The following is a 288,358-nucleotide window of genomic DNA, read 5'->3' on the forward strand; positions in this document are numbered from 1 at the left end:
CAAACATATAATGAACATTCTGTCCAGCAACAGGAAAATACACATTTTCTCAAGCTCATGTGAAATATTTTTCAACATATCGTATGTTAGGCCACAAAATAAGTCATAGTAAATTTAGGAAGATTGCAATCATCCAACTATCTTCTCTGACCACAGTGGCAAGAAACCAGCAATCAAAACGAGAGGAAAACAGGAAAATCCAAAATCACATGGAAGTTAGATAACATTATCCTCAAGAACCAATGGATCAAAAGAGAAATCAAAGAGGAAACTAAAAAGTTTCTTGAGACAAATGAAAATGGAAACACAACATGCCAGAATTTATGGGAAGCAGCAAAAAGAGTTCTAAGAGGGAACTTCAAAGCAATGAGCACCTACATTAAGAAGCAAGAAAGATTCCAAATAAATGACCTAATTCTACATCTTTAGGAACAAGAAAAAGAACAAATTGAGCCCAAAGTTAGCAGAAAAAAAAGAAAATCATAAAGATTAGAGTAGAAATAAATTAAAGAGAACAGAAAAACAATAGAAAAGATTAACCAAACTGAGTTGATTCTTTAAAAAGATAAACAAACTCTTAGCTAGATTAACCAAGGAGAAAAGAGAAAGAACCCAAATCAAGAAAATTATAAATTAAAAAGGAGTTAACCTAGATTCACCAAGAAAGAAAAAGGCTCAGATAACCAAAATCAGAATTAAAAGAGAAGACGTTACAACTGATACCACAGACATTCAAAGGATCAAAACAGGCTACTATGAATATCTATATGTGAACAAACTGGACAACCTAGAAGAAATAAAAAAATTCTTAGAAACATACAGCTTGCCAAGAACGAATCAGGAAGAAGTAAAAAATCTGAATAAACCAATTACTAGTGAGGACATTGAACCAGTACTCAAAAATCTCCCAGCAAAGAAAAGCCCAGGATCAGATAGTTTCACTGGTGAATTGTACCAAACTTTAAAAAAATCCTTCTCAAATTCTTCCCCAAAACTGAAGAGAAGTAAACACTCTCAAACTCATTTCACAAGGTCAACATTAACCTGATACCAAAACCAGAAATAGATATTGCTAGAAAAGAAAATTACAAGCCACTATCCCTGATGAATATTGATGCATGAATTATCAATAAAATACTAGCAAATTGAATCCAGCAGCACATTAAAAACATCATTCACCGTGTTAAAGTTGGGTTTACCGCTGGGATGCAAGAGCGTTTCAACATATGCAAAGCAATCAATGTGGTGCATCACATTAATAGAATGAAAGAAAAGAATCCTGTAATCATCTCAATAGACACAGAAAAAGCATTTGACAAAATTTAGCATCCATTCATAATAAAAACTCAACAATTTAAACATGGAACATATCTCAACATATTAAAGGTCATATATGACAAGTCCACAGCTAACATCATACTCAATAGCAAAAGGGTGAAAGATTTTTCTCTAAGATTAGAAACAGGACCAGAGTGCTCACTCTCACCACTCCTATTCAACAGAGTACTGGAAATCCTAGCTAGAGCAATCAGGCAAGAAGAAGACACAAAAATTATTAGAATTGGAAAGAACGAAATAAAATTGTTCCTATTTGCAGATGACATGATTTTATATAGAGAATATTTTAAAGATCCAACCAAAAATCTGTTAAATCTAATCAATAAATTGAGCAAAGTTATAGGATACAAAGTTAATATACAAAAATCAGTAGCATTTCTTACGCTAACAGTAAAATTTCTGAAAAAGAAATAAAGACATTGATCCAATTCACAACAGCATCGAAAACAATAAAATACTCAAGAACAAATTTAACTAAGAAGGTGAAAGATCTCTGCTGAAAACTACAAAACATTGATGAAGGAAATCAAAGAAAGCAAGTGGAAAGGTATTCTGTGTTCATGCATCGGAAGAATTAATATTGTTAAAATGTCAATATTATCAAAAGTTATCTATAGATTCATTGGAATCACTATCAAGTTTCTAATGGCGATTTTTACAGAAATAGAAATAATACTCCTAAAGTTGATATGGAATGACCAAAGACCCCAAGTAGCCAAAGAAATTCTGAGAAAGAAGACCAAAGCTGGGAGAATCTCAGTTCCAGATTTCAAGATATAGTACAAAGCTATAGTCACCAAAATATTATAATACTGGCATAAAAACAGACGAATAGAAGAGCATTGAGAGCCCAGAAATACACCCAAGCTTGTGTGGTCAACTAATATCTGACAAGGGAGCTAAGAATGCTCCATGGTGAAAAGACAGTCTCTTCAATCAATGGTGCTGGGATGATTGCATATTCACATTTAAAAGAATGGAACTGAGCTCATATCTTACACCACTTGCAAAAATTAACTTGAAATGGATTAGACTTAAATGTAGGACCTGAAACAATGAAATTCCTAGAAGAAAACTTAGGAATAAAGCTCCTTGACACGGATCTTGCAATAAACTTTTGTATATGGATTTTTTTTGACACATAAAGCACAGGAACAAAATAAAAAATAAACAAGTGGGACTACATCAAACAAAAAAGCTTTTGCATGGCAAAAGAAACCATCAACCAAGTGAAAAGACGACACTTGGAATTGGAAAAGATATTTGCAAACCATGTGTCTGATAAAGGATTAATATCCAAAACATAAAAACTCATACAACTCAGTGGCAACAAACAATGAAATTAAAAAGTGGGCAAGGGATCTGAATAAACATTTGTCCCAAGAAGATATATGAAAGGCCAACGTACATAAAAATATGCTGAACCTCACTTGTTATTAGGAAGATGCAAATGAAAATCACAATGAGATATTATCTCATGCCTGTTAGAATGACCACGGTCAAAAAGACAACAGTTAAGAGATATTGACCCGGAAGTGGAGAAATAGGAGTGCCTGTGCCCTCTTGGTGAGATTGTAAATTGGTGCAGCCACTGTGAAAAACAGTATGGAGGATTCTCAAAAAATTAAAAATAGAACTACATCATAATTCAGCAATTTCACTTTTGATAATATATCCAGAAGAATAAAAGCATAAACCCAAAGTTAAAATAATACTCCAAAGTAACCCCATTGTTAGCCTCCAATATGGTTCTTTTTGCTTATCATCACCTAGAACATCAATACAGATTACAAGATATCCTGCTAAACTGTGTGCCGCTTAGTTTCACGTTTGGAGATTTCTGATAAATGTTATGGCAATAAAATATTCTTTTATATTTTGATTTTAATACTCAACTTCAAGTTCATGTTCTTCGTTTAGGTTCATTAATGCTGCTCTGTTTGTGATTATCAATTTTATAGAACATTCCATTGCACGTTTTGGACTATTCCTTGTATTAAACTAAAAAGTCGAATCTGGTACACAAGGTATCAAGTCTTGAGGCAAATTATTCACCAAAATAGTTCTCTCCAATTTACACAAACTCCAGCAGTGTTAGAATTTTAATTGCTGCCGAAGTAATGTGTGGGCATACTTGAATCCCTCCTTGTTTGTTCACATTTGCATCACCTTGACCTCTAGTGAGCTTGACATGCTTTTAGAATTTGATCTTCCTCTTCTGTGAATTGCATGTTCACATCCATTTCTCTTTTCCTATTTATTTAGTTATTCATCTTTTCCTATTGAATTTTTTGGAGTTTTAAAAGGCTTGTTCTTTATACCAACCCTTTTTCCATCACATATGTTGTATATATTTTCTTCCGTTATGTCTTTTGTGTTTTGACTTTGAATATGTTGTCTTAGTTGTTATTGCTGCTGATTGCAATAATTATGTTAATATGCACTTACATATTGAGGGAAAACCTCCTCATCTTCAGCTCTCTGCCAGCACCATGAAGCCCATCATAAACATCACTCGGCCTACCTGGGACAGACACCATGACCTGAAAAAGAGATGGTGGTGGGGAGGGGGTGAGACAGGAAATGGAGTCCAATTGTGTTACTAAGCCCCGACTTCTGAACCAGTCTTCTCTGTAGGGATTTTAATTCAACTTGGTAGTTTGGGCTCATTCATGCCCCTCTTCTCACTGGTCACACTCTGGCATACTGCCTTGTGAGGTTCACTCTGGGGTGGAAGTTCCTTCTTTAGGTTTAGAATGACAGTTCTTCCATGCTGGGAAAAAATGAAGACTATTAAAGGAAAATGCCACAGATGGAATTATTTTTGTGGCAAAAAGAGGGGCGATCATGCATGCACGTGTGAATACCTGCTAATGTACTCCATTCACGTGTGGAGATTCTGCCCAAATCTGAGCCCTTTGGTTGAACTAAATGCTGTGGACTGGATATCTGTATCCCCTCAAATGAATATGTTGAAATCTTAGCTGCCAATATAATGCTATTGGGAGACACTAGGCACTTTTGTAGATGATTATGTCATAAGGAGGCAACTCTTAAAAGGGATTAATGTTGTTGTAAATGAGATGCCAGAAAGCTCCCTTACCCCTTCCACCATGTGAGGACACAAGACTATGGTCATCGATGAACCCTCACCAGACATCAGATCTGCAGGACCTGATCTTGTAGTTTTAGCACCCAAAACCGTGAGAAGTAAATTTTTGTTATTTAAGCCACCCAGTCTGCGAATTTTTGTTATAGCAGCTGAATGGACTTACACCAAGGAAAGCATCCTTTGACAGGTTGGAAAAGATCACAGCCCCCAGTACAAGGTAGACGTGCAGACAGGGAAACTGTGGAATGCAGAAATTCTGCAATGTCAACAATTTGCTGCTTTGGGGCCTACTGTAGAAACAGTTCAGAGCTGGGAATGTCTGGGTCATAAGGAGAAGGTCTCTCTGATCGCTCACCAGGGGAAGCTGGTGATAACGGCCCCAAATATGCCGGGACACTAGACAAGTTCTTTCCTATGCTAAGGAAGGAGAACTCACCACAAACCTGGAAACTATTCAGTGTATACTCCAGCACAGCTCCAAATGCAAATCTTGTCTATGGTCTTGTTTCACTCTTCCTCAAAGCTTCTCTGAAGAACCAAAGATTCCCTCAAGTTTTGAGGGGAGGGTGAATGCAGGGTGGTAAGCATCTTATATAAGCTTCACTCCCATAATCAACTTAAAAACTAGTCTCAGAAACACACCCAAACAGAGACAGTGGAGAAGGCAGACCCTAACCCCCCACACAGGCTCTCTGACCTCACGTAGCAGCTTAACATCTGGTTGTCCTGGCCTCTCTCACATCACAGGACAAAGATAGTATGATAACAAGCAGGAGACACTGCTTCAAAGTCCATTCTGCAGACTACAACTCTGTCTTCCTTATAATCTGGCTATGAAATCAACTAAGGCATAATGGGAAGTGGGGGAGAAAGGTGATACATAGGTGGGGGGATTTTCCTGTTGTTGGATCTTTGCAAGCCAGCTGTTCCAGTCTGGTTCAAACTCGCTATAAGCACAGTATTCAGTCAGCAACCATAGCCACCTGCACAATCTTCTGGGCCACCCCTTGCCAGACCCCTTCCCTCCCATCCCCCAGGGACTTAGTGGAGGGCTCTCCCTTTTCCATACAAACGTGGCCCTCCTGGCTCAAGAAGTAATTGACTGTGCCCCTCTTCCATGAAAGAATGAATTGTACGCAGCAACTGCTCAGCCTTCTCTTGAAGGGTGTAAAAACACCACAGAGGACAAGTGAAGGAAACAGAGGAAGGTGTGAACTGTATGTGACTCCTTATGACAGGCCTGCTTCCCCTTGGCTGGCGAACTCTCCTATATGTGCTCCATTTAAAAATGATGTGATATTAAACATGGCAAATCACAGAGAATCAATGTGAAAACTAATGCCAACAGGTAAAACATCCAATGACGTAGCAGGATGTCAAACTAACGTGCAAAAGTCAGTAGCTTTCATGTAGCAAACAGTAGCCACAGCATATAATAGATGAGTAGACTTGATTTACAATAGAAATAAGGAAAGATAAACTAAAAAAGGTTACCAAGAAATGACCTGGACCTCTATGCAGAAAAGTACAAAATAACCTATAAATGCATAACAAACACAGAGACAAGATGGTCCTCTCTGCTAAGTTCAACCATAAAACCTGGACAATCATAAAAGAAGAAATTTAGTGAGAACTCTGAAAGGTGGTAAGAAGAAGGCAAACTGACTTGGGACTTCAGGACTGGAGGAACAACACAGTGACAGGGTGTCTTATCCCCCAACTTTAGAAGGAGACCCAGATTCAGTAATCTCAGATCCTGATCTGCCAACAGAACTCAGCCCAGGTAGGCTTGTCCCCCTCCAGATGCAATGAGTCTTAGGAATTGTTCCAAATTAGCACAGCAACACTCCCAAGGGGGTCTTTGGAAAGTGTCACTAACAAAGGAAACAAAGAGAAGATTCTCCTTCCCTGTCACCCATGAGACTTTCCTCCTTCCCCTGGAGGTACCAAGCCTGCTGGGCAGCAGCAAGAGGGACTTTGCCCACTGGAGGGGACAAAATGACTTCCTCCTAGGTTTTTAGGTTCTGTGGCTGCTCTGAAGATTAAGTTTGCGTGAGACAAATTAACAAAAGAAAATAAATTGATTACACAGTAATTTAACTATGGCTTGAATTTCATAAAATATAAGACTCAAGAAGGTAGCCAGATGATTCAGATTTTTTTCAATTTTTACCAATTTATTAAATTAATGTTTCTCTAATAAACACTAACTGCCACTTGAGTGAGGTTCATAATCATTCTTGTGATTGTGTTCACAAATTAGAGACAGTTTACTTACCCCTACTGCTGTGAATAAAATCAATTTTGTCAGTGCTGTTGGCACGTCATAACTGAAAATTCTGTAAAGTTGAGATTTGGGCCTACAAAACACTATTTAAGAGAGCAGGTAGGTCTTGACAGTAAAGACAGCATCAAAAGCTTCATCCAGGCAGTTTGCTGTGACAAAACTTCAATGCTATCGTATGTCACCTGGGATTTCTTCAAGGTCTTTTTCATTCCTCTGAGAAATGATGATTCACTTCTATCCTGCTCTGTGTGCTGCCAGCACTTTTTCCTTAATTCACTGGAAGATCAAGACCCCTCTGAAATTTCTCCAGGCATAACTACATTTGAATGTAAAAGCAGCCCACTAAAAGGTGAGGCAAGACAAGTCACTGTGATAACTCCAGCAGGGGGTCTATCTTTTGTGACAGCTCCAGCTGGAAAATGCACATGGATGTCTGTGTTGTTAAGATAAAAAATTCCAGAAGCACAGGGCAGATGGTATTTCTTGGCATTGCTGCAGAGCCTGCTAATAGCAAGATGGGCAGACTCTTCTCATGATATCCCCTAGCTGAGCAGTTAGAGTTAAATGACCTTCACCATCCATTCAACTTGCCTCCCCAAATATGACTTCTCCACCTAAGGGAGTCCAAGCCAAACTTATTGCCATTCCTGGTTGACTCAAATGCCCATTTTATATATCTGGAGCCCAAAGATGTCTTTTGGAGCATAGAAATCAATCAAAATTGGCGTTTCAGGTGGTAGGGCCAAGTAACTGCTGTCATTGATAGATTCAGATTTTGTGTCTTCTAAGATGTTTTCTCTGTAAATTTCTTTCTCATTCACATCAAAATGGTCCAACTTGACTTCCTTATATTGTTCTTTTCCCACCTTCACAGCAACAGCTGGGCAAATGGCCCCAAACCAGCTATCCAGAGAATGACCCCCTGCCTCTCTGGTACACCTGGTGAAGATATGAAGAGGAGTAACCTGAGAGATCTGAATCTGCTGAGGACTCAGCCCATGTTGTTCCAGTTGCTTTGGGATCAATTGCTGGCTGGCAATCTATCTTCTCTTGTGTATACCCTGGCACCTGAATGTCCTCATCTGTCCAAGAGAACAGGTGGAGTAGTAGCAGTCGTATTGGCGATAGTTATTAAAATAACTTGGGAGAGGTTAAAGCCCACATTTAGAGAATGATTTGTGAAGCTATGGTTTTGTTCATGATCCACTACCTCAAGCAGAGCTGCTGCAGGATCACTTGGACACAATTTTTTCTAATTTTTCAACCTCATCTAATAGAAACACCAGATTGTTAACCTCAATGGTCTTCAAGTCATTGATTGTATGACCAGGTGTACTGCCAACATAGGTGTGCCTGTGTCCTCAAATGTCAGACTATTCACGTTCTCATCCAAATACAATCTTGTGGAAATTTCGATCTAGAGTCTTGGCCACAGACTTTCCCACATTGTTTTGCCAACTCTAGGAGGGTCAGCAAAGCAAAGAATGGGCCCTTCAGATTGGTTTTCAGCTGTTTGACAGCCTAATATTCCAAAATTCTGTCCTTCAATTTTTCAAGGCAAAATGCTTGTTATTCAGAAGAATTTAGGCTTCTTGAATGTCTGGATGGTCAGTTGTACTTTTGTTCCAGAAAGTTCCACCATAAATTCTAAATAATTTCTAATCTGAACATATTCTGGCATTGCTTGCAGCATCTTTTTAGTCTTTTTCTCTTTTTGACACAGACCTAATGGGCTTCTTCTGACATATTGGATGCTCACCTTTTTTCTAGCATGACAATATCATAATTATCTTCTTCCTCATGTTCGTCTTTTAAAGTACCCAGGATGCGGGCCAGCCCGGTGGTGTAGCAGTTAAGTGCCCACGTTCCGCTTCAGCAGCACAGGGTTTGCAGGTTCGGATCCTGGGCATCGCTTGGCAAGCCATGTTGTGGTAGGCATCCCACATATAAAGTGGAGGAAGATGGGCACGAAGGTTGGCTCAGGGCCAGTCTTCCTCAGCAAAAAGAGGACGATTGGTAGCAGATGTTAGCTCATGACTAATCTTCCTCAAAAAATAAAAAAAAAAATAAAGTACCTAGGATGTGTGAAATCATATTGAGGCATATTCATATAATGCATTTATTATCATCTTTCTCGCTTTTTCTGTTTTATTATTATTATTATTATATTTTTAGGAAGATTAGCCCTCATTAACATCTGCCACCAATCCTCCTCTTTTCACTGAGGATGACTGGCCTTGTGCTAACATCCATGCCCATCTTCCTCTAATTTATATGTGGGACTCCTGCCACAGCATGGCTTGATGAGTGGTGCGTAGGTCTGCACCCAGGATCTGAACTGGTGAACCTTGGGCCACTGAAGGAGAACATGCAAACCTAACCACTGTGCCACCAGGCTGGCCCCAAGTTTTCTGTTTTTTTAAAGCAATTTCAATTCTTGCATTTGTTTCACCAGGAGTGGTATCATCATCTTGGACAGTTCCTCCAGAGTCACAGTATCTAGAATTTGGAGCATTTTTGTTGCTTGTTTGGATAAGTGATGTCAGAATGTCTAGTAAATCTTCCCTAGGAGAACTGTCTAAAAGACATCTCAATTTAGCAACTGCAGGGACATGTATATTCAACATTTCAATCAATAGTAGTTCATTTTTGTAGAACTCTTCTGATAATTCTCCTAGCTTCTCTTTAGTTTTACAGGTGTTGAAAAATTCCTCAAGGCAGCCCAACAGTTCCACTTTAATGACAGGATATGACTTATCTTTTAAATCCATCTGCAAACAGCACAGGCGTGTGGTCAACAAAAGTGAGTGGGAATTGGGCTGGGTACTGCCCACAATCTGAACCATCAGTGCAGCTGCCCCAATCCTGTGCAGTGGTGGCAGATCCTGAGTATTGCTGGCCAGGTAGGTCATGCTGCGGATGAGACTTAGGATGGTGCTCTGCAGCCCTCGAGCAGGCATCTCCACACCAGCTGCCAGTTGCAAGTCCAGTCCACACTGGGTGCACATGGGGGAGCTTGGAAGCAGGAAGCCATCTGGGTGAACAGCAGCAGGAAGTGGCTGAAGAAAAATTATGGGAAGATGAGGGGAGAAAATGTATAATAAATAAAACTTGCCTTGTTGTGCAGAAAAATCTCTCAGTTAAAAAAATTCTCTAGGGGTTGGCCTGGTGGTTCACTGGTTAAGTGTGCATGTTCCACTTCGGTGGCATGGGGTTCCCCAGTTCTGATCCAAGGTGCAGACAGGGCACTACTTGCCACGCCATGCTGTGGCAGGTGTCCCACATATAAAGCAGAGGAAGATGGGCGTGGATGCTAGCTCAGGGCCAGTCTTCCTCAGCAAAAAGAGGAGGATTGGCAGCAGTTAGCTCAGGGCTAATCTTCCTCAAAAAAAAAAAAAAAATCTCTAGGGGCTGGCCTGGTGGCACACGGGTTAAATTCACACATTCTTCTTTGATGGCCTGGGGTTCACCAGTTCAGATCCCAGGTGCGGACCTACACAACACTTATCAAGCCATGCTGTGGCAGGCATCCCACGTATAAAGTAGAGGAGGATGAGCATGGATGTTAGCTCAGGGCCAATCTTTTTAAGCAAAAAGAGGAGGGTTGGTGGGGAATGTTAGCTCAGGGCTAATCTTCCTCAAAAACAAAGTCTCTAAGAGTCATTCTCTTTCTGGTGCAGATGCTTTTACTAATGGAAATTTCCTTTATAAACATAAATTTCCTTTCCAAAGAGGAAGTCTATCCTTCATTTAAAGCAGTCAAGGTGGAGATCAAGAGTTTTTCCTGCATCTGCTGGCTCTCGATTGCTTTTGGCTCCAAATAATTTGTATGTCAAAGTACCATACTTTGGGGATCTTCAGCATTCCTTCAAGAAGAACCAACTTGTTCTTGGAAGTCTCTGTCTCCTCCCCAACCCAGATGCACTCAAGATGTTAGGGGCCAACAGCAAACAGGGTTCTGCCTCAAGAAGTTTTGGGGAAGCCTCTTCACCCTCAAAGGCCTGAGACACACTAGAGGGATAGATCACTGCAGGTTCTTCAGCCATTGAAAATAACATAAACAGCTCCATTCTCATAAATTTAACAACTTGAAAACAAGGAACAATTTACCAAAAATTTCAAACTAACAAAACTCAACCAAGATGATAGTACTTTCCTCGATTGCGTGCTGCTAGCCAAGCTTTTTGCCACAAAACTCAAGACTTGGATTCATGCAACACACCTGAAGAAAGCACAAACCCTGAGGGGAACTGGATATCATTTGGTGACTTAAAAATAAAGATTTCTCCAAATGGAAGCAGACAGTATCTGATGCGAAGGTTTCCAAGGTGTCTGGACCAGGTCTCTTGGAAGTTTGTCTGCCAAACCTTTGAGGATGACATGACACTTCAGATCATCTCCAATGCCTATGATCTTGATAACATGCAAACTTCAGGTAAAAAGTGCCAGAGAGTTCTCCCTCCTCTCACTCCGTGTTCCTCAAATGTGGCCGCAATAGGTTTCCAATCTGTGTGTTTTTCCTCCAACCTGGGACATGACTCCCAGAGAAGGTCCTTCCTGGCATCGAGGGATGAGAGGCTACTGAAAGTGGAAAAATCTGACTGCAGATCAACAGTGCTTTCAGAGAAAGATCGCAATCAAAATGGGGACATGTGAAAGTCAATAAACGGAAACGTAGTTGAAATAGTGTTGGAAGGCTAATAGAGAGCGTTCTCATGCCCTACGTCAAAAGCGCAGTGCAACAGGAAGAATAAAGACTTTCTCTTCCTGACCAGTCAGAAACTAAGCCAAGGACATATTGTCACAACTCTGCCGATGAAAAGCCACTGCCCTCAAGACTGTGTCCAATAGCCCCCACAGTTTTCCCCACTCTGAGATAAAAGAGCTTCTCCTCTCTTCCTTGCTGGGTGCTCCTGCATGGCTTGCCATGGTTGCACACTCCAAATGGCTATTCTTTGCTAATCCCAGATAAACCAATTTTTGCCAGAGAAATAACTAGCTGTCTATTTAAGGGCAAGACTTGTTAATAAGCAAGAGATGTAGAGAAAACATTTGATAAAATCCAACTCCTGTTTGTCATAAAATTTTCTAGCAAGTTTGAAATAGATGGAAACTACTTTCACTTGTTGAAGGTCATCTACAGAAAATGCACAGTTGACATCATGCTTAACAGGGGAAGACTAAATGATTCTCCCCATAATAAGGAACAAGGAAAGCAATACCACTTTCACTATTCTTATTCAACAAAATACTGAAGCTTCTGGCAATAACAGAAGTAAAGGAAATAAAAGCCATAGAGTTTAGAAAGGAAAAAATATAACCATTCCTAGTTTCATTGTTGTCTGTGTAAAAAAAACTCTGGGAATCTACAAAAAAAAAAATCAGAACTAATACATGAGTGCAAAAAGTTCACCAAGTACAAGATCAACACACAAAATACAATTTTATTTCTACAACAAATGATGAACCTGCAGATGATAAACTTGAAAATGCTGTATTATTTGAAACCACTCCGAAGAACATGAAATATTCAGGCATATATTCAAGAACATGTGTACAGGATCTGATGCTGAAAATTATAAAATACCGATTAGGGTAATTAAAGAAGATGCAAATAAATTGAGAGACTTACTATTGTCAAAGACAAATGCAGCAGAAATTAGTTAAAGTGGTGAAAGCAGATTTTATTCAGTAACGGCTCACAGAAGCTGAGATGCGCTCAGATTTGTACAGAGGTGAATTTAGAATTTTAAAGAGGGAATGAAGGAGGAGGGTTCAGGGGCTCAGTAGAGTCAAAGAAGTGAAAAAGTACAAAGGTTGGTCAGTGTAACTGTGATTAGACCCACTGTTTGTTACTTTGCAGTTATCAAAGTTAGGATTCTATCCTCACTCAGAAGTTGAAAGAAAGTGTCTCTATCTGTCTTAATGATCGTATTTCAAAGGAGTGGCTCTTGGGTCCTTTAGAGAATTGTGAGAGATACATATCGACAGTTGTAAGCCCTCTTTAGTAAATACTCTAAGAAGGGGGATCAGAGGCCTATAATTGGGTGTTGACTAAAATAAATAGCAAATTTTTCTGTCAGCTTTGAGCTCTCAGGAAGGCATTTTAATGGTGGGCTGGAGATATTCCGGTTACACAGCCTTATGCTGCTAGAAGCCACGCCAGTTTGGTTGAGTCTCCTCCTGGTGTGGGGGTTTGGAAGGAGTTGTTATGTGCTGAGAATTCTGCAGTCCTCACCATGTTACTGGATAGAATAATGAGTACAGGTCTCAATTATCCCCAAATTGATCTAAATGTCTAATCTTATTCTAATAAAAATTCCACCACAGTTTGTAGACAGAGACACCTTTTTCTAAAATTTATATAGAAAGGCACATAGCTGAGAGTAGCTAAAACAATCATGACAGGAATAATAATGAGGCAGTAAACACTTTAACAATATTTAGTATTGCCTTGTAGATAGTGTAATCACTGCATCATCATTTTCATTGTAGGACAGCTACATAAATCAATGGAATAGAGTAGAGAATCCAGAAATGGGCCACAGAGTTATACCCTAGTGATCTCTGACACCAAGAGTGAACCTTAATGTAAATTATGGACATTGAGTGATAATGGTGTGCCTATGTATGTTCATCAATTGTGAAAAGTATACTACTCTGATGAGGGGTATTGACAACAGAAAGGTTATGCATATGTGGGGGCAGGGACTACATGAGAACACTGTATATTTCATTAAATTTTGCTGTAAACGTAAAATTGCTCTAAAAAGTAACATCCGTTTATTTTTTAACAGGCAATACAAGAATACCTTGTGGTGATAAAACTAGTCATTATTTTAGATGTGATGGATACACAAACTTGCACATCTGATAAAATTGTACAGAACTAAATACACAGGAGCAAATTAGTACAAGTAAAACTGGAGAAATCTGAATAAGATAGTGGATTGTATCAATGCCAACAAGCTGGCTGTGGTATCGTCCTATAGTTTTGCAGAATGTTATCATTGTAAGGAACTGGGTAAACTTTTGGAGTTATTCCTTACAACAGTGTGGAATCTACAATGATCTCACTATAAATTTCAATTAAAAATAGTTGGCAAATGGAAAGTCAGTCTATGTTCTAAGTTAGGAAGTTTCATTAAATGGTCAGTCCCATTACTTTATAAATTGAATATAATGCCAATAAAAATTTTAACAAGCTTTTCTGTTGAGTTAGATAAATGATCCTACATGGAAAAAATAAACGCATAAGCTAAGCTAGGAAAATATGGACCAGGAAGAACTATGAGGGAGGAACTACTCTATCACACATTAAAAATATTGCAGAGACTGTAATGCAACAGGAGAGTATTGTTGCATGTACAAGAAGAGGAGAGAAGGGAAAGGGAGGGGAGAGGGTGGCAGAGGTCAGGGGAGTGGGGGAGGGGTGGCCTGATTGGAAGTTGTTAACATGGGGAAGCTGGAGGTCACTAAGTAGAAGGCAGGCATCCTATGCGATGGTTTAGGGAGCATATGTGGCTTTCTCTGGCGGTCCTGTGTTGAAAGCAGAACGAGAGTTTTGGAAACTGGCAGTTACTGACCAAGTGCTGACTGTTCTGTGCTGAATGCTGCAGGGGCTGTGACTTGGCTTCTTGGGATGTTTGCTCCCCAGGTTGGGGGTCAGAGTTATACTGTCATATGTGATCTGGCCTTTGTCCATTTGTATATTCAGTCTCAAAATAACAGTCGGTGCACAAATTCATCCGTTAGCTCGTCATTAAAAAATCGTCTCTTGGAAAGTTAAACCTTCGAAAGTTAAAAAGATGAAAATGTTAAAAAGATGAAAGACGCCAAATAAGTTTTATAGATGAATAGGAAGAAATTGAATAAGAATCTCAAAATTATCCTTCAACAGATTAGGGTGTCATGAAACAGGTTTCTCAAACTTAAAGTCCTATATTAACATTATTTTCTAAAAAAGAAATTTGGCAAAATGAATTAAAGGACTTAAAACGTCCTTAGCGTTGACTTCATGTTACACTTCTAGTAATTTACAATCAGGAAGTAATTCTAAATAGCAATACTTTTTATCTCCTAAATTGATTTTTTTGTGTAAATTATTGATTAAAAAAAGAAAAAAAGAAATCAAATCTCCAGCAGTGAAGTATATTTACTTGAGAATATATCATGCAAACTATGTTTCAGTAGAGTGTCATTTTTATTATCAGCATAGGAGAAAAGATGAGTTATGGAAGGGATTCTGCCCATGCTCAGTTATTTCCTTTACTTAACATTAAATCTTGAATAAAGTATAATGTCAAGCTGACTCATTTACTCCTTCATTTTAAAAGCTGAAGACTATTTCCTTGGTTTTTAAATAATGAGGTGTAAAGAAGGGGGTGAGGTGTTGAAAATAACTTCCACTGAGCTTGACAGTAGCAACTGCTCTTGATTTTTTTTGAGAGTTGTGGGGTCACCCATCAAAGCAGGAATGCTATTTACGTTCAGAAATTAACAATCTGAATTTTATTAGAAATTTTGATTTTTATACATCCTCAAAAAGTAAACAGGAATTTATTTTAATTTTTATCTCTGTTGAGGTATGAGTAATAGACAAAAAATGCACACGTTTTCTATATGTGTATTGATTAGTTTGGACATATGCATACACGCATCATATCGTCACCACAACCAAGTGCTGAACACATCCATGACCTCCAAAACTTTCCTTGTGATTTTTGTGTGTTTTTTTAAGCTTAGGAATTTCATGGATTTTAACTTTATGCTCAGATAAAAGAGGGAGAAGATGAGGTGTACATTGTTTCATTGTGGTACCTTACGACGTAGACTTTCAACATACACATGACTTCTGAAAAGCAATATTTATTACTCTCAATGAAATATTTTCTTCTATTTCCTTCAAATATATGGCCTTCTTATTCTACCCCCCACCCACTTCCTTTTTGAGTAGGGACTCAGGAGAAATTTCCAATGGTGCAAACAAACAGGGTCCAAGGGGTGGCTGCCCCTCAGCCCTGCAGGCTTTTCCCCTGTGAGAAGCGCCCACTTTGCACGTGTGTGAGCCAGTGTGGAACAGGAGAGAGTATGTCTGCAAACTGGTTCAGCCTGCTAAGCCCCTTTGCTGCTTCTAACCTATGGCCACGAAAAAGGCTAAATGGAGGGAAATTAAACTTTGATGTGTTGATGATTGAAAAGGAAAGTGCCTTGCTCTCTAAGGGATAAAGTCATTTGGAGGAAAATCAAATAACTATCATAGTTATTTTTTCCTGTCTTATTTTTCCACTGAAGCCACTAGATATTTCAATCTTTCTGACTTCCTAGCAGAATCCAGTAGTACTTTCCTTTTCTAAGGCCAATGAACTGTTATGTAAGGGGCTTCTATTGCTTTTTCCAAACCCTCCTGGGATTCTGTTTATCTACTGTTCGTTTTTCACTCCCTGATTTTCAGATTGCTTTGTTCACTGTCCTTGTAAAATAAATGTGGCTCATTAAAATAACCAGCATGAATATGTATCTCTTTCACTGCATTTTATCTAATAAATATGCTGAAGATTTTCTGTGTTCTGCATGTGAATCCTTTGTTGAATATTGGAACTGGGACAATCTCTTCGCATCCTGTGACTTGCAAATTCCCTCTTGTAATGTGTCCGATGATGAACCGAAAGCCTAAATTTTAATGAATCCCAGTTTACTGATATTTCTTTTATGGAGTGTGTGTGTGTGTGTGTGTGTGTGTGTGTGTGTGTGTGTGTGTGTGTGCATGTCTTCTTTGAGAAGTTTTTTCTACCCTGTGGTCCCGAGGATGTTTTCTTATGTTGTCTTCTAGAAGTTTCATTATTTTACCTTTCCCCTTTAGGTCAAAGTGTCCAGGAATTGAGTTTTGTGTATTGTGAGGGTAGGGCTCAAGGTTTCTTTTACATCCATATGCTCATCTCTACGAGTAATAACAGGTAGCACTGTGAGAGGTGGACACAAGCCTGGGAGTTAGGGGTCCTGTATTCTCAGACTTACCCTCCCTTTAAAGCACCCTCTGAACTTGGGCAGGTGACGTTACCAGTTCTCCCTCCTCTCAGACTCCTTCCTTCCTTTCTTCCTTCTATCCTTCGTTCCTCCCTTCCTTGCTCCCTCCATTCTTTCCTTCCTTCCTTCCATCTATCCACCCGAGCATCTGTCCAGATATCAATCTGTCCAACTGTCCTCCTGCCTGTTCACCTGTTTGTCCTTCTTCTCTCCTTCCATCCTCTTTCCTCCCATCTCTCCAACTTCTCTTCCTTGTCTTTGTTCTTCCTGCTTTCCCTGTGACCCTCCATTTGTCTGCTCTTCCTCTGTCCATCCAGGTATCCCCTCTATCTGTGCCTCTACCTATCTCTTTGTTGCGTCTCTCTCTTCTTCAAGCACACTGTCTCTCTTGGGTTCATCTCACTCACAGGCTCCAACATCCCTCTACTCACACAATCCCTCCTTCTGTCACTCACATTTATGGCTCACCTGTGAATGGTTGTCATGGGACAGCCACTGTTGGAATGCAGATGAGCCTGTGGGGCTTCACCCACTTTGTGGGGTCTCTGTCTCTCCCAGACGACAGCCCTTTCCACAGCTCCTGAGCCGGGCAGCATGTTCCTGCCTACTTCCTCATTGCTTGAGCAACCAGAAGCCACCACAGGCCTAGGGGGCCCCTCTTCCTTCCCCAGAGGAGCTCTCCAGCCCCACACCTCAACTGACCAATTCTTACTGGGCAGCTGGGAAGCCGAGGTGTGCAATTCTGCTTTGAGGGCAAGCATGCTGATCACAAGGATTATACCAATATTTCAATCTGATGCAGCCCTCAGAGAGCCCCTGGTCTTGTGAAAGTCACAGAAAATTCTAATACAAGGTGGGATGTTTTGAGGAGAAGCACCTGGCATCCTTTGGGTGGGAAGGGCTCTCTGGAGGAAGTTTTGCCCAATTGGGGTCTTCTAGAAGGAGTAGGAGTTATATAGGGAAATAAGGTGTGGAGCGTGTTCCTGGGAGAGGAAATTGCATGAGCAATGGCCCTGTAGGCAAAAACAGCATAGTGTATGGGAGAATTGACAGGAATTTGGTTTGCCTGAAGCACAAAGCCCAACTCAGAGTGAATGTATCAATGAGGCTGAAGAGTCAGCAGGAGCCAGATGTGCAATGGCTTTGAGTGCCAGGTCAAGAAGTTTGAACTTAACTCTGAAGGCCTTAGGGAGCCATGGGTGATGCTAGAGCAGGAGTGTTCTAGTGAGATCTTCATTTCAGAAAAATGCTTCTAATGTTCGAGGCAGAGAACATCCTTTAGACAATGCATCCAGTGAGCATGTTAGGGTGTTGGTTCCGGTGAGAAAAGATAAGACCTACCTGGGATGTGAATGAACAGAAGGAATGCATTGAGGAGCAATCTGTAAGTGCAATTGGTGTTACTGGCAGGTGAGGGAGGAGGAGCTGAGAGATATGCTGGCTTCAACTTGGATGAGCGCAGCATTGGGTGGTGGTTCCACTGGGAGCAAAGGCAACAGATGATACTGAGTTCAGGACTCTGATCTGGTCTCAGGCCAGCTCTCAGGGATGGCTGTCTCTCTCCCTCTCTTCTTGCAGCCAAGGGGCACGACCTGAAGGCCCTCACACTCAATTCCACCATCTCCAACATCCAGTATTTGACAGACATGAGCAAGGGCTCAGCGACATTTAACTCCACTGAGAGAGTCCTGCAGCACCTGATGAGACCCTGGTGCCAGCAGCTCCCGGCAGGATGAGTCCCAGCCAGCCGCACCCCACCTGCTGTCTCTCCTGCTCGTCCTCCTCCTGCCTCCTCCCCTGCTTGGATCCTTGTTCAAGAAGAGCAGCCTGGGCCCCTTGTCTTGAGCTGTAGACTGATCTCCCTCAAGGAAGTCCCTTTTCTGAGCATTTGAGAGTCATGAACACTTTTGGTGACCACCCCAGTTTTCACTCTTCCCACTGACTCCCAATTTGCTCCTCCCTCCCTCTGGCCCCCATTATCAGAGGATTCAGGATATCTCTCTAGAATCCCCACATTCCTCTCTCCCCAGGCCTGCGGACGATGGGGCAGCCACCAGCGTGGAAGCTGTCTGCACCTACCACCCTGACCCCATGGCTCGTGATGGAGAGTATGACAGAGACACCAGGTGACAGCAGCATTCCTGGGAGCTTAACCAGCTGACTCACCGTGTCACCCGGAGGGGCCTCTACTCCCTGCTCAGGGACAGCCTTTTTGTCAGTGGTGAGTGTTCATGCTGAGCTGGATTGACAGTGATCGTTACTTATGCCTGTTCTGCTTTATTTCCTCTCTAACAAGTCAGCCCAGGTTCTGATTTGGGGGACACAGAAACTGAATATGTAGAAAATTTCAATTTGCAAATGAAGACTGTGCTGTAAATGGATTTTTAGATCCCAATAAAAAAAATGTGAACTATCTCACTATTAATTTTTATATAGATTGCCTGGACAAATGGTAATATCTTGGTTATAATGGGTTTAAATATACCATTAAAATTAGTTTCACTTGTTTATTTTTACTTTTTTAAATGTGAGTATTTTAAAAAAGTTTAAATTTCATAAGATAGAGTGTGAAATTCTACTGTTGGACAGCACTGTTCAAGACATGAAAATAAAGCCCAGAGAAAGTAGTTAGGGACAACTTTTCCAAGGAAAGGAGTCAATCTGACCCACGTGGCAAGATGCAGAAAACAGTCTCATACACACATACACACACACACACACACTTAGAAAGTAAGACCAACATCATCATAGAGTTGAACCACTACTTCTCAAGTAGCAAGAGGTTGCAGTCCTACATTGTTCTAAGTGGACGAACCTCAGGAAAGGAGCCAGGAGTCAAGAAAATTTACCAATCAGGAAGATCTAAAACCAGAGAGTAAAGGTCAGGATCTTTTGTGAAGTTCCCAGCGGTGGATTCTGTTAGAGACTCAATACGTTAGTGAGAACTTTGCAAGAAGGGTTGTTACAGAACTCACCTATCCTTTCCTATGTAAAAGTACACAAGTTTTGTAAAGAATACTAGCTCCTGCCAATCAACAAAAAGATGGTAGAACACAAATATCCCCCTTGTAAATCACTCCTGGATTAGTGAGCCAGTCAGGGAACAGATGACAGTGGATTGAGCTGGACCTCATTAGGCTGATTCTGACTTCATGACCATCCTGTGGATTGTCTCATGCCAGGACCTCTAAAACATGCTGCCCCCACCACTCTTTTGCCACCAAGGTACACCAACCAGACCTTGCTGACAAATGCCCTGGCTGGGCCCCTTCTGACCACACCTGGAGGACTCTCTCCAAATCCTACTCCGTCACGGCGCTCTTCCACCAGCCACTGGCCAGGGTGGCATTTCCTCCAAGGCTGACACTCTGTGTGCCCAGCTCTGGGAATGGCACGTCTCCCTCAAGTGAAGAAAAGGATCTGAGTTCAGAGCCTGTGGGCTGCAGCCATTAGGACAAGGCCTGGGGTTTGCTTCCAGAGAGAAGAGAACCTGTGGTGGGTGTGGGTCCCAGGGTTCAAGAAGCCCCCGTGATTCCTGGATAGAATCCCAGAAGATGATGCAGGACAGAGGAGGGATGCTTGGGTGTGATTGTGCTTGGGAATGTCCATAGGGAGGCGGATGTGCCATTGGTAATGCATTCAACAGTGTTGTTCATTCATCGATTCATCCTGTCTCAGGGAGTGCTGTCTACATCCTTCCAGCCCCTAGTCTCCTGTCTGGAGCAAACAGATAGCGTCAGAGGAACTTTTACATTTCATTTATAATGTATGCGTACAGGGCATGCAATGTGCTGGATGTTGCAAGTGTTTTGAAACATTAACTCCTTTAGCACTCTCCATATCCTCACAAATTAGGTACGCTTATCCTTCTTGCCAACAACAGATGAAGAAACTGAGGCACCAATGAGGTAAGTACTTTGCCCTTTACCAATATCTAGGAAGTGATTGAGGTGGAATTTGAACATAAGATGTTGGCTCCATATTCTCTTCTCTTAATCATGTTCTTTGCTCTCTAAGACTTCATACCATGAAGACGATGGCTCAGCGTATCCATTTTCTTGTTACACCCAGTAGCCCCACTCTTTGATCTCTGTCTGCAAAAGATGCTATTTGCATCAAAACTCTTGCACATACACAACCAAAATGACTTCTCCCCATATCCCATGTCCTGGAAAATACATAGAGAACATTTCAAAACATTTCTTGCCCAGGCTGGGAGTGCTTCTGGGTAATCCCACTGTTCCTGTAAGAAGCCAAGGGCAGGCTGGGAGCTGTGTCTCAGGGGAAAGGTGAGCTCAGGAGTTACTATGGGGTTACAAAATGGATGGGGGGCCTCAGTAGGAATTGACTTCAGGATCTGGTGGTGTTTCAAGCTGGGTGCCAATTTTCAGGCTTTGGTTGTAGGGGCTGGTGCCGCATTCCAGGGAGATGGGAGTCTCCCTGTGTTCTTGGGGAAACCAGACCCTTGAAAGCAAGGGAATGAGAATTTCCTTTCACAATGGACTTGGGAGGGGAAACATTCAGCCCAGAAGAGACAGCCATGATCCTGATGAAACCAGAAGAATCTACCTCCTCATCCACCAATCAGAAAGCCCTCCTTCATGGACTCACTTTATCCAGATGAGACCAAGAAGGAGGACATCATGAGATGCCCTTGCAGGTGGGAGACCTGTGACAGTGGAGCCTGTGCCTGGGAGGCTCTGAAAGGCATCATAGGGGTGACATTTGCTGTGAGCAGGGTGCCAGATGAGAGGCACGCCTGCCTGTGTCTGGGAACAGTTTGAGCGTCAGGGAGAAGGCACCGCTGGCGCAGAGGCTCACAGGAAGAAGTGGGTCTGACCAGACAATGTCAGAAAGATGGCAGTGTAGCTGGAAGGAGCCTGAGAAGAGAGAGGAGGGTAGATGGGGACAGGCAGGGCCAGAGGGCAGGAACTGGCAGACTGTGCTTTTCCCGTCGCTCTCTGATGACACTGCTCTAAGACATTGCACGTAGAAAATACAAATCCTTAACATCTCACAAATTCTGTGTGCCAGGAATGGGGCACAGCTTAGCTGGGTGCCTCTGCCTCAATGTCTCTGTGAAGCAGGGGCTGCGGCTCTATTGCGGCTCTACTCGGGGAGGGTTTGCTCCCAAGTTCACTCACATGCATGTTGACGGGGTTTGTTTGGACTGAAAGTCTGAGTTCCTGCCTGTCTGTTGGCTGATCATTCCCTCCATTCTCTCCTATGGAGCATCTTCATAGGACAACTGAAAACATGCACACTTGCTCCCCCAGTTCCAGAGATATAAGAACTGGAGAGAGAGAAAGATGGAAACAGAAGGAGAGAAAGAGGGAGGGGACTAAAGCCAATGAGTAAGAAGGAAGGGCCAGGCTTTTTGTTCTTAACCCTGGGTTGCAGGCCATCCCATCACCTTGGCTGCATTCTATTCAGAAGGCAGTTCCTGACCACTTGTGGTTCCACAAGGGTGTGCACAGCAGAAGGCAGTGAGCACCAGGAGCCATGGTGGAGGCTGCCCACCACATAGGCTGACACGAGGCACTTGGGTCTGATTCTAGGTCAAACAGGAGACCATGCAAGGTTTCATGCCAGTGAATGGAAATATCTGAATTTCCCCTAATTTCCACCTCTTAAAGGTGCAGAGCTGGAAATGAGGTGACATTTGCTGTGAGCAGAGTGAAAGATGAGAGGCATGCCTGCCTGTGTCTGGGAATAGTTTGAGTGTCAGGGAGAAGGCACCACTGGTGCAGAGACTCGCAGGAAGAAGTGAGTGTGACCAGAGAAGGGCAGAAAGGTGGGGGTGTGGCGAGAAGGAGCCTGAGAAGGGAGCAGAGGGCAGATGGGGGCACGGCAGGGACGGGTGGTGGGAACTGGTAGGCTGTGCTTTTTGCCATCGCTCTCTGATGACATTGCTCCAAGAGCTTGCGCCCCAAAAGTACAAATCCTTAACATCTCACAAATTCTGTGTGCCAGGAAGGGGGCACAGCTTGGCTGGGTGCTTCTGCCTCAACGTCTCTCTGAAGCAGGGGCTGAAAATCTGAGATCCTGCCTGTCTGTTGGCCGATCATTCCCTCTGTGCAGACCTGGAAAAGAGGCCCAGAGGGGCAGTGACTTTCTCAAGGTCACAGAGCTGGAACCCAGGCCTGTTTTGAGGGGTACTCCACACTACATCCCATCCCTTCTTGTCATTCTTTCATCTCTAAGTGTGTGCATCAGACACAGGCAAACCAGACCACAGGTGTTGTCGCTATTGTCTCTTCTACACCTGAGGACGTCCTGAGGGAGCTATTTCCGGCATCGTCCCCATCGTGCAGGTTGGGTGATTGAGGAGGCCCTGGGAGGCACAATGGCATTTCCAGGACACAGAGCTTGTAGGAAAAAAGAGGTTGGAACTCAGCTGCATGTCCTCAAGCTGGAACCCTGGTTCCATCTCAAGGTCCTGTGTGGGGCACTGTGATGGGTATTTGTGTGCAGTCATGGAGATGACATTGGCAAGGAGGGTGAGCAGCCAAGATCCCAGAGGGGTTTTGGGTGGGTGTGATTGAAGAAGGGGCCAAGGTATGGGAACTCAGAGGAAGTGACCTCACTTCCTTGGTGACAGACCCCAACAGAACTTAGCACACTGGTCTCCAGGCGCCCACATTCTAGACATAGCATCCTATCGAGCTCACTTAAGTGGAGACGTTCAAGAGAACAGCATGTTTTCCTGTTGTCTCCCGAGTTGTGGAGGCTCTGGCTTCAGGAAAGCCAAGACAAAGAGCCCTTTCAGTCACTATAGATGCTGGCTTGCCCTCACCTGCACCGCGTCTGGTCATTTGTCAGGATGAGCTTTCAGGTAACACAGGGCCGGCCATCGGGGTTAGGTCAAAACTGGATGCCACCCCCACACCCCTTTGAGCCTACTTGTGTGTTGGAGGGGAGTGAGTGAGGGACGGCGGGGCTGAGTGGGGAGCACCCTGGGTAGGAGCTGTTTGCTCGGTGTTGGAAGCCTGGCAGTGTGTCATGTTCCCAGCCTAGGTGGTGGCTAGTAGGATGGGAGAGTGGGTGCTGGGAACCAAGCTCCTCTACCCATAGGTTAGTCCCGAGCCATCTGGGTGTCATCTCATTCCCTCCCTGGCTGGAGGTCTATGCAAATGCTGCTCGGTACCTGATCTGTGCTGGGGTTTACTCCTGTGGCCAAGTCGAGGCAGGCCCCTGAGACCTGCCGGCCCGCCTCTTGGGCACTGTATTTGCAGAGCTGCACGCAGGAGGTGGTCGAAGAGCTGGCAGATGGGTTCGGGTACTCCATTTCCCTGGACAGGGACCAGCTGCACCGCACCATCATCAATAACCAGGGCTGCTCCGAGGTGAGAGTGGGCACGGAGGGGTCTTCCCATCCAGGCCCCTAAGATGACCAGGGCAGGCCCAGAATCCAACCTCAAACTGCCGTTCTCCTGGGACCCTAACAGGGCTGTCCCCCATGAGTGTCCCACAGTCCCATTCCCAAAGGAATCTGGACTTCCGCTTCTCCCTACCAGCTGCATAGGAGGATAGGAAGGCACTCTTTGCATTTTCCTAGGAAGATTAGAGAAAACGTTGATGTCATTGTCGCTTCCCAATAGGCCCTGAGTATCTTTGAATTTTGCCTCTTTTGGAAAATGGAACCTCGATAATGAAGGTCTCCAAACTTCCTTTAATGTAAGAGAGATAACCATCAGCGTGTTTTGGAAGTCAAAGGGATTCTCAGAACTTATCACTGCCCTGTACACTGTTTCCAGACCTGGGATGGGTGAGGTGGCCACCTAACATTTCCCTCCGGGTCAGGGTCCGATGATGCCTCAGGCAGTTAGAGGGGATGTCCCTCAGCCCCCAGTTTGGGCGGTTCTCAGTTCTGACCCACAGGACCTAGAGAAGCCACTTGGCATGCCTAAGCCTGTGTTCTCCTCTCTAGAGAGGGCGTGTCTGTTGAGGATTCACTGGGCTGGCGCTCTTCACAGAAGGAGCTCTGTTGTCCCTCAGTGAGCAAATGGCCTTGAGGGAGCTCAATGTGGAATCCTTCACCCGCCCAAAGTCCGATTGTACTTTGAAAGCCCAGAACCTTGCTGAGTGTGGGAGCCCCTGTCTCTCCTGTCGCACACGTCTGGGAGGGGCAAGGAGTTCCTGGGTCAGCTGCAGACCTTGATAATTCTGGTGGTTTGCAGTGGTGGCCCTGACCCTCTGTCCTCCTCATCCCACCCAGAGTGAAGATGAGTCCACTCTGTCTGTCACTGAGGCCTGCAGGATGCGGGCCCTCCAGGCAGGCATGATGCAGAGGCTCTCAGAGTCTGTGCTGCCAGCCTTCCCCAGCAGAGTCCTCTGCAGTGTCATCACCTCCCTCTGCAGATACTCAGGCTCCAGCACAGCCCACCAGGTGCTGGACCAGCTGTTTCCCAGGTGACTGCCTGCCTCCTCCTCAGCACAGTGGTGACTCTGCCCACTGCCAGCTGTGTGTCTTGTCTTGGGAATGTCACCGCATCTCTCTGAGCCTGAGTTGGCTCCTCTGAAACGTGGGGTGGGAGAGGATGAACTTGCTAGGCTTCTCCCAGGGACGAATGGGCTCAGCCATCCAGGTGCTGCCCTGGTGCCCGGCTCTGCAGAAAGGGCCCTGGGTCATGCTGTGGTTGCTGGTGTTGATTATTTCTCTGCTCCCTATGAAAAGTAGTCTTCCTCTCCCTTCACTGGCTTGTGGCTTTTTGAGTTTGGAAAAACACCTGGAGAGCACCCTGTCAAGGAGTTTGAGATGCCATCCAGCTGGTCCTGGTGCTTGTCCTTGGTGTAGCCATTTAGGGATCTCTGGGGCCCCAGAGGGGCCCCAGGCCTACTCAGACACCTGGGGTGGATCTGGTTGGAGTTCATTTAACAATGTCTATGAAGGACATACTGTGTGCAGGGCAACTGGATACACTAAGTGTCACTCAATAAATGAAGCAGACAGCCTCCCTGGGCCTCCCCTCTAATCTGAGTCAGTCACACTTGACATCATTTCTAGGTCCCATCTACCCTCCATCCTGGGCGATGCCCTCATCTCCTTTGGGACACATGGAGGCAGCTTGGCCCATTGTGTGCGGGATGCTGGAGGACAGCACCACCTCCCAAAGTGAGCGGTCTTTGAGTGCAGACGGAGGGCCTCCTGTCTCTAGCAAACAGGGTGAGGAGAGGATGGAGGCTGTGGCTGGCGCAGGCCTGGGAGAACTCTGCATCTCACCCATCTTGTGATTCCCATGGGAAGGCTGAGTTCTGGTGGCTTCCACTCCAGCAGGACTGGACTCAAAGACAGCTATCTATGTGTCCCAGGCCCCCTGAGAACCGGTTGGGAGGCTGGGCTGAGTTCCCTCCTAGAGACCCAATCCCAGCAGAGTCCCAGCTCCTTGTGTCTCCCTTTCTCCACATCCACCCCTTGTGAGCGCCACCACCAGGTCCATAGTAGGAGGTGCGTGAGCACGCTGCTCAGAGATCTGCTGGAGTCTTCATTCCAGTGGCCCACATACATAGAGGGCTTGGGTGGGCTGTGTCCAGACCCTTGGGGAGGAGAGTGTCGGTGGGAACAAGAGACTCTCACAGACTCTGTGTTCAGCCTGCTGGGTGAGCAGGCCTGCCACTGCCAGGACAGCCAGCCAGGGCTCAGGGCTGGGATGGGCCCCTCCTCTGGAGGGGGAGGGTCTGGCACAGGGGCGGAGATGCTAACAAGAGTGCCTTGGGTGGGCAGTGTTTAAGGAAAGGCCGGACCACTGACTCTCTGGCCCATCTGCCTCCCCACAGTGCTATTTCCTGCTGGGAACCTGGCTGGGCCAAGGGCAGGATTGCAGGGAGCCCCTGCGGTTTCCATGCTGGACCCTGCAGCTGGCCACTCTGCACGTCAGCTTTGATGGCTCACATGTGGAGGGCCATGCCTAACTTGTGCCAGGCCACCTGGAGCACCTCAAGGCCATTGAGGCTAAACAGAAAGGTGAGGGGACTGGAGTCTGGGAAGACTGTCTGTGTTGAGGTTCATGGGCTAGAGTTCCCTTAAAGGCAGTGGAGTCCTTCCTGTCTTTGGAAAGGCACAGAAACTGTCAGGTGTGTGGGTCAAACTTTCTCCTTATCCTGCTGCAGAGCCAGCTCCAAAGCTCCTGCCACATCCAGAGCCAGAGCCAGAGCCAGAACCAGCCCCTGGGCTAGAGCCATCTCCAGCTCCAGCCCCACCACCCGTGGCAGAGCTGGAGCCAGCATCACCTGCATCGGACCCTACAGGGCTGGAGGAAGGGGCACCATTAACTTCAGCCTCAGTGCCAGCTCCTGAACTAGAGTCCACTGGACCCTGGGCTGTAACCACCGAAAACCAGCTGAGGGAGGAGAAGTCAAACATCTTGGACTTCCCTCCCCGGCTGGTGGCAGAGCAGCTGACAAGCATGGAGGCCGTGAGCAGCGGGGCTTGCAGGGAAGGGGGGCCCTGCCTTTCTGTGCCATGAGCTGCCCCACACTTGCCATTCCCTGATCCAAAATATGATGATCTGGGTCCACATTCTTGCCCCTGCCCCTTACCAACACTGCGACTTGGGCACTTTCTTAACCCCAAGCGTTCGCTGTCCCCACGTGCACAGCAGAGCTGGACACTAAGGGCACCTGCTGCACGGGGTGGCTGTGCCGATGAACGAGGTGGAACAGAGAGGAAGTTGGGATGGGTCTGGCCCTTTGGTGCAGGAGGGAGCTCACTGAAGTGCTGCCAGGTCCTTGGGCCGATCACGCGTGTGCCCAGGGGGCCTTCAAATCCTCAGCACACATCAGGCATGTGATGTGTACTGACTCCAGCGGAGACAATCACATAAAGCCAATGCTTCTCCCTGCCTCGGGGGAATGTGCATGGGGATGGGGAGTGGGACCCGAGGGGGACTGCGATGGGTGGAAGATGTCCCTTGGGGTGGGCCGGTGAGGGCTGTGTTCCGGAGCTTGGAGGAAGTGAGATGGGGCTGGGAGCAAATGCCCTCCCTTCTGCACAGCACTGTGTCCCAGGTCATCGTGTGCTGACACCTTCAGTGGACACGGACAAAACCCAGGGAATCCCACACATCTCAGAGATCACATCCTCTGCTTCCTGAGCTCCCGCTCTGTCCTCAACCCGCCTGGGACTGTGGGGGACCATGGATGCCAAGCTGGGGTGAGGCAGTGCTGGCAACACTCTGAATCTTCCTCAGGAGCTCTTCAAGAATTTGGTGCCTGCCCACTGCCTGGGCTCCATCTGGTCCCAGTGAGACAGCAGGGACCACAAGTACCTGGCACCCACCATCCGTGACACTGTGGCACACACGAACACCTTGGCCAACAGTGTCATCGCTACGTGCCTCGGGGCCCTGGGCATGACAGCGCAGGACAGGGCCAGGGTGGTGGAGCTGTGGATTCATGTGGCCGAGGTAAGTCATGGGAGGCCCATGGAGGCCCTGTCTGGAATCATGGGAATTGCCTCTTGTTTCTCAGCTGTCGATATTGAAGTCTGTGGTCTGAATCCCTGCACTGGTCCTAGACACTCCTGCCAGGGCCACACTGACCTTGACTTGAGGTCCTGGTGGTGGCAAGCTCACTTCCTTCCTGTGCTCCTTCCTTGTGTTCAGCTAAAAATCCTTGTGCCAGGCAGTGTTACTCCTCAGGTCCCAGGTGTGCCCTCCCTGGGTTTCCTGGGCATCTGTCTCCAGGAGAGGAGAAGTCCATGAGGGGACAGAATCCAGAGCTGGAGAGCTCCAGCCCCCACTCACAGCTCAATCTCTTCCCTTCCCAAGGGGTGCCTAGGCCTCAAAAATTTCTCATCGTTCCACATGATCCTTTCTGCTCTGCAGAGCCCTGCCATTAAGCGTCTCAAAGACACCTGGGGACAAGTATCCAGGTGGGTAGGCTGCTCTCCATCCAAGCACCACGAGGGGGAGGTGGACCTGGCAGCCGGCATTGGGTCGCCATGGCCCCCGCAGTCAGCTGAGATCACCTGGGAGACAGTGAATGCCTGGGACACCGACTGATCCAGTTCCTGGGTCTCTGAGCCTCTCAGGGCCCTTAGGCCAGCGGTTCTGCCCAGGAACTCATTTCCTTCAATATCAGATCCTGACTTGAGCCCAGTGGAGATTCTCAAGTGTTTCCTTTGCAGCAACAGAAATCTCCATCCAACTGAAACCAAGAGTGTTCAAAACAGATCTGTGTGGTAGATATGGGAATGGAGGCCCCAGGTGACAACAGGAGAGGCCCCTCCCCAGTCCCATGGAGACCTCTGGGCTCAGAGCAACCCAGTGAAATCCCTCATCCAGGCCCCAGGCTGTTTGGGTCTTCTGGGATCTAAAACAAATGGGATTTGCCCTTCAACCATCCCATAGTCTTTCTTTCTTTCTTTCCCCACTCCCCCAGGGAGAGATCCTACACCTTTAAGAAGTGGTGCAGGGGACAGCATCATGTGAGCAAGAGACTGTTCCTGAAGGTAACCTGGGGCTGGAGATCTGGGAGGAGGGGTGCGCGAGGGCCCAGGAACATCCTGAGGGCATCCTAGGAAGTGAGGCTATGGTAAGGCCATCCTGGGGTTCAGAGACCCCTGTCGGTGGGGCAGGAAGGAGATGCCGCACGGCCACCACCAACACCCTCTGCCCTCTCCCTCCATGTCTCAGTTTGGCTATTGTTGGGACACACTCTGGGAGTGCAGAGGTCAGGACTGTGGTCAGTGGTGGGGCAGGGCGAGGGGTGAAGGCAGCGGGGACAGGGACTCTGGCTGGGGCGGAGAGTGGCCTCTCCTCAGTGGGTCCTTGAGCAAGTCTCTGCCCCTCTGTGGGCCTCGGTCTCCTCCTCTGGGAAATGGAGGGAGATGACGTGGTGCAGGCCTCACGTTGGGGTGATACCGTCCAAGGGATGACAGGAATGGGAGGAGATTTGTTCTGGCTCCTCCTCGAGAGCTGAGGGGAGAGCAGTGATGACAGTCAGATGACAGGAAGTCCTAGGAGAGCGCTGGAGGCAGGTGGAGTTCTCACTCTTTCCTGATGAGGAAAGAGGCTCAGGGAGGCCTGGGCAGGCCCAAGGTCACACAAGAGTGAGTCCTGGAGCCAGGACTGGTCTAGAATCAGAGCACTCTGGAGGTGGAAACAGCATAGGAAGCAGGGGACTGGAACCTAATGGCCAGGGTCTGAGGTCAGGGGCCTTGGGGGACATGTGGAAGGGAGAAGGACCTCTCTGACCCTGTCCTCAGCACTGACAGGAGGCGACCTCCGTGTTGGCCACTGCACAGAGGGCCCGCCATGGAGCCCAGGAGAGGCAGCGGCAGCAGGTGAGGGTGCCTGTGGTGGAGGTGCCCAGGAGTCAGAGGAGAGGTGGCTCCCCCTCCCAGCTGGAGGCCTCCCTCAGGAGAGGGGCCTTCCTCCTCCAGGGCATCTCCTATAGCCACAGATCCTGAAGTGCCTGCATTGACAGTGAGCAGGGGGAGTCCTGGAAGGGCTGGCAGCAGGACAGATTTGGGGTGGGGAGGGGCAGGGGCCACACCCCCTGGCGTTGACCAACAGCCAGCCCTGGGACATGACTGGTGGGGTTTGGTGCTCCTGGAGGGGAGGGCAGGAGGGGATTGTGGATGTTGGGGTGTCCCGAGGATCCTAGGCTGCTGTGTATGGGAGTGTGGGGTGGGCAGGTGGCTCAGGTGAGGGGTTTCAGAGGAGGGTTCATGGGGGTACCTGAGATTGGAAGCTCATCACCATGCCCATCCCAATGGCGGCACAGGGTGTCGTCCCCTCCCTGGTGACATTCTTCAGTTCCCTTGAGCTGCTGGATGCTACGATGGAGGATTATGTGGCGGTGAGTGAGCCCGGAGGTGGGTCTAGGGGCTCAGGCTCCTGAGGGTGGGGAGGAGAGAGTCCTGCCCTGAGCCCTGAGCTGTCTGCATTTGGCAAAGGTCCTCTCAGCAGTGCCTCCAGCATCCTGTGGCAGCCGAGGCATCAGGCCCAACACAGTGATGAGTGATGCAGGCTCCGTGTAAGTCACCGTCCATGTTCCCTGGGCTGTTGAGGCCCTGAGCTGCAGGAGGTTGTGTCTGAGCTGGACTCAGTCCCCCCTCTAGCCCTGCTGATGTGGAGAGAGAAGTTGGGCCCCTCTGAGTCAGGAAGCACATCACTTTCTGAGCTTTTCCTTCCTGCCTGAGGTCTCCATCTCCCTGTCTGTCATCAGAGAGGGTTGGGTCACGAGGTCGCTGGCGTTAGCTCCTCTGTGCCCCCCATCACAAAGCCCTGTTTCGTGCACACTTCCTGACTCCCTGGGATGTACCTGTCACCCCACTGCAGAGGTCCCCACCTCTCCAACAGTACCCCCCACAGTTCACCTGTTCCTCACACAGTCCCTGCCCCATAGAGGTGGACACACTCTCCTACCTGCAGAGGATCAAAGCACCCAGTCTATGCAGGCTGACAAGTAGCCTGAGGGCTTGCTCTTGTGTAGGGCAGTTCCCTAGGGCAGGCTGCCTGCCCTGGCTGATCTGGATTATTTCTGTGCTCTAGTTGGTTTGGCCGACCCCCTGGGCTGTCGGGCAGAGGAAGAACTTCAATGCTGTCTGCCAGCACCTGTCAGCATGCCTGTACTAGGTCACAAGAATGGCCACCACCAATGTCTGTCTCTGGAGACGTCTCACCTCTCACAGAGACACACCCAGAGCCTACCAGGTGAGTCTCTTTTCACCAAAGGACTGTGCAGCTTTCTTTTTGGTGACTTTAGGTTTCTCTCTGATATGGCTGAATTTGTGCCGGGCCCTTTAAGACCCGGTGTTTTCCTGCTTTCATCTGATAGCTTTTCTGGGGGTATTGCCCCATTGCAGTTAATAGGCAGCCGAGCCAAATAGTAGGGCACTCATCTCAGTTGTGCTGAGTCTGAAGCATGCTTATGGCAGTAACAGGCCCCTGCTCAGGTCCCCACTTCTCCAGGGAGGGCTGTGTACCTTAGGGTGGCTCCTGCCCTACTGGTTGTGAAGGTCTGTGGTTTGTGAAGGTGGCTTTTTCTCTCCAGAAGGAATTTCTGCCTCTTCCACCTCAGTCAGGACTGTCCCTTATTGTGGGGGTTCTTTTCATCCAGTTTCCAGTTTTCTCTCCAGGGTAATTTTTCCAAGAACAGTTGTAACCTAATTCTGTTTGTGGGAGGAGGTGAGTTCAGAGTCTGCCTATGCTGCCATCTTGATGAGATCCCTACTGCCTCATCTTGATTTACAAGCAAAACCTGGAAAACCTCCCCAAACAAGTGTTTTTTGGTTTCTGTAGGAATAGTACAGAAAATATTGGGGCTAGCCCAGTGGGGCTGGCAGTGAAGCTCACATGTTCTGCTTCTGCTGTCCAGGGTTTGCCAGTTTCAATCCCGGGTGCAGACCTACGCACTGCTTGTCAAGCCATTCTGTGGCAGGCGTCCGACACATAAAGTAGAGGAAGCTGGGCACAGATGTTAGCTCAGGGCCACTCTTCCTCAGCAAAAAGAGGAAGTTTGGTGGCAGAGGTTAGCTCAGGGCTAATCTTCCTCAAAAAAAAAATATGAAGAAGAAAATATTAATGTTACCTTTGGTGCTGAAACTCAATTTTGTGGAGTAACATTCAACCTCAATGTGAATTTCGCCATGTTTTTTTGGCTTTTATGGCACTGAGAGCTGAAGCATCAGATCAGAAGGTAGAACTTAGAGGCTGTGGACTACGTTTCCCAAAGGGCAGGAGGCAGGGAGACTGGCCTCTTACTTTTCATGTAAAGAGACTCCATTTCCCATCAGGCAGCGGGTGGGAGGAGCATGGCTCCTGATTTTCCTTGGCTGGCAGTTGACCAGTACAGTCTCCACCTCCTGCTGGTTGATCCCGTTTGCCACGCCTCCCAGCTCGCCCTGCCTGCCCACGTGCAGTGCAGTGGCACGTGGCTGCCCCAGGTCCTCTGGCGCCCCAACTCTCTGCTGCCAACGCCTCCACTCTCGCCAGCCTCCCCACTCGCCCGCCCTTCCAATCGCCCCTCCCCTCCAGCTCGCCCCGCCCTCCCCTGGCTCCGCCTCCTCACTCACTCGCCCACCCGCTTGCCCCCCAACTCCTGCTCTTCCTGAGCCAATGGGGAGGCCGCAGACTTCCGGGTCAGGCGGGGCAATGCCGCCTCCCCGTGGAGTAGGCGAATGTGGCGGGAAGTCCTGCCTGTTGCACAGCGATGCGCCTGAGGCCAGCGGTAGAGAGGGCGCGGCCATCCCCTCCAAAGCGGTCCCCCTGAGCCCAGTGTCCCGCGGGGCTGTCCCGGCCAGGCCTCGTCCCTCCTGGGCGGGGGCGGCCGGTCCAACGCGCTCCGCGTCGGGCGCTCGGCCGGCGGAGGACGGTTTGTGCCGCCCCGGCCCGCGAGGCCCCGGCCTCCGGGCGTCGCTTCCGCGGGGAGCCCGGGCGGGAGCGCTTTGACGGGGCTCCGCGGAGACGAGGAGGCCCTCGGAGGACGGCGGGCAGGGCCGCAGCGGGGCGGGAGGGCCGCTCCGAGGGGAGACGCGCCCTGAGCCCGGGCACGTGGCACGGGACCCGGACAGCCTTCCGGGCGGCGGTGCGGCCCTGGCCCGCCGTGTCTGCTGAGGCCTGCGGGGCTCTGTCCTCGAGGGCCGGGGCGCGGGGCTCGCGGGCTGCACAGGGCTCCTCGGTCCCTCCGTCCCCTCCGTCCCCATTCCCCAGCGATGGAAGACAGTCCAGGCAGCTGTCTCAGGCTCAGAGAGGCTGCCTGCTGTGCACACCGCGTGTGTCTCCACTCCCCGCTCTCAGGGATGCGGGAGAGGGACAACCGGAGGGAGGGGGAGGGACAGCAGGCCTTGTCCTGGTCCGGAGGGAGGGGGAGGCCACCCTTGGCTCCTGGGAGTCCGCCTGGTTCTCCACCTGCCTCCTCTGGACTCACCTGGTTTTGTCTCGCCTGGTGTGGACACCTCCTGTCTCTCCCCATCTCCCTTTCCTGGAACAACATGGACCTACCGGTTTGCTGTGGGAGTGCACTGGGTTTGGGGACTGTGGAAAAGCCTCCTGAGTTCTTGTTCTTCTTCCCTTTCTTACTGGGATTGCCTGTCTGTTGAGTCTGAAATTTGCAAGCATCAAAGAAAATGCAGGACAGTATGTATTTTTAAGAGTTCAAAGCAGGACATAGGCACCTTACTTTTTATGACATGCAGAGCAGGATTCTTTGGGAAAGAATTTGATCTACAATCGTAAAGCAATTTCAGAGGGAAGCAAGAGTGTTTCATAGAATCATTTTGTTCTGCACCTGTTTATGCTGTCCCAACTGGCGTGTAGTGATTGGCATTAAACTTCTGAGTAGATAAGGTGATGTTCATCTGCTCCCTGTAGAAGGGAAGGTCGCTTAATGGCTTTCTCTGCTGAACGGGCCACAGATGGTGTTCTCTGTGCCTTGGGACAGTGCTGATCAGATTCTGAGTTAACACAGCAACACAACCTCAATAACAGTAAACTGTGTTAAGCGTTGCTGTCATTTTAGCGCTAATATCTATATTAATAATCTACACGAATTTTTATAGTGTAACGACCTCCTGTTGTGTTCAGTGCTGCAAAAGTTGTTAAACCAATGAGATGATGCAGGCATGTGTCAAGCGTAGAACCTAGCAGATAGCAAGTGAGAAAGTGCCCAGGAGATGATCATACAGAAAGCTTGTGCTAAGTTGTCTAGCAAGATGCAGTGTGTATTTTAAAAGTCGCAGTAATGCTTTCAAAGTGTTGGGAGTCCCTAAAATTAAATTCTTAAATAGGGCAGCTTTTTTTGTGTTTGAGAACTACTGTGAAATAATTACAATTATTATTATTATATGAATGTCCCCGATATCTGAAAAAGAAAAAATAAGATTTTTATGTTGACAACTATATATTTTTCCTTAAAGTCGTCTTTAATAAAGTATAATGTACTTTGAATAGAATTTTGACTTGAAAAATAAAGCTTCCTGGAAATGAAACAAAGCTTTTAAGTGGACCTTCTGTACAATGAAGAATGAGTCCTGGATTCCTGCCAAAGTGCCGGCGCTTCTGTCTCGATACCTGAGGCAGCAAACCTAACAAGAATAAATGCTGCCTCTGTGTGTGTGGAGGAGGCTCTCATGACATTGGTGTTGATGGGTTTTGAGAATGGGTTGGTACCTGTATAGGTCTGGAGAGTAGGTTTCAGACATGCCGGGTGAGGTTATTATTCCGCGTGAGCAGAAGTGGTCTGATTTGTGCCCCAGATGTCGGGGGCCTGCTCAATGTCGGGGACTGTGCTGGGAGCAGAGTCTGTTCTTGATACTGTAGTGTTTTTTGGAAGCAAGTTGTCATGGTTTTAAACTAATAGACATCATTCTTTTTGACTGCAGTTATCTAGCATCCAGCACACAAGAGGTCAATAAATGTGTAGGGCATGTTTGAAGACAATATGGAATTTTTGGTAAGGATGCAAGATTAATTAGAAAGCTGATAGAATCCTGGCAAAGCATGTGGCTAGGTGGTGTAACATGATGTGTTTGTGCCCTAGGGTGTCTCTGGCCCTTTTGACCACAGTTCCTGGCAGGATGTTCCCACTTGCCATTATAAAGATGCAAAAAGGGCCATGTCCTTGGATTGTTTCCCCTTGGCTCCTGAATGATAGTTAAGGACCTGACATTTGAAGGTTGCTGTTTTGCCCTCATTTTAGGCACTTTTCCAGTGATTCCTGCTCCATCTCTCCCAACGTTGAGTTAAATCTTTGCACTCCAACTCAAGCACGTTCTCCTTACTGTTGTTGTTCTGGATGACATAAGGACAGCCCTTTGAAAAAGAAAAGCTCTCTAGAGAGCCTAGAGAGGTAGGAGGTGTGTGCTTTCCCCCAATAGGAATTAGATGTTTAATATTCAATAAATACTAACGACAGGAAACTATTCTACTTTACATTAATCTTCTTCAGTAAATTTGTTAAGAATATTCTTAGCCACAGCATCTTTGTCATCTTGGAAACATCTATTGTGAATCATATTCTTGATTTCGTCTTCATGTAGGTACGTGGGCTTTGATGATTCTTTGCCAGAACTCCTGTCCTTCCCTGGCTCCCTGGCCCATAGCATGGGAATGAGTACGGCAGGGTCTGAAAATTAAGTTAGACATCGTTCGTGCTGGTAGATATTTAGGGTGAATATTAAACATGTACACACAGGAAAATGTTTATCAAAAAAGCCATATACATAAAGTGGGAGGATGTACTAGGTGGAATAATATAATTAAATGACAAGGTTCTTAGTTTGAGACTTCAGAATGTTCTGTTGTATACTTTTTAAGCAAATAGCAGACTTTGTTGGAAAGACACATTTGTCTTATGGAGCTCAGTATCTGGAACAAGATAGTTGGTCCTGCAAGGAGTTAAATGACAACTGGAAAGTCATTAGGATCCAGGGCAGCACCATCCCACACTTTTGGGGGCTTTCTCATACTTTCCTATGCATTTATGTCATTTTCTCTTTGCAAACTGTCTGTCTAGCTGCCATTGGCTTGTAGGGCAGATATTCTGCTCCGGACCTAGCTCCTTGTTTCAGAACCAAAAGAGACTCCATTATCTAACTGTGAACTGTATCTGAAATTTTCCACGAAGTCATAAAGTTAGAAGTCTTGTAGCTAAGGTCACTACAGCTTTGTTTCTGGTTAATTGCTGTTTCTCAAGGAACAGCTGAACAATTGCCACCGTTGGGTGATTCTGTATATGAATGTGTTGTGAGCACATTTCACAATACCAAGTGTTAGAAAGTGCCCTTAAACCTTTAGTATTCATAGGCTACGTCTGGGAGACCCAGAAACAGAAACTTTTATGGTTTCAACAGGCAGTGTTGCTGTTTTTGACTTCTCCTGGCAGTGTACTATGTAATGTGGCCACAGAGCTATCAACGTACAGATTATATCTAGTTATAAAATGTCATAAGAAAAAGGAACAAACTGTTGACATAGGCAATGATTTGGATGGAGCTTAAGGCATTGTACTGAGTGAAAAAAGCCAATCTGCAAAGGCTGTGTGATTGATTCGATGTACACAGCATTCTCAAAATGGCAACATTATAGAAATTGAGAAGAGATCCATTTTTCCACGGTCACAACTGGGGGTGGAGGGGGTGTGGCTCTAAAGGGGTTGCCTGAGGGAATTTCTCTGGGGTAATATAACAGTTCTGTGTCCTGATTGTTCTCATGGTTACAAGGATTTTTATGCATGAGAAAACATCATAGAACTCTACACACATCTAGGGAATTTCAGTCCAAACTGAAATTCTACTAAGTAGTTGAATGACTAATGCTGTATCCGTGTCTATTTCCTGGTTTAGATCACTGTGTTGTGCTTGTCCTTTGTATGGCTCTACCACATTTTATTGAACCATTCACCCATTGAAGGGCATGTGGGTTGTTTCTAGTTTTTGACTATTACAAATAAAGCTGCTCTGAATACTCATGTACAGCTTTTGCGTGAATCTATGTTTTCATTTTTTTAGTGTAAATGCCCAGGAGTGCAACTGTTGTTTTCTACATGGTTTTGGAAGAGTTGGACATCTGTAGGCAAAAGGAAAAGAAAAAAAGAAAACCAAGGTGTAAACCTCATGTCTTCTGCAAAAATTAATGTTAAATGGATTCATTGGATCATCTTTTTTGTCTTCATTCAAAACCAGTTGGCTTACACTGCAAACAGCATTCCAAAATGAAGATGGGAGGAAACGAGTGAGCATTTAGGTATGAAAATGAATGCAGACTTGGGAAGGTAGGACATGGCTCGAGTCTTGAAGAGAGCATGTGTCCATTTGAGAAGAAGGGGAAAACGTTCCAGAGAATAACATGAGACAAGACAGGTGGTAGAGAAGATAGGTCCGAACTGGCTGTTTCAGGGAGTCATGTGTGTGATGAGGAGGGGGGAAGGAAAGGAAGGATAAGTGGTTCATGAGGATAGAAAACTGCTGGCTAGGTTGTGGAATTGCTAATGAGTTTCAGTGGAAGTTCTTGAGCAGGAAAAAGCTATTGGAGAAATGGTCTTGAAGGAACGTTGTCTTAGGATCACGTATGGCAGCGATGGGTTGGTAGAAAGAACAAGGTATAACCTTGACCCTTATGTTGATTTAGCGCTTTGTGTTACAGCTGTCTTCCCAAAAGCTAAAAGAGTGGTGTCCCTTCAGGATCTGAAGTACCTGGGCTTTCCTAGAGGGATAATGGTAGATTTCAGATCTTTGTCATGACTTTGGTGATGGACACTGAGGACTCCGCTGGACTTTGAAGCTAGGAACACTGCTTTTAGTAAGTTGTACGTGTCAGAAGAAGAGTCCTTTGTTGGCTTATTGCTGATGTGGATGATGTTTCTTCTCTAAACTGTCTAAGAGGTAAGCAACTGAAATGAGAAGAACACACAGAGTTCATGAATTGGCCCAACGAGGAAAAGTTAACAGATCGCTTTTCTTTATTTTTATTTAATCATCATGTGCTGATACTTGTATGTGAAGAACTATACAGAGAATGGTGAGGAACAGGGTCCTTCCAAATCACTGAGGAGCCAACAGGGACACATGGCTCTAATTGCAGCATTCGGGGTTTTATTCTGAGGGAAGCATTTCCAGTCAATGAGGACATCGTGTACTTCCTGCCAGTGATCCAGAAGATCTTCAAGGATAGAATAGGAACCTACAATAGTATACGAACACTTCGCTTATAGTCAGCGGGATGTGACAAGTGACAGCCCTCGAGCCCTAACTTCTTAATTTGTGACTAAACGTACTCAGTTCCTCTTTTCTTAGAGCCCACTTCATTTCTTGATTTCTTACTTGGAGAAAATTATGCTTTTTTCCAATTCATCTGTGGGAATCCGATTTGGCTTCTGCATTTTTTTGTGCATTTAGAAGTTGATCTTAGATATATTTTAGGCTTCTGTCCTTTTTTTAAGACCGCTACGAAATATAATTTATTTAATGTCAGACAAACTACTACATATCAAAGCATTTCTGCTTCTTTATTTAGAACATGGAAAAGCATAACGTCTTGTTTTTCCAAAAAAAAAAAAAACAATGATGACTTGCTGAGCAAAGGATTTTACTGCCTAAGAGATTCCCATGACGCGTGTTAATGAAAGACTGGTGGTATGGAAACCTTTAGTGCAACCACTTCTTTGTCTTCAAAGTGCCTTTTCTGTTTGATTTGACTTCTTTGGGCTAATTCTTCCCTTTCAGTCTAGAAGTATTTTCCACTGAATGTGGAGATTGATCAAGAATACTTCACTTGTATTTGCTGCCATTCAGTATCATCACAGAATTTGTGGGGTTTTTATGTGCAGAAGAGCAAGCTCTTACAGTGCTATGCAACCTGCTCTGTTCATTTCAAACTATCATCGTTTGGCTACTGTGCCCTAGTGACTGCTTGACCAACGTGTAAGCAGGGCCACGGCATCCTGACCAATGGGCGTCAGTGTAAGCAGCCTAGAAAGCATGGGTCAGCACTTACTGTCTTTGTGAAGGGCAGGATTCCCAGTCAGGGATGTCCAAAAGTCTGCCATACTGAACTTTCATGCTAAATGGATGCCATTATCTGGCTTAGCTTCTGACTGAGATTCCGTGAATATATGAATAGATGAATATTTTGTGTGGCTCTTATAGAAGAAGGCACTTGGGGACAATCCAGATACTGTTCTCTCCTTCATCACAGGATGGCTTCAAAGAATCCTTTCCCCTTTCTCCTGGCCAGCTAGGTTTGCAGTGAGCAAAAACCTGTTCAGACTTTGTGCCAACACTTCTGGAATATGTGACACTTCATTTGTTTTCTAGAGCACAGAAGTTTGAAAGTAATTTCCTGTTTGTGCTTTCGACAGTGACATATGTCAGTGGAGTCAGGTAGATCTGAGTTGCAGTATTGACTGCTCTGTGACATTAGGGCAACCTGATTTTACCACCCAATCGAGGTTCAATCCTACCTGTTTTATGGTAGGGTTGTCAGAATTGACTCTGAGATGTGTACATGAATCACTTGCTATAATGTGTGGCCCACAGTCCGTGTTCAACAAATGTTTGTCATCCTCACCACTTGAGCATCCTTTAAAGTGTTTTTCTCTGGAGAGTGATCTGAAACAAAAAACATTTTTCAACTCATTTCCCACTGATCTCAAAAGCCAGGTATTAGATGTCATCACACTGTCTAGTCTGGTCTACCATGCATGCCTCCAGTGACAGGAAACTCAGCAACTCTAGAACAGTGTTTTTCAACCATGGGAGTAATGACATTTGAGATAGGTCGTTCATTGTGGTGGAGGGTTGTTCTCTGAATTGAATGATGTTTAGCACCAAACTTGGCTAGGGGGACAAAATCATCCACAATTGAGAACCACTGCTCTAGAGACAGCATATCCTCTTTGTTTCTTTTTTTTAAAAATGAGGTCATCATGGGTTATAACATCGTGTAATTTCAAGTGTACATGATTGCTTCTCAGTTTCCCTGGAGACTGCATCGTGCTCGCCTGCAACAGTCTAATTTTTATCCATCATCATATATATGTGCCCCTTTACACCTTTTGCTCATCCCCTAACCCCATTCCCTTCTGGTACCCACTAATCTGTTCACTTTACCCATCTGTTTATCTTCCACATATGGATGAAACCTTGGGATATTTGTCTTTCTCTGTCTGTCTTATTTTCACTTAACGTCACACCCTCACACTCCATCCATATTGTTTAAAATGGGACAATTTTGTCTTTTTTAATGGCTGAGTAGTATTCTGTTTTATATATGTACCATATCTTCTTTAGCCATTCCTCAGTTGAAGCACAGTGGGTTGCTTCCACATATTGACTATTATGAAGAATGCTGCAATGAACACAGGGGTGTGTAAATCTCTTTGAGTTGTTGTTTTCCATTTCTTTGAATACGTACCCAGTAGTGGGATAGCTGGATCATATAGTATTTCAGATTTTAATTTTTCAAGAAATCTCCACCTGTTTTCTATTGTGGCTGCACCAGTTTACATTGCCACTGGCAGTCTAGTAGGGTTCCCTTTTCTCCACATCCTCTCCAACATTTGTTATTTTTTGTCTTCATCATTATAGCCACTCTGACAGGTGTCAGGAGATAGCTCATTGTATTTTTGACTTGCATTTCCCTCATAATTAGCAATGTCGTGCATCTTTTCATGTGCCTGCTGGCCTTCTGTATATCTTCCTTGGAAAAACGTCCTTTCATATCCTCTGCCCATTTTCTAATCTGGTTGTTTCTGTTTTGTCGTTGAGTTCTTTTTATATTTTGGAAATTAACGCCTTGTCAGATATATGATTTTCAGATATTTTCTCCCAGTTGTTGGGCTGTTTTTTTGTGTTGTTCATGGTTTCCTTTGCCTTGCAGAAGATTTTTAGTTTGATGTAGTCCCACGTGTTTATTTGTTCGTTCTTTTCCCATGCCTGTGCTGGCATGGTATTCAAAAAGATGTTTCCCAGACCAATGTCAAACAGTGTACTGGCAATGTTTTCTTCTAGGAGTTTTATGATTTCAGGTCTTACCTTCAAGTGTTTAATCCATTTTGAGTTAATTTTTGTGTACAGTGTAAGATAAGGGTCTATTTTCATTCTTTTGCTTGTGGGTGTCCAGTTTTGCCAACACTGTTTTTTGAAAAGACTTTCCTTTCTCCATTGTATGCTCTTGCCTCCTTTGTCAAAGATTAGCTGTCCACAGATGTGTGGTTTTATGCCTGGGCTTTCAGTTCTGTTCCATGGATTTGGGTGTCGGTTTTTGTGCCAGTACCATGCTGTTCTGATTCCTAGAGCTTTGTAGTATATTTTGAAGTCAGGGATTGTGAAGTCTCCAGCTTCGTTCTTTTTTCTCAGGATTGTTTCGTCTATTCTGGGTCTTTTGCTGCTCCATATATACTTAGGATTCTTTGTTCTATTTCTGTGAAGAATGTCACTGGGATTCTGATTGAGATTCCATTGAATCTGTAGATTGCTGTAGGTAATATGAATACTTTAACTTTTTATTGTTCCAATCCATGCACATGGAATATCTTTCCATTTCTTTATATCTTCTTCAGTCTCTTTGTGTAATATCTTATAGTTCTCAGTGTATAGGTCTTTCACCTCTTTGGTAAGATTTAGTCCTAGGTATTTAATTCTTTTGTTGCAATTGTAAATGAGATTCTATTCTTGACTTGTCTTTCTGCCAGTTTGTTTCTAGTGTATAGAAATGCAACTGATTTTTGTAAGTTGATCTTTTTACTGTGAAACTTTTCTGTAGTTGTGGATTCTTTCTAATAGTTTTCAGATGAATTCCTTAGGGTTTTCTATATGTAGAATCATGTCATATGCAAACAGTGAGAGTTTCACTTCTTCCTTTCCAATTTGGATACATTTTACTTCTTTTTCTTGGAAAATTGCTGTAGTCAAAACCTCCACACCTATGTTGAATAGGAGTGGCAAAAGTGGGCATCCATATCTATGTAGAATACAAGTGGCAAGAGTGGGCACCCTTATCTTGTTCCTGTTCTTGGAGGGATGGCTTTCAGTTTTTCACCATTAAATATAATGTTGTCTGTGGGTGTTTTGGGACTTCGTACGATTCCAAGAATTTGCTATTTCTATTAGGTTATCCAATTTGGTGGCTGGCATATAGTTTTTCATAGAATTGTCATATAGTCCTTTGTATGTCTATGATATCCATTGAAATTTCTCCTCTTTCATTTCTAACTTTATTTAAGCCTTCTCTTTCTCTTAGTGTGTCTGGCTAAGGGTTTGTTCAATTTTGTTTCTCTTCTTCAAGAACTTGCGCTTAGTTTCATTGATCCTTTCTACTGAGTTTTTAGCCTGTTTTTCATTTATTTCTGCACAAATTTTCATTACTTCTCTCTTTCTGCTGACCTTGGGCTTTGTTTATTCTTCTTTTTCAAGTTCTGGTGGGTGTCATCTTGAGATTTTTCTTGTTTTTCTTGAGTTGGGCCTGTATTGCTATGAATTTCCCTGTTAGAACTACTTTTGCTGCTTTCCGTAAGAGTTGGGATGACGTGTTTTCCTGTGCATATTTATCCAGGTTTTAAAAATCCTTTCCTTTGGTTTATTTAGATCCAATTGTTCTTCACTAGCAAGTTGTTTAGTCTCCACATATTTGTGATTTTCCCAGCTTTTTGTCTTGCAGTTGATTTTTAGTTTCATAGCATTGTGGTCAGAAAAGTGGCTTTTTATTATTTCAGTCTTCTTAAATTTACGGAGGCTTGCCATTTCTCCCAGCATATACTCTATCTTTGAGAACATTCCATGTGCACTTGAGAAGAATGTGTATTCTGCTGTTTGGGGATGGGATGTTCTAGATATATCTATTAAGTCCATCTGCTCAAGTGGTTCACTTAAATTCACTATTTGCTTGTTGAGTTTCTGTGTGGATGATCTATCTCTTGATGTAAGTGGGGTATTGATGTCCCCTACTATGATTGTGTTGCTGTGAATTTCTCCCTTAAGGTCTGTTCATAGTAGCTTTATGTACATTGGAGCTCTTGCATTAGGTGTGTATGTATTCAGTAATAGTATCTCCTCTTGGCAGAAAATCCCTTTTATCATTGTCTCCTGCCCCTCTTTGTCTCTCCTTGTCTTTTTTATCTTGAAGTCTGCTTTGTCTGATATAAATATGGCAACAATTGCTTACTTTATTTGCCGTCATCTTGGAGTATCGTCTTCCATCCCTTCACACTAAGCATGTGTTTGTCTTTCAGCTGAGATGTGTTTCCTGGAGACAGCATATTGTTGGGTCTTCTTTTTGAATCCACCCAGCTACTCTGTGTCTTTTGATTGGAGAATTCCATCCATTTACATTTAGAGTTATTATTGATATTTTAGGGCATAATACTTCAATTTTATCTGTTGTTTTCCAGTTGTTCTATGTGTTCACTGTTTCCCTTCCCTTGTATGTCTGACTGCTACTTCACTTGGGAAGTTTTCTGTGGTGACTTTGTCAGTTTTCTTTTTATTTATGAATTATGGCTCTGCTCTGATTTTTTGTTTAGTGGTTACTGTTACATTTGTATAAAACATCTTGTAGGTGAGATAGTCCATTTTCTGACAGCCTCTTTTCTCCATTAGCCTAAGCTGTTTCCATCCCTTTCCTGCACCCTGTCCTGTTTTTCATACACTTTTGTTTATTAGTAAGTTCTTTCTTGCATTGAGTGGAAGTGTACTTTCTTATTTCTCCTACCCATCCTGTGTTTTGGAGACACATAGTACAGGCTGAATCCCAGTTCCAAGGGATATCCTTAGAAATATGCAAAGATGGTCATCAAGTCTTCTCAGTCTTTTTGAGTTGAAACACCTCCAGTTCATCAGCCATCCCTTACAAAACATGACTTCATGTCAGGTCACCACATTGGTGGTTTCTTTGTTTTTAATTCATTTTTAAGCTGTAGAATTTGGAAGGAAATGCACTACTCTAGGCATGGCTTGATTAGCAAAAGACTCATGTCTCATATTAGAGCAATTTTCTTCTATTAGTTTAGGTAAGAGTATTCCCTTTCTTCTTGTGCATACTGTATATGATTACAACTCTATCCTTTTGATGGGCACATCATACAGTGATGACCACATCATACACTGAGTTAAAGAAAAAAGAAAAGCACTAGATCTGTCTAACTATACATTCATCCAGTTTTTATGCATTAGTTTTGGGGCTAAGCCTGGGAATTTATGTTTATCCTGTTATATTTCTTTTGATTGGGTTTAAGTACAATCCTGATTTTGGTTGACTCTAAGGTTTCTAGCTTAAAAGAACAAGTAGGTGATTATGCCATCAGCTGAGATTGAAAATACAGGAGAAAGGAGTTTGTGTACATGCATGCATGCGTGCGTGCATGAAAGGAGGACTGAGGATGGAAGCCTGAGGAATCCCAATATTAAGAGGCAGCTGGGAGAAGGAGTGATGTCAGCATCATGGTGGAGTGAGCTTGCTCAGGACTCTCTCCCCTCCAACATACAACAAAAAAGAGCAACCACAGTCCAATGAAAAACATCCTGATGGCACAGGAATCCTCAGAGACCGAGGGCAGTCAAATGAGGGAGGTCAGTGGTGTTGTACCCTTCCTCAGAGGAGCTGGAACAGGGTAAGAGAGAACTTCGCTCCCTCCCCTAATGTCTGGGATCGCTGCCATGGGAGGCTCCATGAGGGAAGGACTGGGGGAGGGGCTGTGCATCAGCAGGATCACTCAGGACTCCCTAGTGCCCTTGCAGCCCAGACAGAAGCCCTCTAACTGGGTGAAAGATTTCTCGTTCGGTGACCTCATTATGCCAAGACCCCAGGAGAACAGATAGATCTGATTGGGAAACCTGGGTCTGCATGCAAGAGTAGGTGCCCCCCGACCCCCAACTTGTGCTATGACATGCCATCTTGGCTGAAGGTTGAGGGCTCAGAATACATGGCTCTCAACCCCCATCTAGCGGTGACAGGCTGTAACTGCAACTAAATTATATGACAATGGGGAAGACCTGTCCATCTTCCAGCATCTGTCCATCTTCCAGCATCTGTCAAGTCATCAAATCTCCAGACCAGAGGGAAAACAAGCACCCAGAATTATGTCCTGATGACTCAGAAATAAGTAAACTAAATGACAATGAATTCAGAATAGCTATCATGTAAAAACCCAATGAGGTAAAGGAAAATATAGAGAAGCCAAAGAGTTCTGGAGTTACTTCACAAAAGAGATTGAAACTATAAAGAAGAATCACTCAGAAGTACTAAAGATGAGAAATACAACGGAAGAAATAAAACATAATATGGATTCCCTGAATGCCTGTGTGGACGCCATAGAGGAGAAAATCAGCGTAACTGAAGATAGGTTGAAGGGCTCCAGATAGAGGAAGACAGAGACCTAAGTCTAAAAAGGAATGAAGAAAACCTCCGAGAAATAACCAACTCAATGAGGAAATGCAATATAAGAATTATTGGCATCCCCAAGGGCGAAGAAAAGGAGAATGTAGCAGAAAGCATGCTCAAAGAAATAATAGCAGAGAACTTCCCAAATCTAGGAAATGAGAGAGAAATGTGTGTGGAGGAAGTTTCAGATCTCCTAGATTTGTCAATGTAAAAAGACCTAGTGCAAGGCATATAGTAGTTAAACTGGCAAAAGTGAGTGAGAAAGAAAGAATACTCAGTGCAGCAAGGCAGAATAAACTAACCTACAAAGGAACTCCTATCAGACTTTCAGCAGATTTCTCTCTCCACTCCAAACTACAACCAAAGAATTGGAAAAACTGAATTTCAACCAATAATCCTAATGACAAACAGAAAACTATAGCAACAATATGATGGAGGATGGAGAGGCTGGCACCATGCTCAGAGGACCTGGAACAGGGTAGGAGAGAACTTTGCTCCCTCCTCTAGAGACTAGGATCTCTGCTGCGGGTGAAGGAAGGAGTGGGAGAGGGGCTGCATGACCAGGGGATGAACCAGGACTACCGCCGCCGGTTCAGTGGAAACCCGCTGATGGGGGAAAGCTTCCGTGCATGGGGACCCCATGAAGGCAGGGCCCCGGGAGACCAGAGAATGAGAGCAGATGGGAAGCCAGATCGGCACATGAAAGAAAGTGCCCCTCCTCCCCGAACCCGTGCTGGGTGCTGCCATCTTGCCTGAAGGTGGAGAGCTCAGAACGCAGGACTTTCGACCACCGTCTAGTGGTGACAGGCTGTAAGTGCAACCGAATACTACCATCATGAGAAAAAACCAGTCCTCTATCATCCAGCAATTTATAAAAGCTCCAGACCAAAAGGAAAACAACAAAAACACAGAATTAAGTCCTGAGGACTTGGGAATACATTAACTAAGTGAAAATGAGTTCAGAGTAGCTATCATCAAAAAACTCAATGAGGTTGAGGGAAAAATAGAGAAACAAGTCAACAAGTTCTGGAGTTACTTCACAAAAGATATTGAAACTATAAAGAAGAATCAATCAGAAATACTAGACATGAAAAATACAATGGACCAGATAAAACAGTATACGGATTCTCTGAATGCCTGTGGAGACACCATAGAGAAGCAAATTAGCATGCTCAAAGATAGACAGGCTGAATGGCTCCAGACAGAGAAAGAACTAAGGATTTAAAAGAAGCAGGAAAATATCAGAGAAATAGCAGATTCAATGAGGATAACGAATTTAAGAATCATTGGAATTCCTGAGAACGTGGAAAAGGAAAATAGAGCAGAAAGTGTGCTTAATGAAATTATAGAATAGAACTTCCCAAATCTAGGGATTGAGGGAGAAATGTGTGTGGAGGAAGCTTTCAGATCTCCTAGATTTGCCAATGTAAAGAGACCTAGTGCACGGCATATAGTAGTAAAAATGGCAAACATGAAAGACAAAGAAAGAATACTCAGGGCAACAAGACAGAAGAAAACCTACAAAGGAACTCCTATCAGACTTTCAGCAGATTTCTCTACAGAAACCTTACAAGCTAGGAGAGAATGGAGCAATGTATTCAAAGCTTTAAGAGATCAAAATCTTCAGCAAAGAATACTCTATGCAGCAAGAATATCCTTCAGATATGAGGGAGAAATTAAATATTTTCCAGACAAACCAAAGTTTAGGGAATTTGTAACCAAAAGTCCTCCACTACAAGAAATCCTCAAGAAGGCTCTCATACCTGAAAAAAGAAAAAGGGAGAAAGGGGTCACAAACCACAGAGTAGGGAGACAGATAGATAGAACCAAAATAGGATAGCAAATATTCAACTATAGCATTAGGATAAAGGTAAGGAAACAACCAAAGCAAAGACGATCTTATCACTCTAACTACAAATTCATAACACGAGTTGGAATAAGAGGTGAAAATAATAATTTAGGAGGGGAAGAGAAAAGGGACTAAATCAGTCTAGGCCAAGTAAGTAAGAGACCACCAGAGAATAGACTGTATTATACATGAGCTTCTAAATACAAATTTCAGGATAGACACTAAAACAAACAGAACAGAGCCACAAAACGTAAATAAGGAAAAATCTAAGAAACCCAGCATAAGAAATTGCAGAAGTCAATTGGTAGGCTAAAACACACAGGACGAGAAACAAAGGTAATGCAGGGAAGCCAGATAATGAGTGAGAGAATGAGAGCATTAAGCCCGCATGCATCAATAATCACCCTCAATGTAACCGGATTGAACTCTCCAATAAAAAGATACAGAGTGGCAAGATAGATTAAAGAATAACCTCCAACAATTTGTTGCCTCCAGGAAACGCACCTCATCCCCAAAGACAAACACAGGCTCAGAGTGAAGGGGTGGAAGACAATACTTCAAGCTAATAGCAAGCAAAAGAAAGCAGGTGTTGCAATACTTATATCAGGCAAAACGGATTTCAAAATAATGCAGGAAAAGAGAGACGCAGAGGGACAATATATAATGATCAAAGGGACACTTCATCAAGAAGAAATAACGCTTATAAATATCTATGCACCCAACACAGGAGCACCAAAGTTCATAAAGCAACTATTAACAAACCTAATAGGATATCAAAAATAACACAATAATAGTAGGGGACCTCAACACCCCACTCACAACCCTGGACAGATCATCCAGACAGAAAATCAACAAGGAAATGGTGGAATTAAACAAAAAGCTAAAACAGTTGGACTTAATAGACCTATATAGAACACTCCATCCAAAAACAGCAGAATATACATTCTTCTCAACTGCACACAGAACATTTTGAAGGATAGACTATATGCTGTGAAACAAGGCAAGCCTGTATAAATTTTAAAAAATTGAAATACTAAGAAGCAACTTCCCCGATAATAATGCTATAAGGCTAGAAATTAATTACAAGAAAAAAGCTGAGAAAGGCACAAGAATGTGGAGACTAAACAATACGCTACTGAACAAGCAATGGATCATTGAAGAAATTAAAGAAGAAATTAAAAAAATACCTGGAAACAAATGAAAATGATAACATGCCATACCAGCTCACATGGGATATACCAAAAGCTGTATTAAGAGGAAAATTCATCACCATACAGGCACATCTTAACAAACAAGAAAAATCCCAAATAAGCAATCTTAAACTACACCTAACCGAATTAGAGAAAGAAGAACCAACAAAGCCCAAAGTCAGCAGGACAGAAATAATAAAAATCAGAGCAGAAATAAATGCTATTGAAATGAAAAAGGCAGTAGAAAGGATCAATGAAACAAAGAGCTTGTTCTTTGAGAAGATAAATAAAATTGGCAAACCCATAGCCAGACTTACAAAGAAAAAAAGGGAGAAAGCTCCAATAAACAAAATTAGAAATGAAAGAGGAGAAATAACAACAGACTCCGCAGAAGTACAATGGATTATAAGAGAATACTACAAAAAAGTATATGCCAACAAAATGGATAACCTAGAGAAAATGGATAAATTCTTGGACTCCTACAATATCCCAAAGCTCAGTCAAGAAGAAGCAGACAATTTGAACACACCAATCACTAGGAAAGAGATTGAAACAGCAATCAAAATCATCCCAAAGAATAAAACCCCAGGACCAGATGGCTTTCCTGGGGAATTCTACCAAACTTTCAGAGAGGATTTAATACTTATCCTTTTCAAGCTATTTCAAAGAGTTAGGGAGGATGGAACACTTCCTTACGCATTCCACAAGGCCAACCTCACACTGAAACCAAAGCCAGACAAGGACATCATGAAAAAAGAGAACTACAGGCCAATATCGCTGATGAACAAAGATGCAAAAATTCTCAACAAAATTTTGGCAAGCAGAATTTAGCAATTCATCAAAACGATCATACATCATGAGCAAGTGGGATTCATACCAGGGACACAGGGATGGTTCAACATCTGCAAATCAATCAACGTCATACATCACATCAACAAACTGAGGAATAAAAACCACATGATCATCTCAATAGATGCAGAGAAAGCATTTGACAAGATCCAACAGCCACTTATGATAAAAACTCTGAACAAAATGGGCATAGAAGGGAATGACCTCGACATAATGAAGGCCATCTATGATAAACCTACAGCCAACATCATACTCAATGGGCAAAAACTGAACGCCATCCCCCTAAAATCAGGAATGTGACAAGGATGCCCTCTATCACCACTCTTATTTATCATAGTACTGGAGGTCCTGGCCAGAGCAATCAGGCAAGAAAATGGAATAAAAGGAATCCAAATAGGGAGGGAAGAAGTGAAAGTCTCGCTGTTTGCAGACGACATGATCTTATATATAGAAAACCCCAAAGAACCCATTGGAAAACTCTTAGAAGTAATGAACAACTACAGCAAAGTTGCTGCGTATAAAATCAATTTGCATAAATCAATAGCATTTCTATATTCTAATAATCAATTAATAGAAAAGGAACTCAAGAACACAATACCATCCACAATTGCTGCAAAAAGAATAAAATAGCTCAGAGTGAATTTAACCAAGGAAGTGAAAGACCTATACAATGAAAATTACAAGATCTTTCTGAGAGAATTGGATGACGACATAAGGAGGTGGAAAGACATTCCATGTACATGGATTGGAAGAATAAACATAGTTAAAATGTCTATTCTACCTAAAGCAATCTACAGATTCAACGCCATTCCAATCAGAATCTCAATGACATTCTTTACAGAAATAGGATGAAGAATCCTAAAATACACATGAGGCAACAAAAGACCCCAAGTTGCTAAAGCAATCCTGAGAAAAAAGTACAAAACGGGAGGCATCACAATCCCTGACTTCAAAACATGCTACAAAGCTACAGGAATCAAACCGGCATGGTACTGGTAGAAAAACAGGTGCACAGATTAATGGAACAGCATTGAAAGCCCAGAAATAAAACCACACATTTATGGACAGCTAATCTTTGACACAGGATCTGAGGGCATACAATGGAGAAAAGAAAGTCTTTTCAACAAATGGTGTTGGGTAAAATGGCAAGTCACATGTAAAAGAATAAAAATTGACCATTCTTTTTCATCATTCACAAAAATAAACTGTAAATGGATCAAAGACCCAAAGGTAAGACCTGAAGCCGTAAGACTTCTAGAACAAAATGTAGGCAGTACACTCTTTGATGTCAGTATTAAAAGGATCTTTTCGGACACCATGTCTTCTCGACAAGGGAAACTATAGAAAGAATAAAGAAATGGGACTTCATCAGACTAAAGAGCTTCTTCAAGGCAAGAGAAAACAGGATTGAAACAAAAAAACAAGCCACTAATTGGGAAAAAAATATTTGCAAGTCATATATCCAACAAATGATTAATCTCCATAATATATAAAGAACTCACACAACTCAACAACAACAAAAAAACCCAATCAAAAAATGGACTGGAGACATGAACAGACATTTCTCCAAGGAGATATACCGATGGCCAATAGGCACCATGAAAAGATGTTCATCATCACTGATCATCAGGGAAATGCAAATCAAAACTGCACTAAGATATCACGTTACACCCATTAGAATGGCAAAAATAACCAAAACAAAAAGTACCAAATGTTGGAGAGGTTGTGGAGAAAAAGGACCCCTCCTACACTGCTGGAGGGAATGCAAACTGGTGCAGCCACTATGGAAAACAGTATGGAGATTCCTCAAAAAATTAAAAATAGAAATACAATATGACCCAGCCATCCCACTACTGGGTATCTATTCAAAGAGCTTGAAGTCAGCAATTCCAAAAGTCCCATGCACCCCTATGTTCATTGCAGCATTATTTACAATAGCCAAGACGTGGAAGTAACCTAAGTGCCCATCAACTGATGATTGGATAAAGAAGATATGGTGTATATATATGTATGTATACACTCTATGTGTGTGTATATATATATGTGTGTGTGTGTGTGTTTGTATGTATGTATGTGTATATATATAGTGGAGTACTACTCAGCCTTAAGAAAGGATAAAGTTGTTCCATTCAAAACAGCGTGGATGGACCTTGAGGGAATTATGTTAAGTGAAATAAGCCAGATAGAGAAGGACAATCTCTGTATGACTCCACTCATATGAGGAATTTAAACGTGGACAAAGAGAACAGATTAGTGGCTACCAGGGGAAAGGGGGCTTGGGGGTACAAAGGGTAAAGGGGTGCACCTACAACATGACTGACAAACAATAATGTCCAACTGAAATTTCACAAGATTGTAAACTATCATAAACTCAATAAAAACTTAAAAAAAAAAAGCAGCTGGGAAAAAGGAGGCAATAGAAGACACCAAGAAGGGGTGAGCCATAGTTTATGGTGAAAAGGAGAGGAGTATCCTGGAAGCTGGACTGACTGTGTATTCAGGATTATGGTAGACACCTGAATACATAATGAGCAGGACATGGTCCCTGCCTCTGCTCCTGTTTTAATTTGCTCCATGGTTCAACTCTTCAGTTAATGGCACTACCTAGTCTATCATACCTGAAAACTTGGAGTCATCTTTTATTTGTCCTTCACACTCTCACATCTATTGGGTGAGCCACGTTTTACTGACAAAATATCGTTTTAAATTGTAGCATACTTAGTGGGAAAAGTACACGAGTCTTGAGTATCTACCTCAATGATTTTTTTTTTTAGCAATCTAAACACACTATCATAACAACCCCCCAAATCAAGACATTCACTATTCTGGCTCTCCAGAAGCCTCTATCGTGACCCTTTGCAGAATTTGCTCCCACCCAAGGTAACCACTACTCTGACTTCTATCGCTTGTAGCTTAGTTTTGCCAGTTTTTGAGCTCAGGTAGATGGAATTATACTCTATGTACTCCTTTCTACCAGGCTCCTTTTATTAAACATCCTGTCTGAGATTCATTCATGTTGTTACAGGTAATTGGTTGGTTTTTATAAAGTTCTTTAGATCTGATTATTATTGCATAATGCATTAGTTTTGGTTATTGATAGCTGCGTAACATGCCGATCCAAACTTAGTGGAGTAAAACAACAACCATTGTATTAGTCGGATTCTGTGGGTTAGGAATTTGGTAGGGAGAAATTGCCCTGCTCTCTGATGGTTGGGGTCTAGAATCATTTAGAGGCTCTTTCACTCACATGGATGGTACCTTGGCTGGGATGTCTTGAAGACCAAAATCCTCTGGGATCGTTCACAAGGGCACCTACATTTCCTGTTTTGAAAAGTGGCAGTTTTATTTTTCCAATGGTATATCTAAAATACAATTTCAATGGAGATGGAAACTTCTACTTGAAAGTTGCTCTACTTCTTTTCCACTTTTGGGACCCAGGTGACCTGTTCAGATAGTGTTCACCTATTGCTGATACAAAGGCTGTACTGGGGCTGGTGATCATATATGACCAGAGGAAACTTAATGTCGGTATCCAGATGCAGAGGTTCCTTTGAGGAAGGGAGGAGGTTTAGGAAATGCTTGGTGAGCACAGTCTGTCTGGTATTGGATAAAATCTCAAGAATTTGGGGATGAACTCCTGCCTCCTCATCTTGGCCCCTGGTCTTGAGATACCAAGTATAAATGGACATGGTGTGCGTCAGGGCTTGTGTTGGTGGTCTATTTTCTTCAGTGCATATGGTTCATCTTCTGTTTAGGAACGAAGTCTTATCACCTGATCGCCAGCATAGCAGTTGCAATGAAGGTGGCTGTGCCCTGGTTGCAGATTCTCCATGAGGAGATTCTCCATGAGGCCTTAGCTCTTCACAGCTTGTTGGCTGGCTTCACTGAGCAAGCTTCCTGAGAGTGGCATGTCCTTGGAAGTCACATCACACCACTTCCACAGAGCAACGCTTCTACTCTGTTGATTGAAGTAGGTTCACGCCTGCCTAGATTCAAGGGGAGGGAACCTGAACCTCACATATTCATGGGATGTGTCTCAAAGAATTTGTGGCCAATTTTTAAAACCACCATGAACTAGATAGCGGAATTGATTTATCCATTCTACTGTAGATGGATATTTGAGTACTTTCTACTTTGGAGGAATAAGGAGATTGATGCTCTAATCATTCTTGCTCCTTCCTCTTGGTTGAAATGTTTAGATTTCAGTTGAGGACACATCTAAGAGTAGAATTGCTGGTCATGTTGTATGTGTGTCTCCAGCTTTAACAGATAGATCCTGCCAAAAAGCTTTCCCAAGTGGCTGCATGAATTCCTACTCCTACCTGCAGTGTGTGAGCCTTCCAGTTGCTCTGCAGCCTCCCCTCCACTTGCTGCCCTCAGCTCAGCATTTCAAAACTGTTTTTAACCATTCTCTGGTTGTATAGAAGATCTCAGTGTGGTTGAATTGTCATTTCCCTTGTCCCTGCTGATTTTAGCACATTTGCATGTGCTTGTTGGCCGCTGGGACACTCTGTGTTGTGGAGTGCCTGTTGAAGTCTTTTGACCAGTTTTAAGCAATTGGTTTGTTTGGCTCCTTTCTTACTGTGATGCTGAAGATTTTCTGTATTCTGCATGAGAATCCTTTGTTGAATATTCGAATTGGAACAATCTCTTCGCATCCTGTGACTTGCCAATTCCCTCTTGTAATATGTCTCATGATGAACTGAAAGTCTAAATTTTAATGAATCCAAGTTTACCAATCTTTTCTTTTATGGAGAGTGTGTGTATGTGTGCATTTGTGTGTCTTCTTTAAGAAGTTTTTGCTACCCTGTCATCCTGAAGATGTTTTCTTATGTTGTCTTCTAGAAGTTTCATTATTTTACCTTTCTCCTTTAGGTCAAAGTGTCCAGGAATTGAGTTTTGTGCATTGTAAGGGTAGGGCTCAAGGTTTCTTTTACGTCCCCATGCTCATCTCTACGAGTAATAACAGGCAGCATTGGGACAGGTGGACACAAGCCTGGGAGTTAGGGGTCCTGTATTCTCAGCCTTAACCTCCCTTTAAAACACCCTGTGAACTTGAGCAGGTGATTTTCCCAGTTCTCCCTCCTCTCAGGCTCCCTCCTTCCTACCTTTTTTCCTTCTATCCTTCCTTCCACACTCCCTCCCTCTATTCCTTCCTTCCTTCCATCTATCCATCCAAGCATCTGTCCAGATATCAATCTGTCCAACTGTCCTCCTGCCTGTTCACCTGTTTTTCCTTCTTCTCTCCTTCCATCCTCTTTCCTCCCATCTCTCCAACTTCTCTTCCTTGTGTGTATTCTTCCTGCTTTCCTTTTGACCCTCCATTTGTCCACTCATCCTCTGTCCATCCAGGTATCCCCTCTGTCTGTGCCTCTACCTCTCTCTTTGTTCCATCTCTCTCTTCAACCACACTCACTCTTTTGGGTTCATCTCCTTCATAAGCTTGCTCTTACCTCTACTCACACAATCCCTCCTTCTGTCACTCACATTTATGGCTCACCTGTGAATGGTTGTCCTGGGACAGCCACTACTGAGTGCAGATGAGCCTGTGGGGCTTCACCCACTGTATGGGGGCTCTATCCCACCCTAACAAGAGCCCTTTCCACAGCTCCTGAGCCAGGAAGCAAGTTCCTGCCTACTTCCTCATCACTTGAGCAACCAGAAGCCACCACAGACCCAGGGGACCCCTCTTCCTTCCCCAGAGTAGCTCTGCAGCCCCACACCTACACTGCCAAATTATCACTTGGGAGCTGGAAAGCCGAGGTGTGCAATTCTGGTTTTCGGGCAATCATGCCTATCACAAAGATTATACCAATAATCGAATCTGATGCAGCTCTCAGAGAGCCCCTGGTCTTATGAAATTCACAGAACATTCTAATCGAAGGTGGGATGTTTTGAGGAGAAGCACTGGCATTATTTGGGTGGGAAGAGCTTTGTGGAGGAAGTTTTGCCCAGGTGGGGTCTTTAATAAGGAGTAGGCATTATATAGGGAAATAGGGTGTGTTTTGAGGAGCAATCCTCAAGTGCAGTGGGTGTTACTGGCAGTGGAGGAAGGAAGACATGAGTGATATACTGGCTTCAACTTGGATGAGCACAGCGGTGGGTGGTGGTTCCACTGGGAGCAAAGGCAACAGATGATAATGAATTCAGGACTCTGATCTGGTCTCAGGCCAGCTGTCATTGATGGCCATCTCTCCCCATCTCTTCTTGCAAGCTATGGTGCACGAGCTGAAGGCCCTCACACTGAAGTTCAGCATCTCCAACCTCCAATATTCAACAGACGTGAGCAAGGGCTCAGCGACATTTAACTCCACTGAGAGAGTCCTGCAACACTGGATGAGACCCTGGTGCCCACAGCTCCTGGTGGGATGAGTCCCAGCCAGCTGCTCCCCACCTGCTGTCTCTCCAGCTCCTCCTCCTCCTGCCTCCTCCCCTGCTTGGATCCTTGTTCAAGAAGAGCAGCCTAGGCCCCTTGTCCTTGGGTTGCAGAGTGATCTCCCTCAGGGAAGTCCCTCTTCTGAGCATTGAGAGTCACAAACGCTTTCAGAGACCACCCCAGTTTTCACTCTTCCATCTGACTCCCAATTTGCTCCTCCCTCCCTCTGGCCCCCATTATCAGAGGATTCAGGACATCTCTCTAGAGTCCCCACATTCCTCTCTCCCCAGGCCTGCGGACAATGGGGCAGCCACCAGCATGGAAACTGCACCTACCACCCTGACCCCATGGCTCGTGATGGAGAGTATGACAGAGACACCAGGTGACAGCAGCATTCCTGGGAGCTTAACCAGCTGACTCACCGTGTCACCCCGAGGGGCCTCTACTCCCTGCTCAGGGACAGCCTTTTTGTCAGTGGTGAGTGTTCATGCTGAGCTGGATTGACAGTGATCGTTACTTATGCCTGTTCTGCTTTATTTCCTCTCTAACAAGTCAGCCCAGGTTCTGATTTGGGGGACACAGAAACTGAATATGTAGAAAATTTCAATTTGCAAATGAAGACTGTGCTGTAAATGGATTTTTAGATCCCAATCATAAAAAAAATTCAACTATCTCTATCATAATTTTTATATAGATTGCCTGGCCAGATGATAATATCTTGGTTGTAATGGGTTTAAATATACTATTAAAATTAGTTTCACATGTTTATTTTTACTTTCTGAAATGTGGCTACTAAAAGAAGTTTAAATTCCATAAGATAGAGTGTCAATTCTACTGTTGCACAACACTGTTCAAGCCATGAAAATAAAGCCCAGAGAAAGTGGTAAGGGACAATTTTTCCAAGGAAAGGAGTCAATCCAACCCACGCGGCAAGATGCAGAAAACAGTCTCATCACACACACACACACACACACACACACAGTCACAAAACAAAAGCAACATCATCATAGAGTTGCCCCACTACTTCTGAAGTAGCAAGAGATTGCACTCCTACATTGTCCTGAGTGGACGAACCTCAGGAAAGAAGCCAGAAGTCAAGAGAATTTACCAAACAAGAAGATATGAAACCAGAGAGTAAATGTCAGCATCTTATATGAGGTTCCCAGCGGTGGATTCTGTTAGTGATTCAATATGTTAGGGAGAATTTTGCTAGAAGGGTTGTAACAAAACTAATCTTTCCTTTCCTTTGTAGACATATACAAGTTATGTAAAGAATAATAGCTGTAGCCAACCAATGAAAAGATGATAGAACACGAATATCACTCTTCTAAATCACTCCTGGATTAGTCAGCCAGTCTGGGAACAGATGACAGTGGATTAAGTTGGAGCTTATTAGGCTGATTCTGACTTCATGCCCATCCTATGAATTGTCTCCTGCCAGGACCTCTAAAACATGCTGCCCCTGCCACTCATTTCCCACCAAGGTCCACCAACCAGACCAGACCTTGCTGACCAATGCCCTGGCTGGGCCCCTTCTGAGCACACCTGGAAGACTCTCCCTAAGTCCCATTCTGTCACGGTGCTCTTCCACCTACAACCGGCCAGGGAGACATTCACTCCAAGGCTCACACTGTGTGTGCCCAGTTCTGGGGATGGCACTTCTCCCTCAAGTGAAGAAAAGGATCAGAGTGCAGAGCCTGTGGGCTGCAGCCATCAGGACAAGGCCTAAGGTTTGCTGCTAGAGAGAAGAGAACCTGTAGTGGGTGTGGGTGCCGGGGTGCAAGAAGCCCCATGATTTCTGGATAGAATCCCAGAATATGATGCAGGAGAGAGGAGGGATGCTTGGGTGTGATTCTGCTAGAGAATGTCCATAAGGAGGCGGATGTGCCATTGGAAATGCCTTCAACAGTGTTGTTCATTCTTCGATTCATCCTGTCTCAGGGAGTTCTGTCTACATCCATCCAGGCACTAGTCTCCCTTCTGGAGTAAAAAGATAGCATCAGAAGAATGTTTCCATTTCATTTATAATGGATAGGTACAGTGCTTGTAAGGTGCTAGGTGTTGCAAGCAGTTTTCAAACATTAACTCCTTTAATACTCTCCATGTCCTTACAAATTAGGTACACTTATCATTCTTGCCGACACCAGATGAGGAAACTGAGGCACTGATGAGGTGAGTAACTTGCCCGCTACCATATCTAGGAAGTGATTGAGCTGGAATTTGAACATAAGATATTGTCTTCATATTCTCTGCTCTTAAGCATGTTCTTTGCTCTCTAAGACTTCACACCATGAAGACGATGGCTCAGCATATCCATTTTCTTGTTACACCCCGTAGCCCCATTCTTTGATCTCTGTCTGAAAAAGATACTTTTTGCATCAAAACTGTTGCACATACACACCAAAATGACTTCTCCTCATGTCCCATGTCCTGGAAAATACATAGAGAACATTTCAAAGCCTTTCTTGCCCAGGCTGGGAGTGCTTCTGGGAAATCCCACTGTCCCTCGAAGAAGCCAATGGAAGGCTGGGAGCTGAGGCTCAGGGGAAAGGTGACCTCAGCCATTACCATGGAATTACAGAATGGATGGGAGGCCTCAGCAGGAACTGACTTCAGGATTGGTGGTGTTTGAAGCTGGGCGCTAATTTTCTGGCTGTGGGTGTAGGGGCTGGTGCCACATTCCAGGGAGAAGGGATGGCTCCCTGTGTTCTTAGAAGAAACCAGACCCAGGAAAGAGGTGAAATGACAGTTTCCATTCAGAATGGACTTGTGAGGGGAAACATTCAACCCAGAAGAGACAGTCATGTTCCTGAGGGCACCGGAAGAAGCTGCCTCTGCGTCTGCCAAGCAGAATGCCCTGCTTCATGGACTCACTTTATCCAAAAGAGACCAAGAAGGAGAAAATCATGAGATGACCGTGCAGATGTGAGATCTGTGACATTGGAGACTGTGCCTGGGAGGCCCTGAAAGGCCTCAGAGGAGTAACATTTGCTGTGAGCAGAGTGACAGATGTGAGGCATGCCTGCCTGTGTCTGGGAACAGTTTGAGTGTCAGGGAGAAGCCACTGCTGGTGCAGAGACTCACAGGAAGAAAGGAGTCTGAGCAGAGAAGGTCAGAAAGGTGGCGGTGTGGCTGGAAGGATCCTGAGAAGAGAGAGGAGGGGAGATGGGGGTATGGCAGGGACGGGTGGCAGGACTGGCAGACTGCTTTTTCCTGTCACTCTCTGACGACGTTGCTCTAAGACCGTGCCCCTAGAAAGTACAAATCCTTAAGCTCTCACAAAGTGTGTGTGCCAGGAATGGGGCACGGCTTAGCTGGGTGCTTCTGCCTCAAGGTCTCTGTGAAGCTTGGGCTGCATCTCTATTGCGGCTCGACTCGGGGAGCATGTGCTCCCAAGTTCACTCACATGCATGTTGACAGGGTTTGTTTGGACGGAAAGCCTGAGTTCCTGCCTGTCTGTTGGCCGATCATTTCCTCCATTCTCTCCTATGGAGCCTCTACATAGGGAAATTGAACACATGTGCACTTGTTCCCCCAGTTCCAGAGATATAAGAGGCAGAGAGAGAGAGAGAGATGGAAACAGGAGGAGGGAAAGAAGGAGGGGGCTAAAGACAATGAGTAAGAAGGAAGGGCCAGGCTTTTTGTTCTTAACCCTGGGTTGTGTACCATCCCAACACCTTGGCTGCATTCTATTCAGAAGTCACTTCCTAATGACTGTGCGGTTCCACAAGGATGTGCACAGCAGGAGACAGTGAGCACCGGGAGCCGTGGTGGAGGCTGCCCTCCACATAGGCCAACATGAGGCACTTGGTTCTGACTCTAAGGGAAACAGGAGACCGTGGAATCATTCATGCCAGTGACTGGCAATCTCTGAATTTCCTCTAATTTCAACCCGTTAAAGCTGCAGATGTGTAAATGAGGCCCAGAGGGGCAGGGACTTGCTCAAGGCCCAAGAGCTGTGACACAGGCCTGTTTTAAGAGGTAATCCAAACGATAGCCCACCCCTTCTTGTCATTCTTTCATCTCTAAGTGTGTGCATCAGACACAAGTGAAACCAGACACCAGGTGTTGTCACTACTGTCTCTTCTGCAGCTGAGGACATCCTGAGGGAGCTATTTCTGGCCTCGTCCCTATCGTGCAGGTTGAAGGATTGAGGAGGCCTTGCGAGGCACAATGGTGTTTCCAGGACACAGAGCTTCTAGGGAAAGAGAGGAGTGAACTCAGCTGAACTCAGCTTCCTCAAGCTGGAAACCTGGTTCCATCTCAAGGTCCTGTGTGAGGCTCTGTGCTGGCTATTTGTGTACAGTTCTGGTGATGACATGGGCAAGGAGGGTGAGTAGCCAAGATCCCAGAGGGGTTTTGGGTTGGTGTGAGTGAAAGAAGAGGCCCGGGTAATGGAAGCTTGAGGAAGTGACCTCACTTCCTTGGTGACAGACCCTAACAGAACTTAGCACACTGGTCTCCAGGCTCCCACATTCTAGACATAGCCTCCTATTGAGCTCACTTGAGTAGAGACACTCAAGAGAGCAGGATGCTCTGCTGTTGTCTCCCGACTTGTCGAGGCTGTGGCTTCAGGAAAGCCAAGAAACAGAGCCTTTTCAGTTGCTACACACATTGGCTTGGCCCTCACCTGCACCACCTCTGGCCATTTGGCAGGAGGATCCCTCAGGTAACACAGGGCAGGCCAACCGCCTTAGGCCACAATGGGATCCCAACCCCACACCCCTCTGAGCCTCCTTGTGTGTCCGGGGGGAGTGGAATGAGGGACGGCGGGGCTGAGGGGGCACTCATCCTAGGCAGGAGCCCTTTGCTGGGTGTTGGAAGCCTGGCAGTGCGTCGTGTTCCCAGCCTAGGTGTTGGCTAGCAGGATGGGAGAGTGGGTTCTGGGGACCAAGCTCCTCTACCCATAGGTTAGTCCCGAGCCATCCGGGTGTCATCTCATTCCCTCCCTGGCTGGAGTTCTACACAGACACTGCCGGGTACCTGATCCCTGCTGGGGTTTCCTCCTGTGGCCAAGTCGAGGCAGGTGCCTGAGACATCCCGGCCCGGCTCTCGGGCACTGTCTTTGCAGAGCTGCACGCAGGAGGTGGTCAAAGATCTGGCAAATGGCTTCGGGTACTCCATCTCCCTGGACAGGGGCCAACTGCACCGCACCATCATCAATAACCAGGGCTGCTCTGAGGTGAGAGTGGGCACGGAGGGGTCTTCCCACCCAGGCCCCTGAGATGACCAGGGTAGGCCCAGAATCCAGCCTCAAACTGCTCATCTCCTGGGAGCCTAACAGGGCTGTCCACCCTGAGTGTCCCACAGTCCCAAAGGAATCTGGACTTCTGCTCCTCCCCACCAGCTGCATAGGAGGATAGGAGGGCACTCTTTGCATTTTCCTAGGAAGATTAGAGAAAACGTTGTCACTTCCCACTAGGCCCTGAGTATCTTTGAATTTTGCCTTTTTTGGAACATGCAACCTCGATAACGAGGGTCTCCAAACTCCCTTTAATGTAAGAGAAATAACCATCAGCGTGTTTTGGAAGTCAAGGGGATTCTCCGAGTGTGTCACTGCCTTGTACACTGTTTCCAGACTGGGGCGGGGTGGGGTGGCCACATAACATTTCCCTCCAGGTTGGGGCCCAATGAAGCCTCAGGCAGTTAGAGGGGCTGGCCCTCAGCCCTCACTTTGGGGGGCTCTCAGTTCTGACCCACAGGACCTAGAGAAGCCACCTGGAATACCTAAGCCTCTGTTCTCCTCTCTAGAGAGGGGGTGTCTGTTGAGGATTCACTGGGCTGGTGCTCTTCACAGAGGGAGGTCTGTTGTCCCTCAGTGAGCAAATGGCCTCGAGGGAGATCAATGTGGAATCCTTCACATGCCCAAAGTCACATTGTACTGTGAGAACCCAGAACCTTGCTGAGTGTGGGAGCTCCTGTGTCTCCTGTCGCACATGTCTGGGAGGGGCTAGGAGTTCCTGGGTCAGCTTCAGACCTCGATAATGCTGGTGGTTCGCAGTGGTGGCCCTGACCCTGTGTCCTCCTCATCCCGACAAGAGTGAAGATGAGTCCACTCTGTCTGTCACTAAGGCCTGCAGGATGCGTGCCCTCCAGGCAGGCATGATGCAGAGGCTCTCAGAGTCTGTGCTGCCAGCCTTCCCCAGCAGAGTCCTCTGCAGTGTCATCAACTCCCTCCACAGCTACACAGGCTCCAGCACTTCCCACCAGGTGCTGGACCAGCTGTTTCCCAGGTGACTGCCTGCCTCCTCCTCAGCACAGTGGTGACTCTGCCCACTGCCAGCTGTGTGTCTTGCCTTGGGAATGTCACCACATCTCTCTGAGCCTGAGTTGGCTCCTCTGAAATGTGGGGTGAGAGAGGATGAACTTGCTAGGCTTCTCCCAGGGATGAATGGGCTCAGCCATCCAGGTGCTTCCCTGGTGCCCGGCTCTGCAGAGAGGGTGGTGGGCCATGCTGTGGTTGCTGGTGGTGATTATTTCTCTGTCCCCCATGGAAAGTAGTCTTCACTTCACCTCTCCCTTCACTGGCTTGTGGCTTTTTGAGTTTGGAAAAGCACCTGGAGAGCACCCTGTCAAAGAGTTTGAGATGCCATCCAGCTGGTCCTGGTGCTTGTCCTTGGTGTAGCCACTTAGGGATCTCTAGGGTCACAGAGGGGCCACAGGCCCACTCAGACACCTGGGATGGTTCTGGTTGGAGGTCATTCAACAATGTCTATGAAAGACCTACTCTGAGCAGGACTTCTGGACACACTAAGTGTCACTCAGTGAATGAAGCAGACAGCCTCCCTGGTCCTCCCCTCTATTCTGAGAGTCAGACAGTCACACTTGACATCATTCACAGGTCCCATCTACCCTCCATCCCGGGCGATGTCCTCATCCCCTTTGGGACACATGGAGGCAGCTTGGCCCATTGTGTGCGGGATGCTGGAGGACAGGACCACCTCCCAAAGTGAGTGGTCTTTGGGTTGAGAAGAAGGGCCTCCTGTCTCTAGCAAACAGATTGCGGGGCGAGGATGGAGGCTGTGGCCGTGTCAGGCCTGGGAGAACCCTGCATCTCACCCATCTTGTGATTCCCATGGGAGGGCTGAGTTCTGGTGGCTTCCACTCCAGCAGGACTGGACTCAAAGAGAGCTGTGCATGGGTCCCAGGCCACTTGAGAATTGGAAGGGAGGCTGGGCTGCGTTGTCCCCTAGAGACCCACTCCCACCAGAGTCCCAGCTCCTCCTGCCTCCCTTTCTCCACATCCACACCTTGTAAGCACCACCGCCAGGTCCATAGTAGGAGGTGTGTGAGCAAGCTGCTCCCAAATCTGCTGGAGTCTTCATTCCAGTGGCCCACATACATGGAGGGCTTGAGTGGGCTGTGTCCAGACCCTTGGGGAGGAGAGTGTCGGTGGGAACAAGAGACTCTCACAGACTCTGTGTTCAGCCTGCTGGATGAGCAGGACTGCCACAGCCAGGTCAGGCAGCCAGGGCTCAGGGCTGGGTTGGGCCCCTCCTCTGGAGGGGGAGGGTCTGGCACAGGGGCGGAGATGCTAACAAGAGTGCCTTGGGAGGTCGGTGTTTAAGGAAAGGCCAGGCCACTGACTCTCTGGCCCATCTGCCTCCCCGCAGTGCTATCTGTTTCCTGCTGGGAACCTGGCTGGGCCAAGGGCAGGATTGCAGGGAGCCCCTGAGGTTTCCCTGTTGGACCCTGCAGCTGGCCACTCTGCACATCAGCTTTGGTGGCTCCCACGTGGAGGGCCATGCCTACCTTCTGCCAGGCCACCTGGAGCATCTCAAGGCCATTGAAGCCAAACGGAAAGGTGAGGGGACTGGAGTCTGGGAAGACTGTCTGTGTTGAGGTTCACGGGCTAGCGTTCCCTAAGAGGCAGTGGAGTCCTTTCTATCTTTGGAAAGGCACAGAAACTGTAAGGTGTGTGCATGAAACTTTCTCTTTATCCCGCTCCAGAGCCAGCTCCAAAGCTCCTGCCACCTTCAGAGCCAGAGCCAGTGCCAGCCCCCAGGCTGGAGCCAGCTGCACCTCCAGTCTCACCACGTGTGGTAGAGCTGGAGCCAGCAGCCCCTGAGTCGGCCACTCCAGGACCAGAGCAAGGGCCACCAGTAAAGGCATCCCCAGAGCCCAGCTGCCCCTGGGCCGTGACCACCGAGGACCAGCTGCGGGAGGAGAAGCCGAACATCTTGGACTTCCCTCCCCAGCTGGTGGCAGAGCAGCTGACGAGGATGGCTGCAGTGAGCAGAGGAGCTCGCGGGGCAGGTGGCCCCTGCCTTCCCGGTGCCATGAGCTACCCCACACTTGCCATTCCCTGCTCGGGATTCCGATGATCTGGGTCCAAATCCCAGCTCCCTCCCTTATCAACACTGTGACCTGGGCAGATTTCTTTCTCCCCAAGCCTTCGCTGTCCCCTAGTGAACAGGGGACAGTAGAGACAGACACTCAGCACCTGCTGTATAGGGTGGCTGTGCCGATGAATGAGGTGGGAGAGAGTGGAAGGTGGGCAGAGTCTGGCCCTTTGGTGGGGGATGGGCACTCACTGAAGTGCTGCCAGGTCCTTGGGGGGATCCCCCATCTGCGCAGGTGTCCCAGACAGCCTCAGCACTTATCAGGAAGGTGATGTGTATTGACTCCAGTGGAGACAAACAAAGCTGGGGGTTGTCCCTGCCTCGTGGGGAATGTGCATGGGAATGGGGAGTGGGACCCGAGGGGCACTGAGATGGGTGGATGATGGCCCTTCTGGTGGGCATGTGTGGGTTGCCTTCTGGAGCTTGGAGGAAGTGAGACAGGGCTGGGAGCAAATGTCCCCTCCCTTCCCCACAGTCCTGAGTCCGGGGTCATCCTGGACTGGGTGCATTCAGTGGACACAGACAAAACCCAGAGACTCCCACAAACCTCAGGCCACATGCTCTGCTTCCTGAGCTCCAGTTTTGATCTCACCCTGCCTGGGCCTATGGGGGACTGTGGACGCTGAGCTGGGGTGCGGCAGGACCGGGTGACACTCCGCATCTTCTGCAGGAGCTGTTCAAGACGTTGGTGCCCGCCCACTGCCTCGGCTCCATCTGGTCTGACCGCGACAACAGGGAACGCGAGTCCCTGGCACCCACCGTCCGTGACACTGTGATGCACGAGAACACCGTGGCCCATTGCATCCTCATCACCTGCCTTGGGGATGCGAGCATGACAGCGCAGGACAGGGCCAGGGTGGTTGAGCTGTGGATCAGGGTGGCTGAGGTAAGCCTTGGCACGCCCTGTCTGGATGCATGGGAATTGCCTCTTGTTTCTCAGCTCTCAGGATTGAAGTCTGGGGTCTTAGTCCCTGGACTGTCCCTTGACCCTCATGCCAGGGCCACGTTGACCTTGACTTGAGGTCCCAGTGGGGACAAGCTCACTTCCTCCCTTGTGCTGAGCTACAAATCCTTGTGCCTGGCAGTGTTACTCGTCGGGTGGCAGGTGTGCCCTCCCTGGCTTCCCTGGACATGTGTCTCCTCCAGGACAGGGGAAGTCCATGAGGGGACAGAAACCAGAGGCAGCAGAGCTTCAGCTCCCCCTCACGGCTCCATCTCTTCGCTTCCCCAGGAGTGTCGAGGCCTCGGGAACTTCTGTTCCCTCCACACAATCCTTTCTGCCCTGCAGAGCCCTGCCATTACCCGTCTCCAAGACACCTGGGGACAAGTTTCCAGGTGGGTAGTGGGTAGTCTGCTCTCCAGCCAAGCACCATGAGGGTGAGGTGGCCCAGGCAACCTGATTTGGGCCGGCATGTCCCCCAAAGTCAGCTGAGACCACCTGGGAGACAGCGAACGCCGAGCACAGGGACTGACCTGGGTGCTGGGTCTCTGAGTCTCTCAGTGCCCTTAGGCCAGCAGTTCCATCCCAGGGATTCATTTCCTTCCAGACCAGATCCTGGCTTGAGCCCAGGTGGAGATTGTCAGGTGTTTCCTTTGCAGCAACAGAAGCCTCTATGCAGCTGAAACCAACACTGTTCCAAGGAGATCTGTTTGGGACATCTGGGAATGGAGGCCCCAAGGGACAAGAGGAGAGGCCCCTCCACAGTCCCATGGGGACCTTAGAGCTCAGAGCACCCCAGTGAAATCCCTCATCCAGGCCCCAGGCAGTTTGGATCTGCTGGGTTCTCAAACAAATGGGACTTGCCTTCAAGCATCCCACAGTTTTTCTTTCTTTCTTTCTTTCTTTCCACACCCCGCAGGGAGAGTTCTCGAACCTGGAAGAAGTGGGTCAGGAGAGAGAAAGGCGTGAGCAGGGAGCTGCTAGTGCAGGTAACCTGGAGGCTGGAGATCTGGAAGGAGGCCATAAGGAGAGGGGAGGGGAACATCCTGAGGGGATCCTAGGAGGTGAGGCTATGGCAAGGTTCGGCCCAGGCTGGGGGTCAGAGAGCCCTGTGAGGGTGGGGCAGACCGGGGCCACTCGGCCAGGTCCCCCAAGACACACTGCCCTCCCCCTCCCTGTCTGTTCAGCTGGGGTCTGGACGCACCCCTGGAGTCCAGAGGTCGGGGCCTTGGTCAGATTTGGAGCCAGGGGTGGGGTGAAGGTAGCGGGGACAGGGCCTGTAGCTGGCATGGGGAGCAGCCTCTCCCAGTGGGTCCTTGAGCCAGTCACTGCCCCTCTGGGGGCCTCCGTCTCCTCCTCTGGGAAGTGGAGGGAGATGATCAGCGGCGCAGGCCTCCCAGCGGGGTGCTACCATCCAAGGGAGGACAGGAACGGGAGGAGATTTGTGCCGGCTCCTCCTCGAGAGGTGAGGGGAGAGCAGTGATGACACGCAGATGACTCTGAGTCCTCACGAGACTCCTGGAAGCAGGTGACATTCTCCTCACACTTTTCAGCTGAGGAAAGAGGGCCAGGGAGGCCTGGGCAGGCCCAAGGTCACACAGGACTGAGTCCTGGAGCTGGGACTGGTCTAGAATCAGAGCACCCTGCAGTTTGCAGCAGCAGAGGCAGCAGGCGACTGGAGCCGATGGCCAGGGTCTGAGATCAGGGGCCTTGGGGGGACATGTGGAGGGGAGTATGGGCACACTGACCCTGTCTTTGGCCCCAACAGGAGGCGACCTCCGTGTTAAAGACTGCAGAGAGGGCCCGCCAGGGAGCCCAGGAGAGGCAGCGGCAGCAGGTGAGGGTGACTGTGGGGGAGGGGCGTAGGAGTCAGAGGAGAGGGGGCGCCTCCTCCCAGCTGGAGGCCTCCCTCGGGAGAGGGGCCTTCCTCCTCAGGCGAATCTGCTGTGGCTGCCAAGCATGACAGGCCTGCAGTGGCAGTGAGCAGGAGGAGGCCTGGAAGGGCTGGCAGCAGGGCAGATTTGGGGTGGGGAAGGGCAGGGGCCACTGCCCCTGGGAGGCGCCAACAGCCATCCCTGGGACTTGACTGATGGTGTTTGGTGTTCCTGGAGGGGAGCGGGGGAGGGAATTGTGTGTGTTGGGGTGTCCCGAGGATCCTAGGCTGCTCTGTGTGGGGGCGTGGGGTGGGCAGGAGGCTGGGCTGAAGGGTTTCAGGGGAAGGTTCATGGGGACACCTGAGAGCGGGAGCTCATCACCATGCCCATCCTGATGGCGGCACAGGGTGTCGTCCCCTCCCTGGTGACGTTCTTCCATTCCCTGGAGCTGCTGGACGGTACGATGGAGGATTATGTGGAGGTGAGTGAGCCCGGAGGTGGGTCCAGGGGCTCAGGCTCCTGAGGGTGGGGAGGAGAGAGTCCTGTCCTGAGCCCTGAGCTCTCTGCATTTGGCAAAGGTCCTCTCAGCAGGGCCTCCAGCCTCATGTGGGAGTTGGGGTGTCAGGCCCATCTCCCCAGTGGGTGATGCAGGCTCTGCATAAGCCACCGTCCAGGTTCCCTGGGCTGCTGAGGCTCAGAGCTGCCTGACTGTGTGGCCGCAGGAGGTGGTGTCTGAGCTGGACTCAGCCTCTCCCTCTGGCCCTGCCAGTGAGGGAAGAGAAGTCGGGCCCCTCCCAGTCAGGAAGCACATCAGTGGCTGAGCTGTCCCTTCCTGCCTGAGGCCTGAGTCTCCCCACGTGTCATCAGAGAGGTTTGGGTTACAAGGTCTCTTGCCTCAGTTGCTCTGTGCCCCCTGCTCTGGAGCCCAGAGACTGGCCCAGGTCCAAGTCTGGGCTCTGGATGGGCCTGCCCACTGGCAGTAGTGCAGCATTGCAAGAGGTGTGGACGGGGGCTAGTGCTGGCCAAGGGGGCTGTTTCTGATGGACTGCGGCTGTCTGCTTTCCAGGGCAATGTGCTCAACTGTCGGAAATGGAATGAAGTAAGCGGCTGTGGCCTCCCGGTGGGGAGGGTGGGGGTTGGAAATCAGAGACACCCCCGCAGTGGGCAGGACCCCCTCTGGCCCAATCCCCAGGGTGGAACATTTATTTGCACAGTTCGATATACAGAGCTAGGGATCCTATGGCATTGGTGGGTGGGGGAAGGGCTGGCATCAAAGACTCCTTCCTGGAGGAGGAGCTATTTTGAGCCAAGTGTGAGAGCAGGCAAGTCCTGACTGGAATCACAGGGAGGGAGGGTTCCCAAGTGGGCAAAGGCCCCAGACTGGCCCCTTGCCCCCTTCCTCACCCCTCCACGAGCCCTGCAGGGTCCCCCACTCAGGCCCTGTAGGCATCCTGTGCTTGCTCTGTCCTAGCAATTCAAACTGATGGAGGAGATCGAGCTGCTCCAGGAGGCTGCAAATCTGTACACCGTGCAGCCCGACGAGCACTTTGGGGCCTGGTTCCAGGCCGTGGAGCCCCTGAGCAAGGAGGAGAGGTGAGTCGGGTCAGGAGTTGGGGGAGGGCAGGGCAGACTCTCTCTGCTGACCAGCTCCAGAACCCATGGCCATGGCTCCATGGTCAGCCTCAGATCTGGTTGCATGGCGACCCCTGGGGCCCTTCGACTCCAGCTGCTGGCAGGCTCCAGGATGCACATGTGATGTGTGGCTCCTGAGAGCTCCCAGCTCTGCTCTGTCCCGTAGCTACAGCCTGTCCTGCCAGCTGGAGCCCCGATACCACTGGGTCAGAAAGATTCAACTCTTCTTCAAACACAAGAAGAACCGCTCAGGGCAGAGTGAGTGTCTAGACCGGCAGTGGCTGAATCCACGGGCTCAGGAAACATTCAGGCTGAGTGTGGGCCTGGGGAGGCAGACAGCTGGCCCTGGGTTCCAGCTCCACTGCTGAGCAGTCCTGTCCTGGGCGGTTGCACTCACGTTCCTGGGATTGGTTTCCTCCTCTGTGAAATGGGTGACGCTAAATATCAGCCCCTGTGTCAGGGACAGATGGGGTGCTGTTGGCTGACTGAGCACTGAGCACAGGGCTGGAGCACAGAGAGCAGTGGGGGCCGGGATGGGGTGTGCACTGTGGTTCCAGGGCAGGCCACTCAGGAAATGCCTCTCTTTCTCCAGACACCAGACCCCCAACCAAGGGCCCAGTGGTGGTGGTCGATGACCCTCCTGAGACCAGCTGAGCTACAGCGGGGACACAGCATTGACACTCAGGGTGCACAGGGCCACCTCCCCTGATTCTGATGAGGAGATCTTTGTGATCCGTTTCTTGGGGTCCCCTGTTGGCCACGAGGGAAGGCACCAACCCCTCTTCTCCCTCCCCCCTTTTGCCCAGCACCTATTTCCCTATTTGGCGGGGCCATATTTTGTTGTCAATGGTAAATGCTCCGTTTGAGTATTATATTAAATTGTTGCTTCTTTCTAATCCTGGGAGTGGAGGTGTGAGTCTTTCGCTCGCAGCACTCATGGAAACCAGATCCAGAAACTCACATTCCTCCTCGAATTTAGAAATCTCCCAGAGTGAGCAGCTCAGTTTATGTGGAGAAGGGAGAAGTGCCAGTCCCCTCCCTGGCTACTGAAGGACGTGCCCAAGTGCCCCTCCCGCCGAGGACAGGATCATTGCAGTGTGGTTCACCCTGTCCAGGAGCAGAGATGGCCCCTCCGACCTCTTGGGACTAAGCGGTTGGAGGCATTTTCTCAGCCAGAGCCACAAGCACTAAGCTGGGCGTGTCTGTCAAACTAGCACGTGCCTGTCCCTAGCACACTTCCTGCCCAGGACAGTGGCTGCCTTTCGACACTCTGCTGGAAGAGGGAACATTTTCCCGGTTTCTCTTGCACACAGATTAGGACCTTGTTTTCTGATTCAGTCTCCAGAATGGCTTCAGCTCTAAATGGGGAAAATACCGTCAAAAGCTCAAAACGTGCACATAGAGAGGACGAGGCCAGAGGAAGGTCCTGTGGACATGGACCATGGGCAGGCAGGACTCTGCGTTCTCGGGCCCACTAGTGGCTCCCTGTTCACCTCTGACCTAGACTGGATCCCCCTGGGCTTCTGGTCCCTGACGCCGAATACCATTTCCTGCTTGTTGCCTATCCAAGGGGAAAGCTGTGGGATGCAGCTTTTAGGGCCTCAGCCAGGTCTCCCTCCATAAACCTAGTGCTCCCAACAATCTGTTCCAGAAAATATCACCAGAGACAACACTTTCCAACTCATCTTATGAGGCCAGCAGTACCCTAAAAGCAAAACTAGAGTTTAAAAGTAGGGAAAACTTGAGAACAACAAGTCTCAGAAATGAGCAGTTACCGTTTTCTACGAAATATTAGAAAACTGAAGCCAACAATGTAAAACAATCATACACCAGGACAAAGAGGAAATTTTTTCAGGTATGCAACGTTGTATCAGCATTCCAAAATTAAATCAATGTGATCCACCCTGTCATAGGCTAAAGGAGAAATTTATACATATATGTCAGTTGGTATGTGGGGGAAGTCATCAGATAGTACATATTAGATATGTCAGGTTCTTTCTCTATCAATTGCACCTCATTAAAGCTCTTACAAAAATGAACCTAGATATAGAATTTACACTTTCACAAACTTTTAGTAAATGGAACAGAGACCTAAATGTAATGCAAAACAATGCAACTTCTAAAAAGATTATGCAACAAACTCTAAGTGGACTCGAATCTGGAATTATGTTATTAAGATACAAACTGAAAATATAATCTATGAAAAAAAACTGATGTTGGACTTTATTTATTATTTTGGTAAGGAAGGTTGACCCTGAGCTAACATCTGTGCCGATTTTCCTCTATTTGGCCTGTGGGATGCTGTCACAGCATGGCTTGACAAGCTGTGTGTAGGTCTACACCCAGGATCCGAACCTGTGAACCCCAGGCTGCCGAAGTGGAGTGCATGAACTTCACCACTGTGCCAGTGGGCCGGCCCCAAGTTAGACTTTATTAAATTAAAAACTCCTGCTTTGTGGAAGGCAAAATCGATGAGTCAAAAGACAAATTACAGACTGGCAGACGATATTCGCAAAACAGATATATGATAAAGAAACTATGTCCAAGATATATGTAAAGAATTCTTAAAAGTCAACCATAACAAAAAAATAAACAACCTTATTGAAAAATGGGCAAAAGACCTGAATATATCCCTCACAAAAGAAGACATACAGATGGCAAACGAGCCTGAGGACAGATGACCACCGCCACAAGTCATTCAGGAATTTCATATAAAACCTTAATGAGATACTTCTACACACCTATTAGAACTGATAAATGCAGGAAACTGGAGCCCGGTTCCGGTGTATCTGACAGTTGGTTCCATGGTGTCTGGCAGGTGGTTCCTGTGTGTCTGGCATATGGTTCTGGTACATTCGAAAGGTGGTTCTGGCATGTCCAGCAGGTTGCAACAGTGTGTCTGGGACCTGATTCCATCCTGTCCGGTTGATGCTTTCAGAGTGTCCTGGCTTTGTTTCCGGCATGTCTTGCAATTAGTTCCCGCATGTCCGGTGGGTGATTCTGGCGTGTCTGGCAGATTTTCCAGCCTTTTCCAGAAATTGGTACTGGCGTATCCAGGACCTGGTTCTGGTGTATCCGGCAGGTGATTTTGGTGTGTCCGGCAGGTTGTTCTGGCGTGTTAGGATGGTGGTTCCAGCTTGTGTGGCAGGTGTTTGTGGCATGTCCAGCACCTGGTTCTGGCATATTTGGGAGGTGGTTTCAGTGTATCTGGTACTTGGTTCTGGGATATCCAACAGGTGGTTCCAAAGTGTGTGGCAGGTGGTTCCTGTGTGTCTGGCATGTGGTTCTGGTAGGTTCGGAAGATGGTTCCAGCCTGTCCGTTAGGTGCTTCCAGCATGTCTGGAAGTTGGTTCTGGCGTGTCAGACTCATGTTTCCAGTGTGTCCGGTGGGTGCTTACGGTGAGTCTGGTGGGTCATTATGGGATGTCTGTGTGGTGGTTCCAGAGTGTTTGGCGGGTGCTTTTGGCATGCCTGTCGGGTTTTTCCAGCATCTAAGGTGCCTGGTTCGAGCATATCCAGCAGGTGAGTTCTTTCTCAGCTTCCTAAAGAGCTGGAAGCAAGACAGTTTGTGGCTTGTCTCCCCTTGAGGGATGGAGGCAGTGCTTTGTGCCGTCCACCTCTCGAGCAATATAGGGCATGGTTGAGAGCAAATGGGCCTTTCTGACATAGGGTCTTTCTGACACTCTCTCCAAGAGTGCACAAGGGTGGTTGGTTAAAAGCCTCTTGTCTCTATCCTCCTAAGCTTGTGGAATCACAATCATATGGGCCTTGGCCCCATTGCTTAAGGGGAAGATGTAGCCATTACCCCTGAGCCGGGTTGGCAAGAGGGAAATGTGGCAGAAGCAGAAGTTCTAAAGTAGCGAGTTAAGGGCTGGGAGGAAATGGCGTTCAACTGCCAGTATATGAGAGGTTCCCAGTATGCTGTAAGAGCACTGTGGAAAGCGACTTCTTTCTCAGCTTCCTAAAGAGCTGGAAGCAAGATGGTTCGTGTCTTGTCTCCCCTTGAGGGATGGAGGCAGTGCTTTGTGCATTCCACCTCTAGAGCAATGTAGGGCACGGCTGAGAGCAAAGGGGTTTTTCTTCCATAGGTGCTTTCTGACACTCTCTCCTCCAGTGCACAAGGGCGGTTGGTTAAAAGCCTATTGTCTCTCTCCTCCTAAGCATGTGGAAGCACAATCATTCGGGGCTCAGCCTCTTTGCTTAAGGAGAAGATGTAGGCATTTTGTCTGAGCCGGGTTGGCAAGATGGAAATGCCCCAAAAGCAGAAGTTCTAAAGCAATGAGTTAAGGGCTCCAAATAAACAGCATTTCAGGTGCCTTTGTATGAGATGTTCAAGGTACACTATAAGAACAGTGTGGAAAGTGAGTTCTTTCTCAGCTTCCTAAAGAGCTGGAAGCAAGATGGATTATTGCTCATCTCCCCTTGAGGGTTGGAGGCAGTGTTTTGTGCCTTGCAGTTTTAGGGCAATGTAGGACTCTGCTGAGCAAACTTGGCCTTTCTTCCATAGCTGATTTCTGAACACTCTCTCCACCCATGCACAAGGGCGGCATGAGAGGTTGCCGGTATGCTGTAAGAGCACTGTGGAAAGCGAGTTTTTTCTTAACTTCCAAAGAGTGGTTGGTTAAAATCCTATTGTCTCTCTCCTCCTAAGCATGTGGAAGGACAATCATTCATGCCTCAGCCGAATGATTTGGGCAGGTCTCGTGTGAACCACCTGCCTTAAATGCTGGAACCAACTGCTGGACACTTCAGAAGCATCATCTGGAAACAGTGGAACCACCTACCGCAGATGTGAGAATCAGGTCCAAAATGTGCCAGAGCACCTGCAGGACACACCAGAACCACCTGACTCAAACGCCAAAATCACCTGCCAGATACAAAAGAACCACTTGATGGACACTCCAGAATCACATGACGGGCATGAAAGAACCATCTCTCAGAGTGCCAGAACCATGTGCTGGAAACGCCGGAACCACATCACTGACAGACATGAACCACCTGCTGGACACGCCTGAACCATCTGCTTCACTCACCAGAACCACCTTCTGGACAAGCCAAAATCACCTGCTGGATACACTGGAACCAGGCCCCTTAGAAGCCGGAAAAAGCCAACAGACATGCCAGAAGCACCTGCCGCACACTCTGAAACCACGATACAGACATGCCTGAATGACCCACCATACACACCAGAAGCACCCACCAGACACGCCAGAACCACCTGGAACCACCCACCGGACACACTGGAACCATGACACTGACACGCCAGAACAACCTTGCAGACATGCCAGAAGCACCCAAAGGACATGCTGGAACCATCTTCCGAACATACCAGAACCACATGCCAGACACACAGGAACCACCTGCCAGACACTTTGCAACCACCTGTTGGATATGCCGAGACCACATGCCAGATACACTGAAACCACCTCACGAATACACCAGAACCAGGTGCTGGCCATGCCACAAACACCTGCCAGACAAGCCAGAACCACCAGCCTAACACGCCAGCACAACCTGCCGGACATGCCAAAATCACCTGCCAGATAAACTGGAACCAGGTCCTGGATATGCCAGAACTAATTTCCAGAAAAGGCCAGAACAACCTGCCAGGCAGCCTGGAATCCCCTGCCAGGCATGCGGGAACCAACTGTCAAACACGCCGGAACCAACACCTGGACACACTGAACGCACCAACCGCACACGAAGGAATCAGGGTCCGGACACACGGTAGAAACCAGCCGGACATGCCAGAACCACCTTCAGAACATACTGGAACCATATGCCAGACACACAGGAACTACCTGCCAGACACCACGGAACCAATGGTCAGATACGATGGAACCAGGCACCCAGTACGCTGAAGCCACCTGCTGAACACGCCCAAAAGCTGTGCTGGACATACCAGATCCATATGATGGATACACCAGAAACAGGTCCAGCACAGGCCAGAACCAGGTTCCAGAAACACCTGAAACAGCTGCCGGACACACCTGAACCAGCTGTTAGACCAGCCTGAACCACTAGATGGAGAATCCTGAACCACATGCCAGGCACACCGGAACCAGGTGCCCCACACGCCAGAACCACCTTCTGGACACGTCTGAACCACCTACAAGTCTTGTGAGAACCACCTGCCGGATACAGCAGATACAGGTGTTGCACACACCGAAACCTGGTGATGGACATGACTGACCACCTGCAAGACATGCCAGAACCAGGTGCCAGACACACTGGAACCACCTGCCAGACACCTCAAAATCCCCTGCTGGATATGACAGAACCTTGTGACACAAACGTCGGAATCATCTACCAGACATGCCAGGACCACCTCTTGGATATGCTGGAACCAGGTGCCTGATTCACTGAAAGTACCTGCCAGACACACCAGAACCAGGTGTCAGACACGCCTGGACAACCCACAGGACACGTCAAAATCACCTGCATGATACCCTGGAACCATGTGCTAGACATAACGGAACCACCTGCCAGATACACCAGAAACAGGTGAAGTACATGCCGGAACCAGGTGCCCCACACGACTGATTCACCTCCCGGACAAGACTCAACCATCTGCCGGACATGCCGAAACCACCTTCTGGGTGCGCTGGAACAATCTGTGTGCAAGCCTGAACCACCCGCCGCACAAGTGTGACCCATGTGCCTGACATGCTGTAACCAACTGTTGGACATGTTGGAACCATCATCTGGACACTCTGTAACCACTCACCACAGTCATGAGAATCAGGTCCAGAACGCGCCGGAAGCACCTGCAGGAGAGGCCAGAACCACCTGATCACACGCCGAAATCACCTGCCGAATATGCCAGAACCACTTGACGGACACTTGGGAATCACATGCAGGGCATGCCAGAACCACCTCTCAGATATGCCAGAAACACGTGCCAGACATGATGGAACCACTTTCTGGACAGACCTGAACCACCTGCCGAACACACCAGAACCACCTGCTTGACTCACCAGAACCACCTGCGAGACATGCCAAAATCACCTGCCAGATACACTAGAACCAGGCCCCTTAGACGCTGGAAAAACCCGACAGCCATGCTGGAACCAGCCTCTGCACACTCTTTAACCACCACACAGACATGCCAGAACGACCTGCCAGACACACCAGAAGCACCCACCAGACACACCTGGAAACACCTGCCGGACACACCGGAAACATGACTCTGACACACCAGAACCAACTCCCACACATGCCAGAAGCACCTAACGGACACATCAGAACCATCTTCCAAACGTACCAGAACCACATGCCAGACACACAGGAACCACCTGCCAGACACTTCGCAAACACCTGTTGGATATGCTGAGACCACGTGCCAGATACACTGAAACCAATGGCGAATACGCCAGAACCAGGTGCCGGACATGCCACAAAAACCTGTCAGACAAGCCAGAACCACCATCCTAACATGCTGGAAAAACCTGCCAGACATAACAAAATCACCTGCCAGATACACCAGAACAAGCTCCTGGATACACCAGAACCAATTTCTGGAAAAGGCTGGAACAACCTACCAGACAGACTGGAATCCCCCACTGCACATGCAGGAACCGAATGCCAGACATGCCGGAATCAACACCTGGACACTGTGAGTGCACCAACCACACACAACTGAATCAGGTCCTGGACACACAGTAGCCGCCTGCCAGACACGCTGGAACCACCTTCAGAACATACCGGAACCACATGCCAGAGACACAGGAAACACCTGTCAGACACCATGGAACCAACTGTCAGATACGGAACCAGGCACCCGGTACGCTGAAGCCACCTGCTGAATACGCCAGAACCATGTGCCACACACGCAGGAACCATGTTATGGATACGCCAGGAACAGGTCCAGCACAGGCCAGATCCAGGTGCCGGACACGCCTGAAACAGCTGCCAGGCACCCTTGAATCACCTTCTAGACCAGCCTGAACCACTTCACAGAAAATCCATAACCTGGTTCCGGTGTGCCCAGAATGTGGTTACCGTATCCGGTACCTGATTCTGCCATATGTGAGAGGTGATTCCGGCATGTCTGACAGTTGGTTCCGGGATGTCAGGCTCGTGCTTCCGCCGTGTTTCACGGGTGGATCAGTGCTGTCCAGCACGTGGATCAGTTGTGTCTGGTGGTGGGTTGCAGCATATCTAGGGGTCGTTGCAGTGTGTCCAGAAGGTCATTCCGTCGTGTCCAGCATGTGGTTCTGGCGAGTCAAGCAGGTGGTTCCAGCGTGTACTGCAGGTGGGTCAGGCATGTCTGTCAGCTGGTCGAGGTGCCTCTGCCAGATGGTCCAGGCATGGCTGTCCCCTGACCCAGGCATTTCTGAAATGTGGTTCTGACGTGTCCGAATGATGTTTGGGCATGTCCTGCATGTGATTCAGTCCTCTCAGGGAGGTGCTTTGGGGTTGTCTGGCAGGTGGTCCGGGTGTATCCAGGAAGTGGTTCGGCATAGCCGGCGTGTCCTTTGAGAATGTCTAGCCTGGGGTTCTGGCATATACCACAGGTGGTTCCAGCGTGTCTTGCACCTGGATGTAGCGTGCTCGGCTTCCAGCATGTCCACCAGATGGTTCCAGCTCATCCTAAAGGTGGTTACGACGAGTTCATCAGGTGGTTCAGGCTTGTCCATCACTTGGCTCAGTCGTGTCCAGGACCTGGTTCCAGGATGTGCGACACCTCTTTCTGGTGTATCCAGTAGGTGGCTCCAGGGTGTCCTGCAGGTGGTTCAGTTTTGTCTGGCACCTCATTTCGGTGTGTGCGACACCTTTTTCTAGCACATCTGGCAGGTGATTCTGGCATGTCTGGCAGGTGGTACTTGCATGTCTGGCAAGTGTTTTGGGCATGTCCAGCAGGTTTTTCTGGCCTTAGGGCACCAGATTCCGCCGTGTCCGGCAACTGGTTCTGGCATATCCAACAGGTGTTTCCGGCATGTCTGGTAGGTGTTTGCGGTGTGTCTGGCAAGTGGTTCTGTTACATTGGTAAGGTGTTTCCAGCATTTCCAGTGGGTGCCTCCAGGGTGTCCAGCAGTTGGTTCAGACGTGTGTGGCTGGTGCTTCTGGCGTGCCTGTGTGGTGGTTCTGAAGTGCCTGGCTGGTGCGTCTGGGGTGTCTGGCAGTTGATTCCCACGTGTCTGGCAGGTGATTCCAGCGTATCTGGCAGGTGGCTATGGTGTGTCCGGGACCTGATTTCGTCAAGTCAGGTGGTGGTTTAGCATGTCTGGGTGGTGGTTCTGGCATGTCCATCAGTTGATTTTGACATTGAAGTTGGTTCTGGTGTATTCAGGACCTGGTTATGGCATATCCAGCAGGTGATTTCAGCTTGTCCTGCCTGTTGTCTGGCGTGTCTGGTGGGTGGTTCTGGCATGCCCGGCAGGTGGTTGTGATGTGTTTGGCATCTGCTTCTGGCATATCCTGCATGTGGTTTTACAGTGTCCGGCACCTGGTTCTGCCATGTCCGACAGGTGGCTCCAGTGTGTCAGGCAGGTGTTTCTGGGATGTCAGGCAGGTGGTTCTGGTGTGTCCGGCTCGTGGTTCAGCTATGTTTGGCAGGTGGATCAGTGCTGTCCAGCAGGTGGATCAGTCATGTCCGGTGGTTGGTGGCAGCATATCCAGGGGTGGTTCCAGCATGTCAAGAAGGTGGTTCCGTTGTGTCCAGCAGGTGGTTCTGGCATTTCCAGAAAGTGGGTCCACTGTGTGCAATGGGTGATTCTGCCGGTTCCTGCACGTGATTCCAGCATCTCCAGGACCTGATTCTGGCATCTCCAGTGCATGGTTCCAGACTGTCTGGGTGGTGGTTCCGAGGTGCCCAGCTGTTGGTTCCAGCATGTCAGGCAGGTCGTTCAGGTTTTTCCAGTGGATTGTTTCAGTATTTCCAGCGGGTAGTTCAGGTGTGTCTGGCAGGTTGTTCAAGCATGTCTGTCAGCTGGTCCAGTTGCATCTGGCACTTGGTCCTGGCATGGCCGTCCCATGTTCCAGGCATTTCTGAAACGTGGTTTTGATGTGTCTGAAATGTGGTTTTGCCTGTCTGGCATCTGATACATTCCTCTTCAGGAGATGTTTTGGGGGTGTCCGGCAGGTGGTCTGGGTGTTTCCAGGAAGTGGTTTGGCATGTCTGGCATGTCCTTCAATTATGTCTTGCCTGTGTTTCTGGCGTGTCCAGCAGGTGGTTACAGTGTCTCTGGTACCTGGCTCCTACGAGCGCAGCAGGGGCTTCCGGCATGTCTAGCAGGTGGAGCCACCTGCTGGAAATGCCAGAAACAGGCACAGCCGGACACACCAGAACCACCTTAAGAATGTACCAGAACCACATGCGAGTCACACAGGAACTACCTGCCAGACACCATGGAAGCAACTGTCAAATATGCTGGAACCAGGGGCCCAGTACGCTGAAGCCACCTGCTGAATACACCAGAACCATGTGCCGGACACGCTGGATCCATGTGATGGGTACACCAGAAACAGGGCCAGCACAGTCCAGAACCAGGTGCTGGACACACCTGAACCACCTTCTAGACCAGCCTGAACCACATGATGGACAATCTAGAACCACATGCCGGGCACACCAGAACAAGTTGTCCAACATGCCAGAACCACCTGCTCGACACTCCTGAACCACCACTCTGTCTTGTGAGAACCACCTGCTGGATACACCAGAAACAGGTGTTGCACATGCCAAAACGAGGTGCTGGACATGACTGAACCACCTGAAAGACATGCGAGAACCAGATGGCAGACATGCTGAAACCACCTGCAGGACACGTCAAAATCCCCTGCCAGATACAGGGAAACCATGTGCCGCACACGCCAGAATCACCTACCAGACATGCCAGGACCACCTGTTAGATATGCCAGAATCAGGTGCCTGATTCGTTGAAACTACCTGCCGGACATGCCAGAACCAGGTGTCAGACATGCCTGGACAACCCACATGACACGTTAAAATCACCTGCATGATACCCCGGAACCATGTGCCAGACATAATGGAACCACCAGCTGGACACACCAGAGCCACCTGCCGGATATGCCAGAAACAGGCACAGCACATGCAGGAACCAGGTGCCCCAGATGACTGATCCACCTGCCAGACAAGTCTGAACCATCTGCCGGACATGCTGAAACCACCTTCTGGATGTGCCTGAACCATCTGTGGCACACGCTGGAACCACCCACCGGACATGTGTGATGCACCTGCCTGACAAGCTGGAACCAGCTGTCAGACACATAAGGACCATCATCTGGGCACTCTAGAACCACCCACCACAGACATGAGAATCAAGTCCAGAATGTGCCAGAAGCAACTTCAAGACATGCCAGAACTTCCTGACTCATATGCCAAAATCACCTGCCAGATATGCCAGAACCACTTGACGGACACTCTGGAAGCACATGCCAGGCATGCCTGAACCACCTCTCAGATATGCCAGAGCCATGTGCTGGACATACCAAACCACCTCCCAGACACACCTGAACCACCTGCTGGACATGCCTGAACCACCTGCCAGATATGCTGGGACCAGACCCCTTAGACGCTGGAAAAGCTTGACAGACATGCTGGAACCACCCACCGGACACACCAGAACCACCTGGAACCACCCACCAGACACACTGGAACCATGACTCTGACATGCCAGAACCAGCTCCCGGACATGCCAGAAGCACCCAACAGACATGCCATAACCATCTTCCAAACCTACCAGAACCACATGCCAGACACACAGGAACCACCTGCCAGACACCAGGGAACCAACTGTCAGATATGCCGGAACCAGGCACCTGGTACCCTAGAGCCACATGCCAAATATGCCAGAACCATGTGCCGGACACGCCGGAACCATGTCATGGATACACCAGAAACAGGTCCAGCACAGGTCAGAACCAGGTGCCGGACATGCCTGAAACAGCTGCTGGACACACAAGAACCACCTGCTAGACCAGCCTGAACCACTTGACGGACAATCCAGAACCACATGCCAGGAACAACAGAACCAGGTGCCCAACATGCCAGAACCACCTGCTGGACATGCCTGAACTACCTGCCTGTCTAGTGAGAATCACCTGCCAGATACACCAGAAACAGGTGTTGCACACACCAAAACCAGGTGCCGGACATGACTGAACCACCTGCAAGACACTCCAGAACCAGCTGCCGCACACACTGGAACCACCTGCCGGACAATTCGAAATCACCTGCCGGATATGCTGGAACCATGTGCTACACATGCCGGAATCACCTACCAGACACGCCGAGATCACCTTTTTACTATCCCGGAACCAGCTGCCTGATTCGCTGAAAGTACCTGCCAGACATACCAGAACCAGGTGTCCAATACGCCTGGAAAAACCACAGGACGGTGTAAGTCATCAGCATGATACCCTGTAACCATGTGCCAGACGTAAGGGAACCACCTGCCGTATATGCCAGAAACAGGCACAGCACACGCCGGAACCAGGTGCCCCACACGACTGATCCATCTGCCAGACGAGATTGAACCATCTGCCAGACACTCCGAAACCACCTTCTGGGTGTGCAGGAACCTGTGGCACACGCCGGAACCACCTGCTGAACTTGTGTGACCCCCCCCACCTGAGATGCTGGAACCAACTGTCAGACACGTTGGAACCATCATCTGAATACTCAGGAACCACCCACCTCAGACGCGAGAATCAGGTCCAAAACTCACATGAAGCACCTGCAGGACACACCAGAACCACCTGCTTCACATGCCGAAATCACCTGCTGGATATGCCAGAACCACTTGACGGACACTCCGGAATCACATGCTGGGAATGACAGAACCACCTCTCATATATGACAGCATCACGCGCCAGACATGCTGGAACCACCTCCCTGAAAGACATGAACCACCTGCTGGACACGCCTCAACCACCTGCTGAACATACTGGAACCACCTGCTTGACTGGCCAGAACCACCTGCCAGACACACCAAAATCACCTGCCAGATACCCTGGAACCAGGCCCATTATACACCAGAAAAAAGTGACAGACATACCAGAACCACTTGCTGGACACTCTGGAACCACCACACAGACACGCCAGAACAACCTGCCAGACACACTGGAAACACCCGCTGGACACGCCAGAATCACCTGGAACAACCAGCTGGAGACACTGGAACCATGACTCTGACACACCAGAACCAACTCCCGGAAATGCCAGAAGCACCAAAATCACACACCAGAACCATCTTCCAAACATACCAGAACCACATGCCAGACACTTCGGAACCACCTGTTGGATATGCCGCAACCACGTGCCAAATACCCTGAAACCATCTGCCGAATACACCATAACCAGGTGCCAGACAAGCCACAAACACCTCCCACACAAGCCGGAACCACTAGCCTAACACACTAGAACAACCTGCCGGACACTCCAAAATCAGCTGCCGGATACAGCAGAACCAGGTCCTGGATATGCCACAACCAATTTCCGGAAAAGGCTGGCATAACCTGCCAGACATATGTGGGAACCAACTACCAGACACACCGGAACAAACACCTGGACACTCTGAAAGTACCAACAGCACACGACGGAATCAGGTCCCGGACACACGGTAGCCAGCTGCCGGACACGCGGGAACCACCTTCAGAACGTGCAGGACTCACCTTCAGAACATAGTGGAACCACATGCCAGACACACAGGAACCAACTGTCAGAAACACCAGAACCAGGTGCCCGGTACCCTTAAGCCACATGCTGAATATGCCAGATCCATGTGCCAGACACCCCAGAACCGTGTGATGGACACACCAGGAACAGGTCCAGCACAGGCCAGAACCAGGTGCCGGACACACCTGAAACACCTGCCGGACACACTTGAACCACCTGCTAGAACAGCTTGAAACACTTGATGGACAATCTGGAACCACATGCCCTGCACACTGGAACCATGTGCCCGACACGCCAGAACCAACTGCTGGACATGCCTGAACCCCCTGCCATTCTAGTGAGAAGCACCTGATGGATACACCAGAAACAGTATTGCACACACCAAAACCAGGTGCTGGACACGACTGAATCACCTGCAAGACATGCCAGAACCAGGTGCTGGACACACTGGAACCACCTGCTGGACACTTTGAAATCCCCTGCTGGATACGCCAGAACCATGTGCTGCACACGCCAGAATCACCTACCAGACATACCGGGACCACCTAATGGATACGCCAGAACCAGGTGCCTGATTCCCTGAAACTACCTGCCTGACATGCCTGGACAACCCACAGGAGATGTCAAAATCACCTGGATGATACCCCGGAACCAGGTGCCAGACATAACTGAACCACATGCCTGACACGCCAGAGCCACCTGGCAGATACACCAGAAACAGGCGCAGCACACACCGGAACCAGGTGCCCCACACGACTGATCCACCTGCCATACAAGACTGAACCATCTGCCAGACATGCCGAAACCACCTTCCGGATGCGCCGGAACCGTCTGTGGCACACGCCGGAACCAGCCGCCGGACATGTGTGACCCACCTGCCTGACACGCTGGAACCAACTGGCGGACAAGTTGTAACCATCATCTGGACACTCTGGACCACCCAACGCAGATGCGAGAATCAGGTCTAGAAAGTGCCAGAAGCACCTGCAGGACACGCCAGAACCACCTGACTCACATGCCAAAATCACCTGCTGGATATGCCAGAGCCAATTGACGGACACTTTGGAATCACATGCTGGACACGCCAGAACCACCTCTCAGACATGCCAGAACCACCTGCCGGACAAGCCAGAACCACCTGCCTGACACGCTGGAGCAATCTGCTGGACGTGCCCAAATGACCTGCTACATATGCCAGAAGCAGGTCCTGTAAAAACCTGTCGGACACGCTGGACCCACCAGACGGACACGCTGAAACCACCAACCCAATATTGGCGGTCCCGCATCTGGTTCCACCATGTCTGGCAGGTGCTTGCGGCGTGCCAGGACCTTATTCTACTGTCTCCAGTGGGTGGTTCCACAGTGTCCTTGTGGTGGTTCTGATGTGTCCGGCAATTGGTCCCAGCATGTCAGGCAGGTGGTTCAGGCGTTTCCAGGAGGTGCTTTGGGGTGTCTGGCAGGTGGTCCGGGTGTGCGTGGCACCTGGCTCCGGCGTGTTCAGCAGGTGGTTGGGTCATGTTCACCAGATGTTTCTGGTGCATCCTGAAGGTGGTTATGGAATATCCGGCAGGTGGTTCAATCATGTCCAGCAGCTGGTTCAGTCTTGCTCAGCAGGCGGTTCAGTCGTGTCCAGCACCTGCTTCTGGCATGTTCAACACCTGTTTCTGGCATATCCGGCAGGTGGTTCTGGCATGTCTGGTAGGTAGTTCAGTCATGTCCAGCAGGTGGTTCAGGCTTGTCCGTCACTTTGTTCGGTCATGTGCAGCACATGGTTCCAGTGTGTGCGACAACTGTTTCTGGCATATCAGTTAGATGGCTCTAGCATGTCCGGCAGGTGGTTCACTCATGTCCAGCACCTGGTTTCTGCATGTGAGACACATTTTCTAGCCTATCTGGCAGGTGATTCTGGTGTGTCCGGCAGGTGGTTCACACAAGTCTGGCAGGTGGTTCCGGCCTGTCCAGCAGGTGGTCTGGCCTTAGGGCACCAGGTTCCACTGTATCCAACACCTGGTTCTGGCATATTCGTCAGGTGGTTTCAGTGTATCCGGCACCTGGTTCAAGCTTATCCAACAGGCGGTTCTGGCGTGCCTGGCAGTTGGCTAATGTGTGTCTGGCATGTGATTCTGGTACGTTCGGAAGGTGGTTCCGTCATTTCCAGTGGGTGCTTCTTGCGTGCCCAGCAGTTGTTTCTGGCAAGTGTGATGGGTGGTTCTGGCATGTGTGTGTGGTGATTCTGACATTCCAGATCGACATTCCAGGCATGCTGGAACCAGATGCCTGACACACAACTACCACCTGCTGGACACACCTGAACCACCTCACATCCTAGTGTGACCACCTGCTGGACATGCTGGAGCACATGCTGGATATGCCTGAAACAGTTTTTGCACATGCTGAACCCAGGTGCCGGACACGACTGAAGACCTGCCAGACACGATGGAGCCACCTGCCTTATACACCAGAAACATGTGTTGTGCATGCCAGAACCAGGTGCTGGACACTACTGAAACACATGCTGGAAAAGTGTGAACCCCCTGACAGCCTTGCATGAACCACCTGCCAGACACGCTGGGACCACCTGCCTGATATGCCAAATACAGGTGTCAGACATGCCAGAACCAGGTGTTGAGCACGACTGAGCCACCTGCCTGACCAGCCTGAACCACCTGGTGGGCACGACAGGACCAACTGCCTGATGTACCATAATCTAATTCAGCATGCACTGGAACCATCAGTTGGACATGCCGGAATCACCTGCACAGCACGCCAGAGCCAGGTACCGGACACTCCAGAACCACCTGCTGGACACACTGGAACCACAGGCCAGACATACTGGAACGACATGCCAGACATGCAGGAACCACATGCCAGACCAACCTGGACCACCTGCCTGACACCCGAATGCCCTGCCCAGAGAGGCCTGAATCACCTGCCAGACATGCCCAACGCACCTTTTGGACACATAAGAACCACGTTTCAGAAATATGTGGACCTCAGAAGGGCCATTCCTTGACCATGTGCTTGATGCACCTGGACCAGCTGACAGACATGCCTGAACAACCTGCCGGACATGCCAGAACTACCCACTGGACACACCGGAACCATCCAACAGAAACACGTGAACTGCCGGGGTCCAGCCCCAGCCGAACAGGGTCTCCTGAGGGATGGACGGCGTCGGCGAGGGAGCAGGCAGTGAGACAAGGAGTTTAGTGTCCAAGCCTCACTTTATTTTGTGTATGTATGATTTATATAGGGCTCAGGGTATGCAAGGATGATTTCATGAAACAGTCCCAGGACATATCTTTGGCTCACGTAAGCGGGTTTTTGCAAGGTAGACAATAGTCCTAAGAGTAATTGATTGTAAGGTAGACAATAGTCTTAAGAGCAATTGATTGTGTGCAGGCCCGAGGGGAGTCAAGCTTCTGTAATTCTGTACTTCAAGGAGGCTACCCCCAGCGGCCTCCTGACTCAATGGGCTGTGGCAACCACCGTCCTCCCAGAGAGATCTGTGGGGGCCACAGATTTCTTTGTTCCCTCTCCACTCCCATCGCTTCACCTGACCAAAGGACGGGTCAGAATGTTCTTTCCCTAGAAGATGTTTTTCCCCAGAACTTTCCCTAGAATATTGTATTGTATCATTCTCATTCCCAGGGCCAGGCTGAATTCCCCTGAAACACCACCAGGTGTAGAACAGAGTAAGCAGAAGCAGGAAAGTCAAAAGTACCAGGGAGACTTTTTGCAAGGGCAGCCTGGTAGATTCCCTTGAGGGTCGCTGTGAGTCCCCTCATCTCTCTCCTGGACCGTGTCACAAGGCAGAGGCTTAACTTGTAGGCTGATGGCTCCTGGCAGTGAACCATCTGCCTGACACGCTAGAACCAAATGCCAGACATGTCGGAACCACCACCCAGACACTCTGGAACCAGACATTGGAGACTCCAGAATCAGGTCTTGGACAGGCCGGAAGCACCTTCTGGACACTCTGGAATTACATACAGGAAGTGGAAAATCACCCACCGGACACAACGGAACCATCTTCTGGACACACCGGAACCAACGGACTGACAGGCTGGAACAACCCCCGGATATGCAGAAACCAACCGCCGGACACGACTGATCCACCTGCTGGATAGCACTGATCCACCCACCAAACACGGCTGAACCAGCAGCTGGACACACCGGAATCACCTGCCTGACACCCTGGATCCACCTGCCGGAATCTCTGGAACCACCTGTTGGATATGCCAGAACCAGGTGCCGGACACAGTAGATCCACCTGCCAGAAAAGCGAGAATCACCTGCCAGACATGCTGCAGCAGCCTGCTGGACACACTGAAATCACCGGCCAGATATGCCAGGACCAGGTCCCAGATATGCCATAACCAAATTCCGGACAGACTGGAAATACCTGCCAGAAATGCTGGAACCACCACCTGGACATGCCGAAACTACCAACCCATCCCGATGCAATCAGGTCTCGGACACGCTGTAGCCACTTGCCGGACATGCCAGAATCACCCACTGGAAATGTAGGAATCCACTGCCAGACACCCCAGAAGCAAACACCGGACACGTTGGAACCACACGTTGGATATGCCAGGCCCAGGTGCTGGAAACACCAGAACCACCTGCTGGACAAGCCTGAACAACCTGCCGGACTTGTGTGAATCACCTGCTGGTCATGCTGGTATCAAGTCTAGAATGCGCCAGAATCATCTTCCAGACAGGCCAGAAAAACCTGCCGGACATGCCAGAATCACCATCGGAAACATTGATACCACCAACCAGACATGACAGAATCAGCTCCTGGACACGCCAAATCACCCACCAGACATGCAGGAACTAACTGCCAGACACCCCGGAAGCACCCACCGGACACGTCAGAACCACCTTACAGACATACCGACAACTCATGCCAGACACACAGGAACCCCCTGCTGGACTCACTGGAACCACATGAATGACACGTCAGTACCATTGGCCAGACATGCCGGAGCCACCTGCCAGACAAAACTGAACCACCTGCCAGACAAGACAGAACCACCTGCTGGATACGCCTGAAATATTTGACAGACACTCTGGAACTACATGCTGGGCACACCGGAACCACCAGTCAGATATGCCAGAACTGGGTGCTGGACACGCCAGAACCACCTTCTGGACAGGCCTGAACCACCTGTCAGAGAAGAATGAAGCACTTGCCCGATACGCCTGAATCACTTGGTGGACAGTCCAGAACCACCTGCCGGGCAGGCCAGCACTATCTGCCAGATAAGCCAGAACCAGGTGCTGGACATGACTCAACCACCTGCCAGGCAACCTGAACCACCTGCTGGAGAGACCTGAGCCATCTGCCGGACCCCCTACAACCACCATCCAAACGTGCTGGAACAATGTGGTGGACAAACTACAACCACCTGCCAGACACACAGGAACCAGTTCATGGGCATGCCAGAAACACCTGTTGAACAGGAAGTAAGAAGCCGACAGACAACCCTGATCCAGTCAACGGACACGCTGGAACCACAGGTCAGACAAAACAGAATCATGCTCCAGACATGACGGAACCATGTGACTGAAATGCCAGAACCACAAGCCGGACACGATGTAACCAAATTCTGGACACTCCGGAACAAATCATCATACATACCAGAACGAAATGCAGGACAACAGGGAATGACATTCCAGACACAGCAGAACCACCTGACTGACAGGCTGGAACCAACTTTTGGACACATCGGAACCATCATCTGGACACTCTGGAACCACCCACCACAGATGTGAGAATCAGGTCCAGAACGCGCCAGAAGCACCTGCAGGACATGCCAGAACCACCTGACTCACGCCGAAATCACCTGCCAGATATGCCAGAACCACTTGATGGACACTCTGGAATCACACGCAGGGCATGCCGGAACCACCTCTCACATATGCCAGAACCATGTGCCGGACACACCGGAACCACCTCCCGGACAGACCTGAACCAGCTGCCGAACATGCCAAATCCACGTGCTTGACTCACTGGAACCACCTGCCGGACACGACAAAATCACCTGCCGGATACGCTGGAACCAGGCCCCTTAGACGCCAGAAAAACCTGACAGACACGTGGGAACCACCCGCCGGACACTCTCGAACCACCACACAGACATGCCTGAATGACACTCCAGACACACCTGAAGCACCCACTGGACACGCCAGATCCACCTGGAACCACCTGCCGGACACACTGGAGCCATGACTCTGACACTCCAGAACCAACTCCTGCACATGCCGGAAGCACCCAACGGACATGCTGGGACCATCTTCCTAACGTACCAGAACCACATGCCAGACACAAGGAACCACCTGCCAGACACTTCGGAACCACCTGTTGGATATGACGCAACAAGGTGCCAGATACACTGAAACCTCCTGCCGAAGATGCCAGAACCAGGTGCCGGACACCCCACAAACACCTGCCACACAAGCCGGAACCACCAGCCTAACATGTCGGAACAATCTGCCGCACACACCAAAATCACCTGCCAGATACACTGGAACCACGTCCTGGATATGCCAGAACTAATTTCCATAAAACGTGGGAAACACCTGCCGGACACGCCGGAATCACCCACCGGACATGTGGGAACCAACTGCCAGACACACCGGAACCAACACCCAGACACTCTGAAAGCACCAACCCGACACAATGGCATCGGGTCCCATACACACAGCAGCGACCTGCCGGACATGCCGGTACCACCTTAAGAATGTACCAGAACCACCTGCCAGACACACAGGAACTACCTGCCAGATACCATGGAACCAACTGTCAGATACGCTGGAACCAGGCACCCGGTACGCTGAAGCCACCTGCCGAATATGCCAGAACCATGTGCCAGACATGATGGAACCATGTGAGGGATACACCAGTAACAGGTCCAGCACAGGCCAGAACCAAGTGGCGGACACGCATGAACCACCTGCTAAACCAGCCTGAACCACTTTACGGACAATCCAGAACCAGTTGCCCAACATGCCTGAACAACCTGCTGGACACTCTGGAACTACCCGCCGGACATACGCCCAGCGTCCACCAGAAACGCCTGAACCACCTCCCAGACACTCTGGAACCAACCGCTGTAAAAGTCGGAACCACTACCTGGACAATCTGCAAACACCTGCCGGAGACACCAAAATCAGGTCCCGGCAGGTGGTCCAGGTGTGTCTGGCACCTGGTTCCGGCGTGTTCGGCAGATGGTTCCGGCATGTCCACCAGATGGTTCTGGCGCATTCTGAAGGTGGTTACGGAACATCAGGCAGTTGGTTCAATCATGTCCAGCAGCTGGTTCAGTCTTGTTTGGGAGGTGCTTCAGTCATGTCCAGCACCTGCTTCTGGTATGTGCAACACCTGTTTCTGGCATATCCAGCAGCTGGTTCAGTCGTGTCCGGCACCTTGTTTCTGTGTGTGCAACACCTGTTTCTGGCGTATCCAGCAGGTGGTTCTGGCATGTCTGGCAGGTGTTTCCCTCAAGCCTGGCTGGTGGTCCAGGCATGTCCATCAGGTGGTTCCGGTGTGTCGGGCACCTGGTTCCAGCACGTCTGGCATGTGGTTCTGGAATGTCCATAAAGTGGTCCTCGCTGGTCCAGCAGGTTGTCCAGGCTGGTATGGCAGCTGCTTCAGGCTTGTCCAGCACCTGGTTCTGGCCTTCCCTGGACTTGTTTCTGGCGTAACCAGCAGATGGTTCCAGCGCGTCCAAGAGGTGGCTTGGCTGTGTCCGGCAGATGGTTTCGGTGTATTCAGCAGGTGATTTGGACGTGGCCACCAGGTGTTTCCACCATGTCTGGCAACTGGTTCTGGCATATTCGGCAGGTGGTTTCAGGGTATCCGGTACCAGATTCTGCCATATGTGAGAGGTGATTCCGGCATGTCTGGCAGTTGGTTCTGGGGTGTCAGGCTGGTGATTCTGCCGTGTTTCACAGGTGGATCAGTGCTGTCCAGCAGGTGGATCAGTCATGTCGGGTGGTGGGTTGCAGCATATCCAGGGGTGGTTGCAGTGTGTCCAGAAGGTGGTTCTGTCGTGTCGGGCAGGTGGTTCTGGTGAGTCAAGCAGGTGGTTCTGGCATGTACGGCCGGTGGGTCAGGCGTGTCTGTCAGCTGGTCAAGGTGCATCCAGCAGATGGTCCAGGCATGGCCATCCCGTGGTCCAGGCATTTCTGAAACGTGGTTCTGACGTGTCTGAATGATGGTTTGGGAGTGTCTGGCATGTGATTCAGTCCTCTCCGGGAGGTGCTTTGGGGTTGTCCAGCAGGTGGTCTGGGTGTATCCAGGAAGTGGTTTGGCATGGCCGGCATGTCCTTGGAGTATGTCTGGCCTGGGGTTCTGGCGTGTCCAGCAGGCGGTTCCAGTGTGTCTGGCACCTGCCTCCAGTGTGTTTGGCAGATGCTTCCAGCATGTCCACCAGATGGTTCTGGCGCATCCTAAAAGTGGTTACGATGAATTCATCAGGTGGTTCAGGCTTGTCTGTCACTTGGTTCAGTCGTGTCCAAGACCTGGTCCCAGCATGTGTGACACCTTTTTCTAGCGTATCTGGCAGGTGATTCCGGTATGTCCGGCTGGTGGTACACGCAAGTCTGGCAAGTGTTTCGGGCGTGTCCAGCAGGTGGTTCTGGCCTTAGGGCACCAGATTCCACCATGTCCAGCAACTGCTTCTGGCATATCCAATAGGTGGTTCCGGTGTGTCTGGCAGGTGTTTGTGGTATGTCTGGCAAGTGGTTCTTTTACATTAGTAAAGGGGTTCTAGCGTTTCCAGAGGGTGCTTCCAGGGTGTCCAGCAGTTGGTTCCAGCGTGTGTGGCTGGTGGTTCTGGCGTTTCTGTGTGGTGGTTCCAATGTGTCTGGTGGGTGCTTACGGGGTTTCCAGCAGTTGTTTCCCACATGTCCGTTGGGTGATTCCAGCGTGTCTGGCAGGTGGCTATGGCACGTCGGGACCTGATTCCGTCATGTCGGGTGGTGGTTTAGGCATGTCTGTGTGGTGGTTCTGTCATGTCCGGCAGTTGATTTCGACATGTACGCCAGGTTTTTCCAGTCTGTGCAGAAGTTTCCTCTGGCATATTCAGGACCTGGTTCTGGCGTATCCAGCAGGTGATTTCAGTGTGTCCAGCAGGTTGTTTCGGCATGTCTGGCAGGTGGTTCTGGCATGTGAAGCAGGTTGTTGTGGTGTGTTCGGCATCTGCTTCTGGCGTATCCCACAGGTGGTTTTACAGTGTCCGGCACCTGGTTCTGCCATATCCTACAGGTGGTTCTGGCATGTCAGGCAGGTGTTTCCTGGGTGTCAGGCAGGTGGTTCTGGTGTGTCCGGTTGGTGGTTGAGCCGTGTTTGCCAGGTGGATCAGTGCTGTCCGGCAAGTGGATCAGTCATGTCCAGTGGTTGGTTGCAGCATATCCAGGGGTGGTTCCAGCATGTCAAGAAGGTGGTTCCGTTGTGTCCAGCAGATGGTTCTGGCGTTTCCAGAAGGTGGTCCACCGTGTCCAGCAGCTGATTCTGCCAGTTCCTGCAGGTGGTACCAGCATGTCCAGGACCTGATTCTGGCATCTCCAGTGCATGGTTCCAGAGTGTCTGGGTGGTGGTTCCGACGTGCCCAGCAGTTGGTTCCAGCGTGTCAGGCAGGTAGTTCAGGTTTTTCTGGTGGATGGTACCAGTATGTCTGGTGGGTAGTTCCAGTGTGTCCGGCAGGTTGTTTAAGCATGTCTGTCAGGTGGTCCAGTTGCATCTGGCACTTGGTCCTGGCATGGCCATCCCGTGTTCCACACATTTCTGAAACATGGTTCTTATGTGTCCGAAATGTTGTTTGGGCATGTCCGGCATCTGATTCAGTCCTATTCAGGAGGTGCTTTGGGTGTGTCTGGCAGGTGGTCCGGATGTTTCTGGCAAGTGGTTCGGCATGTCTGGTGTGTCCTTCAATTGTGTCTTGCCTGTGTTTCTGGCATGTCCAGTAGGCAGTTCCAGTGTGTCTAGCACCTGGTTCCAGCATGCTCAGCAGGTGCTTCCGGCATGTTTAGCAGATGGTTCCAGTGCATCCTGAAGTTGGTTACAGTGTGTCGAGCGGGTGGTTCAGGCTGTTACGTCACTTGGTTCAGTCGTGTGCAGCACCTGCTTTCAGCATGTGTGACACCTGTTTCTGGCATATCCGTCAGATGGCTCCAGCGTGTCTGGCAGGTTGTTCACTCATGTCCGGTACCTGGTTTCGGCGTGTGTGACACCTTTTTCTAGCATATCTAGCAGGTGATTCCAGCATGTCCATCAGGTGGTTCGCACAAGTCTGGCAGGTGGTTCAGTTGTGTCCAGCAGGTGGCTCTGCACTTAGGGCACCAGGTTCCACCATGTCCAGCACCTGTTTCTGGCATATTCGGCAGGTGGTTTCAGTGTACCTGGCACCTGGTTCAGGCATATCCAACAGGTGGTTCTGGCATGTCTGGCATGTGGTGCAGGGGTATCTGGCATATGGTTCTGTTATGTTTGGAAGGTGGTTCTGGCGTGTCCGGTGGGTGCTTCTGGTGTGTCTGGCAGTTAGCTCTGGCATGTCTGGTGGGTGGTTCTGGTGTGTCTGAGTGGTGGTACCAGTGTGTCCGACGGGTGGTTCTGGCATGTCTGTTGGGTTGTTCTGGCATCTAGGGGCCTGGTTCCAGCATATCTGACAGATAATTTTGTCCTATCTGGCTGATGGTTCCAGCGAGTCAAGCAGGTGGTTGCGGTGTGCCCAGCAGGTCGTTCATGCGTGTCCAGCAGGTGGGTTCAGGCCTGTCCAGAAGGTGGTTTCAGCACTTCCAGCACCAGGTTCTGGCATATCTGACATGTGGTTCCTGCATTCCCGGCATGTGGTTCCACATTGTCCATCAAGTGGTTCATGCGTATCTGGCAGGTGGTTCAGCTTGTTTGGCAGGTGATTCTGGCACGTCCTGCCAGTGGTACTGGCGTGTCACTCAGGTGGTTCCAGTGTGTCAGGCTTGGGGTTCCTGTGTGTCAGGCATGAGTTTCCGGTATTTTTGGAAGGTGGTTGTGATGTGTCAGGTGGGTGCTTCCAGGTTGTCCGGCTTTTGGTTCCTGCATGTCCGGAGGGTGATTCCAGTGTGTCCAGGACCTGATTCTGTATGTTGGGTAGTGGTTTTTGCATGTCTAGGTGGTGGTTCCGGAGTGTCCGGCAGGTGATTTCAGCATGTGCAGCAGGTTTTTCCAGACTCTGTGGAAGTTGCTTCTGGTGTATTCAGGACCTGGTTCTGGCGTATCCGGCAGGTGATTTTGGTGTGTCTGGCAGGTTGTTCTGGCCTGTCTTGCAGGTGGTTCTGGCGTGTCTGGCACCTAGTTCTGCCATCTCTGGCAAGTGGTTTCAGGGTGTCTGGCCATGGTTCTGCCGTATCCGACAGGTTGTCCTGGTGTGTCTGGCAGGTGTTTGCGTGGTATCAGGCAGGTGACTATGGTGTGTTCAGGACCTGATTCCCTCATTTCAGGTGGTGGTTTTGGCATGTCTGGGAGGTGGTTCCTGTGTGTCTGGCTGGTGATTTAGGCATGTACCACAGGCTTTTCCGGCCTGTGTGGAAGTGTGTTCTGGTGTGTCAGGCAGCTTGTTCTGGCATGACCGGCATGTGGTTCTGGATGTCCGTAAAGTGGTTCAGGGTGGTCTAGCAGATGGTTCAGGCTAGTCCTGCAGCAGTTGCAGGCTTGCCCGGCACCGGGGTCCAGCCTGTGCTGGACCTGTTTCTGGCGTATCTGGCAGATGGTTTCGGCATGTCCGGCACAGGGTTTCAGCTTAACCGACAGCTGATTTGTACTTTTCAGGCAGGTGTATCTGCCATGTCCGGCACCTGGTTCTGGTGTATTTGGCAGGTGGTTTCAGTGTATTTGCCACCTGGTTCCCGCATATAGAACAGGTGGTTCTGGCATGTCTGGCAGGTGTCTGGCATGTGATTCCGGTATGTTCAGAAGGTGGCTCCGGCGTGTCCAGTGGGTGCTTCTGGAGTGTCCGACAGTTGATTCTGGGATGTCTGTTGGGTTGTTCCGGCATATAATGGCATGCTTCTGGTGTATCCAGGAAGGGATTTCGGTGTGTCTGGCAGGTTGTTCCGGCAAGTCAACAGACGGTTGCGCATGTCCAGCAGGTGGTTCAGGCCTGTCCAGAAGGTGGTTCAGGCCTGTCGTGAAGGTGGTTTTGGGGCGTCCGGCACCTGGTACTGGCATATCTGACATGTGGTTCTTGCATGCCCAGCATGTGGTTCCAGATTATCTGTCAAGTGATTCAGGAATATCTGGCAGGTGGTTCAGTCTTGTCTGGCAGGTAGTTCATCTTTGTCCGGCAGGTGGTTCTGGCATGCCCTGCCAGTAGTACTGGCGTGTCATTCAGGTGGTGCCAGCATGTCAGGCAGGGGGTTCCTGAGTGTCTGGCATGAGATTCCGGTATGTCTGGAAGGTGGTTCCAACGTGTCAGGTGAGTGCTTCCAGGGTGTCCAGCAGTTGGTGCCCACATGTCTGGCATGTGATTCCGGTGTGCCCTGAATCTGGCTATGTCATGTCCAGGACCTGATTCCATCATGTCAGATGGTGGTTTTGGCATGTTTGGGTGATGATTCCAGCATGTGTGGCAGGTGAATTCGGCATGTCCGGCAGGTTGTTCTGGCGTGTCTGGCAGGCGGTTCCAGATTGTTCGGCATGTGGTTCTGGTGTGTCCGGCACCTGGTTCTGGCATACCCAACAGGTGGTTTAGGCATGTCTGGCAGTTAGCTCTGGCATGTCTGGAGGGTGGTTCTTGTATGTCTGGCACCTGGTTCTGGCATATCTGGCAGGTGCATTCGCATTGTCTGGCACCTACTTCTGCTGTATCCGACCTGTGGTTCCAGCTTGTCAGGAAGGTGGTTCTGGGGTGTCAGGCAGGTGTTTCTGCTGTGTCCAGCTGCTGGTTCAGCCATGGTTGACAGGTGGATCAGTTCTGTCCAGCAGGTAGATCAGTCATCTCTGGCAGTTTGTTGCAGCATGTCCTAGGGTGGTTCCAGCATGTCCAAAATGTGATTCCATCGTGCCTGGCAGGTGGTTCCAGCGTGTCAGACAGGTTCTTCTGGCGTGTCAGGAAGGTGGTTCCATTGTGTTTGGTGGGTGATTCTGGCAGTTCATGCAGGTTGTCCCACCATGTCCGGCAGGTGCTTCCGGCATGTTCGGGACCTGATTCTTGCTTCTCTGGGGTTGGTTCCAGAGTTTGCAGGTGGTGGCTCCCATGTTTCCAGCAGTTGGTTCCAGCGTGTCAGGCAGGTGGTTCAGGCGTTTCTGGTGGATGGTTGCGGTATGGCCAGAGGGTAGTTTGGCAAGTCTGGCAAGATGTTCAGGCCTGTTAGTCAGCTGGTCCAGGTGCACCTGGCACATGGCATGGCACATGGCATGGCCGACCTCTCCAGGCATTTCTGAAATACGGTTCTGATGTGCCCAAAAGATGGTTTGGGTGTGCCAGACATCTGATTTGCTCCTCTCTGGGAAGTGCTTTGGGGGTGTCCAGCAGGTGGTCTGGGTGTTTCCAGCAAGTGGTTTGGCATATCCAATGTATCATTTAATTATATCTGGCCTAGGGTTATGTGCCGTAACCACCCACAAGACATGTTGGAATCACCTGCTGGACACATTGGAACCACCTTGTGGAGATGCCAGACCCACCCCTGGATAAGCTGCAACCAACAGCCAGACTCGACTGACGGCTGGAACCAAGCTCCTTATACGCCAGGAAAACTGACCACATGTGCCGGAACCACCTGCAGGACACACTGGAGGCACTACAGAGACACACCAGAACCACGCAAAACACACGTCGCAATCAGGTAGGGGACATGGTACAACCTCCTGCTGAATGGTCCAGAACCACCTGCCAGAAATGCTGGAACCAGGTGTCCAACACGCCAGAACCACCTGCTGGACGTGCCTGAGCCACATGCCCGACTTGCAAGAACAACCTGCTGGGCACACTGGGACTACCTGAAGTATAATCCAGAAACAGGTATTGCACACGCCAAAAACAGGTGCAGGTAATGAATGAAAAACCTGCAAAACATGACAGAAGCAGGTGCCAGATATGCTGGAAAAACCTGCTGGACGCGTTGAAATCCCCTGCCAGATACACCGCAACCATGTGCCGCACACACCAGAATCACCTACCAGACATGCCAGGACCACCTGTTGGATACGCTGGAACCAGGTGCCTGATTCGCTAAAACTACCTCCTGGACATGCCAGAACCAGGTGTTGGACACGCTGGGACAACCCACAGGACGCGTCAAAATCACCTGCATGATACCCGGGAACCATGTGCCAGACATAATGGAACCACCTGCCGGACACGCCAGCGCCACCTGCCAGATACGCCAGAAACAGGCGCAGCACACGCCAGAACCAGGTGTCCCACATGACTGATCTAACTGCCAGACAAGACTGAAGCATCTGCCGGACATGCAGGAACCACCTTTAGAATGTACCAGAAACACATGCCAGACCCCATGGAACCAACTGTCAGATACGCCGGAACCAGGCACGTGGTACGCTGAAGCCACCTGCCAAATAAGCCAGAACCATGTGCCAGACATGCCAGAACCACTTCCTGGACAGACCTAAACCACCTGCTGTGCACGCCTGAACCACCTGCCGAACACGCCAGAACCACCTGCTTGACTCGCCGGAACCACCTGCCAGACACGCCAAAATCACCTGCCGGATACACCAGAACCAGGTCCTGGATATGCCAGAACCAATTTCTGTCAAAGGCCAGAACAACCTGCCAGACACGCCAGAATCACCCACCGGACATGTGGGAACCAACTGCCAGACACGCCGGAACCAACACCAGGACACTCTGAAAGCACCAACTGGACACGCCGGAATCAGGTCCCGGATACACAGTAGCCACCAGCCAGACACGCAGGAACCACCTTAAGAATGTACTGGAAACACACACACAAGACACACGGGAACCAACTGCCAGACACCACGGAACCAACTGTCAGATACGCCAGAACCAGGCGCCCAGGATACTGAAGCCAACTGCTGAATATGCCAGAACCATGTGCTGGACACTCCTAAACCATGTGATGGATACACCAGAAACAGGTCTGGCACAGGCCAGAACCAGGTGCCGGACATGCCTGAAACAGCTGCCACACACACCTGAATCACCTGCTAGACCAGCCTGAACCACTTGATGGACAATCCGGAACCACATGCCAGGCACACTGGAACCAGGTGCCCGACATGCCAGGACCACCTGCTAGACCAGCCTGAACCACCTGCCAATCTTGTGAGAACCACCTCCTGGATACACCAGAAACAGGTGTCACACATTCCAAAACCAGGTCCTGGACACGACAGAGCACCGAAATCACCTGCCAGATACGCCAGAACCACTTCACGGATACTCTGAAATCACATGCCTGGCATGCCAGAACCACCTCTCAGATATGCCAGAACCACGTGCTGGACACGCCGGAACTACAGGTGATTTTGGCGTGTCCAGCAGGTTGTTCTGGCATGTTAGGCTGGTGGTTCTGGCTTGTCTGGCAGGTGTCTGTGGCGTGTCTGGCACCTGGTTCTGGTGTATTCAGCAGGTGGTTTCAGTGTATCTGGCACCTGATTCCGGCATATCCAACAGGTGGTTCTGACGTGTCTGGCAGGTGGTTCCTGTGTGTCTGGCATGTGGTTCTTCTACGTTTGGAAGATGGTTCCGGCGTGTCAGTTGGGTGCTTCCGGCATGTCCAGGAGTTGGTTCTGGAGTGCCATAGTCATGGTTCCACCGTGTCCAGAAGGTGGTTCCTGCATGTCAGTCAGGTGCTTCCAGTGTGTCCTGTGGGTACTTCTGGCATGTCCTGGCCCTGATTCTCGAGTCTCTGGTGGGTGTCCCATTGGTGGTTCCAAGATTCCGGCAGTTCGTTCCATCGTGGCAGGCAGCTGGTTCACCCATGTCCAGTGGGCGGTTCTGGCATCTGCAACAGACAGTCTGGAAAGTGGTTTCGGCATGTCTGGCAGGTGGTGCAGGCCTCTCTGGCAGATGGTTCAGTCTTGTCCCTCAGGTGATTCAGTCGTGTGGGGCACCTGGTTCTGGCGTGTCTTGCAAGTGGTTTAATCATGTCTGGCACCTGGTTTTGGCATGTGCGACACCTGTTTCTGGCGTATCTGGCAGGTGGTTCTGGTGCATCTGTCAGGTGGTTCTTACAAGACTGGCTGGTGGTTCAGGCGTGTCCAGCAGGTGGTTCTGGTGTGTTGGGCACCTGGTTCTGGTGTGCCCAGCATGTGGTTCCGGATTGTCCGTAAAGTGGTTTAGGCTGGTCTAGCAGGTGGTTCAGGTGTGTCCAGCAGGTGTTTCAGGCATGTCCTGCACCTGGTTCTGGCCTGTGCTGGACCTGTTTCTGGTGTATCCATCACATGCTTCTGGCATGTCCGGCACATGGTCCTGGTGTATTCAGCAGGTGGTTTCAGCGTATCAGGTGCCTGGTTCCAGCGTATCTGACAGTTGGTTCCATGGTGTCTGGCAGGTGGTTCCTGTGTGTCTGGCACGTGGTTCCAGTATTTTCTTAAGGTGGTTCCGGTGTGTCCTACAGGTGATTCCTACATGTCCTGCAGTTGGTTGTGCTGTGTCCCGGGCCTGACTCTGGTATGTCTGGTGGGTGGTTCCGGTGTGTCTGAGTTGTGGTTCAGGCTGCCCGTCGGGTCATTCCAGCTTGTCCTGCATGTGGTTCCTGCATATAAGTGGCCTGGTTCTGGAGTATCCGTCAGGTGATTTCAGCACGTCCAGTAAGTTGTTCTGGCGAGTCAAGCATGTGGTTCTGGCATGTCTGGCAGGAGGTTCAGTCATGTCCGGTGGGTGATTCGGGCTGCTCTGGCAGGTTGTTCAGGCTTGTCCATCTGCCAGTTCTGGTGTTCCTGCCAGCTGGTTCTGCTGTAACTGGCAGGGGGTTGTGGTGTGTCCCGCAGGAGGTTCTGGCATGACTGGCGGGTGATTCTGGTGTCTCAGTCAGTTAGTTCCTGCATGTCAGTCAGGTGGTTCTGGCATGCCCAGAAGGTGATTCCATCATGTCCAGTGGGTAGTTCTGGTGTGTCCAATGAGTGGTTCCAGCATGTCCGGAAGGTGGTTCCATCATGTCTGGCAGGTGATTCTGGTGTGTCCCGTGGGTGATTCAGCTGCGTTTGGTGGGTGGATCAGTTGTGTCCAGCTGGTGGATCATTATGTCCTGCATGTGGTTACTGTGTGTCCGGGGCATGGTTCCTGCTTGTCAGAAAAGTGGTTCCATCATCTCAGGGAAGTGGTTCTCGCATGTCCATCAGGTGGTTCTGGCATGTCTGGCAGATTGTTCAGGCATGCCCGTCAGGTGATGCAGGTGCTTCTGGCACCTGCTACAGGCGTGGCAGTCCCGTGGTCCAGGCATTTCTGAAACGTGTTTCTGACATGTCAGAATGGTGGTTTGGGTTTGTCTGGAGGCAGTTTGGAAGTGTTTATTAGGTTCTTCAGGCATGTGTGGCAGGTGGTCCAGGTAGGTATGGCAGGTGGCTTGCTGTGTCTAGCATGACCTTCCTGCATATCTGGTCTGTGGTTCCAGCATGTCTGGCTGGTGGTTAAGGGTTGTCCAGCAGGTGGTTCCTGCATGTCCGGGTGGTGGTTCCCTCCAGTCCAGCGGTTGGTTCCGGCGAGTCCAGCACCTGGTTCTGGCATATCTGGCAGGTGGATCCTGCGTGCCAGGCAGGTGGTTCCAGATTGTCCCTCCAGCGGTTAAGGCATATCCGGCAGGAGGTTCCATCTTGTCTGGCTGGTGGTTCCAGAGTGTCCAGCATGTGGCTGGGGCAAGACGGGAAGGTGGTTCTGTCATGTCTGCTGGGCAGTTCTGGCATTTCCAGTGGATCATTTCACTATGTCCGGCAGATAGTTCAGGCGTGTCCAGCAGGTTGTTGAGGCATGTCCGTCAGGTAGGCCAGGTGCACCTGGCACGTGTTCCAGACATGGCCATCCCGTGGTCCAGGTGTTTCTGAAATGTGGTTCTGACATGTCCAAAAGGTGGTCTGGCTGTGTCCAGCAGGTGGTTTGGGAGTGTCCAGCACCTGGTTTTGGCATATTCAGAAGGTGGGTTTAGCATATTTGGTACCTGGTTTCAGCATGTCTGGCACCTGGTTCCGGCGTATCCAGCTTGTTGTTTCAGTGAACCAGGCACCTAGTTCCAGTGTATCCGACAGGTGGTTCCCATATGACTGGAATTTGGTTCCTGTGTGTCCGGCAGGTGGTTCCGGTGGGTCCTGCAGTTGGTTCTGGCATGTCTATCAGGTGGATGAAGTGTGTCTGCCTGGTGATTGAGGCATGTCCAGCAGGTGGTTCAGGCTTGTCTGACAGATTTTTCAGGCTTGAGTGGCAGCTGGTTCTGGCATTCCTGCCACCTCATTCTGGTGTAACCAGCAGGTGGTGCCAGCGTGTCCCTCAGGTGGTTCCAGCATGTCCGTTGGGTGATGCCTGCATGTCAGTAAGGTGGCTGCAGTGTGTCAGGTGGTTCCGGCGTGTCTGGAAGGTGGTTCTGTCATGTCCGGTGGGTGGTTCTGGTGTGTCTGAGGAGTGGTTCTGGCATGTGCAGAATGTGGTTCTGTCATGTCCAGAAGGTGATGCTGTCATGTCTGGACTGTGGTTATGGCATGTCCGTTGGGTGGATCAGGGCTGTCTGTCAGCTTTTCCCTTCCTGTTCAGCAGGTGGTTCCGGCGTGCCCAGGACATGGTTCTGGCATGTCTGGCAGGTGGCTCAGACCTCTCCAGCAGGTGGTTCAAGTTGTCCAGCAGGTGGTTTAGTCGTGTCTGGCACCTGGTGCTGGCTTAGCTGGCAGGTGGTGCTGGCGTGCCTGGCAGGTGGTTCTGGACTGTCTCCCAAGGGATGCAGGTTATTGGGCCCCAGCCAGACATGATGGAGCCACCTTCTAGACATGCCAGAACCACCTTCTGAAAACGCTGGAACCACCCCCAGATATGCTGAAACCAACCACCAGACATGACTGATCCACCTGCTGGACAGCACTGATCCACCTGCCAAACACAGCTGAACCACCAGCCAGACACACCAGAACCACCTGCCTGAGACCCTGGAAACACCTGACAGTCACGCCGGAACCTCCTGTCAGATACAGCAGAACCAGGTGCTGGACACCATGAAACCACCCACCGGATACACAAGAACCAGGTGGTGGACATGCCAGAACCACCTGCCAGACAAGCCAGAACCACCTGCCAGACACACCAGAATAGCCTGCCAGACATGCCAAAATCAACTTCTGGATACCCCAAAACCAAGTCCTGAATACACCAGAACCAACTTCCACACACGGTGGAAAAAACATGCTGAAATCACCTGCTGGACACGCCAGAACCACCACCCAAAGATGCCAAAGCCACCATCCGACATGACAGAATCAGGTCCTGGACACGCTGTACCCACCTGCTGCACACGCTGGAATCACTCACTGGACATGCGGGCACCAACTGCCAGCCACCCCAGAAGCACCCTCCTGACACATCAGAACCACCTTCCAGACACACTGGAAACTCATACCAGACACTCAGGAAACCCCTGCCAGACATGCTGGAACCACCTGAATGACACGCCAGTACCACTGGCAGGACATGCCGGAACCACAAGCCAGAGAAAGCTGAACAACCCGCCAGACAAGACTGAACCACCAGTCGGATATTACTGAACCACTTTACAGACATCTGGAACCACATGCCGGGCACGCTGGAACCACATGTCAGATATGCCAGAACCAGGTGCCAGACGTGCAGAAACCACCTTCAGGACAGACCTGAACCACCTTTTGCACATGCCTGAACAACCTACTGGGACACACCGCAATCATCTGCTTGACTCGCCGGAACAACCTGCTGGACACGCCAAAATCACCTGCCAGATACGCCGGAACCTGGCCTCTTTTACACCAGAACAACCTAACAGACATGCCAGATCTACCCACCGGACACACTGGAACCACCACTCAGACATCCAGCACCACCCTCCAGACATGCTGGAACCAACTGCCAGACACTCTGGATGCACCCACTGGACACCCCAGAACCACCTTACAGACGTACCAGAATCACATGCCAGAAACACCTGAATCACCTGCCTGACACACCGGAACCACCTGTTGGATATGCCGGAACGAGGTGCCAAATACACTGAAACCACCTGCCGAAATCACCAGAATCAGGTGCCAGACATGGCAGAAACACGTGCCAGACACGTCCAAATCACCTGTCAGATACACCAAAACCATGTGCAGGACATGCCAGAACCACCTGCTGGATACACCAGAAACAGGTCCAGCACAGGCCAGAACCAGGTGCCAGACAAGCCTGCTGCTGCTGCATGACTAGCCTCAACCATCTGCTAGACCACCCTGAACCACTGCTGGGCAAGGTGGAACCAGCTGCCTGACACGCCAGAGCCACCTGCTGGACACGCTTGAATCACCTGCCAGACTTGCATGAACCAACTGCTGGTCACACCAGAATCACCTGCCAGAAATGCCAGAAACAGGAGTCACACACGATGGAACCAGGTGCTGGACACGACTGAACCAACTGCCGAACAAGCCTGAAGCACTTGCTGGACAGGACTGAAATACCTATTGGACATGCCGGAATGACCTTCAGGACACGCTGGGACCATGTGGTGGACATGCAGGAACCACCTACTGAAAAGCCAGGTGCTGGACACACTGGAATCGCCCACTGGACGTCCCAGAACCAAAGTCCAAACATTCTAGAAAGGCACACTGGACATGCCGGAATCAATGCTGGACACACCTGGACCGCCTGCCAGATACCACCAAAGCACCTCCTGGACAGTCCTGAATCAGATGCTGGACACACCCAAACCACCTTTTGGACACGTCAGAACCACGTTTCAGAAATGCCTGGACCACGGGATGGCCATGCCAGGACAATGTCCCAAATGCAACTGAACCTGCTGACAGACATGCCTGAACAACCTGCTGGACACACCTGAACTACCTGCTGGACATACCGGAACCATCCCCTGGAAACGCCTGAACCACCTGCCTGACATGCTGGAACCAACTGCTGGACACATCGGAACCACAACCCGGACACTCTGGAACCATGCACTGGAGACGCCAGAATCAGGTCTTGGACACGTTATAAGCCCCTGCCTGACATGCTGGAACTACCTGAATGACACGCCAGTACCCCTGGCAGGACATGCTGGAACCACCTGCCAGAAAAGACGGAAACACCTGCTGGATACGCCTGAAACACTTGATGGACAATCTGGAATCACATGCTGGGCACGCTGGAACGACATGTCAGATATGCCAGAACCAGGTGCTGGATGCGCTGAAACCACCTTCCGAACAGGCCTGAACCACCTACTGGACACACCTGAACCACCTGCCTGACACGCTGCAACCACCTACTTGACTCACTGGAACCACCTGCCAGACACGCCAAAATCACCTGCTGGACACGCAGGAACCACCACCCAAACATACCAAAACCACCACCCAACTTGATGGATTCAGATCCTGGACACGCCATAGCCACCTGCTGCATGTGGTGAAATCACCCTCTGGACATGTGGGAAGCAGCTGCCGGACACCCCAGAAGCACCCACCGGACACATCAGAACCAGCAAACAGACATGATGGAACCACCAGCCACACATGCTGGAACCAACTGCCAGACACACTGGAATCACCCACCAGACACGCCGGAAGCACCTTCCGAATGTAACAGAACCACTTCCCAGACACACCTGAACCACCTGCTAGACACACCGGAACCACCTGTTGGATATGCTGGAACCAGGGACCAGATACACTGAAACCACCTGCAGGATATGCCAGAACCAAGTGCTGGACACAGCGGAACCTGGTGCCCTAATGCCAGAACCGCCTGCTGGACACACCCAAAACACCTGCCAAACTAGCGTGAACCACCTGCTAGACATGCTGGAATCACCTGCCAGATACGCTAGAAAAAGTTGTTGCACACGCCATAACCAGGTGCAGGAGATGACTGAACCACCCACTGGACACGCTGGAGCCACCTGCCAGATATGCCAGAAACAGGTGACGCAAATGCTGGAACCAGGTGCTGGACACGACGGAACCAAGTGACGGACAAGCCTGAACCACCTGCTGGACACGCCATAACCACCTTCAGGATGCACCGGAACCATCTGGTGGACATGCCAGAACCACCTGCCAAGCATGCCGGAGCCAGGTGCCAGACACGCTGGATCTGCCTGCTATACAAACCAGAACCCCAGACCACACATACTCAAATGACGTGCCAGACATGCTGAACCACTGGCCGGAAACACCAGGACCACCTGTGGGACACCCCCAAAGCACCTCTTGGAGAGGACTGAATCAGATACCAGACACGCCCAAACCATCTTTCGGACATGTCAGAACCATGTTTCAGAAATGCCTGGACCACGGGACGGCCATGCCTGGACCATGTGCCAGATGCACCTGGACCAGCTGACAGACACGCCTGAACCACCTGCCAAACATGCCATAACCACCTGCTTGACTCACCAGAACCACCTGCCGAACACGACAGAACCACCTTCTGGACACGCCACAACCACCGCCAGATATGCTGCAACCCACTGCCAGAACGACTGATCCACCTGCTGGACAGCACTGATCCATCTGCAAAACATGGTGGAATCTCTGGTCTGACACCCCGGAACCACCTGCCAGACATGCTGGAACCAACTTTTGCATATGGGGGAACCAGGTGCCGGATACACTGAAACCACCTACCAAATGCGCCAGAACCAGTTGCCAGACATGGAGGAAACACCTGCCGGCCACTTCCAAATCACCTGCTGAGTACACCAAAACCATCTGCCAGACACACCGGAACCACCTCTTAGACACACCGGCACCATCTGCCAGATACACCAGAAACAGGTCCAGGACAGGCCAGAACCAGGTGCCAGACAAGCCTGAAGCAGCTGCCATACTAGTCTGAACCACTGCTGGACCAGCCAGGACCACATTACAGACATTCCCAAATCACATGCTGGGCATGCTGGAACCAGGTGCCCAACATGCCAGAACCACCTGCTGGACACGCCTGAACCAACTGCCAGACTTGAGTGAAAAACCTGCTGGACATGCCAGAAATACCTGCCTGATATGCCAGAAACAGGTGTCGCACGCACAGAAACAAGGTGCTGGACACAACTGAACCACCTGCCGGACTCACTGGAGCCACCTGCTGGGTATGCTAGAAACAGCTTTCTCACATGCCAGAAGCAGGTGCTGGACACGACTGAACCACCTGCTGAACAAGACTGAACCACCTGCTGGACATGATTGAACCACCTGCCAGATATGCTATAACCACCTTCAGGATGAGCCAGAACCATCTGGTGGACTTGCCAGAACCACCTGCCAAACATGCCAGAACCAGGTGACGGACACGCCAGAACCACTGGCTGGACATGAGGAATTACAGGCCAGACATACTGGAAGGACACGCCGGACATGCTGGAACCACTTGCCAGACACACCCGGACCACTCACCAGACACCCCCAAAGCACCTCCCAGAAACGCCTGTACCACCTGCCTGAACCAACTGCTGGACACCACCACAAGGACACTCTGGAACCACCCACCGGAGATGGCAGAATCAGGTCCCAGCACACCAAAAGCACCTGCCAGACACGCTGGAACCACCTGCAGGAACAGCCAGAATCGGGTTGGTGGTTTCGGAGTGTGCAGGTGGTGGTTTCAGTGTGTCTGGCAGGTTTTTCCAGGACCTGGTTCTGGTGTATGAGGCAGGTGATTTTGGCGTGTCCGGCATGTTGTTCCAGCATGTCAGGCAGGTGGTTCCGGCTTGTCCAGCAGGTGGGTCTCTCGTGTCTGGCACCTGGTTCTGGCATATCCGACAGGTGGTTTCATCATGTCCAGCACCTGGTTCCGCCAAATCTGACAAGTGGTTCTGGTGTGTCTGGAAGGTGGTTCCTTCGTATCCGGTGGGTGATTCCAGTGGTTCCAGAAGGTGGTTCCAGAGTGTCCGGCAGGTGCTTCCGGTGTGTCCAGGATCTGATTCTAGTGTCTCCAATGGGTGGTTGCAGATTGTCCGGGTGTTGTTTCCAACATTTCCGGCAGTTGGTTCCAACATATCAGGCAGGTGATTCAGGCGTTTCCAGTGGATGGTTCCGGTATGCCTGGCAGGTAGTTCCGGGGTGTCCAGCTGGTTGTTCAGGCATGTCTGTCAGCTGGTCCAGATGCATCCGGCACATGGTCCAGACATGGCCGTCCTGTGGTACAGGCATTTCTGAAACATGGTCCTGAAGTGTCCGAATGGTGGTTTGGGCATGTCCAGCAGCTGATTCAGGCCTCTCCAGGATGTGCTTTGGTGGTGTCCAGCAAGTGGTCCAGGTGTGTGCAGCAATTGGTTCCTGCATGTCCAGCATGTCCTTCCAGTATGTCTGGGCTGTGGTTCCGGGGTTTCCAGCAGGTGGTGCTGGCGTGTCTGGCACGTGGTTCTGGCATGTTAGTCAGGTGGTTCCGGCATGTTATTCAGGTGGTTCCAGCATGTCCACCAGATGGTCCTGGTGCATCCGGAAGGTGGTTGTGGTGTGTCCACCAGGTGGTTCAGGCGTGTCCAGTAGGTGGTTGAGGCCTGTACTGCAGGTGGTTCCAGCGTATCTGGCATGTGGTTCAGGCATGTCCAGCAGGTGGCTCAGTCTTTTCTGGCAGGTGGTTCAGTTTTCTCTGGCAGGTGGTTATGGCATGTCTGGCCGATGGTACTGGCATGTCATTCAGGTGGTTCCGGCATGACAGGCAGGGGGTTCCTGTGTGTCTGGCATGAGTTTCTGGTATGTCAGGAAGGTGGTTCCGATGTGTCCGGTGGTTGATTCTAGCATGTCCAGCAGGTTGTTCTAGCATTTTATGGAAATTGGTTCTGGCATATCCAGGAACTCTTTCTGGCGTGTCCGGAAGGTGATTTCGGCATGTCCAGCAGTTTGTTCTGGCATGTTAGGCAGGTGGTTCCGGCTTGTCTGGCAGGTGTTTTTGTCGTGTCCGGCTCCTGGTTCTGACTTATTTGGCAGGTGGTTTCAGTGTATCCTGCACCTGGTTCTGGCATATCCAACAGGTGGTTCTGGTGTGTCCGGTATGTGGTTCTGGTACATTTGGAAGATGGTTCTGGGGTGTCTGGTGGGTGCTTCTGCTGTGTCCGGAAGTTGGTTCGGTGTGTCTGGTTGGTGGTTCCAGCATGTCTGAGTAGTGGTTCCAGTGTGTCCAGTGGGTGGTTCCAGGTGGTTCCGGCGTGTCTGGGGTGTGTTTCTGGCGGGTCTGGTGGGTGGTTCTGATATATCTGTGTGGTGGTTCCACTGTTTCTGGTGGGTGATTCTGGCATGTCTGGCTGGTTGTTCCGGCATATAAGGGGCCTGGTTCTAGGGTATCTGGCAGGTGATTTCAGCATATCCGGCAGGTGGTTCAGGTATGTCTAGAAGGTGGTTCTGGCGTGTCCGGCACCTGGTTCTGGCATACCTGACAGGTGGTTCTGGCGTGCTCGGCATGTGTTTCTGGAGTGTCTGTCAAGTGGTTCAGGGGTATCTGTCAGGTGGTTCAGTCTTGTCTGGCAGGTGGTTCAGTTTGGTCTGGCACGTGGTTCCAGCATGTCCGGCCAGTGGTACCAGTGTGTCATTCAGGTGGTTCCAACATGTCAGGCAGGGGGTTCCTGTTGTCTGGCATGAGTTTCCAGTATGTCCAGAAGGTGGTTCTGACGTGTCCAGTGGGTGCTTCTGGGGTGTCCGGTAGTTGGTTCCCCCATGTCTGGCAGGTGATTCCAGTGTGTCCAGCAGCTGGCTACGACATGTCCAGGACCTGATCCAGTCAAATTGGGGTGGTGGTTTCGGCGTATCTGACTGGTAGTTCCGATGTGACCGGCAGGTTTTTCCGGCCTCTCTGGTTGTCGGTTCTGGTGTAACCGGGACCTGGTTCTGGCATATCCGGCAGGTGATTTTGGTGTGTCCAGCAGGCAGTTCTGGTGTGTCCAGCACCTGGCTCCGGCATGTTCGGCTGGTGCTTCTGGCGTGTCCACCAGATGGATCTGGTGTGTCCTGAAGTTGGTGATGGCGTGTCCTGCAAGTGGTTCAGTCACTTCCAGCAGGTGGTTGAGGCTTGTCCAGTAGGTGGTTCAGTCGTGTTCAGCACCTGGTTCTGGGGTGTGCAACACATGTTTTTAGCATATCCAGCAAGTGGCTCCAGCATGTCTGGCAGGTGGTTCGGTCATGTCCGGCACCTTGTTTCGGCATGTGTGACACCTGTTTCTGGTGTATCTGGCAGGTGGTTCCCAAGTGTCGGGAAGGTGGTTCAGGCGTGTTCAGCAGGTGGTTCTTACGTGTTGGGCAGCTGGTTACAGCGTGCCTGGCATGTGGTTCCAGAATGTCCGTAAAGTGGTTCAGGATGGTCCAGCAGGTGGTTCAGGCTCATCCAGGAGGTGGTTCAGGCTAGTCCAGCAGCTGCTTCGGGCTTATCTGGCACCTGGTTCCACCCTAGCTGTACCTGTTTCTGGCGTATCTGGCAGATCGTTCTGGCGTGTCCGGGAGGTGCTTTTGGTGTGACCAGCACATGGTTTTGGCATATCTGACAGGTGATTTGGACATGTCTGGCAGTTGGTTCCGCCATGTCTGGCACCTGGTTCTGGGGCATTTGGCAGGTGGTTTCAGTGTATGCAGCACCTGGTTCCGGCATATCCAACAGGTGTCCAGCAGGTGGTTCCGGGGAGTCAAGCAGGTGGTTGAAGCATGTCAGTCAGGTGGTTCAGGCATGTCCAGCAGGTGGTTCAGGCCTGTCCTGAAGGTGGTTTCGGCACCTCCGGAACCTGCTTCTGGCATATCGGACATGTGGTTCCGGCATGCTTGGAATGCGGTTCTGGAGTGTCTGTCAAGTGGTTCAGGTGTATCCAGCAGGTGGTTCAGTCTTGTCTGGCAGGTGTTTCAGTTTTGTCTTGCAGCTGGTTTTGGCATGTCCGACCAGTGGTACTGACATGTCATTAAGGTGGTTCCAGCTTGTCAGGCAGGGGGTTCCAGTTGTCTGGCATGAGTTTCCAGTATGTCCAGAAGGTGGTTCTGACATGTGTGGTGGGTGCTTCCGGGGTGTCCAGCAGTTGGTTCCAGCATGTCCAGCAGTTGATTCCAGCGTGTCTGACATGTGGCTACAACATGTCCAGGACATGATCCCGTCATTTCACTTTCGTGGTTTTGGCCAGTCTGAGGGGTGGTTCCGGCGTGTCCGGCAGATTTTTCTGGCTTGCCTGGAAGTTGGTTCTGGCGTATCCGGGACCTGGTTCTGGCATATCTGGCAGGTGATTTCAGTGTGTCTGGCAGGCAGATATGGCGTGTCAAGCACCTGGCTCTGGCATGTTTGGCTGGTGCTTCCGGCATGTTCACTTGATGGTTCTGGCGTTTCCTGAAGGTGATGACAGCGTGTCCGGCAAGTGGGTCCCTTGTGTCTAGCAGGTGGTTGAAGCTTGTCCAGCAGGTGGTTCAGGTGTGTCCAGCACCTGGTTCCAGCATGTGCAACAGCTGTTTTTGGCATATCCGGCAGGTGGCTCCAACGTGTCTGGCAGGTGGTTCAGTCATGTTGGGAACCTGGTTTCTGCATGTGCGACACCTGTGTCTGGTGTATCTGGCAGGTGGTTCTGGCATGTCCGGCACCTGGTTCTGGTGTATCCGGCAGGTGGTTTCACAGTGACCGGTTCAGGTGTGCTCAGCAGTTGGTTCTGGCGTGTCAGTCACTCGGTTTTAGCGTGCTGGGCATGTGGTTCTGGAATGTCCATAAAGTGATTCAGGCTGGTCCAGCAAGTGGTTCAGGCTAGTCTGGAAGGGGCTTCACGCTTGTCTGGCACCTGGTTCCGTCCTGTGGTTTTCCTGTTTCTGGAGTATCCAGCAGATGTGTCCACGAGGTGGTTCCGGCATGTGTGGCACATGGTTTTGGCGTATCTGACAGGTGATTTGGACGTGTCTGGCAGGTGTTTCCACCATGTCCGGGACCTGATTCTGGCATATTTGGCAGGTGGTTTCAGCGTATCCGGCAGATGTTTCTGGCATATCCAACAGGTGGTTCCGGTGTGTCTAGCAGCGGCCCAAGATGTGTACAGGATAGTGGCAAAGAGTGTGGGCTTTGACTTGGGTTTTAATCTCTACCCTGCCACTGTTTTAAATCCAAAGGTTGAAGGCCATATATGGCCTTGGGCAAGAGACCTAATCCTTCATAAACCTCAGTTTGATAACAGTCTCTTCTCCATGGAGTTTTAAGATAAATTATATTACAGTACCTGGCAAATAGTAGATTTTCAATAAATGGTACTTTAAAATACTAATAATGACAACAACAATAATAACAATATCCTTGGATCTACCATTAGAAATTATGAGCATTTTTAGTTAAAGTATTGAGACATCAAGAGCAAGAGGTATTGGTATAAAAAATTAGTAAGAATGACAAAATTTAACATTAGTTGGCCACAAGTATAAACTGTGGAGTCTTTCTAGAAAACAAATATAGAGATGTTTCCCAATCAGTCTTACATGTTTAGAGGATGAATAGGCTCTCACTTAATCCGGAACACTGTCAGCCATTGCTTTGGATCAGCATTTTCCCCCTTAAGTGTCCATTTGGAGACTTAAAGAAAGTAGAACTCACTCAAACTTTTCTTTTCTCATCCACTTATTGCTGCTTTCTTCCAGCAATAGTTAAAAGCTGTTGATGATTCTTCCCTCAGAAACTGTCTGAGAAAACATAGCAGAAATACAATAAATATGTTAATTGGCATTTTTATTATGTAGATGTTTTATATAAGGTGACAAATATTTTTCTTTTATGCTGCTTTAGAACTCATAAAATATGATTAAAAACACTGTTAAAAAATCTCTGTAAAATTTAAACACACATCTCCAAAATCATCTCTGAAAATGTATAAATACAGAGTTGACAGACTGCAATTATTTACAAGTCACACACACATATTGACAAAGCCTGGGAGGAGCTGGGTGATCTGACAAGATCGCGTGACCCTTTCTTGTGTTTTAATTTCCACCAGCATTGTAATAATGGTTTTTATACAAAAAAATCATTTAAAAATTCCTGCAAATAGCTCAATCTAATTATGTCCCTGATGATCTAATTAAATGTTAAATTTTCAGTTATTAAAAACCCACATCATTCTTTAAAAGAAAATGTTTTAATTAATTGCTGTATATGTTTTATGTTTTACATATGCTATATATTACAAATTAATCACTCTCTTCGTATTAGCTATTTAAGCTATTTCTAATTTTCCTATTATACATAATCCTTCAATTAACATCTTTTAAAAGGTCAACTTTTGTTCAAGCTTCTCTTTTATGTCTCAACATTAGATTTTTATTTCCTTGGTCTTTACAATGGAAGACAGGAATGGCACTCTTTTAAAAACTGAAAGAAGTAAAGATGCCTGTCAAACAATGCAAAATTTATACATTTCCACCCCTTTCTGTCCTTCCCCACCACTGCCATCTCCACATAAGTGTGATCCCTTTCAGTGTGTCCAAGTTTCTGATAATTTCTTAGGATACAATCTGAGACAGGGCAGTTACTGAGTAAATTAGAAATTATAGAAACATTAAAGGAAATTATTGGTGGCAAAATAGAAAAATTCAAATCCTATATATATGGAAATAAGAAACATTTACATCAAAGAAAACAAAGATAAAAAGAAAGTCAATGGAATGGGGTAATGCTTGCCATTAGTATGTCAGAGGGAAGTCTGGTATCTAAAATATAGAGAACTGCTGATAAATTTTTTTGGACAGTAACTAGGATCTAGTGGATGAATAAATATTGGCAGAGGAGAAAAACGAGAGCTGGAGGGAAAGGAACTTGCCCACCTTCTGAAGGAAAGTAGACTGTGAAGAGCGTGCTGAGTCTGTGTGCTTGATTGTGCCGTCTTGCACTCTCTCTTATTCAGGGTGATGAGTATTTTGTACACGAAGTTTAGATCTCATGAGTAAACATAAAGTGTGATGTGCACTGATAGAGAATAGATGCAGGAAATGGGATGGAATGGAGCAGGGTGCTGGAATACATATATATATAGTGTGATGTGCACTGATAGAGAATATATACGGGAAATGGGATGGAATGGAGCAGGGTGCTGGAATATATCTTTAAAGTGGTTTTACTGTACCAGAGGACATGATTGTGTTTGCGACTCTGATAAAGAAATATTTTGAATGATTTCTTCTTTTGAAAGACAGCGTGCTCATTACCATTGCCTTGTCACTCTTGCTAATTTTTGTTAGTGTTTCCTTCTAGTCATTTCCCAAGTATTCCTGAGAAATGAAAAATCCACTTTGTGCCGGATTTTTTTTGCATCGCCTGCTGCATCTGACAGGCGAGCTCCGCGTGGAGATGGGGGCGAGGTGGGTGGGGTCGTGTGCAAACAGCAGGACGGGGGCCTCTCTGCAGGGTCGACAGCTGTCAATGCTGCCCAGGGACATGATGCCCCAGGGTCACATGGCCTGGGAATAAATACTGAGCCCCTGGAGAAAGGAAAATGGACAGGAAGCGGCTCAGGTTAATAGACCGACTTATAAAAATCAGATGCATCGAACGCCACAAGTGTCCACAGCTGCATAAATGGAGGAACAGCACACAGTCCGTTGTGGAGGGAATATTACGCAGCCATGAAAAGGAAGGAGATTTTTTTTGACATGGGCTCCTTTTCATGGCTGCATAATATTCCACTGCACAGATGGACCGTATTTTGCCCATTCGTTTTTGGTCTCATTTATTCCTCCTGCAAACAGCAGCTAGATCACTGTCCCAGGATGCAGGCATCTGTTTTTGTGCTTTTGGCACCGAGGATGGAGCGTCGGTTTTTGCACGGGGAAGGAGACAAGCAAATGTGGGGACCGACTGGGCCCTTTTGATGGTGGTTTTGAGGTTGGGAGGCAATGCTGTCTGGGAGTCGGTTTGTGATGGGTGATTTGGGTCAGTCACGTCCTGCGCTTCTGAAGGACGGTGGTCGGACCTCAGAGGTGGAAGGAGGCAGTGCCCACCATGCCCTGTGACCTCCCCACCACCAGGCTCATCAAAGGGGGAAGCGGCCTCTGACTCAAGACCTGAGTCATCCTTTGAATCAGAGATCAGTTTTTTCTGAGGAAGAGTGGCCCTGAACTCACATCCATGCCCGTTTTCCTGCATTTTGCATGCAAGATGCTGCCTCACATGGTTTGATGAGCAGAAGAGGCTGGAGGGACCCGACCCCATGACCCTTCACCCCAACCAGCTCCGGGTCCCTCCCAGAGCACCCCCCGCCCCCGCCTGCCTGGGTCAGTGTGCAAATGAGCCTCACCTGCTGCGTGGCCCGTGAGGCCCTTTGATGTGTGGCCGACACCGCGGGACGCTGCCCGGGAAACGACTCAGGAAACGGCAGCCGGCTTAATTGAGGTGAACATGAAAGCCACTGCTGTGTTAATTGGGGCTGCTTGGCCCCCAACCGAGTCAGGACTCACATCTTTCACGCAGCAAGCTGGGCATTAATCACCCCCGGACACCGAGCGCTCGGCCGGGGAGCCCTGGGGGGGGGCCGGGTGTCATCGGCCTGGATATAAAGGAATGGGGCGCGAGCCGAGGGCGTCTGCGTATCAGATGCGAGAGGGAAGATGGGGTTTAGGGGAATCGTTAGTGGGGGGCAGTTGCCTCCGGTCCCCCCACCCAGGTCGTCGGCCTGCCCTGTCAGGGCTGCCTGGGCTGCTCAGGGGCTGGGAATCAGGCTGAGGGGTGGCCAAGTCTGCAAAGCGGGATTGGATGGGTGAGGCAGAGTGCAGGTCTGGAGAGTTCCAGGTGAAGGGCCGTTCAGGGGCTTGAACCCCAGGGATCCGTCCTACCCCATCCTGGAGCCCAGAGTCTGAGGTCAAGGGTTGCAGGGCTGTGCTCCCTCCGGAGGCTCCACGGGAGGGTCCCTCCAGCCTCTTCCAGTGTCTGGGGCTCCAGGGTCCCTGGGCTGGTGGCCGCCTCCCTCCTGTCTCTGCCTCCATCCTCACGGGGCTGCTCCTCTGCATCTGTGTCTCCTCTTCTCATAAGGACCCCAGTGCCGTTGCATCAGGACCTCATTTCACCTCCTTAAAGAGCCATCTCCAAATCCTGACATGTGCCAAGGTCCTGTGGTCAGTGCTCCTGCCCTGTTCCAGCCTGCAGTGCCTGGTCCCCTTGGATTGGGAGGAGATGTCCTAGTTAGGTGTCTCAGGGGAGCTGATGAAAATTCATTTCAAGGGCATTGTGGTTTAGAGCAAGTCCCATGAGCAACAGACATTTTCAATATCTCATAGTAGCAATAACTTACTTTGGTTTACCACTTTCAAAGGGGAAATCCGCCTGTCTTTCTTCCTTTCCCCAGATATTATCCAGCTTTGTAATGCAAACAATGGCTCCCCTGTTGTTCTCACTGAAGCGCGGGTTACAGTGGAAGGCGACATCATGCCCTCTCTTGAAATCTCAAGCAAGCCTGTTTTAAACCAAAGACCAGAGTTAGTAAAATGATTCAAGCTGTGCATTTGTATCAAGTGAAGAACATGCAATTTTCTAAAGAGCAAATCATTGTATAAATACCTGACAATTTTCTAAACAGAAATCACACTGACGGTACACTGGGCCAAGGACTGGATGTAATACATGAGCATCTGACAGGAAGCAAGACAACATGCTGAGTTTTTTGCCTCGTTGTCTTGGTCATGTCATTCTAGTCAGCTGTCATTCCCCCTTTACCACCTCTACCCATGAAAGGTCTTCAAGGTTTTCTCACAGAGGTTTTCGGGTCACTTTGAGGGCACTTTATGCTTACTTTGCAGAGAATAACGGTTACCTCCTTCCTGCCCTGCCAGCCTGCTTTTAATCCCTATTAATGGCAAATAAGAGCTTTCAAATACTCGGCTTCCTCATAGTTAACCAAAAGCCAAGTCCTGACACAGCAAGAGCTAGACAACATCGTTAAAGTTCAGTATGCCCATGCTAAGTTGTAAAGTCGTGACAATAAATGTGGTAAACATTCCATGATGTCAAGTGGAACTAATGAAAGTGCTGCTTGGCTTTTTTTTTTTTTATTCAAAGATTTTATTTTTTCCTTTTTCTCCCCAAAGCCCCCCGGTACATAGCTGTATACTCTTAGCCGTGGGTCCCTCCAGTTGTGGCATGTGGGACACTGCCCCAGCGTGGCTGGATGAGCAGTGCCATGTCCGCGCCCAGAACTCACTCCAACGAAACACTGGGCCGCATGCAGCGGAGCGCCAGAACCTAACCCCTCGGCCACGGGGCCAACCCCACGAAAGTGCTGCTTGGCTTTTTGACCCCAGTTCCTGCACTTGGATGTCAAGGCAAACACAAGTCCTGGCTGTTGAATCACTAACTCTTTCCCTCAGTGTCTCAGCGAACCCCATAGAGCACTGACAGAATCAGCATGTGCTCTGGTTTTAAAGCAACGTCTGCAGTCTAGACCTTTTAACAATGATTCTCTGTATGTTTTGATTCACCCAGTAATGAACACATACACCACACTGTGTCTTCCAATGATTAAATTCACAGGGAAAAGACCAAGATAGCCAATGGCAATAGAATTTGTATTTGACTGAAAATCCAATGCCTATATTTCCTCTGCAGTGAAAAGCAAGATACTGTCATCTCTACTGCCTTCAGTGTTCTTTTTTTCTTGTAATTCCTCACATAGAATTTGCAGGACCAAGCAATAATTTTTTCAGTTTAGACCACCTTAACCACTTCAACCAGAATTAGTTCTGAGTGGCCGCAGTGTCAGTCTGCATCTCTAGTGTTCCTGGAGCTAAAGTTTCCAGTGCAATAACCCTAAATAAAGCAAAGATATGTATATCAGTGTGGTCCTGCATGAGAGGGGTCGTACAGGGAGGAGAGCAGATATTAAAAAATCATGAGTGCTGTGTGCACAGGGTAAGGTGTGCTGGGTCCTACCTTATGTTGGGAGGAAAGATGGACGAGGACATAGGCAGAGGGTATATATGTTTTGTACTTTGCTGTGAGGCAAGCTTTATTGTGCAGGGAAGAACTGTGCCATCAGAAGCTGTACAGGCTGTGTGGAAGTAGCAGTTGGCTTAGGGTGGTGACCTTCATGCGGAACCAGAGGAAGCTGGCTGGAGGTTGGAGTGAGTGGGCCATTTGGATGTAAAGCGATCAGATCAGAGCTGAGTCTATCTCCTGCTAACAGAGGAGGTGGCTCCCTTTGACTCACCAGGAAAAAGGTGACAGACACTCATGGAGTCTGTTTGCAAATTATTGAATAAACCTGTGTGCACAGCTTGACTTTGTGCCTTTTGTGTCCTGGTCATAAGACCCAGAAACACAGATGAATTAATGGCTGCAGTAGCTTTAGTGGTACCACTGACCTCAGGGACGGGCGTACTGGACAGCTTCAGGATATCCTTAGCCTTCTTGTTTTACACGTAGGTATAACCAGTGGTGATCACCAGGCCCAGGCATCCCAGGGCAGCCATGGATCAGCACAGATTTACCAGTTAGCTCCAATCTTACCCCATCCTAGCTCACCTCAGTCAAACCAGTTCCAATGGCAAAGGTTGATTTATTTTGAGGAAGTCTTGTAACTTGAGGGATCTGTTCAAATCTTCTAAGTATATAGAGTCTGCTCAGAAACCTGGGGTTCTCCATCCTGCCACTTGTCAGCTGTAGACCAGGCTAACACCATAGGAATCTGTGACCCTGCTGTTGCCCCCACTATGAAGATAGAAATGGCAGCTGAGCTCGCAAGGTCCGAGACTGCACTGTGACCTGCACAAATGCGGGGAGGTTTGTACGCACATCAGGACAGAGTGGCATCACTTTCAAGCGCTCAGACCAACTCGGAACAATGTCCAGTGGGGTCTTTTTGTTTTCACACCTTGTTTTTGATGGGCATGTAGACATAATGTGCATGCTTGGTTTTTTACACAATGTATGGCTCAGAGGTGGAGAGACAGCCAGGCATCACATTACAAAAGCTCCACGTTTCCTTGAGCTCTAAGGCTTTCACTGCCAGGAAACACCAACAGAATGGGTTTCCTGCTCTTCCTCTTTGTCCTCAGAAAGTAGGACTCTGTTTTATTCTTGATTCTTCTGGTTTAAGATTCAGTGAGGGAAACGTTGTCCCCGTATTGGGAATACATATTGATTTATAGGATAATCCCGTACTGTGGTATAGCCAAGATTCTAAATGTGTAGTTTTAAAAATTCTAAACCAATCAGCAAATACGACAGACTTGCTAATCTTGCCGTTCACCTGTTTGCATTGCACTTCACTGTGCCCAGAATTGTTATCAGCATGCAAGGTGTGACTCCTCCAGGCAAAGGCAGGTCACAAAGCACAGTCTGGGAATAAAAAAATATACATGTGGTAAATATTCCATTTGCACTTTTGGTATCCTCTTAATATGTTGCCTCTATGAATCATTACTGTGTTGTTTTGGTAGCAAATTTTCATTATTTAAAAAAAAATTTAATTTATGTTTTTATTTTTTATCATTTTAGTTGCAGTAACATTGGATTATAACATTATATAGCTTTCAGATGTACATCGTGATATATTTCAAATTCTGTGTAGACTGCATCATGTTCAACACACAAAAATGAATTATAGTCCACCCCCTCACATGTGAACCTAATCACCCCTTTTGCCCTGCTCCAGCCCCGATTCCCCTCTGGGAACCACCAGTCCAATCTCTGTTGCTAGGTATTTGTTTGTCGTTATTTTTATCTTCTGAGTGAGATCATACGGTATTTGACTTTCTCCCTCTGACTAATTTCACTCAGCATAATACCCTCAAGGACCACCCATGTTGTCACAAATGGCCGGATTTCATCATTTCTTATGGCTGAGTAGTATTCCATTGTGTATACATACCACATCTTCTTTATCCATTTGTCCCTTGATGGGCACCTAGGTTGCTTCCATGTCTTGGCTATTGTGTATTATGCTGCAATGAACATAGCAGTGCATGTATCTTTATGCCGTTGTGCTTTCAAGTTCTTTGGATAAATACCCAGCAGTGGGATAGTTGGATCATATGGTAGATCTATGCTTAATTTTTGCAAGAGGCAGAGGAAATTCCAGGCCTCAAATGCAAGGGAAATGCATGCATTTCCCACACCAAGGGCCCCCCAACCTGTGCAGGGCTGGCTGCATCCCCAGATCCCTCCCCACGTTCCCTGCTTCTGGAGGACTCTTCCCAGAGAATGGGGGCCATGAACAGCAGCCAAAGCCTGATCAAGTCAGCGGGGACTGAAGGACAGTCTGGCAGCAGAAAAGCCATGCTGGCTTCCAGGAGAGGGGCTGGGTGGGTGATGGGAGGAAGCCTGGTCTCTAGGGAAAGTTGCTTCTCTTCTCCAAAGCAGGTATGTGGAAAGTAAGATGCCTCACAGGCCAGGCCAGGGCCACATGGCACTGCTACCGCTCCGCACACTGTCACCACTGTGGCAGAGAGGGATGCTGGAGCTCATGCCGACAGAGACCCTGAGTGCCTGTGCACAAGGAAGGAGTGGAGGCACCAGGTTTTCTATGTCCCTGTGTGGCCAGGACAGCGGCACTGCTCAGGGATGTCAACGCTATAATGAAGTCTGTGCTATTTATCTGGCTACTCAGAAAGGGTTTTCAAAGCAAGAGGAAAGAGGAAATAGGGTAGGAAGGCAGGCCCGGGCCAAGCAGCCTCCGTCACCTCCATGGAACCTCTCTGGAAGGGGTTTCATCGACAGCCTTTCTTTCTACTTCCTGGGCACAGAAACTGAGCAGGAACCCAATGAGAAGGAGGGTTCTGGCCTGGAATGGGGTGTAGCAGCTCCCCATTGGTTTGATCTGAAACTCCCAGGCCATGGAGACAGAGGCCAGGTATGGGGTCTTGGGTTCTTGCCTTTACGGGGGCCCCAAAGGCTTTAGACTTCCCCCTCAGCTTCCTCTGGTGCACTAGAATGACTCTGGCATCAGGCTGAGGAAGGGAGGCTTTCTCAGAGATCAGCAGCTCTCCTCTGGAAAGGCCCCACCTCACCCCATGAGACTGACTCACAGCAGCGTGGCCCTGATGAAAGTTCACAGCTTCCAGAAACCAGCAGCCTCAAGGTGATGCTCTGAGGAGCAAGGGGCAAAGGAAAAGAGACTCTGCCTGGTTGGCTTCTGCTGGGGCTTGGGAGGGGTTGAGTGGAAGAGGCTGGGACCCCAGACCACCCGGGCTCTAACAGACCCTCAGGGAAGTGGGGGCTCTTCCCACCCTGTGATCACATGGCTCCTGCTACCAACAGAAAAGGTGAAGCTTGGCCAAGGCCAGCATTATTTGGGGGAGGGGATGTCACACGGGAGGGAACGGCTAGGGAGCAGGAGCACCATCAAATTCCCTGGTCTGGGCCGAGCGTGTCTTCTGCACTTGCAGTTGCCTTATTTGGAGGCAGGAGGTCTGCTACGGCACTATTTCCAAGGTATTACTATGGAAACGCAGCGTAACCCTGAACGCTGTTATTCTGCCTGGGAGTTTTTTCTCTCAAACCAGCCAGCTTTGGGGGATTTGCATGTGTGTCTGCTGTTCCCCTGCAGGAAGCTGTTCAGTCTCCAGGAACAACTCCCATTTGATTTTGCCAGGGACACTACCTTCCAGAGGATGCTAGCCTAGGACTCCTTGGGGAGGGTAGACAGAGGGCAGACAATGACCATCAGCTGAGAGCAGGCCCAGAGCTGCACTCTACTAGTAGGAGGGTTTGTGCAGCAGCCCAGGGCAGGCAAATCCAGGGGAGACCCGGGGGGCGTAGAGGAGAAGGGGGACCCAGTTCCACCCAGGCTGATCTCTGCCACTCAGTGAAGGAGAGAGCACCAGGAAGGACTGCTGAACCCTGGGGGTAGCCATGTTCTGCTATGCCTGGACCTCTGCCAGGCTCTGGGCCTTGCAAGATGCCCAAGGGACCCCCAATCTCCACTCTGCTCGTTCTCAGGGATACTGCAAGGCTCGATCAGGCAAGAACACTTGGTAACAGTGAAGCCTGAGCGCAGAGCAAAGGAATAACATTTACTGAGCACCCACACTGGGCCCAAGACCTCCTTTCAAGCTCACAAATAATCCTATAACCGGATCAAAACAAGCCCATTTTGCAAATCAGTTCACTGAGGCTCAGAACCTTTCCTGGTGCCCTGAGCCCCTGGACACTGGCTGGGGAAGAGAAGGAAGAGGAGAGGGGTCTTTGGGGAAGGACTGGACCTGGTGGGACCACCCCACCCACCTCCCACTCTGGTCACATGGGAGTCAGAGCAGGGGCACAAAAATCAAGACCAGCACCAATTTTTTCCATTTATGGTCAAGGCCCCAGAGCAAGAGTGGGGTCCCCGAATTGCCCTTCACTTGGCTCCCCTTTCTCAGCCTGCTCTCTGCAAGAGCATCTCTGTGTAGAAAGTGGAACCGAGCTGAGTCCTTCCTTGGACTGTGGTGCATGAGGAGTGTGTGCAGCCAGCAACCCCTCCTGGCATGCTCTTTGCCTCCCAGCAGCTGGAAGGACAGCCAGGAGAAGAGACACACGCTCTGCTACTGGTTCTCAGCACCTGGCCCCTGGCTGGAAGCCTCCTGGGGCAGCCCCAGACCACACAAGCAGGCCACCCTGTCCCTGTAGTGGGTCCTGCCCTGTGGCTTGAAGAGGAGCATGCAGATTGTAGCCCACAGACCACTGGAAGGATGGAGACAACGTGCAGGGCTGGTGACCACCTCAGCCCTGACCTGACTCCTTCCCTCACCCCTAATTTTAGGCTGGGTCCTGAAGCCCTTGAATCTTCTGGGGTACTCTCGCTTTGCCCCAGCTCCTCATCTCTGAAACCACAAAGTGGACACCAACTGGCAAACCCACTGCCTACCTGTGGCGTGGGTGGCTTGACTTTCTGCTTCTTCTTCTGGTTCTGTTTGTTGGTCCTGGGATAGAACATGAGCATCTCCAGCCACCTGGGGAGAGAAGAGAGGACCGAATCAGACCCCTGCTCTCAGGAACTAGGACCATTTCTTTTTGGGTGGTCCAGGCACCAGGCTCAACACTTCCGGACTGGAGGCACCCACCCAGTGGCCAGGCCTTTGGACACCCAAGCAGGGCAGAGCACTGCCCAGATTAGAGCCTGCCACTGCTGGGGCAGGAAGTGCCAGCAGCACAGCCTAGGACAAGCACTGTGCCAGGGTGGAAATGTTCACTCTCTTGATTGTGCTGATGTTTTCAAAGGGGTATAAATTGTCAAAAGGTATCAAATTATGCATTTCAAATATGGACCCTTTATTATATGTCCAGTCCGTATTAATTAGAAGAGCTATAAATAAAACAAATAAGGTGTTGGCTTGACTTCTGGCTTCTGGTCCATGATGTTAGGAGCCTGGAAGTCTCCACTCCATCCCCAAACACTAAACAGCTGAACAAACTGAAAAGGCTCCAGCTGTTCTTAGGTTCATAAGAGCAGTGAGGTCATAGGGCAAATTGCCGCCCCCAGATTGGGGAGACTCACAGGTGAACGCAGAGAATCACAACTGAGCCCCCGAGGGGACCAGTGCTGGGGCAGGGAAGCCTAACCTGTAATGGACAATCTGCAGGAGGCCCAGTGTGGACAAGTGTGGACCCTCAGAGAGTTAAAACTCCAGGAGGACCTGGTCACAGGGGCCCAAACTTTTGTGAGTTTTGCCTCCAGCAGCTGGACCGGCTTCTTACAGTGAATGTCTGAGAAAAAATATTGTGCTTCTCACAGAGGAAAGAAAAAATGAACAATTTTGAAATATGCTAGAGCATTCTGTTCTTAAAAAGTCTGCTCTAAGGAGAAACTATTTTACTAGAACCTGACGTGCTAAGGTTTGACCAGGGACACACCTACCTGTGGGGACTCCAGCCCACTTCAGCCATCCCGCCCTGCCTACGTGGAGGACGCAGAGCACACGTGACGTTCTCTAAGCACATGGATGTGATCTCTTCTGATGCCTCTGGGAAGGAATTGGGTCCAAAGTTACCAGAAATGAAAGGAGAACGAACATTTATTGAGTATCCACTAAACGTCAAGTAGTTTATTAAAATGTCACCCCATCAGATCCTCTCAACGCTGCATTTATAAACACTGTACATCTTTTTCAGAGAATACATTTAGTGAGATATTAATTCTTTCAATGTCAAACAATTCTAGTTTTCATTTCTTCGAAATTATCTAATTTTGAAGTTTGATATTTCATGTACTACTCCTTCAGTTATATACTCTAAGCATTTTGTGATCACCAAAAATTGCCCAGTTTTTTTTTTTATTGTGGTAAGAACCCTTACCCTATGGTCGGCCCACTTAACCAAGTCATAAGTGCACACTGCAGTACCGGGAACTCTGGGCACAGAGCTGTGAGCAGCTCTCTAGAACTTACTCATCTTGCACGACTGAAACTTTGTGCCTGTCGGACAGCAGCTCCCTCTTTCCTCTTCCCCCAGCTCCTGGCAATCACCATTCTCCTCTGTTTCTGTGAGTTTGACATTTTTTTCTTCTTTTTTGGTTTGGGGGGGTATTTTTCCAGTTTTAATAGGGCATCACTGCCAAATAAACGTGTTATCTCTTTACAATGACATGATTTGATACATTGCAAAAGGATTCCCCTCATCAGGATAAATAATACATCCGTCACCACACAGGTTTCTCTTTTCTTCTCTTTCTTTTTCTTGGGAGCATATTTAAGTTCTCTCTTCGCAAATTTCAATGACACAATGCAGTGTTGTCAACTATAGTGAGTTGAACCATTTCAGATAGCTCGCATAAGTGGAATCACACAATATTTGTCCTTCTGTGACTGGCTTATTTCACTCAGCACAATCCAGCGATCCCACTTTGGGGTATATATCCACCAGAATTGACATCAGAATCTCAAAGAGACATCTGCATTCTTGTGTTGACTGCAGCCTTGTTCACAAGAGCCAAGATATGGAAACAGCTTAGTGTCCATCGACAGATGAATAGATAACGATAATGCCAAGAAATATTACTCAGCCTGAAAAGAGAAGGGTATTTTGCATATGCAACAACATAAAGACATTTATTTGACAAGCGACTGCAGACTTCTGTTTGGGCCAAATGGTGTGAGCCCCATGCAGCCTCTCTCTCTCAGATGACAAATGAAACTCTGGCCAGAGAACAAACAATTGCCATCTGATTTTCTAAATTCACCAAGTGAACAACTCCCAGTAACTTGAATCATGATACTGACCAGGTCTGAGACAGGTTCTGTTGGGGTTTTTACATAAAACAATATTTATATATTACCAATGCTTTAAAAATATACGCAAAATAAATTTGAAAATATGCACCAAAATACGGGCAGAGCTTAATAAATGGTTATAAGGCAGTCCCCCTATTGACCACCACCAAGGTCATTCCTGTCCTCTGTGACATTTGTTCAGTCTTAGTTGTACAGGAGACTGCAAATTAGTACTTCCTGTGTCCCTATGTTACTGTCTCTCTAGGCATTTCATTGTGTGGAGTTCGTCAATGTCTCTGGAATGAATCATGAGAAGAATATTATTTATTGTATTATGTAAAGAATGACACTGAAATGAGTCTGACCGAGTTGGTGTGAACGTTATGCAGCATTTTAAATGCCCTTTTCCCTCAGCAGTGTTATCTGGGGCAGAAGGAACGGGCAGAGCAGCTGAGGGGATTTGGAATTAGAGAGGAGCAGGAGGAAGACAAAACTTCTCCAGTAATCTTTGCAATTTAACCACCACATTGGCGTTCTCACAGCGTGAAATCAAATATGATTTTATGTTCATTCCAGGATTGCTAGCACATCGTTTCATAAAATGTGCAGGGTTATTGTTTCCTTTCCCGTCATCTGTATTTGAGAGCCCCAACTCACCTCAGACAAAGGTCCATACTGAATTATTCTGTGTCTTCTATTAAACAAAGGATTCTTTGATACAGTGCAGAAAAATATGTACTTTGATGAGCACGAAATTTGAAGAGAAGGAGCATCTAAAACAAGAGGAAAAGGAAGAATTAGAAAAAATAATTGAATTATCTGAAAAACACAAATAATATCAGGTTTCATAAGTCACTGTAAAATATAGAAATAAATGACTAATGACATACTACTTATAAATAGCTACTAAAATTAGGACATTTTTAGAGCTAACGCATTTATTATATATTCCATCACGAATAAGTTGGGAGGCCATAGTAATGAGCCAGGACCCCTGACCTCTGCAGGGAGCCCTCACCCAACCCCAGAAACTGTCTCAGACACTCTCAAGGCATCATGGGTCAGAATCATTCCTTCCTATAGGGAAGGTGTGGAGCCAGTGGTGAATGGAGGGATTGGGAAGCTGGATATGGGAGAAGAACCCGGGGCTCAGGGGCCCTTCACAGAGCAGGAAAGTGCAGGGAGGAGCTCCCCCTGGTGGCTGTTGGGTGATGCTGCTTGACCCAGGTCAGAGCTTTCCCTGGGCTGTGCTGTTTACATCTGAAGGACCACGCTCATGCACACTGCCCACCATGGGCTAGAGGATCAATGAGTCCTGTTTCAGTGGGTCCAGCAACTTCATTTTCCTCTCCCGCAGTGTGTCAAGTCTCCACCGCTAGAAGCTCACAAGCTCTCTCTGCGCTTGGGGCGTCTGGCATGTGGCTCAGTGCGTCTTCATATCTGCTGTCCCCCAATTCTGTGTTCACCATCGCCCAGAGATTCCAGTCATCTAGTCTCAGCCCAGATGCCCCCTGGGGTCAAGGTGAATGTTTCTGCATATAACACGGATGGTACTTGCACCTATGCTCTGCTCAAGTGATACCGTTCCTGATGGTTTGGGTTTCATTATTTTCCTAGAATCGGAAAATGAAATTGCCCTACATCCTCTCTTCTTTTTCTCTCTCTCTATATGTAACATATAATATACAACATATATAAGATGCAACATGTAACACATAATATGCAATATGTAGCATTTCATACATTATAATGCATTTTACATACGAAGTTCTCTCCATATAATACATTACATATATTTATGTTTTTATATGTAATTTTATAATATGCATATTAGTTTAAAATAAATATAAATTCCTTACTTTATATGACTGTTTGATGTAGCTAATATATTTTTAATCAAGTTCTGTAGTTTTACTCAGTGTGAGGGCTGATAGAACAGGAACGTTACTACAATGGAACCTCCTCCCTATTTTAGGGCTCTTCTCCCATTGCTGTACTAAAAACTCTCATAGCCTGTGACTGTAATGTACTGGGCCCTAATCAAGATTTTTTTAAGAGCTCCATGGAATTATTGAGTGTTAGGTGTCTAGGATCTGAATCCAAAAGAACAGATGTTTATCCAGAACTTTCCCAACCAAGGAACCACAGGGAAGAGCAGGAGACGTTGTGGATTGACCTGAGGGAGGTGAGCACTGAATGAGATGGCATTGAATGTGGAGATCGCTGTGGGTGGTATTGATGGATACCTGTGCAGTATTGTCATCCAGTCCGTGAACATGGCTGCCCTTTCACTTATTTAAATTCGTTTTTTTCAGTAATGTTTGTATTTTTCAGTTTACAGCCTTTTCTATTTTATTATTTTTGATGATTTTGGAAATGGAACTGCTTTCTTAATATCCTCTTAATCTTGTTCTTTGTTGTTAATTAGAAAACCAACTGATTTTTGTAGAGTATTACTACCCTTAAGTCCCGTAGGAGATACCAGATAGAACCCATTAGGGGTTATGATAGGAGTTGGTTTTCCTATCTTGAAACAGTAGGATAACAAGTATTGAGGCAGGTGGGAATATGAAAATGAAGCACTGCCATCCATGAGCAGTACAATGAGTAACCCTGGATCCACCCCTAAAGGCATTGAGGAAAAGTAGGGATTTTCCTGAAGGTTTAGTGGAGGCCAGAGAATAGCTATCACAAAGTACACCTGAGAGCAAAGCTTCTTCAAAATCCCCTTTGAGTAGCTCTGTCTTCCTAGATTTCCATTCCTTTTGGCAGCTGCCCCAACTCTCTCTTCTCCCTCTCTGCTCGTTTTCCCCAGTCAAGCTCATTTCTCTCTGCACCTTTCTTCTCCAAACCCCCTCAGCTTGCATATCCACCCAGTGATAAATACCATGCCCCACCTCGTGGTCATCCACTCCTCTGCAGCTTCTCAAGGTTGCCCCAGGACTCTGAAGCACCAGCATTCTTTCCATCTAGCATCACTTTGGAACGTGGTTAGTGACGTAACTCATCGGTGAACAACATGGGCTCTAAATTCTGACTTCATCTTCGCAAACCGGGTGACCTCAAACAAACGATATCCTTCCTCTGGAGCTGTTTTCCAATCTATAAAATAAGGATAATATAAGTACGTGGCCAGCATGATTGCCGTGAGTATTAAATGCGATGATGCCTGCAAAATACCGGTCTGTAGTGACTGTGCAGTAACTGTTAGCCATCAGTACTATTATTCATCTGCTGGAAAATTCTATGAGGTCAGTAGGGCAGTGGTTCCTGTTTTGATATGAACAAAGCAAGGACCCCAGTGGTGAATTGATTTGCTCAAGGTTGTACAAGACAGGCAGCCAAGCCAGAGGTCAAATCCCATCCCTTGAGTCCAGAGCCTTTGGATTTCTGCCCAATTTCTTGAGGTCAAGACCTGACAAGCAAGTGCTGGTGAATGGGGTCCCCCACAGCTTGGATGCTGTTTAAGAATTCTGAGGAGAGGCGATACCCCTTCCTGGCTTCAGTTTTCAGTGCCAACATTAAATTATGATGATGTATGACATGAGATTGTGTCCCCTGCTGGCCCCTGAAAGTTGCATTTCTTCTGAGGGCGACTACAGAGGATCCATTTTGCTGTTCTCAGTAGGTCTGGAGTGACCTACTCTAGTCCCTCTGCTTGGAACACAAAGCTCATTGCCCTCATGAGCCATTTCTCACAGCAGCCACTCAGGGACTTCCTACATACTTCTAGTTTGCCTGGATGGTGCCCCCCGTTGGGGTGTCATCACTTCATTAAAATACAGAATTAAAGTTTGTCACTGGACACCCAGCCAGCTGTCAGGATCCCCCCCTCCTCCTGCCAATGTCACACACTTTGTACTTCCCAGTATAGTGTGGTGTTTAGGGAATTCTGGAGTCAGACAGATATGAGTTCAAGGTCTAGGTGTGACACTAAATGTGGACTTGGTTCAATTTTTCAGCCTCTCTGAATCTCCATTTCTTCATCAGTAAAATGGGTATTTGGATAATGAAAAGCAGGCAGTTAATACTTCCTCGGACTCTGGTAGTTCATGAGACTGTGTCAGTGAGCTATGACTACACTAATGTCACATAACAGATAACCATAAACCTTAGGGGCACATGACAATCAGCAATCCACAGAAGAACAAATGTAAGTAGCCAACCCAAATGTGGACAGACTTCCCTGCATTAGTAAACAAAGCATGTCCAATTAAAGAAAACCCAAGATACCATTTTTCATCTATACTTAATGGGAACTCTTTAAAAGATAGACTTTACTTTTTAGAACAGTTTTGAGATTGATAGAAAATTTAAGAAAGACAGCACAGAGAGTTCCCATACACCTCTGTTCTGGTTTGCTATTACTAGCATCTTACCTCAATCGGGGATATTGGTTACAACAGATGAAATTATACAGGTTCATTGTTATTAACTAGATGTATGACTGTTGATGTTGACCTTGATCGCCTGGCTAAGGTAGTGCTTGTCCGTTTTCTCCACTGCAAAGTTACTGCCCCCTCTTTCCATACTGTGCACTTTAGGAAGGAATTCCATGCACAGGTCTCTCCCTGGTTGATGCCCCCTCAGCTCTCAGGATCAGGGCAGAAAAAGGAAGATGTGCACAGCTGACTCTCTCCCAGTTCAGGCCTCATCCTGATGCAGTACCACGTGACCTATATAGTGAGGGGTATGTCTTCAATAGCAAATATTTACTGAATACCTACCTGGTGTTGAGTCTGGTGGTTGGCAGTGGAATGACAGGCTGTGCTAGACAGCCTCATCCCTGCTCAGGGAGCTTGCCCTGAAGTAGGAACATTAGGGTGGGAGGCAGACATGGGGCCATCCTTCCCCAACTTCACCACTGGAGACAGGGAGGCCAGAGAGGACACTGCTGCACTCATGGGTCTGTGATGGGATGAGCGTTGGTGGGATGATAGGAGAGCAGGGAATCAGAGGCAACACGAGAGCTGAGGGCACCTGGGAATGACGTGAAGAGTCCTCGGGTTTAGGCGGAGATGTAGAAAAGTCCATGAAATGATATAAACAGAGGAAGATGGAGATAAACAACATGACCTGGGAGAAGTGAACTACCAGGGAAATGAGATTAGAATTCAGGAATTACGAGACCCTGGCAGGGCAAGTGCCTTAGGAATCCCAGAAGATGTGCTTTGGTTTGTCAGGTGGAGGGGCTTGGTCATCGGTTGAATGTGATCTACTGAGGCTGCTGGAAAGGAAGACAGGGAGAGGCCACATGTCAGCAGGGTGAGAAGTGAAGGGTGGGTGAGAGAGTTGACAGAGGGAGGACAGATTCCCCTCCAGGAAACCTTGCATGGGAAGTGTAAGATGGAGGAGTCCAAATCTGGATGTCCTTCACTGTGTGTCGTAAAAATAGAATAATGTTAATTTGTAGATTTTTGTCACAGGAGAAGATAAATTCAAAGCTTATAGATTGATTACCCTTTAAAACATTAACTGTTTATGTCCAACAAAGAAAATTTGCTTCTTTGGCCCCAGCTTGGTGCCATAAAAGTACTATACTCAAAAACATTCTTTACCACCTTACTGGTCTCCTCAGTAAGATGAGTTGAATAACATTTGGACTCAAGTTTAGACTCTAGTGTGTGAGATTCATGTGTTTAACTTTGTGAAAATTGGTCTCTTACAAGTTGGGAGCGTATTTCCTGAGATGTCTGAGAGGATCCTTCCATCTAATCTACTGACCCTGTGGTGACTGAGGACTGGAATCTTCAAGCTCAGGAATTACTGTTCTTGAGTCCTGAGGTGATTCCCAGGAGCTACGAAAACTTTCCTTTTCTGACCCTGTATTTTTCTAGAAATTCACCACCCCCACACACTTTTTTGTTACAAGGGGCTGAAAATGATTTCGGGGGCATTAGCTGACTGGTGTCTACGTGATGAGAACATAACGGAGGTAGTAGAATTTTGGAGAAAGCGTTCTTGGTGGGATATTACAGGAAGGAAAGGAAAGGAAAGTGTCGAGTATGATTATGGAGACTCTAATCTTCAGTGACTGAAAGCATTGCAGACAGGGAGCTGGGTGGACCCACGCCACGTGGGGCCTCGGCGTCATTCTGCAGTTGTGCCTTTTTGTAAGTCACTATCACTCTCACTGGCTTGGATTCAACAGGTTGCTTGGTTGACACTCCTGAAATGAAAAACCAACGATTGTCTTAGTATAAGCATATTCTCAGATACTAGACTCATCTCATTGCGATGAAATGGATTTTCCTAAAGACTTCCTCAGAGCATTGAGGTAAATGTCTGAAACCAAGAAATGTTAAAAATAGGAAGGGGCTCATGATACAGGCCCCCAGGTTCTGAATCTAAACTCTACCTTCTAGAATGGACTCCTGCCCGTTAGCTGTGATTAGCGAGGCGCCAATAATACCAGCTTTAGCATCAGGGGCACTTCTACTAGCCTTCTTAAATACTTTTTCACAAATTTATTTTACATCCATTATCTTACTTAATCTTTACAACACTCCTAAGATTTAAACATTATTACCCCCCACAGTTTAGAGATGAAGAAACTGAAAACGAGCTAGAATAATTGGACAAAGATCAAACAGCCAGGAAATGCTAGCACAGGAGTCTGCAGTACTCTGAAAGGTTGTCTGACATCAAGTCAGCTCCTTTTTCTCAATGATGCTGCTCCTCTTAATCTGTTTCAACAAGCACTGGAATTCCTCGGTGCTTCAGGGACCACTGAGCAGCAGCCCCTCGGGGCCCTCACTCTGGTTTCAACCAGAGGACGTCTATTATACACATAATAGATTTGAAGTTTTGTTTGAAAATGTTCCCAGACACTCTATTATCCCATGATGTCTCCTAAAGCTGTTACGAGCTGCACCAGCAACTTCTTGAAGTCAGAGACCTCGACTTCTTCTTTCTTTGGTCTCACAACAGTGTGCAACCCTGCCTGACCTGTGAGCCAGCCTGTGGAAGGAGGAGCAGATGGGAATCACTGCCCTTGGGATGTGCTCTGGGATCCCCCGTCTAGGTATCTCCCATGACCCCTGGCGGCCTCGCTGCCTGTTTCTCACCGAAGTCAGTCGAAGGATCTGCAGCCTTCTTGCTGCCATCACAATGCATGGAGCTCTCCCCCAGGAGGGAAGCAATGTCTTCTCCGAAGTCAGTCGAAGGATCTGCAGACTTCTCGCTGCCATCACAATGCATGGAGCTCTCCCCCAGGAGGGAAGCAATGTCTTCTCCGAGGTCAGTGGAAGGATCTGCAGCCTTCTCGCTGCCATCACAATGCATGGAGCTCTCCCCCAGGAGGGAAGCAATGTCTTCTCCGAGGTCAGTCGAAGGATCTGCAGCCTTCTCGCTGCCATCACAATGCATGGAGCTCTCCCCCAGGAGGGAAGCAATGTCTTCTCCGAAGTCAGTCGAAGGATCTGCAGCCTTCTCGCTGCCATCACAATGCATGGAGCTCTCCCCCAGGAGGGAAGCAATGTCTTCTCCAAAGATCTGGAGGCAATTCTCAATCAAAAATTGCACAAGAGAAATCTGCAACACAAAAGGGTAAAAACGGGGTGTTCTTTTTCATATGGCATAGTTATAAATCACATTTCATACATGAATCTTGGCTCTAACAAAAATTGTGAAAGAATACTAAGAAAAATTCAGAGCACCAGTTTTCTCTAAGAACGAACTGTGATACTTTCGTGAGTACTTTGGGCACAGGTTTTAAAATACTTTTCATCAGTGGACTAAAGGCATAATTTGTGGTCTAGTTTAAAAGCTAACATTTTTATATCAATGGTTACATCTTGAAAACAAAGGCAATTTTCAAATGTAACCCACATAGGATGTTTGGGGGAAGATGTATAGTCTCTTATGAAATTTTATCTATTCATTTTCATTAAACATTTTTTCCAGTTTTGTTGAGATATAATAGACATATCGCATCTTAGGAAAATTTATAAAGCACCCAATAGACACGGATACGTGAAATTCATTTGTAAGTTTAGGTGCTGCTTAAACTTGGGCAGCAGAGATTTCTGTGGGTTTTTGTGAGGGAAGAAAGCAGCTGGAGAGACACCATTCAGTTTGTCTGGCTGCAGCCCCTCCTCTTGCATTGCCTGCCCCACCCTTACTTTCTGGGAAACTCTCTTGGGAAACAACTATGTTGTAGCTCTGATAGGGTGTTCTGGAATCTTTTACTAGTTTCCTCACCCTATAGCAGAGGCAAAATAGTAGCCAAGTATTTTTCTGAATGAGCCAAAGCTGGCAGAGGAAGGCCAAAGTGTGTGGAGCCATGGGTGCTCATATTGCCCAAGCTGCCTAGGATGTGCCAGTAATGACCAGAGGAGCTGGGTGTTGTCGGCATCGTGTGATGAAGAAACCATGGCTTGGAAACTTTGCCCAGGGTTACACATCCCTCAGTGATTAGGCTGAGAGTTGAACCTTGGCTTGTCACACTCCAAAGCCCAGGTTCTTTTCTGTCATATCGAGCCACTCCTCTCTCTGCTGTTCAGTCCGTCCAGAGTTTAGTCTCATGGACAGGAAGGGAGGAGAGACTCAACTGCTCACAGTTCCCCCTTAACAACCCTCCTTCCCATCCCCACAGAGGAGGATAAATGACTCTGCCACTCAATGGATACACTTTCAAAAACTGGTCTGTCAGAGTTAACACCATCCATTTTGGGTTCCAAGTGGGGACTCTGACCCCTAGGGCACGCAAATGAGAGCTTTCATTACCTTTCTTGTGATGTCACTTTCTAATTCTGCGCTGCAGGCATTGGGCAAACAAAGAATGCTTGGGGCTATGCAGGTGGCTAAGTTGTAAGCTGTCATCTGATTGACGGATGAATGCTGCTGAATGTTGTGCAGCACTCCAAAAAGATAGCGCAGGAGCTCTGCATTGGCTCTGGGCAGCTCATCCAGAAGCCTAAAGACACAAAAATGGACCTTTAAAGACAGCACGTCATTTTGCTCAGGAAGTTGGAAATACAGAGAAAGGGAACAGAGGACTTCTTTGTAGAGCAGGCACAAAGCCCAGTGAACATGCACGAGAATGCAGAAATGGCCCTCCTAAACATGCTGCCTGAAATGTTTTCCCTGAAACGCCTAGAACGTGTTCTCATTTGGGCACATCTTATTAACATCGAATTTAATGTAAATATATTTTAAAACTCTGAAACATTGCAGAAACTCTTCAATTAAAGTTCACAAAAGCTCATTGATTAAATTAAACAGCGATGAAATTTCAAAGGCTCCCTTTGTTTTGAAGGTAGCAATATAGGAACACTGTCTCAGGGTAAGATCCCAGCAAAGTTCCAGGCAAAAATGTTTCATTGAGTTCAGTTCCTGAACCAGATAAGAACTTCTCTGGCTAGTTAAGTGTTTGACAAAGGTAAGACCATATCCCTGGCAGATTGGTCCTTTAGCATCTCTCTTGGACCAAAGGATTTCATCTGCTCTCAGTTTCATATTGTCAAATAAAAATGGCAAGTAATAGGATATATTGGAATATATGAGGAAGCCATTTTGGTGTAAACCTAATTCGGACCTGACCTTGTCTTTCCAAAAGGGCCTGACCGAGGCCGTTGAGCATGCATTGTATATCTGCTTTAGAGATTCCCTATGGCAAGAGCAAAAGGCCCTTGAGATAAAGGTGCAACTTCCCTCCCCCTGCCAACGTTGGTGTCTCCTTAAGGATTAAGCATCTTTCCTTAGGCTAGAAACTGATTGCTGTGCTCACCTGTGACTGCTCAGCTTGAGACAATAGACTTGCCTCCTGCTGCGCCCTTGGAGATAACAGACCCACTACCTGCTGTGTCTATCAAGTGCTGTGCCGACAGGGCACTCTTGTGACTATTGTGGGAGGGACATTTCAATCATGTGAAACACCCTCTTTGAGGGTATATAACCACCTTATGTACCCCCACTACTTTGGAGTGCTCTGTTCCTTTGTGGAAAGACCTCCCGGGTTATAATCCTAAAATTTAAGCTCAGAATAAACTCACCCAAATTTTCATTTATTGATTGGTTATGGATTATTTTCATCGACAACATATTCAGAAGGTATAAAATGGTCAAGGATTCCTTATTAACAAGACTAGGAGAAGAACAAGAACTCAATAAGAGCAGTAAGGCATGCCACTGTTTTTGAACTGGCCTCCGTGGGAGTGGTCAAATCAAACTCTTTGGCATTGGTCATTATTTTAGTGGACAAAGCTGTAAAGTATAAGCTAATATTTTCCTAAGAGTATGTTGATTGTACTTTGGAGGTGTGCCCCAGTAGAGTAATCATGGCATCATTACCTCTGAGTGGCAGCGATTTTCTCCTCCTCATTCTCTCCATCAGTTATACTGACCCATTTAGCATAGAGGTCAGATGTAAAGACGCTCCCTGGGATGTTTCGAAGAAAATCCTTACACACATCAAAAGAAGAGTATTATTCTTATGGCAAATACATATTGGACAAATTACAGGGAAAACATGGAGTTGAAAAGTTGAGTTTCTGTCCCCACTTCCTTCTCAGGCTCCCCACACTGTGACCCACGCAGCGCTCAGCTCCACCTCTCCACTGACTTGCACACCCTGAAGTGGGTGCTTGGACTTCTAAAACTTAGAAGCACCAAAGCAGAGTGGGCCACAGTGGGAGCGAAGAGAAAGCCCCCTTCTATCACCTGGAACTTCCTCTTGGTGTCCATTTTAGTAAACTAGTAGAAACTGACAAGGTCCGGTGAGACGTCATCCTCAATCCTGCTAGTTTCTTGAGAAGAAATACCCATCCCCGTTTGAGACACAGTGCTTGCTCTTAACTCAAGCAAGAGAAGTTCTGAAACAAACCAAACGCGCACACCCCCGTGCTCTCGCACACATATTAAGAGAGAACTGAGCCTTCTGACTTGAGGTATGTGTGCTCCTTGGGAGAACACTGCGTCACAATAGCCTCGTTCATCCTGGTTTTAACTGTATGAACGTTCGATCCTGCAGACTGGGAAGCAGCAGACATTGGAAATATATTAAAATCCCCAATGGGTAACAATGTGTTACCCCTTACAGTCTGTGAGTGGGACATACAGATCCTTCCAAAAGAAGAAACTTACTAGAAACTTAGATACATTGCAACTTCAGGACTCTGAGTATCAGGGCTACAGACGCACAAATGTCAGCTTCCTAAGTGGAGGCCTGGAACATCTGTCACTTTAGAGGGCTGAGGAACAAGTTTAACATCGTAGAATTGGGCCTATTAAAATTTACGAAGCTTTAATGTTTGTGCAAGACTGAGGGGAAGTTGTCACTTTGTCTTGCTAGCTTCCAAGCACACCTAGCTTCCATTGTTCTCACTCAGCAGCACATGCCTTCTCTTAGTGGTGGCTTGCTCGAGAAGTGCCTCAGGGCAACTATCCTAATTAGAATCTAATGATGGTTCACTCATGCTAATCCCTATTGAGCTGCTGTTAGTGCCAGGCACTATTGTGAGCACTGGGGACAGAGCAGAGAAGCCAATGGACAGAGTCCCAGTCCTCTCACTTTGACTATGTTGATTGGTGTGTGGTACCCATGGTATTGTAGCTAGTCATGGTAGTTAGTGCTTTTCACCGTGTTTCCTATGGAGTGCTTCCAATATATTTGGAGGGAGGAAGCAGTCCAACTCTGGCCGGCTCTTCGAGTCTGGGAGCGTGCAGGAGGGCCCTTGCCTCATGCGTACCACACTACATGCACTCGGAGCATGTGTCTCCTCTCTGTTTCCTGAACCCTGTTCTGTGGGAGCCCATTGGTGAGGCTGAGTGTGGTGAAGCCAGAACATGACCCGAGCAGAATATGCCAAGGGTATTCACTGCTGGACCTCTGTTTTTAGACAGCTCAATGGCAAACTCAATGTGGTCCTGATGATGTACTCATTTCTGGTTTAGGTCAACACCCCAGTTCATTGGGCATGGTATTATCAAAGCCAAGTTGCAAAGTCTGATTCCCCACCAAGATCAGTCAACTTTAGGAATGTCTAAGAACTATACCCACGAGTGGCCACCCCCTTGCTAGTCTGTACTTATAACAGAAAGATAGGCAAGACTCTGCTGATGGGCAACTCTAACTCTTGCTGGAAAATCAGTTCCAGGTGGGCACCTCACAGAAGGCAACACTCAACTTGCTATTTGTATGCCTAGAGTATATTTCTAATCATCCCAGTGTCACAGTGGTCGACTCTAAGCCACTTCTGAACTGTCCCTATTTATGACAGAGCTGAACAATCATGGGGAACAAGGAAAGACCAAATGGAATCTCGATTATAAGAGAATTTTAATAACCTATTGTAGTCATTTCTACTTATGACATTCCTCTTTACAGCTGTTAACAAATACCAAGATGGATTGAGTCAATTCTTTCCCTGTTCTATGATTCCCTTCATAGAAACATAACTGGATATTTGTGATTTAGCGGTATCATTTAAAAACCTTTTTTGTATAAATCTATTGAATTTTCAGAATTCCAAACAAATTTTCGTTGCTGCACCTACTTTAAAAGTCAGATTTATAAGAAGAAGCATGTGGTAGGAGCTTGTTACTGTGTGACCATAATCGTGGGTGGTGGGTTAAGCTTAACAAACATTAATAAAGGATGCCAAATTTGGTAAGGGTGAAAGAAGGCAAAAAATAGTGAAGTCACCCCTACACTACTTTTAAATTAAAAGAGGCAGGCGAAAGAAGGATGAGGAAGTGAACGGAGCTTTTGGTCACTCATTGAGCATTTTTTGATTCATTGAATGACAAATGTTGGCTTACTGACTACGGTCAACCTCTCTATCTATTTTCAAATGTTTCATACTAATTTTCTTTTGTAAACTTTGCTTTCATTAGGACAATGGTGAAGAAGTCATCAAAAACAGGATGTTTGTTCTGGTAAACGTTCTGTATATCTAAGTGTGTGTTTAGAATTTTTATTATTATTATTCTGGGATAATGTTCAGGAATGAAGAAGGAGAAGGTAGTGTGTGATGAAAAAGGAAAGTATATCTAACATTTGGGGCTTTTAACACCCAAACTAACGCCCTTAAATTTGGACTTCGTGAAGTGTTTTTCAGTTTCTCAATCTATTATGCCTATTATGGTTCCTGGGCAATCACGGTGAAGGAAATTGATCATGTACCTTCAGAGTTACGCTGTGTGTGGATAATGCTAGAAGTTTCCCTACCTTTAAGACACATGCGACCACAAGAACAGATTCACAGTTCAGGTTCACTTTGTCCCCAGCATTTAATGTCTCCTTTAGGGCTCTGCATAATTTCATATTGGCCGATTTTCTGAATATGCCCTCTGTGAGCGGCCCTTTTTGCTTAAGAAAGCAAAGCATATCCTATAGGGAAGAAGAGAAAGGAAAAATCAATGGCACCTTGTATCCAGGAGCCCAGAGCACCAGCTCCCCCCTTGTCTGAGCTGGGGTAAGCGAGGTGCAGTGCTGGAGGGGGGGGGCATGCAAGCAAACGTAGAAGTTTTTTTCTCAGTGTCTCTATTTTCTACCCAACCATCCCTTCTACATTCATATGCTGAAACATTTCAAACAGTTGTTAAGTCAGATTTTCCTTTTCAGTGAACTGACACTTTTGAATCAAACTTCCCTGCTTCCAGGCCTTTGTGGAATCACCCGCTCCTACTCCACCAATCTTTCCTCATCGTGCCCTAATATAGCTGCTCTTCCCCAGCTATGGAAATCTTCGTGCCATACCCGTGTCCCATTGTTCGTTCCCCTTTAAGGGGCTGCATACCCCATTTCTACTTCCTGGATTGCTTTCCCTCCTTTCAAATCGGGCTCTCCAAACCCCTCTCCTCCTCCTCTAATTACATCCCCTTCTCATCACTCTTTCCTTTCCTTTTGCTGCATCTTCATGTCCTCTGCTTGTGGTGCAGAAAGGCTCTAGGTATTGGAGTCAGGTAATCCAAGGGACCCGAATCCTATGATGCTACATCTTGGCTGTGTGGCCTTGGGCACAGTGTACACTTTAGTGAGGTTACTTTTTTTCTCATTTGTGAAGTGGGAATGATGATAATCATAGCTACCCCCTAAATTTGCTGTGAAACTTGCAAGGACTGAGGTAGTAGGAGCATGGGACTGGCATGACACATTTCTTCATCGTTAGCCTAAAATTCCCTAGATCTGGTAGAGTGCTTGGAGAGATACTGGACACTCAATAAATGTTGAAACTGACAATTCCATACACCAACTTGAGTTAACACAGGCCAAATTCTGTGGCTGTCACTTGACACATTCTATTTGGATGAAAGGATCCACATATGCCAGAGGCTGAGTCTGTATGCTTCAGCACTGGAAATACAGGTCAAAATCTCCTGAGAGATTCTGAGGAGTAAGATTGAGTAGACTCAGCTGAAGGAGGCTGAAGACTACTGTGGAGTTCAGAGAAGATGAGACGGGGTGGACTCTCAGAGACTCATCCACATAGAGCCCATTTGCATTGATCTGAGCAGGCATATGTGGGTCTTTGCTGAAACCTATGGAATGGACATGGGTATCTTTTCTTTGTCGTGTTTGCTTTATGACTCAGCAGTACCTAAATCAGATTTTATTCTTTGACGTAATATTAGCAAAGCTTTTCCCCCAAAGCCAGCGGCTGTCTAAAGATTTCTCCATTTAGGGATAGATTTAAATGAGACACTTGACCTCTCAGAGTTCTCCCTCCTCAGGAAAGCCACAGAAGACCAAAATGAGACCCACCAGAAGAGAAGGGGGCAGGCTGTCGCGTTCACACACATCCCCGAGGCTGACGCCGAAGAGCTGCCCTGGCTTTGGGGATGGTGGCGTCACGTGCAGAAGGTCCTGGCAGGTGCTGGAGCCACGCCGGAGGGCCCAGTTGCCCATAAAATTAATTCTCACTGACTTCTGGCCTGAATCCAAAGAAGAAGTGAGATTATCAGTAGTAGTTAGTTTAATTTACTTACGGCACATTCATTGCGATGGCAAGAAGAAAGAGGAACTGAGTCAGCTTTTGCACAGAATTTCCCACGTTTGGAAATTGGCCAACTGCATCCTTGTGGTGTTAATCTGCTCTTCTTCCCCTCATCCTGCAAACCTAGAGGCTTGCTCAGACTCAGGGTCACTTCTTCCAGGGGAAATGCTTCCTAGGCAGTGCTCTCTCCTGCCTGTTGCATGAGACACTTCACTTGTACTTGTCCGTGTTTTCTGATGTTTAGTATGAACAGTGGATTCAGGTGACAGATCACATTTTGAAAGCTAACCAGGTTTGGTTTTCAAATCAAGTGGAGTTTGGCAATCGTCTACTTTCATAGTAAGTCTCCTCCCACTCTTAGATTCCCTGTTTGCTTTCTGAACGCCCAACCATGGTCAACTTTCTTTTAGCAAAAGGATCTGCCTTTCAAGACACAACCTGCCTGAGCCCACTTCTCAGCGGGCCTCTGGCCTCTGCTCTGGGGTCCACAATGCTCAGGCAGCTCCATGATGACTATCAGCAGTCAGGTTCCTTGGGAAGTGGTCATTAAATGCTGGCTATGTGGTAAGATTCCAGGTGGCCGTGTTTCTTCGGACACCCCACAAAGCTACCCAGAGATGATTATTAACTACCCAACAGCCCCTGTCAAAAGAATGCTTTTCAAAGGAAAGGTGATCAGCAAGGAAAAGCTGAGTTCCAAGTTTCTACTGCTCAGCTATGAATGTTTACCTAAGAAGGTACCTTAACATTTGTTTAAATCACATGTTTATACCGAATACTAAAAATGTCAACAGAGGAGCCAAGTTGTAGAAGGATAAACAGTGAAGCAACATTTCACCAAGTAGCCTTCAACGTCCAACCACTCGGCCTTCCTGGGAAGGAGTGAGTGCATCTCCATGTCCACTCACGTGGATGCAGTGCTCCTGGGGCTGGACCAGAGAGAGCAGGATCTGAGAAACAGAAGGCTCCTGGTTCTGCCGCTTAGTCGGATAAGTTTACTGAAAACTCTTTGAGCTTTGGTTTGGTCAACTTTAATGTAATGATGCTACCTACACCTCTTTGGACTAAATACTAGAAGGTCCCACTCAGCATAAGGCATGGCTCATAGCAGCCTTGATAAATCTCATCTCCCTCACTCAGAGGCCTAAGGAGGCCTAGACATCTGTCTCCTACCCCCAAAGCAGACCCCACCCCCATTCTCCATTTGATTTCACTGCCTCCAGAAGGTAGCAGTCATGAAGGAATGCCACCACTCCCCTAACTAAGGCTTCTTCCTGCCTGGCATTTGATACCCCTACCATTTTAAAAAGAGAGAAGAAAGCCAATACATTCTTAACTCCAGGAGAAGATTTCTATATGTCTGCATGTACAAATGTTTGTCTCAGATACACGTTAAAATGTAGGTTGAGTTGTTGTATGCAACCTGGTTTTCCTACTCTTAACCTGATTTTATTATTTCTAAAACTATCCAAATGTATTCCATTATTCAGCTTAAACAAGAATGCTCTGAAGAAGTGTGCTCTATCCCTTGATACAAAGCTACACATTCAGCTACTCTATGAGCATAGACAGAACGTATAGACAGTGAGCTAACATCTGTTGCCAATCTCCTTTCTGCTTGAGGAAGAGTGGCCCTGAGCTGACATCTGTGCCTATCTTCCTATATTTTGTATGTGGGTCGCCTCCACCACTTGGCTTGATAAGTGGTGTAGGTCAGCACCTGGTATCCAAACCCACAAACCCTGGGCCACCGAAGTGGAGCGCACTGAACTTAACCACTACACCACCGGGCTGGCCCCCAAAACCTAGCTAGTTTTAAACAGTCCTGGCAAGATTTAGTTTAGTGTTTCCTCATGCTCCAATTAGGGTGTGTGTATTAAAAAATAAATTTTTTGAAAATTTATCCTTCTAGAATAACAATCATAATAAAAATACTTTGAAGTAGAAATTCTATTCTGGCTCAAATACTTCCCAAATAAATAAAATGTCTTCTTCAGAGAAAGAAATATCAATGGGAAAATATTGGAGTGGTAGGGGAAAAAATGACAAGAAGGAACATAAAAAAGCCCTGACCGTAAACATTCAGTCTAGTTTTGGTCTCGCCCTGGGTCTGAAGCAGACGTGGAAAGCGAGCTTGCTGTGGGAACAGACTTGAGAGTCCAGTTCTCTCTGGAATCCCAAGGCCACTTCAGCCGAAGCCCAGAAGAGAGTCCAGTTCAATTCCATAACTCTTCGCTCCACTGGAGTTTTTGATTCCAGGTGTGTCTAAGACATGTGGTCATTTGGTCCCCTCCCGTGACAGACCGAGATACTGGACAAATCCCTGAGATCGGGAAGGCACGTTCTCGGGTTGTAGAAGCACATGCTCTGAGAAGACACATGGATGTGCAGACACAGAACTATATGGCAACAGTGCTCTGGGGATACAGAAAAGGGAGCAACTGTCTACCTAGAAGAATTAAAAAAGAAAAAACACCTTCCTAGAATTGAGCTGGGTCTTGATTTCAGACCTTTGGAGTTTCTCTAAGCTTGATTCTGGGCAGGTACTGGGTTCCTGTCCACACGGGCCCTCCACCCACACATGGAAAATCAGCTCCGTGTCACGCATTTGGGAAGTGGAGACATGAGCCAAGAGAAGGCGCTTGCTGGAGGGGAGGGGCTCACCTTTCCTCTGCTGGTTCCTGGCTGGGTGCCTTGGCTTCAGGATGAATTGGCCTTGCGTGTCTGGGGACTCCTGGAAGGTGGAGCCCTCTGGTCCCTGTGGCAGGAGCCCAGTGGCTGGACGATGGCTCATTTTAATTATGTAGGGATGCTCATGTCCTGTACAGAGAAAAATCTAACTATGCATCAGGATGATGGTGATGGATTAGGATCAAACCTCCTTACTGTGAGCGTGTGGGCCACACCAGTGTGTGCTGCCATTCTCCTGCAGCTTCTGGATGAAGAAGGCTGTGCTCCCGAGCGAGCGTCACGTGCACCCTCACGGGCGACACCTTGCAAAAAGCAGGTGCCCAAGCAAAAGAGTTTAAAATGGAAAGAGAAAAAGATTTTTAACCACGTTGCTTTCTTTGGAATGCATAGATCCGTAAGTGCATTGCACAATGTTGACTTTTGCTGTGTTTCCCTCCGAGAATATTTAATGCCTTCTAGTTTCTGCCTTGACACTAACTAGATCTGTACATCTGAGGCAAATTACTTGACCTCTCTGAGCCTGACATTCATCCTTTTAAATGCTTACCCTCACACAGACTTATAAGGATCAAGGAAAATATATTAGTAAACATTGGTGGTCAATGGTTTTTAAAGAATTGGACCATATATGTTCAGAATTGCTGTGATCACTGTTGTCTCACTCGTAATGTCATTTTAACACAGATTTTTTGTTTCCTTTTGTCAGTTCTAAAGACAAGGGCTCCTCAAGAGCAGCAGGGCTCTGTGCCTTCAGCTGCCCTCCCACGGCTGCCCACCCTCCCAGGGCCCTGCCAGGCAGCCATCAGAGGGAAGGCTGCATGGTGTTGGAAACCCAGAAGCAAAGTGCAAAACAGTGTTTACAGAGTGGAAAACTGCCCCCAACATCACCGGGAGTTGCCTGCCATGTGATTTGTTTTGCTCTTCCATGCTTTAAATTGCTTCCTCTCCATAGAGTTCTCTGTGGAGAATTGCACTTTTCCCCAACAGTGTGGTGTGGATTTCATTCTTGAAGAATACAGGCATGCCTAGTTTTATTGTGCTTCCCTTAATTGCATTTCACAGATACTGTGCTTTTTACAAATTGAGAACTTCCAGCAACCCTATGTCAAGCAAATCGATCAGCACCGTGTTTCCAACGGTGTTTGCTCGCTTTATGTCGCTGTGTCATATTTTGATAGTTCTTGCAATATTCCAGTCTTTTTCATGATTATTATAGTTGTTATGGTGATCTGTGATCAGTGTCTTTGATGGTACTATTGTAATTGTTTTGGGGCACTATGAACACTGCCCATCTAAGATGGAGACCTTAATGGATAAATGTGTGTGTGTTCTGACCTCTCCACTGACCTGACATTCCCCTCTCTCTCCATATCCTCAGGCCTCCCTGTTCCCTGAGACATGACAATATGGAAATTAGGCCAGCTAGTAACCCTACAATGGCCTCTAAGTGTTCAATGAGAGGAAGAGTCACACACCTCTCACCTTAAATGAAAAGTGAGAAATGATTAAGCTTCCTGAGGAAGCCATGTCGAAAGCTGAGGCAGCTGAGAGCTAGTCCTCTGGCACCAGAGAGTTAGCCAAGTCATGAACGCAAAAGAAAAGTTCTTGAAGGAAATTCAAAGTGCTCCTGCAGTGAACACATGAATGAGAAGAAAGCAAAACAGCCTTATTGCCAACAGGGAGACAGTGTTAGTGGTCTGGATAGAAGATCAAACCAGCCACAACACCCTTCAGCCCAAGCTCATCCAGAGCAAGGTCCTCACTCTCTTCAATTCCGTGAAGGCTGAGAAGACATCCTGCCAGGTCTGCGACAGAGCCTGTCCCTTCCCTTGTCTTAGTCCCTCTATTTTCCACACTGAACAAATTTGCTGATCCAAGAATTATTATTATTCTTTTAGCTCACTTGCTCTAATAACGATTTTAGGAGAGGTGTAATCGATTTATCAATAACCTCAAGAACAATGCTAGAAAACTCGGCCTGAGAAACAGCAAAGTACCGGTGGTTTAGTCAGTGAAGATGTGAGGAGTTAACTGCGATTATCTCATCTTTCTTATGATGCTGAGAAAAGTTTCGGACACAGAGCAAGTATTAAATAAATATTTGTACTTGGATTCAGAGGTATGGCTGGATTTTTTAAGATTCTCACAAAATAGAGGCTACTTAGTAGTTAGGAAATGGAACAGAGGAATTCAAGAGTGGAATATAAAAAAATAAATAGATGGGAAAAGAAATTCCGATCCAGGTTGCCATCATACCTGAGGAAGTAAGTATGTATAAGTTTTTCAAGACAGCTCTGCTTGTCAAGTAAAAAAGTAAAGAAGAAAAACTCACATTTCCCACAAACTAGACCATAAGCCGTGGAATGAAGAGATGTTATCAGTGCCTGGGATAGAGTAAGTGCTTAGTAATTATTTAATAAATGTAGGAAGGAATATTGCATAAGATTTTCACTTTTAAGGGTCTTGGAGCTTGAGACTGAGCAACCGTTCCTTTGAGACTTCAGAGTTGCAGTTTTCCACCCAATCAGCCCCCTCTGAGATGTTCCCAGACACTTACCAGTGAGTGGGCATGGGGCCTCTTTCTTGCCGGAACTGACCCACAGCTGGTAATCTTTCTCAGAGCCCTCGGAAACAAAAAGAACTATGTGTCACACAAAATCTTTCACAGCAGGTACCAGTTCCTTAGCATTTCTGCTTCCAAAAAGAAAAAATTGGGGCCAGTATAAATGCTATTTGGTCAATGGGGGTGGCTACAGTTTTTCGGAGTCAATGGCGCCGATTTCAGTAACCCCTTATTCCTCTCACAGCCTCCAATAGACCCTCCCTGATTCTTGTCCCTGTTGATGAAGGCCAAGGATCTATGGAACCACAATGCAGTCAGCCCCTCAATTTGGGTGTTGCCGATAGCAAAAGAAATCACAGTTATGCCCCCTTTATTAAGGAGGAAAAGTCTAATCTTGAGAGTCCTGCCTTCTGCTATCTCCAAACTCCTTGGAGAATGTTGGCTTTTGCCTTCAAATGTCCCTGCCCAGACAAGCATGCTGTCCAGAGAGCCACACGCCCTGCCATGACTGTTCCATGAAAGTAAAGCTTGAAAGGCCTCGATGGCTCAGCAACCCTGAGCTAAAGGAGGCGGAAGCCCAGGAGGCCTTGAGGAGATGGCCCAGCGAAGTCAGCGCACTGACTCTGGTGCAGACGCGGGAAAGAAGCCACAAGAACTGTAACCGAGAGAACAGGTCAGATGCAGAGCACAGCCACTCCCAGCAGAATCGTTGCCAGTAATGCTGTAAAGCCTACTCGGAACGAACAAGTCAAAATTATAAAGACAGCTGAATTATTTTAAAGAGGTCTCCAAGAGAGGATAAAGCAAAAGATGTTTGAAACTGAATTGTTGGTGATAGGTACCGTGCTTGCCCTTGACTCCCGATTAAAAATCAGTCTAGCCCTTCTGAAGGAGAGTCCCAGCTATGGCAGCCATCACACACACATACACAGGCACACACATGTGCCTGCACAGCTAAATCTGCTCAAAATTGTGTTGCAAATAGGAAATGAGAGCTAATAAAAACCTTTTCTTTTAAGGTAGAGATTGGAAACACTGTTGGAATCTCTTCAATCAGGCATACATATATAGCCAAATAGGCTCAACTCTTCGTTAGAATAGAAATTTTTTTGTCTAGTGAGATTGATCACTTTACGCTAAGGAAAATTAAAATCATGAAATAAAATGAGCTATATCATTAATCAATCTCCCTAACCTCATCCCTAAAAACACTCACTCTCTTCCAAGGTTTAATTGTTATTCATAGTGTACATATCTTCTAGGTTAGAAATCAATGCAGAAGTGTGCTTTACTCATGCATATAAATTCCAATTCATTTAAAATGTATTATTATTAATTCTGTTTGTACAGAAATCATTGGCTCCTTATGGAAAATTCTGGTTGTGCTTAGCTTTTAAGAGGCTTTATTATACCATTGGGTTAGGCAAATTTTAAATACAAGTCTTGTAATTACGCCCTGTCACTGTAGCAGGGCATTTTTACATTTCCAGAGAATTTTATTTGAGGAGCTGTGCTTTACAAGTGCTTCCTTGTTTTCTGTCCATCTGCATGTTACTCTCCCTCTCTTTTCCCTGACACAACCTCGTCCTCAAACATATGTATCTCTCACCAAAAAGAATTTCAACAGCTCACACCAGCTCCATCAAAGTATCAAAGAGCAGACACTTAAAAGCAGAACAGGATGAAAGTGATGTGGACACAAACACCCCCGGATTCGTGGTCTCATTCAGAACTTGTCTCCTCCTTTACCAATTCACAAAGGGCGTCAGCCAACTCATCCTCAGGGTCTGCATCAATGGGGTGGAGCCTGTAGCCAGATGGTCTTTATATCAAAGTTCACAAGAAAACATCTTATTTAGGGTTCATCATACTGAGATTGAGTCCTTGAATGACAACCAGGGCAAATGGCGATGGGAGGGGAGGAATCAGGAAAGATTATACAGAAGGAACAGTCCAGTGGAGGAGGAAATATTTAGAATCTTATGTGATTGTCCATGTATAAAATACATACAATAAAAATGCATGTTGCCATTAGCACTCTAAAATTATAGCCCAATTTCATTATGCTATTACTTTCCATTTGCACAAAATTTAAAATGGGAATACAAGAATAGCAACCATATATAGGTTAATAATATAGCTTTGCTGCCTTCAATTTCCAAATTTGAAGGGGGACAAAATATGACTTTGAAATCCATAATAATCAGTTGTCATGATGGGTGGTGCATTATGCAAACACACACACACACACAAATCTCAAAAATTAAAGTTGGTTTTTAAGTAAAAATAGTTTGCAGGTAACTTACAGTTATTCCAAGCATTGGTAGTGACATGTTGATAATGTTATTCACTGTATCCGAATTGGTCACTGTTACAGTTACAGACTGTAAAAAATAAATGCGAAAAAATGCTATAATTTAAATTTGAAAAATTTAAATAATTTCTGTCAAATTACTATCCGTATTCTAAAGGCAAGCTTGTTTTCAGGTAGTGACACAGCACAGCACATGCAGAGCACGAACCCCTAAATACCATTTACTTTCATTCCTTTGTATAACATGAGGCTAGTAGGAAGCATTTCAGTAAATCAAACATTTCTCTGAAAGGATTTGTGGCACAAAAAACATAACAGCTTAAGCAAGAAGGAGAAAGACTGAGAATTCCGGGCAGGCCCGTGGGCTGGTCCTCAGCACCTTGAGGCTATTTCTGTAATGGATGGGGGGTGGTTTAAAAAGGAGGAGCTGAACCCTTTCTCTTCCTGAGTTGTGCTTTGGTAATATGGCTTTATTTCTTTGCAATTACATACTTGGTGTTGGTAAAATCAGAAGAACTGGCTATAAAAGGCATTTTTAAAAGCTATTCTTTAGTGAGTACTTTCTTTGTGTCTGGCATGATGGTCACTAAGCTTTCATTGTCAAGATATGTTGAGACAATTAACTGAAACCAATGAGTCCAGGAAATTAGACTGAAAATTTGAGAAACTCAAGTTCCATTCCAAACTCTGCCAGTGACTAGGGTATTCACAATAGCTCCCTGCCACACCTCACAGTGAGAAACTGCTCCATTAAAATAGGAAGACAGTTTACAGAAAAGTACCCGAAAGCAATTAATAGGATTCTGAGACATCTATTGAACTCTGAACTCCAAAAGACATTTTCAAAGAAGACAAACGGTAACCAAGAACACTGACTGCGCACATAGTTTTGGAGTATTATCAGGCAGGAAGGCCCCTGTCCTAAATCAACGGTGCTTAAAGAAGACAGACAGCATAAGGGGACACTCAGAGGCTTGAAGATGACATTAAAAACAAAGGGAATCCTTTCGTAATTCATTCCTTGTCCTTTCATTGTATTTTTCTTCGTATGAATTCAATTGCTTGATATGACAGATGGCCCTGAAACTTGCTTATAATGGGACTTCTATCAATGAAAGCATTCATTGATTTCCAACTACTTGTAGCCCTAAGGATTATGAGAAAGTGCTTCAGAACCCAGTGGTAGAGTTCCGAGCGCCCAGACGCAGGCATGCTGGGAGCTTCCTGTGCTGACGTGTCTGGGGGCATTCAAACATGGGGTTTCCCTCGGGACCTAACCAGAAGTAAGGGTGCTGCTGTTTTTAAGATGTCTGAAGTCCCTTCAATACACTCAAAAACTCTCCCATGAAAGATTTTTTAAAGTAAAAGAATCTCTTTTCAAATGCTAATCATCGCTCCCTAATTTATCTGGTCTGTAAGATAACGGTTTTTCCTGGCATAAGGAACATATTATGTTCAAAATAGTCATTCCAGGGATGTGTGTATTTCTTCCTGCATGTTGTCTGTTCTCCAAAACAGATAAATTCCAGTAGACAGAGCTCTTTGCAAACAAACGCCTTAAAAAAAAATAAACTATTTCATCAAATAATTTGAAAAAAATGGAAATGTGATTTTTTTTCATAAGAACTAAAGTGTTACTTGATATATGAAGAAGCAGGAAAATGTGATCAATTCTCAAGAGTTGAGGAAAACCCTGAGATGATCTAAACGTTCAAATTATTAGCCAAAGACAGCTATTACAATTATGCTCAATTATAGAAATGAAAATATGGTCATAATAAACAAAAATATAGGAATCTCAGCATAGAAATTAAAAATATTGAAAAATAGAAATTTTTTATCTGAAATCTGAAAAAAAAATTGAAACTACACAGGCTAAATTGCATAATGAAGATGACAAATGGAAGAGGAAATGATTTTGAAAGTAGAGAATACAAATTATCCAATGTGAAGAGTAAAGGGGAAAAAAGAATATTGAAAAAATTAACAGAACCTGAGGGGCCTGTGGACAACATCAAAGTGTCTGATATACGTGTAACTAGAATCTCAGAAAGAAAGAAGAGAAAAAACGGGGAAGAAAAAAAAATGAGGAAATAATGACCAAAATTTCCCAAACTTTAGACATAATTTACATTCATAAAGACATAAATTTAAAAACTCAAGAAGTTTATAAAATGCCAAACAGGATTTTGTTTGGCAAAAAAACAGATTCAAGGAAAACCATGCTCTGATACTTACCCACACTGCTAAAAACCAAAAATCAGAAAAAATCTTGAAAGCAGCTGAAGAAAAATGACAGATCATATGCAGATGATTAATGTTTGAATGATCACAGACAACTCATCAGAAGCATAAAGACCAAAAGACAGTGGAACATCTTTAAAGCGCCGAAAGAAAAAAAATTGCAGGCAAAATTCTACATCCGGCAAACACATCTTTCAAGAGTGAAGGTGAAATAAAGACATTTTCAGATAAAAGAAACTAAGAAAATCTGTTGGCACCAGATCTGCATAACAAGAAATGCTAAGGAAAGTTTCTCCAGGGTGAAATGAAATAGAATTAGAGGGAAATTTGGATCTTCAGGAATGAATGAAGAACATTAGAAATGTTTGTTTTGTGTAATGTTTATGCAATTAAAGTTCATTTTCAAAAATTTAAAGGTGATTTTCCATGAAAAATTCTGACTGCAACCCCTGCCCTAAGTGAAATGAGAGCAGGCAGTGTGCTTTGCTGGGGAACTCTGCAGTCTTATCTCCTCAAGCAGAGCATCTCTCCGATACTCAGAAACAGATCAGAATATTTGCACGGCTTTCCTACTGGCCAGGAAATAACTGTCTTAAACTGCCTCTTTTTCCACCTTCACATACTATCGTGTGTGATCGAGAGCTCCCGTAACAGATAACAGAACAAAGTGATATGAAAAACACCCAGAATATTTGCTCCTCAGGGTCAATGTCTTGGCTCCTGCACTACAGTTTCAGAGATCAAATTCTATAGAAACAACTGAGGTGAATGGTTTTTTTCCCCAGTGGCATCAACAAAATAAGGTAGAAATATACTGATCTCTTAAAAGTCTCAAACTTTTCAGTTCAATTAGTGCTGACATTCCTCAGAATGAAAGACTTTTCAAAACTTCTCCACATTTTTAATACCTGACCCTCCAGTAGATTCTCTCCTAGAAGAGGGACATTACTGAGGCCAGCCGGCAAAATGGGAACATGAATGGTAGCTTCAAGTATCACACCAATGTTCAATGTACTAAAGGCACTAACTGTATGCTGTTATAGAAGGGAATACCCCTATGCTTAGGACATACCCAAGTGTTTAAGGATAAAGGACCATGACGTATGTGTGACCCTCAAAAATAGGTATCTTCATACACAATATGGAGAAGGAGAGAGAGACAACAAAATAAATGATAAAGCAAATGGAGTACAATGTTAACCAAATAGGTGAATCTAGCTAAAGGGTATATGGGTGTTCTTTATACCTTTTGTATTTTTGCAACTTTTCTGTAACTTTACAATTATTCTAAATAAAACATCCTAGGAAGAAAAAAACTGTGGAAACAACCCAGGCCACTCTGCATGTAGCAACAATTGGAAAAAATGTTTCATTCTAATAAGAAATACCTGGTTGTGAAAATCACTTTATTACAACAAGCCACTATAATTACCATTAGCAGGATCCAGAGAAACATTAGGAACGTTTACCATGCAATATTCTTTTCATGCTTAAGCACTGAAGCCATCATAGATTCCTCTTGCTTCATATCACCTGGGATTCACGTTTTATGTCACAGTATGGATACGGGAAAATACAGTTTTCCACTTGGTACCTTCTAAATTCTCTCTTTCTCTTCCCCTCTCTTCCTTTCTCCCTCCCTCCCCCTCATCTCCCCTTCCTGTTTTTCTTTCCTTCTCTCTCCCTTTCTCTCTCTCTCTCTCTCTCTCTGTTTCTACCTCCATCTCTCTCTGTCTATGTCTATGCCTTTCTCTTTCATTCTGCCCAAATAAAGAACTTGGAATTTAATTTAATTTTTGCTCTTAAAAATACTCACACAGACACAGTTCTTAATGTCCTCAGTGATGATTTTGAGGGGAATGCTCTCTGGCTGGTCCTTCTCTTTGGCTAGATTGATGCACCTAATCACATTCAATAATAACCCAAAATAGAGTAGGATGCATTAGCTATTAGCTTCTTTTCAAATAATCTATACTGCTAATATTTTCAGTCTACTTGGTTATTTTTGAAAGCATATAAATAGACTCGGCAAAACCAAATTATGAGTTGGAAGAATATGCAAAAATACTTCGTGAAAGTAAGACATGACCCAGAAAATAACGGGTTGCCCCTGTCGTGTGAGATTTGGCAGTAGATCCAGTCCTCAGAGCTTTCCTGCCTGATTGGAGAGCCCAGCACCTTCCTGGGTTCAAGGGTAGGAAGTAGCAGCTGCTTTGAGAATCACTCAGTAGAGTAACCTGCACTTAGGGAAATTGAGCATGTGTTTTGAGAGTAACATTGGATCCAATCATTAGGTTGGAGAGAAGGGGAAGATGAGAGTGACAAGCAGAACTTCCTCAAAAATAAGCAAAACATGCATGTAAGTGAGAGGACATTTTTGCAGTAGCAGCCGGGTAAATCTAAACAAGGAGTTGTTTGAGGATGCTCGGACAGCTTCTACTAGAGAGAGGGAGAATAGTTTGAGGGTGCTGCCATGAAGAGATCTGCAATCTTTTATTGTGGATCAAAGATTTAGAATATGTATACTGAAAAAATACCTTTGAAGGGAAGAGTGCCATTTTTCCTTTAGTTCTGAAGAACTGCAATTTAAAAAAAGGGAGAAAAATTAACTACATAAAATACTTATACTAAGATATTAGAACTGCCATTGCAGATGAAAATAGCAGCAGCCATTTATCACTGACGTGGATGTGCGTGTCAGTTGTGCTCTCCTCATCGTTGGGCATTTGATGGGCCCTGCTGTTTTCCAAGCAGTGTTACAGCGATGGGAAATAGATCGTAAAGTGGGAGAGCAGTTGGTGGAATCTAAACACATAATTGCAACTATGTGAGGCAAGCTATGTGATCACGGGCAAATCAATTAACCACTCTGAGTTTCAGTTTCCAGAACAGGAAAAGGGTTAATTATACCTCAGAGCGTTCCTGCAGCTGGCAGTGCTATTCAAATATAAAAAAGAACCCCTGTGAACCCAAAAGTGTAGACTCAGGATGTCCAGGGTCAGGGGGCCACATTCCCCATCTTCGTGCCAGTCTTAGAACATGCCTCGGAACACTAACTTGTACTCTTGGACCATACCTTTGTCTTGAATTGTCACCTCTCTATAGACACCAAATAAGACAATATGTACACAGCAATTCAGGCAACCCAGTATTTGATGACATGATTAATTTTATTTGTATAATTAAATACTATTTTTAAGGGAATGAATTTGAGAGTATAAAAGCAATTTTTCAAACTGACTTGGACTATTTAATACTACTTGCTCACGGAAGATATTCCAGTGATTTAAAAACACAGCTACTCACTGGGGATTAGGGGCAGGATGTTGAGAGGGGCCTTAAACCTTACTCCATGTACCCTGAACTTCCACCTCCCCAAGTAGCTCCTAGAGCCCATTTGAAAAAGCACTCATCCAAAAAGGAAAGGAAATTACTCCAATAGTTCCCATTTTTCATGATCAATTTGCACATAAAAACCTTTTGGGGGAAAGTACATACAAGTGTCATTATGAGAGGTAAGAAAAGGAGTCATTGAATACAAAAGCTGTAGGTCTTACCTGAAGGTGGCCACAAAGTTCACTGTGGGCCAGCCCAAGACAAAGGACCTCTTGGCAGAGGTGTCCACTTCTCCAAATTTGTCCAAACAGTTGGCAATCCATATGGTGTTCAGGGGTACTTTATTTTTTATTTTAAAGTGTTTTTTGTAACTAGAAAGATAACCAAACAAGACCTCTGTTAGTTTGTTTCTTAAATGTTATGGGAACAGCTGTGCTTATGGTAAGATGCCAATTCTCACTGCCCCAGGGTGCAACGTGCCTCCTTTAGCTCTGTGACCCTCTGTGCTCCGCACAGTCAGGGGTTGGATGGGTCTTTACAAAGTGTGTGCTGAGTGATGCCTGGGCCAGGAAGGCCCTGAAAACACAATGGCAGCAAATAGCAATTTTTCTGCATGTTGAGGATTGAGTACGGACCATACTCTACATTTTAGAGCTTTTTTAGAGAACCATTAATTCATTTATTATTCATTTATTATTGTTATATTTGTTATTATATTCACATATATCATTTTATTTACTTAATGATTTATTACTATAATTAATTTATTATTTGTTCATGTCTTGCTTACTTTAAAAAGCCTTTGAGTAGCTGAACAAAGATACATGATACATGATTTATAAAGATAATTATACAACTTTTTTCTTGAGAATCAGACTAAAACAGCAATAAGCTTGGATCAGAGGGATTTAAAATACATTTTCAGCCTTAATTTTTTAAAAGATTTTCTAGCGTTTAAGCATAGGTTATTTTAAATTTCCTTTATTAAGATTTCATTCATACCATTTTCTATCAGGTTCCGGATCAAACTGAAAAACTGTTAGCGCGCGGACTGAGCTCAAAATTCAACCAATCAATCGATTGGTCCCACATCAGTGCCCAGGAGGTCTTACATGTGAGTCATGGAGATATTTCCCATTTATCTCTGAGGAATCGGAAGGTGATCGGCTTTGTCAGCAATGAAATGGTTTTCCGACAGTTTCTGCCTAATCTCCTTTGACCTCTGACATGGAAACCACTATATCTCTCGGTAACTCACAAATTTAACACTCAGGTGAGCCTGAGATTTAGACGGTACAAGTCCTCTGAAGGATGCCTAGGGAACACAGGCACGCCACTTCGGAATTGCCTCCTATTCAGAACCACATGTGGAAACGCTAAAGCTAAAATGAGATCCAAGACACCTCAGGTTCAAAAACCCCTAAGACTCTGCTGACTCATGGAACAGTTAAAGCAAAAAGGCTTTGATGGGATTTATGAAACGAAAATAATTCTGCAGGAAGCCTACATGAAGGATGACCTAGATTCAAACGTTAGGGTACAGTGGATGCAAATACGCCTTGTGACACAGGTGGCTTCTTAGACATTTATTTCACATTTTTACCCTATGTTGATGTATTTGAATATTTGTGTGAAACACAATCAATTCTCAGATAAAATAATTGTTCTAGATCGTAACTCTAAAAGCATTACGAAGCTAAAAATAGTCTACTGCCGATAGGAAAGAGAGACACATGTCTACTTGTTTTTACAGATTTTAAAAGTTTTGTCATGTAGATGTCCATGTGTGGAGACACCTAAGGTACTGTGTGGAAAATTCCAAATATGTGCACCTGAAAGAGTCGTTTCTTTAATTCTCTCCAAAGTTCCATGAAGTCCCAAGATTATCCACTTCCTTGAAACCAAACCACGGAGTTTCTGTTTGGTTTTCAGTCTCCTATAACATTTATTGAGCTCCCACCACATGCCAAGCACTATTCTACATATTTTACAAACATTGCTTCACTTAATCCTCAATCCACTATATCTATTAGCTCCGTTTTATAGATGAGGAAACTCACAGAGAAATTAAGAAAATTGCCAAAAGCAAGAGATGGGCTTTGAAGCCAGACAGCCTAAGTCATGAGCCTATGCTCACAACCACTCGGCCTCCATGAGTGCTGACCTGGACAGTTCCACGTAGTGCCCTCCTGATCGTTCCTACCTTCAGCCTCCTTTCTCCCCCCAGAGCCATCAGGCTTTCTGATGGCATTGTTCTCTCATTTGAGAGTGAGAGGATCAATCTCCTGACATTCTATCAACAAAGCTAAATGCTAGCCTCGAAATACTGAAAATGTATTACAACAAAGGCTTGTACTACAGTGGATTCTCCTGAGATCTCACCGTGTTTCTCTGCGCTCAGTGACTGACTCTTCAGATTACATCAGTAGAAATGAGAAGTGATGAACCTTACAAAACATGGCTCAAAGGGAGCAGGAGGAAAAAGGCAGTTTTTATTTCTAACACGTGGGTCCTCACTATCCATCTGCTAAGATGATGGTATCCCTCTCGCTTTCTTCTACCTCAACTTGGACACGGGAGCGTGATCCCCGGTGAACTGTGGAAAGTCACAGATTCTAGGGAGATTCCCCTCATTCTAAGGCACAAGTGTTCCCTTAGATGCTGGGAGTAGGGGTCATGGTATCTTCTGCAAGAATCTTTGTAATGCCACTGATAATAAGCTAATAGTCATCTTCATCTTTTGACCTAAACAAAATTGGATTTCGTTGTTTCTATATTCTTTAATAACTAAATATGAGGACAGAGATGTCTGAGGGGGGTGTGAGCTAAGTAAGTACAGTCTCTTACTTTCTATTTGTTCTCCATGGGCCTCTACGAGTATTAGTATCTTATGAAGTAGATGCTGTTTAAAAAAACAAGTCATAATTTCATTTGAAAAATAACCTCTTATTTAGCATTCTAATGAATATCAAAAATGTTAACAAAGTTCCCATCTGACTTTAATTCTTGAGAACCAAAGTTTCTAATGTAGTATGAAAAAAATGAAAAAAATATCCAAACAATTTCCACTGACTGTTATTAACATCCAGCACAACGGGAGAAATATAATTTCCTCATGAAGAAAGGACATATAAATCCCCTTTATTATTACACACAAACTAAAGTTCATTTAGTCTGACTAATATATACGCAGCAGTCAGTCAACTATTTACTCCCTTTGTGTTGGTTTCTGTAGCATCAACCTGGAGAAGAAAGAGTTTCCAACTGAAGCCTCAAGACACACTGAGGAAAAACGGAACCTAAGTCACTCCACCCCCTTCCCTGAGTAGAAAAAGCAGGCACTAAACTCAGGTGATTAACTTGAACAGATCGATCCAGGACATAACACAATCCTCCATCTGAGAGCGAGGCATGACAGAAAGGAAATAAGCGGCTTGTTGCGGGTGGCTATTTCATTGAAGTTGTTATTTCTTGGTAGGAAAAAAATAAATAAATTTTCTCATATGAACAGTAATCACGAATGTCCCCAAATGTTTACTATGGAAATGATCTAGTAGCCAGCTTTCTAAAAGCTGTGGTAAACTCTTGTACAAGGTGGCAGCATTGAGTACTGCTTGCTTCCTGCTATGGACTGAATTGTGTCCCCAACTCCCACCCCACTCCCCACCCTCCAATTCATACCTTGAAGCCCTAATAGCCAATATGTCAGTTTTGGGAGATAAAGCTTATAGGAGGTAATTAAGGTTAGATGAGGTCATAAGAGTGGGGTCCTAATCCAATAGGATTGGGAGGAAGAGAGAGAGCTCTTTCTCCACAGGCACACACTGAGAGGCATGAGAGCCCATGGGGAGAAGGCGGCCATCTGCAAGCCGGGAGGGGAGCTCTCATGAGGACCCGACCCTGCTGACAGCCTCATCTCAGATTTCCAGTCTCCAGAACCATGACAAATTTCTGTAAATAAATAAATTTCTTTTCTGTGTGGTGAGGAAATGACTAACTCTCATCTGCTTGTTACCTGGTGAGAAATGGAACAGAATGCTCAGGGAACTGAAAAACAAATGAGAAGTCTAGCTATCAAAAAAAAAAAATCAGAGGCCAAAATAAAAATAAGAAAATATACTTAAGATGAGTGAAATTGCTTCCAGGTGTAGCCTTGGAGATGGTGATGTCATAAAGAGGACAGAGAGAAAAAGACTCTGTCCAGGGCTTGGCATGAGGTCCACTTGAAGCGCTAATAATAAATAAATGAATCTCTGTAAATACATTTCTGTGGTTTAAGCCAAGCAGTCGATGATATTTGGTTTTGGTAGCCTGACCAGATGAAGACAGTTACCTTATCAAAAATCTCTGCTCTCTCTATATCAAGGTCTTCTGAAGCAAATCAAATGCCTTAGATCACCTACACTTTCCAACATTCCCAATGGATGTAGAAAGCATATAAAAGTAATCTTGCAGGAACTGAGTCTCATAAACAAGAATATTATTGAATAAATTGATAGAGATTGTGTCACATTATGAAACCCTTGAGCAGACACAGAGAGCTCTCTGAAAAGCAGTATGTGAAAGATGGTGGGCATCTTCTGTGATAATGGACCAACCAAAATAAAAATTCAGCTCTGAAATGGATGCAATTTGCTAGGAGAAAAGAACACTGTATCAATATAAAATGTTTCTGGCAGAGTACTGTAGGTTCTATCAGACCCATTCAGAGGTTAGCAGTATCTGAGACAAGTGGCTTCTGGTAGGAAAACAAAGGTCGCCTACTCTCCTAAATACTGTAATAATTACAAAGGTGAAAAGAAAAGTGAAGGAGAACGTATTCCCCTTACAAATTGAATGTGAGTGGTCTGCAAAGTCCTGACAAGCAGGAGATGAGTGTTGTGGTTGCTTGCTTTTGTGTGTCTCAGGTTGAGCACAGAGGAATACAACATGGTGTGACAGGAAGAGCATGGCCTTGGGATGAAGGCAGACCTGCAGTGCAGTCTCTCCCATCATTTTCCTGTGTATGACATTGGGCCAGTTCCTGAGCCTTCCTCAGTCTTTGTCTTCCTATCTGAAGCCTGGAGATGATGACAGTACCTGCCTTGGAGGGCTATTGGGGAAACTAAACAAGCCATCTGTGATGCTCCTCGTGTGGTCCCAAGAATGCATCCAAGAAATTTCAGTTTCCTATACTAACCTTGCTTAAATAAAGAGATTGGTAACTAGTCTACACTTTTTAAAATAATGCCTCATTCCCTCTATCAGGAGCAGAGTGCCTTGAATGGACCTCATGCCAAGCCCTGGACAGAATCTTTTTCTCTCTGTCCTCTTTATGACATCGTCATCTCCAAGCCTACATCTGGAGGCAATTTCACTCATCTTAAATATATTTTATCGTCTTTATTTTGGCCTCTGATTTTTTTTTTTGATAGCTAGACTTCTCATTTGTTTCTCAGTTCCATTTCTCACCAGGATGTGAGGTAGCCATTTCCTCACCACAAAGGAAAGGTTGATTTCAAGGATGAGAGAGAAACTAGTTGATTGTGGTGTGTTCTGTGAAATCCAGACAAAAGAGAGAATAGAGGCAGCAGCACCACAGGTTGGGTAAGAGACTGTGTGCTGAAATTAACAGACCTAGTTTCAAACGTGGACTCCACTAATTGCTAAGGTGGTGACCTGGGGAAAGGCAGCAGACCTCCGGGCATCAAGGTCCTCCATAAGATAAGGAAAATGATCCCATCTCACTGGGTAGTTGCAAGGTTCAGACAAGATTCGGTACATAAAGTCCTCAGCATAATTCCTGACAGAAAAAACTTCTGATAATTCATGCTTCTTATTATTAACATCCCTCAGATTAAATATAGCATTTTGCAAAGTCGGTACTTGCGTGTCTTACCTATGACATGGCGTAACTAACTGAGAGCTAGCAGTGAGGGCAGCCAAGAAAAGAGTTTTCATTTTCTCTAGTAATGAAAAAGCTTCTTGATAGTTTGTTTGGTGAAATATTCTTTGTCTTTTATGGTGTTTCATAAATCATGAAAACAGAGATGAAGAAAGTAAACAGATGACCTTGCATCCACCTACCGTTAGACGTTAATTGAGCAATTACCATGTTTTAGGCTGGATATTGGTTACATTTGTGTCCAGGGTTGGGAAGAAAGTGCATCCATTTGGTTCTGTCTCCAACATATGTTCCAAATCTGTCTGCTGCCTCTTCTCATTGCCACTCCCAAGATGGAGTCCCTGTCATATTTCATCAGAACCACTGCCTCCCTAACTAGTCTCCCTGCATCCACTCTTGCTTACCCACCAATCTGCTATCTAGCAATAGGCAGAACAATATGCTAAAAATATAAACCAGATATGGTCACTTGCTTAATTAAATATGCTTCAGCATAATATTTCAACCTTTTTTGTGGCCTGTGGAGACCCTGTGTGGCTGGACCCCTGACCACAGTATCTTACCTGATATTGTGCCCCACACTGAAGGCTCCAGTCACATCAGCCTTTCCTGAACCCCTCCCTCCAGAGGGCTGAGTTGCACCCACTGAGTCCTGCTGGTCCCTCACCCTAGAAGGCTCAGCCACCTAGTCTAGGAATGCGGCTGCTTCTCACCCCATAGGTTTGGTTTAAATGCTGCCACCTCGGAGAGACCTCCATAGACAGCCCCTCTCTAGGATGGTCCCATTTTCTTCTCCACATGGTACCCTCTTCTCTCTCTTATGAGAAGCACTAACTTCAATGTGTAATTTCCCTCCTCTTATTTTTATCATCCGTCCGGAAGCTCCAGGCAGGAGAGACCCTGCCTGTCACATTCTCAATTGTTTTCTCTACAGGGACACGGCACAGAACAAGACCTCTGTTGATACTTGTTGACTAAAGGGAGGATCAAAACATTTGCAAAAGCAAAAGAAGAAATCCACTTAACATTTTCCCACAGTAAGGGTTGGTGAAAATGCAATCTGATGGTAATCAGGAGAGCCTGTAGTGTACACGTACTTGGTGTTAGTTATCAGCAACAGATCGCTGAGCAAGAAGAGGTGTCGCTTCTGCCTCCTCCAGCCTCTTTTGAGTTCCACGGGGCCGTGGATCAGCAGAGTGCGACCGGCACTCTCAGATGACGTAGCATTTTCACTGTGGGTGTCCACCTCAACAGAAGAGCTTTCCCTGCAAAGCAACAAATACCACAGGACAACCAGTCACCCATCAAATACCTGATAGAGTTTTGTGCCAAAGGTCAAGGTTAACACGACACTAAAAATTAGCCTCGATCCCCAAAACAGAACTCTATAGCTCAAATTCAAGTCTCCAAATTACAGAAAGCTATTAAAAAAGATGAGGGCACACAGGGAGTTGAGGTAGATGGAGAACGGTTTCCAGGACATGCCCCAGAGCATGCCAACTCTTAGAGGTGGGGAGAAGGGGGCAGCAGCAAAGCAAAGATGGCCACGAGCTGTTGAGAAGGGGAGAACCAAGAGGCCAAAGGTTGAGAATATTACAAGAAGGTAAAAAAAAAAAAAAACCCAAAACCCAGGACAATTTGTGGCCTGAGACAGATAAAATAAAGTGACCTAGAGATTTGTGAAAAAGTAATTACAATTTAGTTTCATGTTAACATAAAAATTTAGATAACTGAAGATTCTGGAAAATTGACTCCAATCATAGCTAAATCAGTATTCAAGTTTTGGGGGGAAATTCTCAAAGATCAGCAAATAATACTGGAAACATCAATAAGTTTCTAAACACAACAGGGTCCTAGATATTATTTTGTTGAGCTATAACTAAGCTCTAAGCTATGACTCTTTGGTCATAAAAGGTAAAACAACTAAATTTCACAGGACACAAAAACTCTTTCATGAATAGGGAGATATTGTCATAGGTCTACAGAAAATTCTCCCTCATGGAGCCAAGAAAGAGTCTCCCTTGAGTATGTAAAGCCTGCTTTCTGTACTCAGCAGCACTGAACCTTGTGAACATGAGTAGCTTTTCGTGAAAGCAGTGCTGAAGGTAAGAATCGGTTCCCATGTTTTAGGAGAAACAAAACAGAACACTTCCTGTGACTGCTAGTCCCTTTGGACGATCAAGAGTAGTATATTCAAAGACTACCTGCGGAGGTGAAGCCTTGAACGACCGCCTGAAAGCTGAAAGCGCTTTTTGATTGACGAAAACATCCCGTTTTCTTCAATTCTTGGCACTGACTATCGAGCACGTCTACAGCACTTGGCAGAGCACTGTAAACTAGGCACTGAAGCCTGAGGATTCTGGAGTTGTCAAGGTCACCGGCCGTTATGACGTTAGGGTTCTAAGGCGCATGCCATAACTGACAAACTGACATATCTGTTTCCCTGGTTTTGCCTGCATCTTTTGAGTTTTTAAAACTAATCTATTTACTTTGAGATAATTGTAGATTCACAGGAAGTTGTAAGAAACAACCCAGAGAAATTACATCAACCTTTTACCTGGTTCCCCGAATGGTACTATCTCTCTAAACTATAGTACAATACCATAATTAAGATAGTAGCATTGATACAGTCAAGATACAGGACATTTATTTCCATCACCACAGGATCCTTTCTCTGCCCGGTCTCCATGATTTCTTCTGGTACCAGCATATCCAGTAATCGTCAACACTGAAGCGAGAGGTCAGGGTCCAGTAGAGTCTGGCTGTTTTTCCAGGAGATGCAGAGGGAGGGCAGCTGAGTCAGCACAGGCTGGGAGAGGGAACCTACAGACACAGACAGGCATGGTTGCTGGGCAAGAATCATGGGAAATTTCTTAGAAGTCTAAGCAAGGGAGAAGTGATGTTGGGGGCTTCCCTCTGTCCCCAAAGCCTGTCCCCAACTGTGCAGTGAGAGAGGAGCGCAAGGAGGAGGGGAGACCAGGCCATGGTGCACACATCCCCATGGTCTCCACCCTGTGCCATAGTAGGGGCGGCCCATGAAAATTGATTTCCATCCAGTGACTGCCCAGCCCCTCCCTGAGCCCTGGTGCTGGAGCTCAGCTCACACCACACACTGAGGAGGATGGAGGTTGGCCTCACCCCTTGGGAGAGCCCTGGGAGGAAGCACCTACCGAGACAACACAAAGGTCCCTGCTCAGGGGACTCTGCCAGGCCAGAGAGGACAGAGCTGCTCAGCCTCCTTCAGTAAGCACAGGGTCCAGCCCCCAGGCCCAGGCTCCTTTGAGTGAATGGTCCTTGCTGAGCAGCTTTGTAGGGACCAAAGGGCTGTCCTGCACTGCCCCCTCCTGGTCACAGGACACACCCCTCACCAGGGCCAAAGCCCTGAGAGCACAGCTGGTTTCTGCAGCTCACCAGGTCACTGTCTCTATTCACACATCCATGGTCTGATCATCTGTTAATGGCATTCACATACATTGGAGGCAATGACTCTTGTATCACTCTCTCATAAGGCAGTGCACATGGAAGGTGGAAAAATGTACAGAAATTGGAATTTAAAGTGTTTTAACCATGAGACAAGATGTTGCAAACATCATATCCCTTCATTTTAATGTGGTTTAGGGAGCGCATCCATGTTCAGTGTTCCATCACTTGTGCATAAAGCAATGAATTCCAAATAATCTCACATAACCTTATCTGTGTTTTAAACTCCAATTTTTAGGTAATCTATTGCCTGTACTAGTGAGAAATCAAAGAAGCACAATGAATCCTAATATTTGAGCTGTGCAGCTCCCATCACGCCATCTTGTATTAGAGTAAAGTCCAACCTGGCAGAGAAAGTCTTAGACCCTCATTTGTTGGCTTCTGTCATCCATCTCTCCCTGTTCAGAATCATCTCTTCTATGGACACACAGCTTACCAACCCCATCATCCTCTCTTCACAGGTTTTCCCACTAGGGTCCTTCATAGGATTTTGGGTTAAAAAATTGAGTATTAAAATTTCATTGATCTTGTGCTGGATCATGAGCTCTATATTTAACATCTTGTTAACAAATGTCTATCATTAGGGGCCGGCTTCATGGCCGAGTGGTTAAGTTCGCGTGCTCCGCTGCGGCGGCCCAGTGTTCGGATCCTGGGCGCGCACAGCTAGTCGGGCCACGTTGAGGCGACGTCTCACATCCCACAACTAAAAGGACCTGCAACTAAGATATACAACTGTGTTCAGGGGGGTTTGGGAAATAAGGCAGAAAAAAAAAAAAGATTGGCAACAGTTGTTAGCCCAGGTGCCAATCCTTAAAAAAAAAATGTCTATCATACATGTTCTTAAGTGGAATGTTATTTGACTTCTATCAAGTTCACCCACACTCTGCAGTTTATTTGCTCGTGGAGCTTGTCTCCTGTGCTCACAGTTTGTTCCCCCTTCCGCCTGCTCCCCATGGTTTTTTCCTCAGTCCCTGTAGGCCCAGCGCATCCTTCTCTTTCTCTGCGTGAAGCCGTGGAACCCAGTCCATCTCCCTGGTCACTGTCCCCAGGGTCAAGGGGGAGTTTCTCTTCTGTCCTATAGACAATGAGATCACCATTATTACTTAACCTCTACTCTTAATTCGACTCAGAACTCCAGGCTCAAGCTGTCCAGAAAGCAGAAATCATTATCTTTGCCTCAGATCTGCTCTTCAACAAGGTTTGAAATTCAGGAGAATTCTAATACTCTTTCAGCAAACACTGGCTGAGTTTGTCCTTTGTGCCACAGTTTTCTGGGCTCTGTAGATACAGCAGTGACATAAGAGGGGAAAACTATTCACATGGGAGTTAGATCCCAGCAGGAGAAAGAGGCAGTGCATAGACTCGCATAATTCCTCTGGGCATCTGGAGCCTGCTCCTGCTGGCTGAGAGCCCCTCATCTCCCTCAGGACGTGGACACGGAGATTCTCCGTGCTCTGTCCCCAGCCTCCCCTCAGCTGCACATGGCTCTGCCCCATTCCAGGTGCCACGTGCAGGAGCCCAGCCCTGCTCCCCCAGCCTTGCAGAGTCCCTCAGTGTGGCCTCATCCCACAGTTTGCCCACTGTATTCCATTCTTCACTCTGTATTTAGAGCGATATTTCAAGTGCATGTATCTGATAAAGGCACCTCCCTGCTTAAACGTTTCACACAATTTCTCTCACTGTCAAGATTATGTAAAGCTGTTGAGTGTCACATTCAAAGTCTCTGTATATGTGACCATCTTTATTTCCGACCTCTTGGCTCACCTCTCCCCTGGAGCCTATACAAAAGCACAAGTAGGGCCCCTTTGCTAAGAGGATGCTTAACCCTGAAACCCAGTGTCACCTTCTCCTTTTGGTACTTCTGGTCCTCCTTTCCCACCGCTGTCCCCTTCCATCAGGACCAGGCTCACACATCACCTGCTGGAGATACTGACCATGCTGAGATGAGCAAATACCTGTTTTTATTATAATAATTTACTAGGAAATTTCCACACTTACATCTGATCCCATTGTGCATATTCTCTTAGATAAAATTTAAGCATAGAAATACTGAACAAAGAATGCAGTTATGATTCTTATCATCATTTTGTTTTTCTGATTAGTTTACCCTGTTTACATTCCCTAAAGAAGTGGATGTATATTGTGTTATTACTTTTTATTTAAAGATTTCATATTTCCAATTTGGTTGGTGGAGTATTATCCTTGGACTGAGTCAGACATCTAGGATAAAGGGTTGTAAGAAGAGATTTTATAGCATTTGAATTCCAGAACAACTTTAATATGACGATCTGTAAAAATGTGACCCATTAGAGAGCCTGGAAGACTATTCCTCATGATCATTTAATTTAAAAACTGTGACAGACAAGGACGTCCCTGCGTGTGGGGCAGCTCATAATCTAGAACGTCCTCTGCAGGACCAAGGATGCTGCTCTCATAGCAATTCTAACAGATCGCTTCTTCTGATGTGTGACGTTTGTTTTATCTCTGTTTTAAATAGAGAAATTCTAACATAAAGTGACTTAGAATAATGATTTTTGATGATTTATTTATTTTCCTGTCTTCCATCAGGGAATGGGACTTCCCTTTGATTCCAGTTTCCTGAGAGATTGTTTCAAAATCACAAACAAGTTCTGAAATTTTATCAAATTCTTTTCTGTTGAAATAGTCACTGGCTTTTCTTTAATGGATCACAAGCCTGTGGTCTGGAAATAGTGACCACTGACCACTGACTCGTCCCATATGAAAAACTCAATCTGATTTGAATCATAGTCATCAATATAAAAGTTAAAATCATAAGAGTTCTAGAAAAAATACAGTAACATCTTCATGTCCTGGCAATAGACAAATTCATCGTAGGTTGAACACAAAAATTAATAACCATACGAGAACAAAATACATTACCTAAAATTTTTAAATATCACTTAACAGGCGAGTGACATCAGCAAGATGATGGAATAGGTGGTCCCCCACTCGTGTCCTCACTCAGCAACCATGATTTGGTGGCCATCAATGGAGAAAAGTGCCTTTGTGGGAGCTTCTGGATCCAGGTAGGAGACTGTGAAATCCTGGCAGAACCCAAGGCTGAGGAGTGGTGTTTGAGAAGGCAGGCCCATGCTCAGGGGGTCCTGACCACAGGCCCAGATCAGTGCCATACCCCTGTGAACATGGCACATCTTTTTTTTGTCTTCTTCTTGTCACCTGCACCATTTGTCAATGGACCCAGCAGGAGTCACTCCCGTCTGTGCCTCAGTTAGCAGGCCTGACAACCGTGTCCCTGGCTGTGAGCCCTGAAGCAGCCCGTGATCCAGTTCCAGCCCCTCTTAGCCACAGTCCAGGAGCAGTCCTGCCCATCCAGGAACTGCACAAGACAAATGCTCATCAGTGCCCCTGGAGGCAGGCCTGCTGACCTCAGTCTGAATGGGAATCTTGAGGCAGCCCTGTGCCCTGGCTCCAGCCCTGTGCAGAGTGGTCTGTGGGCAGGAAATGGGCTGGGGACAGGCCCATTTAAGCCCCAGGAAGCAGGCCTTCAGACTAATACCAGCTGTGGACCATGAAGCAGACTTCTGTCTCAGCACAGCCCTTATCAGCTGTGACCCAGGGCCAACCCTGCCCAACAAGGAAACTGTCCAGTGCCCAGGGGGGAGCCACACCCATCCATCCACTATCTTCTCTTGATTTTGGGGTAAAGCATTGCCTAGATCCTCCTTCTCACTACACTGAGGGGTTGTCTTTCTTGAAATGCATCCATCACACTTTGGTTTCTAGGAGAGTCTTCTTGATTTCTCCTACTAGACTCTGCTTGCCTGGGAAATGACGCCATCCTAACACCTGCTTCCAGGCACAGCCTTTCAGCCCCCATAGGGGATGACTGGGATCAGGATGTGTGGACCATCCTCCTGGACCCTGCCCAGTGGGAGAGCAGGCCCCCTCATATGAGGCCTGAGGTCCCATCTGGAGCCAAGTCTCAGCCTCTTCAGCCTGTCCTGTCTTGTTGGCCAATTTTCTTCCTCAAGAAAATAAGAAGAGAAGCCAAGTAGGCATTATCAATCTTTTTTGCATAAAATAAACCTCTGGAAGCATTTTAACATGACCCCATTACAGAATCCCGCTCCTGAAGTTCAGATTAATTAATGTGGTAGAAAGGGTCATTTTCTGGCTTTTGAAAAGTGGAAAGTTTCTAATATGGGGGCAGCATTGAGAAGGAGGGGGCTGAGTTCATCCTTAGTGTTCTGTTCCTCTAACAAGATGCTGAAATTGAACAGGCACAGGTGAAGTTTTCATCAAATGTAAGAGGAGAGTAAACTAGAGATGCGCAGGCCTGGCCTTCCTAATGAGTAGACACATTTGTCAGAGCTGATCATATCTCCTGAAAATGTGAGCTTCAAATAATCTTGTCTCAACTAGATGGAGCCATCATGTTGTCTCAATTGATTGAATCACCCCACACCCGCACTTTTCCCAAGAGCCCAGCCTCAGTTCCTCTTTTTCCCAACACCATCCTTCAATACTTCCTTCCTCCAAGACATGGGGAATCTGAACTTATTCCTCTATCCCACCTGCTCCACCAGTTAGCTAGACTCACAGTCTGACATTTGTGTCGTCCACAGTTCCTACCTAGTCCCTACCTACATCCAATCCTCCTCCTCCTTCATTTTCTATGCAGCACCTGGGCCTCATAAACAAATCACATACTGTTGATCCCCTGACAACCCCTCTAATGCTCCCATCTCCACCCCACCAAGCTCACCCTCCTTACTCTCCCAAAACAGCTTTCCTGTACAGTATATTTTGCTTGTTTGTACTCTCTCTTCCCCTAGACAGTGTCACCACTCTGAGCATGTGAACCCTTCCTATCTTGTCCATCTACTATACTGAGCCCCTACACCCAAGTCTGACCCAAATTAGGTGTTCAGTAAATGGTGTGGATGCACATAATATGGAGAGTCAACTAGCCTGAGTCAAACAGAGCTGGACTTTGTTTCCCTGATTCTGCCCTGACTCCCTGATATGGACTGAACTGTGTCCCTCAAAATCCTAGTTTGAGACCCTAACCCTGATGTGACTGTCCCTGGAGATAAGGCATTGAAGGAGGTAATTAAGGTAAATGAGGTCATGAGGGTGGTGCCCAAACAAGTGGGGCTGGTGTGTTTATAAGAAGAAGAAGAGAAACCAGGGATGAGCACACAGAGAAAGGTCCCTGTGAGGACACAGTGAGAAGGCAGCCACGCACAAGCCAAGGAGAAACCAAACTGCCGTCACCTTGATCTTGGACTTCCAGCCTGCAGAAATGTGAGAAAACACATCTGTGGTTAATCCACCCCATCTGTGGTGTTATGTTATGGCAGCCCTGGCAGACTCACACACCCCTGGTGGACTCTGTCCCCAGGGCAGCCTGCCCCAGCATCCAGGAATGTCTGCTCGATTAGAGAAAAACAGACAATGGATTGAAACCAAGGACAAGCAGTGGTGGCAGTAATTGAAAGACACAGACTCTTTTCCTCTTATGTGATGTCTTCCTTGTTAGAGATTAAGCAGCGTGTCTCCAACACTCCAAATCTTTGCTTCAGAGGTCCTATTCCTGGTGGAATGGAAGTACTTTGATTTTTGCTACACTCTTCTCTTGGACCAATCCTTACCATTCACTGGTCTCCTCACTAATGTATGAGTTGAATAGAATATTTCACATGGCTCATTCTCTACTTGTATGAGTGAACCGTTCACTTTTCTGAGTCAGGCTAACTCTGATCCAAGCTCCAGGACACAGAAGAGGAACATAACTGGGACAGAGCCCCTGAGACCTGGGCCCTGTGAGGGGGAGAATCTCAGAAATCAGCCCTCAGTGACCTGAGGAATCACTTGTTTGGGGGAACGTGACAGAAGGGCTCTGGACTGGAGTGTGTGTCTAGACATCCATGAGCTGGGCCTCTAGGACAGGTCCTCACCTGAGAGAGGAGGCACTTGCAGGGGAGGAGCCCGGTGATGGCAGGCAATGGCCACTAGTGTGGGTTCTTGAGATGTAATCGCCCTTCTCACTCCCTCTGGGAAGAGGACATCCTCATGAGGGAGTTTTGCCCCTTTCTCCCTCTCCAGAGAGTATTGAATTTCAGCCTGGGGCCTCCCTGATTGGAGTTGGTGTCATTTCACCTGAGACTGACCCTTTGCAGAACATTAGAAAGACCAGGGCACCAGAAGCAGAGTCTTATGAGACAGGTGCCCCTGGCCTGTGTCCCCTTCCCAGCTCCTAGTGTGCACAGTAGTTGACCCAACATGAACTAATGACAAGGATGGAGAGCAGATGATGCACATGCTGGGACCACTGAGGGAAACCTTCTGTCCTTTCCTCTCCTCTCCGACCCCAAATCTCCCAGTCATGTGGTGAGCCTGTGATTTGCCCCAGATCCAGCTCCAGGGACAGGCCTTTCATTTTCCAAACCAATCAGACAATCCCCTCCCTGCTCACCATGATGGAGTCAGGGGAGACAGTGTGAGGTATCTCTTCCGGTCCCGTCCTCATGAAGTCTGAGATTCCTGTTCCATGGATCAGGGAGGGCAATCTCTCTCATTCAGGAGAGTTTATTGTGTGGGTGTGATGCCTGGGACTGCAGGGACATTTTTGACCCATGTGGGATATCAGCCTAGGGACATGTGAGATCATGGACATTGGACAACTCAGATAAATCTCAGAGAAGGAGGGAAGTCCATTGAGATGACGCACTTGACAACTACAACCTTCCTGTCACCACTGAACAAGGCAGGAAGGCTTTTGTCTGTATTTCCATCACAAGGATGAGCTCAGGACCTCAACCCCCCACGTGTGTCCATAGACCATCATTCAGGAGGTACAGCTCACTCACATCTCACCCAGTCCCTGAGAACCAGCCTCCAAACCTCTTCCTAAATCCCCTTCCTTCCCTCCAAAAAACATGCGGCGTCTGACCGAGGGAGAAGTGGGCTGGGTGGAGGCCCTGAGGCTCTGGGGCCCTGGCATGGAGGTCACTGGACATGGGTCACAGACTCAGGTGGTGGCTGTTTTCCTAGCTGCCATCACCCCATGGAACCTCCAGCAACTGGCCCACAGCGCCTCCTGCTGCCCCAGCCCTTATTCCTCTCGGCCTGACATGAGGGGTTAGGAGCCCTTCAGACAGAGATGCCCTGCCTCCACCCCTGGCTCAGCTTCTGCCTCTCACTCCCCACAGGAAGGGGCCACACCCAGGCCTTGCTCAGGCTGCAGCCTCTTGGTCACATTCAGCTCAGAATTCACTGCTGTGGCCTTCTCGCTGAGGACCATCCACATCTGTCTCCACTGTCCCCATACTGATTCCACTGCTGGGCTGAGGTGGGGTGTCATAACCCATCCCCAGCGCAGGGAATAAAAACACAAAGGCACCACAGATCTGACCCTGTGCACTCACAGTTTGGGACCCAAGAAATTTGGTCTCTGTCTCTCTTTCACTCTGCTTTCTCTCCAGCCTCTCCTTCCTGTCAAGCTGAGCCTCAGTCCTCGCTCCCTATGGGCAGAGGCTCCAGAACGACATAAGCAAGGAAGTGCTGAAGGGAGGACGTCATTGTCCCCACAGTGGGTGCTGCTCCAGTGCGGCCCCTCAGATATCAGAGGGAGGGATGGGTTAGCAGCAAATGCCAGTTAGTGGGCAGCACACGGGGTCACTGTGCCTGGTCCATGTCAGGCTCTGCAGTGGTGGCATGTCACGTGCACCGTGACCTCTGCTTACGCTAACCCACACTTTCTCAAGGGGAAACACGTATGAATAAGTCACAACATAAATAATAAAGGTGCCCATATAACCTGTCTACTCACTGCTGACATTTTTACTCTGTTTTCATGTAAGGAAACATTCCACCATTTGTTCAATTTTTCATTTTATTACATGCTGAAATTTGTAATTGTTTTTCTACAGATATGGTCAAATTTTTAATTTTTTATACTGGAAACAGAATCATATACATTTTGAACTACATTTTAGATTACATACTTTTAACATGAGATACTATGTTTATTCATTGTGACTCAGATAATTTTTTCATTCATCCTAATTTTCAGTACAATCTCTAGACTTCTAGGTACATACTTATAGCTTTCATAATTAAAATCTAATTCTTCATATTTAAATGTTTTCTCTTTTTTTCTATTCTTGACTTGACACAAATCTCAGGGTAAACCTTTCAGAAGAGCTGTGTCGGCAGTCATCACGTGTGGTCCAATACCGAAATGGAACAATTCTAGTCTTCTCTGTTCTGGGATAATGCTTTTCTCTGGTTTAAAGATACACCATCCTTAAGCCATTGAGGAAGTAGTCCTTATTGCTTTATTTCTACATTTATTTTTACAAAGGCAGGCATGGAGATGAATTTAATTGTCATCTTCTTAAGCGTTTATTGAAAACGTCATCTGTGTTTTTCTACTTAAACCTTTGCAATGAGAAAGGAGCCAAAAAAGGATGGTTTTGAAACAAATCCACTCATTTCACTCTCACGATTGAGTCCCACTTCTGTCTCTCTTGGCTTATGGTAAACCTTTACATCCACTAATTCTGTGTTCGATTTCCAACACCAGCTGTGGAGTCTTCTTTTCCATTTCCAGAATCTTCCAGGGAACTGACAGACCTAAGCCCTGTGCCTTCATTGAGTGATAAATGATGAACAGTGGTCTCTTCTTTGCCTTGATAAACTCTCACCGATTTCTCCTGATCTGGCTAGAGAAACACACATTTGCAGTCTTGACACAGTCCTGAGGTCAGGGACACAAACTGTTCCGAGGATGTGGACACACAGGCGTCAAGGTACCCTCTTTCCCTCCTCCCAAGTGGGTCCTGTGACTCTCGGAGCAGCCTTGTCCCTGGGTTCCTGTTCATGCAGGAAGGTCAGTCCTCACAAGGGAGCCTGGGGTCTGAGGGCAGGGAGCCCCCAGGGAGCAAGATGCACAGAGCTGAGGGTCAGGCCCAGGGGATCAGGATGGAAGTGACTGCTCCTGGCCTCAAGAGGACAGGAAGAGGGCCACCATCCTGGGATTGGGTAAAACAGGAAAATAGAGGCATATTTTGGGTTTCTGACAAAGATCTGGGATTGGATTACATGGGTTCCTTGTGGTCAGATACTGGCAGGTTCTTAACTCGGCTGGACACATTGGCATCACCCTTCTGTTGACTCTTCCGTCAATTATCTAGAGAGAATTTGTGCCCTGAAAATAAAGCTTCTGTCTGTGCAGCAGTGATGAGGGTGAGAACAGGCTGTCAGGAATGGCGCAGCCATCCTCAGAGGCGCAGCTCCCACAAAGTCTCCAGACCTTCAGTGATGGCAGCAGATGAACGGCAGAGTCACCCGGATGTAGACTCAGATGAGGAAGTGACCAGAGAGTGACGGGCTCACAGGGGGAGGGGGAGGGGCTGCATCGTGATTCCTCACAGATCTGGACACTGTGTCAAGATCATCTCATGTCTGGTCCCAGTGGCCAACCCCGTCCTAGGACAGGATCTAAGAGACCCTCAGGAAGCTTTCCTGCCAGACCTGAAGCCAGAGGGTCTGTCTCAGATGCTGTGAGAAAAGAACACCTGGGTCCACGTTTCTAGGGCTTCTGCCTGGATGCTGTTGTCGCCAGGCCACACTGATCATCTCAAGGTGCTGCTTTCTCTGCTGTGGATGATCCTGTTCCTGAGACCTGACCCGACACCACAGATGGATGTGTGAGCACAGTTTGGAAGCAGGAGCCTGAAACACATAAAAGATGGAGAAGGGGAGGTTTGGGGTCCCTGCTCATGTTGTCCACAGCCTGACTCACTTGAGGATTCACAGCAGACATTTGGGATTGCCAGAGAGGATGATAAGTGAGGGGGAAATTGCAAAGATAACGAAGTCACCCAGTATGGGAGCCACAAAACCTGAGCGTTGACTGAGAAGAAAGCTCTGGCTGTGGAGACTGTGAGGGGAGGAGCTCCCAACTCGTGTTTCATGTCTTCACTGATCAGGTGAGGAGACACTCTGCAAATTTAATAATAATGCTACAAAGTCAGCCCCTCGTTAGCACTGAAGGGGGGTTGACTCTTGCTGCCCAAGGAGTGTGACTCTCGGTCCCCAGCCCTCCCACACTGGAAGAGCACTTTGGCATCTGGGTTGTGCTGGTTAGTGATGCTAAGCTTCACCCTCGACTTGGAAACCAGAGCTGTTGGCCGAGGGCCATGTGGAGACCGAGAAGAGAACTGAGGTTGTGAGAGTGTGGCTGTTCCGATGGGTCTGGAGCTTTAACTGGATATCCCAGGGGCTGATGTGTCAAAACCACTCCATTCTATCCAGCGCTTTTTTCCGGGGCAGCAGATCTTGGCTTTCCATCCGGGAATCCCAGTTCCCACAGGAGGCCGGCTCAGCAGGGAGAGAAGCAGAGTCCTGTGCGCACAGGACAGGTCCACGCTGCAGGGAGCAGGGCAGCCCTGGGCAGTGTGCCTACACGTGTGTCAGGGAGCCATTAAAGGTGTGGTGTTCAAGGTCAGTGAGGAACAGGGGGACCCAAGGCATGGTGAGGACAACCTGAACCCTGCCCCTTAAGGCCCCAAAGCTAAGGCACAGCTACCTCACATCTCTATCCTCCTCCACACCCAGAGGGAAGGGAGGGGCCTGTGGAGGTTCATGTTACTTGTCAGCTTATGTATGCCATGATATTCAGTCAGGACCCAGATATTTGGTCGTACATTACTCTAAGAGTTTCTGTGAATGCATGTTTTCAATGAGATTAATAATTAAATCAGTAAACACTGATTGAAATTGATTACTATCCATAATGTGGGTGGGCCTCATCCAATCAGTTGAAGGACTTGATAGAGAGAAGACTGACCTCCCCTAGGAAGAGGGAATTCCGCCAGCTGACTGCCTTCAGAACCCAACTGTAACTTCTACTCTTCCTTCCCTGGGTCTCTAGCCTGCCAGCCTTCTGCACATTTTGGACTTGCCAGTCTCTATAATCATGTGAAACAATTTCTTAAAATAAATTTCCATAGATAGATACACACATACATACACACATAGGTAGATGGATAGACGATAGTCAGATACATACATAGATACATGGATAAAGAGAGAGAGAGACACATCCTACTGATTCTGTGCTCAGGAGAACCATAAGTCGTACACAGCCCTTCATCCAAATCTCTGCCTGCTCTTCGCTCGTTCTGGCCCTTTGCAGGGTCCTGTCCTGTGGAACAATCTGTGATACGCGGTGGCACAAGGGCAGCCTGTGCTCTGGGCCCTACACAGACCTCAGGAGGTCGTGGTCACAGGGAAGCAGAGGTCCAGGAATATTCCTGGATGGTTGTGCACTGTACACAACCCCACGAGACCAGGCTGTCGGCACCCCATTTGTTGAAGGACGGATTCACACTCTTTCTGCGACAGGCCAGGCAGCTATCACCAGTAATCCATGATTTTGTGAGAAGGGCCTTTGGGTTTCCTGTCCAGGATTCATGGATGCATGTTCCACTTCTGAGCCTTGGAAATGATGTCAGGGACCCTGGGAGCACCTTCTTCTTTAGAGCCGCTGGGTCACAATCCTCATGCACAGGTGACAGATCAGAAGGTGCTCCTTGTGGTGAGGCGACAACAGGAAACCCATCACCCCCGGCGCACATGGTGGGTGCCAGCACGGGCTCAGGGCCCAGTGGCATCCAGCCCTGGCCTGCTGCACCCACCCTCTGCCCGTCAGCCCTCAGAGCAGGTTCCCCACCTGGCCTCTGACTCTTCTGGGACTAACGCTGCTCTCCTTGCCTCACCTTGATCATCGAAAACAACCTCTCTGTTCCTGGTGTTCAAAGACGATGCTCCACCCCTCCCTTCCCAGATGGATCGGCTCCCCAGGAGGGAGAGAAGGAGCATCCCAGGGCTGTGTGCCATTTATGTCTGCTCTTAGCATTTTCTTTCTTTGCTGAGATCTTCTCCCTCATGGTTCATCGTGATTACATTTTACCTGAAGACCTTGCAGCGAGTCTTTGGATCATTTCGGGAAGAACTGTTATCTTAGTGACAGTCAGTTTTTTGACCCAGAAACTAGGAATATCTATTCATTCATTTATTTTTTAAATTTCTCTTGAAAGGTTTTGTAATTTTCAGTATACAAGATTTGCAATTTTTCTCAGATATATCCACGTTTCATTAAATATTAATAATGTTGTATGGTATTGTTTTTCTTTTAAAAATTGAAGGTTCATTACTGCTATATAGAATACAATTAATTTCTGCATCTTGGCATTTTATCACAAAATCCAAACTGAAACGGTCAGACCGGAAGCATATCGCAGTCACTCGACCCTGCGCTGGGCATGGGCAGACTCGATCTCTTTTGGCCTCCTCAAATGTCTCCACTGAGAGAATCTTCTCTCTCAACAAGTAATTTTTGTCTATGCAAACATGAGTTGGATAAGAATATATTAGCAATGATATTCTTCATGATATGAAGAAAAGGGTATGACTTTGTCAACTGTTCTGGTTCTAGGAAAATCAGGTCTTGTCTAAGATGTGACAGCAGAAGCCATCTCCTGAGCCACCAGAGGGGAGAGCGCACCAGGCCAGGAGAGTGGGGGTGCGGTGCGGTTTGTGTCTCACGTCCTCGGGGGTCTAGAGCACATGTGAGCATTAGTGATGCCGGGCCATGTGTTACAGTAATAGTGAGCCTTGTCCTCAGGTCGCAGCCCGGGGACAAGCAGAACACCAGAGTTAGTTGTGTCATCTTTGGATCCAGAGAAGTGGCTGGGGATCCTGGGCCCTGATGCTCATTTGAGTCTGTGTGGCAGAGCAAGAGATACCTGGGGGCTCCCTGGCTTTGGCTGGTCCAGAATATCCTGTATCCACCAACACTGATGTCACTGCTGGCAGTGCAGGTGAGTCTGGCATATGCTCCAGATGATGCAGAGGCAAGGTGGCTGAGTCAGCACTGGCCGGGAGAGGGAACCTGCAGACACAGACACCCGTGGATGATGAGCCAGAGACTAAGGTTAAGCAGCTAGAGGGTCTCAGCCACAGGGGGCTGACACAGGCTCAGGAGCTGACTCTGGACACTGCAGACTGTCCCTACCTGTGCAGGGAGAGAGAGGCATGAGGAGGAGAGGAGTCCCGGCCGTGGTGCACACAGCCTGCTGGGGCCCCAGATCAGGGCTGGGTGGCCCCCAAATCTTTGATCTTCTCCATTGACCTGAAAGAGAAGGGGCTGCTCACACAAAATTGTCCCCCCTAATGATGATCCCACTTTTATCCTGAGAACCAGCTGAGTCTGAGCTTGATTCCTTAGATGGAGGAGCTGATGGGTGAGTTCAGAGTTTGCCCCATCAGAGGGACCAGGAAGGAAGCAGCTGAGGGACCTTACGCAGACCTGTGAGCAGAGAGGACACAGCTACTGAGACCCCTCAGCAAACACAAGCACCAATGTCCCAGCCCTGGAGGATTTGAGGGATTACACAGCAGGGGGCACCCAAGGTGCAACCTTGGGGAAGACCCACAGCTCCCCCTGCTGCTCACTGTTCTAACTTCAGTCTCAGGTTGGAAATAATGTCAGGGACACTGGCTTGACAGCCTGGTCACTGTGGGTCCACAAACATCCATGCGCCACACCCCGTGCTCTGCCCCCACGTAAGTGATATTGATAAGCAACCTGTTTAACGGTGGGCTTCCTGGACTACTAGGAGGAAGAGATGTGGAAATCTGACCACAGGACAATGAGACTGAGTCTGCAGTGAGTGAGGAAGCAGAGGGCTCTGGGAGCAAAGACCCGAGCAGCTCCTTCCACAGGGGCCACATGAAGGAGCCACTGGAGCCCTGGGTCTGAATGGAGACCGGGGTTCTGCTGGTGGACAAACAAAGCAATAACTGTTCCTAGAAAATGTGCTTGATTCTTGGAAGATCGGCAGTGTTTGCAAATACTCAGGGACATTAAGTAGACTAGGTTGGTGGTTGGGTGGCAAACCATACAGGGGACCTTTGCAGTGGTCTACGGCACTGAAGCTGTGGCTCTGAGGAGAGCTGGAGCCCGATTCGAAAGAACTTTTTCTTTCACCAAGAAGGGATTGAGATGTATTTATGACAGCTTTAGTGAGGTTTAATTTTCAAATAATCAACCATTTTAAAGTGTGTAATTTGGCAAGCTCTCATGAATATATGAACACACTGGTGAATCCATCACCACCGTCAAGGCAATGACTGTATCTGTCATTATGTTGACATCACCAGTTTGAAACCACTCCATCCCGCCATCCCCTCCCCAATCCCTAGGTGATTGCTGATCTGCTTTTGTCTTTATAAATTAATGTCCATTGTGTAGAATTTTATATAATTCAAATCTTTGTTCTGGTTTCCCAGCTTTACTTGTCTGGCTTCCTTCATTGAGCATATGTATTTTGACACCCATCCCTGTTTTCACAGTTATCCACAGGCCATTCCTGGGTGCACAGTATGGATGGGCCGCAGTCTGCTTCTCCATCCGCCTGTTCATGAGCGTTTGGGTCTTTTACACTTTGGGCTATTTATACATAAAGCCGTTATTTATGTTAGAAGTAAATTTATTTCTTTGCATTTATTTAATATGTGAATTTCATATATTAAGTAGTTAAAATAAAATTTAATATGTAACTTTATGTTATAAATGAATAAACCTGCTGAGTATTTGTGTACAAGTCTTTGAATGAGTATGCACTTTACTTTTTCCTGGGTAAACAGAGCAGCTGGGTCTTAAGAAGCTATATATTTAACCCTTTTAGAAACTGCTCAACTGTTTTCCTAACTAGTTTGTCGATTCCGTGCTACCACCAGCCGTGTGAGAGTAGCTTTGCCGCCTCCTCTCAGTATTGTACTTTTGTCCCTTCTCAGGTAGGTTTAGCGGCATATAATTTTCATTTTAATTTGCATTTCCATAATATATAATGATGTTGAAAAATTTTTCATGAGCTTATTTGCTATCATGTATCATCTTTGGTGCAGTGTCTGTTGAAATATCTTTCCTAATTTTAAATTGAACTCTCCTGTAATTATTGAATGGAAAGAACTCTGCAACATATTATCCACACAAGTCCTTTATTAGGTAAGTGATTTGCATGCATATTCTCCCAGTCGATGGCTGTCTTGTCCTTCTATTAGCAGTGACTTTCAAAGTGCAGGGTATTTCATTTTTGATGAATTCCAAATTATCAATTTGTTTTTTTGGTTTTTCTTTTTTTGGTTGGAGCTTCTGGTGTTGCAACTAAAAGGTCTTTTCCAGCGTGAGCATTCTTACATATTTCCCTTTATGACATTGTTTTCTTTCTTTCTTTTTTGTTTTGCTTAAATATATAAAACTGGAAAAGCTGAGTCAAACTAAATGTTTAGATTTCAATTTATCAGAAATTGGCAAAAGTTTTCAAAGCATCTCACATTCCAAATGAGTAATATAGGTGAGTTCCTCTGGCCCCACATCCCTGTCAACATTTGGTTTGTTAGACTTTCTCATTCCATCAGTTTCTGTAGGTGCATAGTTTCTTTTTCGTTTTTTTTTTTTTTTGAGGAAAATTGACCCTGAGCTAACATCTGCTGCCAATCCTCCTCTTGTTGCTGAGGAAGACTGGCCCTGAGCTAAGACCCGTGCCCATCTTCTGCTACTTTATATGTGGGACCCCTGCCACAGCATGGCTTGCTGAGAGGTGCCATGTCCACACCCAGGATCCAAATCAGTGAACCCAGGGACGTCAAATTGGAAGGTGCAAATTCAACCACTGCGCCACCAGGCCGGCCCCAAGTAGGTGCATAATTTCTGTAGGTGCATATTCCTTCCTCTCCATTAAGCCGAGGCAGCTCTGATTGTGCTAATTGGCTCACTATGGGCCACCTTTTTGTCCAGGTCTCATTATAGTTGGAATTTCCCTTTTGCTGATGACTTATAAGGCCAAGCACTTTCTAAAATCTTTTATTTATTTTCCTTTGTGAATTGTTTGTTCAGATCTTTTGCCCATTTTAATGGATTGTTTCTCTTTTCATGTGAAAATAGCGATTATTAATGTACTTTTGATGTAGCCATTTTGGTCACACATGTGTCATATGACACCTGGGCAGTTAGTGTGGAAGGTGAGGAGAAGTGACCAGGCCATGGTGGACACACCCAGGCCTGTTGAGGACTCACAGTGCAGACAGAGCTGTCCCAAGTCTGTGTGTCTTTTGTCACCCAAGCTCCAAGGGAACTAGGGCTCTCTCAGTCCCTTGAGCACCATCTGTCCCCAGGCCCCAGGGGCGGTAGGAAGTCACCCCCTGTGGGTCCCAGTGAGCACTGAGCCGGGCTGTGGATGAGCGAGGGGAGGAAAGGGCAGGCAGGATTCCGGCTGCACCGGCTGCCTCTGAGGCTGGAGTGCTTGCTTTTCAACAGGTCACAGAGTCCTGCCTTTCAGTCTCAGGGGTGTCAAGGTGGCCTTAATGCATCTTTCTCATTTCTCCCTCATTTTTCTGGATTAGCACCTCTTTTCCTCACTGTGATGGGGTCGGTCCCTCCTCCTTCTCTCTTACTCACCAAACCCACGTCCTGGACACCTGAGATAAAATGTCTCAAGATATAAGAAAGAGTCAAGTGCTTTTACTCCCACCATTCTTACTGTTCCTATGTCTCTCTGCCTCTGTCTCTTTCTCTCCTCCTTAAATTAGCATGTGCTTTTGAGTTTATTGCGAGAGTTCTAAAATCCTTGGTCCAGAAGATCAGTGAGATACCTCTAAGGTGGTCACTCCAATGAACTCCAGTGAGGCAGGAGTGAGGGGCGTCATCCTGGGGTTTCCGCCTGGAGAGGAGAGTATTCCTGCTCCCCTAGGGAATGACACCGCACGAGACAGCAGGGTGCACCAGGTTTGCTTTCTACATTTGCACCATTACTGCAGGACCAGGTCACTCTGTAGCAGCTTTCCAGCCGCCTGCTGCCTGGGGAACTCATGGTAGGAAGCTATATGCCTTGCTCTTCCCTGGAGAAACAAGAAGAAAAAATCCAACACTTTTGATGGTCAGGACACCAGACACTCTTTCTGGGAGCCATGTGACAGTGTCGGTAGCAGGTCAGAAGAAACAGGATCATCCCACTTCCCCATTCATCTGGATCACTGTTGCTTCAACAAATGACACAGCAATGCAGTGAGATGCTCCACAGACTGGCTGGTGGGGATGGTTGAGTAGCAGTCAGCCCCAGAGCTGGAGCCCCAGAAATGATCAGGAATTCCATCCCCCTTGCTGTGGCTTCCTTCACTCTTCAGGCACGTCACATCCTGATGGGTCTTCCTAGGGTGCTGTTGACAGCATCCGATGTAGAAGGTGCTCTGCTCACTGCTCAGGGTGCAGCTGAGCATGGCCAAAGCTCCCAGGGAGGCAGACGCGGAGAGTAACTGAGTCACACAGGCTGACTGAGTCTGGAAACACAAACAGCCATTATGGTGGAGGGAGGGAAAGAGGGAGGGACATTTCTTCCATGTGGTTGGGAGGTAGTTTAGTGGGCTGGGGAATCAGGACCGTCCTGACCTGAGCAGTACAGGAGGAAGGGGAGGAGAGTGGAATCCAGGCCTTAGTGCAGACGCCCCGGAGCTCTGCTGAGATGGAAATGCTGCAGGTCTCTCTCATCCTCCTCAATCCCCAGAGAATAGAGCCCTTCATACAAATTTGCTCCTCTTCTCCTGGCCAACCAAACACCTCCTCGGTTCATGTTTGCCTCTCCCACCACACACACAATGTCCTGAGATCATTATTTCTGGGAGGGGTAGACCTGGGCTGAGATTGGGCTGAGAATCACCAGGAACGCCGAGACATCCAGCTCCTGGGCCCAGGGGGCAGTGAGCAGAGACCAGGGGACAGGTGTCTGATTTCCCAGCTCTCAAAGATCCCTTGGCAGCAAGCCTACAGCGCCCCTGCTGCCCCAGGCCCAGGTCCATCATATCTGTGACCAGAGGACAGGTGACCCTGCCAGAGGCTCCTGCCTCCCCCACTGCTTTGATCACTGCCATTCCCTGAGGGCAGAGCGAGGCCCTCCTCAGGGGTAGCCTCCCACCTCATTTCAGTCTGTCGTTGTCTGCTTGGGCCTCCTCAGCAGGAATCAGAGACAGAATTCACCCCCTTTGCAAGGAGTCCTCAGGGGAAGGGGCCTCATATGCAAACCCTACATGAAGGAAAACATTCATTAGCTGAGAACAGGGACAGGTCAGCCATGAAGTCACTTCCCAGGCTGCTCAGGAATCCAGGTCCCTTTCCTCCTGCCTGACCCCTCACTAGATGTGCACAGAGGACACACGGGGGTGAGAGTTTCAAGGATGAAGGCGCACACTGGGTAGCTCCCTGGGGAATGAGGAGAAGCCCAGGGAGGAGAAGGGGAAGGGACTCCTGTGGCTGGAAGAGTCAGGAAACTCGAGGGTCCTTAGGAACTAAGGGACTAGAGAGGTTGGGAGAGGAGAAGGGATGTGAGGAGCACTCCTGAGGAAAGATCTGGGAAAAAGTCCATGTCTTTTCTTCAGGAAGTCATCACAAATGACATTCTTTGAAGCATTTTCCTCAAGCCTCTGAATCATTGTGAACAGAGCCTGGGCCCAGGGGAACATGACATGTGTAGCTATTAGGATCAATCTTTCTTATTAGAGAGTTTTGAAAAGAATGTGGTTCATACTCAAGAACCAAAGCTCTGGGCAGGGGTGGGGAGGTTAAAAACGAGAACGATTTATATGCTTTTATCTGGCAAAATGTCCACTCTACATGATTTTGCCAGAAAGATCACCTCCAGCCAAAAATAAAACAAAAAAAACAAAAACTTTTACCAAAATAAAATAAAACAAAATAAGCAGATAATAAGATCAAATAATAAGATTTCTATAGCCAGAAAACTTTGAGAATTCTATGCACCAGATTCTTAGCTCACTTGAGTCTGGGGAGTTGTTAGGGGCAGAGAGCACATCCTGGCCATCAGTTTGGTGCGCTCTCTGTGTGTTACAGTGGGGTTGCGTTATCTTGAGATATTAATACACCAAAATGTTTAAATGGATTAGTGAAAATCTAAAGTCATTATTTAATCAAGAGTAGTCAATGAATTTTCCTGGGGGAAAAAAGCTCTATTTTAATTTTGCATTTACAATGATACCACCTCTTGAAATATTATTTTCTCTGTAAGTTTTGTTATTTTTAAACAATTTTGATTAAATCACACAACAGGGACTTTATGAAATTTTCTTCATTATTGAGCAGAAATTAATTTTTACAAAATATTTGCACCTTGAGTTTTTTTGGCACTGCTTCCTTTCTGATGATGCAGAAATGTTCATTGTGAATTTTATTTTGCTTTTCCTTCCACTTCAATAAACGAGGATTTGCAGGTCTGCCTAGTCTCTCACACACAGGATGAGGCTGCCTGTGTCCCCTCTCCCCATGGATGCTCTCTCCCTGGTGGGGCCCCCTCAGCTCTCAGGCTCAGGGCAGAGAGAGGAGCACGGGCACAGCTGACTCTCTCCCAGTTCAGGCCCCACCCTGATCCAGTACTACTCGGCCTGTGTAGTGAGGAGCATGTCTTCAATAGCAAATGTTTACTGAACACCGATCTGGTGTTGAGTCTGGGGGTTGGCAGTGGAATTCTAGGCTGTGCTAGACAGCCTCATCCCTGCTCATAGAGCTGAACCTGAAGAAGAAACACGATGGTGGGAGGCATACAGGGGGTCTCCCTTCCTCACTTTCACCACTGGAGGCAGGAGACCAGAGCAGACACTGCTGCACTCACGGGTCTGTGGGGGATTGAAGGTTTGTGGGATCACAGGGGAGCAGGGAGTCAGAGACAACACGAGAGCTGAGAGGACATGGGCAGGACTTGAAGATTCCCTGGGTTTAGGTGAAGATGTAGAGAAGTCCAAAAAGTGGATACAAACAGAGGAAGACAGAGATAAATAACATGACCCCGGAGATATGGGCTACTAGGAAAAATTGGATTAGTTAGCAGGACAAGTGCCTTAGGAATCCCAGATGTGGTTTGGTTTATCAGGTGAAGGGTCTTGCTCACTAGTTGAGCGTGACCTACTGGGAGTGCTGGAAAGGAAGACAGTGAGAGGCCATATGTCAGGAAGGTGAGAAGTGAAGAGTGGGTGAGAGAGTCAACAGAGAGAGGACAGATTCCCCTTTAGGAAAGATCGGACGGGAAGTGTAAGATGGAGGAATCTAAAGTCTAGCTGCCCTTCTCCATATGTTTCTTGTAAATGGAATCACGTTAATTTGTAGACTTTTACACAGAAGAGAAATCCAAAGCTCATAGATTTATTACCCTTGAAGACATTAACCAGTTTATTTCCAACGTAGAAAACTGGCTTCCTTGGCCCAGTCTTGGTAGAATAAATGTACTATATTTAGAAAATACTCTTTAAAATCTATTACTGTCTCACTAGTCTCCTCAATGAAATATAAGTTGAATAAATTTTTGACACGTGTTCTTACTCCATATGTTTAACTTTTGGAAAATTTTCCCTGACAATTTAGGTTACTTACTGAGATCTCTGAGAGGATCCTTCTATCTAATCTATTGACCCCGTGGTGACTGAGGACTGGAATCTTTAAGGTCAGGAATCGCTTCTCTCGAGTCCTGAAGTGATTCCCAGGAACAACTAAAACTTTGATTTTCTGATGCTATATTTTTCTAAAACTCCACCCCGACACACGTTTGTGACAATGGGCTGAAGATGCTTGGTTGGGGTCATTAGCTGACTGGTGGAAAGGAAATGAGAACATAAGAGAGATGGTAGAATTTGGGAAAAATCAATGATTCTAGTCTGAGGACATTACATGATATGATTGGATAGACAAAGGACATTCCAGAAGGACCTTGACATGTAGAGTCCAGGTGGAGGAAAAACCAGGACAATTCAACTGCGGCTCTTAATAGTTTTCTCTATGTCCTCGATGGGCAGAGTCACAGCAGAGGTAGCGTCAGGCTGAGTGCTCTCATTCCCTTGGAACTTTACTCTGTGATGTGGACACTCCCAGAAATGACACAGTGGTGGCCAAGGGAGCAGTTGCTGTGGTTTGGGAGCAAAAGGAACTTCCATGTGGAGCATGTGGACAGAGGTATTGGTTCATGTGATGGTCCCTGAGTCTGGTCCCCATTGGAGAGAGTGAAGGCGGGGAGAGGTGTCCGGTGAGCTTTGGAAGATGCCACCATGGAGGTTTCTTGAGCCTTCTTTACCTTCTTACTAAACCTGGGAAGAAGAGGTCATCAAGAGAAAGCTTTTTTTTTTCTTCTTTCTTCCTCTCATGAGACTACCTAAATTTCAGATCAACACGTTGTGGATGGGAATGAATCTGTCTTGTCCCGGAATTGATCTCTTGTAGGAATATCGGAAAGGCCAGGGAGCCAAGCTGTGGCTTTATGATACGGGAACAGTCTGGCCTGTGTCCCCTTCCCAGATCCGAGTGTCCACAGTACATGCCCCAACCTGAACTGACGATGAGGGTGCAGGGAAGAGTGAGGAAATGTTAGAGACCTATTTGGTAAAACTTCTATCATTTTCTTCTCCTATTTGGACTCCAAGTCTCCCAGACATGCAGTTGGCGTAGGATTGACCACACATGCTCCTGGATAGCCCTTGTGTTACCTAAACCAGTCAGACAATCCCCTCCCTGCTCACCATGGTGGAGCTGGGTGATGGTGTAAGTGAGCTCGTCCAGCCCTCCTGAAAGCTGATTTCCTGATCAGTGGAACAGGGAGGGCAAGTCTCTCTCCTTATGGACTGATTGTTGTGTGGACATGATGCCTGGGACTGCAGAGGCAAGTTTGGTCCATGTGGGAAAACAGCCTGGAGACGCTCTATATACTCATGGAGGATGTAGAGACAATCACAGAGAATCCAGCAGCGTTCATCAGCCCTGCTTACAGTTGGTCCTTGTGAAATTTTGCCATTTGTCTTCCTGATACCACAATCCAAACTTTGTAGCCCACCCTGAATTTCTGGTTCTAAACAGACCGAAGTATCCCTCTGTCCCTCCTTCCTCGGAGAGAATTCTCCAGACCAAAGACTGTTAAGCAGCCAGGTTGAAAGCCCCTGCAAGATGAGGTTCTCTCCTACGTGACGGGGGTCCCTGTGCCTGGCTCAGGGCCACTTTAAACTCACTTTAGCTCATATGTGTTTAACAATTGAAGGGACAGATTGAACTTCTGGAAAATCATATCTTCTGAATGAACGGATTAACCTAGTGATAGCATGACATACATATCTTAGAAAAATCCTCTCACTATTTTCAGTTGGTTCTAATGTAAAGCATTGCCTAAGTCCTGCCTCCCTCCTCATCCCTGCAGTGAAGGGCTGTCTTTCTTTAGGTGCATCCATCACATTTTGATTTCTAGTAGAGTTTTCTATATTTCTCCTACTAGACTGTGTTCATCCTGGGACCTAATGAGCCCATCCTAACACCTGCTTCCCAGCACATCCTTCCCCGTCCCCCAGGGGATGACTGGGATCAGGATGTGTGGACACGTCTGCCTTGACCCTGCCCAGTGGGAGAGCAGACCCCCTGCTCTGAGGCCTGGGGTTGCATCTGCAAATGAGTCGTCTCAGGGTCATCAGCCTGTCCATTCCTCTTGGCTCATTTTTCTCATCAATAGAATGGCAGATGTAGCCAATTAGGGGTTATCTATTCATGATACATAAAAGAACTTTCTGGAAGCATGTAAACACAAACCTATTACAGAATCCCACTTATTGAGTTTAAAATTAAGTAATCTGGTGGAAATTGTGGTTTTCATCTTTTCCAAAGTGGAAGATTTCTAATATGGGGGCAGCATTGCGAACGAGGGGACTGAGTTCATCCTTCACATTCTATTCCTCCAACAACATGAGAAAGTTTAACAGGCACAGGTGTAGTTTACATCAAATGTGAGATGAAAGTAAACCGGAGACGTGCATTCCTAGGACTTCTTGTGAACAGCCCCCATTTGTCAGGAGCTGATCATGTCTCCTGAAAATATAAGGTTTAAATAATCCTGTCATAAATATATGGGGTCATCATGTTGTCTCAAGTAATCGACTCACTTATGTCCCGCACTGTTCCCAAGAGCCCAGCCTCGGTTCCTCTCTTTCCCATTTTCATTCTTCAGTCCCTCCTACCTTCAAGACATGGGGACCCTGACCTTTCTTCTCCATCCCACCTGCTCCTCCCCTCCTCCAGGGCTCCTAGTCTGACATCGTATCATCCACAACCCCACCTGGTCCCTGCCTTCACTCTCCCCTCCTCCTAGTTCACCTTCTATGCAGCACCTGGATTAAATACACTTAAATCACATTCTGCTGTTTCCTTGTTCACCCCCCCTAATTCTCCCATCTCCACCAACCGCCACGCCTCTCCTCACTCTCCCAGGACATCTTTCTTTCAAAGCATGTTTTGTTTGTTTGTTCTCTCTCTTCCCCTGAGAGTGTCAGCTTCCTGAGCATGGGGACTTTCCCATATTTTCCACCTACTATCCTAAGCTCCTAACCAAAGTCTGACACATAATAGGTGTTCAATAAATTGTGTGGATGCACATCATCTGGACAGTCATCCTGAGTCAAACATAGCTGGACTCTGTGTCCTTGGTTCTTTTCTGACCCCTTGATATGGACTGAACTGTGTCCTTCAAAATCCTATGTTGAGACTCTAACCCCCAGTGTGACTGTCTTTGGGTATAAGGCATTAAAGGAGGTAATTAAGGTAAAAGAGTTCATGGGGGTGGTTCTCCTAAGCAAGTAGGGCTGGTGTCTTTCTAAAAAGAGGAAGAGAAACCAGGGGTAAGTACACAGAGAAAAAGCCATGTGAGGAGACAGTAAGAATGTACACATCTGTGGGCCAAGGAGGGTGGCCTCAGGAAAAAACAAACCTGCCAGCACCTTGATCTTGGACTTCCAGCCCGCAGAACTGTGAGAAAATACCTTTCTTTGGGTTAAGCCAACTCATCTGTGTTTTTTCGCTGTGGCAGCCCTGCTGGACTAACACACTGCATGGATGCTGTGGCCAGCGCAGCCTGCCCCCACATCCAGGAATGTTTGCTCGATTTGAGAAAATCAATAATGTGTTCAAACCAGACACAGGCAGCGGGGGAAGAATGGGAGAGGACGAGGACACAGTCTCTAAACAAAGCACCCTGGATTGAGTCATAGAAAGTTTGGGGCCAAACAAACCAAGGAAGCAGCTGATGTGGCTGAGGAGTGGGGGCTGCGCAGGGAAGCCCCATGGTTGGGGGGGAAGCAGGTTTCTGTCTCACTTCCCCACAGGCCTGGAGCACTGTGTGAGCACTCAGGCTGTCATCATAGCACTCACAGTAATAATCAGCGTCGTCCTCAGACTTGAGCCCAGTGATGGTCAGGGTGGCCGAGTTGCCAGACTTGGAGCCAGAGAATCCTTCTGGGACCCCAGATGGCCGTTTGCTGTTATCATAGATGATGAGTTTGGGGGCCATTCCCGGGAGCTGTTGGTACCAGTGCACATCATAATCACCGATGTCGGAGCTGCTTCCAGTGCAGGAGATGGTGACCCTCTGGCCCAGGTTCCCAGACACTGAGGCCGGCTGAGTCAGCACAGACTGGGCCCAGGATCCTAGAAGAGGGAAAGACACAGAGATGGTGATGCTGGGGTCTAGAAACAAGATGAGAAAGCAGGGTGACATGTATCTTCCCAGGGTCCCTTGTCCCCATAACTAGTCACCTGTGCAGAGAACAATGAGGGTGAGGAGACGGGTCCAGGCCATGGTGGAGGTCATCACCGATTCCCACCGTCTGTGGCCCCACAGCTGAAGCAGAGCTTCTCCCAGATCTCTCCCTTCCCCTCTTCATACTCTACCAGAGGGAGGGCCCACACATGCACATCAGACCCTCCCAGCTTTCTGATCTCTCACTGGGCCTTGGTTCAGGTCTCACTGCCTAACGATGGCCAGGGAGTGGGGAGTTCACAGCTGTGATCCCTGAACAGAGGGCACCAGGCAGTGCCAGGGGGCTGGTCCCAGCTGTGATCAGCCACAAAAACCTCAGGAACGAGCACTGAGCACCCCCTGGTGTCCAGGCCATGATTCATCAGGTGTGACACAGTGACTAAAGCCAATTAGAAACAGCTCTGGTCCCCACTGCTCTGTCCACTCTCCCCTTGCCTTAGGGTCAGGACAGGTGGCCCCTCATGTTGCCTCCCCACCACCCAAAGGCAGTCTTTATGCTCTGCTCAGCCTCCTCAGGGGTGAGCATGTTCGTGTCGCCGTTGGCTGTTCAGCGGACAGGACTGAGGTGGTGTCTCTTATCAAACTCCTCTTAGATCAGGATCAAGAACAGAGCAGTGACCGGCCCCATGGAGGGAGGTCCCCTTCTGTGCAGGACCCAGATTCTTTCCTCGTATGTGATCCCTCCCTTGTTAGAGATTAAGCAGTGCATCTCCAACACTCAAAAACTTTGCTCCAAAGCTTCTATTCCTGCTGAAATATAAGGACTTTGATTTTTGCTATGCTCTGTGACCAATACTTACCATTTACTGGTCTCCTCACTAATGTATGAGTTGAATAAAATATTTTACACTGGTTCATTCTATACTTGTATGAGAGTCAGGTGTTTACCTTTTTGATTCAGTGTCACTCTGATCCCAACGCCCGAACATAGAAGTGGTAGGTGACTGGGATAGAGCACCTGTCACCTGGACCCCATGAGGTGGAGAATCTCAGCAATGACCCCTCACTGACCTCGTGGAGCATGTGCTTGGGGATGGGGGTAGAAGGGGCCAGGAATGGAGCATGCATCCAGAGACTCATGAGCTGACCCTCTGGGACTCGTCCTCACCTGAGGGACACGGTAGATGGTGGAGAGGAATGCATGTGATGATTGGCACCAGCTACTACTGTGGTTTCTTGAACCTTAATCATCCTCTCACTCCCTCTAGAGAGAGGATGTCCTCATGAGGGATTTTTGCTTCTTTCTACTTCTCCTGAGAATATTGAATTTCAGATTGATGCCTCACTGATGGAAGTGGGTGTGATTTTACCTGAGATCGATCCTTTGCAGACCATTAGAAAGGTCTGGGAGCCAGAAGCAGAGTTGTGTGAGACAGGAACCTGTGGCCTGTGTCCCCGGTTCAGCTCCCAGTATCCACAGTGCTAGGATCAACATGAACTAACGATGGCAATGGAGGACAGAGTGATGTGCTTGGTGGGGACCACTTAGGCAAACATTTTGCCTTTTCTTGTCCTCTCTAGACCCCTAATTTCCTAACCATGTGGTGAGCATGTGAAAAACCCCCACTGCAGCTCCAGAAATAGGCCTTTAATTTCCCAAACCGATCAGAAAATCCCCTCCTGGGATGCCATGACGGAATCAGGGGAAATGGTCTAAGTGCTCTGGTCTGGACCTCATGACAACCAGGATTCCTGTTCAATGGATCAGGGAGGGAAGTCTCTCTCATTCAACAGGATTTGTTGTGTGGATGCAATACCTAGGGCTGCAGGGACATTTTTGATCCATGTGATAAATCAGCCTGTGGACACAAGAGATAATGGAGAGAGAACATCTCAAGTGAATCTCAGAGAAGAAGGAGTGAAGCTTATTGAGATTCCACACTTGACAACTAAAGAGAAAACTTTCCTGTGTCACCACTGAACACAGCAGGAAGGTTGTTGTCAACATTTCCATCACTGGGATGAGCTCAGGACCTCAACCCCACATCATTGTCCATGAACCTTCAGCCAGGAGGTACAGCTCACTCAGGTCCCATCCTCTTTCCAAGAACCAGACTCCAAACCTCTTCCCCACATCCCATTCTTTACCTCTTGCCTCCAAAAATCGCACAGTAGCTGATGATCTTTCTTCACCTCTCCTGATCTACTCTTCATCCAGGATGCCAGTCTAATCTTTGTAGCAAATCCACAACCCCCGAAAGGTCTCTGCCTTCACTCTCACCACCTACCCACTCATCTTCCTTGTAGCATCAGGACTTCATAAACTTAATCAGATTTCATATATTCCATGTCAAATCCTCTAATGGTTCCTATTCCCCATCTAGCCCAGCCAATTGTTGGTGTTTCCTAAATGGCGTGGACGGATGTACCTATGAACATTCGGCTACCCTGCATCAAACACAGCTAGACTATGTGTCTCTGGTTTTTCCCTGACCCATCGTGGACTCTGGCCTCATGGCAGCCTGACCTTGACATTGAGGAATATCTGATGAATGTGAGATGATCAGATAACTTGTTGCTGCCAAGGATGGGCTTTGGGAGCATAAACTGAGAAGATGGGGCTACAAGCTGTACACCATGTTCCCTAGACTGGGTATGAGAACCTAGTTTTAGGCCAAACAAAGGTATCAAAAAGCCACACTTCAATGAGAAAACTCAATGCCCAAGTCTGCAAGAGCCAGTAGAGCATTCTCTGTGCCTGCTTTTCCCAGAACACTGCCCTCTCAGGACTTGTCCAACAGCACCTCTGCTGGTCTCAGATCCAGGGGCCAGTGCCTCTGACTCCACTCAACTCTCCTGGAGGATGTCCTGATTTTGCTCACAGATCATTGTGATGTCACTACCCAGAAGAGCAAAACAAGTAGGTCGTTTCATGGGATTTGAGTCTGAGACATTAATTGCCTGTAGATAACCAATGACCTCCGGATGGATAAATACGGGATGCATCGCACAGTCCTCATGGCGCCAGATATTTCAGGTTTACCCAACATTTTATTTTGCTTCTGCCATATGTCTGGAGCATCTTAAACCAAGTTCAAGGCCTAAGACTCTACAGTGTACTCTGTTGGTTCATACTGGTGAGAAATCTGTCTGGGATATCCTGACAGGCTGATTTCTGTTGTTGTTGTCACCGTTATTGTTGCTGTTGTTGTTGTGAGGGATTCCTGTTAGACCCCCCAACCCCACTGCACAAGTGCTGGTCATGCCTTCTCTAGTGGCCACTGGAACACGGTGCTGTTGGAGAAAGGCGCCCTCCCTCCTGCTGATCACTCTGGGCTCATTTGCCCTTAATGGCTGTTCTGGAGATTTATTCTTTCTTCTTTTGAATCTGTGATATATTTATGGTAGTTTTTCCCATTTTAGTCGTTTTGTCAATGTTTTTAGTCTGAAGATTGATAAGTAAACCATTACTATGTGCATCTCTCTTTTTTGAGGTCCGTCCTCCCTCCTTGACTTAGTGGCATCCAAGATGTGTTACACAACTCACACTGGGCCCTGACCAGGTTTACTTGGTAGCTGCTCCATATGCTGATGTGATTAATGAACACGGCTGTCTGTAAATTGTTTTGTAATATCAGGGCTCTCTGTGATAAGGAGGGTTGGGTCATAGGCTCTAGATCCCAATGACCTGAGATGCTTTCAAACATCTCCCCCTCCAAAATAAAATAAACACACAAAAAATCTGTAGCTGTAAAACCGGTAAGATTTGTGGGATTAAACTGGGGAAAGTGAGGAGGTGATGGGTGTGAGAACTCAGGGCATGATCAGCAAAGCCTGGGCCAGGCTCATGGGACATGTAGGGGACTGAGCAGAGGAGGACCTGGGTCTCCTGGCTCTCGCTGGCTGACTTCTCTTCTCCATGCATGCACGAGGCAGGGAGGTGCTTGTATAGGTTCTGGTGACAAAATGATTTGCTTGCATTGGAAAACCAGTAATAAAATGGGGGGTTTTTTTTTGTTTTTTTTTTTGCATCCATACAGGTGGACTGACTAAAAAGCATCAGACCCTCTGGTTTTAGTAGCACAAGTGACAGCAGAAGCCAAAACCTGGGCTGGTGTTGCCTCCAGGCAGGGACAGAGGAGAGTTAGGTCAGACTGGGGAGTGGATCTCACTCCCCACGGACTAGGATTGGCATCGAGGTTGCATGCAGCTGTTTGACAGTGACAATCAGCCTCATCCTCTGGCTGGAGCCTGCAGTAGTCAAGGAGGTTATCTTTACAGACCTGGATCTGGAGATTGGTCTGGAACCCCTGCTGTCCTAGGACACACACTTAGGAGCTCTTTCTGGGAATCCTTGATGCTGATTTCCATTGTAACCTATGTTTCTGTTGATTCCCTTAAAGGAGACGGTTTGGGTCCTTCTAAAGAGCTTCCTGGGTTGGATTGACTTCATGCACATATCGGGGAGTTTCTGCTCGCTCATATTCCACTGTCCTTCTCTTACACTTTGTCTAATTGGAAAGGTCCACTGAGATACAAGAGGAGAGAAGAACTCAAGTGTGTACCTGTAGGCTCCAGATCACACACCGGAGGGAGTCCCATGTGCCCTGAGGGGGATCGGCGGTAGGAAAGTCACAACTGTGGGACATACTTCACCCAGCTTCCATGCTGCAGGCTCACCATTTTAGTCTCCCCTTCTTGCTGACATCACAACCGTATGTCCAGGCACCCAGCAAGTGTGTCAGGCCAGCTCTGTGCCTGGAATTCCTCCTGGGATGTTTCTCACAACATCTTACATCTTAATCTTTTGTGCTTGAACACAGTGAGCCTCAGCCAGATCTGAGCACAAGAGCCTGGGAGGGAGGGAAGGTCTCCGCTCTGACCCCTCACAGAGCAGAGTCCCTGCTGTGGAGGACTGTGTATCTGCTGGATGGACCCTGGGTTCCCACCAAGAAGAAATCTAGCAAAGGCTAATTTCCCATCTTTCAAGACAAACAGCCCAGCTACAAAGGCTCTCATTTTATCACACATGGGTCACCAGGCAAAGATTCAGTGTCATCATGAGATTTGTATTTTGTTTGGTTTAGTTTTCATTTTGGTGTTTGTTTACCTGAGATTGCAGGTATATTGACTGGAAAATTGGGAAGACAGCCGATGTGAACCAGAAACTACTTCCAGGCACAGCTACTGCATCTACAAGTTACTGTAAAATTGCAGAAGCGTCTATTCCAAGAGCCTGAGTGGGCTGAGGTATTTGTCCCAATTTCCCATCTGCCTGTGTCACTGTGAGAAGCCCTATTGTGCACAATCACACAGTAATAATCAGCCTCATCCTCTGGCTGCTGCCCAGAGATGAGCAGAATCCTTGCGTTGGCCGAGGCATCTTTGGATCCAGAGAAGCAGCTGGGGACCTTGAGCCTGGTGCTTCTCTGAATCCGTGTGGTAGTAGAGGAGATGCTGGGAAGGGGACCATGCATTCTGCTGGTACCCACCCTGCTTTGAGTAAAAATCCTCCCTGAGCCGCTGTGTAGGGACCACAGGGCAGTCCCACATCACCCCCTGCTGGTCATATGTGGAAAAATGAAAAATGCCGAAAATGCAAGAGATAATGTCTGTGAAAAATAGGTAAAATACGTGCTTTTCTAGGAAGGATCAAAATTGGCTCTACTGGAAATAAAACAAGTAAGCTTACCTATTTTAATACAGAAATACAAAATGTTATGGACCCACTCCACAGAATGACTGAACAGACAGATATTCTCACATGGAAGCTCTAAAAACATCAGAGACCAGAAGGTTCCAATCTACTTGCTCTATTTTTAAATAACACTTAAAAGGATGGAAAACTTACCAGTTCTTTTAGAGATCAGTTATATCAGTTATAATGCATGTTACAGTTAAATTACAGAAAAATAAAAATGGCAAACGAACATTAGATATTACGCAAATGTTCTAAATAGAATATTAAGGAAGAGATCTCAATACTAGATTAATGAATTGATGAATTATTACCAAGTGGCATTGATTCCAATGATGCAAGTTGTATGCAATAGTAAGAAATATTTTAATATAACACACAATATAAATATATATATATAGATATGATCATACGGTCTCAAATGATACTGGGAGGGATTTTGACCAAATTTAGCATCAATTCCTAATAAAAGCCACATAAAACTAAAAGCCACAAACAGAAACATTTATAATACGGCCAGACACACTCTCTCACACACGTATAATGAAATCCTAGTGGCAGCATCTTAGTCAATGGAGTGGTAAAGGGCAGCATTTCCAAAAAGATCAGCAATAGGCAAAGGTGATTCCCTTTGCCCATGTACCTCCATTAATATTCCACAGTATTCTGCAAGCATGAGAAAATCCAATTAAAGTAATGATAGCAATGGTTTGGACATAGAATTCATGGGAACAAAGAAGTAGACATTCTTAATGATCCAAATGAACGTTGTGGCCTTAGATACTCTGGTCCCGGTGCAGAAGTGACAGCAGAGATCACCCCAGTGAGTGACTAGTCACTAACACTCACTAGTACTGGTAACAGATAGTGACAGAGGCATGTGAGTGGAACAGGGGGAGCAAAGGGGAGGTCTTGGTCCACCTGCCCAGCAGTGAAGAGCATCTTGTAAGATATTAGGCAGTCACCTGAGGTCTGGGGTAATCATCTGCATCCCACTCACACTGCATCCCAAGTAACATCAGTCATCACACTTATGGGGCTTCTGTCTCAGAGCCAGAATAAGCCACATGCAGACTTCCAGGGCAGAAAGTTTCTGCCCAAGTGACCAACACACTGAGACAGGCGTTGTGAGTCTGGTGTCACAGCACCTGCTCCATGTGGAACCAAGGAGAAGGCAGGTGCTGTGCCTAAGATCTTGTAAAGGTCCCCTACCAGAAGCTGGAAGAACAAGACTTCCGGATTTGGTTGAGGCACCACTGAGCTCTGTCTCCTGAGGGTCCACTGTGTGGACTCCGCCCACAAGCTGTGTCTTGTCTTCTGCACAGTCTTCCCAGGAGCCCACTTCCTCCGTGGAAGTGCATTTGGGCTCCTAATGGTCTGTCAGCCCCACCTTGTTCAAGACTCCCTGAGGAAAAAGGAGGCGATGACCTACATTTGAAGCCATCAATTAGGAAGCCAAAACCAGGAGCTCACAGGGTCATGGGAAGCCTCATGGGTGAAGGCAAGTCCCACATCAGTGAGGACACAGGTTGCCCAACTGCCCTGGAGCCCAATGAGTGGTTGAACATCTGTCTGACCCAACACCTGCCTCTCCTAAGTCTGAGGACACTCCATTGCTGCCCCTGCTGGTGACTGCCCATCCCACAGCTGCTGTGACATCCCTAAGCACACCACGCAGAGTGTTCGATTTTACAGCAGTCTTCCCCAACTTTACTCCCAAGAGAGTGGAATGAGAAAGGCCTTCTAGGATTACATGGGGACAGTGATGCTCTCACACCTGCACTTCTATTTTCATGAAAAACTATAATTATTTTCAAACTGTCAGTCTCTGTCCATTCCACCCTAGAGCTCCAACCTTGCCTGCTGTGGCAGACACTGACCTCGGTGTGTGAGAGGACAGTGAAAGGGTGCAACAGGAACACACCTATGCTGACACGGCCCTGTGTGCATGTGGGTTGTGCACATGGCTCTGTGTTTTCTTGTGGGTTGTGCACATGGCTCTGTGTGCATGTGGGGTGTGCCCTGGGATATTGGGACAAAGGAGCCTGGACGAAGCTGTGATATGTAAGCTGGGATCTGTGGGATGAGTCAAGTGATCACCCTGGGAAAGACTGGAAGAGCCTTCGAATCAGAGGTCAGGTCATGTACCGAGGTCCGGAAAAGAGGGGAACCTGGTTGCTGGTGACGCTGGTGGATGGCCTCTTGAGTTCGGAGAGATAGACCCTCTAAGCAGGTGAACCCAGCACCTCCAAATGGAATAGAAAAGAAAAATCTCGAAAAATTAATATTCTCTTACTTAAACCTTGAAATCCTTTATTATACATTTTTAAGGTGTATGAACGTGCATCTTCATATAGCCACAAATGCATTCACAATGATGTTGCCTATACATTTGTTAATCATGCAAATGAAGAAATTTTCACTTATTGTATTATTTTTAATACTCCTGAATAGGCCACACAATTGTCAGCTGGAACCCAGTCCCTGTCCTTTCCTTGGCAGTGAATGCTGCTCTGGGAGGTCCCCATGCGCTGGGTGAGCCTGGGGAGCTCAGGGTTTGCGTCTCCTTCCCCACTGGCCTGGGGCCCCGTGTGCGCACTGAGGCTGCTGTCCCACACAGAGCAGTAATAATCAGCCTCGTTCCAGGCTGGAGCCCAGAGATGCTCAGGGGGCCACACTGCCTCACCTGGAGCCAGAGAATCTCTTGGAGACCCCAGAGGCCCAGATGTTATTCCTGCTGGTCAGGAGTGTGGGAACATGGCCTTGGGGTTGCTGCTGCAGCCACGCTGCCCCCTCATGGCTGACATTTTTGCTCTTTCCAGTGCAGGTGAGTGTGGCAGTCTGTCCTGGGGACTTGGTCACTGAGGGCGGCTGAGTCAGCCCTGCCTGGGCCACAGACACTGTAGGGCACAGAGAGGAGTGTGAGGGCAGGATCCCAGCTCACTGTGAAGGAGGGTGGGGGCGTGGGGGGCAGAGCTGGGAGTGGATCTCCATCCCGAGGGTAAGTCACTCTCACCTGTGTGGGGAGTGAGGAGGTGAGGAGGAGAGGAGCCCAGGGCACGGGAGAGACCCAGACTCTGAGCCCTAGAGCTGTGTTGTGGAGACGGAGCTGCCCTAAGTCTCTCTGAATCTCCTGAAACTTTCATCGGGGGTGGAGTGGATACACTCAAATCAGCCCTTGCTCTCTGTCTGCCCCTGGCCTCCCTGCCCTGGTCCTCACAGGGAGATGGAGGTAGAGGAGGGATGAGCTGACCCAGGGGGTGGAGGCCCTGGCTCTTGATGACCCTGGGTCCTGGAGGTCAGCACAGCCCAGTGAGCACACTGATGGCTGAACCCCTGGAGCCCTGGGTGGCTTCCCAACTGGGAGGGGCCATCTCGGGATTGTCCCACACTGTCCCACATGCCCTCAGACCCCACCCCACCCGGCCTCTCTGACACACCTGGGCCCTCCGGTTAGAGGAGGACTGTTGTCCCGATGCTCTTCATGAAGCTGCTCCTGGTGTCAGAGAGGGACCTGGGCAGCTGGGATTCTAGACACCAGGGGTGTGGGTTGAGGGATGTCCCCGTCACTACAAAGAGGCCACAGCAGCTTGCCTTTCAGCTGCATCAGCAGAGTATGCACAGAATTTTATTAGATCATCGATTATAAGTCCAAAAATGGAGAATATTTTCTCTTTCAGTTTTTCATGAGAATTAGACCCCAACAATTTAATACACTTATTTTCCTAACACTGTCATCACCAGGAGCTTGGGATCGTGTGAGATCCGTGTCGGCTCCAGCGCAGTCTCTAGGTCCTTCTTGTTTCTGACATGACTGGAGTCAGCCTCCCTCTGTCCCCATCACTGTCTCTCTGGAGAGACCGGGTGCCCTGGAAAAGGAGCTCCTGCCTGTGTGGACATGAGCAGGCAGAGGGTGCATCGATGGGAATGGCTCAGTCTACAGGGGATCAGAGGAACGGACATGCTCAGATTGACAGACCCATGTAGGGGGCTCAGACCCTCAGATGTTGGTGACAGAGGTGACGTCAATCACAGAGGAGTGAAGGTGTGATCAGGGGCCCCAGGGGGGTGGTTTATGTCTCACTTCCTCGTGGGCACACAGCACTGAGTACACTGAGGTCTCTGTCATATGTGTGACAGTAACAATCACCTCGTCCTCAGGCTGGAGCCCACAGATGGTCAAAGAGACCACGTTGCCTGACTTGGAGACAGAGAATCATCTGGAATCTCAGGGCCTGGTACTTCCAAGAGTCAGAGTTTTGGTGCAGCACCACTGACAGCTGGAACCAACACACACTATGGGATCCAATGTTACTGTTCCCAGAGCAGGAGATGGTGACCTCCTGGTCCAGGGTCCCTGACACCAAGGATGGCTGGGTCAGCAAAGACCGTGCCCAGGACCCTGAAATGAGGGACACAGAGTCACAGAGGTGGAGAGTCAGGGCCCTTCCCACACCCCAGGCTGGACACCAAGGGGAAGGAAACGTCCCTGTATCCTCCTAGGGACCCGACCTGACCCCAGAGTCCAGTCACCTGTGAGTGAGTGAGGAGGGTGAGGAGAGGGGTCTGGACCATGACGGAGACGCCCCAGAGCTCTCTCTCCCTCCCCCAGATGACACAGGGCTGCCCAATTATCTATCCCTCATCCCTTCCCTCACTCTGATGGAAGCAAGAGCCCTTCATCCAAATTGTTTCCCCTTCTCCTCCCCTCACCTCTCCCAGCCTGTCTGTGAACCAAGATTCAATCCCCTTTGCCTTGGAGTTTATCATTGGATGACATGGAACTGGTAACTTATGATATGGGCTCTTCTGGGACCTTGGGAGGAAGGATCTTCTGGGGCGCAGGGGTCACTGAGCAGAGGGCACCAGCTAAGCAGCCAGGTGCTTGGGTCACAGCTCTCTCTCATCACATGTGGTTCAGACACACGCCCACTGCTCCCCCTGCTGGCCATGGTGCGCTTTGCACCATGTCAGAATACACTGTCAGCATCCCAACTGCAGGAGGGCAGGGCCTCCCTAAGCATTGCCTTCTCCACAGTCCCCTCCTCACAAAGGGGTGGGACCCTCACCCAGGCCTTCACTGGGCTGCAACCTCCTCCCCATACTGACCCCTCAGTTTCATAGAGAGGCCTCCTCACATGGTGGGCTCACTGATGCCCCTTCAGTTGTTACACAGTGGAGCGCAGGGCCCTGAGAACTGGCCCCAGAGGGACAATTTGTGCTGCTTTCTCACAGCAGAAGGACAAAGGCCCTGAGACCAGCCACGTCTCACTGTTTGGGAAGGTGGAGGCACTCCCCCTCTCTCTGACCCCACTTTCCACTGAGGCAGGTGCAGGCCCCTGGACCCTCCCCCTTCATGCCTCTCATGTCCCCCCTGGTGGGGATGGGGGTCCATCAACAGGAACAAGGCAGGGAGGTATTGAGAAGAGGCTGTTCTTCATCCTCAGAAAGACAGAGGTCGGCTGCTCTGGGACCCACCTCTCAGCACAGCTGTCCAGGATGACGCTGGGGCTGCAGCCCTGGGACCTAAGGGGATAGGGCTCCACGAAGAGGGCAGCGTCCCCAGGGTGAAACTGAGACCCTTGTAGGAGGGAGAGACTGAGGAGTGAAGGGGGCTTAAGGGTTGAGACCCCAGGAGACAAGGAAAGCAGACTTTGAGTGACTGAGCCATGGCTGAGTGACAGGAGAAGGGAAGTTTCACACCATCCTCTTGCCCACAGGGACCCTCACATCAGAAGATGACAATGAGCACACATTAGAGCGGATGGAGCTGAGGTGATGGGCTATTTTGAGCAGGGGTCATGCTAGAGGTCCGGGGGACCTGCACAGCTGCCTCTATTTATCCCCACCAGGCACCTTCTTAAGGAAACATTCAGAAAGGTGTATTTTGCCTACTCTTTTCCTTTTATTTCTTTCTCTCTCCCTTCCAAACACACACACACACACACACACACACAAATATAGGTAGAAATGTGTCATGAATCAGCCATGATGGGCATTCGTACTGAAGAATTTCATACCATGAAAGAGACCAACTTTGCTTTAAACTTGGCTACTCTCTCACTTTTTTCCTAAAATTTTTACCTGTTCTGTGTATTTTGTGTATCATCACTTCTCTTTCTATGTATAGTTTTCGTGAAAAAATAATAAACGTGTGTGATTGAGCATCAATTTATTAACTAGAACACAGCTTTAATCTTACTCTTTTTTGTAACTAAAATACTCCATTTACAAAATAATTATGTAATTTTTTACCCAACCTGTTCACTCTAACAGAACTGTACTAGTGAAAATATTGTGATATTTCTTTACTAATTTCTCAGTGAATAATTTAGCCTTTCACAGTGACAATGAACACAAATTTCTCAGTGAATTCATAGAGATAGGAAGTTCACTAAATACACAGTCTCCGTTGCATAGAGAGAAAAAGTAGGTAATATATAGAGATGACTAGAGAAGAATTTACATAATTTGATAACTCAGATAAATATGGCTTTTCAAATGGAATTTCCAATGATTCTATTTCCAAATGTGTGGAGGTATAATTAACAAGTAAATATTGTATTATATTTAAGGTGTGAAATGTGATTTAATACATATATACACACACATTTTCAAATGATTACCACAATAAGTTAATTAACACATCCATCACCTTTTTGTATTTGGTGAGAATACTTAAGATCTACTCTCTTAACAAGTTTAAAGTGTTCAACAATGTATTATTAACTATAGTCACCATGCTATATATTAGAGCCTCAGAAATTATTCATCTTTTTCTTTTTGAGGAAGATTATCCCTGAGCTAACATCTGCCGCCAATCCTCCTCTTTTTGCAGAGGAAGATTGGCCCTGAGCTAACATCCGTGCCCATCTTCCTCTACTTTATATGTAGAAGGCCTGCCATAGCACGGCTTGACAAGTGATGCGTAGGTCCGTGCCTGGGATCCGAAACAGCAAACCCTGGGACACTGAAGCGGAGTGCATGAACTTAAATGCTGTGCCACTGGGCCAGCCCCAGCAATTATTCATATTAATACTGAAAATGTATACCATTTGCTACTTTTCATTTAAATAGGAACAAATTTTATGTTCTTTGTCCTAGAAATGTCAGGTGACATCTCAGAAATGGTAGAAATGGGTGGGTTGGTATTTCAAATAAAAAAAAATGTACTGTATTTATTTCCATCAAGTCAGCTTTTAGGCCTCTCACTCTGAAATTTTCACTCTCCACTATAGTTGAGGTGCAGGTCTATTTCCTACATATAGCTCGTTTCCAGAAACAGAGAACAATTATTGTGACACTCTATTCAATTTTTCAAACAAACTATTTACTCTTCAATGATGCACTACAAGATATAAAAACACACTTATATAGAGAACACCAGGTGGGCGCCACAGTGTGGGGCATACGTTCACTCTGAAAATCCTATGATGACCCATCTCAGTGGTTCTGCGCTGATGGACACCTTGTCCTCCATTTTGTCACTCTGTCAGTGCTGAGGTCAGATTTGATGGCAGGTGAACAGTTCTTAGCTTTATACCAAGAGTCCTCCAAGATGGGAAACCAGCACTGCTGCTCTAGAAGTATGTTCACAAGGATTCTGTGAATGTGGTGACAACAAATGGGCTGTCTAACTCTTCTCAGAATATTTGACACTACTTTTCATGTCCCCTTCTCCAATACATTATGCAGAGTTATAAATGCGTCTTATAATTTTCTTTTATTCCTCAGTTTATATTTTTGAAACTTCATTCAAATTGGTTGTGTTAAATTGTGTATCCATTTAGAAAAATGTACAATTTCCTAATTCCAATCTTGAACACTCTCCTCCAGAGAATATAAACAGTGAGAACACACCCAGCCCAAAATAACTGAATTCAACACACAGAGGAGCTGGAGCCAAGAATCAGGTGCTGTATTTCCTGGGGAAGAGTGACAGGCAGGGTTCCCACTGTAGGGGAGGATGACAATTCCTCTACCCTCTACGTCCTTCTGGTTAGTCTAAGAATTAAGTTGACATGAGACAGGATAACAGGAGAAAAATCAAAGTACAATAACATGTACACATGAAATAAACACAGGAAAACCGAGTAACTCACCAAAATGGCCAAAGCCAGCACCTTAAATACCATCTTCAATGAAATAAGATATAGATAAAGAAAACACAAACCAATAAACAAAACAACACAAAAATATCCTTAATAAATATTTACACAAAAGTCCAACCTCCCCCCAAAAAAACATACCAGCAAACCAAATTCAACTGTACCTTAAAAAATTTATACATTATGAACAAGTAAGATATTTGCTAGAATGCAAGGATGGTTTAACATATGAAAATCAATCAGTGTAATATAGTACATTAACAGTATGAAGGACAAAAAACACATGATCCTCTCAATTGATGTATAAGAAGCATTCAACAAGTTTCAACACTCTTTCATGATAAAAACAAGACCAAAAAATTCAACCAACTCAAAATAGAAGGGCCCTACCTCAAGATAATAAAGGTCATATATGGCAGAATCACAGCTAACATTGTACCAGATGATGAAAAGCTGAAAGTTTTTCCTCTAAGATCAGAAAGAACACAAGGATGCCCACTCTCACCACTTCTACTGACTATACCACTGGAAGTCCTGGCTAGAGCAATTAGGCAAGAAGAAGAAATAAAAGACATCCAAATCGGAAAGGAACAGTTAAAACTGTCTCTGCAGATGATAGGATATTATATATAGACAACTCTAAAGACTCCACAAAACCTGTTAGAATAAACAAACAAATTTAGAACATTTTCAGAATACAAAAACAAAATACAAAAGTCAGTTGTGCTTCCACACACTAACAACACACTACCTGCAGAAGAAATTTGGAAAACAATCCCATTTACAATGACATCAAAATGAATAAAACGCTTAGAAATAAAATTAACCAAGGAACTGAAACATCTGCACAGTGACAACTAAAGAACATTGATGAAATAAATTGAAAAAGACACAAATCAACAGAAAGATATCCAATGTCCATTGGAAAAATTAGTATTGGTACAACATCTATACTACCTAAGGTGTTATATAGACTCAGTGCAATTACTTTCAAAATCCAAATGCTATCTGATACAGAAAGAAAAATATTTGACCCTAAACTTTACATGGAACCACGAAATACCTCAAACAGAAAAAAAGAATGTTGAGAAAGAACAAAGCTGGAGGTCTCATAATTCCTGATTTCAAAACATATTGCAAAGCTACAATAGTCAATGAAGTATTACACTGGAAGAAAGACAGACATCTATACAAATGAAACAGAATAGAGAGCCCAGAAATAAAGTCACACATAGATGGTCAACTGATCTTCAACAAGGTTGCCAAGAATACACAATGGAGAAACGATAGCTCTCCAAAAAAGGTTTGCAGAAAACTGAATATGCATATTCAAAAGAATAAAACTGAGGAGTCTGATCTAACACCAAACACAGAAATGATTTCCAAGTGGATTAGAATTAAACATAATAGTGGAGACTGTAAAAGTGTTAGAAGAAAACAGAATAAAAGGATAATGACATTGGTGTTGGCAATGATTTCTTGGGCATGACATCAAATCACAGGACACAAAAACAAAAATTAGAAAAGGGAGGTCACAATTATCTGAAAATATACACAGCAAAGGAAACAGCAAGTGAAAAGACAACTTATAGAATGGGAAAAGAATATTTGTAAGCTATATATCTGATATGAGGTTATTATAAAAAATACATAAAAGAACACCTATGACATCACAGAAAAAGTCAAATAACCTGATTGAAAAATGGGTAAATGTTTGATGTAAAGTGATGCAGCCACTGTGGAAAATAGTACAGGGTTTCCTCAAAAACCAAAAGTACAACTACTATATGATGCCGCTCTCCCACTTCTGGGTACTTATCTAAAAAATTGAAATCAGGATCACAAAGAGAAAATTTCACTCCTGTGTTCATTGCAGCATTACGCACAATATTCATGAGGTAGAAACAATGTAAATGTCCTCTGACAAATGAAACAGTAAGGAAAAAATAATATATACATGCAATGGAATATAATTCAGTGAGGAACCAAAAAAACAAAAAGGAAATCCTGCCATATACTACAACATGAATGAACCTCAAGGGGAATTATGCTAAGTGAAATAAGCCAGACACAGAAGGACAAATACTGTAATACGGCACGGTTCCAGTTATACGAGATTTCTAAAATAGTCAAACTCATCCAAATGCTGCAGGAGCAGCAACGGTACTCATGTCTTAGCCCTTGCCCTTTCTCCAGCAGTGGCAAATGGCACCTGAGACCTGAGGCTTCAGGAGCCACAGCAGAACCCACGACCCAGCCCCCAGTGGTGGCACTCCTGACACACACTCTACCAGCAGCAGGGAATGTCTACAAGACCCTGGTCACCCAGCAGTGACAGTGACACCTGTGAACCTACTGCTCCTGGCAGCAATGCTGCCATAAAACCTGGGAGCAGCAGCACAAGTGAAGCACAGGGCAGCCTCACCCAAGCCCATGGAGAGCCAGTGGGAAAATATGACACTCAGGAGACTCCAAATGCAGAGGAAGTGTTTGCAGGCTGTCACCCTGATGGTGACACCTGAGAATGCAGGAACATCATAAACATCAAGGCACCAACAACCTTGGAATCACAAGCAGCACAGGGACGGTACTGACAATGTCTCTGCAGTGGCAGTGGATGGTGAAATGTGCAGGCTCTCAAAAACATGCAGAAGCAGCCTAGAATCAAAGTACCCAAAGTCTTACCCAAATAAGAAAGGTGTTTACTGCCACAAATGCACTGGCAGAGGATCAACTCATCAAGCACCATGAAGAACTACAGTAACAAGGCAGAACAAAAAGGAAATGAGAAGTCTCTAGAAATCAAACTGGAAGTCATGGATGACTGCCATCTGACTGACAGGGAACTCAAATAGCTGTCATGAAGACACTCAATGAGCTACAAGAAAACTCAGACAATTCAATGAGCTCAGAAATAAAATTAATGAAGAGAAGGAGTATATCATCAAAGAGACTCAAACTTTCAAGAAACAAACAAACAGAAATTCAGGAGAAGAACACGATAAATGAGATGAAAAATAAAGTAGAAAGCACTGGAAATACAGCAGCCCATATCAAAGAGAGAAGTAGCAAACTCAAAGATAGAGATGTAGAAATGATTCAAGTAGAAGAGGAGAGAGAACTAACATTTTTTAAAAAATAAAGAAATTCTATGAGGAATATATGAGTCAATTAGGAAAAGCAACATAAGTATAACAGGTATCCCAGAAGGAGAAGAGAATGAGAAAGGAGCAGAGAGCTTAGTCAAAGAAACAATAGCTGAGAATTTCCCAATCCTGAGGAAAGAACTGGATATACCAGTACATGAAAGAAATAGAACTCCTAATTATCTCAATGCAAAAAGACCTCTCCAAGGCATGTAACATTAAAACTGTCAAAAGTCAATGATGGGAGAGAATATTGAGGGTGGCCAGAGAGATGAAAATAATTTACAAAGGGAACCCCCATGAAGCTATCAACAAATTCTTCAGCAGAAACTCTACAGGCTAGGAGAGAGCGGAATGATATATTCAAAATATTGAAAGACAAACACTATCAGCCAAAAATACTCTATCCAGCAAAGTTCTCCTTCAGATATAAAGGAGAAACAAAGGCTTTCACAAACAAATCTGAGAGAGTTTATCACCAGTAGACCTCCCTTACAAGAAAAGTTCAAAGGAGCATCGTACCTGAAACTAAAAGGAAAAGGTTGACAAGATTTCAGCTTGGTGATAAAGACACAGACAGAATCAGAAAATTGCAACTCTATATCATACTAAGTAAACAGTTATACCATAAAGGCTAAATGGGAAAAAAACACATCAAAAATAACTATAACCACTTTAATATAACAAACTCACCACACATAAAGGATAATTTGTGACAATAAAAACATAGAACAGGATGAAGAAAAGGATAGTATCTTCATAGGCTAATGGAGATAAAGTGCTATCAGGAGAAAAAGGACCTCTCATCTAGGAGATCTTTTATACAAACCTTATGTTAACCACAAAACTGGAAAATCAGAGCAGAGTCATAAATCATAAATAAAAAGGAAAATGAGAAAAACATCACAAAAACCCAGCAGACTGAAACTGCAGACAGAATTACAAGGAAAAAGAAACAAGGAAACATAGAACAACCAGATAACAATAGATAAAATAGCAGTATTAAACCCTCGCATATCAATAATCACTCTAAATGGAAATAGATTGAATTCATCAATCAAAAGACACAGAGTGGCTGGATAGATTAAAAGACAAGACCCAATAATATGCTGCCTCCAAGAGAGCTAAGTCAGGTCTAAAGACACACAAAGGCTCAGAATGAATGGATGGAAGATAATACTCCAAGCAAATAGCAACTGAAAGACAGTAGGTGTCACCACACTTATATTAGACGAAATAGACTTCAAGCCAAAAAAGATAGCAAGAGACAAAGGTGAGCATTCGATAATGATAAAAGGGACATTCCACCCAGAAGACATGACATATTCATATGTATGCATCAAACATAGGAGCACCAAACGATATAAAGGAACTATTAGCAGAAGTAAAGAGAGAAATTGACAGCAACAGAATAATAGTAGGGAACTTTAACACCCTACATACAATAATGGATAGATCATCCAGACAGAAAGTCAACAAGGAAACATTGGCATTAAAGCAAACACTAGACCAGATGGACTTTCCCTCTCTCTATATATAATATTCTACTGTAAAGTACCAGCATAGATATTCTAAACATTCTTCTCAAGTGCACATGGAACATTCTCAAAGATAGACCATATGTTGGAAAAAAAAATAAGCATCAATAAATTTAAGAAGACTGAAATCATATCAAGCATCTTTTCTGACCACAGTGCTGTGAAATTAGAAATCAACTAGGAGAAGAAAACTAGAAAACTCACAAATACATGGAGACTAAACTACATGCTACTGAACAACTATTGGATCAATGAAGAAATCAAAGGAGAAATCAAAAAAACACCCGGAGACAAATGAAATTGAAAACACAACATACCAAAACTTACAGGATGCAGTAAAAGCAGTATGGAGAAAAAACAGGAAAAATCTCAAATAAATAATCTAACTCTACCTAAAAGAAGTAGGAGAAAAAAGACAAATAAGCCCAAAGTCAGCAGAAGGAAGGGAATAATAAAAATCAGATCAGACATAAATGAAATATAGACTAAAAAAAGAAAAGAAAGGATCCACGAAAATAAGAGCTGCTTCTTCAAAAAGAAAAACAAAATTGACAAACCCTTAGCAAGACTCACAAATAAAAAAAGAATGTTCAAATAAAATGAGAAACGAAAGAAGAGAAATTACAACAGATACTACAGAAATAGAAAAGATTATTTGAAAATACTAAGAAAAGCCATATGCCAATATATTGAATAACCCAGAAGAATAAGATAAATTCTTAGAATCATATAACCTCCTGCAGCTGAATCAAGAAGAAATAAAGAGCCTGAATAGATCAGTCACTAGTAAGAAAGCCAAAACAGTAATACACACCTCCCAGAAAACAAAAGTCCAGGATCAAATGGCTTCTCTGGTGAATTCTACCAAACTTTCAAAGACTTAATATTTATCCTTATGAAATTCTTCCAAAAAGTTGAAGAGGATGGGACACTCCCTAACTCAGTTTATGAGGCCAACATTACCCTAAAACTAAAGCCAGATAAGGACAATGCGAAAAAGGAAAGTTACAGACTGATATTGCTGATGAACACAGACGCAAAAATCCCTAACAAAATATTAGCAAATCAAATACAACAATACATTAAAAGAATCGTACACCATGATGAACTGGGATTTATTCCAGGGATGCAGGGATGGTTCAACATCATCCACAAAACAATCAATGTGAGACACCACACTAACAAAATGAAGAATAAAAAACTCATGAACATCTCAATAGATGCAGAGAAAGCACTTGTCAAGATCCAATATCCAATTATGATAATAACTCTCAATAAAGTAGGAATAGAAGGAAAGTACCTGAATGTAAAAAAGGCCATATACCACAAACCCTCAGCCAACATCACACTCAATGGTGAAAAAGTGAAAGCTATTCCTCTAAAGACAGGAATGAGACAAGGATGTACACTCTCACCATTATATTCCACATAGTATTAGAAGTCCTAGCCAGAGAATTTAGGCAATAAAAAGAAATAAAAAGGATCTGAATTGGAAAGGAAGAAGTTAAACTGTCACTATTTTTGGATGGCATGATTTTCTATGTAGAAAACCCTAAAGAATTAACCAAAAACTACTAGAAATAATTAATGAATACAGTAAAGTTTCAGGGTACAAAATCAACATATGAAAATCAGTTATATTTCTATACACTAACAAGGAACTAGCAGAGAGAGAAATCAAAAATAAAAATCCATTTACAGTCTCAAAAAAGTGAATAAAATACCTACGAATAAATTTAACCAAGGAGGTCAAAGACCCATACACTGAAAAATATGACACTATTGAAAGAAATTGAAGAAAACATAAAGAAATGGAAAGCTATTCCACGCACATGTACTGGAAGAATAAACATAGTTCAAATGTCTTTATTACATAAAGCAATCTGCAGAATCAATGCACTGTGAATGAGAATCTCAACAACATTTTTCATGGAAATACAATGATGAATCCTAAAATTTATACGGAACAACACAAAACTCTGAATAGCCAAAGGAATCCTGAGAGAAAAGAACAAAGCTGGAGGTATCACACTTCCTGAATTCAAAATAGACTACAAAGCTACAGTAATCAAAACAGCTTGGTAGTGGCAGAAAAACAGACACTCAGATCAATGGAACAGAATTGAGAGCCCAGAAATAAACCACGCATCCATGGGCAGCTAATTTTCGACAAAGGAACCAAGAACATACAAGAGAGAAAGGAAAGTCTTCAAAAAATGGTGCTGTGAAAATTGGACAGTCACATGGAAAAGAATGAAAGTAGACCATTATCTTACAACATACACAAAAATTAACTCAAAATGGATTAAAGACTTGAATGTAAGATCTGAAATCATAAAAGTCCTAGAAGAAAACACAAGCAATATACTCTTAAATGTCAGCTTTAGTATCTTTTTGAATATCATGCACCCTTAGGCAAGAGTAACAAAAGGAAAAATAAACACATGGGACTACATCAAACTAAAAAGCTTCTGCATAGCAAAGGAAACCATCAACAAAATGCAAAGACAAACTAACTTAGGAGAAGATGTTTGCATTAATATTTGGATTAGTATCCAAAATACATAAAGAATTCATACAACTCAACATCAACAGTAAAACCCAATTAAATAATGGGCAGAAGATCTGAACAGACATTTTTCCAAAGAAGATATACAGATGAACAACAGGCACTTGAAAAGATGTTCATCACTAACGATTAGGGAAATGCAAATCAAAGCTACAGTGAGATACCCCCTCACACCCAATCAGAATGGCTATTCAAACAGACAAGAAATAGCAAGTGTGTTTTAGGACGTGGAGAAAGGAGAACCTCATATACTGCTGGTGGGATGTTAACTGTTGTAGCCACTTTGGAAAACAGGATGGAGATTCCTCAAAAACTGATACTTGAACTACCATATGAAAGAAAGAAAGATGGAATCCTTTCTCCCCCAATCCTAACTCCCTATGGCTTTTCATCCCAGATAGCCAATTTCTTTGCAAACTTATTAAGACTTAAAAGAAATTACACTGTTTAAATCTCCACGATAAACTTCCTGGGAGGCATAATGGATCTAGAAAGGAGATCTCTGCCCCAAATGATCGCAGGAAAGCGGGAAGGAGCATTTTGAGGACAAGCTGGCACAAAAAGCACGGCTCTCCACTCCTAATCATCTGTTTTCATTATGGTAAAATATGTATAACCCAAAATTTACCGTTCCGACCGTCTTTAAGTTTGCACGCAGCGGCATTAAGTCCATCCGCAATGCTGTGCAGCCATGACCACTACCCTTTTCCAGAACATTCCCCATCTCATACAAACCCTGTTCCCATTGAACATGAACGCCCAGCACCCCCCTCAGGCCCTGGGACCCTCGGGTCCGCTCTCTGACCGTTGATCCGCCTGCTCCAGCTTCTCACGTCAGTGACATCCGCCCTTCAGTTCCACCCTCTCAACCACCACATCTACGGTTTGTAGTTTTCTCTCAAAACTGCCCCAAATGACACCGACAGGAAATGCAACTGCAAAACAGTGATTCTCCGTGATCGCTATCACATCAATCGACGATAAAGCCGTTGACAAACTACTTTCTGCAGTTTTTGAAATTTCAATATTACCCAAAAGACCTAAATGACGAGGCTGTTTAGAGTTGAAATCCTGCACAACTCGCCCAATTTTACCCTCGTGCTTCCCAAAGCCTCAAGTTAAATGAGCCAAACCCACTGACTCCGGGCTCAGGAGCCACTCGGACGCCCTGAGCCCCGCCCTGTGCCCCCTCGGCCGGACCTGGAGCCCTCGGTCCCTGAGGACAAACCTGCACATCCTCCTCGGGGGGCACGCGGGGCGGCCACACCTTCCAGTCAGTCAGCGCGTTCAGGACCAGGAGCGCGAGCGGAGTCTGGTCCCTGCTCAGCGCCCGCGACTGTCACCTGCCACACACGACCAGGGTCGGCGCCCTCACCGGGGTCCAGGCTCTGAGGGGCCGCTGCCGCCAACGTCCCCGCTGCCAAGTCCGCTGACGCCCAACTGCCGCCGCCGCCGCCGGCTCTGAGGGCCCTGGGGGAGGGGCTGGCCGCTGCGGCCCCGCCTCCAAGCGCCGGCCACGCCCCCTGACACGCCCACCGCGGACTTCCGGCTGGCGGGGCAATCCACTTCTCACCTCAGGGCCAGTTCCTTTAGCGCCCTCTCTGGTCGCGGGGAGTAATGCAGGAGGGCTGTGCAGGGCTGCGTGATGGACATCCAAAATGCCGCCAACCACGCCTACCGTGTGCTCTTGATCTGCGTCTATCCTTCTGCCAAAACCATTCAGCTCTGAACGCTCTAACTTTGACTTGTACAAGCTTGTGGCCTTATTTCTCCCACTTTATTCTCTTATTTAAGTGTTTTAGCTATGCGTGCTCCTTAGCTTTTCCATACACATTTTGGCATAATTTTTTCTGTATCTACAAAATGTCTTGTTGAGATTTTGATGGGAATTATATTAAATACATATATCAATTTAAAAGAAAATTGACTTCTTTACAATACTAAATTTTGCGACTCACGAATGTACTGCATCTCTCCATTTATTTAGATCGACTTTTTTTGATTAATTTCATCTGCATTTGAAAGTTCTCAGAATCCAAGATCTGTACAAGACTTCTACAGATTTTTTGTGTATTTCTTAGAATTACACTTAAGTTTTTCATCTTTGAAGAATAGTAACTGATTATATACTTTAAATTTCTGCCAATGCTGTCATTGCTAGTATACTGAAATACAAATGATTTTTGTATACTAATTTTGTGGCCTCCAAATTTGGTGAAGCCACTTATTACTGATAGATATTTTCATTTGTAGATTCCGTGGAAATTTCTATGGAAACAGTCATGTCCTTTGCAAAAAAGGCATGGTTGCATTTCTTCTTTTTCTATATGTATGCCTTTTCTTTCCTTGTCTCATTGCACTCACTGGAACTTCCAGTATGATATTAAATAAGAGTAGTGAGGATGGGCCTCCTTGCCTTGTTCTCAGTGATAGCAGGAAAGTGTTAAATATTTCCTTCTTAGGGATACTGATAGCTGTAGGTTTTTGTGGATCAATTTTATCAGGGTGAGGCTGTTCTTTATGCCTAACATACTGAGATTTTTTTAATCATGTGTTAAATTTTGTCAAATTGTTTTATATATTGATTGATATAATCATGTGATTTTTCTTCTTTAATCTTTTCATATGGTTAATTACGTTGATTGATTTTTCATATTGAGCTAGGCATGCATCCCTGCATTAATACACCGTTGGACATGCTATATAATTCATTTTATATATTGCAAAATATAATTTGATAATATATTAGGGAATTTTATGTCTATAATTGTGAGGGATATCGGTCTATATATTTTTGTGCATTTTAAATTAATGCGTCTTCTATGTTGTTGGATTTAGTGTCTATGAATGTTGCTTGGATCTTATCAGTTCATCACGTTGAGTTCTCTTATATTCTTGCTGACTTTCTGTTGAGTTTTTTATCAGATGTTAAGAAGGCTTTATTGAAGTCATAAGGTGTATTTGTGGATCTACTTCTCCTTTCACTGATATCAGTTTTGCTTCACATATTTTGCATCTCCTTGCTGAGACTTTCAATTATTCCATTTATTTCAAGTTTATTCATATGTGTTAATTTATTTTGCTAATAGTTGCTTTTAATCATTGTCAGATAGGTAATTCTAACATTTTTGTCATGTCTGTGTTGGCATCTATTGTTTGTCTTTCTTCACTGTGTGATGTTTTCCTGATTCTTAGTATGAAGAATTATTTTCAATTGAAAGCTGAACATTTTGGGGATTGTATTATGAGACTTTGGGTAGTATTTAAACTTTTTGTCTTAGCTGGCTTTCTGTTACATCACTCCAGCAGGGGAGAAGAGGTGAGCAACACTTCATTCCTTCCAGGTGTGGGGAAATGTTCAGACTCACCATTGCAGGTGGAGATCTTTTCCCTGCTGGGAGGGGGTAGGAGTGCAGACTTCCCACCAAGCCTCCACAGATACTCCCTGGATGGGAGAGGTAGGAGTGTCTCCTTATTGATGCAAATATGCCTACCCTGACTCCAGGAGGGCAGGCCAGCTCATTACCACATGGTAGTGATAAAGGTCCCCACTCTGCTCTTGGCCTGCTCTGTGTCTACCTCTGTGTGTATGTGGAGGAGCACCCACCCCTTCACTGCTGGGTGGAGAGTGGAAATCCAGCACCCATAAGCTCTCTACTGATGCCACAGGGAGAGGGCTGCGTTACCACCTGACATTCCTCCCATTGAAACCTGGGGTCTAGGTACCTCCCTCTACCCAGAGCTGACTCTAGTGCTCCTTGTCACTGACCAATATCTTGGAAATGACATTGTGTCATGCTTAAAGTTTTGTTTGAAATGACCATGAGACTCTGTCTGGTCACTCAGGTCACTCCCCTGTGGAACCCTCATCTGAATGCCCTAGGACTGCCCTGCTGCAAGGAAGCCCAGGTCACTTGGGGAGGTCTCACGTAGGTCCTCTAGCCAAATTCAGCATCAACTACACACATGGGAGTGAAGTCACCTCCCCTGGATTCCAACCCTTAGTTTTCCAGTCAGGCCCAGCCAGGGGGTCTTCTCTGCTGAGGCCCCAACATCATAGAGTAAAAAGAAGCCATCCCCACTATGTCTTGTCTGAATTCCTATCTTGTGTCCATGAACAAAATTAAGTGGTGTTTTTATGCCAATATTTTGGGGAAATTTAAAAATTTTATCCTTGTTGATTTGTTTTGTACAGTAATAGCAATAAGAATAATGCTCTCATAGAAAACTCAAAATGTACAAAAGTGTGTGTATTAAAATCTGAGTTTCCTCCTTCCTTCCTGACAGCCTTCCAGCTTCTGCCACTAGAAGAAACATGGTTAAATTTCCAATTTACTTCTGGATTTATTAATTGAACAATCATTAGCACCGACTCTGTAACAGGCATTTTTCTAAGGACTTCACAACACTGCATTTTATAATGATTTCTTAGAGATGACACCAAATGCGCAGACAACAAAATATATTTGCAAACTGGATTCACGATGTTTTTGTAAAATGTGCATCACAGACACTATCAACAGATTAAAAGGAAATCCACAAAATGTGAGAAAATATTTGCAAGTCATATACTTAATAAGGGATTATTATCCAGAAAATGTATGGAACCCTTAAAACTCAACAACAAAAAACACAGACAACCCAATTCAAAATTAGGCAAAGGATTTGAATACAAATTTCTCCAGTATAGATATTCAAATAACCACTCTCTTGCATGGATGGTTTAAAGAGCATTAGTGCTCATCAGGGGCGGCTCCTAATCATGCTCTGTCCACTGTTAGTTGGCCGGTCATAGACAACCACAAAGTAAAACAAACACATGGCATAGAAAAGGAAGATTGTGAGGAAAATGTATGATTGATAGTGGTTGTTTTAAAATGTGTGTATTTCAGTATTTTCTAGTCTTCAATAATTGATTATTTTTATAACAAAAGATTAGTGAATACATAAAATTAAATGTTATGTCTGATATTGAATCCAGTTCCGTAATAATAGTTTGTGAATAATCAAGGGCAAATTCCTAATCAGCACGTGATGAATGAAGTGGAAACGTATGTGGATCCTTGGAGACAGTCTTGGAAGACAATTCCGTTGGGCTTCAAAAAAGACAGAAAGGGACAGGACTCTGTCATGGATTCATAGCATGTATTTTAGTATTTACACGTTTGTAGATTGGTTATTTTGTGTTGCTTTAGTATGTCATCACCTAGAGTACCAAGGGCTCTATTCTCATTTCTTTCTTGTACCTCTCCTTGCCCTTTCTTCTTCCAACAAGTAGATGGTACAACAGCGGCTCAATCCGTGCCTGTGAACCAACCACATCCATAAACACTGGTCCTTGGTCTATGTCAAGTTCCCTGAGTAATTGATGAGCAGCACCACCATTGAACTTAGTTATTCTGTGTCTTTCTTGCTCCCCAAAAAGATCTTGTGGAGAATGTTCATCAACCCAGGGCAGATGGGAGGTCCCATGCATTACCAAGCTAAGAGAGACTTTCTTTGCCTAAGGTAGAATTGTGATTTTCTTGGTTCCTTTCTTTTTCAATCAATTTCTGATATACACAACTAATCATATGCATTACACACTCCCTAATTTTGACTGCCTAAGAGTGTTTAGTCAAGGGGTTGAGGAGGAGGATCTTACAATTGACACCTGACTCAAGAATGGATGCAAAATTGGTGGGATCAGATTAAAACTGTACATTACTTAGCCTTTTCTACAGTAGGGATTTTTCCTCTTCAGATTAAGAATTTTGTAACTGTCAACCAAAATGGCCCTGACAGGTACATTCTCCAAGATGAACTCCTGCCTTTTCCACAGGTGTTGTCTCCTCTAGCTTTTGTGGGCCTTGACATGACCACACTTTCCTATCTCATTTTTCAGTCACCAAGGGAGCAAAAGATCTGTGCAAACAGTGCACAGAGTAATCTGTTTCTAAGACTGTTTACTTTTTTGTAATTGCAGGTGGCATCAAGAAAAAGACAAAATGGTATATATTGTAGACTCACTCTGATGAAAATGGTATATATTGTAGATTCACTGTCTGATGAAAAAATATAAGAATTGTGGCGCTTACATGCTGGCTTTTGTCTGGAGTGCCGCCCTGGCCCCAGCCACCTGTTGGGAATGATGCTCGCAGTTTTAGTCAAATAAGTTGATTTTCCAAGTAACAAAATTCCACCATGTTTCTACAATCCCTGGAGTATTCTTGTAGTGACAGAGGGATGGAGTGTCTGGGTGATCCTCTGTGACAGTCCTGGAGTGAGGGTCATAGGCTGTGGCTATGGAGGAGTTCCCAAGAGGAGATGGGACTTTCCTCTGCCACTGCAGGGTCTAGAGGAGGGTGAGGAGATTGTAGAGAGTTCATTGTAGAGATTTGTTGAGGAAGGAGCAAGCAGGGAAGGTGCACCCTCAGTGCTGGGGCAGCCACAGCTGATTCTCAGTCAGGCCTTTACACAGGCTGCACAGGGGCAGCTCAGGTTAATAGTCAGCGGGATATTGGGGTCACACACTTAATTCATTAATCCACCAAAGCAGCAGCTCAGACAGCCACTTTCCCAGTTAGTTTACGTTAACTGCTCATCCAGGGTTGGTCAGTTGACTGAAAGCTAGTTCTTGTCAGAACCGTCATGTGACAGTTGCGGTGGAATGTCTGGGCTTCTGAGGCAGAGAGCCAAACAGATACTGGTCACTCAGGGTGGTCCCCTAACCATCAGGAAGGCTCACCAGGAGGCAGGTGACAGTGTAAGCATGCTGGGGAAGGTTGAACACAAGTTTGAACATCCCTTTTCCTTCTGAGGGGCTTTAATCCAGGTAAATTGCTTCATATTTGGATAAGGGATTGAAATGTGGAGGCAAGAGGCCAGATCATGGACTTAGCCCCCACCAACTTTTCTTTTGGTTTGGATACATCATCCAGGGCATCAAATTTTTCCCCAAAGAAACCTGTCATTAAGTTGTTTTCAGGAAGAGAATGATGGAGGATCTTGATTCAGGCATCTGGGGTGTGATCTACTGGTCTCAGGTTTTCCGATTTCTGTACCCAGGGAACCAACTACATTCCTGCCTCAGATCGCTCATTCATCAGTGTTCTGACTCCGGACAGGTCACTTAACCTCTCTAAATTTAATTGCCTTCAACTGCAAGAGGTGTGCTATGTCCCCTGTTCTGCACCCCGCATAGGGTTACAATGGGGATCACAGGAGATGAAAACAGACATTCTCCATGAACTGTGGGCATCCTTCCCATGTAAAGGTTGGAGAATAAGCTTCCATCCTCCCCTGTTCTGTAGCCATCCCCTCTCTGTAGTCAACCACCAGCAACATGTAGCTTATTCTTCAGACATTTAATAACTGAAGTCTTATTGAGCATTTGTGATGAATCAGTACTTGGTCTTAAAGCTTTACTTGTTTGTAATAATGATAGTCCTATAATATAATAGTAATAAATGGGCCCTTCAAGTTTTCATATGACAGCGCAGAGAACTGAGACACAGAGCAGTTATGTAACTTTCCCAGGGTCATGTGACATCTAAGTGGGATTTGAACCCAGGTCATCAGGCACCTGCACCCATGCTCTCTGTCACTGTGCTCTGCTGCTTGTGTTGTCTCATCTAAATCAAAGTATTTTCCCACACAATCCAAGTGTTTTAAGTGAACACTAAACTGCGTTCTTTTCTGGAAGCACAACTTTAATGCAAGTAGTTCTGTTGGGCAGCCTGTGAATAATGGTATCAAAAGTTTGAACTGAGAATAACTTATTATTGACTTTCCTGTGGTCTTCTGCCAGCAGTATGTCAAAAGCTCTCTCTAGTGTGATTGCATATCCCAGGATCTAACCTTATGGATACAAAGAGAAAATTGTGCTTTGTTTAAGGAAAGATACAGCCCAATTCCAGCAGTGGGTAAGAACAGTGGGCATCTTGTCACATGCCAGGGTGCACCACACACAGGACTCCATTGAAGGTGCTGTGGAAATTCAATGTGTAAGTTAATTTAAGGATAATCATCATAATTTTTCCATGTCCCTTTTTCAAGACAATACTATAAAAATGCTAAGCCATGTCTTTCTTCATTTACATAGGAAAAGTTTAACTTACCAAGTCAATCAGTAGTGTTTCAACTACAGGAGTAAAGATGCATTTATTGTCAAAATTTGGCTCACATTTAACAATAAACCATGTGTCAAACTAATATTTATATATCAGCTGCTCACTTAGCATTAGCCAAAATAGATCTCTCATGGAAATACTGCTGCCATATTATTCTTTAATTAGTAGACTTTACTATTTAAAACAGTTCTATATTAATAACAAGAACAAAAATCTAGCAGATAATAAAGTTTTCATATCCTTCCGCCCACCTGCCAGTTCCTACTGTCATTAAAATCTTGCGTTAATGTGGAGCATGGAACAGTTAATGAACCAATATTTACACATTGCTGTTAACTCAATTCCTTAGTTTACATTAGGGTTTATTCTTTTGCTGTACATTTCTACATTCTACATTCAAATACATCCTGTCTTATGTCACCATTACACTGTCATGGAGGCTGATTTAACTATCCTAACAACACCCTGTGCTTCACCTATCTTCCATAATTGATTAGGACAAAGTATTAGCCAATAGTTGCAATGGAATGTTTTACCTAGAATTGAATCCAGTCACCTAAGAAAATATTGCATGTAATCAAATGAAAAATCATATAGAAAAGATGATAATTGCAGTGGTAAATATATGTACCTTTGGAGAGTGAAATTGTTTTGGGAGGTGACAAGAAGATAGCACCAGCTCCGCAGGATTTCACAATAGGTGAGAGGAGTAATGGAAATGTGTAACCGAATCATTGCATGTAGTTTAGGATCATTTGTGACTATTTCACATTGCGTTAGGCTGCTTTTTTTCTACAAAGCTAAATACTTTTTTTCTCATTTATTTTCTGCTGTTTTCATTTCTCTCTCCTTCTTCCACTAAGCAAGACTGGCCAATCTCAGTTCAGTCTATGCTTTTTAAAGAATCACATCCGTACACTCCAGCCACTTCTCTAAATAAAGCAAAGCTCCAAGAGTATTTCATGAGCAACACCACCGCTGAAGGACTGTTACTCTGAGTCCCCCTAGCACCCCAAGACAACAAGTTGGAGGAGCTTCCTACTGGCGGGGCAGACAAACAGGCTCCATGAAGTGCCAAAGTAAGGTTGTGTCTCATAGAAATATTGTCTTCTTGAATTTTTAAAACTTAGTTTCAAATTTGAAAATATGACAATATACATTAATTATGCTAGAATACATATCTTGGGAGAATAGAAGGGTAGAAGGTTATAAACTGAATATTTACATTCCCCCAAAAATCCATATGCCAAAGCCCTAAACTCGCATGTAAATGTATTAAGAGGTGAGTCTTTTGGAGGGAACCTTGGATGAGGTTATGAAGGTGGAGCCCTCATGGTGAGTTAGTATCCTCATAAGAAGAGCAAGAGAATAGACCTTCCCTTCTCCTTACCATGTGAGAAAACAGATACAAAGGGGTGGTGTACAGGCCATGAAGAGGCCCTCACCACACACCGAGTGCACAGGCACCTTGTTCTTTCCCATCCTCCTCTCCAGAACTATGAAGAATAAATGTCTGTTATTTAAGCCACCCTGTCCATGGTGTTTTGTTACAGCAGTCTGAACTGACTAACACAAACTCTTACACACAGATGCAGGATTCAAGGGGGCATTTAAAAATGGCTGCATCACTGAACCATCCCTTATTGCCTCGTGGTTAACGTTCCCTGCCCACCTCTTCAGCAGCCTGGGTTCACTTCCTGGTCACGGAACCACACCACCTGTCTGCCAGTTGCCATGCTTTGAGGGCGGTTCACATAGAAGAACTGGAATGACTTGCAACTATGATATACAACTATGAACTGGGGCTTTGGGGAGGAAGGAAAAGAAATGGCAGAATCAAGTTATAAACTGTGTGGAAGGGGGACTTATCCTTAGTAGCAATTTCTCTTTGGATTAAGAATTTTGTAATTGTAGACCAAAATGGACTTGAGAATTACAGCCCATAGGAAAAGGTAGTATTTTTCCATATGTCCTGTATGCTTCTGGTGCCCATGGCTTGACTACTGCTTTCTCTCTGGTATTCTATACTCACTAAGAAGACACAAGATCTGATAAAACCTACACAGTATGATCTGACCCTCAGTGTTTTCTTTTCTGTGATTGTAGGTGACTTCAATGACACGTGAAAATGGTCTGCATTCTGGAACACTTACATGCTGAGGAAAAAATCCAAATGAACAGAAAGGTGGGGCTTTCTTGCTGGCCTTAGTCTGGAGAGCCTCCATGATTCCAGCTTCCTGCTGGGAATGAGGATGGGGAGTGTGATGTAAGAACTGTTTTCCCAGGTAAAGAACTCTGGCAACATTCTGCAGTCCCTGGAAAAGCTGTGTTCCCTTCAGGGGTGTGGATTTGTGTGCAGGGGGCCTTAGGGGTGCCTGTGTGTGAGTCTGTGGGATGTTGTTGTGAATGTGTCGGGAGTGCATATGACAGAGAATGTCAGTTCTCCATAGATACGTCCTAGTTACACAGCACAATTGTAAGTGCCACCATCCTCAAAGAAAACCCCATAGCCACTCTATGCTTTACATACATTGACTTGCTCATCACTCACCACAGCCATATCTGTGGGTGTGTTTGCTGTTCCCACTCCTCAGAAAATGAGGTGCAGTGATGAGTGACCCAAGCTCTTGAGCTCCTGTGTGAAAGAGTCTAAGTGTGTATGCAGGGCTGTGGCCCCAGTGTTGAGGCTCTGAACTACTTTATAGCCTTCATTACTCCACAATTGGATCATTAGTCCCAGTGCAAGGGTGTCCCAGCATCCATCCATGTTCCTGAATCACCTGGGCATACAGAGGTCTCAATCACTGTCCTTCATTATAAGGTAGCCTCTGTGGTCACATCACACAGATCATATATTGGTGCACATTACCACAAATGTTGGCATAGTAATTAGCAGAAAAAGCATGGAGAAAGCCCACATGCTTCTGGTCAGCCACAGATTCTGAGAGATCCAGACACCTTGTAGAACAACCTCACCAACTTTTGATGGTGTGGGGTCATTCCTCAGCATCTAGGCCAGAATAGATAAGAATATAGGTGATATTTCAATGGTATTTGATAAGATTATAAAAATATGGCTAAGAAGTGTTCAAATTCTGTGAGCTATCACCCCTGGGAAGATTGTCACATAAGAATAACAGTACTACTTGGTTATTACCCTGGTGCCCGTCACTCATTGTAACTCTCTTGTATAGCTCGGTCAGAGAGCATCACTGCTCACCCCAGCCCTCCTCTCTGTAATGAAGTTGCCCACTCCTGGCTGGCTAGTGTGAACCTGGCCGGCTGCTGACCAATGTACACACACATATAGTTAGAGAAGCAAGACTGGAAGTGAAAATATCACGTGCGTAATAATGTTTAGTTGAAATGGTAGGACATCCGTATTTTCCAAATTTCTAAAATTGATTATCTTTATGGCAAATATTTAGTGAATAAATAAAAGAAAAATTTTGCTGGAATTAGATCAGTCTCCCAGTGTAAGGTTGCTTTTCATCAATTGGAAAATCTCATACAACCGAGGGGAAATGCAGCATACATGGCTCCATGGAGGCTGAGATGGTTTGAAGGAAGTCAAGAAGCCAGTGGCAGTTAGCTGGATTTAAACATGGGAAAGAAGAGTGATGGGAATTCGTTTAATCATAGCGTGTATTTAATTCCATTTGTAAGTGGAACACTGCACGTTGGTTTAAGCTGTCTTTAGCTCCAAAGCTGAGGATTCTGTGTCTCATTCTTCTCCTTTTCCTCTTCTCTTCTATGCTTCTTCTGCCAAAGAGGATGACCTAGCAGCAGCTTATTCTATGCTTGTTAATCAACCACATCCATACACTCTAGTTCTGTATCCATATCAAGCAGGGGTCCCTGAGTAATTCCTGAGCAACACCACCAATGACTGACAGTTAATCTGTGTCCTCCTCATTCCCCATGAGGGCCTTTTGGAGGAGCTTTCTCATGAGAGAGTGGAGACCCCATGTAATGCCAAGATAAGGCTGCCCATCTTTGTCTGAAAGAGATATGGTGGTTTGTTAGTTTATTTCTCTTTCAATTGAACTCTTGTATGAATATCTGACAATGTACATGATAGAAGATACACACAGTTTCATTGTTGGGGGTGAGTTGTCAACTGTGACTCTTTTATCAACTGATGCCTGATTCAAGAGGACATTCACAAATAAGAGCATCAGCTGACAAACAGTGTGGTAGGGACTTGTCCTCAGCACAAATTTTCTTCCTGGGATTAAGAAATTTGCAATTGAAAACCAATAAATGGTAAATTATCCTGGAGAAGCCCATGCTTTTTTCACTGGTGTGTTCCACACCTGCTTTGGGATCTTTGACTAATGATGATTTCCCATCAGTTTTCTAAAGTCACCAAGAGGACAATTCCCATTGAGTGGAATCCTGGCATTGACCAGATCAAAGAGAGAGTCCTGTTGGGGGTTTTTACATAAATTGATATTTATATATTGCAAGTACTTAAAAGTATTTTATATGAGGTAAAATAAATATATATAGAAGCACCAAAATATGAGAGAACTTAATAAATGATTATAAGGCAGTCACCTTAGTGACCACCACCAAGATCATTCCTTCTTCATCTAACGCTCAGTTAGTCTCAGCTGTACAAATCACTGCAAATTTACTACTGCATATGTCCTTGTGTTAATGTCCTTCTAGGCATTTCATCGTGTGAATTTTATCAATTCCTCTGGAAGGAATCGTGGGAATAATATTATTTATTGTATAACATAAAGTATGACTTTGGAAGGTTATTGCTTGGTAAAGTATAACTTCATGTTTTTATTCATGCATCATTATCACTTTTATTACATTTAATATGTAATAATTAATTTAAAAGAATATGCTTTATATTCTTTTTAACTGAACACCCCCCTGGTTTCTTGTACAAGGGATCCAACGTTTTGATCTTGCACTGAACCTACAGAGTTTCTATTCAGCTGTGCAGATGTTTAAAAACTCCCCAGCCCTCCCAGATGACAGCGCCAGTGAGGGGACATTCAGAAAGAGGGGCCAGGAGAGGAAGCTTGTGTCAGCCTCACAGAGGCCTCAGAGTGACCTCAGCAACTGAGAGGGGCCAACCCCTGCTGTGACCTGACCTTGTGAGGGGTTCCTGTGAGGCTAATTCTGCCAAGTGCTACATGGGCCTGTGAACAGTGGGCACGCCATGGCGGGGCCCATCCAGCAGTGGGAGGACCCCCTGCCTGCACCAACTTCCCTCATTGTAGTTGTGGAACTTAGGATGGAGGGCAGGGGAGAGGTGGCAACTGCAGAATGTGGCATTTAAACTTGAAATGCCTGTGGAATCGAGCATTTGTAGATTAATCTGACCAGATCTTTAAAAATCTATTTCAAGCATGGATAAAAGATTGAAATAAAAATTAAATGGTGCTCATTCAAGTTGAAGAAAGTAATAATTTTGCATACTTAGTTTTGTGGCATATGCAGCCCACACCTAATACACCAGTGTTTCTAGTTGCTCTCCTTGCCACCATGGGGTCCTGTGGGAGGCAGGGCATGCCAGGCCAGTGGGGTGCCAGGGGACATTTTTTAAATAATATTTTAATTAAAAAAGTTGTATCGTCTAGAAGGATGTAAAATGAACATTTAACTCTCCTCTACCCTACAGATATCTATATCTTCTGTAAACATTTACTTGGGCACTATTCCATAAATTCTCAATGTACCTTCAGGAATTTCTCTATACGTTGTTAAGAAATAACCCCCCTCAGTATTTTATGATAGAGTTGTTCCCATGGCTCTGTTCACTTAGCAAGGCATCTTGCACAGTTTCCCAAGTTCCTGCATTTGGGAGATTCTCGCTGGGGTGTTTACTTTTCAGTTGAGCCACAACTGGAAAAAAAATCCAAATGCCCATCAACTGATGAGAAAAATAACAAGATGTGGTCCATTCATACAGTGAAAAACTACTCCTCAAAGGAGAGGAGCTAAATATTGATAAATGCTGCAACATGGGTGAATCTCAAAAACATGGTTTGCAAAATGCCAGACACAAAAAACTACACAATGATGATTCAGTTTATATTAAATATCCTTAAAAGTCAAATTTACAGGAACAGAAATGAGTTAGTGGTTGCCTGGAGCTGGATGTGGGACATGAATTGACTGCAAACTGGTGCTGTCAAACTAGTTGGGCTGATGGAAATGTTCTAATATTGGATTATGGTGATATGTGATTTGTTAATCTATGAAAACTCAGCTAAAGTAAGTGAGATTTATATCATTAAAATATGCCTCAGGAAATAACTAGCAATGTGTGCAGGGTTGGGAAGTATGTGAAATAAATTTGGCAAAACATTGATTGAGTTGAAGATGGGTGATGGGTATGTAGATTCATTACTCAATTTCTCCTATTTAGTGTATATTTGAAATTTCCCATAATAATAATAAAAAGGCTCCACTGAGTGTGGTGTAGGATGAAGGAAATGCTGGGGTGTTGTGAGCTCTGAGTTTGTCCCTTGGGAGGAAGCACCTGCTGTAACTCTAACTCAGGCCTCTGAGCTTGGGTGTAGGGTCCATTAAACCTGAATTTGCTGCAGGCCTTGCTCACCTGGAACAGACCGACAGCGCCCCCTGGTGACATCCTCGAGAGAATATTAACAAAGATGGGAATTATTCAGAACAAAAGGTCCTGTTTCTTTCAGTACGTAAATATTTTAAAAATATTTTCATTATTCCACTTTATTTGGCACATAACACCATATTCATTGCTTGTCTGTCTTTGCTAATCCTTGTCGGTACTTTTTTCTCCAGTTGTACTAAATATCCTCCCCAATACCTGAAATTCAATCTAAGTGTCACCTGTTCCTGAGCCCATCTAGGGAGGTCTTTATTCATGTATTGCAATTTTAGTTCTGGAACTTCCCTTTGGTTTGTATTTATAACTTATGTTTAATTTCCAAGATTCTAGCCTTTTTCCTTTGTTTCTGCAGTGCCTATCATTGTCCCTCAAGGTGTTTTTTTTTTTTTTTGAGGAAGATTAGCACTGAGCTAACTACTGCCAATCCTCCTCTTTTTGCCGAGGAAGAATGACCCTGAGCTAACATCCGTGCCCATCTTCCTTTACTTTATACGTGGGACGCCTAGCACAGCACGGCTTTTGCCAAGTGGTGCCATGTCCGCCCCCGGCATCCGAACCGGAACCCCGGGGCCGCCGAGAAGCAGAAGTGCACGCTTAACCACTCTGCCATCGGGCCGGACCCTGAGGAAGCGTTCTTAAGGGTACAGTGAGTCACCCCCTGGCCCCATCACACAATCGAGAACTGCCTTGATAACTGAGTGTGACAGGTGTGAGAAGAGCAGTTACAGGGGTCTGCATCCACCCAAAGGCAGTCACATGCTCTAGACTGTAATCCAAGGCTTCTTGGTTCCCAAGGGGCTGGAACCCTGGGTTCTGCTTGTCTGGAGTGGAAACTGTGCATTTCTACTCTGCTTGTGTGGGGTGCTGAGGCATGGGAGGTTGGGTCCTGGGGAGGGGAGGTGGCCAGCAGCAGGGGCAGACATCTCACCTGGGGCAGGAGTCAGGCCACCTCAGTACAGGCCAGCGCCTGGGGAATGACCATGAGTCTGACTGAGAGCCCAGGGATGAAGTCCCTCTTCATCCACTGCATGGAGTAGTCCGGCAGCCAGGCCAGGACGGGCAGCCTCCTCTCCACAGCCGCAGGGGGGCAGCAGCGGCCTATGGGGCCATGCAGGCACCTGAGGGCCTGGCCTGACCCAGCACCTTCACAGAAGGAGGCAGCCTGGGGTGGGCGTGTGGGGACACAGACCAGCAGTCAAGGTCAGGACTCCAGAGACCCCAGCAATAGGCAGGGGTCCAGGGCATCAGGAGAGGCACAATCTGTCTCCCCTCCAGGGGTCTGAGCCTCCCCAACTTGCTGGTCTGAGAGGAAGCCAACAAGCTGTGCAGAGGGACCTCAGCAAAGGTGGAGCACCCCCACGCCCTGCTCACTGCGCTCCCTGAATCCCCCTGCCCATAGGCGAGGTGCCTGCTCTGCCTCCATCAACGTCCACCAGGAAAAATATGAGCAAAGTTCTCAGTGAGAAGCCTAAGCACAAATCTGACTCAAGATTTCTCCCTGGAGGATTAGTTTTTTGTTTTTCTTTCCTTCCCCAGGAATTTAACCAGGAGCAGTGTAGAGAGAAGCAAGGGCAGGGGGCACCCTCTTCTGGTTGGCAGGGTGGGGATGGGGGACTGGAGGCGCTGAGGGTCCTGAGATTTTCCAAGAGCCCACCATGGCAGCCTCCAGCCACAGAGGACACTGCAGCGCTGCACGAAGGGCGGTCACTCATCCTGAGGCCGCCGACCCCCACCTGCGGCCCTAGAGGGGCCCCAGGGTTCTATTTGGTCCGGGAGAACTTTAGAGGCTCCTTGATTAATTCAGGTGCACAGCATCCTCTAGGATCCCAGCTCCCCGTATTTAGAGCTGGCCCAGGACCACCCCTCACCCCAGACCCCTGCGACACTGCTCTGGGCAGAATCCTGCTCCCAGCCCGCTGAAGGCGCTTGACCTGAAGGCTGGGTGTCAGCAAGGCTGAGGGCAGCGGGGACCTGCTGGAGACATGGCGGGTGGGGAATGGAGGTCCAAGCGGGTGGCGTCCGCCCCGTGGGATGCCACACCGCACCCCGCGTCCCGCGCTGCCTGCCCCCCACCCCTGGGCCCCGCACGCCGACCCCTGGGCACTCACCTGGCGCCGTCTCAGCTGAGAGCCTCCGGACACGACCACAGCGAGTCCTCAGGCGTCTGAGAATCAGAGGAGCGAGGCGCGAGGTCTAGACTGCGGCGCTCAGGGACGGGGCCTGCGGGGCACGTGACCGCGGGGCGGGGCCGGGGCGGCCTGCCGGGCTCCGCCGCCTGTCCCATCCTGGGCTCCGCCACCTGCCCTTGGCTCCGCCTGTCCTGGGCTCCGCCGTCTGTTCCGTCCTGGGCTCCGCCGTCTGTCCCATCCTGGGCTTCGCCTTCGTTCCACCCCTGGGTTCCACCGCCTGCACTTGGCTCCGCCTGTCCTGGGATCTCCTGCGCGCCCACAAACGTGCCGCTGAACCTCGGTGAGGGCGTCCTGCGGACCTGCTGCTGCCTTGGGCGCCGCCCTCCCTGGACGCCTGCTGTCGCCCCCGGAAGCCCCCACTCGCCCCTCCCCACCAGCGGTCAGCTCAGTGCTGACCCAGGAGGCCTTCAGCCCCCACTGCCCTTCCTCCCAGTCTCGCCTCTGCTGCCCCCAGATGCTTTCTGGCCGGCTCCTGGGAGAGGAGTGCAGGGGAAGGACATTCTCAAACCCTTTCTCCCTCATCATGGTTGGAAGGCTGGCCAAGGCCGCCGCAGGAGGGACATGTGATGGCTCCTGCCTCCTCAGTCAGCAGCATCTTGACTGGGTCTGGCTAGACCCTTCCAAAGCACCTGCAGACTGTGATTGCTGGGTGACTATAACTCATGATTTATGAGGCCAGCCAGAAAGATTCAGTATAAGCACTCAGAAAATGCAATAAAACGTTTTGAATTTGTCTTGTCACTTACATTACATTGATTTACTTTCATTAGATATTTGTGAGAGGCAATTATGTTCTGGTTAAAATGGCCTTCGGCATCAACTACGGATTAGTCAAGACCTAGTTTTGTCACTACTGGTGGGATAACCCTGAGCACCTTGTTTCGTCTCTCTAGCCTAGATTTCCAGCTCAGTAAGTTGGAGGAAAAGGTAATTATTCTGACCACAAAGCTGGTAGTGAAGTTAGATGGTTAGACAGTCTGTCCGTTATTTAGGGCTGTTTTTTGCCCACAACAGGCCCTCAGTAAGGATTAGATGACATTTTCAGAGGAATTTATGAAAAATCAATAAATAAATTATAGTGGAAATCTGATTCAAGCTTCTACTTCTTCCTAACCACTGAGAAACTGGGAATCCCAAATGAAACCTTATTGATGTGTTTCCAGAATTTCCACTTCCCTCAAAAGTAAAATTCATGGTCCTTATGAAGCTGCCAGCCCTTCCAGCTCTAACGACCCCTCCGCTCCTCACACAGATCAGGGCTGGGCACCCGGGGCATTGAAGACACAGTGTGTGGAGGAGACAGTGCCTTTCCGTATCTCACAGATGGCGGGATCTGCTGACCTCCGTCTGTTTTTGCCCCCGACAGGATTCCTCTGGGAGACAGTGGGTGTGTGAGGCCTCATCAGTATCTGCACACATGCCCAAACTCCGCTCACCTCTCCTTTCAAAGAGGCTCCTTCAGTGCTGTCTCCACCGTGTCCAAGGCCCTGTGTGCAGCTGATAACAGGGAGCCCTGGTGTCTCCCTCAGCTTCCCCTCAGTCCACCCCTGACTCAGGCTGACGTGAGAGCTCAGTAGTGGTTCAGGGGACCTGGAGCTGGTGGCAGCACTGACCATTCTCGTTGCTGTTCTGTGCCCAGATCTGCATTTGCTGCTCTGGCTTCCTCATCCCGTGTCCTCTTCCTTACAGGTTGGGGGGGGCATGATGGCACCTGCCCAGGCAATGACAGTGGCACACAGAGCAATTCAGCAGCATGAGCATGATGCATAGCCTCTATCTGAAAGAGCCTGGTTTTCAATACAGTTTTGTTTGTTTGTTTTTCCAAATCTCAGACAAGATCTTTTTCAACTCCCCTCCAGTGATGGGTGAGTTTTGGGAATTGGGGTAAGATGAGTGAGACTCAGAACTTGCCCCCAGGGAGGGACCAGGGAGGAAGCAGCTGCTGGGTCCTTTCTCAGCCCTGTGAGGAGACTCCACCCAGCCCAGACAGGACACAGCTGCAGGGTCCCCATCAGCACAGAAGGCACCAATGTCCCAGCCCTGGGAAGTTTGGGGGATTACACAGCGGGGCACCCACAGTGCAGACCCTGGGGAGAACCACAGCGCCCCCTTCTGCTCCCGAGTCAGACTTCAGCTCTGGTGGAGATAATGTCAGGGGCACTGGCCTGAGACCTGGTCACTGTCACCACAAACATCCATGGGCCATGCACCCTACTGTGAGCCAAGATACTGATATAAATTGACTGTTCAATTTCTCAGAAAGCAAAGCAAATACTTCCCCAAATTAGTAAATTATAAAAATCTACCATATAGTTTATATATCAAGGTTTTGATAAGTTTTAAATTACACTAATAAAAAGGTAAATGTCTGTCACAGTTAATTGAGTGATTCCCCAAATCACAGGAGGTGAAAAGTGTGAGAAATGGATATCAGGGGAGCATCAACTATCTCGCTGACATCCTTAAACCTGAACTTTCCCATATGCTTCTTTTCCTTCTTCATCTTCATTGTGTAATGACGATAGGCATCTGGCATATGGAGCAGAAGAACAATGTGCTATGGACCTAGCTTATGCATATTCATGAAGAAATGTTAAATATTAACTTGTTCTCCATCATCATTAGTGGATGAGAGTAGGCCTGTCAATGCTGTTTGAATAAAAAGAGTCTCAAAGCTCGTGGTGGCGTCTCTGAGTCTCACTGTCGGTTGATGTATTTTGGAGCTGAGCCTCCCCCCATCATCACAGGCAGAGAGGGAGAAAGGAATGAAAGTCTTGGAGGAGTCACCCTAGAGGGATGGACACAGCCTGGGAGAGGCTGGAGGAGGCACATGGAGATGAACCTTTGGATAGGAGGATGGGGCCATGGACCTCCCCCGATGGTGGTGTTACTGTCTCCACCCTCTCACTGGCTCTCCTGCCTCGAAGGGCTGAGCCATTCTGAGCACAGGAGGAGGTGTTGGTTGCACTTCCCCATGGGTTTACAGCACTGTGTCAGTGTAATACCCATATACAGAGCACAGGAATAGTCGGCCTCATCCTCAGGCTGGGCACCCGTGATGGTGAGGGTGACTTTGTTCCCAGAAATGGACCCAGAGAAGCGATCAGGGATCCCAGAAGGGCGGTTCTTTGTGTTGTAGATAACTGTGCGGGGAGCCTGGCCCAGGATTTGCTGGTACCTGAAAGGATAGTTACTGGAAAAGACGGACCCAGAGCTAAGGCCACAGGTGAGTGTCACCTTCCCTCCTGGAGACACTGAGAGTGATGGCTCCTGGACCACTACAGTCTGAGAATCCGCCCCTAAAACCACTGGGAGAGAGACAAGTGTTGTTATGAGAGACAAGGGTCAGCCTGAGACCAAGCTTTTATGTGTCCCCCAAGGATGCAATGTCCTTTCACCTTACCTGAGCTGTAGCAAGGAGCCAGAGAAGAAGCACCGTCCAGGCCATGGTGGGGACACTCACAGGACGTCACCTCCTGTGCTCCTGGGCTGGAGTGTGGAGTGTGGTGTTGGTCCTGTGCCCAGAGAGATTCACAGGCCATGTTTCTTCATGCAAATTTGTTCCTGCTGTGTAATCGTGCATCTACACCTTCTTGAACATAAGCTCAGAACAATGTCTCCACGAGATGTAAAGAATGAAATATGAGACATGAATGGGTGTGTCAGAGCCAAGATCGAATGTGGCTCCTGGAGGCCCCAGGTGCAGGAAGTAAAACGTCAATGTGGACACTTGTTGCCAAAGTGTGAAAGACGCATTACAGTATTTTCCTTGATGGCCCAGGGAAGAACCCTGTCCTCTCAGGAGCAGTCCAACAGCGTCCCCTGCTGGGCTCAGAGCCCATGTCCTATGACACCACCCAGCTGTCCTGGAAGGGGTTGCTGACTTTTGCAGATGGGTTTTTTATGATGTCACTGCCCAGGGCAGTAGATTGAGTAAGTCTTCTCTGTGACGTTTGGGGTTGAGACATTGATTTGTCCATGTCACTCATGTCTCCTTTGGTTCTCCTCAATGAGGGGGAGAACTCCTGGAAATCAGGAGTCCCACAAAGTTCTGAAATCAGGTGAAAGTGAGAAGTACAGCTTTTTTAAGTTTTCAGAGCTCAGAGAATTATCCACTAACCCCTGGCTGGTACCAGGAGACATACACAGGACTAGGGTGAGATCACCTGGTTCTTCCAGGTCATAAACGCTGTACTTCAGCACTTCTCATCCACAAACAGCCCCTGTGGAGGCTATTTTCTTTCTGGAAACAAAGTAATTCTGTTTGCATTGAGAGCTAAGTATCTCCAACTTCCCATGGAACGGGAGCTTTTTGTGGCATTGGGGTTGTATTTAGCTCTGTAACAGTGATAATCAGCCTCGTTCTCAGGCTGGAGCCCAGAGGTGGCCAAAGAGGTCCTAGTAATAAATGTGGATCTCGAGAATCAGTCTGGAAACCCTGGAAGGTACCCACTGCTGTCCTAGGTCACACAAGTAGGGGCTCTGCATGAGAGTCATTGGTGCCATTGCCATGGTGACCCCCAATGTCTCTGCTGCTCCCTGTGCAGGAGAAGGTGACCTTGGATCTGGGCCCATCAGGAGCTTCACAGGAGGAGTCACACAAGCACACACTGGGGAGTCCCTGTGCGTGATGTTCACAGCCCCGCCCCACGCCCTGGGTTGTTGGAAAGCTCCAGTGAGGTATGAGAGGAGAGGTGGATACAAGTCATAGCTGTGGGCTCAGGGAAACCCAGTCATGGAAGGCTCCTTGGGTCCTGAGTGGTGTCAGCTGTAAGGTCTTATCCATGGACCTACTTCACCCAACTCCTCTGGAGCAGGCTCGGCATTTCCCAGCATTCTTTGAGCATCCCCCACCCTCTCATGACCCATAAAGAGGTTCCCTGGACACAAGTCCCAAACTGCCCCTTTGACTAATGCCCCTCTCCCTGACTTTACAACTGAAGGCTCCGGTGCCAAGTAAGGATTCCAGGCCAGCTCTGTGCCTGAAATTCCCCCCAAGCTCTTTCCTCACTCAGCACCTCACATTGCAGTGTGTCATCTCTGGGACACAGTGAGCCTCGCTGTCCCTGGGCACAGGAACCTGGGGGATGGGAAGGCTTCTGACCCCTCACAGAGCACAGTCCATTCTGTGTTGGTCTGTCCACCTGTCTTCAGGGTCCCTGGGCTCTGATGACGGTAAAAGCTAGGGAAGTCTCATTTTCCTTATTTCAAGAGAAAAAAAAAAACTCTGGTTTTATTCCATATGAATAACCAGGCAACATTTCAGCGTCATCATGAATTTTTTCTTTTTCTTTTTGTGTTTAGTTTTCCTGACACTTCAGAAACATGGAACGAAAAATTGGGAGTAGACGCTCTATGAAGCAGAAGCACTTCCGAATGTCATTTGTATATGTGCGAGTTACTTTAAAACTTAAAACCGTCATGGAACAAGACTCTGAGCAGGCCCAGGTTTTTGTCCCTAATTCCCCATCTCTGTGTGCCACTGTGAGAGACACTACTGTGCCAGATATGATGGTAAGAGTCAGCCTCGTCCTCAGGCTGGAGCCCAGAGATAAGCAAAAAGCCTGCATTGGCCGAGGCATCTTTGGATCCAGACAAGCAACTGGGATCTGCTGATCCCAATCACATGCTTGAGTCTGAGTAGCAGCACAGACTGGGATAGCTGGCCACACTGACGCCCCTGCTCAGGGTGCAGGTGAGTCTGGCTGTTGTTCCTGGAGATGCAGAGAGGGAGGGCAGCTGGGTCAGCACAGGCTGGGAGAGGGAACCTGAAGACACAGACAAATATGGGTGCTGGGCAGGGACCAGGGTAAAGTTTCTCAGCATTCTAAGAAGGAACGGAGTGAAAATTGGGGATGTCTACTACTCGGAGTCCTGTCCGTACCTGTTCAGTGAGAGAGGACCACGAGGAGGAGAGGAGTCCAGGCCATGGTGCACACAGCCCCCTGGTCCCCACAGTGGGGCTAGGATGCCCCAGGCCTCCTTTTCTTCTCTACCCTCTGCCACAGGAGGGGCTGTCCATGCAAATGGGTTTCCATCCAGTGCAAGCCCAGCCCCTCCCTGAGCCCTGGTGCTGGAGCTCAGCTAACACCACACACTGAGGAGGATGGAGGCAGGCTTCACCCCTTAGGAGAGCCCTGGGAGGAAGCACCTGCTGAGGCAACATGAAGGTCCCTGCTCAGGGGACTCTGCCAGGCCAGAGAGGGCACAGCTGCTGAGTCCCCATCAGTGAGCACAGGGCCCAGCTACCAGGTCCAGGTTCCTTTGAGTGAATGGTCCTCACTGAGCAGCTATGTAGGAACCACAAGGACTCCCACAGCTCCCCCTTCTGGTCTCAGGGCACACCGCTCACCATGCCCAAAAGCTCTGAGAGCCCAGCTGGTTTCTGCAGCTCACCAGGTCCCTGTCTCTGTTCACACACCCATGGTTAGATTCCTAGATACGGGTATTCTGACACATGTAGCATGATTACTGCAGTTTCTCAGTCCCAGAAGGAGTCCTGTTTGGACATGCTTGTATGTACATATATAACTATTTAGCGTTCATTCTAGAAAATGCCAGGTGGCCCAGATGTGCATCAGGTCAGGTGTCACAGATGAGGGGACAGTTACGCTGGTTTGAAGAGCGTGTAGGGACTGTTTAGGGAAATAACGTAGACGGGAGTTTTCCAGGGATAAAATCAGTGATCTATTCCAGCGAGGACAATTGAGCAATCATGCCAAAAGTCATGTAACACATTTAAAGTCTTGATAGAGATTAGATTTGATTCAGCGACTGGGAAAAAAGCATGGCCTTGTTAGGCTTCACCTTTACCAGTGAATATGGAACGTACTTCTTTATTCTATGAAGTGAGTTGTATTTTCTTAACTTTGTGTTCTTCTGCATATCTATGTCATATATTTCTTTTCAGGATTCTGCCTTAGGTCTCATACAATTTGTTTATATCTTAAAGAAAACTTTCCTACCTATATTTCCTTACTCATCTTAGTTTGGTAGCAAGCTAAAAGGGAGATTTTAAAGTTTTTGCCGATGTAGTGGATGGACAGTTAAATCCTATAACCATCACTTCTGCACTGTACCCCATAACCAGCGCTGCTGGATCTGTGCCCATGGTCCCCACATGTCTAGACTCACAGGGCCTCTTAGTAATGACCTGTTACCAGGACCTCTGCTCCCCTCAGACACTTTCACCTTGAGGCCTTCAGAGGGACCCTTCCCACCCAGCTCAGGTGGATCAACCCCCTGCCTAACACCCTTCAGTAACTCCTCACTTCTGTTTGCATAAAACTCAACTCCTCAGCTCCCCTAAGGTGACTTCATGGTCTGGTCCCTGCCCCCTCCATGGGCCACCTCCCAGCCCCTCTCCTTATTCTCAGACCTCTAGCCTCCCTCACTTGCCTATAGTTTCAAAAGCGGGCATTCCTGTCCCTTTCATGGCTTCCAAGCCAACTTGTCTTCTGTCTATTGGGAATAGATGGGCTTAAACTTGAAATCATGGTGAAAACACACATTTTGCCAACTCTGAGTGTCTCTTAGCAGGACATACCCACAGTATCAGACAGGAGTAGAGAATTTAAAAACTATATTGTGGACAATTTTGAAGTTACACAAACTACAGAGAATGAGTCAAAGAACGACCTGTACCCGTCACCCAACCTCAAGTGTCATCAATAGGACTCAACTTCTTTAATCTCCCACCCTTCTTTATGCCTCATCCTAATACCTAAATATAAAAACAAATTCCAAACACCGTACCGCATCATCGGTCCATGCTTCATCATGCACATGCATTTTTACTGTCCCAAAACCCTTGTCCATTAAAGCAATGCGTCATGACTACTCTCACATAAATGTATTTGCGTTGTCATCTCCTGAATGGTTAGCTTATTTGCTTGTTGTACTGACTGAGAAAGTGAAGGAAGAGCAAGGCATCCTGTGTTTTGGAGCCGTGAGGTTCATGGATGACACATTTGAGTAGAAGAAAGTCCAGACCAGCACGTCCATCCTCAGACAGTCTATTATGGGTCTCCATTCATACACTTCAAGAATCGTGTCTTTTTTGGACACTAAGATTTCAAACCCGTCATTCTTCTTTCATGAGTTTTCCCACCTGGTTCCACTGGCGGATTTGAGGCTAAGGTGTTGCATATTGAATTTCATTCAGCATATGGTGGATTTTGAACTGAGTATTTAGTATTGTGTGACAATCAATTGTCTCACAGGCTCTTAGTTCAGTGAAATGTGAGCAGACATTTAAACAACTAACGTGCTCCCGGCAGTTCCTCTCCTCCTGGAGGTTGTCTTCTATGCTCAGAATCGCTCCACCATCCACCTGCTGCTTCTGTCTGCTGTCTTGTACCCACACTAAGTGCAAACTCCAAGGGTATGTGACTCTGTCTGTTTTTATTAATCTTTGTATCCCATGCTTGAAAAACACTCACTAAGAGAACAGATGAAGATGGATCTGTTACATTTTCATGTGCATTGTGTAAAGCTTTAAAATATTAATTGCACATCTATTCTGACTAAATGTGTGCTCCACACTCTGGTTGAGAGGAGATTCCGTGTGATTGGCTCACAGGTTCTCTGGCCTCATTTGAGTCTGTGCACCTGTTTTGTATAACAGATGGGAAAGTGGAAGCACAGAGAGGTGACACATCCAGGCTTCTGTCCAGTTGAATGTCAGGAACAGGTCTCAATGTCAAAGGCCTCCTAAGAGCTGAGAATATGTTCTTCTAACCCAGAGGATCCCAAACTGGGGTGATTTGGCCCCCCTCCCTAGGGCATTTTGGGGAATGTCTGGAGGTGTTTTTGTGTGTCATGACTTGGAGAGTAGGGTGCTGTTATCTGATGTGCGGACCCCAAAGAATGTTTTTAAACATCCTGCAATATGCAGAACAGCCCCAGCACAGGGAATGACCCAGCCACATTGTCAGTAGTGCCGCGGTTCAGAAACCCTGTTTGAACCAAATCACCTCCATGAAATGATTGCAAAGGAAGTAGGAAATCATCCATCAAGACATGGGGGGAAATTTTGGAAAAAAAAATAGATTCATAAACATGCAATCTCAACATGGATATTCCAGCAGGAGACAAGAAAGAACAACCATCTCTGCTGGGGACAGATTGAGGGCAGACCCAGCATGGGGAGGCCCTGGGGAACTTCCATCTCACTGCCCCATGGGTCTGGAGCACTGTGCACTTATAGCTGCTGTCATCAGACTGACCGGAGTAGTCGGCATCATCCTCAGGCTGCAGCTCAGAGACGGTCAGGCAGGTGGCATTAGGGGAGCTGGCTATGGAGTCAGAAAACTGATCAGGAACCCTGGAGGGTCCTTTGTCACTCTTGTAGATTTCGCTGATGGGGGCACTGCTGGTAGCAGTGCACATATCTGCTCCCAATGTAGCCACTGCTGTGGGTGCAGGAGATGGTGGCCTCCTGCCCCGGAGACTCCAACACAGAGCTGGTCTGAGTCAGCACAACCTCAGCCCAAGACCTTGCAAAGAGGGAGCAACACAGAGATCAGTAAGGACAGGACAGACTCCGTTGCCAGGAAAGAGAAAGAGGTCATCATGCCAGGAGACGTCCAGGTGTCCTCCCAGAATTCCCTGGAGGCAGCCACCTGTGCAGTGAGCTATATGGGTGAGAGGAGCAGAGCCCAGGCCATGGTGGAGATGCACCCAGACTCTGCTTCCTGAGTTCCACCACCAGGCCTGAGCCCACCAACCCTTCTTGTATGTTACCTGTATTCTCAGGGTGGGAGGTCTCCACTCGAATCTTCCCGTTTCTGGAGGCTGTGGGTGCCCCTCCTTCAACGTTAGCCTGGCCTGCATCTACTAAAAGGAGAGTGTAGGACAGGAAAGGGCTTCTCTGCAAGGATTACACAGGAACACTTCCAAGACGCAGGGGAGAGAAGAGCTCAAAGCTGAGGACCTGGGGAGCACCAGCGCCCTCTGGTGGATGCAGGAGACTTGTGATCTGAGCTGGAGCAGGCGATCAGGGTTCCTGCCCTCTCCATCCCGGACCCCTCGCAGATCCAGCCACTTCTGATTGGCTTCTTTCACATAGAAACATGCATGTCAGTTTCCTCCATGCCTTTTGGGGGCCAAATGATATGTATTTTTATCCTTGAATCACGTTCCACTGTATAGATGCACCGGTGTTTCTTTATCCATTCACCTGTTGCAGGGCGTATTGGTTGCTTCCAAGTGTTGGCCATCATGAATAAAGCAGCTGGAAACACTTGTGAGCATATTGACGCCTCAGCTTGATCCTTCTGAGGCTTGCTGTAGACTGTAAGTGCTCTTCCACAACAGCATATTCTCGGAATCATTTAGCCCCTCTGCTGTATTTTTCTGTGAACTCGACTAAGTGCCCCAAAGTGATGAACAAGGACCACAGCTGACTGCTTGAAATGTGTACAATTCACAGCCTGTGTGAGTCGTGGACACTGCTCATCCACCAGCTCCTGGTCACCCTGTGGACAGACCTTGTGTAGTTTCACACTATGCACATGGATTTTAGGGTTCAGCTAAGATGAGAGGAACCCCATGCTGATTTCTAGATGTTTTCTGTGAAGGGCACTCCTCTCCAGAACTCATCCCCACAGCTCCCAAGAGCCTCGGATCCCTGAGCTCAGGTCTCCATCTGCTCCACTCGGTGAGAGGCTGTGCGCTGCCTCAGCTCCCCTCTCTGCTCCAGGGGCCAGGCTGTGCATCACACAAAAAAGATGGGCTGATGATACAACTTGTGCCATTTTTTTCCTCACAAAAATAATAATCTTGTTCTGCCTGCTGTCTAATGTTTGAAAGAACTTTTATACATGTATCAGTTTTTCCAGTTGTTTGCAATGGGCAGTTAAATCATTTTTCAGTTATTCCAACATGGTTGCAACTATTTGTGTTTTTAAAATTACATAAATGGTAGTTTCCAGAGATCTTATTCTGAATCTCACTTTTTTTATTAAGACATCTGTGTTTCCTGAAGATGCGTGGATCAGTTTGAGAACTGAGCTCACGATGTGACTGCTGCGTGGCACTTGGACAGCCCATCGTGAGCCCGCTGTGCGTGCGCACAGGCCTCCTCCTCGGCAGGTAATTGAGTTCCATTGATTTCTGTGTGGTTGGTTGTTCTGTTTCATTTCTGCAACCACTGCATACTCTTTAAATTATCTGTGTGTTCAAATAGATCTCGATATCTAATCATTTATATCCCAATTCCTTTTCATTTGTTCACAAAATGCTCTAGGCTATTCTTGGACTTAACTTTTCCCACATAAATATTAGAAAAAATGTCATGTTTCCCGAATATTCTGACTGATACTACACATAATTATATTTATATATTAAATAAGCATACATATCATATTTTTGATATTAATCATTCTCAGCAACGTCTATTTTTACATTTATTCAGGTCATGTTTGATCCCCCCGTTGGAATTTTTATCTTTTCCCAGAGTGTCCGTGTGCATTCTGTGTCAGATGGTTGCCTGCGGTCTCTGCGGTCCTTGTGGTTAATGAAGACGGCGCTGTGTGTGCAGGGAGAAGGGGCTGCACTCAAGCTCCACCCGAGCCTGGTTCCCAGCGGAGCGGCCTCTGCTGAGGTGTCAGAAGACACACGCTGGGCCTGGGGCTTTACTGAAGAGGTGACTGAGTGTGAGACATGCGCAGAAATGAGACTCTATAGACGGTCCTGGAAAAGAGTGTGAGCCCTGAGGCTACAGTGCCTGTCACAGGCAGATTCCACAGGACGTCCTGATCTTATGGTCCTCACGTGGGAAGGTGGCCTCATGCTGCTGGTTGCCTCTGAGAGGAATGTTGTTCCTGAAGAAAGATTTTCTGCTGAGTTGAGCTGAACAGGCTGAGTGTGTGATTTTGGCAACAGCTGAATCTAAAGTTTCTTAGTGTCAGTGATCTGTGGAAGGGCCTCAGAGCCTCTGCTGCTCATCACTTTTGAAAAACAACACAGCACATGAAAAGAGGCTCAACACCATGGGGCATAAGGGAAATACCCGTCAAAATGCACTGAGGTATCACTCCCCCCAGACTAGAAGGGCTATGATAACAATGAGAGACAATAACAATCGTTGGGGAAGATGTGTGGGAATCAGAACATGCAGATGGTGTTGGTGGAAATGTAAACCAGTGGGCCATATTGGAAAGATCTGACAGCTCCTCAGCACTGTAACGTAAAGCACCATACGTCTCAGCAATCCCGCTCCTGGGTGCTTCTCCGGCAAATGAAGACACATATTCATCAAAACCAAAGCAAACAGGACTTGTACCTGAACGTTGCTAGCAGCATCATGCATACTAGTGAAAGATGACAAACAACTCAAATGCCCATCAACAGGTGAATGCATAAACAAATGGTGGTTTGCTCACACAATGGAGTATTATTTGGCAATTAAAAATGGACTACTTTGCCATGCCACAGCATAGATGGACATCAAAACTCTTATGCAAATGAAATAAGTGAAATAAGGTGGTCACAAAGGGCCACGTATTTTCCTGGTTCCAGCTACATGAAATGTCCAGAATAGGGGAATGTGTGAAGACAGACAGTGGATGGGCGGTTCCCTAAGGTTGAGCAGAGAGTCAGGAAGAGTGATGTCAAATGGGTGGGGACGTTCTCTGAGGGAGGATGGAGATGATCTATAAGTAGATTACAGTGACAGCTACACAGCCCTGTAAATATGCTGAGCACTACTGTAGACATTACACTGGGGAGCTTTATGACGTGCAGACTACATCTCAATAAAATTATAAACAATGTGAGAGGGAGCTTCTGCCACTGACTCTTTAAAGTTGGTCTGTGTTCAGAGTCAGACCCTCAGATGTTGACACTCTAGGATGGGCCACAGTCAACCCTGTTTGTAAGAGGCAGTGTGGAGGTGATCACAGGGAATGGGGCATGTTTTGGTCTCGGTTCCCCATGGGTCCGGAGCACTGTGTTATTGCTGATGCTATCGTCCCATGCTGAAGAGTAATAATCAGCCTCATCCTCAGCCTGGAGCCCAGAGATGGTCAGATAGGCCATGTTGCCGGACTTGGAGCCAGAGAACCGAGCTGGGATCCCTGAGGGACGAGAACTTCTGAGCATCACAGTTTTGGGGGCACCGTGAGAAATTTGGTACCAGCCCACATCAAATATTCCAACGTTGTTGCTATTTCCAGCGCAGGAGAGGGTGACTTTCTGTCCCACAGACCCAGACACTGAGGCTTCCTGTGTCACCCAGACTGTGCCCAGGACCCTGGAACAGAGGAGGTAGAGACACGGAGAGTTGAGACTGGGGTTATTGCCCGCAGCATGTGCACAAAATTATGGTTAAAGAGCAGCCAAATTGTCCCCCATAATCACTTCTCCTGCTTTCCAAAGCCAGTCACCTGAGCAGTGAGTGAGGAGGGCGAGGAGGATAGGGGTCCAGGCCACGGTGGAGACACCCAGGCTCTGCTTCGGAGCCTCAGGAGTGAGGGAACTGCAGAGTCCTCTTATCTCTCCCCTCAGGAGAGCAGAGAGGGCCCCTTCATGCAAACCACCCCCCTCCCCTGGAGTGCCTGGGCCCACATTTGGTGGAAGCTGAGTATGGGTGGGGCTGGGGAGCCTCTCCTAGGGCCCTGGGAGCTCCCAGCTGCTGGGCCCCAGTAAGCACAGAGCAGATGCACAAGGCAGGGCTCCAGGCTCTGGGTTCCCAGCTGAGATCACCCCACAGACCCTCCGGACAGGCCCACAGCTCCCCCTGCTGTCTCAGAGCCCAGATTCACCTGTGACTGGGATGGATACCCCAGGGCTGAGCAAAGAGAGAGAGAGACTCTGGACTCAGCCCTGCCTCGCACCCCACCCATCCCCACACAGGGGCCGGAGCTTCTCGTCCCCAGGGAGCTCCTTGCTGTGCTGCAGGTGTCACCGCATCTTTTCCTTACTTCAAAAATATGGCCTCTTCAGTATAAAGTCACTCCTCTGCCCCTTCCACCATTAGTTAATTATGTGTTGGGGCCATGGGTGACTGACCCCTCAGAGAGACCGTGTCCTGCCGCCAGTGAGCAGAGGGCAGAGGGCAGAGGGCATTAACCCTCCTCCACACCCTCTCTGTGGGGGGCCTGAGGTGACCAGTTCCTCTCTCCCTCATCACAGGTCACTTCCAGCCACAGCAGGCCAGTCTCCATAACCTTCTTTACTTGTCCCCACCTTTACCCTCAGTGGGGCAGGGGTCCATTAATAACTACACACAAGGAATTCTTCCAGAAGAACCTTTATTATTTAGGAGAGAGACCTGCTTCTCCTGTTGCTCGTCCACCCTGGGGAAGATGATCAGGGACATCAGTCCCCCCAGGAAGCAGCCAGGAACCCACAGCCCTGAGGGTGGACAGCAGGGTGAATGGGTCTCCCACACACGATGCGGGCTGTGCATTAGGACAGGGCTGGACCTCCGGGGAAGTGCAGAGGGGCTGAACCTGCAAGAAAATGGATGAGGAAGGTGGCACAGATGTCCCCAGATTTCTTGTCTAAATCCTCTACTTGCAGCCCATGCATCATTTCTTCCTACTCTACAGATCCTTCTGTGGCACTGCCATGTGTTAGATATTACCCTACATGCTTTATGAACATTAACAAAATTATTTCTCCCAGTGACCAGATCCACAAGTGTAGTTACAATGGCTTTAATAAACTTCAGTCGATTACATACATATATTTCTAGCCAAGCACTTGCTTCTTGACCTCAGTCCTCTACACTCTATTCCTGTAAGTACTGACTGTGTCCAACTGACTGAGTCACAGAAAACATCTGCTCAACTTCTCTACCTCTGAGTCAGACTAAAAGCCAAAGGATGCCCATGGCCTTAACAGTGTTGTTTCACTGCTGTGGCACTCAAACCCGGGAGAGTGCTGAGACTTAGTAGTAGCCAGTCCAAAAGTAATTTTGAATGAAAACATAAATGAGTCAACAAAAAAGACAAAAATGCCTCTCCCCTCTCCCACACAGGGTGAAGCATGGATAGAGACACTGTGCCGGACCTGCTCTTTTATCTGTGCTCTCATCGACCGTCCACATCCCCAGCTGTGTACATGAGTCATCCTAGAGACATCCACGCACCTCTCTCACTCATCCCAGCAACCCCCCAGCCTGCGGATCCTTCAACACAAAGACCCCCAGGGGCAGGCCCCTAGCCGAGTGGTTAAGTTCGTGCCCACCGCTTCAGCAGCCCAGGGTTTCGTGGGTTCAGATCCTGAGCATGTACATGGTGCCGCTCATCAGGCAATGCTGAGGCAGCATCCTACATGGCACAACCAGAGGCACTCACAACTAGAATGTACAACTATGGACTGGGGGCACTTTGGTGAGAAGGAGAAAAAAAAAGACAATATTGGCAACAGATGTTAGCTCAGGCGCCAATCTTTAAAATAACAACTCTAAATTCTGATGAATCTTTTTTGCCGGTGGAGGCAGCCTCTCTAACCACTGTGGAAACAGCCTCGTGAGGAGTTCCCTGTGATCAGCTTGGGGAGCAGGAGAAGCCTCGGGCCAGATTTCCAGAGCACTCTGTGATACGCAGGTCCCACCCAAAGGTGCACAGCAGCAGCCCTGTGCCCCTTTCTGGGGCATCCACGAAGGTCAGTGATGGGGGGAAATCTTTCCAGTGAGCAGGACTTCCAGCAGCGCTCCTGGCTGCTCACTTTGCTTGGAATAAGAAACGTGATCCACGGGTGGGATCATGCACTGACACATGGGCTGTGGCCAACTGCTTGGCCTGATGGTCAGGTCCCTGGAAGCAATACCCTTGGAAAACTGCTGACCAAGAAAATGCAGACAGGTCTCTCTGAATGGGCAAAAAATGCGCAGAGATTTGTTTCACATGTGAATGCTCCCCAAAGGGTGACCTCGGCACAGGAGGATTTTAATCAAATGGATGGCCTGTTTGTGGATACCAATCAGCCTCTTCCCCAGCAGCCCTGGCATCACCCAATGAGCTATGAGCAAAGGGGTCCTGGTGGCAGGGATGGACGCGGTGCCAGGGATGGACATTTTGCATGGGCTCAGCATCATGGACTTCCACTCACAGAGACTGATTTGGCTCCGGCCACTGCTGGGCGCCCACTCTGCTGACAGCGGAGACCCACACTGAGTGACTCACACAGCAAGCATTGCCACAGCCATCAGTCAGCTGCCTGGGGTCAGGGTGATGACACTGGACTGCATCCAACATGGAAGAGGCAGTGTGCTGTTCTACCTGAACAGACACTCACTGTGAATATGGACTTGCCTTCCCTGAACACAATGTTTCTGCCCAAACTACCGTTAGTGAGCTCAGAATCTCTTTCCCACAGTTATGGTTTCCACATAGCCTTGCTTCTGATCAAGGAACTCAGTTCATAGCAGATGATGTGAGACAATGGGCCCATGCTCATGGAATTCACTTGGCTTATCATTTTTACCTGTCCATTCACTTGTCCGTCCTGAAGCAGCTGGCTTGACAGAATGGTGCAGTGGCCTTTTAAATTCCCAGTACAGTGTTGGCGAGGGGACGATCCCTTGTAGGGCTGGGGCATGGCTTTTCAGGAGGCTTTAAATGCACTGAATCGTTAATCGATATGTGATGCTCTCTCTCCCACATCCAGCATTCAGGGTTCCAGGAATCAAGGAGTGGAAATGACAATGACATAACTATTACTCCTAGTGACCCACTAGCCAAGTGTTTAACCTCTGTCCCCTTGATCTTATGTTCTGTTAGCCTAAAGCTCTTAGTTCCAAAGGGATATATGCTGCCACCAGGAGACACAAGGACGATCTCATTGAACTGGAAGTTAAGACTGACAGCTAGGCACTTTGGGCTCCTCGTGCCTCTGAATCAACAGGATAAGAAGGAAATCACTGTGCTGGATGGGGTGACTTCTCCTGACTACCTTACCAAGGAGAAATTGGACCATTATTTCACAGTGGAGGTAAGGAAGAGGGTGTCTATAACACAGAAGACCCCTTAGGGTGTCTCCTACAACTACCATGCCCTGGGATTAATGTCACTGGAAAATGACAACAACTCAATTCAGGCAGGTCTACTGATTGTCCCTACCTTTCAGGAATGAAGGATTGGGCCATTGCAGTGACATCTAGGAGGTCACACTGTCTGACCTGGAGCCAGAGAATCTCTCAGAGACCCCTGACAGCCAGCTGTTACTCCTGTGGCTCAGGAGTCTGGGGACACGGCATGGGAGCTGCTGCAGCCATGCTGCCCCCTGTTGGCCAACACTGTTGCTGTTTCCCGTGCAGGTGAGTGTGCCTGTCTGTCCCAGGGACTTGGTCCCTGAGGGTGGCTGAGTCAGTCCCATCTGGACCCAGAATCAATAGCGGGAGACACAGGGAGAACAGTGAGCTGAGTGAGTGAGGGGGAAGCAGAGGTGAGCTGAAGCTCCCCAGAGTCTTCCACTCAGGAGAGGCCCCCCGCACCTGTGCAAAGTGAGGAGGCAGATGGGGAAATGGGCCCAATGCACCATGCAGGTGCTCAAGAGCTCCCCTCCCAAGACCCCTTCAGGGACACTGGGGTCCCCCATATCTCTTTCATTATCTACAAGACCCAACAGGGGAGCAGTTCCTACATTCAAATGTGTGCAGGTCCCTGACCCGCTGCAGTGCCCCTCAGCTCTAGGCAAAGTCTCTGTTGCCTGGAGGAAGAGGAGGAGGAAGAGAATTGCACCCTCCCAGGCCCCAGGTGGTGAGAGAGCCTGGCCCTTCATGGCCCTGGGTCCCGGAGGTCCTGACCGCTGCAGTCTCATCACAGCACAGCTCAGTGAACTCACTGCTCACTTCCCTCTGGCCTGCGAGACTTTCCCAGGTGGCAGGGCCAGGCAGGCTCACCTCTGAGATAGCCCCACGGTGCCCCCTGCTGGCCACATGTCCTTGCAACCAGGCCACAGACCTGACACACCTGAGCGTCCTGCAGGTCTGCACTCGATGGTGCAGTTGCTTAGGGAAAATTCCTTGCAGGTATTCAAACAGTGACACCAAGAGTTACCATGTGACCCAGCAATTCCACTCCTGGGTACAGACCCAAAAGAAACGAAAGCAGGTGTCCACACAAAACCTTGTACGTGAATGCTCATAGCAGACAAATACATAATAGCCAAAAAGTAGACATAACCCAAATGTCCATCAGCTGAGGAATAAACAGACTGTGCTGCAGCTACACGATGGAATGCCATTCAGCATCGAAAAGAAATGGAGGGCTCACACATGTGGCAACACGGGTGGACCCTGAAGCCGTCATGCTGAGTGAAAGAAGCCAGACTCAAAAGGTCACGCATCGTATGATTCCATTTATAGGGAATGTTCAAAATAGGCCAATCCATAGAAACAGAATATGAATTTCTGTCTGCCTAGGCCTGAGGGTTTAGGGGAAACGGGACTGTCTCCTAACGAGTAGAGTGTTTCTTCTGGAGCAGTGATGGAAAGCTTCCAAAATCGATTGTGGTGACGTTGCACAATTCTGTGAGTATACTAAAAACACTGATTTACACACCTTACAGTGTGACTCGTATTACATGTGAACTATATCTCACTGACGCTGTAATGATGACGAAAGACTGCACGGTGCATCAGCAACACAGAAGACATCCCCCAGGAGGGAGGACAGAGTCTCGTTCACTCACTTTAAAGGGTCCCAACCAGGGCAATGAAAACGCAGAGGAATTCCAGTAGCGAATGTTCTAGGTACTAAGACAACCTGAAACATCCATGAGGATTTCTATGTTTTAAATTTTTTTTAAAAGGTACCTAAAGTTTAAAAAAACATATTCACAAGTGTCAGAAATGAATCATCATAACCCAGGGGGAGGGGAACACAGGGAGCCATCAAATAGAAAAGAAGTGGAAGAGTTCGGATCACGTGGATGTGCACACTGAACATGAAAGTGGACCCACGTTTATTACTGCTCCACCCCAAAGAGACGTCAAAGTCAAACAGCCCAATTAATGAGATCTCTTTCAAAAGCATCAGTTTATGAAAAAACAAAATATTAGGAAATATTTTGCAATCATGAATTGAATCTTCCAGATTCCAAGATTTATAACTAAAAACTCCTGAAGGTTCCATTTCATAGGCATTGGAGTGACTCTCCTCCTTGTGGTTTGAGTGGATTCCAGAAGTGGCAGATGCCTTCAGGATCAAACTGAAAAGAGTCCAAGAGTATGTGTAAAAGGCTGTTCTCGATGCTTAGTCTGACCCTAAACTCTATATAAGATCAGAGACGTGAACGAGGAGCAGCACAACCAGCAGGTAGAGTGACAAGGAACTGTGGAAAACTCAGCTCTGTGTGCCGGGATATTTCAGGGCACGTGTCTATTAAAATTCATCAGGCTTTAACGCACCTTTCACGGTTAAACAAAAGCAAATACAAAGACATCCTGGATTTGTCCAGGCGTGTGCCTGTTCCTGATACCAGCCTTTGGTGTCCCTTCAGTTCACATGACTATCACCGACGACAGTATACACCCCTGAGCACAGACACCGCTCGCCAGGGCCAAGGTGACTGAGGCACTGGTGCCACGGAAGTCTGGGCTACTTAGCCAGGGGACACCTCCTACCTCCGCCTCCTCCACTTCTGTCCTGGGCAGTCAGGAGAACCCCACCCCACCCTAGGGGCTCTCAGATGGCTGTCATGACGTGGTCAAGGTTTTAATGACATTGTGGGTGTAGGGTTGCCAGGTAATGAATGCACAAAGAAGCTGCCCTCTACCCGTATTATGATCACATCAAGGAACATTACTGACACTAAAAAGGAAAGATATTGTTTCTAGAATAAAGGACAGACTATCCTAGGACAGACCATTTGCCAAGCTTCCCCTGATGTGTGTGTACATAATATATAAATCGCATTCACCCACCTTTTTAAGGGGTTTCCTCCTCTCTAAATGCAGATGATGATAAACCTCTGTCCCAGGGGTGTGATGAGAAACGAGCACAGGGAAAGTGTGGATCCAGCCCCAGCACAGAGTGAGAGGGAAGACGTGTCAGCTGCTGGATTCTCACACATGCCTCCTCCTGGTCTTGATCTGCTCACTGCCCACCATCAGGGAAGACTGCACAGGCCAGCCTGGAGAACCAGACCCAGGTGAGAACACCAGGTCACAAGAAAGAGGCCTGGCCCCAAGTCTGCCGCCAGGGGCCCCACAGCTTCATTTGTACAAGACAGTTCAGGTCCACTCTGCACACCCACCTGAGCGCTGACCTGCTTTATACCAAGCACAGAGCTGGGGGCCACAGTCGGGAGCAAGACAGCTCCTGCCCCCCAGGATCATCAAACCCAGGGAAAGGAGAACCAATGACGGCCTCGGGGAACCAGTGACCACTGATCTAGAGCTTCTCATGGAGGTTTAAACAGAAACATAAAGAAGCAAGCCATTTGAAAGACAGTCGACAGAAATTGGAAAAAAAATGAAATCATCTAGCTAAATGAGCATGGAGGTATAATCCGCTTGTCAAAATCTAGGCAGGATGATCACGAGCTGTGCAGGCTGCTGGCTGAGTGGGTAGTAGAGGCAGCGGAACAAACCACCCTGTGCGGGAACCAAGCACACTGGTGGGAAATCTCCACCAAGAGCGGGGTTGTCATCACCACTCCCCCAGATTACCTGTTGCAAAATCTGACCCTCACCCAACATCCCCCCTGAGGGTCATTTTCATTGATGGAGACTCACGCGAGCACCATGTGCTTCCAGCTCTGGAAAGCAAGGGGTCGACTGACCCACACATATCAGGACCTGGCCTTGGTCCTGCTACCCTGCAGGTGCCCCAGTGCCAACAGTGAGCCTACCTGGATCTGCCCGAAGTCCATGGTGATGGTAGCAGTAGAGGTGAAACTTTTAATGATGGCACAGGAGACGAAGTCCAGCAGGAACCCTGGCAGCCAAGAAGGAATACTGTGTTGGTCAGAGCTCTGCCTGGTCCCAGAGGACATGGGTGGACATGGCTGGGAAAGGCAGTGTGGATGGGACTGAGGCTGAGGACTGGAATGACATGCCCTGTTTGGGCTGGTTGGAGAGCAGGAAAGGGAGGTTGGGGTCTGAGGCTCTGGGAGCTTCTCCAAGTGTCCTGACCTCTCAGCAGAATAGGGGAGGGCTGAGGGGTGAGGGTCCCCCCGCCCCTACTACACACACACAGGGGTAGCCCTTGGAATGCAAAGAAGGAAATGCTGAGGGCAGGGCCATCCCCAGGAGGCAGGGGCCCCACTACTCTGGGAAGAGCAGAACCACACCTCCCCCACCATGGAATGAAGGCCTGAGAGTCTTACCCAAGCGCAGGGACCCCATGGCTAACTGCATGCAGCCCACAGGAAAGCCAGCAGCACAGCACAGGCGGGCTCAGGGTAACATGCCAGAAGGTGACCAGGAAGAACTACACGAAGCACCCATGAAGGCAGAGTAGAAGCCACACTGTTGGGGAGAGAGTGATGAGCACCCAGGAGGCACACGGCACACCCAGGGTGCCCCTGGTGTAGACATCTGAGCACAGGGGTCTGCGGTGTCCACTGTGTACTTTGGGCATACCAGCGCACACAGGCAGGGTAACCACTCACCCTCGATCATCCATGAGTGTGACCTGCTGTGATGAGGGGACCTCTTTTCTACCTGCACCCAAGTGGGGCCACAGGTGCCACCTGCGGGAGCACAAAGACCTGCGTGTTTCTGTGTGAGTCTGTGAGCCTGAGAAATAATGCTTAAAGCTACAGTGAGTCATCCTGCTGGCCCCATCACACAACCCAGAACTGCCCTGATACCTGTGTGTGACAAGTGTGACAAGAGAAGTTATAAAAGCGTGCGTCTCCCCAAAGGCAGTCACATGCTCTAGACTGTAAACCAAGGCTTCTTGGTTCCCATGGGGCTGGAGCCCTGGGTGCCCCGCTGTCTGGAGGGGATACTGTGCATTTCTACTCTGCTTCTGGGCAGGCGATGAGGCCAAGTGTGGGGTCAGGGAGGGGATGTGGCCAGCAGCAGGGGCAGACATCTCACCTGGGGCAGGAGTCAGGCCACCTCAGCACAGGCCAGCGTGTGGGGAATGACCTTGAGCCCCACTGAAAGTCCAGTGATGAAGTCCATCTTCAGAGTCCAACAGCCAGGGCAGGATGGGCAGCCTCCTCTGCACGGCCGCAGGGGGGCAGCAGTGGTCTTGCAGGGCCATGCTGGAGCCTGAAGGCCTGGCCTCACTCAGCCTGGGGTGGAGCAGGGGCAACACAGACCAGCAGTCAGGGTCCCGGCCTCAGAGGACCCAGCAATAGGGCGGGGGTCCAGCGCATCAGGAGAGGCACAATCTGTCTCCCCTCCAGGGGGTCTGAGCCTGATGGCCTACATCCCACCCCCTTGCTGGTCTGAGACAGGAAGCCAGAAACCTGTGCAGAGGGGGCGTCCACCAAAGATGGAGTGTCCCCACACCCCTGCCCCAAATCCCAGAACCCCACTTGCCCAAACCCTAGCTGGTAAACAGTTTCTCAATAAGAAGCCTAAACACTCAGTTTTTCCTCCAAGGAAAATCTACTTGCTTCTTTTTATTTCCTCCCCAGGGAATTTAAGGAGGCACAGTGCAGAGAGAAGCAGCGTCCAGGGGGCTCCCTCCTCTGGCTGGTGTGGGTGGGAGGACTGGAGGCCCTGAGGGCCCGAGGCTTTGCAAAGGCCAGCCATGGAGACTTCCACCCACTAAGGGGACTGCAGCGCTGGAAGGGGTGTCTTCCATTGAGGCCTTGCCTTACCCCCGCCCCCACCTGTGGCATTGGCATCCTAGGGGACCCCAGGGGTTCTAGTTGGTTCTGGGAAGTTCAAGGCCCCTTGATTAACTCAGAGTGCACAGCATCCGTAGGATCCTGGCACCACCTGCACAGAGTTGGCCCCAGACTGCCCCTCATCCCTGCCCCTGCGAGGCTGCTCTGGGCACAACGTGGCCCCCACCCCGAAGCCACTTACGGCGAAACCTGGGGTCTAAGGGTGGGACACCACGCTGCCTAAGAGTCTATGGCCTGCGGGCTCCACCAAGGTCGAGGGAGGCGGGAACCTGGGTTGGGACGCAGTGGGTGGGGAGCGGGGTCCACGTGGAAGGCGCCCGCATCCTCGGCCCCTGCGCCGGGCCCCGCATCGGCCTCCCCCCGCGGCCCCGCTTTTCTCCCGGGAGCTCGCCTACCCTTCCATGGGCCCAACGCCACCCACTGCCGCCGCGGACTCACCAGGAACCGCAGCAGCTGGGGGTCTCCTGAGATCACCGCATCAGGGTCCACGGGAGGCGCAGTGGTTGAGCGAGGGGCAGTGGTTGAGCGAGGGGCGGGGCCAGGGCGCCTGGGGGCGGGGCCTGACGCGCACGTGTACTCGGGCGGGGCCAGAGCCACGGGTGCAGGCCTTTGAGGCGCTGCCGGACCCTGAGCTCTGCCGTGCGCATCGGGCGCCTAGCCGGAAAGTGCTGCTGGTCCTCGGTGAGTGCGTCCCCCGCAGGCCCGCTGACGTCCTGAGCGCTGCCTTCCACCGCCGCCTGTTGTTCCGCCAGAAGTGGCCACTCGTTCCTTTACACCAGCGGTTAGCGCTGACCCGAGCGTGCCCTGCAACCCCACTGCCATTCCCTCCCCATCTCCCCTCTCTGCTTCCCGGACTTCGTGGTCGGCTCCTTGGAGAGGGAGGCAGGGGCGGCCTCGCCCACCGCGGGGTGTGCAGTGGTGGGCACCATCATTCAGCCCCCAACTGCTGCCCTCCGCTCTGACCCTGCTCTCCCACAAGTGCCCAGAGCAACCAGAGCTAACCCTGCGGGCCCCCAGCTCAGAAGGCTGGGCGGCTTTCCACAACTCAGGGACCCACAGATCCTGAAGGAGATGCCATAGGAGGGGCTGGTGCCCCAGTCCCCAGAGACCAGCCGGGGTGCCCTGGGTCTCTCATCTGCTCCCCAGCCCTTTTTTCAGACTCCGGAGCGCTGTACTTCAGCTCTCCTTCTCCTGGATGAAAGGTGCAGCCCCTGACGACGCATCCCCTGGCAGAAACCCCTGGGAGGTTTCCAGAACCCTGCCGTTCAGGAGATTGGCTGCTGATGGGGATGTTTCCAGGGGCAGCAGGGCCCCAAGTGGTGGTGGTAGCAGAGGCGGCGGCAGGTTCAGCCTTAGGAGAAAGGAGGGCCACTGCACGGGGGTGTGCCAGGACCCGCGGTTGCAGGCTGGCTGGTCTGTCTGTCCCAGGAGCCTGTCCCCGTGGCATCTGCACAAATACAATTGTCCAGCCTGAATGCAAGGACACGAACTGCGGTACTCAGGCAGCAAACTCAATCAAGAAATTCCTGCAAAATAAAAGTGGATACTGGGCATTGCAATAAATCATATCGGAGAGAATTGAAGAGTGTTAGAATTATTCAAAAGATTTAATATCTCTGGTTTCACAACTGCTGCAATGTTGCAAAGTAAATATCCACAAACAGAAATAGTAAAGAAAATTAAAAGATCATTGCAGTCAGCAGAAAACACTTTTTTCACATGAACCTTCAGAAGAACCACGTGTTAATAAGAAACACAAGTAGAAAATTAATATTCCATGTAACCAAAGACACAATGGTAGATGAATAAAAAGGCATTTTGAATTATATGCAAATGCAGAGCACACTTTCAGCTATTTATACACCCTCCATAAGTTATGGGAAATGTCAGAGGAAACATTGAAATGCCAAAGTATAAATTTACATTTAAAATTAAATTCAGATGGCATGAAATTGATTTGTTTGAAGGGTTAAATCTTCTTAGAAAAATTTTTCCACAAGGATCATCAGCTCTAGGTGTAATAAAATTTGTATTTTGAAATAATTTATCAGAAATCTCTCCAATGTTGTCATAGCCTATAAAACACTCTTCACGGCTCCACGAGTGTTTACCCCAACACAGACTCTTCTCCTCAGCATAAGTAAACGTGTTCTGCAATCTTGCATCTGCCAAAAATAACAGACACCGCTTTCAACTGTATCAATTTAAAATAAAAGTTACTAACTTTATATATTTTCATGACATAAACGAATTTGCATAAGTGAGACAAAAAATCTTATGATCTGTTTAAACATAATATTGAGAAAGTGTCATGTACTGTATATGTTATATAAACTAAGACTGATAAGATTGCCTTGTAATGTGTAAATTTATGTTATTCATGTCTTTTTCAGTCCTGTTATGTTTTATAAGTAATAAGATATTTTAAAGGAAAATGCTTCCTATTTTGGTACCTTTAACTGCGTATTTCCCCCTGCTTCCTGCATAAGGGGTTCTGAATGTTCATTTTTCAATGGGCCCCACAAAATATGCAGTCAGCCCTACAGCTGTGTGAAAGGTTTCCAGCCCCCCTGCATGACAGCTCTAGTGAGGGGACAAGGCATGTAGCCAGCAGAGGGTCCAGCTACACACAATGACATAGGTTGAGACTGTTCACACTATTTAGAAGGACTTTAATCAGAGTAGGATTCAAACTGAGTCTCTTGGCCAGTACAAAGTTGTGTTTTGGGCCATGATTTTAAAGCATATATACTAACTAAAAGCTGAACATTGTCTTCTTAAGAGCACAGAATCATAGTCCTTGGTTTACAACTAGGGCTGCCTGATAAAATAGAAGACCTCTAAGCAAACTTAATTTCAGATGAACAACAAATAATTTTTTAGTATAACTAGGTCCTAAATGTTACATGGGATGTATTTTTTATTTCCTATATCTGGCAACCCAATTAATAGCACTATCATCATTAGTCCATACATTGCCTTAATTAACTTAATAATTAATCTGATATTCATGTTTTAGGTGCAGGAATTTTTAGTAACTATCCTCTTAAACCTTGTGGCAACTCTAAGGCACTGAGAACTTATTTTAGATACTCAGAAGTGACTGATTCTCGATCCTGTTAATCAAATTGTGATTGACCCAGGGTATCAGCATCAACCTCGTGCTTGTTAGAAAAGAATCTCATGTCCCACCTAGACCTACTGAATTCAGAATCTGCATTTTAACAAAATCCCTATGTGATTCACATACACATTAATATTTTAGGAGCACTGATTTAGAAAGCTGTGTTTTAGGAAAATTCCCAGGGCATATGCAGGGTGGATTGAAGGGGAACTGACTGCAAGTATAGAAACCCCTTACAAGAATATTTTAAAAGTTCAGGCATTGCTTCAAGATCTGAATTCTGGTGCAGGCGGCAGGAATGAAAAGAAAGAAACTGAAATGAGAAACACTCTAATGGAAAAAAATCAATGGGACTTGGTAACAGACCAGATGGAGGAGAGAAAGGAAAGATGTCAGAATCCGAATGTAAATCAAGTAGAAGCATCAAAGTGTTTCTAGTCTTCTTGGCAGGGGTTCTCACCCTTAGCTGCACTGTGATCACCATGAGCTTTAAAATACTCACGCCTGGGTCCCAACCCCAGAGACTCTGATTTAAGGTGAAGCCTGGGCATTAGAATTTCAGACTACTTCCCATGTGATTCTACTGTGCAGCCAAGGTAAAGAAACACCAATATGGGCTCTTTCAATCTATTTGTTTTCACTTAGAGTAGTGATTTTCAACCCTTGCTACAGTTTACTTGGGGAGCTTTAAAAATATATCAGTATCCAGACGTTGCCCTTAGAGATTATGATTTAATTGGTAATATTTTAGAAGTTCTTCAGTCAATTGTAATGTGCAGCCAGGGTTGAGAACACTCAATTGAAAAATTCAGTTTAATTGGTAATTTATTAACCATTTTTTTAAAATAAGTATAAATGAAGAGGAAATCAGTGCTAACAGACTCCAAACCTTCTAGTTAGGTGAAATATAAACCAACCTATTTTCCTTTGCTTGTTATAACTTCACAATGAAATTTACTTGGAATTAGCTACAATTTCCATTTTTTCAAAACTTAATTTTGGATCCAAAAAGAATCGGCTTATGACCATTGCAATTAGATAACCATTTATGAAATGAGCATTATTCAGACACTTATAATATGAAATAAATTGATTCCAACTGCAGCCACAATTATATATCTTAGGATAGAATAAGGTCCTGGGGGAGAAGGACAGGAAGGAAGCAAAATGTCTGAAGTTTATTCCTGAGTCAAAGTAAAGTCTCCTTCAGGACTGAACCCTGTAACTAAGGTCCAAATAAAAAATATCGAGCAGAACATTTAAGCACTTCATAGTTAACTTAATCACTATGGGATTATTTCATAAATGTGCAAAGTAAAGTAAAAAATTTTTTCAAAAAGAGAAATGTTTCCAAATAACCTTTTATAAAATGGAAAATTGGCTTACCTCTTCCCTATGATTCTTTATTGGCATACAAAGAATACTTTGTGTCTTGTAGCCTGTAATTTGGTCCACTTCTGCATTGAATCGAGGATCCTAGTAGGGAAAAAGAAATTCAATTTAATGACTGACCTGTTCAAAGATTGATTTGATTTTTCCCATTTATAAGATTAGAGAAATCTAACCTTTGACTTACCTTGTTGCTCTGAATGACAATTTTATCATTGTAAAAGGCACTGCTGAATGTAAGTACGTATCATCTTTGACAAAGATAAATTTAAGTGTTTTTTAGCAGCTAGTGTTTATGAGAACCAAAAAAAATACAGACTCAAACATATAAAGGAAATATAAACAAAGAAATAAACTCAAAGAAATTAAGGAAATTCAAAATATTAACCAATTTGGATAGCCTTACTTAGATTCAGGAAGACTGGCAACTCTCCTCCCCGTAACACAATTTGCCTGTTCCCATCTCGCTACCTGATTCTTCCGTGCCATCCAACAGGAAAGCATCTCTGCTCTGAAACTTTTCCTATAAAACGAACCACCTCCAAAACAAACTTCCAGTATTGACTTTACTCCCTTGTAATGGTCATTTATATAATTCCTCAGTATTCTGTTCTATCTCAGGTGTTCACAAGAATTTATATCTTTTTTCTTTTTTCTTTTTGTATATGTAAAAAAGCTGCATGGCCTCAATCAGACTGTAAACAACTCAATCTTTTGAATCTCTTTCCCCTTTTATAAAGTATATCATGCACATCCAGTAATTGCAAAGGACTCTGACACGTGTAAAAATTCTAAATGTGAGCTAAAGAAAGGTACAGGCTATTTTCTCTTAAACTCCAGATTGGGAAGACTGAAGTTACTTAGGCTGTAAACTCTGTGAGGGGCTTTTTTTGGGCTCATCACTGTATTCCCAATGTTAGCACAGGAACTCAACAGCATTTGGTAAATAAATGAAAGAATTCATCAACAAGTGATATCATAGTTATCAACTGTGATCATTTTTAGTTTATTATAGTTTAAATTAAATCTTGTAGGTAGGGGGAAAACATACTAAAGGAAATGGACAGATAACCACTATATGAGGAAAGATTAGAATGGAAAAAACAAACCAGAACATAAACATTTGAATGAGTGTTGTTCCTTCAAAGCAACAGCCTTGGGAAGTTACATGTTTAACCTAATGACAGCATCACTGCTCTCAAAACTCTGCTGTAGGAATTCCCTTCAGAGAATATGGAATCACTACACTGGAAAATCCTCATCTTTGAAGGTCATTTCTATTTTTTTTTTAAATTAGTCTAAAGTCATGCAAAGCCAAAGCTGTGAATGAAGTAAATGACTATACTAGATTCCATCAATTGGGGTCAGAAATGAGGCCAATTTTCCCCTGAGAGGGCCAAACCCGACATTAAGGACAACTGCAAAAGAAAAATTATAAAATGGTGGAAAATCAGTTTAAATATTTTATATTATAAATAAACGCTACCGCATTTTTGCTTTTTCTGCAAACATACTCCAAGTTATATTGAGACACAGAGAAAACCTGGGCTGAATGTTTCTAAGAAATAGTTCCTAAATAACATCCTTTAGTATGCAAAGTATCAAAAGCAATTCTGATATTGATGAATTAAAGAAGTAGAAATTTATTAACTTATACAGTAAATTATTCTACAAGCTAATAATCAAAATATGAATAAAAATGCACCTTCAGCAATTATTTTGTTAATGAATATTTGAATTACAAGACCAATTTATGAAGACGATTAAACCCAACTATCTAATCACAGCAATAGAGTTTGACAGACTGAAATTAGCAGGACTATCACAACATTTTTGTGCATAGTAGAAGTTTAATATCAACAGCAGCCTGGATTGCACTCTTCATTGAAGGAGGCGGGAGTAACATATGCTTCAAATTCACTTTAGGTGAATTTTGGCATCTCAAAATATTTTCCTTTAACAATGCACTCACTGCAGAGGCAATACGCAGAGAGAAGTTCTAACCCCATTAGGTCCAAGAAACACCTTAAAAAAAATGGAGCACTACTGTTATTGTGATTATTCCTTTTATTGTTTATGAGAACATGTCAGTGTAAAAAAAACACAGGCCTTGGATCTCCACTTGCCATGATAAAGCAACTGGTACCAGACTTGCCCTACTGCTTTACAAGACAGTGGAGAGCGGAAATGCACGATTGCCATGCAACACTCCAGCTTTCTTCCTGGAGGCATTTTCGTGCTGGGGAGAATGCAGGCAGCATCCAAGTGGAACAACAGTTCCAAATGGAAGTGAAAGAAATTCGAGACTTCTAAAGGGGCTGGAATTTGAAAGGCAAAGTACCTGATAAGAGAGGCTGTCTTGGGGGGTTGGGGAAAGGGGTTTAAAGGAGGAGTGGCAGAAGACTGAGCAGCTACTCACTTCAGACACGTACAGAGCAAGACTCTGCCCTTGCAAAAATGACCTGTTGAAGTCTGAAATCAGAACGGGGACACCAGTTTGGGAAATGTTTAGAGACACTGGACTTCCAGTCTAGCCAGAGGAGAGATCTTACTAAGCACCTCAGGCATTCAGTTGAGACACAGAACCATATCCTAGATTCAGGGGGCACTCCCTAAGATTAAATTCAAAAGTAAAATACATCCACCCTAACAAATAATAATACCAAGGCCAACAAGACCAAAGATCTCTCAACTGCAAGAACAAATGTCAGCCTTATTTTAAAGGAAGACGAAATGATCCAAAAGCCCTGCAATGAAACATCCACAATGTCCAGTATGAAATCAAAAATCAAGACACATGAAGAAACAGGAAATTGCAACCCATAATGAAGAGAAAAACTAGTCAATAAAAATGGACCCCAAGATGATTCAGATGTTGGAATTAACAGACAAAGATTTTAAAGCAGCTACTATAAATGTATTTAAGGACTTAGAAGAAAATATGGTAATAATGAACTGATAAGGAATCTCAGCAAAGAAAGAAAAAACTATAAAGAAAAATAAAGCCACATGGAAATTCTAGAATTGAAAAGTATAATGTCTAAAATGAAAAGTCCATTGAAGGGTCTGTGAACCTGACCATAGATCAACAGAAAGTATCTAATCAGAAGAACTCAGAGGGGAAAAAGAAAAAACCTATAAAAAGTTAACAGAGCCTCAGTGTTTTCTGGGACAATATCAAGTGATCTAACATATACGTAATTGAAGTCCCGAAAAGAAGAAAGAGAATGGAGCAGAAAATATTTAAAATTAAATATTTTATTTAAATAAATACAATTAAAAATAAAATATTTAAAATTAAACCAAAAATTTCTCAAAGTTGTTGAAAACCTTAAACTTATACACATGGTGTGAAAATGAAATACAGCACCACAGGAGGTGCAAACACAAAGTATAGCTGACTTCTCATGAGAAAAATGAAGACAGGAAAAATGTGGGAAAACTCTTTTAAAGTGTTGAAAGAAACTACTATTAACTAATATCTTTTAAGAATACAAGCAAAATAAAGGCATTTTCAGATAAACTAAAAATGAGAGAATTTGTCAGCATCAGACCCACACTACACAAAGTGCTAATGGAAGTTCTTCAGCCTATAGGGAAAGATACTGGAACCTGCAGAATGGAGTGAAGAGGTTAGAACTTGGCTTGAGCATATGCTTAAAGAGTAAGGAAGCCTGGTTCTTCACTTTTGGAGAAGGGAACACCTAACAGAGAAAAGAAGCAGAAAAAAAAAATGTACCTTGAGATGTGGATTGAAATTGGAGGTATCAGTAAGAATTCATTGTTTTTAATATAATAAGTAGATAGGTACAGAAATAAATAAAATATAGTATGTGTGTATATTTGTTTATTTTTTTCCTAGCTCTGTCTGCTAACATATTAGCAATGAGCACATATCAGAAGCAATGAGCTCACCTAGTGGCCAGACCTTGGTTTCTAAATACCATCCTTTCCTTGGAAGCAAGGCTCCTTGGAAAAAGGAAACATTCTAGGGCTAGGGCAGGGAAAGTCTAAGATAGCCTGGAACATCTTGTTAAGCCAGTAAGAACTTTCAGCCCTACCGGAAAGCAAGAAAATTGTAGTGATGGGGGCATATCAAAAATACATGGGAGTCTGCAAATCTGATATAATTTCAGAAGCCAAATAAATAAAGATAATAACAGATCATAACTCATAAACAAAATGAAAATCCATGAGTCCTCAGTGATATACATGAATGAATGAATGAATAAAAAAGACAAAACTCTTCCTCACATTAGAATGCCAACTAATAAATATAGAAGGTATGATGGCGTTAGAAAATCACTGGATGCCAAAACTGGTAAATGTAGGTTGATGAGGGATAGGATATTTACATAATATCAAAGTATCTCCCCATAAGATACTTCTAATTTGTTGTTTTTAGTGCCAGCAAGTCTCTCCAACTCCTAGTCACCCTGTGTACAGCAGAGCGGAACCCTGCTGGGTCTTTTTGCTCCATCCTCTCACCTACCAGCACTGTATCAAACAATGCTGCACTGCTATTCACAGGGTTTTCGTGGCCATTTTTGTGGAAATGGATGGCCAGGTCCTTCTTCCTAGTCTGTGTTAGTCTGGAAGCTCCAGTGAAACCTGTCCACCATGGGTGACTGCTGGTATTTGAAATACCAGTGGCATAGCTTTCAGCATCCCAGCAACACGCAGCCGCCACAGTATGACGATCGACAGACGGGTGGTATGGTTCCCTGACCAGGAAACGAACCTGGGCTACAGCGGTGAGAATGCTAAATTTTAACCACTAGACCACCAGGGCTGGCTACTTATTATTTACAATGAGAAATTGTACCCTTATAGTGGAGAAACCCGGTGGACACCACTGTAACCAAGTTATCAAATTTAACACCATCAGTACTGGGATAAACTAATATCACATGCTTCCTGATAACATACACTGAGGAGGTCTGTGGTATGATAAAAAATATATTTGGTCTTTATCCCTGGTTCCTGGCACAGAGCTTCTAAAACCCTTAAAATTTCCTGAGTTGATAGGAGAATATTTTGATATTCCTAACAAGCCCCTTTCAAGCACAACTTAGTTCATGCGAATGAGATGATTCATGGGTAATTGAGCCCCAGATAGCTTCAAGATGGGGGCTGGCTGCCAGAAAAACCAACCAATTGACTGGAGGGTTAGAACTCTCAGACCCACCCCCGACCTCCAGAGAGGGAAGTGGGCACTGGCGACCAGGTTGGTGAAGATATCTATGTGCTGGGATGACGCCCCCCCACAAAGGGCATGTAAGTTCTGTGTCCCCCACATCCCATTCCTCACCCTATGCATCTCTTCCATTTGGCTGTTCCCAAAGTGTTTCCTTTATAATAAAACTGTAATTGTAAATATAGCACTCTCTTGAATTCTGTGAGTGATTCTAGCAAATAACTGAACTTGAGGGGGGAACGCCTGAATTTTCAATCAGCTGGGCATAAGTGCAGGTAGCCTGGGGACTCCATTTGTGGCTGGTGTCTGAAGTGGGGGCAATCTTGTGGGACTGAGTCCTTAGCCCGTGGGGTCTGCGCTGATTCCAGGTAGTTACAGTCAGAACTGAACTGGATTGTAGGACCCCCAGCTGGTGTAAGAGGAAAGAATTGACTGTTGTTTGGAAAACCAAACAAGGTCTCAACATCAACACCTGTGGTATTCCTGCCCAAAGTGCCTAACTTGAATCTATTCAGGAAAGACAGTCTACTAAATAACTGGGCTGTATTCTTCCAAAATATATGTCAAGAAAAATAAACACTAACAAACTATTCTGGATTTAAAGGAGACTAAAGAGACATGACAGGTATGTACAATATGTAATCCTGGGTTAGATCCTTGATCAGAGGGAAAAAATAACTATAAAGGACATTTATGGGACGATTGACAAAACCTGACTATGCATTGTTAGATAATAGTATTGTATCATAAAATTTCCTGATTTTGATAAATGTGTTACAATAGCGTAAAAGAATATTCTTGTTAGAAAACATACTCTGAAATCTTTAGTGAAAACGTCTCCAACTTAGATGGTTGAGAAAAAAATAATATGCATTATTACTTATATGCAATATATATAGAAAAAGAAAATGATAAAGCAAATGGGGCAAAACATAAACAACTAGAGAATCTGGGTGAAGGGTACACAGAAGTGTCTTATACAGTCTTGCAACTCTTCTGTAAGTTCGAAATTATATAAAAATAAAAAAACAAAAAAAGGAAACAACAGAGTAGACTTGCCAAATTATACACCGGTTTTCTTCCAGAGTGGCATTTTTAAGACATTGCCCCAAGATTATTAGAACTTTGAACAAAGACAAATATTGCAGCTCCCAAACTGTGTTCCCTGGGGCACAATTATGCCATGACAGATTAGTAGATTTGTCAAAATTAAAAGTTGCTAGTGTTATTTCTTTCTTCTAAAATTCAATTTGCAAATAATTTTACTCATCAGAAATTCATTTGAGAGAGCTCATATTTCTTTAGAAAAATATCTTGATAAATCCTTGGAGTAGAGGTGAGACCCACAGGGTGAGAGATGGGGAAGATTCATTTATCTGGAGAAAGAATGACAAGGGAGGAATGATGGAAGGATGGAAGGAATTAGCAGCTACGTGGTGAAGGCCACACAAGTGGAATGTGACCCTTACCTAAGACCCTCCAAGTTTTCTTCCAGAAATCATGGCATACATGGAGTGGTTGTCCTATGGAAACAGGAGAAGTGTCCAAGTTTTGTACTCCAGTTGACTTGGGAGAACGAGGGGTGTTTTGACAATGTAAATCCTTTGACATAGGAAATCTTAGCTAGGCTTAAGGTCACGGAATTAGGGGTTCAAGGCAATCTGTGATGGTTAATTTTCTATGTCAACTTGACTAGGCTAAGGGATGCACAATTCACTAGTGAAGCATTAGTTCTGGGTATGTCTGTGAGGATGTCTCCTCAAGAGATTAGCATTTCAATCAGCAGACTGAATAAAGAAGATCTTCACCAATGTGAGCAGGCATCATCCAATCTGTTGAGGGCCTTAACAGAACAAAAAGGCAGAGGAAGGGCAAATTCGCTCTTTCTGTTTGAGCTAAGACATCCATCTTCTGCTGCCCACCTGCCTTCTATCGGAGCTCCTGGCTCTTGGGCCTTCGGATTCAAACCTAGACCAGACTTACACCAGTGGCCCCTCGATTCTCAGGCCTTCAGACTCTGAATTACACCACCAGCTTTCCTGGTTCTCCAGCTTGCAGACAGCAGGAAGATCATGGAAGTTCTACCTAATTCCAACTGAGCTAATTCCTATAATAATCTCCTCTAATATATCTATATATATCCTGTTGGTTACGTTTCTCTGAAGAACCCTTATACACAATCCAATCTAGATATTGGATGATATCTAGTTTTCATATACAGTCTTGCACCGCATAACAACATTTCAGTTAACAACAGACCACATATACGACAGCGGTCCCATAAGATTAGTACCACATGGCCTAGGTGTGTAATCTAAACCATCTAGGTTTGTGTAAGTGTACTCTATGATGTTCATGTAACAGAATCGCCTAGTGATGCATTTCTCAAAACGTATCCCTGTGGTTAAGCAACCCATGACTGTACAAAGAAAACACCAAAACACATTTATATAGTTGTTCTGATTATTATGTGTCAATATCTTATTATTCATAAATGCTGTGCCACATTCAAGAAAGCTGCATAAATGATGGGCTGATGCAGGAGGAGATGGTGTGACTGAACATCAATATATAGGCAGCATTTACCAACTAACCCTATCATTGGTATTTGTGGTCTAATTGAGAATTACTGGTCTAAGTTGGGGAGCTTGTCTTAGATTTTAAATATATGAATGTGTAATTTTACTAGTAATAAAATGGTTGAATCCTCAAATTTAGGTCATTCTGTTACAAAGTTTTAAAGAGTGAATCAAATGTTGACCCCTTCTTACAATTAATTTGTCTGAGACTATTTTTTAATTCTTAGCTTCAGTCTGAATACTACTATATTTCATGGCTACCTCATGGTCTTCTGCTACATTACAACTTTTAAAGTGTTCTGTGGTCAAATAAGCTTAAGAAATACTGTTGTACAGTGTCATTTTTACAGATGCATTTTTAAAGAGGGAGGACTCAGAAAACATTAGAATGTATTTTCATACTCTGACTACTTTCACAAAGGCCATGAGACAGTATTTTGATTATTCAAATTATGGGTGGGGCTGAGAAATGAATTACTCATTAGCCACCGACTTCCACTGTTAATACCAATGTAAATTACATGTCACAGATCAACTCCACAGCTTCTATTGAAATTCCTAGGACACAAACAACTTCTGCAAGGCCACTAGAAACACAGATCAGGGTGCCGAGAGTGAAGTGGCAACATGAGGAACCCACATGCTAAGAGGCTTCACTCTGGGAGCGTCACAGATCAAGGGCATGGGGCCTCTTTTAGACAGCAGTACAAGAATTAAATCATTACGGGGCTGGCCCCGTGGCCGAGTGGTTAAGTTTGAGCGCTCCGCTGCAGGCGGCCCAGTGTTTCGTTGGTTCAAATCCTGGGCGCGGACATGGCACTGCTCATCAAACCACGCTGAGGCAGCGTCCCATATGCCACAACTAGAAGGACCCACAACGAAGAATATACAACTATGTACTGGGGGGCTTTGAGGAGAAAAAGGAAAAAATAAAATCTTTTAAAAAAAAAAGAATTAAATCATTACTAACTGCAAAACAAAAATTACATTGTCAAAACTTTAAAGATGGTAAGCAGATGAAACAAAATGCTTATAAGGGAAAAAATTCTCTGGGCTGAAGAAACATAAGCACGCGGACAGATGAAAACTTTCTCAGCAAAACTGAAGCATATTTATGGTCCTACTGTACTTGAGACTATAGTGCCCTTGAAAAGCGGAAACACAGCTGTCACCTAAGACAGGAAGGGAATTCCGCAAATCTGGCAGCAGTCCTTCAGCTGTGTCCTTAATACCCCCCTCTTGGAGTCAGCTACCGTGTGACGTTACTACAGAGCTCAAAGAGGACATGGAGAGAGCTCCATGAAGAATCCGAATTGAAGCAACTGCTTGTACAGAATGGATTCTGAAAAATATCTCAGGATTTAACCTTTCTGAGCTACGACATCTCTCCCCAAATCCCTGCCCTCAGTGTTCCTTACCAGTTACCATCATTTATTTACCCAACTTGAAACCTGAGTCACCTGTGACTCCTCTCTTCCTCCTCACTTCCATCTCCCATTAGCTCTCAAGTCCAGCAGATTCTGCTTCTTCATCTGAAGTCCATTCCCTCCTTTTGATCTTTAAGGCCAATGCCCTGGTTCAGGTCCTCACTTCTTCACACTATTACAATAATCTATCCTCCCAGCTTCCAGTATTTTTCCCTCTAATTCATTTTATGACCACTGTAAAATTCATCTTTCTAAAGCACAGTCAGAATCATACTAGTCCACTTTTCAAACCATCTTCAATTATTCCCCATGGCCCCGGACCACATACATACTCCTCAACCTGGTGAATTCAAGACCCCAGCAATCTCTGGGCTCTGCTCCAACAGCTCCTTAATGTCTATACTGACTATACCCCTACATTTCCATACAAGTGCCATGCGATCCAACTTCCCTGTCTCTTCTTCCAGCTTCTCTTTACATCTGGATCTCACCGTGCACGCAACTCAATCTATTCAAATCTTATCTATTTTCCAGGATCCGTTATCAGCATTACTTCCTCAAAGAAACCTTTCTCCATTTCCCCAACTCAATGTCATCTCCTGCTTCCATGAACCTACCACATTTTCCTTGGCATCTATTATGCTCTGCTTTCTATTCTACTTATCTATCTTATCTACTATAAGTTTCACTGAATCAATACTTATTAAGACTCAACCATGCACCAGGCACTGTATTAGGCACCAGTGATACAGGGGTGAACAAAACAGCAGTGACCTCTCAAATTACATATAAGAATGTCGAGCTGGGATTATCCCGGAACCTTTATGGTGTACTATGTGGTAGGTAGCTAGAATAATTGTTCTTTCAAAGTGCTAGAAAGTATTTCATAAATATATCAAGTGTCATTCAATTAAGATGCTTTGTTTAAAACCCATAATTCTATCAATAAAAAGGATTATTTTAAATAGAAAGTTTGAAGAATCGTATAGTATAATCTTTAGGTCCTTAATTAAAGACTTATACATAACTATAGCACAATGTACAGCAACTATACATAACATAGAACTACACGGAAGAAAGGATGGAAAGACAGAAAATCAAACTTTTTTGGTGTCAATGAGACTTTGAATGAGTGGATATGATTGAATGAATGAATGAATGAATTTTGAAAAGCCTATGAGTTTGGTTTCTTGACAGTTTTTGGACCTATCATGTTGGAATCTCAGTAAAATCCTCAGACATGTAAATAACAGATAGGAAAATGTATAGTGATGAGAGAATATAACTATGAGATGAGCTATGTTAAATTATCATTAAGGAGAAAAACAAGATAAGATTTTTCTCAGGTTCATATCCTTGACTCAACCACCAGTAAAAAAGATTTAAAAGATGGGAAAGTTACTACCATACATTCTAGTTTTAACTAAGTACACAAATTACTACCTCTCAGTTATCTTATTGCATACATCTCAGTTTTTAATAACACCCCCATTCACAGTAGTTGTCCAATGCCTACCCATGTTCCCCTCCCCAGCCCATCTCCAGGGTTCCAAAGGCTCCCTATTTACCTCATAAGCATCTTTGATGTTCAAAGGCTTACCAAGCGCTGCCACATGACCCACAATGCCTTTGTTCCATTCTAAGTGGATACAGTTATTGGAAGCTTCTTCCAGTGTTGAACCTTCTGCAACATCAAAGAGGTGGCTGATAAGAAACTTGTCGTTGGAGCTGTCCTCACAGACGAGGAACAGGGAATAGTGGTCAGCGGCAATGAGTCCATGGATGTGCAAGAAAATTTTGTGACACAAGGCTGTGACATCCAAAAGACTAGAAACATCTTTCACTAATTCCAAGTCTTGTGCACTGGTCCCCTTCATCATTATCAAACCTTGGAGGGGTTAGAGGCATCTGTTCCTTCTTTTCTGAGTCAGAGAGGAAGCTCACAGTTCCCTCAGAATCCTTGACAACAATGGGTCTAAGAGGCCGGTCAAATTCGGAGGCAGAGATTTTCCTGGTTTGTGTCCCAGGGGCGCTGCTATCTGCATGGGAAGTCTGCTGCAAGGGGGAAGAGCAGGATTCCGGGTGGCCTCTGGCACCTTCCTTGCAGACAGGGATGGTGTGAACTCTGTCAGCAAACCATGAATTGACCATCTCTCTGCAGAACAGAACACGTGACACATTAAATATTTCAGATGGAAAGGCGCTGCCTCTGACAGCTGCTAAAAATTCCTTCACGGTAAGCTGGTCAGATCATAATTCGATTTGTCATAGAAAATATAAACAAGATGGTTTGGTTAAGAAAGTTTTATTTTGAAAAACTGTAAGGGACGATTGCTTCAATGAATAATTTTAATAAAGTATGACTCCCATATATACATATTTTCAGATACCTGATTTACAACACATCAAGCATCAAGTCTGCTTTTCTCAAAACCAGTTTATATTAAAGTAAAAGACACTAAATTTGACAATAGTCTTAAGAAAACATAAATAGGGAAATTAATCTGCTGTTTAAAACATACAACTTGTTCTGAAGTTAAATATTTGAAAGTTAAAGATAAATATTTATCTAAATTTGGCTAGCAATATGCTTGATTTTAGATAGTTTTATCTATATTGCTATATATAGATTAGATTTAGAAGGGGAAATGGGAAATGCAAACAATTTTATCTGATAGAAAGACTAGACTTCTGTAAATATCCTAATAATGATGAATGGTAAAAATGATTTATTCTAGATTACCTACTCCTGGTATAAAGGAAGAAAGTTAAAAAGTAGGCAATACCTAATTTTAAAAATTCAATCCAAGAAAACTTAAATTATTTATGTTTTTAATGTACCCTCCTGTGGAAGAAACCTATTTGAGCTAAAGCCTTCACAGTGGGTGATTTTTTTAAACAAACATACCAGATCATACACATCCAAATGATTATTCATTTCAAATAATTCCCCTTGGAAAGCCATAGTCTTATACCAATTGATACTACCATTACTTTAGACATTTTTGGAACTCTTCTTTTGAAACTAACTTCTAAGAAAATTTGTAAGCCAAATAAGATTAGTTTTATCTAAAAGTTAGATCTTGGTTTTCACTAAGCCGTCCTCTCAAAAAACAAAGACCCAATAAAACCTAGACTAACAGCTAACTTACTATCTAGCTCATGCACAAGACTTGACTTTCCCCAAAACTCAAATTTACCTTCAAAAGATAAAAACTTGCTACTGCTGAGAATACTTAAAAGAATGTGCCCATAATAAGAACAACGCAATCTCTACCCTACAATAACATAGGGATTATTTTCACCAAATGGCAAGACAAAAAAAGCTTGCCAATGCCCAGGGTATTTCCTGTAGTACTATTTGTTTTAGCGAAGGTGAGAAGAAACCTAATAACACCAATGGGAGGCTAGCTAAACGCATTTATCCTATGGACCACTAGGCAGACAGTGAAAGATGGTCATATGCACTGATACAAATAATCTCCAGATTTATTAAGTGAAAAAAGAAGAAAGCTGAGGGGAAAAGAAGAGGTTGTCCTATTTCTGAGTTTCCACTAAGTCTTTCATTTATGGGATGCTCCCTTAATTATTTTACTTTGAACAACACTGTATTGTTTGGTAAATATATATTATTCTGAAATGGTGCCAGTCTAGAATGAAATGGGCAAAAAAATAACACAGATATTATCCGGATGCCCTCAAAATTTCAAGCATTGGATGCAGTTATAAAACCCCTTTAAAGCTCTCTTTTAAAAGTAACACAGTAGACAGGTCCATAGCACAGATCACAAGTATATACCCACCGCACAGAGTTTCTAAAAAATAACTGTCCTAATGCTTTATGAAGACATGCTGTGACTTAGGACAAACTTTCCAGTGACAGCAACATACACTGATTCAAATAATGCTGTATCTTAAAAACAGAGAGAAATGAGGGGGAGGTACTCTGGGAAATGCTTATATGGCAGCCGCAGTGCCAAAGGCAATTGATGTCACAAACACATGTGAAGCTGTCAAAAATGTATAGGAAGCTTTTAAATAAAATTGTTTTGTAAAATGTAAGATAGGAAAACAGCAGTACGTGTAAATTCATGGAACTTACGAGATTTTTAAATATGTACATGTAACTTAAATTGCGAAATCAATATGAAAATAGGTATTTTAACTATTTCAGCTACAAACCCAAAACGTTGCCCTAACTTATTTCTTATCTTCTCATTGGAAAATGGTGATCAACCTTTTTATTTTTTAATCAAACCACATACGTAACAACTCCATGTGGATATCTAAGCAGACAGGTGAAAACGGGGGAAACAATTCCTAATGCCCCTCCCAACGTCATCTTGCTCCCACCTCACTCCCAGCCAGTCTCCCTCACAGTAAGAAATAGCACCATCACCTCCCAGTCACTCAAACCAGACACCTAGGAATTACTCTCAATCTCCATTTCCTTCCATTCTCACGTCCAATCCAAGTTGCATCTACTTGACTCACAAAACCTTCTATCCCAACCTGTTCATTTCTATCTCCTGTCCTACCGCTCTGGTCCAAGCCCCACCATATCCTACCTGGACTATGGCCACAGCCCTAACTGCTCTCTCTCATATCATACATGCCCCTTTCAATCCATTCTCCACACAGCAGCCAGAGTAATCTTTTAACAGAGTAAACCTTAAGAGCTTAACTACCCAACTTGGCTCCTCCATGAACTGAGAATAAAACCCAAACTCTTTGAAACCCCCACCGCGGCTGCTCTCGCCCATGCTGGCCTCCTTGGTGCTCCTCAAGCACACTAGCTCCAACTGCCCCCAGTCTGGAATGCTCTCCCCTCCCCTGCGCCGGCTGATCACAGCCTCCTCATCTCATTATTAGATACTTTTCTTGTTTATTCATCTGCTGGTTTGCCTGTCTTTCCTGACCAGATGTAAATTTTCATCAGAGCTACTTGTCTCCCTTGTTCACTACTGCATTCCCTGTCACATAGAAAATGCCTGTTACACAGTATGTCCTCAGTAAATATTTCTTGAGTGAAGTGAGTGAATAAATAAATGAAGCCTCCTAAATTAACTGCATCAAAAGGGACAACAGTCTTTTGAATATCTGAATGCTAGCATATTCGTTACAGAAAATCAACATTGTGTTTTAGCTATTAACCATCTCTCTGACGTTAAGCATCATAACTGATCATGGCTAATTTATCCTCATATACGCTGCAGTGCTGACTACATGTCTCAGAGCCAGTGTTCAAAAATTCATCATGGGGCCAGTCCCGTGGCCGAGTGGTTAAGTTCATGCGCTCCGCTGCTGCGGCCCAGGGTTCAGATCCTGGTGGCAGGCATGGCACTGCTCGTTAGGTCACGTTGAGGCGGTGTCCCACATGCCACAACTAGAAGGACCCACAACTAAGATATACAACTATGTACTATGTACGGGGGGAGGGTTGGGGAGATAAAGCAGGAAAAAAAAAGATTGGCAACAGCTGTTAGCCCAGGTGCCAATCTTTTAAAAAAATTCTTCACGTGTTGTCTATTACTATAGTTAATTGTCTCACAAGTGATTTACCTCTAGATATTTTCTTGGAGACATGAACTCAGTATTAAATGACACAGGTAAATGGATCTAGTATATTCAGTCATTCAATCAACAATTCTTATTAACTACCAGTCCTGGAGGGAAGGAGTTTCTCATGACCACATTGTTGATTATCTGAGCCCCTGCGGTTATATGCTTGAGTGTGAAAACACATGTTATCAAAACCATCACTTATGAATCAACCACAGATCAAATTAAATCGTCCCTCACACCTCCCTCGTCAGGCCTCCCAGAAGTGTTGCAGTGCATGACCTACGTGGCTGGATGAAGTGGGCCCCTCCTCTTAAGACTAACTTCTATCCTCTTCCGATGAGTTTTTAATACTTCAGTCTCTATACAAGTACAAATCACCTGCAAACTGAAATTGAAATTCCTATACAAGATACAGAATTTCCAGAAGTAGACAAAAGTGATGCTGGAGAAGCATTCTAATATTACGCAGAGCCACTGACGAACAAGAGCTATGCCCAATTAAAGACCAGCTAACAACTGAAGAAAGAATCAACCAGGATAATGAGATAACAGATACTTGAAAAGAGAATTCTGTTCAAATAATTACATTCTAGACTAAGAAAGGCCCTTGGAAAAACTGATGAAGTTTTCAAATATTAATTCAAAAAAACTATTTTTTGGGGGAAAAAAAATCTCTTTATGATCCTGCTGCAAAAGTCAAACATGAGGTACACATGTATTTATATGATAAACATGTGCCATGGTTTATGGTATAGTTTTGTCAGAAAATCAATTGTTTATTGTAAAAATTAGCAAGGAGTTTTCATTATAATCTCAATTTTATGAAATCTAAAATAAGATAAATTTACTTTCATAATCTACGGTTCCATTTTTCAAGATAAAGTTCCAATTAAAACATTTTCACTGCTATTTTAATTGAATTCACTTTTAAGCGTCCTTTTTGTCTAGAATGAATTATTCTCATGAGGTAAAGATCGCTGAGCAGGGCTGGGCACCAGGGAAATGGTAATGAGCAACCTCAGATAAATTATTAACTGACCTCTCCTCCCCAAACTGAAGTTTATTTTGTGTTCAGAGGTTAATTTATATATATATTGGATCTTGCTGTCATATCAAATTAAATGTAAATGCACACAAACGAATAAAGATGGAAAAGGTGACTGTAAACATGTCAAATATAAGGGTAAAAAGTACTAGATGGGACTCAAGAAAGCTGCGTGGTGATTCTGACCGGGCAAATCACTCCTATGACCTTGCATACGATCTCTGTTTTCCCTTCTTGCTCTTCCTTGATTGTATGGGACTTTGAAAACTATTTACATTAGTGATACTGAGGGTAAAAAAGCACCTTTTATTTAAACCTAGTGAGACAGGCATTAACAATCCTGCTTTGTCAATGATGAAGCTAAATTAAATGGTTGAACCAAACATACTCTGCTATTTGGTAGCAAAACCAGGTCTCCTGTTCCAAGTCTTACAGCCTGGAAGAATACAAAAGTTCGGGAACCTCAGTGCTTGTCATGAAGAAGGCCTCCATAACCTCCCGCTGCATCAGAAAGGGTCAAAGTCAAATTCAGGCACATGAGGCCAGGGAGAGTAAGATCACTTCCAATAACAGTCTCTAACTTCTTTCCATCCAGATCACAAAAGGATGGCACACTCAACCACAGAGGTAAGAACTCTGCCTCAGAGGACTCAAGAGAACAAAGATTCTTAAGGTTAGTGTCCTTAAAAAACCTGCCTGAATCCCACGTCTGTATTTCTCTGAAAACAGGTCACATTTAAGAAATCTAAGACAAGGCACTAAACAGAATGTATTATAAATGTGTTCGAGACAAGAGTCATTCTTAGGGTTGCTTGATTTAGCAAATAAAAATACAGGACATTCAGTTAAAATTGAGTTTCATATAAACAATGAATAATTTTTTAGTATAAGTAGTATCTGAAATTCAAATTTAACTGGGTGTCCTGTACTTTAGCCGGCCACTCTAGTCATTCTATCTTCTGTTTTTCCCAACTGGAATTGTTGGCAGAAAGACCACAAAGAAACGGTAAGGTCTATGCAGCATACTAATGAGTTCCAGGCTATCAAATCTCTAATACTAATTTTATCATCAAAAGAGCACAAAGGATCCTGTATACAACACTGTGCTCCTGTGTATGGATAAAGGAACCTTTTGAAAGCTCCTGGATTAATAATTTGTGGCATAAAATTCCTCCTTAAATCAAGCTTTCTCCTGTTACTCTCAAAACCATACTATATAATATATTTAATTGAGAAAAAACAAACTGCAGTCGACATATAAAAGACAGATTGACTAACTGCTAAAAATTTGGGGGACGACAAAGCATTAAGAAGCTGTGTTTTTTACCCATGAATCCTAAATTCTAATCTAGTCTTAGCATTTGCTACTAACAGGATGTGTAACCAGTGGCAGACTTCTCTTTCTGCATTTCAATTTCATCCTCTATAAACAGGGCAAATACCACCTATTCTGACTTCTTTTCGAAGTGCAAGGTGCTGACTTCAGCAGGGTATGAAGTCAAGAATACCAAACTGGCGGTCAGCAGATAATTCCAGTTCCAGCTACAAGACGACACATATGTGAGGGTGAACTAGTTACAATTTCTCTGGAGTTCAGGTTCTCCAGGTGTAAAAATGGGCAGCTGTATTAACAGGCCATGAAGACCCCACAACGGCTTATGGTATCAAAGGCCAGGCGGGCATCATTAGGTCAATCAACTTCCTTAGCCTCTTTTTGTCCCTTGGCTTCCTCATTTTTACATAGCCTTACTCCTTCACTCACCGCACAGGGCTGACATACGAGTCAGATAGGAAATGCGTGTGGAAGCATTTCAAAATCTCTCCCACGTATTTAACGTTTTGCTGTCTCACATGCTTTAGTACTCATCCCAATGGAGATGTAGGGCTGGGGTAAGGAGCAACGGCTATTTCCTCATAAAATTCTGCCAAGAGAACCAGGGAAAAGACAAGGGAAAAAAGGTGGTGTTCCTGGGTACAGGCCCACAGGCTGAGGGGGCTTCATGGGGTCTGGAAACAGGCTGACTACATGCACCCTGAGGACTCGAAGTCCTTGGCCAAAGCAGATACTTCAGAATGCCATTCTTTATAGACTCTCCCTAAGTTTTACCCCAAAAAAGAAGAGTTACATCCTAACTCTACATAAGTTACACCCTAGCCATCCGAGCAAAAAGAACGAAGGGGACATCTGTTCCACAAAGGTATTTTACCCTTTGCTACCAGCACTAGTTAACTCAGAGACTTGACTTCCATGTGCAAGCCTGTCCTTGCTCACTGCCCTGCAAACCTGGGAGCACTCACAAGCAGAGCGGTCGTCTTGAAGTCTTTGAGTTGATTTAACGTTTACAAGGCTCTTAATGAAAGACAACAGGCCCTAGACACTGGAAACAAAGCCATGCCCAAGGGAGAGGCGATGAAAACTGATGCCAAGGCTTTATAATCAATGACGAGATCCTCATGCTTAACATCCCATCCAAACCATTCCCTGTCCCCTCACCACATGTTTCATTATCCTCCAGTCATTTATTTCCATCCTCATCTTATTACACACAAAAGTTCTTACCTCATAAATGAGTTGTATTATACACCAATTTTAAGTGGGTAAATTAGATTTAGTTTTGTTTTAGACTTTTTCCAATATGTCTTAAAATAACTGGAGAAATCTCAGAGGGGACCAAAAATCAATGTTGGGAGTTATTCTGCTCAGGTAACACAAATGCAAATCCTATCTGTGGCTTCAAACCTGTATTCTGCATACCACAGACGCTGCGCAGGATCGCTGAACAACCCTTTCCCACACTGAGCAAGTCAAGAACCCAAAACACTGATAGGAATTAGACAGTAGGAAATAAAACCAATGGAAGCTGCCAAAAACTTGCTATAAGTTGTCAAAAATGTAACTTGAATTTTAAATCTCAAATCTCTTTTGAACAATGAATGCAATCAATCCCCGTTTATTGTCCTAATATTCTATTTCAGAGAAGACTTTTGCAGCTCAAACTGCTCCTCCAATGACAATCTGATATAAAAATCAGTGTCATGAAGAATAACGCTCAACACATTTTGATTTCATGAGGCTTCTTTACAGCACTAACAGCACTGTGCCCTTCAAGACGGTGTTACAACGTGGGTGGAGTGCCCTTCAAAACTAAATTGAGTTCACACACTCACAAGGCCAGGCAGCCGGGGTCTAGCAGTGGCTGCAGGCAAAAGCTGAACTTGACATTTCCAGGGCCGGACATTTTGCTATGTCTTTACTAACACACAGAGGGATGAATACATTCATTCTTGAATGATAAAAAACATCAAAGGAATTCTAGGGGGGTAGGAAGCTTAGAAGGTGAACTGTCCTTCTTTTACAATGGTTGTAACACAAGGCTTATTTCATCAAAATTACACACATGGCAGAGAGAAAGCGCTATATATTCCATTCTACACTTCCTATGTGCTCATATGTGTCAGGTAGATGAAAAGTGTATCATAGACTCAATTAAGTTATTGATTAAATTTCATGGTGCCAAGCGAGTAATACCTTTTTTAGGGATATAAATAAGTTTTGTATATTGGGTACACTTGATCTCATACTTTCTAAAAATTTTATAGATCAGTAACATTCAGTTAAAAAATGAAAATATGGCACATCCTGTTAAGAATCAAAACTTTCCCCCTTTCCCAATTTCTCATTTTCACTCAAGATTATTATAAACCTATCACAGGAAAGAAAACTATAATTTATTTTGTGTTCTGGAAATTTACTACTAATCTAGACAAGTCACAGCTTCCTCCAAATGCCTACTATCTAGAAGTATTAAATAGGATATGCAAAACTTATCAACAGGAAGGAGGGACCCAAGCTCTTGCATGGCATTTCAAATATGATTAGCAAAAGGGACACATACACACACACACTATTGCCTGTGTCCATAAGGGCTCCATGCAGCAATAACTTTACTTTCTACTAAAGCTGAACCGCTTACTCATCTTACAAAAGAAATCTTCAAAAAGACAGAAATGTCTAAAAATTCATATTCAATATTCCAGATGTCTTGAAAGGGAAAAATAATTAAAATATGCTGCCTAGGTTTTATAGAATATTTCTTGGCATCTAGAAAAGTAAGGAAAAAGAAAAACTTACAACGTAAAGTAAAATTGTGATATAAACACAATAACTCTCATGAGTTAAAAATCTAATTAGGGACCACGCCATGGCCGAGTGGTTAAGTTCACGCACTCCGCTTCGGCGGCCCAGGGTTTCAAGGGTTCGGATCCTGGACATGGACATGGCACCGCTCATCAAGCCATGCTGAGGCGGCATCCCACATGGCACAACCAGAGGCACTCACAACTAGAATATACAACTAGGTACTGGGGGGCTTTGGTGGGGAGAAGAAAAAAAAAAGAAGATTGGCAACAAATGCTAGCTCAGGTGTCAATCTTAAAAAAAAATTGTAAAAAAAAATGTAATTAGATTTTAGATGAAACCTACTTGTAGAGCAACTAGTTTAATGTATTTTGTACTCTTGCCTAAAATAATGTATCAAAGGATAAAAATTATTTTGAAAATATACTGTACTTAGGGTATTTCATGTTCTAATACTAAAAATATAATTGTAATGGCCTAGTACCTAAACTGTCAGCCACTGTATTTTAAAAAGTCATTTGAGAGTTCCCACTTTTTATACTCTCAAATTATATATGGAAACTAAACCCACTTGGGCAAGGTCTCTAGGCACATCATTTAGTAAGATGCTTGCACAGTAAGAGGCCCTAGGAGAAACTTCCACCTCTTCCTGAGTGAGAGTCACATGACATTAACTCTAGGAGCCTTGCTTTGCTTCCAGGAATACGGACAGTGAATTCCAGCAGAGCATGGTGCTTAAGGTCCCAGGTGGCAAAGACTTAGCCTTCAATCCCAGAACTACTACTATCTAAGAGTGAGACCTTAGATACATTAATTACTCTCTCTCTAAAATGGAGATAATGGCAATAACCCTCATAGGGTTCTTAAGAAAAAGGAAATGATGCCCATAAAATGATAGCATGGAGTCTGGGACACAATGTTTTTAAAGATTTTATTTTTCCTTTTTCTCCCCAAACACCCCCGGTACATAGTTGTATATTTTTAGTTGTGGGTCCTTCTAGTTGTGGCATGTGGGATGCCACCTCAGCATGGCTTGAGGAGTGGTGCCATGTCCATGCCCAGCATCCGAACCAACAAAACCCTGGGCCACTGAAGCAGAGTGCACAAACTTAACCACTCGGCCACGGGGCCAGCCCCCTGGGACACAATGTTTAACACATGATAGCTACTGTTTTTAAGTTAACCAATTAAATGGAGTATACTTTCAAAAGTGATTTATTTTAATTTTTTTTGCTTGAGGAAGATTAGCCCTGATCTAACATCCATGCCAGTCTTCCTCTATTTTATATATGGGATGCCGCCACAGCATGGCTGATGAGTGGTGCAGGTCCACGCCCAGGATCCCAACCCAGGAACCCGGGCCGCTGAAGCAGAGTGCATCAAACTTAACCACTAAACCATGTGGCCAGCCTCAAAAGTGAATTTTTTTTGTAAAAATAAAAATAATTTATTCGATGGGCTTCTATAGAATAACTAGATGTTAGCCAATTGTGGCTCCTAGTTTAAAAGCACTAATTTCTCTACAGAAACACTCATAAGAAAAAGTTGTTTTAACGTTAGCATTTTCGCAAATTAGTACTGAAAAAACATAGAGTCCCTAGACCAACGACTACACTTACATATGACATGATGTTCTGAGTAACACAGAAAGATTAAGAGCTGAACATTTAGTTGAGAAAAATAATTGCAAGAACGTAACTTGTTTTTCCATTACTACTTAGAAATTAATTTTTTTAAAAAAAAATAAGTTATAGGTTTGGGGGATGATTTTTTTCCAAAATATCAAAGATAAAATAAAACCCTTTGACTGAGAAAATATACAACTAATTACTATGATGAAAACCATAGCAGTATTTCATAATAACTGTCATTCTAAGTTGGAGAATGTTTTTAACACAGGATAAAACAATGCTTTAACACTCTGCGACAGCAGATTTGGGGATTAAAGTTGATCTGTTTTAGCTCCTACCCAAGGGGGCTCACTTGGGGAAATTCTGTAAGCAGGCTGATGCATGGGCCTCAAGGATGGCCATATAGCAGGTCCCTTGAGCAGTAACATTTGGGGAGACTTGTGGGGTGCCTTGAACAAAACAAGAGCAAAAAGTTGCACGCCCTCAATGATCCACAAAACACGAGTTCTCGTGTTTTTAAATCTACTATTAAAACATCATCCCTTTTTCTTTCTCTCCAGTGCTTTCTTCATCAGTCATGTGAATTAATCACTACAGCCAGAATTACAAAGAGTGTACTAATTTCCTGTCTGGAAAGGGATAGTTGATAACTCATATGGAAATCTACTAAAATTATCTGTAGGAAAAACATAAAAATAACTCACATTATAATGTTAGAAATTTTTCTGCTCTTGGATCCTAATTCTATACAGTTTTATTACATAGTTGGCATAATTTGAACTGGATCCACAACAGGTATTTGGAAAATACTTAAAGGAGGAAACTATTCAATCTGAGAAGTCGACACTCTGCTCTCCTGGTGAGAATCCAGAATGCTTAGAGCTGGACGAGATTTTTAAGCTCACTGATTAATCTGTCTGCCTTGATTCTCATTTCCTCTCATCTCCCATTGTAAAGTGGAGGTTTATTAACTTGCGGCAGTCACAAAGCTGGGGACAAACTCGGGAAGTCTGGTCTCCCATTCCAGTCACCTTTCCAGGACCTTACACAATCCACAAAGGTTCTGTTCAAACCATCAATAAAAATTCATCTAAAGAATGAGAAGGACACTTAAAGTCTATAAAACCCCTGTTCTGTTCTTCTAATTCCCATTTACCAGAATAAGGGAATGACCATCACAGTTGGTGATTATATTTAAGGCATTGATGATTCTCAAGGTAAAATAGTAAACAACTGAAAATCACTCTAAAAAAGGTAAGGAAATAGGCGTTATTTCCTTTAAATTTCTCAAGAACTCTATGAAGTGAATGCTCTTATTTCCATTCAACAGAGAAAGCAAATAAAGTACCTAAGGGCATACTCTCAGAAAGAGGTAGTTCTGGGGGTGAAGTCTGAGTCTGTCCTACGTGGGGCCCTGGCCCACCATAAACAGGAATAAATCTTAAAGGGTTCTGTACAGTGGCTCCCAACTCAGTCATGGTGCCAGCCCTTAGGGCGCATTGTGACCATGGCATCACAATGATGGGGGTGCTCCTGGCATTTAGTGTCTGGGGCCCAGAGACGTTAAACAGCCTGCAATGCACTGAACAGTCTCTCACAACAAAAAAAAGTGTCTTATTAGTTAGAAAGCTTTTGGTCCACCAAGATGCCAATAGCATGCCCTTTGGGAAGCATCGGTTTAGATGAATAAAAGATTAACATACTATAACAGTATTAAATGAAACAGGAGATTTGGGGCACCTCCAAGTGATATCCTCATATGGTTTTACATTCAAATTTGACCGAGAGTTGGAAGAGACCCATTTTATAATTCTCTGCGCATTCATAATCACGTGTATGAAAAATGTTCCTTTAAGGAAAACCTACTTACATCTGAATGGAAAAACATCGTAACTGAAACCTATGCTGTGAATGTGTAAACTGACTTGCTTTGCAGCTTAGATATGGGAGAGACTGGTCTATTGGCGTTTCTCAATCTGAGGTCTGAGAAGTCCTGAGAATCCAAAACAAGTATGTTTTGAAGATCTGTACTTTTTCTGTGAAAATGTTTTTAATTTTGTGTTTTCACACTGATGACAAGTAAAACCAAAAAAAGGCAAAGAAGTATACTTTAAATTAGTGGGATGACCACCTTATTACCAAGTACTGTCCTACAATTTTAGCAGTCAGGTTTATATTTGTGTTTACAATCACAGTGCAGCCGAGTGGTTGTAGGATAAAGAGAAAATAAAAGATGTAAATATAATATGCAAATATGCTTTCAAACCAAGTAAAACCCAAACGCTGGTATGCTGTGCCATAGGAATAAAGTTTCATGACTGTTCACACAGAGACCCAGTGGGAGCAGTGAAGGATGCCTTCTAAGGCAGCCACAGCAAAGGCGAGCTGACCTCACCAGACCCTCCAACGGGCAGTCAGGGCCACGTTCACTTTGCAAGGGTGAGTTAACGAATGCTGTCAATTCGCATTTGGCTGGAGTTTTATCATTTTATTCATAATTAAATTATAAATTTATTTTGGTATTACAGTTGCATAAACGCTGTAACTGTGATTAAATTATATCTACTCTTAAGAATTCCATATTTAACTAATATTAAAATAAAAGGACGTCCACATCCAAAAGATGGATGGATGGATGGATGGATGGATGGATGGATGGACTGAAGGAAAGACAGATAGACTAGCTAGATATACAGACAGACAGATAGAATTTGACAAGATTATTTGATCAGCTGAATTTCAGAGCCAAACCAATCCCCAGGTATCTGGAACTTCTGGGTGTGCCCTCATCACTTTCTTTTGGGAATTCCCTCTCCCCCAATGACATATCCAACTATGGGTTACCTGCCCCAACAAAGTAATCAGATAGCCCTATTCTTCTGGACACCGTGATTGGTACAGAGAAGGCATGGGACCCAAACATGGCCAGAGTAATTTTGAGAGGACTGATATAGATGAGAAGGTACTTCTCTAGAATCAGAAGTTTAAGACCCACATAAATCTGCCAAGAAAAACTTTTCTAGCACAGGAAGAAAGTATGCAGGAGAATAAACACAGCATAGGGGCAAAAAAGATGGATGGATGGATGGATGGATGGACGGACGGATGGATGGATGGATACATGGACTGAAAGAAGGAAAGATAGATTAGCTAGATACACAGACAGACAGAATTTGACAAGATTATTTGATCAGCTGAATTTCAGAGCCAAACCAATCCCCAGGCACTTCAATTATGTGAGTTAATTTCATATGAGTTTAAGTTGGGTTTCTGTCACTTGTGACCAAAAGCTTTCTAACTAATATCCTAGAGCTCAATAAGAAGATGTGTCTTTAACAGGGGAACATTACTTAAGTTTGAGAAACACTGGATTACATGATTCTCTCTAACTTGAAAGTTCAAAGATTCTGTATGTGTGTTTTAATTATTTCACCAGCTTAAAAGATCAGGATCTTTTCTCTTCTTATGACCTCAGCATAGGTATTCAACAGAGAGGAAATGATGATTCTTATTTTTTGTAGTTATCACTAGAAGTATAATATCAGGCGAGGATCTTTTCTCCCCCAAGTTTAAATATAATAAAATTATTCAGAGAAGATAATTTGCAAAAAGTTAATCTTACTTTACAAGTCAGAATTAAGGGAAAAATCTCAAAGAATGCAGACGCTAACAATGGCACAAGAACACTGTAAAAGCATGTTTCCTGCAAACTACAAACCAGAAGACCGAGGGAAAGATACATAGATCTCTTTAAAGGCTTTTGAAAAGCTTTTTAGAATGATTATCTAAATGATTCTGATGAACTTAACTCTGAGATCGCTTTACCTGTCTTAAACATTTGGTTGGCAATAAGTATAAACTCCTACCAATTAGAGAAAATGAATAAAGCACTTACATTGTGAAATATATATATATAATTCAAAATAAAATGAGACTACTGAGTCAGTAAATAAGATTACAGAGTTAAATATCAAACAGATGACTCATGTGGAAAGACTTTCTTCGATTTTTTACTCCTAGGTATGTAGCTCACGGGCACTCTTCACTGAGAACCTGACATAACAGATATTGCCAAGGCCACGTCAATCCGCCGTAACACTGACCCACTGAGTGTCCATCTGTCCAGTTAAACTAATTTCACAGGAAGTCCTGCAAGTCAGCAGCTAGTCTGCATCCTAAACTCAGAAATCAGTCATCGTTCAACCCTCCACTATCAACCAACTCAGGGATTTATTTAATCGCCCTGCAGTCTTTACGAAAGGCTTTTATCCCAGGAAGAGGTTTTTATCCTTCAATCAGCTCTGAGAACAGAGAACAAATCTAACTCGATACAACATAATAAATTTATACGGTTTAATAAATTATTAGTTGAAAAATGTTTGGGGGATAAACTAATAAATACTGAGCAGTTCCGATTAGCCTTTTCAATTATGAAAGAAATCTTTCCCAAGAATTATTAAAAGGCACTGGGAAGTTCAAACAAAGTTCTAAGTGAATTTGTGTTTTCAAATCCAGAGGAAGGGGAGCATCTCAGTAAGGCATGTTCTCTGTCATCAGATGAAAGGTGAAGACGAAAACTTTATCCATACAACTTGAAAGCAGTTTCAAATATTTTAAAAGAAAATGATATCAGAGACCAGAGTCAAATCATCTATTTAGGTGGAATTACTTAAAAAGGAAATTTTGTTACACGACATAATCAAAATGCTAAAAAGTGCTCATCTTGAGGTGCTGAAGACATGACCTTGTGAAAATACTGGCAGTTTCTAGAGACCTTCTGATCACAAACTGAAAAAAAAAAGCTACTGAATAGTACTACAGGCCTATTTAGATGATGTCATACTAAGCACACAGATATCTCCATCTATGACTAATGGCGACTGCATTAATTCTACCACATTTTAGGAATCATGATCTTGTATTTCAAGACCTGAATGGATCTGCATTTGAAACCTGGAGAACACTAGAGCTAGAAGGGCAATGAGAAATATCCTTTCAGGGGCTCCTACGGATTCTTCCAGAAAGGAAGAATTCAATCCACATGAGGACTTTTAGGTCACTAACAACTGCTTAGAGCTGGCTGTATGGACCCCCTGGTTATACACAATAAAAGCAAAAAAGGCCGTAATTGCACCATCAGAAAAATATTATAAATAACATTGAAGTCAGATTGAGTCCATGCCCACAGAGTTTTATCTTTAATACTAGTGACTGCTTAACAAACCATTTGTCTGAAAATTGTGAAAAGTTTCTATCCCTATGTAGTTATAGAAAGAGTCACTTTTAAGAGCACATAGCAATGTTTATTTTATATTCATCATCTGATTTTAATAAAAATATCTTGCAAACAACGATGTTTCAGCTGTTAGAGATGAGAAAAAAATTACCAAAAAGAAAGGATCACAAACACAGGACCTGGAAGGTCAACTAATTCAGCACAGCCCTGCAGGGTCGAATGAAAAGTCTACAACAGAAAACTACACGGGGTGTGAAGGTTCTGGGCTCTGATCCAAACAGTCATAAAAACTTGTCCTCACTTAATATTTCCTATTTCCAGTATATACCAAATATTCTCAAGCTTTTGCCTAGTACAAAACAAAGCAATAAAAAGTCAATTATATTACCCCTACCACACTAAATGACCTAAAATATCACCCACTACCACAGAGCTGATTAGTAACTAATGAAAGGTAACATTATTTTAATATGCTGTCAAGAATAACAACAGCTGTTAAGCGGCGTTAGCAGGGGAAGGCTGTGCTGTGAATGCATGAGCCTTAAGAGCCCTTAATTAAGACAGGATCTCTGGCCTGGAGGACTGCAAAGTTGTCTACAATAGTGAGGGTGGAAGTTTTCCACATATTGCGGTTACTAGTTTCAAATGCATTTTTATGCCAGTAGATTATGACTTGTTCAACTGACTCTCTCAAATTCATATAAACAGGCTGTGATTATGAAAAAGCGTATATTCTAGGCTCCAAGCTACAGATTTTAATGGGGTGCTTAGCTCCAGAGCTGAAGATAGTTACAAGAAACAGTGTAACAGAGCAGCACAACTGCATTCAAGGTCAACCAGAATTCACAGGTGTTTAAATGAGAATTTAGGAATGCCAGGAACTCCATTCTGTTCAATGACTGCTACTGAGTGCAGCTCATTCATGTCCGGGGACAGGATAGAGAAGCGTGCATGCATGAATGTCAAAGGACAACAATTAAATCAAATAACTAGAAATAGTTCCATCAACACGCCTGTTTACAGGCACAGATGGCCAATCTAAGTGAATCCAAATGTATTTCAAATCCTAAAACATGCCAAATGCCTCTACAGAACTATCCTGTTTCATGGGTTCCTGAATCACATACGGTATTCATTTACACTTACAAAGTGTAATAAAAGGGAAAAAAGCAAAGCAATGTGAGCTTCTAGTTAAAAAATAAAATCTTAGCTGTAAAGTTAAAATGTCTGCGATAAGTTTGTACCAAAACCATGTGAATCTTACTGGATTTAGCTGTTTGGCATTTTTATAATCAACTAACGTCCAAACTCTCAGTCTCAAGTCTCCAGTTAATGCCACCAAATTTCAGCCCAAACTGGAATATTGTTTTGTGAAGAACCTCTGGGTACACACAAGCTCTCAGATTATATTCTTTACACTGACAACTTTCAGCACTTTGCAACTCCTAAAATGAGGGCCTGTACTACTCAAATATTGGACACTTTCGCTTTCCAACTTATACGCAACATAAACTCTTCTCTTAAGACCATATGTACACACATATATATCATAGAAAGTGTTCAGCCTGTTGTCAACATCAACTATAATATAAAAACCTTAACTGAAAAACAGTATATAGTCTCAGACGATCTAAATTTTACACAGAGCAGTATAATTTTGAGAATTAGGGTTTTAATCCTATACTACTTGGGAGAAGTAATGCGAAAAGAAATGTAACTTAACTCTTTTCATTTATTTTCCAATAATATGTTACTTTCAATGTTTTGGCAGGCTTTGAAAGTGAAGTGTATGACTAGTTAAAAACTACCACAAACAATCCCAAATTTATGCCATTGGGGGAGGGGGGTGAAGGACATTTATGCTGATTTATAAAACGACTTTTTTCTTTCAACTGTTAATAATCAGCCTAAAGAACACCTCCATGAACAGCCACACACGCTGAAAAACTCAGCCCGGTTCTCTGCCCACTCCCCGTTCTGTGCGCTAGGATTCACGGGGGGCAGAAGGTGGAAACGTAGGGGGAAAGGAAAGTGAGGACAGATGGCCTTGGGGTAGCAGGTGACATCTGAACACTGTCAACCGACAGCAATCAATAACTCCAGACCTGGATGGCCTTAGTGCCTCGCCCCAAACTCACAGAAAAGTGCCCTTTGAGAAGAAACCACTTTCCTTTCCGGGTTTACTCTGGTCGCTCCAGATTTAGGATTTTGAAGGAAGAAAGAGAAAGAGGGAAAGAGGATTTAAAACGAAGGTGGAGTAATTAAACAAAACATAAGATTTGTCCCAAAGCCATCGCCTCTGTCCAAAAACCCCGAAAGTGATCAAATCGACAACTCGTTAGGAGAAAGGGTTAAAAAGAGCCACATCTAACACCCCAAAGTAATACATCCCCAAGAGACTAAAGGAAGACAAAAATGTCTTACAATCTATATTCAATGAAACATCGCCCCACCGGTGTGACCCGGCGCCACCACCCAGCACCCGGCCCCCGCCGCACCCCAGGGGAAAGTGGGACAGGGGGGATGCTGAAGGAAGTACCTTGTTTTGTCTCCAAAGGGCAACATAGCAAACGCGGGAATTTCGAGGTGCAGATCCTGCGGCCCCGGCGGACCCTGGACTCCAGGAGGCGCCGGGGGTCCACGACGCGCCCAGGTGAGACCCAGATTCGAAGCCAGGTCCCCTACCGCCCCCGCCGCCGCGCCGCCGCCCCGCGCTGCGCCGCCTGGCGGGGAGCGCCCCGCAGAGCCGAGGCCGCGCGCCGGCGGGTGGGAGCCCAGCGCCCAGTCCCGGCCGGCTCCTCCACCATCACCGCCCCTTGCGCGCCTCGCGGGCGGCCGGGCCGGCCAGCGCGGGCTGCCCGATGGCCGCTGCCCAGAGCCGGCGGGGCGCGGTTCGGGACCCTTCTGCAAAGGCGTGGGTCCTCGAGTGGGCCCGAGTCCGCGCGCAGCAGCCTCGCCCGCGCCCCGGCTTCGCACCGACTCCTCGGGCTTCGGAGGACCCGCCCGCCGCGCGCTCTCCGCTCCACCCTCCTCGTCCCTCGGCTTCAGCCTCAGTTCCTCCCCAACTCTCAGGCAAGCGTTTCCCACGCGCGCCCCGACTGCCTGCTGCGCCGCCGCCTCCCAAAGGACAGGTTCCCTCCCCGCCCTCCGCCGCGGCCGCCCGGCGCTTGGCTCCTGACCAGGAGGAGCCGGCCTCATGGGGTCGGCTGGGGCCGCGCGAGACCCGCCAGCCCCCCGGGGTCCGCTGCCCGCCGCTCTCCCCCGCGCCCTTTGTGTGCGCGCCGCGATCCCCTCCGCGGAGCCCTTTTGGCGGCGCCGCCTTGGGCGCAAGAGCGAGTGAAAGGAGGCGCGCGGGACAATCGGGGGACTGGAAGGGGGCAAAAGGCACTCACTCTGGGAAGGTTCAGGCATGTTGCTGCCTTTGGACTTCCTCGTGGTCTCGCCCCTTCCCCGGCTTCCCCGCCCCGCCAGGGCGGGGGAGAAGCGGAGCCGCTGGGACCGAGTTGGAAATGGTGCTTGCGGAGCTGCAGGGAAGGGGCTCAAAAACTGTTTTGGTTTCGCTAAGGATATTTAGGGGAACCAGGAGGCTAGAGAAGGGCTGGAGGAAGGCCCGGGAGCACGGCTGTATGAAAATAATCTTGCTCCCAGGGAATACCAGGGCGATCACGGTTGGGGGCGGGCGCGGGGGCGGAACGTACATTTTTGTATTTGAACTTTGTGAGCAAGTTGGATCGAATCCGACGCTTGGGTTTTTTGACTGTACTCGCCTTAAAGTCGAGGTCTCTACACCAAGTAGGACCAAGGACCTACTTCAAAAGCGAAGGGCCTGGGAACGGAGGGGGTTTAATGGTGAACGAAGGGGAAAATTCAAAAGAGGGGAGAGATCAGCCCCAGGTCACGCTCCGCGCCCCGGTCGCGTCTTCCCTGGATGCTCTTCTTACCTGGTGGCTTTCCTAACAAAGTAAGAGGAGGTAAAGTCCCAGTGATCGTCCAGCCAGGCTTCCACTGTGTCCTGCTCCCGCTGCGGCGGCGGCGGCGCAGAGCCGAGGCCGGCCAGCTCCATGATGGGCGCAGCGCGTCTCTGCGGCTCGCGGGCGCTGCTCGGCCGCCCCAGCAGGGGTTCCTCCCTCGGAGGAGCAGGCTGCTGCCGCGAGACGCTCCCTCTTCGCCTTGCTCCAATCTGGCCGGCTTTCGGGGAAGCGGCTCCGGCACCGGGCCAGCCTTCTGCCGCGCCCCGCGTCTCCCAGTCCTCACGGCTCCCAGGTGTGCCGGGCGGGGCCCTGCGCCGCAGCCTCGCGCCCTCCTTGGGGTCCGGCCGAGCCTGGCTCTCGCAGGCTCTTGAGTACCCAGATTGCGAGGCGGCTGCGGCGGCGACTGGCAAGCTCTCCGGAAGCTAAGTGGTCACGGCTAGAAGGAGGCCACGCGGCCGCTGGGATGCGCTGTGTGCCATGCCGGCTCCCGGGGAGCGCGCAAAGGTGACTGTAGTGTGTTCTCGGAGTGGCCTACTCCAGGAAAGGGAAGGTCGCGATGTGGAGACCCATCCCGAGCCCAGAAAGCGGGAGCTCGGGGAAGTTTCGCCCGAACGTGAGAGGTGGTGCTACCTTGGGCGCTTTTCCTTGGGCCTGGGAGAACAATGACTGTCCCGTCTCGCTTTCCTCCAGCCTAGCGCTCCGGTCTGCGGAGAGTGGGGACCGATCTCCCTCGGAGCCCAGCCAGTGCGGTGGCTCAAATCGCCTAGCCACCGACCATGGCCGGGTAAGGAGAGGGGCGTGTGCCGCCAAGACAGATGTCCGGGTCTGGGTGGGTAACTTCCAGCAAAGCCATTCCCGTACTTCATGTTAATAAGAACAACAATAATCATTATAAGCTAAGTGCCTTTGCATCAGACAACCCCTTTTCGTGACTAGAAAAAGATTTTCCGGAAAAAGAAAAAGGTAAACTGAAATAATCAGGGATGGTTTGTGAATGAAGTCAGAAAACAAGGACATCTCTCTACAATTAGGGTAACTTGAGAGCACCGGTGCTAAGCCGGTACAGAGCAGAGCAGCCAGTTTCCCACTTGACATTAATTCGTCATTTATATTTAACTGGAATTAACATGGACACACACACACTCTGGAAAAAGAATCTCTATAAAAGGGATCAGCCTTCCTTCTCTGTTTTGTACCATCCCTGTCATGTTTTACAAGAAGAAATTGGTGTCTTCCTCTGCTTTGTCCTCACCCCCATCTCCCTGTCCTGCATTTGCAATTTTAGAATGGTATTTCGCAATGACCTAAATTTTGGGGCAGAATTAAATCTGGCGTTGTGTGTTTCACAACGTGTGAACGACCCCATTAGCAGCGATATACCAAAAGTGATTGAACTGACATACTTTTACAAACTCCTATCAAAACATTCTTGGCAAGAACGTAAGACATTACTCACTACATAGAAACACATAATTAAATTGATAATATGAGAAGGTTAAAAAAGGTCTTCCATTTCTCCAGTGCAATGGTGTATCTTTCCCACATTAAAGAATTGTCCTTTTGTAACTTCAGTTTCTCGAAAACTTGACTGTGGTACGCAAGTAACCACAAGCCAATAAAAAGTAAGCAAAGCAGTAGTGTGTGAAGTAGTGCGTGATAAATTGTGTCCGATTTTAAAATGAGAGTTCTCTCTTCATGTGTTACTGTGATACTGGTGACAGTGCTCTTGAAGTAGAGACTTTCTCCTCACTGCTCAGTGTTTCCCTGTGGAAATCCATGTGTTTCTTCGAACAGGAAGTCAATTATAATTTAAAACTCCACTTACCTACTAAAGATGGAGTCAATTTTTGGCTTGAATTATTTGCTTTGGTTGGCTGCCTTGATTAAATAAACAGACTCTATCCAAGTGTCCTTTTTTCTCTCCTAACCTTAAAGGGTTAAATTATCAGAAATTAGGAAGGTTTCTAAAAAACTCACTGCAAGAAAAGCAATCCATGGATTTTCCCATCGGTGAGTCTCAATTCCCTGTGGTGTAGATGGTGGATTGGGGGTTCCCGCTTAAGTCTTTTACCTGAGGTGAGCATAATACAAGGGATATGCTCTAGAATGCTCTAGAAAGTTCAGGAAAAAATTGTAACAATACCTCTTGTAATTTTAAAGTACTTAAAGGTAAGTGTATTTTGAACAGACCTCACCCTGGCCTCTTGTTTTTTAGCTCCATTTTATTCTATCCCAATTTGCTCAATTATTTTATGTTTTTAACTTATTGGTATGGATTGCTCTAAGCATCTCAAATTTTGTTTTAAAATGAGTTGAAGAATGAGTAAATAATAAACATTACCAGGAAATAACTTGGAAAATGCTGTTAATGCCATTTACAACAAACAAATGTGACTTGACAGAAAGCCTTCCAATGCATTCCCATTGTACTAGAATAAAACCCAAACTCTGTAACATGGCTTACGAAGTTCTGCGTGAGTGACTTTTACCTACCTCTACTGTTAAAGGCTTTGGTCACACAACCAGAATAAACAAACAAAATGATGGATGATCAAGTTCCTTTTCCAAAAAAGAGAACACAAATTGTAAGAGTCATGACATCTTTCTTGCCTTGCCTTGTTATTTTTCCAAATGCCACACGATATCTTCTGCTCCCTTGCAGCAATCCTGTGTATTCTAGGCTCGATAAAATTGAGTAAATATATTTGCACATATAATGGTATTTAGGTTTCTCACTGTTGAAGGAGTAAGACTAGAAGGTGCATTGTGGTGTTGAAATGGAATTGGAGGTTAAAAATAAAATGTATGTGTGTATGTGTGTCTGTCTGTGGGGAAATCCCACATAACAAGGAAACGCAGGCAGCTTCTAATAGCTGTGGGCAGCCTCCAGTTGACAGCCTACAAGGAGCTCTGGCCAGCAAGAAAATGAATCCCTCAGTCTTCTAACTACAAGTAGGTAAAATCTGCCAACAACCTGAGTGAGCTCCGATATTTCCCCAGTTAAACCTCAGACGAGACCACAATCCCAGCCCATACATGGATTGCAGCCTTGTGAGATGCTAAGCAGAAGTCATCTTCATAATTATCTTAATAATATTGAGTCCTACAATCCATGAACATAGTATGTTTATTCATTTATTCCGGTCTTTTAAAATTTCTCCCAGCAATGTCTCGTAGTTTTTAATGTATATGTGTTGCATATATTTTGTTAAATTTATATATGTATGTATCTATCTATATATCTATCCATCTATCTAGCTATCTATATTCCAGCTGTGTCACTGAGAGGTACTAGAAGCAATGATCTTCTAGTAGCAATGAGTACCCTTAGTACCCAGATTTTGGTTTCTAAATACCATTCTCCACTTTAAAAGAAACTAAGAGCCTTTGGAGAAAATATTCCACATCTAGGACAGGGAAAGTGCAAGTGCCCAGAAATTTTGTTTTGCCAGAAAATAAAAAAGGCTTAAAAATGACGGCAATTATGTATCAGAAGGACAGAAGATATAACAGAAGGGGGTTTCCAATGGACAGATTTGGAGCACTTGGAATATCAAAATATATAGTAGTAGTAACAAATTATAAACCATTGACTAAAGAAACTGTGATTCTATACTGATATGAATAAATAACTAGATAAGTAAATAAATAGGAGAGAAGAGAATGTCCCTTACAGTAGAATGCCAAGTAATAAACATAAAAGGAATCATATAGTTAGAAAATCATTAGCAGTTGCTGAAACTAATAGGCGAAAGTTTGGTGATGACTGCGATATTTACATCATCTTAAGGTATCTCCTCACAAGTTACATATTAGTTACCATGGAAAATAGTATCTGTACAATGAAGAGACCTTGTGGATACCTCTCTAACCAAGTGATCATTTAGATATCGCTTTATTGGAGAAACCAACCATATATACCTTTTAATAGGATATACTGAGAAGGCCTCAACATCACTTCTGTGTTAGTCCTGCCAAAAATCTGAATCTAATCATGAGGATTAGATTGAGGAATTTCCACATAAACACACCCATTTTGAAGGACTTTCTACAAAATAACTGGCCTGTATGCTTCAAAGATTCCCAGGTTGAGAAAGATGAAGACCAAAGAGGTGTCTATTAGTTATTTATTGCTATGTAACAATATTACCACAGTTTTAGTGGCTTAAAGCAACATACCTACATCATCTTCTAGTTTCTGTGAATAAGAAGTCAAGACTCAGCTGAACCAGCTCTTCTGCTCAGGGGGTTTCATGAGGCCATCAAGGTGTCAGTCAGAGCTGCAGTCTCGTCTGAGTTCACCTGGAGAAAGATCCAAGTTCACTCAGGCTGTTGACAGAATTCAGTTCCTTGCGATTGTAGAACTGAGGGATTCTTTTCCTTGTTGGCTTCTAGCTGGCTTCCAGCCCTCTCTGATTCTAGAAGCCACCTTTACTTCCTTGCCACATGGAATTCCCCAACATGGCTGCTTTGTTCCTCAAAGCCAGCAAGAGAGAGACTCCAGCAAGATAGGCACTGTAATCCTATGTAACATAATCATGCAATCACATACACATAATCACATACACCCTATCACCTTCACCTTATTGTGTTTGTTGGAAACAAGTCAAATCCTGCCCTCACACAAGAGGAGGGGATCACACCAGGATGTGAACACCAGGAGGTGGGGATGGTGGAGGCCAGCACAGCAATCCGTCTGGAATAACACTGTGATAAAGCATGGTGACTGGGTCATAGCGTATGTTCAGCAGATCTTTGTTGGGTCAATTTAAGAAATGTGGGCTTTCTCTTAGAGTCCTTGGGCAGTATTTCTATATACATATTGTATGTAAATGATATCAGCAATTAATCTTTGATAAGAATAAATAATTCTTTACTTCTTTTAGTGGTCTTTGGAAGTCTTATCACACTTAATAAGATCACCTTTTACTCTTAGCAGCACTAGGCTTGTGTGAAACAGCAGATTTCTGAGGATAGTGTTGGAGTACATGTTTCAAGTTGTTGCAAAGTACAGATCAGCCTAGTACTTGAAATCCATGAATTTAAATCAGATCATAATTCTCAATCTCAAAGACAGAGCCAACTCATGAAAAATAAAACTGTGTTATAGTGCAATGATTCCAATCAGTACACAATATTTTCTTTCCCAAATCAAACATGAGGTTTTCTACCCAAGTCTCTTGTAGCAGCCAAGAATTTAGTTTGATACACAAAGGCTGATCCATGTAAAAAGACATTATGCAGAGGATGGTGTGCAGCTGTTCTTCGTATCAATGAAGGTCACACAGAGAGGAAATGGCCTTACATTAAAACAGGAGGGATTTGGGACAGATACTAAACACACTTTCCTGACAGAGGGATGTAGTACAGATGGATTCATGATGAAAAACAACTGTGGAATTTTTCCCTAGAGATTCTCACAAATGGGGTGGACACCCATCTGTTGATGATGCTTTGAGGTCCCTTCTAAGAAGCAGATCACTGCAGGAGCTCCTGAGGTTCCCCTCTGCCCTTTCACCTGCATATGGAGAGTGTGTTAAACAGACGAATTATGTTGTTTTCATTGATAAATAATATGAACCACTCGTAGAAACATAAAATCACATAAAACGCTCATACCCAGAACAAATCTATACACTTCCCATCCACTTTCCTGTTAAAGAAGAGATTCCTTTCTCTAGAGAAAATATCCTGCAGTAGTCAGAATGACTAAAAATAAAATAATGAGTTTAGAGAGAGAGCGGCGAGTGAAACGCTTTGAAGCCAACTGCATCCAGGTGTGACACACTCAACTAAAAGCCAGTTTAAAAGTAGGTCATTGAAAATAGACTCTTTAAAGGCTGAAGGAACAAAAATGTGTGTTTTCAAAAGAAAATGAAGAGAAAAGAGATTTATTGATCTTGATTGCTAGTCTAGAGAATCACTTGTCTTTCCTATTTTAATAGATAAAAATTCTTTACTTGATGCTCAGAGTCTCATTTTAAAAATCTCAGATGGCTGCATAGACACCGTTGTGAAGCCTGCCTCCTCCCAAATTTGTAAGAAAAAGTAGGATTTAATTATCATGCCAGAGAAAAAGAAAGAACCTCATGACTGGAGAGAATTTTCATCTTTTAGGAGTAGCCTTTGGAGAAACTTCTTTGAATCAATTGTTTTAAAACAAAAATCAACATTTTACAATTTAATAAAATCAATGAAAACTCACGCAAGATTCCAAAATTAGGAATACTATAAAATGTGCAAAATTTTTCACTCAAGTTTGATACATGACTTGAAAATACATTTTTGAATAAACAAAGGCTGTATGGCGATATAGATTAAGCTAGAAGTTCATTCTTTATAGATGCGGTCATAGTGACTCAATTTCCCTACTCCTTTCTTATAGGAAAATTAACAATATAGTGAAAGGGAATAACTTGCAGTCATACTAATCTATAAGTTCCAGGATAAAATTTCCAGCTGTGCTTACATAAAATGTTGTCTTTAAGTGATAGCACTTCCAAGAAGAGTAATCAGTAAATCAATAGAAAGAAGGAACTACCTCCTCATAACAGGCCCCAATTCCTTCAGTTCACTTATTTTCATTCTTCTCTGTGAGCTCACTGAGCTGGTGCATAAATTAGAAGCATTGCACAAACTATTCCAGCATGAGAGTAAGGCCTGCAAAATCTCTTTCATATTAGGG

At 46.2% G+C, this 288,358-nt stretch overlaps 4 protein-coding genes, 2 long non-coding RNA genes, 1 pseudogene and 1 gene segment (V, D, J or C); 4 read left to right on the forward strand and 4 right to left on the reverse strand.

The window, feature by feature from the left end:
• Positions 1 to 6,734: 6,734 nt before the first annotated feature.
• LOC100146467 (lon protease homolog 2, peroxisomal-like) lies at positions 6,735 to 10,001 on the reverse strand (annotated as a pseudogene).
• A 13,379-nt stretch (positions 10,002 to 23,380) lies between these two features.
• LOC138918169 (ral guanine nucleotide dissociation stimulator-like) lies at positions 23,381 to 37,307 on the forward strand. Of its 5 annotated transcripts, none has more exons than XM_070238369.1 (10): positions 23,381 to 23,598; positions 23,999 to 24,109; positions 24,982 to 25,175; positions 25,771 to 25,878; positions 26,541 to 26,727; positions 26,874 to 27,178; positions 27,953 to 28,168; positions 28,589 to 28,635; positions 29,145 to 31,423; positions 37,219 to 37,307. In XM_070238369.1, the coding sequence occupies exons 1-6, from the start codon at positions 23,542 to 23,544 to the stop codon at positions 26,937 to 26,939; spliced, it is 723 nt and encodes a 240-aa protein (XP_070094470.1). In that variant the 5' UTR covers positions 23,381 to 23,541; the 3' UTR covers positions 26,940 to 27,178; positions 27,953 to 28,168; positions 28,589 to 28,635; positions 29,145 to 31,423; positions 37,219 to 37,307. The 5 variants fall into 5 exon arrangements, with proteins under 5 accessions (XP_070094470.1, XP_070094468.1, XP_070094472.1 ...); XM_070238367.1 differs by having other exon boundaries at positions 23,399 to 23,598; positions 28,532 to 28,635; XM_070238371.1 differs by lacking the exon at positions 25,771 to 25,878 and having other exon boundaries at positions 23,433 to 23,598; positions 26,874 to 28,635; positions 29,145 to 30,566; positions 30,664 to 30,743; positions 31,262 to 31,423.
• A 20,134-nt stretch (positions 37,308 to 57,441) lies between these two features.
• LOC138918171 (uncharacterized) lies at positions 57,442 to 60,071 on the forward strand. Its single transcript, XR_011427136.1, has 3 exons — positions 57,442 to 57,577; positions 57,967 to 58,019; positions 59,940 to 60,071. It is a non-coding gene; the product is annotated as an uncharacterized lncRNA (long non-coding RNA).
• Positions 60,072 to 60,355: 284 nt separating this feature from the next.
• Positions 60,356 to 69,531, forward strand: LOC138918168 (ral guanine nucleotide dissociation stimulator-like). The gene is made up of 14 exons (XM_070238366.1): positions 60,356 to 60,516; positions 60,919 to 61,029; positions 62,689 to 62,796; positions 63,461 to 63,651; positions 63,798 to 64,078; positions 64,860 to 65,075; positions 65,421 to 65,524; positions 66,049 to 66,118; positions 66,898 to 66,966; positions 67,410 to 67,484; positions 68,070 to 68,102; positions 68,475 to 68,596; positions 68,802 to 68,893; positions 69,228 to 69,531. The coding sequence occupies exons 2-14, from the start codon at positions 60,953 to 60,955 to the stop codon at positions 69,287 to 69,289; spliced, it is 1,500 nt and encodes a 499-aa protein (XP_070094467.1). The 5' UTR covers positions 60,356 to 60,516; positions 60,919 to 60,952; the 3' UTR covers positions 69,290 to 69,531.
• A 41,195-nt stretch (positions 69,532 to 110,726) lies between these two features.
• On the reverse strand, positions 110,727 to 208,160 carry LOC138918172 (rho GTPase-activating protein 20-like). 3 transcript variants are annotated; one of them, XM_070238375.1, is made up of 23 exons: positions 207,917 to 208,160; positions 185,302 to 185,577; positions 159,740 to 160,358; positions 158,633 to 158,800; positions 151,873 to 152,022; positions 150,853 to 150,894; positions 150,132 to 150,216; positions 146,064 to 146,141; positions 143,752 to 143,818; positions 141,168 to 141,323; positions 138,272 to 138,441; positions 136,736 to 136,897; positions 133,858 to 133,967; positions 132,292 to 132,481; positions 130,632 to 131,097; positions 128,292 to 129,733; positions 126,462 to 126,666; positions 124,222 to 124,337; positions 122,214 to 122,319; positions 121,224 to 121,308; positions 117,627 to 117,715; positions 114,675 to 114,836; positions 110,727 to 111,078 (listed from the first exon to the last, which is right to left on the reverse strand). In XM_070238375.1, the coding sequence occupies exons 3-16, from the start codon at positions 159,802 to 159,804 to the stop codon at positions 129,585 to 129,587; spliced, it is 2,058 nt and encodes a 685-aa protein (XP_070094476.1). In that variant the 5' UTR covers positions 159,805 to 160,358; positions 185,302 to 185,577; positions 207,917 to 208,160; the 3' UTR covers positions 110,727 to 111,078; positions 114,675 to 114,836; positions 117,627 to 117,715; positions 121,224 to 121,308; positions 122,214 to 122,319; positions 124,222 to 124,337; positions 126,462 to 126,666; positions 128,292 to 129,584. The 3 variants fall into 3 exon arrangements, with proteins under 3 accessions (XP_070094476.1, XP_070094475.1, XP_070094477.1); XM_070238374.1 differs by lacking the exons at positions 110,727 to 111,078; positions 114,675 to 114,836; positions 117,627 to 117,715; positions 121,224 to 121,308; positions 122,214 to 122,319 and adding an exon at positions 122,743 to 123,357; XM_070238376.1 differs by lacking the exons at positions 110,727 to 111,078; positions 114,675 to 114,836; positions 117,627 to 117,715; ... (3 more) ...; positions 185,302 to 185,577; positions 207,917 to 208,160 and adding an exon at positions 122,743 to 123,357 and having other exon boundaries at positions 159,740 to 159,873.
• LOC138918157 (immunoglobulin lambda variable 1-40-like) lies at positions 180,626 to 185,740 on the reverse strand. The segment is given in 3 exon segments: positions 180,626 to 180,649; positions 185,246 to 185,577; positions 185,686 to 185,740. Coding segments are annotated over 3 exon segments (411 nt in total).
• A 5,196-nt stretch (positions 208,161 to 213,356) lies between the features above and the next one.
• Positions 213,357 to 217,103, forward strand: LOC138918173 (uncharacterized). Of its 2 annotated transcripts, none has more exons than XR_011427137.1 (4): positions 213,357 to 213,502; positions 214,565 to 214,673; positions 215,663 to 215,878; positions 216,906 to 217,103. It is a non-coding gene; the product is annotated as an uncharacterized lncRNA (long non-coding RNA). The 2 variants fall into 2 exon arrangements; XR_011427138.1 differs by having other exon boundaries at positions 213,364 to 213,502; positions 215,667 to 215,878.
• Positions 217,104 to 242,577: 25,474 nt separating this feature from the next.
• LOC102148979 (cGMP-specific 3',5'-cyclic phosphodiesterase) lies at positions 242,578 to 280,494 on the reverse strand. Its single transcript, XM_070238377.1, is given in 11 exon segments — positions 242,578 to 242,768; positions 243,484 to 243,692; positions 244,413 to 244,498; positions 244,890 to 245,031; positions 245,175 to 245,255; positions 245,608 to 245,807; positions 246,810 to 248,536; positions 250,882 to 250,971; positions 261,656 to 261,941; positions 261,943 to 262,242; positions 280,242 to 280,494. Coding segments are annotated over 5 exon segments (792 nt in total). The 5' UTR covers positions 280,268 to 280,494; the 3' UTR covers positions 242,578 to 242,768; positions 243,484 to 243,692; positions 244,413 to 244,498; positions 244,890 to 245,031; positions 245,175 to 245,255; positions 245,608 to 245,807; positions 246,810 to 248,446.
• Positions 280,495 to 288,358: the final 7,864 nt, after the last annotated feature.

The sequence above is a fragment of the Equus caballus genome, chromosome 16 (assembly GCF_041296265.1).
Source record: "Equus caballus isolate H_3958 breed thoroughbred chromosome 16, TB-T2T, whole genome shotgun sequence".
In the NCBI taxonomy this organism is placed as follows: Eukaryota; Metazoa; Chordata; class Mammalia; order Perissodactyla; family Equidae; genus Equus; species Equus caballus.

Coding starts and splice junctions, on each gene's coding strand:
- LOC138918169 (XM_070238369.1), top strand. CDS start 23,542: ATGCTGGCTTGCCCTCACCTGCACCGCGTCTGGTCATTTGTCAGGATG. Junction 24,110..24,981: donor ATAACCAGGGCTGCTCCGAG/GTGAGAGTGGGC, acceptor CATCCCACCCAG/AGTGAAGATGAGTCCACTCT. Junction 25,176..25,770: donor CTGGACCAGCTGTTTCCCAG/GTGACTGCCTGC, acceptor CATCATTTCTAG/GTCCCATCTACCCTCCATCC.
- LOC138918168 (XM_070238366.1), top strand. CDS start 60,953: ATGGCTTCGGGTACTCCATCTCCCTGGACAGGGGCCAACTGCACCGCA. Junction 65,076..65,420: donor TGTGGATCAGGGTGGCTGAG/GTAAGCCTTGGC, acceptor TCGCTTCCCCAG/GAGTGTCGAGGCCTCGGGAA. Junction 65,525..66,048: donor ACCTGGGGACAAGTTTCCAG/GTGGGTAGTGGG, acceptor CACACCCCGCAG/GGAGAGTTCTCGAACCTGGA.
- LOC138918172 (XM_070238375.1), bottom strand. CDS start 159,804: ATGTTTTCGTCAATCAAAAAGCGCTTTCAGCTTTCAGGCGGTCGTTCA. Junction 150,217..150,852: donor TGGCACTCTTCCCTTCAAAG/GTATTTTTTCAG, acceptor GAATGTGATTAG/GTGCATCAATCTAGCCAAAG. Junction 133,968..136,735: donor TGGTCGCATGTGTCTTAAAG/GTAGGGAAACTT, acceptor GATGTGTGTAAG/GATTTTCTTCGAAACATCCC.